General features: G+C 45.8%; 1 protein-coding gene across 2 annotated transcripts; it reads left to right on the top strand.

Annotated features, from left to right (window-relative positions):
• The first annotated feature begins 54,391 nt into the window (after positions 1-54,391).
• LOC144699709 (ras-related protein Rab-37-like) lies at positions 54,392-239,596 on the top strand. 2 transcript variants are annotated; one of them, XM_078570860.1, is made up of 9 exons: positions 54,392-54,762; positions 77,610-77,720; positions 163,107-163,148; positions 181,773-181,839; positions 218,600-218,652; positions 233,746-233,811; positions 234,988-235,044; positions 235,811-235,887; positions 236,871-239,596. In XM_078570860.1, the coding sequence occupies exons 1-9, from the start codon at positions 54,643-54,645 to the stop codon at positions 236,974-236,976; spliced, it is 699 nt and encodes a 232-aa protein (XP_078426986.1). In that variant the 5' UTR covers positions 54,392-54,642; the 3' UTR covers positions 236,977-239,596. The 2 variants fall into 2 exon arrangements, with proteins under 2 accessions (XP_078426986.1, XP_078426987.1); XM_078570861.1 differs by lacking the exon at positions 77,610-77,720.
• The last annotated feature ends 7,960 nt before the right edge of the window (positions 239,597-247,556 follow it).

Below are 247,556 nucleotides of genomic sequence, written 5' to 3'. Positions count from 1 at the left end.
TCTCTCTCTCGCACTCAGTTTCTCTCTCGCACTCAGTCTCTCGCACTCTTGCATTCTCTCTCTCACACTCTTGCACTCTCTCTCTCGCAATCTCGCACTCTGTCTCTCTCTCGCACTCGCACTCTGTCTCTCTCTCGCACTCTCGCACTCTGTCTCTCTCTCGCACTCTGTCTCTCTCTCACGCTCTCTCTCTCTCTCTCTCGCACTCTCACACTGTCTCTCTCGCACTCTGGCTCTCTCTCGCACTCTCGCACTGTCTCTCTCTCTCGCACTCTGTCTCTCTCTCTCTCGCACTCTGTCTCTCTCTCGCACTCTCGCACTCTTTCTCTCTCTCTCACTCTCGCACTCTGTCTCTCTCACACTCTGTCTCTCTCGCACTCTGTCTCTCTCGCACTCAGTCTCTCTCGCACTCTGTCTCTCTCGCGCTCTGTCTCTTTCGCGCTCTGTCTCTCTCGCGCTCTGTCTCTCTCGCGCTCGGTCTCTCTCGCGCTCTGTCTCTCTCGCGCTCTGTCTCTCTTGCGCTCTGTCTCTCTCGCGCTCTGTCTCTCTCGCGCTCTGTCTCTCTCGCGCTCTGTCTCTCTCTCGCACTCTGTCTCTCTCTCGCGCTCTGTCTCTCTCTCGCACTCTGTCTCTCTCACGCTCTCTCTCTGTCGCACTCTTGAGCTCTCTCTCTCACACTCTCGCTCTCTGTCTCGCACTCTCGCTCTCTCTCTCTCTTGCACTCTGTCTCTCTCTCGCACTCTGTCTCTTTCTCGCACTCTGTGTCTCTCTCTCGCACTCTGTCTCTCCTCGCACTCTGTCTCTCTCTCGCACTCAGTCTCTCTCTCTCTCGCACTCAGTCTCTCTCTCGCACTCAGTCTCTCTCTCTCTCGCACTCTGTTGCTCTCTCTTTCTCGCACTCTGGCTGTCTCTCTCTCGCACTAATTCTCTCTCTGTCTCGCACTCTGTCTCTCTCTCTCTCGCACTCTGTCTCTCTCTCTCTCGCACTCTGTCTCTCTCTCTCTCTCTCGCACTCTGTCTCTCACTTGCACTCGCACTCTGTCTCTCTCTCGCACTCTCGCACGCTGTGTGTCTCTCTCTCGCACTCTGTTTCTCTCTCTCTCGCACTCTGTCGCTCTCTCTCTCGCACTCTTGCACTCTCTCGCACTCTCGCACTCTCTCTCTCTCGCACTCTCGCACTCTCTCTCTCTCTCGCACTCGCACTCTGTCTCTCTCTCACGCTCTCTCTCTCTCTTGCACTCTTGCGCTCTCTCTCTCACGCTCTCACTCTTTCTCTCTCTCTCTCGCACTCTCGCACTGTCTCTCTCGCACTCTCGCACTGTCTCTCTCTCTCGCACTCTGTCTCTCTCTCTCTCGCACTCTGTCTCTCTTTCTCTCTTGCACTCTGTCTCTCTCTCGCACACTCTCGCTCTCTCTCACACTCTCACTCTGTCTCTCTCTCGCACTCTGTCTCTCTCTCGCACTCTTGCACTCTGTCTCTCTCTTGCACTCTCGCACTCTGTCTCTCTCTCGCACTCTGTCTCTGTCGCACTCTGTGTGTGTCTCTCTCGCACTCTGTCTCTCTCTCGCACTCTGTGTGTCTCACTCTGTGTGTCTCACTCTCGCACTCCGTCTCACTCTCACACTCTGTCCCTCTCTCGTGCTCTCTCTCTCGCGCACTCTCGCTCTCTCTCTCGCACTCTCGCTCTCTCTCGCACTCTCGCTCTCTCTCTCGCACTCTCGCTCTCTCTCTCGCACTCTCGCTCTCTGTCTCGCACTCTCGCTCTCTCTCTCGCACTCTCGCTCTCTCTCTCGCACTCTCGCTCTGTCTCTCGCACTCTCGCTCTGTCTCTCTCTCTCTCTCGCACTCTCGCTCTGTCTCTCTCTCTCTCGCACTCTCGCTCTCTCTTGCATTCTGTCTCTCTCTCTCACACTCGCACTCTGTCTCTCTCGCACTCGCACTTTTGCACTCTGTCTCTCTCTCACACTCTGTCTCTCTCTCGCACTCTGTCTCTCTCTCGTACTCTGTCTCTCTCTCGCACTCTCGCAATCTGTCTCTCTCGCACTCTCTCTCTCTCGCACTCTGTCTCTCTCTCGCACTCTGTCTCTCTCGCACTCTGTCTCTCTCTCGCACTCTGTCTCCCTCTCGCACTCTGTCTCTCTCTCGCACTCTTGCGCTCTCTCTCACACTCTTGCGCTCTCTCTTGCTCTCTCTATCTCTCGCACTCTCGCTCTCTCTCTCTCTCGCACTCTCACACTCTGTCTCTCTCGCACTCTCTCTCTCTCGCACTCTCACCCTGTCTCTCTCTCTCGCTCTCTCGCTCTGTCTCTCACTCTCACACTCTCGCTCTCTCTCGCATTCCGTCTCTCTCTCGCACTCTCGCTCTTTCTCTCTCTCTCTCGCACTCTGGCTCTCTCTCGCACTCTCGCACTGTCTCTCTCTCTCTCGCACTCTCGCACTCTGTCTCTCTCGTACTCTGTCTCTCTCGCACTCTGTCTCTCTCGCACTCTGTCTCTCTCGCACTCTGTCTCTCTCGCACTCTGTCTTTCTCGCACTCTGTCTCTCTCGCACTCTCGCACTCTGTGTGTCTCTCTCTTCCACTCTGTGTGTTCTCTCTCGCACTCAGTCTCTCTCTCGCACTCAGTCTCTCTCTCGCACTCTTGCACTCTCTCTCTCGCACTCTTGCACTCTCTCTCTCTCAATCTCGCACTCTGTCTCTCTCTCGCACTCGCACTCTGTCTCTCTCTCGCACTCTGTCTCTCTCTCGCACTCTCGCACTCTGTCTCTCTCTCACGCTCTCTCTCTCACACTCTTGCGCTCTCTCTCTCACGCTCTCACTCTCTCTCTCTCGCACTCTCACACTGTCTCTCTCGCACTCTGGCTCTCTCTCGCACTCTCGCACTGTCTCTCTCTCTCGCACTCTGTCTCTCTCTCTCTCGCACTCTGTCTCTCTCTCGCACTCTCGCACTCTTTCTCTCTCTCTCACTCTCGCACTCTGTCTCTCTCGCACTCTGTCTCTCTCGCACTCTGTCTCTCTCGCACTCTGTCTCTCTCACGCTCTGTCTCTTTCGCGCTCTGTCTCTCTCGCGCTCTGTCTCTCTCGCGCTCTGTCTCTCTCGCACTCTGTCTCTCTCGCGCTCTGTCTCTCTCGCGCTCTGTCTCTCTCGCGCTCTGTCTCTCTCGCGCTCTGTCTCTCTCTCGCACTCTGTCTCTCTCACGCTCTCTCTCTCTCGCACTCTCGCTCTCTCTCTCTCTCGCACTCTGTGTCTCTCTCTCGCACTCTGTGTCTCTCTCTCGCACTCTGTGTCTCTCTCTCGCACTCTGTCTCTCTCTCGCACTCTGTCTCTCTCTCGCACTCAGTCTCTCTCTCTCTCGCACTCAGTCTCTCTCTCTCTCGCACTTTGTCTCTCTCTTTCTCGCACTCTGGCTCTCTCTCTCTCGCACTAATTCTCTCTCTCTCTCGCACTCTGTCTCTCTCTCTCTCGCACTCTGTTTCTCTCTCTCTCGCACTCTGTCTCTCTCTCGCACTCTCGCACTCCCTCTCTCGCACTCTAGCACTCTGTCTCTCTTGCACTCTCTCTCTCGCACTCTCGCACTCTGTCTCTCTCGCACTCTGTCTTTCTCGCACTCTGTCTCTCTCGCACTCTCGCACTCTGTGTGTCTCTCTCTTCCACTCTGTGTGTTCTCTCTCGCACTCAGTCTCTCTCTCGCACTCAGTCTCTCTCTCGCACTCTTGCACTCTCTCTCTCGCACTCTTGCACTCTCTCTCTCTCAATCTCGCACTCTGTCTCTCTCTCGCACTCGCACTCTGTCTCTCTCTCGCACTCTGTCTCTCTCTCGCACTCTCGCACTCTGTCTCTCTCTCACGCTCTCTCTCTCGCACTCTTGCGCTCTCTCTCTCACGCTCTCACTCTCTCTCTCTCTCTCGCACTCTCACACTGTCTCTCTCGCACTCTGGCTCTCTCTCGCACTCTCGCACTGTCTCTCTCTCTCGCACTCTGTCTCTCTCTCTCTCGCACTCTGTCTCTCTCTCGCACTCTCGCACTCTTTCTCTCTCTCTCACTCTCGCACTCTGTCTCTCTCGCACTCTGTCTCTCTCGCACTCTGTCTCTCTCGCACTCTGTCTCTCTCACGCTCTGTCTCTTTCGCGCTCTGTCTCTCTCGCGCTCTGTCTCTCTCGCACTCTGTCTCTCTCGCGCTCTGTCTCTCTCGCGCTCTGTCTCTCTCACGCTCTCTCTCTCTCGCACTCTCGCTCTCTCTCTCTCTCGCACTCTGTCTCTCTCTCGCACTCAGTCTCTCTCTCTCTCGCACTCAGTCTCTCTCTCTCTCGCACTCTGTCTCTCTCTTTCTCGCACTCTGGCTCTCTCTCTCTCGCACTAATTCTCTCTCTCTCTCGCACTCTGTCTCTCTCTCTCTCGCACTCTGTCTCTCTCTCTCTCGCACTCTGTCTCTCTCTCGCACTCTCGCACTCCCTCTCTCGCACTCTAGCACTCTGTCTCTCTTGCACTCTCTCTCTCGCACTCTCGCACTCTGTCTCTCTCTCGCACTCTCGCACTCTGTCTCTCTCTCACGCTCTGTGTGTCTCACTCTGTGTGTCTCACTCTGTGTGTCTCACTCTGTGTGTCTCACTCTCGCACTCTGTCTCACTCTTGCACTCTGTCTCTCCCACGCTCTCTCTCTGTCGCACTCTTGCGCTCTCTCTCTCATACTCTCGCTCTCTCTCTCTCGCACTCTCGCTCTCTCTCTCTCTCGCACTCTCACACTCTGTCTCTCTCGCACTCTGGCTCTCTCTCGCACTCTCACACTGTCTCTCTCTCGCACTCTGTCTCTCTCTCTCTCGCACTCTGTCTCTCTCTCTCTCGCACTCGCACTCTGTCTCTCTCTCGCACTCGCACTCTGTCTCTCTCTCGCACTCTCGCACTCTGTCTCTCTCTCGCACTCTCGCACTCTGTCTCTCTCTCACTCGGTCTCTCTCGCACTCTGTCTCTCTCGCACTCTCTCTCTCTCGCACTCTCTCTCTCTCGCACTCTCTCTCTCTCGCACTCTCTCTCTCTCGCACTCTCTCTCTCTCGCACTCTGTCTCTCTCGCACTCTGTCTCTCTCGCACTCTGTCTCTCTCGCACTCTCGCACTCTGTCTCTCTCTCACTCGGTCTCTCTCGCACTCTGTCTCTCTCGCACTCTCTCTCTCTCGCACTCTCTCTCTCTCGCACTCTGTCTCTCTCGCACTCTGTCTCTCTCGCACTCTGTCTCTCTCGCACTCTGTCTTTCTCTCGCACTCTGTGTGTCTCTCTCTCGCACTCTGTGTCTCTCTCTCGCACTCTGTGTCTCTCTCTCGCACTCTGTGTCTCTCTCTCGCACTCAGTCTCTCTCTCGCACTCAGTCTCTCTCTCGCACTCTGTCTCTCTCTCGCACTCTGCCTCTCTCTCGCACACTGTCTCTCTCTCACTCTGTCTCTCTCGCACTCTGTCTCTCTCGCACTCTGTCTCTCTCGCACTCTGTCTCCCTCGCACTCTCTCTCTCTCGCACTCTCTCTCTCTCGCACTCTCTCTCTCTCACACTCTGTCTCTCTCGCACTCTGTCTCTCTCGCACTCTGTCTCTCTCGCACTCTGTGTGTCTCTCTCTCGCACTCTGTGTGTCTCTCTCTCGCACTCTGTGTGTCTCTCTCTCGCACTCTGTGTTTCTCTCTCGCACTCTGTGTCTCTCTCTCGCACTCTGTGTCTCTCTCTCGCACTCAGTCTCTCTCTCGCACTCAGTCTCTCTCTCGCACTCAGTCTCTCTCTCGCACTCTGTGTGTCTCTCTCTTGCACTCTGTGTGTCTCTCTCTCGCACTCTGTGTGTCTCTCTCTCGCACTCTGTGTGTCTCTCTCTCGCACTCTGTGTCTCTCTCTCACACTCTGTGTCTCTCTCGCACTCTGCCTCTCTCTCGCACTCTGCCTCTCTCTCGCACTCTGCCTCTCTCTTGCACTCTGTCTCTCTCGCACTCTGTCTCTCTCGCACTCTGTCTCTCTCGCACTCTGTGTGTCTCTCTCTCGCACTCTGTGTGTCTCTCTCTCGCACTCTGTGTGTCTCTCTCTCGCACTCTGTGTGTCTCTCTCTCGCACTCTGTGTATATCTCTCTGGTACTCTGTGTGTCTCTCTCTCGCACTCTGTGTGTCTCTCTCTAGCACTCTGTGTGTCTCTCTCTCACACTCGCGCACTCTGTGTGTGTGTCTCTCTCTCTCTCTCTCGTAGAAACATCGAAACATAGAAAATAGGAGCAGACGTAGGCCATTCGGCCCTTTGAGCCTGCTCCACCATTCATTATGATCATCCAACTCAATAGCCTGCTCCCACTTTCTCCCCATATCCTTTGTTCCCTTTTGCTCCAAGAGCTATATCTAACTCCTTCTTGAAAACATACAATATTTTGGCCTCAACTACTTTTTGTGGTAACCAATTCCACAGGCTCACCAGTCTCTGGGTGAAGAAATTTCTCATCTCAATCCTAAATGGTCTACCCCTACCCATGGTTCTAGACTCCCCCACCATCGGGAACATTCTTTTTGCATCCATACTGTCTAGTCCTTTTAGAATTTTATAGGTTTCTATGAGACCCCCCCTAAGTCTTCTGAACTCCAGCGAACATAATCCTAACCGACTCAATCTCTCCTCATATGTCAGTTCCGCCATCTTAGGAATCAGTCAGATAAACCTTCGCTTCACTCCCCCTACAGCAAGTACATCCTTCCTCAGATAAAGAGACCAAAACTGTGCACAATATTCCAGGTGTGGTCTCACCAAGGCCCTATACAATTGCAGCACGACATCCCTGTTCTTGTACTTGAATCCTCTGGCTATGAAGGCCAACACACCATTTGCCTTCTTTACCGCCTGCTGCACCTGCATGCTTACCTTCAGCGACTGGTGTACGAGGACATCCAGGTCTCGTTGCACATTCCCCTCCCTCAATGTATCGCTCAAACACTCACTCCCCCTCTGTCTCTCTCTCACACTCTCTCTCTCTCATACACACATGCACTTTCTCTCTCTCACACTCAGACGCACTCTCTCTCACACACACACACTCACTCTCTCTCTCTCACACACTCTTTTTCACACACATACATTCTCTCTCAGAGAGTCACTCTCTCTCTCTTACACATTCACTCTCTTTCTCAATGACACATACACTCACTCTCACACATTCACTGTCTCCCACGGACACATTCACTCACTAACTCTCTCTCACACTCACTCACACACTGTCTCTCACTCACATGCTCTGTCTCTCTCAATCACACACACACTCACTCATTCTCACACATACACTCTCTCTCTCTCTCTCTCTCTCACTCTCCCTCACTCATACGCAGACATTGTATCACTCAAAGGCACACTCCCCCTCTCTCTCTCTCTTACACACACACTCACTCTCACACACTCACTCCATCTCTCTCTCACTCACACACACTCACTTGCACTCTCTCTGACTCTCTCACACTCTGTCTCTCTTACTCAACCTCTGTCATTCTCTCACACTCACTCACTCGCAGACACATTCACTCACTAACTCTCCCTCACACTCACTCACACTCTCTATCTCTCACACACATTCTGTCTCTCACTGACACACTCTGTCTCTCGCTCACACACCCTCTCTCTCTCTCTCTCTCTCTCTCACACTCCATCTCTCTCTCACTCACACACTCACTTGCACTCTCTCTGTCTCTCTCACACTCTGTCTCTCTTACTCACCCTCTGTCATTCGCTCACACTCACTCACTCCCAGACACATTCACTCACTAACTCTCCCTCACACTCACTCACACTCTCTATCTCTCACACACATTCTGTCTCTCACTGACACACACTGTCTCTCACTCACACACCCTGTCTTTCTCTCTCTCTCTCTCACACACACACATTCACTCACTTTCACACATACTCAATCTCTCTCGCTCTCTCTCACACTCACTCTGTCTCTCTCACTCACACACACATACTCTCTCTCAAATCAAAGACTCTCTCTCTCTCTCTCTCACACACACACACACATACACACACAGTCACTCTGTCTCTCTCTCTCTCACTGTTATGACCGGTGCAGTTGATGAAGCAACGTTATTTAAAATTCCAGAGGGAACCTTGAAACAACTGTCATAACCTATAATTTCAAGTGTTATGTTGGAGATGCGACTCTAAATTCAGGAATCAGACCACCAGTTCTCATGGCTTTACACAGGTTAAAATATATACACATACATGGCTACAAATTATTACTATCATAACTATTAACAAATTCCCAAACTAATCTCCATTAAGGCAACAGCAACCAAGCTTAACCAAACTCCAGGCAAAGAATTTTCACCTTACAAATTCAAAATGAGGTTCTTTTCACTTTGGTTCCTGTGGAGTCAGCTGGAAGCTTACAGCTGCCTTTTGATCTCACATTGCCTCTGCTCCGCACACCCGAAAACTACTGAAGTTATACCTACCAGCCCCATTGAATGTAAATTCTCATTGTTTCGCCAGCATCTTCTAACAATGAAACCCCTTTCCTAGTGCTAATTTTTATTAGTAATATAAACATATTGCTTGGTAGCTGCTAGATAGCTGTCAGTTTTCACCCCACTTCTTGAATGCTCTATTCAAAAAAATGCAAATGCACTCTACCTCTCTGTTTACATCTCAGAACTAGTACATATCAAAGCACCCAGGCTAGCCGGCTTTAATTGAATTAAGACACACCCACAGACTAAACTTCTATTTTAAAAGAATAACATTTTCCAATAATATTATATACATTAGTAGCTTTATTACACTCACACATACACTTTCTCTCACATTCTGCCTCTCACACACACTCACTCTCTCTCTCTTCCACTCACTCACCCTCTCTCGCTCACACACACTCACTCACACACTCTCTCTCTCACACATACATACTCACTTTCTCATATACACACTCTTACACACAGACTCACTCACTCTCACATTCTCTGTCACAGACACATTCACTCACTCTCTCTCTCTCTCTCTCACACACACACTCATTCAGACTTTCTCTCTCTCTCACACTCACTCACTGTCTCTCACACATGCGCTCTCTCTCACTCATACATTCTCTGGCTCACTCACACTCTCTCTGTCTCTCTCATGCTCCATCTCTCACACACTCACTCTCACACACACTCATTCACACTTTCCCTCGCACAAACTCACTCTCACACTCTCTCTTTCTCTCACATTGACTCAATCTCTCTCTCTCACACACTCACTCACACTGTCTCTCTCACAGACTCTCTCTCTCTCACTCTCTTTCTTTCTCTCCTTTTTCTCCCTCTCTCTCTCTCTCTCTTTCTCTCTCTCTTTCTCTCTCTGATACATTCTCTGGCTCACTCACAACCTGTCTCTCTCACACACTCTCTCACACACACTTACTCTCTATCTCACTCACACACTGTTTCTATCTCACTCAGACACTGCTTCTCACTCACACACTCTGTCTCTCTCACTCACAGACACTGTCTGTCACTCACATTCTGTCTCTCTCACCCACAGGCACTGTCTCTCTCACTCACACACACACACACTCATTCACTATCACACATACACACTCGCGCGCTCTCTCTCTCTCACAAGCTCTAACTCTCTCTCACACACTCATGCACACACATACTGTCTCTCACTCAAAGGCTCACTCCTCTTTCTCTCTCTTACTCACTCTCTCTCACACACACACTTCCTCTCTCAAATTCTCACTCTCTCTCACACTCACTCTCTCACACTCACTCTCTCTCACAGACACATTCATTCATGCTCTCTCACAGACTCACTCACTGACTCTCTCTCTCCTACTCACTCACATTCTTTATCTCACTCACACACACTGTCTCTCAGTCACACTGCCTCTCTCAATCACACATTCTGTCTCTCTAACTCACATACACTGTCTCTGTCACACTCTCTCTCTCACACACTCACTCACTCACATTCTCTCTCTCTCTCTCACACACACTCACTCACACTCTCTCTCACACACTCACTCAATCTCTCTCACACACACATTCACACTCTCACATACACTCTCTCTCTCTCACTCACACACTCTGGGCTGAATTTTACGCTGATCGGGCAGGTGTGCGCCCAACCCAATTGGGCGTGAAATTGTGCAAGATGACGTCAGGCAAGCGTCCCGACGTCATCCCGCACTCTCACAATATTTCGGTCAGCATGTGCATGTGAATGTCAGAGTCATGCCCACCATTAATTAAAAGGCCACTTAAGGCCATTCACCAAGATTATGTGTTGCGCGTGCAATTTCGCGCTTGTTGCACAGACAAAAGAGGCAGGCAGCCAGGCGACATTTTCACAAGCCTCATCCAAGGGCAGGATAAAAAGGGTCAGCAGCATTGCCAGTGTGGGTAATGAGCAGTTTTGGAGATAGTTTGCTGCTGGTTGCTTATTGGTATTTGGCAGCTTCATCTCTGTTCGGGGCTTCATTCTTAGCATTTCCCGACTTCATTTTCAGGACTCATTGCTGTCTGTCAGGTCCCCGGAGGATTCAGGCTGTGTGGACCCTTCCAGGTATCAGACAGCCTTCCGTTACCCTGGTCACGGAGATTGTGGACTCCCTCTGAGGAGGAAGAGAGGGGCAGAAGGGAGAGGAGGCCACGTGTCCCTATGCAGCTTCCAGGGGAGGGACCTGTGGGAGGAGAGGCGCAGGCGCAAGGGGCGCAGGGCCAACAGATAGTCCAAGGCAGAAGGGGCCACAGAAGATACCACTATCCTGCTGCCAGGGTTTACTGGCAGCAATGCAGCTACCTCAATATGTCTGAGGTGCCACCTCCTCCAGGAACACGGCGAGGCACTCGTCCTAAAAGCGGGGGCCCAAATGCCCACCCAACCTGCCACCCCGCCTGGCATCTCCAGCCGCTACCGAGGCCAAAAGTGCCATCTCTGCAACACAGACTGTATGCTTTTTCACTGGCAGCCTTCAAGGGGCTGCCTGTGCCATTTCTGCACTGGCCATTGGGTCGCCCCAGCCCTTGCTCCTGCCTGGCCCAGCCATTCCTGACCATTGGGAAGACACTTTTCTCTCTTAATTGGCCAACCAGTTGGGGGCCGATCGCTGTCGGGGGCCTGTTTCCCGACCGGTCACGGGCCCACAGATTGCACCCAAGCGCTGAGCTGAAAATTCAGACCTCTGTCTCTCCCACACACTCAATCTCTCTCTCTCTCTCACTCACACATTCTCTGGCTCACTCATACGCTATCTGTCTCTCTCACTCACCCACACTCTCTCTCTCTCTCTGTCTCTCACACATTCACTCATTCTCTCTCTCACACTCACTCACACTCTCTGTCTCTCTCACACACTCATTCTCTCTCTCTTACACACTCACTCACTCTCATTCACATTTACTCACTCTCTCACACACTCACACTCTCTGTCACACACACTCTCTCTCTCCCTCATACTCACTCACTCACTGACTCCCTCTCTCTATCTCTTCCACACACTCTGACTCTTTCTATCTCACACACTCACACTCACAGGCTGTGATTTTCTGTGCCCGCTGGCATCGAGTGTGTTCAGTGGCGTGAGCAGGCAATATGGTACAGTGTGGAGCCAGTTTGCAATCGCCCGCTCCGCCCGCCCACGTCATTGTATAAATCTGCATATCATTATTAGGCCAGTCCGCCGGAATCCCTCTACGCTGGATCGTCCACCCACATTGGTGGGAAAACATGCCGACATGTTTCACAACAGCATATATAAGGTGTGCACCTGGCGGGCTGCACCTCGCTCAGGACCTCGAGGTTTGTTTGCCTACTTTGCTTCGAGCAGCACTCAGTCGTCAGCGCCAGGTTTCACAGGCAGCACCACATCACTTTTAGTGGGGGGCTCACGGGCAGGTCTCTACCTACCAGATCAGCCATATGTGGGTGGCTTTTCAATGGCTGCAGGGCTAGGGCTTGCTTGGGGAAGGGGGAGAAGTTGCCTCAGGCAAGGGAAGAGGCAGCAGGGCGAGGGCTGTATTGGGGAAGGGAGTATTCTGGGGTGTGTGGGGACACACTTTGATCTGTGCAAGTGACCTCAAGATGGTGAGGGCTGAGGAGGCAGTCTCCAGAGGAGATGAGGCCAAATGGACATGTGGGGGTATGTGTGTGAGAATGTGTAGCGATGTCCCTTGAGCTGGCAGTGAGTGAGATGCTAGTGAATGTATGATGGGCTTGAGTGTGAGAGTTTAGACTGATGAGATGGTTGCCATACCCTGGCTGCATGGATACGATCATTCATCCTCTATCTGCATTGGATGGCCAAACTCCTCTGTGCAGCATTGGCACTGACCTCCACTGCCATTGCCTACCAAGCTGGAGTGGTAATGTTGCTGTCCTTCCTGCGACCAGAGCGGGGGTAGAGGACATTCCAGCGGGTCTCTGCGGCATCCAAAAGGCACTCGAGGGCTGCAGCCTTCTTGCCTCTCAGGGCCATGCCTTCTTTGCTGCAGTCCTGGGCTGGAAGCACTGAGCGCAGTTGTACTTTAAATGTGGTGCCTGGTGTGATGAAGCAGCGAGGTGATGGTGCGGCAGGTGAATCGGAGCCTGTCTGCCACGGAAACGGCGTGTGTCCCGGGAATGTATAATTAATGTGGCGGGTTTGGGACGATACGGTGTGAAAAGCTGCCATTGTGGCTTACACGTAAAGCAGCGTTTTTCGCACCCAATACTGCACTTAGTGCAAATCTGGGACAGTTCTGCCCATTCTCTCTCTCACATACTCACTCCCTCTCTCACACTCTCTCACTCTCTCACATCCACTCACTCTCCCTCACACTCTCTCTCACACTCACCCACCTTCTCTCTCTCACACAGTCACTTACTCTCCCTCACACACACTCATTCTTTCTCTCCCTGTCCCTCTTACGCATTCACTCTCTCTCTTACACAATCACTCTCTCTCTTACACAATCACTCTCTCTCTTACACACTCAATAATTCTCCCACTCTCTCTTATACACACTCTCTCACATTCTCTCTCTCCCTCTCTCTCTCTCACTCTCACTCTCTCTCTCTCACGCAGTCACTCTCTCTCTCACACACACTCAGTCTGTCTCTCCTACGCATTCACTCTCTCTCTCTCTCTCTCTCAAACACTCACTCTCTCTCACACAAGAACTCTCTCACTCCCTCTTTCTCTTGTACATGCACTCACTCTCTCTCTCCCTTATACACTCATTCACTCTCTCTCTCTATTACACACTCATTCACTCTCTCTCTTACACACACTCACTGTCTGTTTTACACTCTCTCTCACATACTCATTCTCTCTCTCACACACTCGCTCTCTCTCTCTCTTACATACTCACTCTCTCTCACCCACATTCACTCTCCCTCTCACTCACTCTCTCTCACACACACTCACTCTTTCACTCCCTCTCTTTCTCTTGCACACACACTCTCTTACACACTCACACTCTCTCTATTACACATACACTCCCTCTCTTACACACTCACTCTCTCTCTCTGACACACTCTCCCTCTTTTATGCACTCGCCCTTTTGCTTACACACTCTCTCTCTGACACACTAACTCTCTCTCTTTCACATCTCTCTCTCTCTCTCGTACTCACTCACCCTCTGGGCGGAATCATCCCAGATTTGCACTAAGTTTTAACCGCCAGCTGCAATGGCAGGTTTTCACACCATATTGTCGGAAACCCATCGCGTTACTCATGCATTCTCGGCAAACGTGCAGTTCCCATGGCGGGCGTTCTCCGGTTCACCTGCCACACCGTCACATTGCCACCCCACCACGCCAGGCACCACATGATCTCATCTGTACAGCCAGCGCATGGCAACCATCTCATCACTCTAAACGCACACACTCAAGCTCATCACACATTCACTAGCATCTCACTCACTGCCAGCTCAAGGGACATCACCACCCATTCTCACACACAAAATTCACATCTCCATCTGGCATCATCTCCTCTGGAGACTAACTCTTCAGCCCTCACCATCTTGAGGCCACTTGCACAGATCAACATGTGTTCCCATACACACTCTGAGATACTCTCCTTCCCCAGTACAGCCCTCACCCTGCTGCCTCTTCCCCTGCCTGAGGCCACTTCTCTCCCTTTCCCCAAGCAAGCCCTAGCCCCGCAGCCATTGAAAAGCCACCTACATATGGCTGATCTGGTAGGTAGAGACCTGCCCGTGAGGCCCCCTAAAAGTGATGTGGTGCTGTCGGTGAAGCCTGGCGCTGATGTCAGTGAGTGCTGACTGAAGCAAGGTAGGCAAACAAACCTTGAGGTCCCGAGTGAAGTGCAGCCCGCCAGGTGCATGCCTTATATATGCTGTTGTTAAACACGTCAGCTGTTTTCCTGCCAATGTGGGCGGACGATCCAGTGAGGTCAGATAAGTCCGGTGGGCTGGCCTTATAATGATATGCTGCTGTATTACAATGAAGTTTCCAATGTCCGATGGTGGGAATCGCAGTTCACCATTGGGTGAGCGGACGATCACAAACTGGCTTCATGCCATCGTGGCACCGATCGCACCATATTGTCCGCTCACACCACTGAACGTGCCTGATGCCAGCGGGCACAGAAAATCCCAGCCTCTGTGTCACTCACTCACTCACTCACTCACTCGCTCTCTCTCTTACTCACTCACGCGCTCTCTCTCTTACTCACTCACTCAGTCTCTCACTCTGTTACTCATTCACTCACTCCCTCGCTCTCTTACACACACTCACTCTCTCGCTCTCTTACTCACTCATTCTCTCCCTCTCTCACACTCACTCACTCTCACACACTCAGTCACTCTCTCCCTCTTACACCCTCACTCTCACTCTCTCTTACACACACTCTCTCTCACTTTCACACAATCATTCAGTCTCTCTCTTGCACACCCACTCACTCTGTCGCTCACTCATTCACTCACACTCTCACTCACTCTCTTTCTAACACACTCTCACACTCTGTCTCTCTTACACACTCACTCATTCTTGCTCTCTCTCACACACTCACTCACTCTTGCTCTCTCTCTCACACACACTCTCTCCTACACACTCATTCACTCTTTCTCTCTCCCTCTCTCCTACACCCCTGGGCAGCGAGTCTCTTCACCCTCACTACCTGCCCACCCCATCGCCTCCAACCTCTTCCAGCCTGGCAGCCTCTCTCTTCCCCCTGCCACCACCACCCCCTTGCCGGTACTTCTTTTTTCTGGAGCACGCTTGCTGTCACCAGTGTTGCTGCTCCTCCATAATCATAGACTCACTCAAGAAGCAATTATCAGCAGAAAGCGTGTCAGAGGAATGGCCTGTGATTGGAGGAGCAGTTTGTTTCAGAATCTTCCTCTCCACTTCGGTAAGTTTCATTTTGAAAACCGCCTCTGGGGGCCACGATGGAGGGTTTTGTGCGCCAGGCATGGGACAAGCTGATGTAGTGCATCATCTGTCAACCCTGTAACTTGGTGACAGCGTGTTTCAGAAATCACACGGAAAACATGTAGAGAAAAGGGGCATCAGGGGATGTGTAACTTCCCTCATGCTTAGTGCAAAGAGAAGACATGATCACCAAGATATCAAAGAAACAAATGATTTTCATATTTTCAATAGGTTTTTGATAAGGTCCCAACAAGAGGTTAGTAAACAAAAGTAGAGCACATGGAATTGTGGGTAACATACTGGCAGGGATTGAGAATTGGTTAACGGACCCAAAACAGAAAGTAGGAATAAATGGGTCATTTTCAGGCTGGCGAGGGTCAGTGCTTGGGCCCCAGGTAGTCACAATCTATATCAATGATTTGGAGGTGGGGACTAAATGTAATATTTCCAAGTTTACACTGACATAAAATGAGGTGGAAGTGAGAGTTGTGAGGAGGATGCAAGGCCACTTCAAAGGGATTTGGAGAGGCTAGGTAAGTGGGCAGTAATTTGGCAGATGGAATAGTGTAGAGAAATGTAAAGTTATTCATTTTGGTAGGAAAAACAGAAATATAGGCCGGGATTTTCTGGCTCCATCGCGGGCGGGACCTACCGCTGGCAAGGCGCTGCCCCAACCAGAAGTCCATTGACTTGCGGGGGAACTGGAAGATCTCGACAGCTGGCGGGTGCAGAAAATCCCGCCCATAGTGTATTTCTTAAATGGCAAGAGTCTGGGAAGTGTTGAACTTCAAAGGGACTTTGGTGCCCTTGTTCATGAGTCACTGAAAGCTAACATGCAGGTACAGCAAGCAATTAAGAAGGCAGTTAGTATGTTGGCCTTTATTACAAGAGGATTTGAGTATAGGAATAAATATATCTTACTGCAATTGTATAGAGCCTTGGTGAGACCATACCTAGAGTCTTGAGTATAGTTTTGGTCTCCTGGCCTCAGTAAAGATATACTTGACATAGAGGGAGTGCAACAAAGGCTCACCAGACTAATTCCTGGATTGGAGGGATTATCTCATGAGGAAAGCTTAAATAGACTGGGCCTGTATTCTCTGGATAAAAGCAAAATACTGCGGATGCTGGAAATCTGAAACAAAAACAAAAATTGCTGGAAAAACTCAGCAGGTCTGACAGCATCTGTGGAGAGAAAGACAGAGTTAACGTTTCGAGTCCGTATGATTCTTCTTCAGAACAGCATATATTTCACCACATTTCTACTTCTCTTTAGATGTAGGGGGGAGACATAGAGTAAGGAGTTAATTCTAACTGTGTGATAAGCTAATGAGACATGGTGCACACGAGAAGATGATGCCTTCATCTGAGGCAAGATGAAGCTTCAGTAAGATGTTTCTTAATAAAGTTAATGTTTTCCTTACTGCAACAGATTCTGTAAGTATTCTGTGTTAGCATAACAAGACCAAGAATACTATAATACCCAATGAGCCACAGCGGCAAGGTTATCTGCTCCTGAAAAGGGCTTGTGCTTGGGTGATTGAACCATTTCATGCCCATGCACACAAGGTCTTTAAAAATGGCCAGCCTGCATTTGGATGGAGCAAAATCTGGCTTCATGCCATCACCATTAATATTTACACGGACACATTGCTATAGCAACCTACAGTCTTATCTCTCACTCAGTCTCCTGCAAATAGCGAGGGCAAACAGTGCAACTTGCATGGAGAGAGAGGGAACATAAGAACATAAGAAATAGGGACTAGGTCAGTCAGCCCTTTGAGTCCACTCCTCCATTCAATGAGATCACAGCTGATCTACCTCAACACCATTTTCCTGCACTATCCTTGTATCCCTTGATGTTTTTAATATGTAGAAATCTATCAATCTGAGTCTTGAACATACTCAGTGACTAAGCCTCCACAGTCCTCTAGGGCAGAAATTTCCAAAGATTCACCACCCTCTGAGTTAAGAAATTCCTTCTTATCTCAGTCTCAGAATAAGGACTGTGTCCCCTGGTACTAGACCCCTAGCCAAGGGAAACATCCTTCCTGCATCTACCCTGTTGAGCCCTGTAAAAATTTTGAATGTTTGAATGAAATCACCTCTCCTTCTACTAAACTCCAGAGAATACAGAAACTAAAACAAAAATTGCTGGAAAAACTCAGCAGGTCTGACAGCACCTGTGGAGAGAGAGACAGAGTTAATGTCTCTGATTCTCCCCATTATACTACATCTCCCCCAAGTCTCTGACTTCAATTTCTTTTTTGTAGGGACAACTGCAATGGCAGTTTCACTAATCTACCTGAAAGGGTCCTCAGCTCCTTTGGAGGAGATTGGAGATTTAAGTCCTACGGGTGATTTCTCAGGCCCTGCTGAGGTAGAGGAGAATTAATAGATGATTCAGGTTCACCAGTCTGGTAGTCACCTGGATCTCTTGATGAATGCAGCATCTCTGGTCTGCTCAATTGGGTAGATGACTGCTCCAACTGTGTAGGAGGTTGCTTCTATGTGGCAACTAGGGCATGTCTGTTCTGTCTCACCATGCCATTTTCAGTTTTGAATAAGGTAGGACTGTGGATATAGTGTGTGTTCAACCAACATAATCTGCAAACATTTCACGAGCCATGTAGCAGCTAATCCTTCCTTATAAGTGCATATCTCTTCAGTCTCTGTCAGCGAACGGTCTACACTTTCCATCCGTCTGTAGCTAAAAGAGTACAGCTCCCAATCCTGTAGAAGATGCATCTGCAGCAATGATAGCGGATAGTTCTGGGTCATAGTGAGCTAAAAATCTTTTTCAAAAGACCTGTGTTGTGCTTCCTCCCAGCAGCATGCATTGTCCTGTCACAACAGCTGGTATCTTGGTCCCAGATCCAAACTGCACCCACCTAGTTGGAGGTCTGGCGGGTTGCATCCTTTGTGATCTTTGTCATAGTTCCATATCTGGCTGGAATGATACTCATCCTCTTTTCCCTCACTTTTTTTCCAAGTCATCAACTAGTACTTGTGGCTTGAGTGTGTGCGGGAGGGTAGGAAGTTGAGTCTTCAGTTTAAATTGTTGTACTTGGGGAGGCATTTTTGCTTACTCCTTAGAATTTAAGAGGGTCACTAAGGGTTTGTGGTCTGTCTCTATCTTGAAATGGAGACAAAGAACTTTTCACAAACCCATGTATCAGTTAATGCTTCACTCTTTATCACAGCATATCTCTGTTCAGTCTCTATCAGTGAGAGAAAAGGATTCCATATGTCTTAACCACCTTAGCAACCTGTCATGCTACCTTCAGGGACCTGTGGACATTTACTCCAAGGCCCCTCACTTCCTCTACACCTCTCAGTATCTTCACACATATTGTGTACTCCTTTGCCTTTTTGAGCTCCCCAAATGCATCACCTCACACTTCTCTGGGTTGAATTTCATTTGCCACTTTTCTGCCCACCCGACCAGCCCATTGATATCTTCCTACAGCCTACAACAATCCTCCTCGCTATCTACCGCACAGCCAATTTCTGTGTTGTCTGCAAACTCCTCAATCATTCCTCCAATATTTACGTCCAAATCGTAAATATATACCACAAAAAGCAGGGGACCTATTACTGAGCCCTGTGGAACTCCACTGGAAATAGTCCTCCAGTTGCAAAACACCCATCAACAATTACCGTTTGCTTCCTGACACTGAGCCAATTTTGTATCCAGCTTGCTCCATTCCCCTAGATCCCATGGGCTTTTGTTTTTTTAACCAGTCTGCCATGTGGGACCTTGTCAAGAGCTTTGCTAAAATCCATGTAGACCACATTAGCTGCACCACCCTCATCAACCCTCCTTGTTACTTCCTCAAAAAATTAAATCAGGTTAGTCAGACATGATCTTCCCTTAACAAATCCATGATTACTCCTTGCCTTTCTAAGTGTCAGTTTATCCTGTTTCTCAGAATTGATCCCAATAATTTGCCCACTACCGAGTTAGACTGACTTGACTGAATTATTTGGTCTTTCCCACGCTCCCCTTTTAAACAAAGGTACAACAGCACCACACCTGTATCCAGAGAGGATTGGAAAATGATGATCAGATCCACTGTTCCCTCCCTGGCTTCTTTTAGCAGCCTGGGGTACATTTCATCTGAACCTTACTGGGGGCATTGGGACACCAGTGTCGGGAAAAAAGTGGGTGTCGAGCCCACACGGTGGGACTGGCTCAATAACTTTACCACAGGTGGCCCCCTAATAGGCCAGCTGCGGTTCGCCATCCAGTTCAGAATAACAAGCAGACTCCTGATACTGCCAGCCCCATCAGAGGACTGACAATTCTGGAGCCTCAGCAGTCCAATCAGGAGATGTGGGCATTGCTGAAGTGGCCAGGAGACCTTGTGCCACCTCAAAATGGAGGCACCCTTTTCAGGTAAGCAAAAATTAAAATTCAGCATAGCCAAGATGATCAGAGGTAAAACTCCTCTGTGGGATCATTGGAATCATGCAGGCTGCCTTCCCTGCCTGGGGAGGAGAGGGGGCGGGGGTGGTGGGGGTGTCAGAAGGGTAGTGTCACCTTGACACCAGTAAAATGCCAGGAGCCCTGCTCATTGACCCCTAACTGAGGCCTTTAATATGCCAATTGGCTGTCTACCTGTGTGGAGTGGGCAGTGGACACCGCAACGGCACAATGTTGGCTCCCCCGCTAGTTCCCCTCCCCTGCATCTGTTCCTGTCACCGGGGGGCCAGTAAAGTTCAGCCCCTGTGACAGCAGGGAAGGAGGTCACAATTCTTCATGAGATTCCCCCAAAAGGAAAATTGGTCAATCTGTGTGTCCAAATCCCCAAAAACAGCTCGTCCTTATGATGTTTTAAAAGTTCATTTTCAGGTTGTGAACATCTCTAGCAAGCCCAGTATTAATTGTCCATCCCTAATTGCCCTCAATTATTGACAATCCATATCAATGACTTGGATGAAGGAGCTGAATGTTTGGTAGCTAAATTTGCCAATAACATCAAGATAGGTAGAAAAGTGAGTTGTCAAGAGGAGGTAAAGAGTCTATAAAAGGATATAGAAAGGTTAAGTGAGTGAGTAAAAATTTGGCAGATGAGTATAATGTGGGATTATGTGAACTTGTCCACTTTGGCAGGAAGAATAGAAAAACAGTTTACTATTTAAGTGGAGAGAGATTGCAGAACTCAGTGGCACAGAAGGTTCTGGGTATCCTGGTATATGAGTCACAAAAAGTTAGTATGCAGGTACAGCAAGTGATTAGGAAGGCAATAGAATGTCTTCATTTATTACAAGGGAAATGGAATATAAAAGTAGGGAAGTTTTACTGCAGCTGTGCAGCTGAGACCACATCTGGAATACTGTGTATAGGTTTGGTCATCTTATTTGAAAAGGATATAATTGCGTTAGGAGCAATTCAGATATAGTTCGCATGACTCATTCTTGGGATGAAGGGCGTATTTTATGAAGAAAGATTGAACAGATTGGGCCTGTACACATTGGAGTTTAGAAGAATGACAGGTGATCTTATTGAAACATATAAGACCCTGAAGGGACTTGAGAGGGTCGATACCAGGAAGATGTTTCCTTTTGTCGGGGTGACTAGCAAAAGGGGACACAGCTTAAAAATAAGAGGTCTTCCTTTTAAGATGAAGATGAGGAGAATTTTTTTCTCCTCATCTGGAGGGCAGTTAGTCTGTGGAATTCTCTTCCCCAGAAAGCAGTGGAGGCTGGGCCATTGAATTTATCCAAGCCTGAGTTAGATTTTTGATAGACAAGGGAATCAAGACTAATGGGATGCAGACAGGAAAGTGGAGTTGAAACCACAGTCAGATCAGCCATGATCTTATTATGGTGGAGCAGGCTCAAAGGGCCAATTGGCCTTCTCCTGTTCCTAAGTCCTATGTTCCTTGAGATGCTGGTGATGAGCCACCACCTTGAACTGCTGCAGTCCATGTGGTGTAGGTACACCCACAGTGCTGTGAGGGAGGGAGTTCCAGGATTTTGACCCAGTGACAGTGAAGGAACGACAATATTTTTCCAATTCAGGATGGTGAGTCACTTGGAGGGGAGCTTTCGTATTTTAAATAAGAGTAAAGACAGCACACAGTGAGGTATGAAGTCATAAACCGAAGACTTCAGTCTTCAGTGATGCGGGGTGGGGGAGGGTGGGCAGTGGTGAAGGGGAGACCCTTCCCAACACACATGAGTCAGGAAAAGGAAAAGAAATGTGTGTGTGTGTGTGTCAATGAGGGGAATTTTAACTCCTAAAAACTGTTTAGTTTGGGTCAGGTAAGATGTTAAAAGTCTCAAACCCCACCCAAACCTGCTTGGAAGCTGCCATTTCTGGTTTTAGTGGAAGTGGGATTGGTGATGGGTATCCACCTCACTCCCAGGAAGCAGGTTGGTCAGTTCATTATAACGAGGGTGAGCGTTTCAGTTGTAATCTCCATCTTAAATCTCATTGGCCGGTCTGGCCTCCTGGATCTCAGGATACCCGGCAACTAAAGGAAGGTGACAGCTGCTGGATCCAGCCTTTCCACTTGCATGTTGAATCAAGCTTACCTGTTTCTGCCCCTGCCTTCCCCATTTCCACCCTCTGCGCTCCATAATTTGACACCCACTAACCACCCGGAGCCACAATATCTCACCTCCCTTCACCCTTGTTGCTCTTTCTGACCTTCCCCCCATCTCTCCGAGTCTTCCCTCCAGCCTTTGATCTCCCCACCAACCTATACACCCTTGACCCCACACCCCAACCTAGGCCTCCGATTTTTCCTCCCTCACCTCCGGGAAACGGAGACAAAAAATTCAGCAGGATCTGACAGAAACACATTCATCCAGGTTTTCCAAATGCAAAACAGCCTTCCTGCTTCCTCCTCACCTACGAATTGATATCAATTCCAATGTGTGTATATGAGAATGAATGATGGGTGTATATGCATGTATCTGTGTTATTGTGATGGATGTGTGTATGGATCCATGTCTTAGGCAGTCCCTCGAGATCGAGGATAACATGCTTCCATCCTGGTTCCATGGGTTCTGAGATGGCTACTAAATTGAATGCGTGTAGTTGTGTATGTGTGTGCACGTGCGTGTTTTAAGTGTCTGCTATGTATATGTTTGTGAGTGTGTGAGTATGTGTGTGTGTGTGAGAGCATGTTGCACTGAAGGTGCCTGTGTGTATGGAGGGGGTGGTGTTGAGAATGTGTGCGATGAAGATTGGACATGGCTGTGATGGCTTGCATGGATGAAAATCCGAGCAACACTCACTGTCTCTAGACCACAAGAAAAACAATCAGTTGAGTGAATTACCAGAGTGCAGCCTGTGGAACTGTTTGGAACCCTCAGTAAGAGTCAGCAACTTGTCAGGGAAACCTGGGCAACAACATTAAAAAGGGTGAATAGGAAATGAATGTGGGCAAAGGCAGCAACATGAGAGCGAGGAGCAGGACACACAGGGACAGGCACCTGTCATTGCTCAGCAGCAGCTTGTTAAAGCCGCTCACTTAGATGAATCATTAATACTTTGACATTTGCAAAGCTTTGTGTGTTGCCATGAAGAAGATATTTATGAAGGTGTTGTGTGTATAGCTTCAGGATCCGTTCCTGGAGGAAGAAGAAAACAGATCTGAAACTTCTCATCTGTCCAATGCCAGCGCAGGGATTGGGGTACTGATCCCATTCCCCCAAACCCATCCAAGTATTCCCACCTCTCCCAACTTCTTCTCCACCTACCCCCAAAAACCCACACACCTTCCGCTCCAACTTCCCCACACCTTCCCCCCAATCTCCTCCCGCACCTCACCCCAGCAGACGAGTGCAGCATAAACACTGGCACAAACAAAGCTGGAATGGCCAGTTCCATACAGTGATTTAGGAAAAGATTCAGTGAAATTCCATTCTGAACCCCAGATGCAATCAAACAAGTTATAAGAGACAGTGAGGGGATAACACAGTCCTCCGTTTTCTACAGGGAATCCTACAGCATATTAGGAGACCATTCAGTCCATCATGCATGTGTCGGCTCTTTGAAAGAGCTATACTTTTCTTTCCCATAGTTCTGTATTTATATTCCTTTTTAATTATTTATCAAATTTCCTTCTGAATGTTGCTATTAAATTTACATCCATCGCCCAGCTCTCAGCAGCACATTCCAGATCACAACAATTCGCTGCACCAAAAAAATTCTCCTTATCTCTCCTGGTTTGTTTGCCAATTACCTCAATTCTGTGTCCACTGGTAACCTATCCTCCTGCCACTGGAAACCATTTCTCCTTACTTACCCTGTTACATATAGAGATATTTGTCGCTCACAGGAGCTCTTCCAGCTCCACTTTATAAAGAGCTGTTCAGTTTTGCTCCTTATTCCCTGAAGACACCAATATGACTGGTTTCATTAGAGCCTGCCATCCTCTGCCACTCAACTAGGTGATCATTCTTTGCGTGTGAGCCTAGACCATGTCAGTCGACTATTGCATCCCTTTCATAGCTGTTTCATACCGTGTCTGGACTTCACTATTCCAATGGATTCCTGGTTCTACCCTCCCTAAACTTGAGGTCATACAAAACTCTGCTCCCCTTGTCCTTACTTGTAGCAAGTCCCATTCATATCACCCCTGTGCTCAGTGACCTACATTGGCTCCCAATTAGGCAAAGCTTCAATTTTAAAATTCTCATTCATGTTTATAAACTCATCCATGGCCTTACCTTTATAATCTCCTCCAGTCCCACAATCCTCCGAGGTCTCTGCACTCATCTAACTCTGGCCTCTTTAGCATGCCCGATTTTAATCGCCCTTTTACTGGTGGCCGTGCATTCAGCTGCCTAGGCTTGTAGGTCTTAATTCCCTCCCTAAACCTCTCTTTCCTCCTGTAAAACACTGCATGAAAACCCACTGGCCAGAATAATCCAGAGGCGGGGGGAGGGTAGAGTACAGAAAGCATGCCCCCTCCCCACAAGAAAAGACACGACATGGAGACGACATGCTCCACACCAACTCACCCCGCAGTGATAGAACACTGCCGGGCGGGTTAACGAGGGCTGAGTGGGACTTCCACACCCCATCGGTCCTGGCAGCACCACAAAGTCAGTGGCCCCTTCCAGGACTGTAGCAGAAGGAGGAGATGGAAAAGCGGAGCAGGTAATTCCAGGGTCTTCGGCCGGGAGGGTTTGGGTAGGTTAGGTCAAGGGGCCAGGGTAGTGGAGGGGGAGGGTTTAAGAGAGGGAGCGAATAGAAAGGAAGGAGGGGATCAACATTGGTGGGGGGGAACCACTCTGCGATCAGCAAAGGAGAGCCTGCGAAGGGCAATCGCGCCCCTTTCCCACCCTTTAACCACCTCTGAGGAAAATTTGGACTCATGCCCAATTGCCCACGCCAACCGTTTTATGGCCAGGGCAGCGTATTATTAAGGTCAATTGGCCAAATAAAAAGCCTAATTAACCTTTAAGTACTTATTTAAATACAGAGAACGGGCTGCTGATTTTGGCACCTGCCAGGCTTCATACTATGGAGGTGAACTCAGGGGCAGCAGGAAGATGTTGTGGTGGACACATGACCTATTTTACATGCTCACACATGGGAAGCTCGCCTGCTGGGGGTACGTAAAATTCAGCCCACTATTTGGCCACGTTTTTGACGATCAATCCTAATATTGCTTTATGTGATGTACTGAGGATATTCAGTGCAAACAGCAAATGATGCTCCAGCAATGATTTTTTTTCATTCATTCACAGGATGTGGGCTTTGCTGGCTGGGCCAGCATTTATTGCCCATCCCTAGTTGCCCTTGAGAAGGTGGTGGTGAGCTGCCTCTTGAACCACTGCAGCCCATGTGGTGTAGGTACACCCACAATGCTGTTAGGGAGGGAGTTCCAGGATTTTGACCCAATGACAGTGAAGGAACGGTGATATATTTCCAAATCAGAACCCTGGGAAAAAGCTTCTGACTATCTACTCTGTCCATGCCACTCATAATTTTGTAAACTTCTATCAAGTCGCCCCTCAATCTCCGTCACTCTAGTGAGAACATTCCGAATTTCTCCAACCTCTCCTCATAGCTAATAACCTCCAGACCTTTTTTCTGTTTGCTCCTTTTTTTTTTGCTCCTCAACTTCCCGCTGACTATCTGGGGGTCTATAATAAACACCCAACAATGTGGCTGCCCCTATTTTATTCCTAAGCTCTATCCACAAAGCATCATTCAATGCCCCCTCCAAGATATCATCTCTCCTCACTGATGTAACTGACTCCTTAACTAATAATGCAATGCTTCCTCCTCTTTTACCCCCTCCCCTGTCTTGCCTGAAGATTCTATATCCCGGAATGTTGAGCTGCCAATCCTGCCTCTCCCTCAACCACGTCTCTGTGATTGCTACAATATCACAATTCCACGTGTCAATCCTCACCCTTAACTCACCTGTTTTACCTGCAATAATCCTGGCATTAAAGTAGAGGCCATCCAGCCTTGCCTTACTCCCTTGAAACTTAATGCAGCTGTACTCCCTCTGACTTGTTTTACTGTATTATGATGTGTCCCTATTCTGCTAACATTCTGTGTCCCCTCCCCCTGCCAAATCAGTTTAAACTCCTCCCAACAGCACTAGCAAACCCACCCGCAAGGATGTTAGTCCCACTCTGGTTCAGCTGTAGACTGTCCCACTTGTACAGGTCCCACCTTCCCCAGAAACAGTCCCAGTGATCCAGGAATCTAAAACCCTCCCTCCTGCACCAGCTCTTAAGCTACGTATTCATCTGTGCTATTCTCCTATTTCTGAGCTCGCTAGCACGTGGCACTGGGAGTAATCCAGAGATTACAACCCAAGAGGTCTTGCTTTTTAGTCTACTGCCTAACTCCCTGAATTCTTGATGCAAGACCTCATCCCTCTTTCTACCCATGTCATGGGTACCAACATGTACCATGACCTCTGCCTTATCACCTTCCCGCTTCAGGATGTCCTGCAGCCATTCAATGACATCCTGGACCCTGGCACCAGGGAGGCAACACACCATCCTGGAGTCACATTGACGGCCACAGTAGCACCTATCTGTTCCCCTGACTAATCCCCTATTACTATTGCTTTTCCTCTCTTCCTCTCCTCCTGTACAGACAGGCTGCTTGTGGTGCCATAAGCTTGGCTCTGTTTGCACTCCCTGGAGGAACCAGCGCCCTCATCAGCCTCCAAAATGGAATACCAATTTGTGAGCGGGACCCCAGGGGACTCCTGAATTATCTGCCTGTTTCTCTTGGACTGCCTGGTGGTCACCCATTCCCTTCCTTCCTCAAGTCCCTTCGTCTGCATTGTGACCACCTCTCTAAACGTGCTATCCACGATGATCTCAGCAGATGCTCCACAGTTTCCCCAGCCGCCGTTCCAGCTCTGAAACCTGAGCTTCAAGGAGCTGCAGCTGGACACACTTCCTGCATACATTCTGGTCCTGGGCACTGGAAATGTCCCCGGCTTCCCACATGGAGCACGAAGAGCACACCATGGCTTTGAGCTCTCCTGCCATGACTTATCCCTTTAAATTAAACCTTTTAAATCAATTACTCTAGGGCCCTTCTTTCCTGATCCTCGTTACTACAGAATATACAAACTATAAACCACAAAAAGGCCTTAAACTATAAGCGATTAAAGCAGTAAATACTTACCCGACCTTACCCACTACTTACCAGTCATTCCTTTCCCTTGTAGCCTCTATTTCTGCAGCAGGGCAAGATCACTCTCTGAAGATTTAAGAAGTTGGATAGCAAGGAAAAAATGCAAAGACCACCTCTTCCCCTGTGCACCGAATTCCCACTGTGCACCAGATTGCCAATACCCACACTCACTCTGGCTGTATTGCACTCAGGATGTGCTTTCTCCCCTATTCGTGTGCAAGCACACTGTAGACTTGGAAATATATCACTGTTGCTGGGTCAAAATCCTGGAACCCCCTCCCTAACAGCACTGTGGGTGTACCTACATTACATGGATTGCATTGGCCCAAGAAGGCATCTCACTACCACCTTCTCAAGGGCAACTAGGGGCGGACAATAAATGCTGGCCCAGCCAGCAACGCCCACATCCCGCAAATGAATAAACTAAAAGCCATGATCTCATTGGATTTTGCAGAACAGGTTTGAGGGGCTAACAGGCCTACTCCTGCTCCGATGCTCCTATGATCCTATGATGTCAAATTTTGCTTTTTAACACCTTGGGATGTTTTAGTGTGCCAAAAGTGCTGTAGAAATGCAAGCTGTTGTTGCTACCCTCACCCAACCTTCACATACAGAAGCTGTCCAGCAGTGTGTTAACTGCTCCATGACTGAGACTGTTTCCTGTGCCATGAAATGAGTTAACTTGCCACAGGCATGAACTTGAGTGCTTCAGATGTTTAGAATTGTATTTTAGATCAGGCAGTGACATCACCCACAGGTCAACATTTCAAAATTGCACTTTGTTGATGAACCTATCAAATAGGACAAAATGGCTCTGGAAAAGCTTTTGTGTGCCGTGATTTTTCTCAGTAACTGAAATTTCTGTGTCCAAGATATAATTTTAAACCAAATACTTTTAATGACCATCGACATCCTTTATCAGTGAGTCTTCCGATGCCCCACGTCACTTCAACAGTTTCCGGTTTCCTGATCCTAACCACCTCCTTTTCACTATTTATGTCTAATCCCTCTACACCTCCATGGCCCACCAGGATGGTCATAGAGCTCCCCTCTTCTCTCTTGAGCGGAGGCCTGATGAGTCCCCATCCACCACCACCCTCCTCTGCCTGGCTTAACTTGTCCTCACTTTGAACACCTTATCCTTAAACTCCACTCACTTCCTGCGAATTAAAGGCATTGCTATGGCTACCTGCAAGGGTCTTGGTTATGCCTGATTTTTTGTGGGCTATGTGGAATATTTATTATTCCGGTCCTACTCGGGTCCCCCTCATCATCTCTTTTTCCGGTACATTGATGACTGCACTGTGCCACCTCCTGCTCTCAGCATGAACTGGAAAAATTCATTGACTTTGTTTCCAATTTCAATCCTTCCCTCTGGTTGATCTCTGATTTCACCCTTCTGTTCTTTGGTTTCTCTGTCTCCATTTCTGGAGATAGGCTACTAACTAATATTCACTACAAGCCCACAGACTCCCCGGCTACCTTGATGATGCTTCCTCACACACCACTTCCTGTAAGGACTCTATTTCATTCTTCCAGTTTCTCAGTCTCTGTCACGTCTATTCTGATAATGAACCTTCCACACCAGTGCTTCTGATAAGTTTTCCTGATTTCACCACCAAAGATTCCCACCCAGCATGGTTGGTAGGACCCTCCACCATATCTGATTCATTTCATGTACATCTGATCACACCCCTTCCCTTCCCTCCCAGAATCATGATAGGGTTCCCCTTGTCCTCACCTTACACCCCACCAGCCTCCAAATGCAATAAATCCTCCTCTGCCATATCCAGTGTAATGCCACCACCAAATACAGCTTCCCCGGCCCTCCTCCTCCAGCATTCTGAAGGGACCATTGTTTCCATTACACATCCTAGTCCACTCCTCAGTCACCCCTAACACCCCTCCCTTCCCTATGGCACCTTGCCTTGTAAGGGCAGGAGATGCAACACCTTTCCTTTCACCTCCTCCCCATCCAAGGCCCCAAACACTCCTTCCAAGTGAAACAGCAATTTACTTGTACTTCTTTCAATTTAGTATACTGTATTCACTGTTTACGATTTGATCTCTTTGACGTTGGGGAGACCAAATGCAGACTGGGTGACTGGTTTGGGGAACACCTCTGTTCAGTCCGCAGGCATGACCCCAAGCTTCCAGTTGCTTGTCATTTGAATTCTCCACCTTGCTCCGATGCTAACCTTTCTGTCCTTGGCCTATTCCTGTGCTCCAGTGAAGCTACTTGAGGAGCAGGAACTTACCTTTTGACTTGGCACTCTACAGCTTTCTGTTCTCAACATTGAGTTCAACTGCTTTAGATCATAACCTCTGCCTCCATCTTGTTCTCTCTAATTTTTCTTTTTTTTTGTTTTGCAGGGTTGGTCTTGTCTTGTTTCTTTCTTTTTCACTTCATTTTGTATTTAGATGATTGTTATGTAGCCATTCACATGTCATTTGGACACATTTGTTTCTATATTATACTCAATACCACTCTCTTTGGCTGTTGCATCATGAAATCTTTTGTTAGCCCTGACCTCCACTCTATCACAGAGCTACTTTTTTGTTCTTCATGCTCTCTCCCCCTTCCATTGGCATAAAACCTTTTACATTTCTTTCTTCAGTTCTGATGAGAGGTCATCTCGACCTGAAACATTAACTCTGTTTCTCTCCACAGACCTGCCTGACCTGCTGAGTACTTCCAACATATTTTGTTTTTGTTTCAGGCATCCCATTTGCCACCAACCAGAATTTTAACCGGATCAGCCACATAAATACTGTGGCTACAAAAGCAGGTCAGAGGCTGGGAAGTCTGTGAAGAGCAACTCACCTCCTGACTCCCCAAATCCTGTTCACCATCTATAAGTGTTACAACCGGGATGGGAGGAGTACGCAGTTAATTCTAGCCCCACTTCTCCACAGGTTGCAACAATAGTTTAAATGTTTAATTCACTCACCAAAATGGCCAATTGTTTACCCTAGCTACTGCTATACCCAGCATAAAAGAGACTTTAACCAGGCTTCTTTTAATGAACACAGAATAATTGATTTACTATAAAATAAACTTCAATTAAATTAAATTGCAAAACTTATTCATGTACAATTTGTAATCTGAAAGGGTAATGATGTACCACCTTTTTTAAAAAATCGTAAAACACATACGCCCAACACAACAAAACAGTAGACAAGACAAATAAGGTCTCTACAGAGATTGGTGTAAGGGACACATCAAAAAAGGATAAAGTTCAAAAAAGTCTTGGCGTTGTTGTTCTGGAAAAATTCTGGTTTCAGTAGATGCCTGGAAATCTTCTCAGATGGATCTTTGGTGAAACACTGCCTTTGATAATTCTCACTTGTCACAACTTCAGAGATTTTCAAAAGTACAAGTACTCACTTGTACTTTTGAAAATCTCTGAAGTTGTGACAAGCGAGAATTATCAAAGGCAGTAAGATGAGAATTTTTTGGTTGAAAGCTAACTCACTCTGGACTGCAGGTAATACAGAGAGAGAGAGAGGGAGTGGGGTGGGGGAAGACAGACTTCCTTCACAGTCTGCTCTCAAGGCACAACACACACACACACACACACACACACTGAGTTAAAAATAAAATGTCCAGGGAGAACCCGTCCAAGCCAGGTGTTTTCAACCAATCAGGATGAGACTACAGCCCGCCAACAGCAGTTTTTTTTATTTAATTCAAATAAACAAAGTAACTTTTCTCTCATCAGGTGTCCTGCTGGTCAGCTGGATGAAGCATGTGATTTCTTTAAAAAAAATACAGTCTTTACAGACTAAAAATGAACTTGTAGCCTTCAGAAAAGAACTCGTGGGGAGAGTGTCCAAAATTCAATGACCTTCCAATTTTCCAAAAGGCATATTCCTCACAAAAGGCACAAGTCAAGAGTGTGATGGAATACTCTCCACTTGCCTGGATGAGTGCAGCTCCCACAACACTCAAGAAGCTTGACACCATCCAGGACAAAGCAGCCCACTTGATTGGCACCACATTTACAAACATTCACTCCCTCCACCACCGATGCACAGTAGCAGCAATGTATACCATCTACAAGATGCACTGCAGGAATTCACCAAGGCTCCTTAGACAGCACCTTCCAAACCCATGACCACTACCATCTAGAAGGACTAGGTCAGCAGGTAGAAGGGAACACCACCACCTGGAAGTTCTCCCCCAAGTCACTCACTATCCTGACTTGAAAATATATCGCAGTTCCTTCACCGTCACTGGGTCAAAATCCTGGAACTCCCTTTCTGACTGCATTGTTCAAGAAGGCAGCTCACCACCACCTTCTCAAGGGCAACTAGGGATGGGCAATAAATGCTGGCCTAGCCAGCGAAGCCCACATCCTGTGAATGATGTCCTTTAAAAAGTCATCGGCAAATTTAGCTACCATACATTCGGTCCCTTCATCCAAATCATTGATGTAGAGTATAAATAGTTGGGTTCCCAGCACTGTGGCACTCAACTAGCTACAGCTTGCCAACCCCAAAGAAAACATTTATCCCAATTCTCTGCTTCCTCTTAGGTAACCAGTCTTTTATCCATGCTAATATGTTATGTTCTACACCATGTTCTTTATGTTGTGTAGTAACCTTTAATGTGGCACCTTATCAAATAACTTTTGGAAATCCATGTACACCAACCACATCTACAGATTCCCCTTTATCTATCTTGCTTGTTACTTCTTAAAAAACTCTAATGAATTAGTAAAACAGAATTTCCCTTTCACAAAGCCATGTTGATTCTGCCTGATCACATTATGATTTCTTAAGTATCCTGCTATAACCTCCTTAATAATGGAATCTAGCAATTTCCCTATGACAGATGTTAGGTTAACTGGCCTGTACTTTCCAGCTTTCTGTTTCCCTCTTTCTTGAATAAAGGTGTTCCATTGCTATTTTCCAATCCACTGGGCCCCTTCTAGAATCTAATGAATTTTGGAAGATGCATTTACTATCTCTGCAGCCATTTCTTTTAAGAACCTAGGATGCAGACCATCTAGCCCTGGGGACTTGTCAGCCTTAGATCTAATAGTTTTCCCAGCACCTTTTCCCTGGTTATGGTGATAGGTTTAAGTCCCTCCCTCCCATTTACCTTTTGATTTTCGAGTTATCTTTGGGAAGTTTTCTTAGTCTTCTACAATGAAGACAGACACAAAATACCTGTTCAAAGCCTCTGCTATTTCTTTGTTTTCCCTTGTTAATTCTCCAGACTCACTCTCCAGAGGACTACATTAGCTTTAGTTACCCTTTTCCTATTTAAATACTTGTAGAAACTCTTACTCTCTGTTTTCATATGACTAACTAGCTTTCTCTCAAACTCAACTTTCTCCCTCCTTGTTATTTTTTGGTCATTCTTCTCTGGTTCTTAACATCTGACCAATCTTCCGACCTACAACTAATCTTTGCAGATTTGTACAGTCTTTCTTTTAATTTGATACGATCCTTAACTTCTTGGCGGGAATTTCACATTGCAGGATCGGGCACATGGCCAACCTGATCTCGCGTGAAATTGTATGAGAAAACATCGGGCACATGTCCCAACATCATCACGCCGTCGTGCCATATTATGGTCGGCGGGCACGTGCGGGAGTTGGACGTGTGTCTGCCGACAGTTAAACGGGCTATTAAACCCAATAAAAAGGCAATTGATTGAAATTTTACGTGACCCATGCGATTTTGTGGTCGGCACACGGGCCACACGGTCAGGCGGCCATCCCATATTGAAGTGAAATTCAATCCAGGGCAGGATAAAAGTTGATAAAAGCTATGGCTGTGTGAGTAAGTAGGAGTTTAGGTGAGAGTTGGTTGTAGGTGCATCTTCCATGTTTTCTGGAGTACTCCTTGGTTTACAAGCTTTCTTAGAGGCTTTCTGCCGAGTGTACCCTTTCGGACACTATCCTGTGCCATCTGTATTCCAGCAAATGGGGATTGCCTACTCCTCTGGAGGGACCTCCTCCTCTGAGAAGGAGGTGCCTGAAGGGAGAGGAGGGCTGGTATCCGCAGGTAGCATCCCAGAGAGCGGCCTGTGGAAAGAGAAGCAGTGGCATAGTGGTATTGTCACTGGATCCCAGGGTAATGCTCTCAGGGAGCTGGGTTTGAATCCACCATAGCAGATGGTGGAATTTTAATTCAATAAATATCTGGAATTAAAAGTCTCAAACTGACCATGGAACCATTGTCGATTGCTGTAAAAACCCATCTGGTTCAGTAATATCCTGTAGGGAAGGAAATCTGCCTGGTCTGACCTACCTGTGACTTCAGACTCACAGCAATATGGTTAACTCTTAAATGCTCTCGTGAAATGGCCTAGCAAGCCATTCAGTTGTATCAATCCACTAAAAACAAGTCAATAAGGAATGAAACTGGGCAGACCACCCAGCATCGACCTAGGCACAGAAACGATAGTGGCAAACTCAACCACGTCGAACCTGCAAAGTCCTCCTTACGAACATCTGGGGGCTCATGCTAAAATTGGGAGAGCTGTCTCACAGACTAGTCAAGCAACAGCCTGACATAGTCATACTCACGGAATCATACCTTACAGGTAATGTCCCAGACACCACCATCACCATCCCTGGGTACGTCCTGTCCCACCGGCAGGACAGACCCAGCAGAGGTGGCGGCACAGTGGTATACAGTCGGGTGGGAGTTGCCCTGAGAGCTTTCAACATCGACTCCGGACCCCATATAGTCTCATGGCATCAGGTCAAACATGGGCAAGGAAACCTCCTGCTGATTGTCATGTAGAGCACTGCCACCACAACCCCCCCTCCCCCCATCCACCACCACCGTTCAGCTGATGAATCAGTACTCCTGCATGTTGAACACCACTTGGAGGAAGCACTGAGGGTGGCAAGGGCACACAATGTAGTCTGGGTGGAGGAATTCAATGTCAGTCACCAAGTATAGCTTGGTAGCACCAGTACAGACTGAGCTGGCCGAGTCCTAAAGGACATAGCTGCTAGACTGGGTCTGCGGCAGGCGGTGAGGGAACCAAGAGGGAAAAACATACTTAACCTCATCCTCACCAACCTGCCTGCCACAGATGCATCTGTCCATGGCAGCATTGGTAGGAGTGACTCCTTGTGGAGGCAAAGTCCCATCTTCACATTGAGGATACCCTCCATCGTGTCATGTGGCACTATCACTGGGCTGAGTGAGATAGAATTCAAACAGATCTAGTAACCGTGAGGCACTGAGGGTCATCAGCAGCAGCAGAATTGTACTCAACCACCATCTGTAACCTCATGGCCCAGCATATCCCCCACTCTACCATTACCATCAAGCGAGGAGATCAACTCTGGTTCAATAAAGACTGCAGGGGGGCATGCCAGGAACAGCACCAGGCCTACCTAAAAATGAGGTGTCAACCTGGTGAAGATATAACACAGGACCTCTTGCTTGCCAAACAGCATAAGCAGCAAGCAATAGACAGAGCTAGGTGATACCACAACCAACACATCAGGTCTAAGCTTTGCAGTCCTGCCACATCCAGTCGTGAATGGTGGTGGATAATTAAACAACTCACTGGAAGAGGAGGCTCCACAAATCCTCAATGATGGAGGAGTCCAGCACATCAATGCAAAAGAAAAGGCTGAAGCACTTGCAACCATCTTCAGCCAGAAGTGCCGAGCTGATAATCCGTCTCAGCCTCCTCCTGAGGTCTGCAGCATTACAGATACTAGTCTTTCACCAATTTGATTCACTTCATGCGATATCAAGAAATGGCTGAAAGCACTGGATACTGCAAAGACTATGTGCCCAGACTGAATTCCAGCAATAGTACTGAAGACTTGTGCTCCAGAACTTGCCATGCTCCTGGCCAAGTTGTTCTAGTACAGGTACTAACCCTAACCCTGCAATGTGGAAAATTGTCAAGCTATGTCCTGTACACAAAAAGCAGGACAAATCCAACCTGGCCAATACCATCCCATCAGTCTACTCTTAATCATCAGTAAAGTGATGGAAGGGGCCATAACCTGTGCTATCAAGCAGCACTTGCATAGCAACTACCTGCTCACTGACAGTCAGCTTGGGTTCCACCAGGGTCACTCGGCTCCTGACCTCATTCCAGCTTTGGTTCAAACATGGACAAAAGAGCTGAAATACAGGGGTGAGGTGAGAGTGGCTGATCTTGTCATCAAGGCTGCATTTGACTTGAGTGTGGCATCAAGGAGTCCTAGCAAACTAGAGCCAATGGGAATTGGAGGAAAACTCTCCAATGGCTGGAGTCATACCTAGCACAAAGGAAGATGGTTGTGGCTGTTGGAGGTCAGTCATCTCAGTTCCAGGACATCACTGCAGGAGCTCCTCAGGGTAGTGTCCTAGGCCCAACCATCTTCAGCTTCTTCATCAATGACATTCCTTCCATCATATGGTCAGAAGTGGGGATGTTTGCTGACGATTGCACATGTTCAGCACCATTCACGACTCCTCAGATACTGAAGCAATCCATGTCCAAATGCAGCAAGACCTGGACAATATCCAGGCTTGGGCTGACAAGTGGCAGGTATCATTCGCACTACACATGTGCCAGGCAATGACCATCTCCAACAAGAGAGAATCTAACCATCAACCCTTGATATTCAATGGCATTACCATCACTGAATCCCCCACTATCAACACCCTAGGGGCTACCATTGACCAGAAACTGAACTGGACTAACGATATAAATACTGTGGCTACAAGAGCAGGTCAGAGGCTAGGAATCCTGTGGTGAGTAACTCATCTCCTTGCTCCCCAAAGCCTGTCCACCATCTACAAGGCACAAGTCAGGAGTGTGATGGAATACTTCCCACTTGCCTGGATGAGTGCAGCTCCCACAACACTCAGGAAGCTTGACACCATCTAAGACAAAGCAGCCCACTTGACTGGCACCTCAGCCATAAACATTCACTCCCTCCACCACCATCGCACAGTAGCAGCAGTGTGTACCATCTACAAGATGCACAGCAGGAACTCACCAAGGCTCCTTAGGCAGCACCTTCCAAACCCAGGACCACTACCACCTAGCAGGAGAAGGGCAGCAGATAGATGGGAACACCACCGCCTGGAAGTTCCGTCCAAGTCACTCACCAACCTGACTTGGAAATATATCACTGTTCCTTCAGTGTCGCTGGGTCAAAATCCTGGAACTCCCTCCTTAACAGAACTGTGGGTGTACCTACACCACATGGACTGCAGCAGTTAAAGAAGGCAGCTCACCACCGCCTTCTCAAGGGCTACTAGAGATGGGCATTAAATGCTAGTCTAGCCAGCCACGCCCACATCCCAGGAATGAATAAAAAACAAAAGCCATATGGAGTGCAGGGCCAGCAGGAAAGGCGGAAGGGTCCACAGGAGACACCATTATCCTGCAGCGAGAGTCTACAGACAGCGCTCCAGCTACCTGGACATGTGGGAGGTCCAGTGCCAAAGGAGGTTCAGCCTCCCTAGGGTGACTGTGACCCCCATATGCCAGATGACTGGACCAGAGATTGCCTTAAACTACGTCAGTAGCCACCCATGGCAGTGGCTCTTAAGGTAATAGTGGACCTGAAATTTTTCACCTCCAGTTCCTTTCAAGGGTCAATGGGAGACCTATGTGGTGTATCCCAATCTGCTGCCCACACTTGCATCAAGTTGGTTACTGATGCTCTGTCCAGAGAGGTGATGAACTTCATTCATTGCTGGACCAATGATGCGAGGCAGGTAGAGCAAGCCAGAGGCTTCACTGCAGTTGCTGGGCTCCCCTGCATCCAGGGTGCCATAGATTGGACTCATGTGGCCATAAAGATGCCAGCGGGTCAGCTGGGTACCTTTGTCAACAGAAAGGGTTTCCATTCCATCAATGTCCAGATTTTTTGCATCCACAGGACACAGATTTTGCAGGCCTGCGCCAGGTACCCAGGCAGCTCCCAGAATGCGTACGTCCTACGGCACTCCCAAATGCCAACGATCTTCGTCACTCCAGCTCAGTTGGATGGTTGGCTCCTGGGTGACAAAGGCACTCCAACACCCAAGGACAGAAGTGGAGGAGAGGTACAATCGAAGTCATGCCTCTACAAGGGCAGTAATTGAGAGGATCACTGGCCTGCTCAAGAGGAGGTTCCACAGCTTGGACAGATCACAGGGAGCACTGCAATATCCACCAGAGTACGCCTTACTCATTGTCATTGTATGCTGCACTCTGCACAATCTGTCTCTGTCAATTTTTGGAGGATGAAGACAGCGAGGCAGCTCCGCAGGCCGCAGAGTATGACTCAAATAATGGGTCTGATGAGGAGCCAGAGGAGGCCCAGGGTGAGGACGTGGCTGCAGAAGTGAAGGATCTTGTGGGAGGCAGGGAGACCAGGGAGACCTTGATTCTCTGTTCTTTCAGCTAGGCATTCAAGGCGTGGTATGAAAGTGAGGACAAAGGTGACGCCCCCTTACTGACCATTCCTGATGAGGCCATCCTGTGACCCCTTTGTCAACTAGCTATCTCTGAAATAAAGTTTGCAGCCCTTCCTGTCTGTCACAAGCCTCACCCACACCCAACACCATATAAGAAACATGAAATACATTCAGACCATGAAACATAATAACATCTTTAACTGATGGTCATGTTTACACAATTTGAACATAGAACATGTTTTAACTGAAGTACTATCACCCGTTAAAAACCCCCTTTGTGTTTATAGTGTTGTATACTTCCGCTTGCGAGTGCTGCATCTTGGTGCTCCCCCATCCCGCCCCCCCTCCCCCACACCCCGCTGGCAGCAGCATCAGAGGCAGCCTGCTGACTGTGATGTCCTGTCGGCCCTGATGACCTTGGCGGATGTCCTCTGGCCGGCAGAGCCTGTGCAGGCCTCGCCTGGGAGGGCGTGTCCAGTGCCATGACTGGGCACTCCTCTGTCATTGTGGCCTCATCAGATGCCATGGGCACTGGCAGAGGGGCACAGGAGCTGCTGCCTTCATCTGGAGTGCTCTGAGAGGAGCCCGCAGATGCGACATTCAGCTGATCCACCAGCGAGAGGTTGGTTTGAACCTCCCTGCTCACCATTAATGGATGGCCACCTAGCAGAGTGACTAGGTGCCTCATCCATCTCTCACACAGGCAGTGGCCTCCTGAGGTCGCTGTGAGTACGTAGGCTTGCAGGTCCGAGCGCAGCCCCAGAAATCCCTGGTTAAGTTCCTAGACCTGGCTCTCCATGAGAATCGCCACTCTCAATGGAGGAGGCTGTGTGCTTGGTGCTCAGAGTCAACACAGTGTTCCTGCTCTGCATGGACTCCTCCATGACAGAGACCATGGCACGCACACCCTCAGGGATCTCCACCAGATCCTTCCATGCATCCGGCTGGACATCCAGCATCTGCCACCTGATGGATGAACCCAGAGGCTCGTCATCTGCCTCGGACTCAGAATGGTCCTGGTCTCCAGCCATTCTCTGACTGGCAGTGCCCTGAGCACTCTCTGCCTCTGCCAGCTCCTCATGTGAGTCTGATGCGCCCTCACCACTGTGTACTACCAACTGATCCAATGCGCTATTTCCCACCAACGTGCCTGTATCTGCGCTGGTGCTTGTTTCAGAGAGATGATGTGGCACGGGTGCATCTGTCCGCAGCTCCTCCTCAGGTGTCAAAGGAGGGTCCTCAGGGTCTATTGGGCATCTTGAGGATGGCACTTCTGAGGGAGGAACAGAATATGTCAGTTGATTACATTGTAACAAAGTGACTGTGCATGAACTACAGTTGCTTGTCAGAATGGACAACTGCCTCACTGAGGGAAACTTTAAACAACTGTCACAACCTATAATTTTAAGTCTTATGTTTGAGATGCGACTCTAAATTCAGGAATTAGACTACCAGTTCTTGAGGCTTTACATTTAACTAATTGAAACATTTTATTAATTTACACATATATATATATTTTTATAAAATATATACACATGGCTGCAAATTACTAATATCATAATTTTTAACAAATTCCCAAACTAATTTCCATTAAGGCAACAGCAATCCATAGACTCAACCAGACACCAGGCAAAGCATTTTCACCTTACAAATTCAAAATGAGATTCTTTCACTTGGTTCCTGTGGAGCCAGTTGGAGGCTTACAGCTGCCTTTTGATCTCACATTGCCTCTGCACTGCACACCCAAAAACTGCTGAAGTTATACCTACCACCACTTATTGACTTCCAATTCTCATTGTCTCACCAGCCTCTTTGAACTTCACCTTTTAATAATGAAACCCCATTCATTGTATCAATTTTATTAGTAATATAAACCTATTGCTTGGTCTATTCAAAAAATGCAAATGCACGTTATCTCTCTGTTTACATCTCAAACTAGTACATCAAAGCACCCAGACTAGCTGGCTTTAATCCAATTAAGACAAACTTGCAGACTAAACCTCTCTTTTATAAGAAAAATATTTTCCAAAATATTATATACATTAATAGCTTCATGACAACTGGACTCTTACCTTCATCTGAGGGCCCTGCCTCTCTGTGGCCCCTGGACCTTGCTCCACCCTCATATTCCATGTCCAGGGCATCCATCTCGAACTTGGAAAGTATCAGTATGTTGGGGACTCCACCACTCATTTGTGCGTGCTCCAGCACATTATGGCTTCTCTGCTCCTGTACGGACAAAAATGCATTTATTATTGCACCCTCTACCTCCCACACTATCCCAGCATCACCCCGCCCCCAACCCCAAGAGACACCAAATTGGCATACCTCACCCTTTTATACACAATGCAAGCAGGCACATCTCCCAGCCTTGGCATGCACAGGGATATGTGCCATTTGGATCTACATCTCACACCCCTGAGTGCCATGAAAAACTGCCACCTTCTAAGATAGCTATACACAGTTCCATGCCAAGCTGGCATTGACCCTTTCAGAGCACAGATCATTGAACTATTTCAAGCATTAGATTCATGTGCAGCGCACAACATCATACCCATTCACATAACTATCTGCATCCAGGCTTTCTTCATCTGGTGGGGTGGCCTCCCCTTGCCATCCTGCGGTATGAGGATGTCACGCTGGGCACTCACTGCCTCCACTAGAGCATGCAGGTACTCGTCAGGGAACTGGGGGGGTGGGGGGGGAGGGGTAGGCCGAGTGCCCACTGGCATTGCCCTCCTGCTGGTGTGCCCGGTGGGCACTGAGGCCATCACCCCTGCCAAGCATACAATCTTGCACTCTCTCATTGGCATCTCGCTGAGGCTCCTCCCCAACTCCTGACAGCCTTCAGGGAGCTGTGTGTGCTCTTTTAATTGCCCCCTCCAGGTCACCATTGGACCCAGCGCCCGCCACACTCCTGCCCCCGCCGGCAATGCTAAACCAACGTCCGGGTGCATTTCACTCTGAGCTGCCCTTAATTGGCCAGCATGAAATCATGTCTAGGTTGCGATTGCAGGTGGGAGCAGATAACACATCTGCTTCTGGGCCCGTGATCACACGTGCATGACGTGCGTAAAATTCAGGCTCTTTATTCAGCCAAGGATGATGCATCCTTCTCAAAGAGTCTTCCTTTCTCACTGGGATAAATCTTTGTGGAGAGTTCTTAAATATCTCCTTAAAAGCCTGCCACTGCATCTCTACTCTCCTATCTCTTAACCTAGTTTCCCAATTCATTTTGGGTAGCTCTGCTTTCATACGCTTATAATTACCTTTATTCAGGTTTAAAAAACTAGTCTTAGAATCACACTTCACCCCTTCAAACTGAACAAGAAATTCTATTATGTTATGATCACTGTCACCTAAAGGCTCATTTCCCATGAGGTTATTGATAAATCCTGTCTCATTGCTCATTCTCCCTTCTAAAATAACCTGCTCTCTGGTTGGCTCTGGAACATACTGCTCTAAGAAATTGTCCTGCATATACTCTATGAACTCATTTTCTAGGCTACCTGTGCCAATCTGATTCATCCAATCTACATATAGATTTACATCACCCATGATTATAGTGTTACCTTTTTTTATATGCCCCATTTATTTCTTCCTGCATATTCTGTCCTACAGTATAACTACTGTTAGGAGGCTGACAAACTTTTCCCACAAGTGACCTCTTACCTTCATCATTTCTTATCTCTACCCAAACTGAGTCTGCATCTTGTTCTTTTGAGTTAGGGTCATTTCTGTACTAATGACATTCTTAATTAACAGAGCTACCCCACCACCTTTACCTAGCTTCCTTTCCTTTCAAAATGTCAAATGCCTTTCAATGTTCAGGTCCAAGCCTTGGTCATCCTGTAACCATGTCTCTCTGTGATGGCTATCGAGTCATACATATTAATTTCTATCTGTGGTAACAATTCGTCCATTTTCATACAAATGCTGTGCGTATTCAGGTACAGAGCCTTTACATATATGTATATATAGGTATATATAAAACTTGGTATTTTATATTTTTTGCACTCTCTGGCCTTATTGCTGATGCACTCTCAAGTTCATACTCTCTGTCCCTTCCTGCTGCACTCTGATCATCTTTACCTAAATTGCTACCCTGCTCTAGTACTTCATTTTATTTACCACGTCTCCTCTCTCTCATGATCCCTTCCCCCCATTATTTAGTTTAAAGACCGCTCTACCGCTCTACTTTATGACTCGCCAGAACATTGGCCACAGCACGGTTCAGTGAAGCCCATCTCAAAGGTACAGTTCCCACTTTCCCTGGTACTGGTGCCAGTGTCCCATGAATTGAGGCCCATTTATCCCACACCAATCTTTCAGCCAAGCATTCATCGCTCTAATCTTATTTGATAATGAATTCAAGAAACCTCATTTCTTAATAAATGATTAAATGAATCCATTGAATTGTCTTTTAATATCTTTGTGGAAGTTTTTTTTATAAGGGATCAATTTCTCCTAAAAGCCTAGGGCAGGTTTTAATATTTTTTGCCCAGAATTATGAGCTTCTATCATCTAAGCCTCTGGCAGTTCATTAGTTGGATAAAAGTAAAGCAAGGGAAAGATAAGACTGAGGATAATATAAACTATTTTGCACTTTTCCTTCCTGTCCAATTAACTCTAAGTTTACTGGCACTAAAAGATATCATTAAAATTTTATTCCAAATTTCCCTCCAGACTTAAATACTGGTGCAGACTTGCTAGAATTTTTTTTCTGTTGTGTTAACTTTCTCTCAGAAACAAGTAAAATAAACGTGGTTCTTCTCATCCTTCAGAATATATAAAATATATAAAGTTAAGGAATGCCAAAATTGAAATAATACAAACCATTTACATGCAAACTAAATTCTAGATGTTATAACTGCTTGTAATAATGACTTCTTTGGGGTTTCAGTAGTCACCCCTCCCCTATTGTCAGCAGGAGTGAAAAGAGCTTATCAACATCAAGTCCTAGCATGATCTGTGAATGACTAATCATTTTCGTATCTGGGGAGAAAAATCTGACAGTCATGGGCAAAAATGTTGCAAGGAATGTTGCCTTTCTTCAATTGAGAGTGATGAACCCGGGCAGTGAGGCAGCTCCACAAACTTAAGGCCCAGGCTTGTTTGACAAAGCAGGCCTGTGCTGCAAGCATTTCAAGCACAAAAATCACATTGTGGGCATAAATTTTACTGTAAATGCTGTATTTGCAAAGTTTTTATCATGCTACAAACCTCATTTCTATTCATAAATCCTCAGTTTAATGAAAGAACCAAGATGTGGGTGAAAAAAACATTTTAAGTCTTCTCTTTTTTCATTTGGTAGCTTTTGCTGGTTCTTTGATTTGGATTGGTTGTTTTCATATCCTAATAGAGTTTCCATTGGGAGGTTAGTTATTCAATTTTATCATGTGGTTGCTATGTTGCTTCCCTCAGTGATTCAGATGAAGAACCAATCAAGTGTGAGCGTGTTGCTAAATTTACATACAGAAAAGTGTAACATCAGGCAAAACATTGGTTGGATATAAAGTTTCGATATATTGAGGAGGAGCCTACACCAAATGAACCTCAAACAGCTACTGGTCAAAGGCTACAAAGTGGTTTTCCTGGACCACCTTCATTCTAGAAGTCGGGAGTGGGGGATGGAAGGTTGAACTGCTTATATTCCCAGTCGAGAGAAAAATCATGGACTCTTCAAATGCATTTCCATGTCTGCTATATTCAAGACTCTTCTGTGAAATGAGTTTGAACAGCCTGAACCCAGCAGGATGTACTCTGCATCCCTCAATTGGAGAATGTTCAATTCAATTCTCCAAAAAAAAATTTTATTCTTTGATGGGATGTGAGCATCATTGGCAAGGCCATTGTTGCCCATCCCTAATTACCCATGAACTAAGTGTCTTCCCTAGCCATTTCAGAGGGCAATTAAGAGTCAACCACATTGCTGTGGATCTGGAGTCACATAGACCAGAGGGAGCAGACTTCCTTAGTGAACCAGATGGGTTTTTACAACAATTGATGATATTTTCATGGTCACCATTACTGAGACTATCTTTGAATTCCAGGTTGTTTTAACTGAACTTAAATTCCATCAGCTACTATGATGGGATTTGAACCCATGTCCCCAGAGCATTAGCCTGGGTCTCTGGATTACTAGTCCAGTGACATTACCACTATTCCATCATCTCCCCCCACCTTAAAACACACAATTCAATTCCCAAGAAAGAAGCCATCAAACATTTGGAAAACTCACCTAAGGGGTGGTTTGTTTTTCAGATTAACTGTTCCTGTGGCCATTGGCATTGTGCCTCACTCCCACAGAATACGTTGGAGGGAGTAGCTCAATCACTGGAACTACTCTAGACAAACTCCTGAGAATTCTGCAAATATGCCCTGTATCAATGCTTCCTCACCTTAGAACATAACATAAGAACTAGGAGCAGGAGTAGGCAATTCAGCCCCTCAAGCCTGCCCCAACATTCATTACGATCATGGCTGATCTCATTTTGGCCTCAACTCCAATTTCCCGCCCTCTCTCCATAACCTTTCAACCCATTAGTTTTCATTTTACTGTTGTTGTTGTAAGTGCCAGCAGTGACACATGCACACCATTGTGCCCACTGCAGTCCCCAAATGCCCATGCCCTGCCATGTATGTACTGAATCAAGTATGCAAAATAGTGGTAACTAGGAGTGAGTTACACTGCATGAAGGAGGATAGAAAACCCTCTGAAAAGTAGATCAAAAGACTTTCTGATCATTACAGAGGTGTATTCATGCTACTTTTGATCTTTCAGATTCAGAGGAGTACTGAGTTTCTGCACCCCTTTGGCTTGGAATTTCCATGGAATTACTTCCTCACAGGGGTCTTATTTTCACCAGAAGTGCAAAGTTACGGCAGTGGAGCAGGAGAAACCTCTGGAAAATTTCCAGCCTCTCTTCCTCAAGGAATCTCTTCAACCAACACCCCTCACCAACTCCCCGCCCCACCTTCCTGTGTGTGAGATACTATCTTATTCATTCACAGGATGTGGCATCGCTGGCAAGGGCAGCATGTATTGCCCATTCCTGATTGTTAATGTTACCATTCCCACACTATAGCCAACTGCAGTCACTGGGGGAGCAGGTCCGTGCTGGTAACCCCTCCCAATTTCCTATCCCTGTTGATATTCATATGATTGTCAACAATAGTAGTGTAGGGTATGGTAGTATAGTGGCTATACTGGACTGGGAATCCGGAGAATGTGGGTTAAAATCCCATCACAGTAATTTGAAATTCAGTTTGAAAAATCTAGAAATAAAAATCTTCCATCAGTAAAAGTGATCATGAAGCTGCATTGTTGTAAAAATCCAACTGATTCACTAATGTCCTTTAGGTAGGGAAACCTGGCCCCCTTACATAGTCTGGCTAATACATGACTTCAGTCCCTCATCAACAGTTATGGCTCTTAACTGCCTTCTGAAGTGACCTAGCCAGCTGTTCAATTGTATCAGACCAAGGCAACTATAGATGGGCAATAAATGCCCATCTTACCAGCGACACCCATATCCCAATAATGACTAATATTGAAGAACAAGCAGTCAGGCTGAATATCACAATGGTGGAGACTGATGTAGCTGTGGTGATGTTGTGACCTGCTGACTCACACCAAGATATTACACACATTGTTCCTCAGGTATTCATAGGCCATTCAGACCCTCCCCTCATGACTGATCCACCATTCAATTAGATTATGGGTTATCTGTATCTTAACTTCATCTACCTTGGTTCTGTGACCCTTAATATCCTTACCCAACAAAAAGATATCAGTCCCAGTTCAGGAAATTTTCAGTTGACCCCCGGCCTCAACAACAAAATGGGGGATTCAGCGTTCCAGCTTTCCACTACCCTTTGTGTGAAGAAGTGCTTGCTGATGTCACCTTTTGAACAGCCTGGCTCTAATTGTAAAGTTATGTGCAATGAAGTCTTTCCCCCTATTTTTCTCCCCTCATCCCCTGAACACACTGACTCTTTGTGCGAGCCATTCCCTCCAGCCTCTCTTCCAAGTGGCCATTTACTTTGATGAGCTTAAGAAGTGAGTGTTGTTGACTGAAGCGAGTACCACCACACTTACTGATCCTGCTGTCATCCAGCATCTGATGCTACATCTTGCATTTATATAACACCTTTAACATAGTAAAATGTCCTAAGATGCATCAGACAAAATTGATACCGAGCCAAAAGAAGGAGACAATAGGACAGTTGACAAAAACTTGTTCCGAGAGATAGGTTTTAAGCAGCATCTTAAAGGAAAAGAGAGAGAGGCAGAGAGGTTTAGGGAAGAAATTTGGAGTTTAGACAGCTGAAGGTACAGCTGAGAGTAGAGGGGCAAATGGAGTGGTGAATGCCATAGGTCAGGGTCGGAATAACATAGACATCTCAGAGCATTATAGAGCTGGATGCAAACACTTTTCCAGCAGGGATCACTGACCAGAAAGCCAAAGGCCCTGACTAACCTCTCCCCAGACCAGGACCACTGAAGTCAGCTGGAACTTGGATTTTTCCTGACATCAATTAATTCAGGTCAGGCCAGAAATTGAACCCAGGCCCTCGTCGTCTGAATATCTCAGTGCCACGCGAAGCTACACAATGCATATTCAACAAGTCCCAGACTGTTATAGATTCAAAATCTCCTCACACATTCTACAAGCATCTGATGGATATATGGAGATGAGAGAACGCTGTCAAATTTGTTTTAATTACCACCGTTAAACACAATATTTTCTCCTCCTTCTCTCCCAGAGGCTCAAATATTAAATAATCTCTTGCTTGCCAGAAGATTATAAATACCTTTTCCATTTTAACTTTTAGATGCTGAGCAAGAGTCTGTAGGTTGCTAAGCAACAGACTGTTTCAGACACTGAACATTGAGACCAGAGGAGTCCTGTTTAGGCTGAGAGATGAGATTTCGGATTTGGTCTTGGAGATTTCTGACAGCAGCCTTTGATTGGCGTGACCTGACCCAATTGGTCTGGTACAATCCTCTTTGTTTGTTCTATTTCATCCCTCCTTCTGTCTCCTTTCTCCCCTCTCCTAAAAGGCCTGACAGATCATACAATTCCACAAGATGATGGCTCCTTTTTGTCAACCACCACCTTCCCCCCCACCACCCCATCCCCACCACCCCACATCTCAGATGATGGTCCTCAACATGGAGGCTATGAAACCACAAAAGGCAGAGAGATCATAGCCACAACTGATCTCACCTGACATTGACATACATCCACCAGGGGGCACTGGATATTGATCAAGAGGAACCATAAATTAATTTTTATCCCCCTCTTCTCAGCCCCCCACACTACAACCTCGCTTAGGGCACTGAGGTCAGCTGTAATTCACTGCTACAAATAAGTATCAGCTGTGGCAAAGTTGGCAGCAATCTCACCTCTGAATTTGATAGGAACATAGAAATATAAGAGCAGGAGTAGGCCATTCAGCCATTCTTTGAGCCTGCTCTGCCATTCAATAAGATCATGGCCGATCATCTACTCCAATGCCTTTTTCCCAGACTATCCCCATATCCCTTCATGTCATTGGCATTTAGAAATCTGTTAATCTCTGCTTTAAACACATTCATTGACTGAGCTTCCATGGCCATCTGGGTAGAGAATTCCAAAGGTTCACAACCCCTTAGTAAAAGAAATTCTCCTCGCCTCGGTCCTAAGTGGCTTCCCCCTTATTTTGAAATTGTGTCCCCTGGTTCTAGACTCCCCAACCAGGGGAAAGACCTCATCTGCATCTACCCTGTCTGTTCCTTTAAATATTTTGTAGGTTTCAATGAGATCACCTCTCATTCTTCGAAACTGTAGAGAATATAGGCCCAATTTCCCCAACCTCCTTCCTGCCTTCCTGGTGAACCTTCGTTACACTCCCTCTATGGCAATAATATCCTTCCCAAGGTAAGGGGACCAAAACTGCACACAGTCCTCCAGGTGCAGTCTAACCCAGGTTCTATACAATTGAAGCAAGACTTCGCTACTCCTGTACGCAAATCCTCTTGCAATAAAGGCCAACATACCATTAGCCTTCCTAATTGCTTGCTACACCTGCAAGTTAGCCATCAGTGACTTATTCTCTTACCATTTAGGAAATACTTTGTGCATCTGTTCCTCCTACCAAAGTGGAAAACCTCACATTTTTCCACATTGTATTCCATCTTCTTGCCCACTCACTAAGCCTATCTAAATCCTCTTGAAACTGTTTTGCATCTTCCTCACAACACATATTCCCACCTAGCTTTGCGTCATCCACGAACTTGGAGATATTACATTTGGTCCCCAAATCCAAATCATTAATATATATTGTGAAGACTGGAGCCCGAGTACTGATCCTTACGGCACCCCACTCGTCACAGCCTGCCAACGCGAGAATGACCCATTTCATCCTACTCTCTGTTTTCCGCCTGTTCCCATTCATAAATCCCTACGGACTTTGCCCAATCAGATCATTATTATCCAAGTGTCCATTTATCACGTCCTTTAGAATAGATTCTAGCATTTTCCCTACTACTGAGATAAAGATAACAGGTCTGTAGTTCCCTGTTTTCTCTCTCCCTCCCTTCTTAAATAGTGGAGTGACATTTGCTACCTTCCAATCTGCAGAATCTGTAGAATTTTGGAAGATGATACCAATGTACCCACTATCTCCATAGCTACTTCTTTCAACACTCTGGGATGTAGAATATCAGATCCTGGGACTTATAATACAAATTTCCTTCAATTCCTCAATCTCCCTCGTCCCTTGGATCTCTAATTCTGGGAGATTTCTTGTATCTTCCTCAGTGAAAACAGACACAAAGTAATCATTTAGCTGCTCTTCCATTTCTCTATTTCCCCATTATAAATTCTCCTGACTCTGCCTGTAATGGACCCCACATTTGTCTTAACCCAATGTTTCTTTTTTATGCACCTATAGAAGCTTTTACAGTCCATTTTTATGTTTTTGCTAATTTACATTCATATTCTATTCTCACTTTCTTTATCAGTTTCATGGTCCTCCTTTGCTATATTCTTAAATGCTCCCAATCCTCAGATTTACTACTAATTCTGGCAACTTTATAGGCCTTTTCTTTTAATCCTACACAATCCTTAACTTCCTTTGTTAGCCACAGTTGACTGACCTTTCTTTTTTGGTTTTTGTGCCTTAAAGGGATGTATAGTTGCTGTAAACTATGTAGTAATTCTTTAAAGACTGTCCATTGCATATGTGTGGTCATACCTTACATTTTCCCAATCCAGCTCAGCCAATTTGCCCCTCATGCCTTTATAATTTCCTTCATTCAAATTTAACACCTTGGCTTCAGACTGAACTACCTCACTTTCAAATATAGTGTAAGATTCTATCATATTATGATCACTTATCCCTAAAGTTTCTTTTATAACAAGATTATTAATTAGCCCTTTTTTGTTACATAATGTTTGGTCTAAAATAGCCCATTCTCCGGTCAGTTTCTCAACAGGCTGCTCTAGAAACCTATCCCTAACACACTCCAGAAACTTGGCCTTCAACAGCATTAGTGCTCATTGGGTTTACCCAGTCTATATGCAGATTGAAGTCACCCATGATTACCCAAGCTAATCTCTGATTAATACTATGCCCCACACCACCACTACTGTTTGGTAGCCTGTAAACAACTCCTACTAATGCTTGCTCCATCCAAACAGAATCCACATTTTGTTCTTCTGATCTGAGATCCTCCCTTACTAATGTACTGATCCTATCCCTTATCAGCAGCTCACCACCTCCTTCCCCTTTTTGCCTGTCCTTCCTAAATGTCGAATATGCTTGAATATTCAGTTCCCAGTCTTGGTCACCCCGTAGCCATGTTTCTGCAATGGCAATTAGATCATCCCCATTTACCTCTATTTGTGCCTTTAACTCATCTGCCTTGTTGTGAATGCTGTGTGCATTCAGGTAGGGTGCCCTTAACTCAGTCTTTTTGACATTATTCCACATTGCTCACCTTCATTTCACCCACCTTTTAATTTCACTTGCCACTTTTCTACTTCCCATTACCAGCTTTACTTCCCTCCAATTTGAGCTACCACTCAGATTCCCACCCCCCTGACAAGCTAGTTTAAACAATTCCCAACAGTACTAGCAAATCTCCCTGCTAGGATATTAGTCCCAATCCTGTTAGGGTGTAACCTGTCCATCTTGTACAGGTCCCACCTACCCCAGAACTAGTCCCAATGCCTCAGATATCTGCGCCCTCCCTCCTACACCAATTCTCCAGCCACACGTTCAAACACTCAATCCTCCTATTCCTATGCTCACTAGCACATAGCACTGGGAGTAATCCTGAGATCACTGCTCTTCGAGGGCCTGTTTTTAATTTCCTTCCTAATTCCCTAGAATTTGCTTTCAAGGCCCCATCCCTCTTCCTACCTATGTCATTGGTACCAATGTGGACCACGACCTCTGGTTGTTCACTCTCCCCAGAAGGATGTCCTGCAACCGCTCTGTGACATCCTTGACCCTGGCACCAGGGAGGCGACACACAATCCTGGAGTCACGTTTACTGCCGCAGAAATGCTTATCTGATCCATGCTGGTTGTGGGTTCGAGTTCCCACTCCGGAAACCTGTCCAGGCTGACACTTCAGAGCAATCCCATCACTAAATCCCCCAGTCAACATCCTGGGGTTACCATTGACTGGGAATTGAATGAACCAGCCATATAATAGTACAAGAGTAGGTCAAGGCTGGGAATTCTGCAGTGACTCCTGACTCCTAAAGCCTGTTCACCATCTACAAGGCACAAGTCAGGAGTGTGATAGAATACTCTCCACTTGCCTGGATGAATGCAACTCCAATAGCACTCAAGAAGCTTGATACCATCTAGAACAAATCACCCCATCCACCACCTTAAACATTCACTGGCAGCAGTGCGTACTGTCTACAAGATGCACTCCAGCAACTGACCAAGACTCCTTCGGCAGCACCTTCCCAACCTACGACCTCTACCACTTAGAAGGACAAGGGTATCAGATGCATGGAAACACCATCACCTGCATGTTCCCCTCCAAGCCACTCACCATTCTGACTTGGAAATATATCGCCGTTCCTTCACGGTCGCTGGGTCAAAATCCTGGGACTCCCTTCCTAACAGCACTGTAGGTGTTCCTACAAAACATGGGCTGCAGCGGTTCAAGAAGGTAGCTCACCACCACCTTCTCAAGGGCCACTAGGGATGGGCAATAAATGCTGGCCCAGCCATCAACGCTCACATCCCAGGAATGAATAAATTTTTCAAAAACCAAGGCAGTCCTGCACTGTCAGAGGTGTCACCTTTCAGATGAAACATTAAATTGAAACTCTGTCTGCCCTCTCGGATGTAAATGATCCCACGGCACTATTTCAAAGTGACTTGGATGTTGGAATGCAGAGTAAAATTTCAAAATTGATCAGCTGATGATTCCAAACTTGGAGGTGTGAAAACAGGGTGATATCAATTGACTGCAAAAGGACGTAGATAGGTTCACAGAATAGGCAGTCAAATGGCAGATGGAATTTAATACAGAGAAGTCTGAGGTGATGCATGTTGGCAAAAGGGACAGGGAAAGGCAATGTAGACTTAATGACACAGTCCTAAAGAGTACCTGGGGTGCATGTACATGGATCTTTGGGGGTGGCAGGATATATTGAGGGAGCGGTTAGCAAAGCATGTGGGATCTTGGGCTTCATAAATAAAGTTATTTAGTATAAAAACAGGAAAGTTATTCTGAACCTTTCTAAAGCTCTGGTTAGGCCAGAACTAGAGAATTTCATCCAGTTCTGGTCACCACACTTTAGGAAGGATGTGAGGGTCTTGAAGTGGTGCAGAGGAGATTTATCAGAATGCTTCCAGGGATTGGGGTTTTTAGCTACAAGGTTAGATTAGGAGAAACTGGTGTTGTTCTCCTTGGAGTAAAGGAGATTGATGGGGAGATTTGATAGAGGTGTACAAGATTATGACAGGTTTTGAAAAGGTAGGCAAGGATTAGCTGATAGGACAAGGACTAGGGGAACACAGATTTAAGGTTTTGCCAAAAGGTGCAGGGGGAATGTCAGGAAGAACTTCTTTGTGCAGCAAGTGGTAATGACTTGGAAATGGCTGCCAATGAGGGTGGTGGAAGTAGAGGCAATCAATGATTTCAAAGGGAAATTAGATGGACACTTAAAAAAATAGACTTGCAGGGCTGCGGGAATTGAACAGGGGAATGGAACTGACCAGATTGCTCTACTGAGAGAAAGCAATGACCCAATGGGCTGAATGGTCTCCTTCTGTGCTGTAAATGACTCTGTGGCTCTAAGAACAAGAGAGTTATCCTTTGTGTCCCAGCTAAAAGTTAAAACTCAACCAACGTCACTAAAGAACAGAATATCTGGCCATGTTTATAGGATCTTGCTGTGTGTAAATTGGCTGCTATGTTTCCTGCACTTCAGCAGCAACCACACAAGTACTGTATGAGCTGTAAAGCACTTTGGGATGTCCTAGAGTTGAAAATTAGGCTAAGGAAATGCAAGTTGTTTCTTTCCCTCTGATCCACTTTCAGAGTCTGTAACAGGCACTTAATCTCTCTGAGTTACCTGGGACAGAAACTAGCCTCAGTGCTCGGATTGTGGGAGGAAACAAATCACCCCAAGTTTCCACTCTCAATCATGATCCAGAAACATTTCCATTTATACATAACTAACATCCCAGAATATTTGACAACTGCAAAAATTCTTCTTCTTATCGTGTCCATGGACAGTCTATTCATGGCCCAGCCAGAACTGGACACATTTTTGCGCCTTGTTGTTGAATTCAGCAAGATCCGCAACAGTGCAGGGTTCCTCTAGCGATAGACATTGCAGGAAATGTTGCATAGTCTGTGGCCCAGTTCCACATTCACAAGTTGTCGGGCAGGTTGTATATCCCCATTTGCTTAGTGACACCTTTGAACGACCTACACCAGTCCTAAGTCTGTTAAGGCACTTCCAGGTTGCCCAGTTGCAATTAGCTCCTGGGGGAAGGCTTACATCTGGTAGGATTTCCATCGTTGGGGGTTGTTCGAGACTGGCGAGCTGGCCTTTCCACAAGGCAATGTGGGCTTCAGATGGGGTTGATTGTAATGGAACAACACTGTTCATGAAGCTCTTCCTTGACTTTGGGCGGCTAGGTGTAGGTGTATGACCATGTAGAGGGTGCCTCTCATCTGATGTTTGACGGAGTCGCTCTTTCTTGCTGGCTACCATTCTTCTTATATCAGGGGGAGCGATACCCACCAGGATATATAGGCTGTTGGTGTTTGTTGGTTTTAAACAACCTGTGATAAGTCGGCAGCTTGCATTCAGAACGGCATCCATCTTCTTTGCATAAGTAGATCTTTCCCATGCAGGGCAGGCGTATTCAGCAGTGGAATAGCAAAGAGCAAGTGCACTGGTTCGCAATGTTTTTGAGCTTGCTCCCCATTTTGTGTTAGTGAGCTTATTCAAGATGTTGTTTCATGCGCTCACTTTTGCCTTTGTCTTTTCGATGTGGTTCTTGAAAGTGAGGCATCTGTCAAGGGTGACTCCTAAGTTGATAGGGTGCTCACAATGCGTCAGTGTTGCTCCACACCAAGTTACTTTAAGCTGGCGTTTGCCTTCACGGTTTCTGAGATGGAATGCACAAATTTGCATCTTTGATGGGTTTGCGTGAAGGTGGTTTTCTTCATAGTAGGATGTTAGTCTCTCCAAGGCCTCAGAAAGCGTTTTCTCCACGGTGTTAAAATCAATGCTTTGGGCAGTGACACATAAGTCATCAGCATATATAAAATGGCGTGTGACACCGTCTATAGGTTGGTCATTCGTGTAGATGTTGTACAGCAGCGGTGCAAGCACGCTTCCCTGAGGAAGACCATTCTGCAAAAATAAGAAGGCGTTAACAAGTAGTTCAGGGAGAATGATTCGATAAAGTTAGATGTTGCATTTAGACAGCACCTTCTTATCTCCTCAGGGTGTCTCAGAATACTTCATTAGTAATGAATGCACTAAGGAACAAAGGTGGCATAGCAAGATCCCACAAAAGCAATAAGATTCAACAACTAGGTCATCTACTTTTAGTGCTGTTAGGCTGACGGAGGACATCTCCCTGTTCTCAAACATAACCACATCTACCTAAACAGGAACTTTTATTTTAACTTCACATCCAATTTAACCAAAAGGCCCTCCCTCAGCACTGTGCTGGAGTGCAGATCTAGGTTACATGCTCAAATCCTTGGGTTGGGACTTGAACCCACAACTTACTGAATGGGTCGAGCTGATTAGGGCAGGGGGAGAGCAGGGTGATTGAAGGCAAGAACAGTGAGCTAGGTTTAGAGGAGGCTTTTGATGGAGGGGAAAGACCAGCCCCACTTGCTGAAAACTGCATGTGTCTCTGGACACAGGAGACCGGTAGTGGGATTAGGCTGGGGTATGATGCTGCCTGCTGTTGAATAACCGACTGGCATTCAATATCTAGGGTTACAGCGAGTTGGATGTGGCATAGGTTGTAGGGAGGGGGGAGGGTAATGGAAGGAGCAGAGAAGAGAAAGAGGAGGAGAGGATAGGGGAGGAATGGAGGGAGAGAGGAGAAGGCATTAGGGAGGAGGATAGGGACAGGAAGGGGAGGCAAGGGGAAGGAGAAGAAGCAGAGAGGGGGAGGTGAAAGTGGGAGAGGAGAGGTATGGGGAGGATGGCATGGTGAGTGGAGGGAGCAAGGTAATGGGGAGGGTGGAGGATGAGGAGGTGTAGCAGATGGAGAGGTTATAATGAAAGTAGGGTGGAAGGTATTGGGAGGGGAGGGGATTGAGAGAGACTGTAACCTGGAGAATCAATCCCTGCGAGAGGAGAAGCGCACTAAAACAAGAGCTAAATACTGCGGATGAAGAGCAACTTGGAGAGTTTGAGCTTCCTGCCCTTGTGAGAGTTAAACTGAAAGTAAAATGCTTGTCTGGTGATGACACATCTCCCCGCCCCTCCCTCTCAATGTTTGAGATGATCACCTGTAGATGAGAGACAGAGAGAGAGGGGGTCGCTTACTGACACCGACCCTGGCACTCTGCTCGTTACCTTTAGAGAGTGGGTTCTGGACAATGGACCTCTCTTTGCCCGGACCCCCCTCTCCCAGCTCACCTTAACCCGGGTTAGCGGCTGCTGAGCGCCCGGGGCCGGGTCTGCTCCTGCTTTCTGCCGCCGGGGCGGTTCTCTCCTCCAATTTTTCTTAGCCCTTCTTTCTGAAGCTGCCATGCCTCGCAAAAAGAGTTCCCATCTGAGACAGGGCAGTGCCGAGCTGCCAAACGGAGTTCCGAAATCCCCCCTTCACCGAACCAGGTCCTGCAGTGAGATCCACGACCTGACTTACAAGGTGTGTATACATCTCTATTCACTCTCAATCTCAGCTCATGGATAAAATTATTAATTTATAATGGCAAAAGATCCAGCAAATGGGGCGTTGAACCCTGCCAGTACCTGCAAATGTTCAGCAAACAATGATTCAGCTCTTAAACCATTGACGTGAATGTCACATTATCAGAGGACGGAAGGCAAGGCGAGGACAGCAGGAGGAGATGAGAATATAGTCAACAGCTCTGGACTCAGCAACCAGGTGGCTCCAGACCTGCTGTCAAATAAGGGACTTGGGATCTTTTTATCCAGCTGGGAGTAAAAATTCAACAATTTTTTTTATCTTTTAAGTTTTATTTAAAACTTAGAAGCTGAAAGGAGGCCGTTCAGCCCTGTGCTGGTTGTTTGAAAAAAACGGCCCAATTCGTCCCATTCCTCCTTTTACCCCATAGCCCGGCAACTGCTGGAGACTTTAGCATGTGTGTCCCAGATGTGGACTGTCTGTTACAGAAGATGGGTGTTAATTCAGCAATGATTCCACTCCCGTCCCCGACTGTTGTCCCCGTGAGGCCAGCGATTCTGGGGGTTGACTCCCAGTCGGTGTTGACTGGGATCATTTCACATGGCCTCAGTTGTGATTTGAGCCTGGCCCAGGGTGACAGAGGGGGAAGCGGGGAGGGGGGGGGGGGGGGAAGTGCCTATTGAGGGGTTGCGGGGGGGCTGGGGGATGCGTGGTGCCGGATAAGGCCAGGATCAGGCTCGGTCTGCTATTTGGATAAAGTGTGGGGAATGGAGGAATTGTTGCTGGGTGCTGCAGAGAAGTTAGCAGTCGTACAGTCATACCGCAGTCTCAGCCCTTTCAGGAGAATCCTACAATCTTACAGCAGAGCCATTCAGCATACAGCAGATGACCATTCGCCCCGTTACGCATGGGCTAGCTCTTTGAAAGCGATTCAATTCGTCCCCCATTTTCCTGCCCTTCCACCAAATGCTTCCATTCTTTTATCTAATCCCCCTTTGAAATTTATTGAGTGTGCTTTCACCACTCTCAGGGCATTCTAGAGCATATCAACTCACTGTGAACAAAACAATCCTCATTTCACGCTTGCTTTTATTTGCCAAATATCCCAAATCTGTGTCCTCTGGTTACCGACCCTCCTGTCAGTGGACAAGGCTAAAATAGAATCACAAAAAGGGGGTGCCTACTTATCAAGCAAACAGTGCAAGGCGATCTCCCTCAGGTTGTAACAGAGCTGGGGTACTGTGCCTTCTGCTGTTTGTGTTTAGTACAGTGGAGAAAGTCAGTGCTTTAGCACCCAGTCAGATTGAAGTCATCCAATGGCACAGGTTAGGTACAGAGTAAAGCTCCCCCTACACTGTCCGATTAAACACTTCCAGGGCAGGTACAATACAGGGTTAGATACAGAGTAATGCTCCCTCTACACTGTCCCCAGCAAACACTCCCAGGTCAGGTACAGCATGGGGTTAGATACAGAGTAAAGCTCCCTCAAAACTGTCCAATTAAACACTCCTAGGTCAGGTACAGTACGGGGTTAGATACAGAGTAAAGCTCCCTCTGCACTGTCCCCATCAAACACTCCCAGGGCAGGTACAGCAGGAATGCAGCCTGATTGAATTTGAACCAGTGTTCTTAATCCTAGGTCTAACATCTTTTGCCTGGATGAACAAGAAAGACACTAATGCTACAACCATCTTGATAGTTGTCTCACTTCAGTATGGCTGTTCCATACCAGTTAATGGCTATCACCAATTTAAGGTGAACCTTCCCTCAATTGCCAAAATACTCTATCCTTTCTATATGATCGGTTTATCCAGGAATGATTGATTAAAAATAATCTACTTGTCACAGGGATGCTCTTGTTCCAAGGACTGGTCTGTCTGTCTGCCTGTCTGGAGGATTTCAGGATTACCCCTTGAATCTAGCTGTCTGCCTTTTGTGAAAGTGCAATCGAGTTCTTTGTCAGTATGAGAGCAGAACAGTGTGAACAACCTAATCTAATCATACAAGGAGAATCATATCCCTTTGGGTGGGGAACTTGTATGTAAAGGGAAGCCAGTTGATATAATAAAGAGATTTGATCGGGAAGATGCAGAGAAACTATTTCCGCTGGTGCGGGAATCCAATAAGGTGACCTAATCTAAAATTAGAGCTAGGCTATTCAGGGCAAAATCAGGAAGTGCTTCTTCACACAAATATTACTTGGAATCTGGATCTCATTCCTCCAATGGCTGTAGATTCTGGGGGTCAATTGAAAATATCAAGATTGAGATGGATGGATTTTAGTTAGATAAGGGTATCAAGGGATTGAGCAAAGACAGGTAAACACAGTTAAGGTACACATCAAGCATCAGGGTGCAATTCTAAAAGGGGTGCAGGAGCAGAGGGACCTGGATGTAAATGTGCATTAGTTATTGAAGGTGGCAGGATAGTTTGAGAGAGTGGTTAATAAAGCATACAGTGTCCTAGGCTTTATTAATAGGAGCAGCAAATACAAGACCAAGGAGGTTATGTTAAACCTTTATAAAACACTGGTTTGACCTCAGCTAGAATGCTACATCCAGTCCTGGGCATCACACTAGAAGAAGGATGTGAAGACATTAGAGAGAGGGCAAAAAGGATTTGCAAGAATGGCTCCAGGGATGAGGAACTTCAGTTACGTAGATAGATTGGAGAAGTTAGGGCTGTTTTCCTTGGAGAATAGAAGGTTGAGGCGATTTGATAGAGGCGTTCAAAATCATGAAGAGCCTGGACAAAATAGAAAGGGAAAAACTGTTCTGATTGGTGGAAGGATTGCGAACAAGAGGACACAGATTTAAGGTAATTGCCAAAAGAAGCAATGGAGACAGGAGGAAAAACGTTTTCAGGCAACAAGTGGTTAAGATCTGGAATGCATTGCTTGAGAGTGTGATGGAGGCAGATTCAATCGAGGGAATTGGATTAGTATCTGAAAAGAGAGAATGTGCAGGATTACACAGAGAAGGTGGGGGGATGGCATTGGATGAAATGCTCCTTCAGAGAGCTGGCGTAGATATGATGGGCCGAATGGCCTCCTTCTGTGCTGCAATGATTCTGTGATCTAACTATATGGAAGAACAGGGTCAATGGACTGAATAGCCTGGTCCTGCTACTACATACTGCAACCACTGGATAAAATATGAATGTTTCATATCTTAGTGATGGAATGGTAATGTGCTTCGCTGGGATCAGAGGTTTCTCTGTCATGCACTGAGGGGTAGTGGGGTAGCTCCTGATAGGGCATAGAGTCTGCTGTATATTGGAAAATGAATGATGGCAGATGAAGTGTTTCAGACACACTCATAGGTATTACTGTGTCCTGGAGGAACTATTCTTTGCCTAGCGCTCAACACCACAGAAAACCTAATCTCACACAGCCTTTTAACACCCAAGCTTGATGTAACCCAGTTGCTGCTTCCTGATTTGCCTCACCTTCTCTCACAATGCTTGGCTTAACAAAACAACTCATAATCACACCTTTTAATGTAGGAAAATGTCCAAGGTGCTTCACAGGAGCATAATCAGATGAAATTTGACACTGCCCTAAAGGAGGAGGTATCAGAAAGGCGGATCGAAAACTTAGTCCAAAAGGTGGGTCTTAAGTAAAGTCTTAGAGAAGGAGGGGAATGTGGAGAGATTTAGGGAGGGAATTCCAGAGTTTACGGCCAAGACAGCCACCAGAGGTGGGACAAAGGGAGTTGGGGGTGAACATGAAAGTATTGGTAGGCGTGATTAATGCACATTCCTTGTGGAGACAATTTCCCCTCTTCACACTGAGGACACATATCATCATGTTGTGTGACACTACCACCATACTAAATGGGATAGATTCAGAAAAGATCTAGCTACTCAAAACCTGGCATCTATGAGTTGCTGTGGGCCATTCTGCTATTGCCATTGACCCAGATGACCAAACCTGGTTAAATGACGAATATAGGAGAGCATACCAAGAGCAGCACCAGTCATACCTAAAAATGAGATCCCAGCTACAACATAAGACTACATGCATGCTAAACAGTAGAGGCAGCATGCTGCAGACAGAGCTAAGTGATACCACAATCAACGGATCAGATCAAAACTCTGCAGTCCTGTCACATCCAGTCCTGAATGGTGGTGGACAACTAAATAAATAACCGGAGGAGGAGGCTCCATGAACATCCCTGTCCTCAATGATGGCAGAGCCCATCATGTGATCACAAAACACCAGGCTGAAGTAGTTGCAGCCATCTTCAGCCAGAAGTGCTGAGTGGATGATATATCTCAGCCTCTTCCTGTAGCCCTGAGCTTCAAAGGTGCCAGTCTTCAACCAATTCAATTCAGTCTACATTATGTCAGGAAGCAGCTGAGTGCACTGGATACGGCAAAGGCCCTGACAACACACTGACAGTAGTAGTAAAGACTTGTGCTCAAGAACTATACAACCCTTTAGTCAAGCTGTTCCAGTACATTGGCATCTACCCAACAATGTGTAAAATTTCCCAGGTCTGTCCTGTTCATGAAAAAAGGGAAAAAGAATGTCCTGTCCACAAAAAACAGGACAAATCCATTCCAACCAATTACCACCCTCTCGGTCTACTCTCAATCATCAGCAAAGTGATGGAAGGTGTTGTCGACATTGCTATCAAGTGGCACTCACACGGCAATAAACTACTCACTGATGCTCAGTTTGGGTTCCATCAGGTCTACCCAGCTCCAGATTACTAAGGCCTAAGTCCAAACATGGACAAAAGAGCTGAACCCGAGAGACGAGGTGAGACTGACTCTGTCTGACATCAAGGCAGCATTTAAACGACTATGGCATCAGAAGCCCAAATAAAATTGAAATCAGTCGGAATTGGGAGAAAATTCTCCGCTGATTGGAGTCATACCTAAGACAAAGGAAGATGATTGTGGCCAATCATATCCGGCCCAGGACATTACTGCAGGAGTTTCTCAGGGTAATATTCACGGCCCAACCACCTTCAGCTTCTCCATCAATGACCTTCCCTCCCCCATAAGATCAGAAGTATGGCTGTTCATTGAGTAATAGTTCCATTTCAGATAATGAAGCAGTCTGAGCCTGCTTGTAACAAGCCCTGACAATATTCAGGCTTAGGCTGATAATTCGCAAGTAACATTTGTACTACACAAGAGTCAGGCAGTGACAATCTCCAACAAGAGAGAGTTTAATCGTCTTCCCTTATCATTCAATGACATTACCACCCGTGAATACCTCACCATCGACATCCTGGAGTTCACCATTGACCAGAAACTTAACTGGCCCAGCACATAAATACTTAAATGACAAGAGTAGATCCTAGGCTGGATGTTCTATGGTGAATGACTCACCTCCTAACTCTTCAAAATTTGTCCACCATCTACAAGTGTGATGGAGTACTCTCCGCTTCCTGGGTGAGTGCAGTTCCAACACTCAAGAAGCTTGACACCATGCAGGACTAAGCAGCCCACTTGATTGGCACCCTATCCACCACCTTAAACACCGGCACACCAGGACAGCAGTGTATGCCATCCACAAGATGCACTGCAGCATCTAGCCAAGATTTCTTCGACAACACCTTCCAAACCCGTGGCCTTTCCCACCTAGAAGAACAAGGGCAGCTCGCAGATGAGAATACCACCATCTGCACATTTCCCTCCAAGTCACGTGACATCTTGAGCTAGAAATTTATCGCCATTTGTTCATTATCACTCGGTCAAAATCCTGGAACTCTCTCCCTATCAGCACTGTGTATGTACCACCAGTCTACAGTTGTTCAAGAAAATAGTCCAATGAGGAAGGAGGAGGCATTGCTGGGTAATGAGGTGGGCCAAGTGGGACGTGTCAGTGGGAGAACACTTGGGTAAGAGGGATCATCATATTACAAGGTTTAGAATGGTAATGGAGAAGAGCAAGAAACAATCTAGAGTAGAACTTCTAAATTGGAAGAGGGCTAACTTCAATGTTATTAGAGTTATGAGAGGGGATCTACCAAAGCAAAATGGAACCAAATGCTGATGGGAAAAACTGTAACAGAACAATGGATGATCCAGGTTGAGGCTAGATACATTCAACAAGAGGGAAAGGCAGGGGAACCAAAGCCTTTGGATTATGAGCAAGATAAAGAATATGATTAAACAAAAAAAAGAGGGTGTATGATGCTTTTTCTATTCACTTTTATGGGATGTGGGTGTCGCTGGCTCGGCCAGCATTTATTGCCCATCCCTAATTGCCCTTGCTCAGAGGGCATTTAAGAGTCAACCACATTGCTGTGGGTCTGGAGTCACATGTAAGCCAGACCAGGTAAGGATTGCAGATTTCCTTCCCTAAAAGGCCATAGTGAACCAGATGGGGCTTTATGACAATCTGGCAATGGTTTCATGGTCATTATCAGACTTTTAATTCCAGATTTTTATTGAATTTAGATTTCACCATCTGTTGTGGTGGGGTTCGAATCTGGGTTCCCGGGTCTCTGGACAATACCACAATGCCACCACCTATGTATGTCAGGTGAATTCTTCAAGCAACCACCAGGCTAAATACAATAAATTGAGAGGGGAAGTGAAGAGGAAAACAAGGATGGCAAAGTGAGAATATATGGCAGTTAACATAAAAGGAAACCCAAAAATCTTCTACTGGCATGTCACCAGGTAGGAAGAGCTGAGGTGGGGCCTATTAGGGACAAAAAGATGATATATGCTTACAGGTGCAGGATCTCTAAAGTGCTAAGAATACTTAATGAGTTATTTGTATCAGTGTTTACTAAGTAAGTGGATGCTGACAAAATATCAGTAGAAGCACAGATAGCAGAGGTTAAGATTGGTGTGAAAATTAGTTAAGGCTGGAGTGAAAACTGAGAGACAGGAGGTAAATGGAAGGTTGGCTATGCTTAGTGAATAAATCACCTGGCCTGGATGGCTTGGATCCTGGTTTGCAAAGGTAAGTAGATAGTGGGGAAGTGTCAGAGCAAAGGTAACAGCCTTGTTCAAGAACAAGTCTAAAGACATTCTGAGTCACTGCAGGCCGGTCAGTTTAGCATCAGTGATGGATATGTTTGTAGAAACAAAACTGAGGAGAAAATTAACAGGTACTTGGAGAGTTTTGAGTTAATTAAGGAGAACCAGCACAGATTGGTCAAACACAACTTTTTACAAATCTAATAGAATTTTTTGATGAAGTAACAGAGAAGGTTGATGAAAAGAATGTAGTGGGTGTTGTCTATATGGATTTTAAGAAAGTGGTTGACAAAGTATCACATTAAAATCTGGTTAACAAAATTGAGGCTCATGGAAAACAGTGAGAGACGGTAAATGGTTGTTTTTCAGACTGTAGGATGGTAGACAGTGGTGTTTTCCATGGGTAAGTGCTCAGAGCAATACTTTCTTTGTTATGTATAAATGACTTGGATATTGGAATACAAAGTTAAATTTCAAAATTTGCATATGATACAAAACCTGGATGTTTGACAAATAATGAGGATGATACCAGTCGAGTGCAACCTAGCAAAATGGGCAGACAAGCGGAAGATGGAATTTAATATAGAGAAATGTGAGGTGATGCATTTTGGCAGAAGAGTTAGGGGGAGGCAATATGACACAGTTCTAAACTCTGTACAGGAACAGAGAAACCCTGGGGGTTCATTTGCATAGATCTTTGAAGGGGACAGAAACTGGTTAGCAAAGCATACTGGACCTTGGGCTTCATAAATAGAGGCACTGATTGCAAAAATACCAAAGTTATACGGAACCTTTATAAAACGCTGGTTGGGCCACAACTAGAGTATTGCTTCCAGTTCTGGTCTTTTGAGAGAGTGCAGAGAAGATTTAGCAGAATGGATCCAGGGATGGGATATTTTAGCTACAAGGTTAGATTGGAGAAGCTGGTGTTGTTCTGTTTGGAGTAAAGGAGGTTGTGGGGGTGGAGAGAACTGATAGAGATATACAAGAATATGACAGGTTTTGATAAAATAAACAAAAGAAACTGTTCCCATCAGACAATGATGCAAGGATTAGGGGGACATAGATTTAAGGATTTGGGCAAGAGATGCAGGAGGAATGTGAACTTGCTGCCCATCTACCAGGGTGGTGAACTGGAGACAATAAATGATCTTAAAAGGAAATGGATGGGCAGCTGAGGGAAATAAACTTGCAGGGCCAGGGGGATAGAACAGGGGAATGGAACTGTCTGGATTGCTCTACAGAGAGCTGGTACATACTCAAAGGGACAAATGGTCTCCTGTGCTATTATGACTCTATGTTGCTATAATGTAGCACAGTGTCCCCTGCTCATTGATAGTTAGGATTCAGCATTGCCAGCAATGCCCATATCTCAGAATGAATAAATTTAAAAAGAGAGGGCCGAGCCAGAGGAACATGGCACTGCTTGCTGTTGTCCCATTTGGAGGAGTCTGCCAGCTCAGAAGGGAAGAAGCACAGCTCCCCTGATTGAGGCAGGACTAACTCCAGCATGCTGGCTTGTCTGATTTGACAAGACATTCCACTGATTCTGGTCTCTTGTGCATCGCCCACTCTATTTTCCCCACTATTGACAGTCAGGCCTTTAACAATCTAGGCCCCTCAGCCTGGAATTCCTCCTCTAAATATCTTTCTTATCTCACTCTCTCTCTTCCTTTAGGACCCATCTCTTTGCTCACCTTTTATAATTTCTCTACATAAATACCCTCCCATGGTCTGCACCACCTCAAATATCCCATTCCCACTTTCCAGGTCCCAAATGCCAGCCTCCTCCCACTCTTCAGCCTCATATTGTTCTCACTCCCCAGTCACAGACTAAATAACCGACAGACGCGCACTGTTCCCACACACCATCCAGGCTTCACACTGTTCTCTCTCGTCATGTCTTCCCAGACTCACACTCATCCCCCTCCACACTCCTCCCCAGACTCGCACTGTTCCCCCTCCCCAGACACGCCCTGTTCCTCCACCCCACCCACTCCCCAAACTCACCCTGTTCCTCTCCCCAGACACGCCCTGTTCCCCCATCCCACCCTTCCCCAGACTCACACTCTTGCCCCTACCCACTCCTCCCCAAACGCACAGTCTCCGACTATCACTGTTCCCCCTCCCTCCCCCGACTCGCACTCTTCCCCCTCCACACCCCTGCCCAAATGCGCACTCTTCCCCCTCCACACACCTGCCCAAACGCGCACTCTTCCCCCTCCACACCCCTGCCCAAACTCGCACTGTTCCCCCTCCCCAAACTCGCACTGTTCCCCCTCCCCCAACTCGCACTGTTCCCCCTCCCCCAACTCGCACTGTTCCCCCTCCCCCAACTCGCACTGTTCCCCCTCCCCCAACTCGCACTGTTCCCCCTCCCCAAACTCGCACTGTTCCCCCTCCCCAAACTCGCACTGTTCCCCCTCCCCAGACTCGCACTGTTCCCCCTCCCCCGACTCGCACTGTTCCCCCTCCCCCAACTCGCACTGTTCCCCCTCCCCAAACTCGCACTGTTCCCCCTCCCCCGACTCGCACTGTTCCCCCTCCCCCAACTCGCACTGTTCCCCCTCCCCAAACTCGCACTGTTCCCACTCCCCAAACTCGCACTGTTCCCCCTCCCCCGACTCGCACTGTTCCCCCTCCCCCGACTCGCACTGTTCCCCCTCCCCCGACTCGCACTGTTCCCCCTCTCCAGACTCGCACTGTTCCCCCTCCCTGACTCGCACTGTTCCCCCTCCCCCGACTCGCACTTTTCCCTCTCCCCAGACTCGCACTTTTCCCCCTCCCCAAACTCGCACTGTTCCCCCTCCCCAGACTCGCACTGTTCCCCCTCCCCAGACTCGCACTGTTCCCCCTCCCCCGACTCGCACTGTTCCCCCTCCCCAGGCTCGCATCATTCCCTCTCCCCACCCCCTCCCCAGGCTTGCACTATTCCCCCTTCCCACCCCTCCCCAAAATCGCACTGTTCCCCCTCCCCACTCCTTCCCAGACTCGTACTGTTCCCACACCCCGTTCCTGACTGTTCCGACTCCCTAGTGTTGGGCACTGCCTCAGACCCCAGGTCCCTCCCCCGTGTGTCCATGATAAATACAGTTCGCTAACTCTCTCGTTTCCTGTATCCTTTGCAATATAATTTCTGTGACAAGTTTTCTGCAATCTGCTGCCAGTAACTCTCCTCTTTAGGGATCATTGTGTGGGTCTATTTTAGTTATTTCAATCTGATTAATTTATACATGATAAATTAAACATGAAATATATTAACTCTCACCATGCACTGGTGGAGGCTAATTATTCAACAAGACCTGCAAGCTGCCGAATACAGACCTCCCAGAGTGAGGACTATTATTAACAGAAGGAGAATAAGCCTCCTTTTTTCATGCAGGGTTTCTTCTCACTAGTCGAGGGAAGAGACTGGAACACCTGGCTGTACAAGGTAAAAGCCTATAGGGTGCAGTGTGAGTGCTGTATTTTTTTTATTCATTAACAGGATGTGGGCGTTGCTGGCCAGACCAGCATTTATTGCCCATCCCTAATTGCCCTTTGGAGGGTGGTTTTGAGCCTCCTTCTTGAACCCTGCAGTCCATGTGGTGTAGATACACCCACAGTGCTGTTAGGGAGGGAGTTCCAGAATTTTGACCCAATGACAGTGAAGGAGCGGTGATATATTTCAAAATCAGGATGGTGAGTGACTTGGAGGGGAACTTCCAGGTGGTGGTGTTCCCATATATCTGCTGCCCTTATCCATCTAGATGTTAGTGGCCCTAGGTTTGGAAGGTGCTGCCTAAGGAACCTTGGTGAATTCTTGCAGTACATCTTGTAGATGATACACACTGCTGCTACTGTGCGTCGGTGGTGGAGGGAGTGAATGTTTGTAGATGTGGTGCCAATCAAGCGGGCTGCTTTGTCCTAGATGGTGTCAAGTTTCTTGAGTGTTGTGGGAGCTGCACTCATCCAGGCAAGTGGGGAGTATTCCATCACACTCCTGACTTGTGCCTTGTAGATGGTGGACAGGCTTTGAGGAGTCAGGAGGTGAGTTATTCGCTGCAGGATTCCGAGTCTCTGACCTATTCTTGTAGCCACAGTATTTACATGTCTAGTCCAGTTCAGTTCATGGTGAATGGTAACCCCCAGGATGTTGATTTGTGTGGGGTAGTGTGGAGCGGGGTATTTGGGTTGGTTTGGGGGTCAGTTAGTTCAGGAGGTTAGATGGCTAGAGTGTGATTGAGAATAACGCCAACTTTGTGAGTTCAATTCCCCTAATGGCTGTGATAGTTCACGAAGGCTTAGCTCCTTGTCTTACTAGCCGCTTGCAGACTGGTGTCTCTCAAGCTATATAACCAACTCCCTCTCTCTGTTAGAGAGACAGATACCCATGGTCCTTTGTGGGCTATGGCTAATAACTTAAAATTACTATCTAGGGTGGCAGTGTGGAGTGGGGTATTTAGGTGGTGCAGTGTGGGGTAGGGTATTTAGGTGGTGCAGTGTGGGGTGGGGTATTTAGGTGGTGCAGTGTGGGGTGGGGTATTTAGGTGGTGCAGTGTGGGGTGGGGTATTTAGGTAGTGCAGTGTGGGGTGGGGTATTTAGGTGGTGCAGTGTGGGGTGGGGTATTTATGTAGTGCAGTGTGGGGTGGGGTATTTAAGTGGTGCAGTGTGGGGTGGGGTATTTAGGTAGTGCATTGTGGGTGGAATATTTAGGTGGTGCAGTGTGGGGTGGGGTAATTAGGGGGTGCAGTGTGGGGTGGGGTATTTAGTTAGTGCAGTGTAGAGTGGAGTATTTAGGTGGTGCAGTGTGGGGTGGAGTATTTAGGTGGTGCAGTGTGGGGTGGGGTATTTAGGTGGTGCAGTGTGGGGTGGGGTATTTAGGTGGTGCAGTGTGGGGTGGGGTATTTAGGTGGTGCAGTGTGGGGTGGGGTATTTAGGTAGTGCATTGTGGGTGCGGCCTTTAGGTAGTGCAGTGTGGGGTGGGGTATTTACTTAGTGCATTGTGGGTGGGGTATTTAGGTGGTGCAGTGTGGAGTGGGGTGTTTAGGTGGTGCAGTGTGGGGTGGGGTATTTAGGTGGTGCAGTGTGGGGTGGGGTACTTAGGTGATGCAATATGCAGTGGGGTATTTTGGTGGTGCAGTATGGATATTTAGGATGCCAATGTGAGTTGGGGTATTCAGGGTGTGGGGTAGAATATTTGGGTTGTTCAGTGTGGGATATTTAGGATGCCGATATAGGGTGGGGTATTCAGGGTGTGGGTTGGGGTATTTGAATGGTGTGATGTGGGGTGGAGTGGGAATCGATAAAATAATTCCCTTTCTTTACGCTGTTAAATGTGGCTTTCTTATCCTGACAGCTGAGTTGCTGAGCCAAGTTTTCCTCGATAATAACCCTACGGCAGAGTGAGTCAAAGACTAGGGCCTCCAAGAACCTGTGCGGGCTCACTGTTAAAATAGAACAGTTGTTTGTTCAAACCTTGCAGAACAACAACAAAAATTTGTATTTATAAGTAGCCTTTAACATTGCTAAAAAGTCCAAAGCACTTCACAGAAGCAATATCACATAGGATTTGACACCAACCCACATATGGACATATAACCAAAAGCTTGGTCAAGGAGGTAGGTTTTAAGCCACATCTTAAAGAAGAGGTAGAGAGGCAGAGAGATTTAGGGAGGGAATCCCGGAGCTTAGGGCCTTGGAAGCTGAAATCACAGCCACCTAGAGGCTAGAATTGGAGCTGTTCAGAGATCTTGGATGGCTGTAGGGCTGGAGAGGATTACAGAGAAATGGGAAGGCTGAAGCCATGGAGGGACTTGAAAACAAGGATGAAAACTTTCAAGTTGATGTGTTGCTGGACAGGGAGAAGTGAGCACTGTGGTGATGGGTGAACAGAGCATGTTAGGGTATGGGTATATGAGTTTAGGATAACCTCAAGTTTATGGAGGATGGAAGGTGGCAGGCCGACCAGGGAGTGTCAGAATAGTCAAGTCTTGAGGCAATCTAAGTATGGGTGAGGATTTCAGCAACGGATGAGCTGAGGCAGGGTTGATGCTGGGCCATGTTACAGAATTAGAAATAGACAGTCTTCATGATGGAGTGGACATGTGGTTGGAAGCACATCTCCAGGTCAAAGTCGACACCAAGGATGTGAACAGTCTAAAACAAAAACAAAAATACCTGGAAAAACTCAGCAAATCTGGCAGCATCTGCGAAGAGGAATACAGTTAACGTTTCGAGTCCGAATGACCCTTCAACAGAACTAAGTCAAAATAGAAGAGAGGTGAAATATAAGCTGGTTTAAGGGGGGGTGGGACAAGTAGAACCAGTGATAGGTGGAGATAACCAAAAGATGTCACAGACAAAAGGGCAAAGAGGTGTTGAAGGTGGTGATATTATCTAAGGAATGTGCTCATTAAGGGTAGAAAGCAGGCCAGCATCCGCAGTTTTTTGCTTTTGTCTTAATGTGAACAGTCTAGTTCAGCTTCAGACAGTTGTCAGGGAGAGAGATGGAGTCAGTGTTAGGGATCAGAGTTATAATGAGGATTGAAGACTGTGGCTTTGGTTTTCCAAGTATTCAGTTGGAGAAAATTTTTGCTCCTCTGGTACTGGATGTCAGAGAAGCAGTCGTATAATTTAGAGACAATGGAAGCATTATCAAGTAAATTGTTTTGGCTTGAGATATAATAGGTTCTAAATCACTGAGAAATTCATCAACATAGTTTCTGTAGTGGGAAAGTTTGACACCAGTCTCCTTAAAACATAAATTTCACACTCTCAAAACTCAAACTCCCCAACAGCAATTCCCAAATGCACCATTGCTGTGAAATATGCCATGCCTTCATTTGTGTTAGCTGTAGCTCAGTTTGTAGCACTCTTGTCACTAAGTAACAAAGTTCTGGGTTTAAGTCCCGCTCCAGGGCTTGTGTACAAAATTCCAGGTTAATACTTCAGCGCAGTACTGATTGAATGCTGCACTCAGTTTTTTCGGATGCATGGATGTGAAAGATCCCATGGCACAACTTCAAGGAAGAACTGGGAAGCTCTCCCTAGTGTCCTGGCCAATATTTATCCCTTAATCAACATCACAAAAACAGATTATCTGATCATTATCACATTGACGTTGGTGGGAACTTGCTGTGTACAAATTGGCTTCTACATTACAACAGTGACTACATTTCAAAAGTACTGCATTGGCTGTAAAATGTTTGTGAAAGGCACTATGGCCAGAATATTACGCTCGCTGGACGGACATGCGCCCGATCCGAACGACTGTAAAATGACGCGTGATGATGTCAGGCACTCATGCGAAATTTCGGTCAGCGGGCGCACGCGCGTGTCAGCAGCACACCTGCTGACAATGAACAGGCCTATTAAGGCTATTAAAAGCTCCAATTGAATTCAATTTTTTGCTGCCTGTCCAACCTTACAGTTGGTGGACAGACAAAAAGGCCAAGCGGCCTTTGGATCTTTTAGGAAACCTCATCCACTGGCAGGATGAGGTTTCCAACAGTTATTAAAAATTAACTAAAAGTTTCAACATTTTGTTAATAACATGTCCCTGCTCATGCTTCAGAGTCACATGAGGAGACGTTTTTTAACATTTTATAATTCTTTATTTTTAATTTTTAAAATCTTCATCTCTCTGAGGCAGCCCAGTGCCTCAGGGAGCTTTTCCTGCGCGCACCTGCGTGCGTGCATGAAGTCTCTCCCCACTCACCCTCCAGCCCCCCTGCCGCTCCACCACACAGGCAGCGCTGAGCGCTGCAGCACACATTTCACGCTGGGTGGCCCTTAATTGGCCCGCCAGTGTGAAATCACGGTCGGGCCCCAATCGCAGGCAGCCGTCAGCTTCCCAACCACTCCCACTCACCCCCACCGAGCCCGCCCGACGAGGGCAAAATCCTGGCCTATGTGAAAGCAAATCTTTCTTTTTCTTTTTTAATGTGATCTAGTGACAGGAAACATCATCTGCTTTCAACACCTACAGAAAAAGTTCTGGCTTAGGTCTATCACAATGACCACCTCCTCCCACCACAGCCTTGCAGTAAGATTGATGGGATGGTCAGTACCTGCAAGCTCCCCTTACAGTCAGTTCATGCCTGACCACACTTTCACTCTAGCTTTTTGTATTTACATGCCTCAAGTCCTATGCTCATGCCTTGTGGAGATCTCCTCGGCAGGGCTAAGAAACTTCAGTTATGAAGATAGATTGGAAAAGTTAGGGCTGTTTTCCTTTGAGAAAAGGCTGAGTGGAGATTTGATAGAGGTATTCACAATCATGAGGGGCCTGGGCAGAGTAGAGAGGGAGAAACTGTTCCCATTCGTGAGAGGATCAAGAACAAGAGGACACAGATTTAAATTAATTGACAAAAGAAGCAAAACTTTTTTATGTAGTGAGAGGTTAAGATTTGGAATGCACTGCCTGAGAGTGTGGGGGAGATTCAATTGAAGCATTCAAAAGAGAATTAGACAGTTATCTGAACATGAAGAATGTGCAGGGTTACGGGGAGAAGGCGGGAGAATGGCAATAAGTGAATTGCTCATTCGGAGAGCTGGTGCAGACACGATGGGCTGAATGGCCTCCTTTTGTCCTGCAACAATTCTCTGATTCTGTATCCTGATCAATATTTATCCCACAGTCAAGATCTCTAAAACAGATTATCTTCTCATTATCACATTGTCGTTTGTGGAAGCTTGCTTTGCAGAAATTGTAGAAAATGCAGGAACCAGTGACTACACTACACTTCCAAAATACTTTCTAGGTTATAAAGCACTTTGGGAATGTCCTGAGGTTGTGAAAGGTGCCATATAAATACAACTCTGTCTATTCTTTCTTTCCTTTTCCCCCTTTTTTCTTGTCTTCTTTATTTCAAGCTGTTGGTCAACTTTTGCTTGTTTTCCAAATCGATGTTAAACATGATTAACAGGTTATCAATTAAAAGGTATTGAGTGTCCCCTCCCCTTCTGAAATGGGCCACACTAATAAACTGTGACAAAAAACAAAAGTTTAAAGGAAACTTAAATCAAAACAAAATTCAATTCCAGTTGTTGATGAAAACACTCCATTTCCACTGGGAGTGGAAGGCCTCAGGTATATTCGTGGACACAATGTGCTTCCTCTCCAGCAGCACACAGGCACGGGCAGTCAGGCTGAAAAGCCCACTTGACACCTGCTGCCTTGTCCTGTTGATGGGGCATCCTTGGCCAGGGCCCAGAGTAGTACCACCAGGAAGCCCTCTGGTCTGTCTGCTCCCCTCTGCAATGGATGGCCTAAGGTCAGGAGAGTGGGACTGAAACAAAGCAAAAGATCCCCTTCAAATACTGAAATAGAGGTTACAACCTCACAAACTCTTTTTATGTATGAAATACTAACCTGCTCATTTTCTAGCTTGGCAGATATTTGATTAGCATTCTATGGATACTCTTCTGAACCATTTCAATATCCAGGTGCACTCCTGCAGTTACAGGCATTTATTAAACATGTTTCACTGTCTATTTTTAACAGACCCATGCCAACTCTCACTTCCTTTTCTATATGAGTGTGGCTCCAGATCCATGTCTCAGTTTAAACTCCTCACATGCCTGTTTGGGTCACAAAGGGGGAAGATTTATTTTACCCATTGTTTTAATAGGTTAACCATTTCTACCCAGGTAGAATTCCCCCATTGCATGGAAGCGATCTGGAAGATGCTGATTGTTGGAGTCAGAGACCCAATTTCCAAGCTGGGCTCAGTCTCTGTGGATTTTGCTGACACTCTCCTCTCCCTACCTACTCTCCACTCTCTGCTCTCTCCACCTTCTCTCCATTTCCCACTCTTCTCCACTCCACCCTCTCACTGGTCCCCTCTTCTCCCAATCCTCTCAATCCATCCCATCGTCCCTCTGCGCTCCCTACCATCTCTCTACTAATATCTTCTTTCCACACTCATGTTCTGCCCACCCTCTCTCCACTCCCTATCCTCTCTCCCCTGCCCACCCTCTCTCCACTCCCTATCCTCTCTCCCCTGCCCACCCTCTCTCCACTCCCTATCCTCTCTCCCCTGCCCACCCTCTCTCCACTCCCTTTCCTCTCTCCCCTGCCCACCCTCTCTCCACTCTGTATCTTCTCTCCCCTGCCCACCCTCTCTCCATTCCCTATCCTCTCTCCCCTGCCCACCCTCTCTCCACTCCCTTTCCTCTCTCCTCTACCCACCTCTCTCCATTCCCTATCCTCTCTCCCCTGCCCACCCTCTCTCCATTCCCTATCCTCTCTCCCCTGCTCACCCTCTCTCCACTCCCTATCCTCTCTCCTCTGCCCACCCTCCCTCCATTCCCTATCCTCTCTCCTCTTCCCACCTCTCTCCATTCCCTATCCTCTCTCCTCTTCCCACCTCTCTCCATTCCCTATCCTCTCTCCCCTGCCCACCCTCTCTCCACTCCCTATCCTCTCTCCCCTGCCCACCCTCTCTCCATTCCCTATCCTCTCTCCCCTGCCCACCCTCTCTCCACTCCCTATCCTCTCTCCTCTGCCCACCCTCTCTCCATTCCCTATCCTCTCTCCTCTGCCCACCCTCTCTCCACTCCCTATCCTCTCTCCTCTGCCCACCCTCTCTCCACTCCCTATCCTCTCTCCCCTGCCCACCTTCTCTCCATTCCCTATCCTCTCTCCTCTACCCACCCTCTCTCCACTCCCTATCCTCTCTCCCCTGCCCACCCTCTCTCCACTCCCGATTCTCTCTCCTCTTCCCACCTCTCTCCATTCCCTATTCTCTCTCCTCTTCCCACCTCTCTCCATTCCCTATCCTCTCTCCCCTGCCCACCTCTCTCCACTCCCTATCCTCTCTCCCCTGCCCATCCTCTCTCCACTCCCTATCCTCTCTCCTCTGCCCACCTTCTCTCCAAGCCTTCTTCTTTTGTCTGCTCTCTCTGCCCACTTTCTCTCTCTCCCATGACCCCCACTCCCCAGCCCCTGGACTGCTCTCCACCCACTAATTTTGAGAGATTCTCAGACCTGTTCCTCTGCTCCTTCGCTGGGTGTGACTGGTTGTATTTTTTGTGTCAGTTCTTCTCCCGACCATGTCTCAGTCCTGGCAGGTTCCAGCTGTGTTTCTGTACATCACCCAAATTCCTCTTGACAACTATCTGCTCCTCGTGAGAAATCCGCCAAACAGGCAGTGCCTTTCAGAACTCCGGTCAGTCAGGTGACCAGGGGCAAAATGAGTCCAAGTTTCCAGTGGGTCACTCTCCGGAGCAACTGCAGGAGGTCAGAAAATTATTCCCCTTATGAGTGAGTTGAGCAAATGAGTGTGAGCAAGCTGTTCAACTGTGGAGGGCATCACTGCTGAGTACAATCCTGTCTTGATCTCCCCTCTCCAACTTGCTGGTATGTGATTAGGGAGCTAAATTCCTGCAACAGATAGGGGGCACTAAACGGGGGTCATTTTGTTTCTTGGGTAGGACCGTTTATGTGGTACTGGCAGGAGGCCCCAACCTCGTGTGGAACTATACCCCAGCAATGAGTTGACACCATCAAAGCAGAAAAAATAGATAGGAAATGGTGCAGGGCACTCTGACCTCCCAAATCCTCAACTATTTATTGCTATGGCATTCACAAGCTGTGTTTAGTACTCACCCCTGGTTGAGGTTATGGTGGGCCTGCTCCTAATAACTGGGTAGCTTGTTTAGTCACTTCACAAGGCATGAATGGGCAACCACGTGGTGTGGGACTGGAGTCACATAAAAGCCAGAGCAGGTCAGGGTGGGGCCAGGTCCTTCCCTGAAGGACATTGATGAACCAATCAGGTTTTTATGACAAACCAACAAAGGGTCAAATGGACAGATCACAAAAGGTCAGATTTACTTAATTCTGTTCTGGGCACCCCCACTCAAGGACGGGTAGCAGGACTACAGCAAAGAGATGAGGAGGAACCATCAGAATATGATCAGGAATCAGAGGCTGCAATTATAAGAAAAAGGGCTCGAAAATTGATTATTTTTTCATTGGAACTTAGAAGATCAATAGGGTGGGTTCGGATGCCACTACAGCAGATGGTGGAATTTGAATTCAATAAAAATCTGGAATTAAAAGTCTAATCATGACCATGAAACCATTGTTGATTGCTGTAAAACCCATCTGGTTCACTAAAGTCCTTTAGGGAGGGAAACCTGCTGTCCTGTTTGACCTACATGTGACTCCAGAACCACAGCAATATGGCCTCTGAACTAGGGTAACTAGGGATGGACAATAAATGCTGATCTAGCCAGCGAAGCCCTATAGAATATAATATAGAATCTATATTAAATATTGAAAAATTGTTGGCACTATTTGGTAGAATAGCAACAAGTTAACATTGAGGAAGAATAAAAAGAGGAACTGAGAAATCATCTTTGCACACAGTGGGTTATTATGAAATGAGATGTTTTATTAAAAATGGCTAATGAAATAGTGACCAGAACATCATTGAGAAAGGGAATTGAATAAGAATATAACATGGGAGAAATGAAAAGACACAGAGAAGGAACAGTGAAGTGGGACTGGAATAGACTGCTCCATTTGAACAGGCGTGATAAGGACTGCACGGGGAATTGCCCGGAAGTCTCAACTTCCACTGGGAAATTCCCCTGCGCCTGGAACCCTCCAAAACTCAGCCAAATTAGGAGAATTCTGATCGTTCCAACTCACGTAACAGAGTAGTTACCCAGGAAAAGTTAGGATTAAAGCCAGTTCTAAGCCCTGGGTAACTCTGGTACTGACCTCCCAGGCTCCCCACTGGACCCCCTAACTACCCCTCCTGACCCCCAACTAATCCCCATCACCTGACCCTCCCTCCATTTCACCCCCCTGATCTCCCAGCCCCCTGACCCCCTAATTACCCTTCCACCCCCACCCCAGACTACTCCCCACCCCCCATCCAACCCCCCCACCACAACTACCCCTCCACCCCCACTGACCACCTGACCCCCACTTCCAACCACCCCCTCAACAACCTGACCAGCTTCCAACCCTTGTCACCTGACCACCCTCCCACTCCCTGACCGCCGAACTAATTTCCCACTCCCTGATCACCAGACTATCTTCCATCCCCCAATCACCCGACTACCCCTCCCACTGCACAATTACCCCCCCCCCCCCATGCCCCCTGATCACCTAAACCCCACAACCCCTGAATAGCACCCCACCTCCCGCCTAGCTCACTAGATTCAGAAGCTGGGCTGCCATTATGAAGGGGATCCCCTCCACAGGGTGGTCTATGGCTGCAGCTGAAGCCAGGCAGTTTGGGAGCGTCTGAATGCTTGCTGCTGCCCTCTGAACTAGGGCAACTAGGGATGGACAATAAATGATGGTCTAGCCAGCGAAGCCCTATAGAATATAATATAGAATCTATATTAAATATTGAAAAATTGTTGGCACTGTTTGGTAGAATAGCAACAAGGTAACAGTGAGGAAGAATAAAAAGAGGAACTGAGAAATCATCTTAGCACACAGTGGCCTGTTCCCCAAAGTCTCTGTGGGCCTGGGCGTTCACTGGAAAATCACAATCAGCCTCTAACAATAGGACTTAAGTGGCCATAATTGGCTACCTGCCACTTGTGAGCGGGTTACACCCCCCTCACCTTTCACCCCCACCCACCCCCACCCCCACCAGTGGTGGAAATCTGGAATTTTTTGCCCTAAAAGGTGGGCCAATTGGAGCTTTCAAGTCTGTGATCAATAGATTTTTGTTGGGCAAGGATATCAAGGGTTTTCGAGCAAAGGCAAGTAATTGGAATTGAGGTACAGACCAGCCATGATCTAATTGAATGGTGAAGTGGGCTCGAGGAGATGAATGGCATCCTCCTGTTGCTGTATTCTTAAGCTGCTGCTTGAGATGTTGTTTCCCGGAACTTCACATGACCATCAAGTTGGCCCACTGGGAACTGGATCCAAATGCAGCCTGTCTGTAGAGATGATGCAGTCTATTCAAAGACTCTTTTCAATATCTTGAACAATAGGAATGCAGGTTTTACCCTTCCTGTCTTCCAATGATTGCTGTCCAGCAGTGCTGTGTCAGCTTTTCTGCATCATCATTATCAGGCTACATCTTGGCATATCTACCAAAAAACAAGGTCTGACTTTTCATGGATAACAACATTACACAGCTATTTCTCACCGCCTCCTGTCTCCCTCAATCTAAGGCTGTTCATGCAGTCTCCAACATTAGGACCTAAACCAGCCAAAATTTTCTCCAGTCCACCTTTTTGATTCTCGTCTATGTCCCTGAGGCAATGTCTGGTGATGCAGAGCCTCAGTGCACAACTTTACCCCAATTTCAGCTTCCTCCCCCCATCTCTCCATCACCATTTTCTCCCATCTCTGTAACGTGACACATCATCACCCTTATCTCATCCCTACCGATGCCTAGCACCTGAGTCCAATTCATTATTACCCTGCCTCCTTCTAATGTTCCTGAGCCATTCTCCAACAGCTCCATTCGTTCAGAATTTTGCCACTCATATCCTTGACTCCTCATCATTCTGTCACCAAATTCCCCATCTTATCACTCCGCCCTCTTTAGGCTTCACTCAACTTCCCTGTGCCTCAACAAATTGACTTTCAGCACCTTCGCTGTAGGCTCTTTGTGGCCTCCCACACCCTACATCAAAGATTGTGGAGGATTTTAAAGATGAAGGAAGTTAGACCATACGACCATAAGACGTAGGAGCAGAAGTAGGCCATTTGGCCCATCAAGTCTGCTCCGCTAATCAATGAGATCATGGCTGATCTGATAATCCTTAACTCCACTTTCCTGCCTCTTCCCCATAACCCTTGATTCCCTTATTGAAGTTACAGAGATAGGGAGGGTTTTAGGGGTTGGAGGAGGTTACAGAAATCTCAAAGAATTGTAGGGCTGCATTAGGGTTAGGGTTACAGAGATCTGTAAATGGAGATGGTTCCAATTTCCTCCAGCCCATTGTGCAGTTAAATTTGAAAATCATGTTGAGATATCTCTGTTTGAACAGCACCCTGGAGTGATCTGCAAAGGTCTGTTGTTTTTGTTTGCTAATTGAACCAGTCCTGTGGGCCACAGAATTCCCAATAATGATCAATATATTAGAATGTGAAACACCTCCAAGTAATCTTGTTCTCAAATGAACATATACACAGAAAGAAGAAACAAGTTTGCATTTATTAAGCACTTTTCACACCCTCAGGGTTACCCCAAAACACTTTACAGCTAACTAAATACATTTGAAGTTCAGTCACTTCTGTAGTGTAGGAAATGTGCACAGCAAGATTCCACAAACAGAAATATGATAACGGACGAGATCATCTGTTGCAGTAAATGTTGGCTTAGGGATAAATAGTGGCTAGGAGGAAAGGATAACTATCCTGCCCTTCATCCAATAGTACCGTGGGAGATTTAGCCCTCAGCTTAATGTCTTATCTGAAAGGCAGCACCTCCAACACTGCAGCACTCCCTTGGTACTGCCCAGAAGTGTCACCCTAGCTTATGTGCTCAGGTCTCTGATGTTGTTTTGAATCCACTGCTTTCTGACATAAGCGTGCTACCCACACAGTTAAAGCTAACACCTAAAGAGCCTTAGAAGAGTAAGGTTGGGAATTTTCTTTCAGCTGTTCCTGCTCTAGTGCCATAACTAAGCTACAAGTGTGAAATAAAGTCCCATTTATACACAGTTCTAAGGACATTCCAGCCTATGTCACCACATCTCCCTTTTGGGAATGGTGTGCTATGTGGAGTGATGCCTCAGTGGGATCTCCTTGGATACTACCACTGGCACTGGAAACTGTAAAGGAATGTTTAGACCTGAAGGATCATCTCCCAAGACTTTGCTGGATCTCTTGTTTTGAACTGACCTGTTGAATAACCATTTCATGTACTGCTGCCACTCTCTCTTGTTTAAGGAAGGTTCTAATAAGAATTTGCACACACTGTAGGTCATGTTAATTGGAGACTCTGGTGTGGGCAAGACCTGCTTCCTGGTCCAGTTCAAAGACCGTGCCTTTTTAGCAGGGAACTTCATCGCCACAGTCGGGATAGACTTCCGGGTGAGACGCTGCTCACAGCTTTCTATTTATTTATCTGATTTACACTTTAAAACATTTCCATAGAGTAGTTCCAGATACCTCCATAACTACTGAAGAGACACTGGATTAGAGTGGATTTGCAATATTGAAGAAATTGTGTGCAGTGCCCAAGAGGCCTTATATGGAAGTAAGTTCAGTGGGGAGGGGAGGGGTCCTAATAATATTTCCCTTCAAAAGAGGGATTCCTTCCTTTGTCATACCAATAAGAGGGGTCTGATTGGTGAATGCCCATCTTCAAAAAAGAACCCTTTTTACCTAATATGGGCAAGAGTTTGGCACATTGGCTTTTTAAAAGGAGCCTAATGGGGAACCCACTGTGTTGAAAATTCTGAGACCACATTGATTTCCTGAGGGTTTTTAATAGATTTGCAGCACACACACAGTTGGTGATCAAGGGTTGTATCCGAGCAGTGCCTATGCAGGATATACTGGGTAGGTGCACGGTCTCCTGGATACTGACTGCTGTATGCACAGAGTCAGTCTGATAAAGCCTAGAACCTTCATTATTTCAGCTTGTCCCAAGGCATAGGTTACCAGGCTGGGCTGAGTGCTTCCCAGACTGTGTCACATAACCGGGCCTGGGCCTGCGCCTGCGCCTGCGCTAACCGGGCCTGCGCCTGCGCTAACCGGGCCTATGTCTGCACCAACCTTTATCTAAAGATGATTAGAAACAGCAGCAGGGCTAGGCCATTTTGCCCATCGAACCTGCTCTGCCATTCAGTAAGATCATGGCTGATCTAATCATGGCCTATAGCTCCGTTTTCTTGCCTGCACAACTCCACCCAACCCCCATAACCCTTGCCTCCCTTGTCACTAACTAAGCCTGGCCTGATCCGCACTAATCAGCCTGTATTTACACTGACTAGGCTTCATGAAATTTACCACAAAACTAAAATGACCACAAATGTTTACATCACATGAGCCCCAGTAAAAGGAAAGCAAGAAATGTTGAGCAGTTATGATAATTCCACTGTGCTGATCTTATCTGGCAGAGCCATGTACGTTAAGACTATTTACAAGCTTATTGATTGCTGTCCCAAAACGACTGGGAGGAAGGTTGCTGTTCTCACATAGCTGGTTTGACAATGAGAATGGATCACTAAGAGCAGCTCACCTGTACAGTCTTATGTTGTTGGGGAGGGTGGCGATGGAAGAGGTGTTGAGCAGGAATCAGGGGACTTTGAACTACTTCAAGATCTGTGATTTGCACTGTTGTATCACATTCTAAATGTGTCCAGTAAAGTGTGGGCAGCAGGTCGCTGGTCATGTAAAACATTCAGATGTTACTCCTAAACCATGGTCCATCCCCGTCAATCTCTGTAAACCTCCTCCAGCCATACAACGCTGCCCCTGAACTCTGTTTCAGTGATCTTTAATGAATCTATTCTCTCTGCCCCACTAGTGGCTGCAATGCCTTCCACCTGCTTTGGAATTCCCTCCCAAAACCACTACCCCCACCCCCAACACCCTCTCCTTCTTTATGACCCTTTTTATCACTTCTTTATTACCCCTTTGATTTAGTGTGTGGTCACCCACTCCTAAAGTTCGATTTTGTTTGAGGTGCCTGCTCAGACATTTTTCTAGGGATTATTGTTCAACAATTGGGGAAATTGGCAGTGATGTCTCCATTTATGTCACCCTTTAAGCCTGAGCTGGGGTTTCTGGCTTGCAAGCCTGACTCTCTCGGCGCCTGGGTTGCAAGAGGAGGAGGAGGGCAACTTCTCTAAAGAGGCACTGTCTCCTCCCGTAACCACCAATGGATCAAGTGACAGGAAACCACAAGAGATACAGTCAGGTTGTAACTGTTGACTCACTCAACTTAGAGACCAACGCCTGCTGTTTGCAGGACTCCCAAACTGGCACAGGGGGAATGAACCCAAACTGTATGCAGTAATCCGCTAACCAGTTCTATGGTGCCCATCAAAAGATGTCCACTGTGACACTGGCCACCCGTATTAACAGCATCTCTACAGCTGGAAATGAACTTGGTGATGTTGTGCTATTTGAAATTATCACAACACCATGATTTGCAATTAAGTAGCATCTTCAACATGGAATAAAAAGTCTCAAAGTGCCTGAGAGAAGTGTAACTGGACAAAAATTAATGCTAAGGCAAAGAGGGATGTTCAGAGAGGTAGGTTTGAAGTAACATCTTAAAAGAGAAAAGAGAGGTGGAGATGTTTTCAAAGGGAATTTAAGAGCTTGGGGTCAAGACAACAACTAGCATCTATATAGTGCTTGTAATGGTGTAAAATGTCCGATGGCACTTTACAGGAGTGCTATCAAATAAAGTTTGACACCAAGCCACTTAAGCAGATGTTAGGACAGGTAAAAGAGGTAGATTTTAAGGAAGGCATTGAAGAGGGGAGAGAGGTAGAGAGGCTGAGAGGTGCACGGAGGGAATTCCAGAGCCTTGGTACCTGGAGGCACAGCCACCAGTGGTGGGGCAAATGAAGGGTGGGAAATTTGACTGGAAGGGACTTATGTCCCTTACCCCATGTGAGTGACCTCAAACATTGCCAGGGTTAGTGCTGGACAGCACTGTCAGTTACAATCCCAGAATAGTATAAAGGCAAAATACTGCGGATGCTGGAAATCAGAAACAAAAACAAAAAATGCAGGAAAAACTCAGCAGGTCTGACAGCATCTGTGGAGAGAAAGACAGAGTTAACGTTTCGAGTCCGTATGACTCTTCTTCAGAGCTTCACAATCCCAGAATAACTTGTAAGGATTGTGATCCAAGGAATGTTGGGCCCTTCATTGCTATATGTATGGAAAGGGTTAATGCAAAACAGTGTGAGCAGTTTAACCCTTCACACTTTGAATTTAAAAGGAAAACAAAGGGAATGAAAGTAAAGACATGATTGGGAGTTAAACTCTGCTGAGCTGTGACGGTTGTGTTCGTCCTTCCACAACTCCTGAATCAACACTCCAACATCATCAGTAAAAGCCCCTGGGGTTGACTTTAACTTTGCTCAGGGTATAAACAGGGAGATAATTGACATTATGCAACTCCCCCAATTCTCCTAAACACTGAAGTTAAAATCCCCCCTGATAACTATTGCCTGTCCCATGAACCCTCCACTCCAGAAGTCCTCAGCTACCCAGCAACCTCAATGCAATGATTGCTGCATTGTATCAAGTCAGTCCAGTTTGATCTTCTTGTTTGCTGCTTATCTCAATTTTAAAGAGATGTTTATTGTCTTGTGATTTATGCCCAAGACGCAAAACATCACTGATTACTCAATCCCCACATCCTATTTATTGCTGCATACGTGTACTTCTGCTGAAAGTGCTGAGTCCATTCAGCTCATTGAAATGTACATTTCCCTCTTCATAAGGTTGTACAAACTCCTGAATACTTCCGTCCCACCTGGAACCCATTCCCAATCTCTCTGCATTTTCCCAAGAGTAATCTTTTCTCTGCACTCTCCTCTCATTCCTCAGCTCCCGCTTTCCTTTCTCTCATTTCTTCACTGCACATGAAAAGGTGAAGGGACAGCGGGAAAAAGAACAAAATAAGCTGGCAAAAGCAAGACAGAATAGGAATATTCAAATACTTAAGCACTTGCACGGTGCAGTGACTGAGTCCATTCTAGAGTTAATAATCATCAGTCCTGAGCTTGCCTTTTCCCACTCTCTGCAAGCGTCCTGTAAATGAGCCTGCCCTGGGAAACGGGGTGAATAGTGTGCATCTATTTGAGTCTGTTGGAAAGCTGCTTTTAATCACATCGGAAAACCTAGGCTAATATATTCATAGGCGGAATGAGTTCCAACTAGATATCGTTCAGGCTCCAACTGTTCCTCACATGCTGGGTTCATTTGCTGAAGATGACATTTAAATCTGGCACTGTTTCCCTAAGATGCTTTGCCTCTGGACTGGAACAGACTGTTATGTGAAGCTATTCTATGTTAAGTGGAGATGGAATCCTTGGCTTCCAGTAAATCTGCAGTGTTAAGGATGTAAATTCACTTTACATTTCAGCACAATTATTTAAAAGCTCTGCAAATGTGGCCGTCTTGCTTTATTAGCCATGTGTTCAATCCTACCCCAGCACTTGTCAATGGATTCTGTTGCACAGTCATAGAAACATAGGACTTAGGAGTAGGAGTAGGCCATTCAGCCCTCCAAGCCTGCTCTATCATTGGATAAGATCATGGCTGATCTGGTTGTGGACTCAGTTCCACTTTCCAGTCTGCATCCCCCTTCCCTACTCTCCACCACCCCATAACCCTCAACTCCCTTGGTCTATCAAAAACCTATCTAACTCTGCCTTGAATAAATTCAATGACTCAACATCCATTGCTTTCTGGGGAAGAGAATTCCACAGACTAACAGCCCTCTGAAAGAAAAAAGTTCTCCTCATCTCCATTTTAATCATATTCTTAAACTGTGTCCCCCAGTTCTAGTTTCTCCCCTCCCCCACAAGAGGAAACTCTCTCCCGGCATCCACCCTGAGCCCTCAGGACCCAAGCAAACCTTCTCTGAACTGTTTCTAAAACAATTATATCTTTTTTTTCAAATAAGGATACCAAAACCGTACACAGTATTCCAGTATGGTCTCATCAAGGCCCTATAGAACTGCACTAAAACTTCCCTATTTTTATATTCCATTCTCCTTACAACAAATGACAACATTCCATTTGCCTTCAATCTCTTGTTGTACCTGCACACTAACTTTTTGTGATTCATATACCAGGATGCCAAGATCTCTCTGCAACACAGAGTGCTGCAATCTCTCTCTCCATTTAAATAATATACTGCTTTTCTATTCTTCCTGTCAAAGTGGACAAGTTCATATTTTCCAACATTATACCCCCATTTTCCTATCTGGTGTCACCGGTAAATTTAGCTACCATACATTCGGTCCCTTCATCCAAATCATTGATATGGAATATAAATAGTTAAGATCCCAGTACTGATCCCTAGTTCCTGCTTCACTAGTTACAACTTGCCAACTCAAAAATAACCCATTTATCCTTACTCTCTACTTCCTGTTAGCTAACCAATCCTTTATACATGTGAATATGTTACCCCAGCACTATGTCCTCTTGTCTTGTTCAGCTTATCAAATGCCTTTTAGAAATCCAATTACACCACATCTACAGGTCCCACTTTATTCATGTTGCTTGTTATTTCCTCAAAGAACTCTAAAAAAAATTAGTTAAACACGATTCCCCTTTCATAAAACCATATTGACTCTGCCTAATCGCATTATAATTTTCTAATTTTTTTGTTATAAAGTCCTTAATAATGGATTCTAGCAATTTCCCTATGATAGATGTTAGGCTAACTTTCCAGTTTTCTGTCCTCCTTTCTTGATTAAAGGTTCTACATTTAGTATTTTCCAATTCGCTGGAACCCTTCCAGAATATAAAGAATTTTGGAAGATTATAACCAATGTTTCTACTATCTCTGCAGCCACTTCTTTTACAATCCTATGATGAAGGCCATCTGGCCCTGGGGACTTGTCAGCCTTTAGGTCTAATGTTTTCCCAGCACTTTTTCCATGGTGATGGTGATTGTTTTAAGTTCCTCCATCCCTTTCACCACTTGATTTTCAAGTATCTTTGGGACGTTTTCTAAGCATTCTACAGTGAATACAGACACAAAATACCTGTTCAATGTCTCTGTCATTTCCTTTTTTCCATTATCAATTCCCCAGACTCATTCTCAAGAGGACCAACACCAGCTTCAGTTACTATTTTCTAACTTAATTAAATGCTTGCAGAAACTCTTACTCGCTATTTTTATATTATCAGCTAGCGTTCTCTCATACTCTACGTTCTCCCTCATATTATGTTTTACTTATTCTTTGCTGGCTCTTAAAATCTGACCAATATTCTGACATACCACTAATCTTTGCAGATTTGTACAGTGTTCCTTTCAATTTGATATTATGCTTAACTTCCTTATTTAGCCACAGATGATGCATCTTTCTCAGAGAGTCTTTCTTTTTCACTGGGATTAATCTCTGCTGAGAGCTATCGAATATCTCCTTAAAAGTCTGTCACTGCATCTCTACTGTCTTATCTTTTAACCTAGTTTCAGTTCACTTTAGCTAGCTCTGATTTCATACCCTTGTAATTAACTTTATTAAGGTTTAAAACACTAGTCTCAGACCCACACTTCAGCCCTTCAAACTGAACATGGAATTCTATGATCGGATCGCTGTTCCATAAATGCTCCTTTACCATGAGGTTATTGATTAATCCTTTCTCATTGCTTATTACCAGATCTAGAATAGCCTGCTCCCTGGTTGGCTCTAGAACATACTGCACTAAGAAATTGTCCCAAATACACTCTGAGCTCATTTTCCAGGCTACTTTTGCCAATCTGATTTGGCCCAATTTACATGTAGATAAAAGTCACCCATGATTATAGCAGTACCATTCTTACATGCTCCATTTATTTCTTCCCATATACCCTGTCCTACAGTGTAACTACTGTTAGGGGGCCTTTAAACTACTCCCACAAGTGACTTCTTACCTTTCCTATTTCTTATCTCTACCCAAACTGATTCTACATCTTGCCATTTAGAGCCAAGGCCATCTCTCACTATTGCACCAAGGACATCCTTGATTAACAGAGCTACCCACCACCCTTTCCTAGCTTCCTATCTTTTCAAAATGTCAAATACCTTTCAATATTCAGGTCCCAGCCTTGGTCACCCTGCAACCATATCTCTGTGATGGCTATTAGGTCATACATATTAATTTCTATTTGTGATAACAATTTATCCATTTTGTTATGAATACTGCACACATTCAGATACAAAACCATTGGTCTGAATTCTTTGGATGTCAGAGTCCCGCTTCCCACCATCCGAAGAGTCAGCGTGGGACACATCCCCGCCTACTCCGAGTGCCCCGCAGCCATTTCACTTAATGCTGAGTGTTAAGTAGCTGCAGGGAGGACATCTGCCCCTCATTTGGGAGGAAATCCCACCTTAGAGAGCTACCAGCCAATCTGCTCGGTTGGCATCTCTCCAGTCCCTGCAGTGACAAGAGCTGCAGTGGACTGAAGGAATTGCATGAGGATGCCTGAGACTAAGTCAGGGCACCGGAGGGCCAGGTAAGTTTGAATGGTCCCAGGACGGGGTGGGTAGGGAAGGCCTGGAGGGGCCGTGAAGGGGGAGATTGGAATCTTGAGTGCGGGAGGGAGGTCCGGAGGCCACCAGACCTTAAGTGGAGGGAGTGCCTGACTTCAAAAGTGGGCTTCTGATGGAGGTACCCCACCCTTCACCCCCACGGCCGAAATCTGTTGATTTTCTGGCTTCCCCCACATAAGGTCAATCCTCCTGCCAGCTTAAAAATTGGGGCTGAGTGGGAGAAGGCCAGCCACTTAAGGGCCTCAATTGGGGCAAGGGCAGACTTCCTGTCGAGGCCTTGCCCACCCCTACATAAACTTGCTGTGTGGTCAGAGTGGGCAGGAACCTGGAGGGAATCCCTTTCTTTCAACTTCACGCAACCACCACCCCCCGCCCCACCACCACCACCACCCTGCCCCCCACCCCACCCCCTCCCCACCCCCTCCCCCCCCCTCCACCCCCCACCCCCCACCCCCCACCCCACCCCCTCCCCCCACCTAAACACCCACCAACCAGGGAGAGTAACATTAAGGCCATTAACTATTTTAGCCATTTTTTACCCTCTTTTTACCATTTTTGCAATCTCTGACCTTATCTGCAATGCACTCTTAAGTGTGTACACTCCCGCCACACTCTGGTTATCCAAATCACTATGCTGCTCTTTTACCTTATTGTTTCCCTTTGATATACCACATCTTCTCTCACATTATCCCTTCCCCCCACTATTTGGTTTAAAGCCCTCTCTGCCAACCTTGTTATACAACTCGCCCGAGCACCGGTCCCAGCACAGTTCAGGCGAAGACTGTCCCAATGCTACGGTTCCCACTTTCCCCAGCACTGGTGCTAGTGCCCCATGAACCGAAACCCATTTCTCCCACATTAGTCTTTGAGCCACGCATTCATCTCTCTAACCTTATCTACCCTATGCCAATTTGCTTGAGGCTCAGATAATAATTCAGAGATTATTACCTTCGAAGTTCTGCTTTTTAAATTTAGCCCCTAGTTGCTCAAAATCCCGATGCAGAACCTCATTCCTATTCCTCCCTGTTATTGGTAGCCATGTGGACCTCAGCAACTGGATTCCCCTTCCCACTAAAAGTTCCTTTCCAGCCCGGAGCAGATGTCCCGAACCCTGGCACCAGGCAGGCAACACAGTCTTCTGGACTTTTGCTCTCAGCTGCAGAGAATTGTGTCTATCTCCCTGACTATACTGTCCCCTACTACCACTGCATTCCTATTTACTCCCCCTGCTTGAATGGCTTCCACAGTGCCATGGTCAGCTCACTCAACCACCTTGCAGCCCCCACTCTCACCCATACAAGTTGCAAGAGCCTAGTTGGACAATTGCAAAGGCTGAGGCTCCTCCACTTCTATATTCTCGATGCCGTTACCCACCTCACTTGCAGTCACACCCTCCTGTCCCTGACCAAATGAGACAATCCTATTCTAAGTGGTGTGACTACCTTCTGGAACAAAGCACCCAGGTAACTTCCCCCTCCCTGATGCATCACAACTCAATGACTCTGAGCCGATGCTCATCAATCCACAGACACTTACTGCAGATCGTTGCCATGGATCACACTAGCATCCATCATCTCCCACATACTGCAGCTGGAACACATCACCTGCCTTGCCATCCTTACCATGTGTTAATTAATTTATTTTATTTCATGTATTTTAATTAATAAACCCTACTACTCCTAATAAGCTTTACGACTGATATTGAACCATACTAATAAAACCTTACAATTACTAAAAAATTACCTGGATTTCGCAAGATAAGTGAGAAAAATACTCACCAACCAAGTACTTAAATCTTTCCCGTGACATCACATTTTGATTTTCTCAGGACACGGTCGGTCCACCCACTGACCTCACTCGGTCCTACCACGTCAGAGCCTCCAGACAGTAATCCTAAATATTTCCCCAAATCCCAGCCCCTTTCAATCTTTCTGTATGATTCCTGAATCTCAGCTTTCCAAGTTCAGCTGGGAAATGGCACCCTTCACTCCAGTTGCAATTATATTTTAAATGTGAGGCTCTTAAAGGGACCATACCTTCCTTTCTTTATTCATACTCAGGATGTGATATTGATGGCAAGGCCAGCATTTATCACTCATTCCTAATTGCCCTTGAAAGGGTGGTGGTGAGCTGCCGTCTTGAACTGCCACTTTGGCCCCAGCACCCTGGGCCATGGTGCAATAAGCTTGGGAGAGGGTATCGGTGTTCTCATGAGCCACTCCCACCCCATGTTCCATCTCAAAACAATAGGGTCAGAGTGACAGAAACCAAAGAGTAACACAGGCATTTGTTAGACCTCATTAAATGTTTGACAGGCAATTTGAAGGTGATTTGAGAACCAACTGTGAGGTATCAGTTTGCAATACAGATTTTTGGCTTAAGTTCGGGACAATGGACACAGGATTATTTACACAGCATTTAGTTCAGGCCCATGAAAGCAGCCACCACCTCTTAGCTCCACCCTAACAGTTTGGTGATTTAGCTCTAATCAGGTTGGCAAGAGGGGCTGCTTGAGCCGGCGGGGTGGGGGGCAAACTCCAGAATAACTTGTCAATAAATGCTCTGATTTGCTTCTTATTCTTGTGACAGGGCTTGGCTTTTCTAATTTCCACTTTGCTTCTGAGGTTTCACCAGCCTCCCTGCTATGGTGTACACTAGGTATTTGGTCTCTGAAAGCCGATTGTGGCAGTTCTCTGGCATTTGCCATGAGCCCAAATACCCTTAGACTGTCTAATATGCCTTGATTTTTAAATGCTCATTCTTGTTTTCAAATCCCTCCATGGCCTCACGCTCCCTTTCTCTGCAGTGTCCTCCAACACTCCCACCCTCCGAGATATCTGCACTTCTAATTCTGGCCTCTTGAGCATCCCTGATCACTCCAACATTAGTGTCCATGTCTTCCGCTGCCTAGGCCCCAAGCTCCAGATTTCCCTCCTTACATTGCTCTGCCTCTCAACCTCACTTTCCTCCTTTAAGGTGTTCCTGAAAACCTAACCCTTTAACCAGACTTTTGGCCATCTGCCATATCCCCTTATGTGACTGGTGTCTAATTTTGCTTTATAACACCCCTATGATTTGCCTTGGGTCATTTAATCATTGTTGTTTTTGCCTGTGGCTCCATGTAATGCAATGACCTGACAGTTCACTGGAAGAGACCTCAGAAACCACTAAAGCTGCTTTCTCTTTCACTGACTCTGTTTAAGGGAGCTGCTGACATCTTTTAGTCAGATCTAAGATGGTGAGATAATTGACTTTCCCCAATCTCTCAATCCATTCGGGCCTCGGATAGACATTGACTTTGGATACTTCATTAAGTTTCTGGAAGTCATTACAGAACTGTCAGTTCTTGTCAGATTTCAGACTTAAAACAATGGGGCTACTTCATTTGACTGCTTTTTCAATCACATGTGTAGCCTCAACAGCCTCCCTTAATCTCCTGGCTAACCTCCCTTCATTTAACTTCTGAGATTCAGTAAGATCCCCTCACCCCACCCCACTGCCCTGAGTGGCTTCACCAGGGTGTCTCAATCAACCTAGTCAGAGGTTGGATTTTGGGATTCTTAAAGGCAGAGAGATTGTGAGGCATATTCACCTAGCAAGAATATTCCAGAAAGTAAGACCTAGACATCTGAAGGTAGGGGTGCAGTGTGGGGGAGTGGAGGTTGCACAAGAGGCTGGAGTCAGAGGAACACAGAGCTTGCGGAAGGGAGGAGCAGTTTGTAACCTGGAGAAGGGCACAGATACAGGGAGAGTTTAAGGCATGGGAGGACTCAGCCATGAGTTTGAGGATGTTAATTTGAGACACTGGAAGCCAATGTAGGACATGGCTGATAGGTGAACAGGGGAGAATGCAAGCACCAGAGCGTTAGAGGAGATAAAGTTTACAGGAGAGTTTTGGATTAGATGAGCACAAAGTTGGATGAAGGTTTCGGTGCAGATAGGCTGAGATAGGGTGAAGACAGAGGCAAGGTTGAGCCTGAGAGAATATCTCGTGAATTTGAAACATTCACTTTGTTGTTCTTTTTATCCTAGTTAAATTGATAATGTATTTATTGTGAAGTGTGAAAGTGTTTAAAATGAACCATCACTTTTAAGGAAATACACTGCCAAAAATAAGTACTCAACATTTGTACCTCTCCTTCAGGTTTCCCAGTATATTGGGTAAATCTGGGCATGTCTACTACTCCTGTTGGAGAATGTAAGGTATAGCTGGAGACTAATTTGCAAACTTGTTTTCACCTTATATAATCAGGGCCAGTCAAAGAGTTGCCAGTTTTCCAGAACTTTTGTTAGATTTTCTGAAGCTGTGATTGCTTTTGCACATGGACACATCGCCTACTGACAGAGATCCATAGAGAGCACTCCTTGATGTCAAGGTTCATGAATGAACCACATGGGTCAGGCCCATTTTCTCACCATGAACCGTCTCAGTTTGGCTGCTTCAGATGGTACAGTAATTTTTCGACACATGCTCCTGGCGAGAAGCCCATGCCCACCCTCATTCATCAGGAGCAGGTGTCAGAAATCCACGGCGTGGGCTGCCCACAATCTGTCCAACCATTAACACTAAGCAGATAGTTTTAACATGTGCTAAACTGTATCTCAGCTGTGGCTCAGCGGGTAGCACTCGTGTCCCTAAGTTCAAGCCCCACTCCAGAGACTTGAGCCTAAAACCTAGGCTGACGCTACAGTTCAGTTCTCCCTGGAGTATATTTATATCTCACCCAACATCTCTAACCAATAGTTTACCTAGTCACCTCATTGCTCAATGTGGCAATGACTTCTCCGTTAGCTATATTACAACAGTGACCACACTTCAAAAATAATTTAAAAAATGCAAAATACTGCAGGTGCTGGAAATCTGAGTTAATGTTTCGAGTCCAATATGACACCTCCATCCTTCTTCAGAAGGAGAATCATTTTGGACTTAAAATGTTAACTCTGTTTCTCTCTCCACAGATGCTGCCAGAGCTGCTGAGTTTTTCCAGGACTGTCTGTATTTGGACATCCTGAGATTGTGAAAGGCTCTAGAACAATGCAAGTTCTTTAAATTCAACCTACTTAAACTGAAAGCATCCCTCATCTCAGTGCACTCCTGTTTTATTGAGATTACAATCTACTTATGGTAAGCGCACTTATATTGAAAACATTCTTCATCTCAGTGATCATGTTGCTGGGCAGACTGGCACTCCTAATCTAGGTTTTGCGCTAATTCTGTATTTCAGCTGTTGGTTTATTCAGGCAGGAAGTGATAGAAGAGTATATAATTTTAAATAAGCGAATTGCCATCATGACGAGGAAGCAATAACCTAAGTCCATTCCGTAAACCCAACAATAACGTGTATTTAGACCTTCAAAAGGCATTTGACAAAATTCCACATGAAAGGCTTCTGGTTAAGCACAAAATTATGGAGATCCATGGTAAACCTTGGGTAGAGTTGAGAAATTAGCTGGAAAAAGCATTAAGTAGTGGTTATAGGGATAGTATCACAGTCAGGGCAAAGACAGGGTGGGGAACAACAGTCTCAGTACATACAAACATATGAATTGGGAGCAGTAGGCCATTCAGCCCCTTGAACCTGCTCCGCCATTCAATAAGGTCATGGCTGATCTGATTGTAGCTTCAACTCAATGTTCTGCCCACCCCCGATAACCTTTGGCTCTCTTGTTAGTCAAGAACCTTCTGCCTCAAAAATATTTAATGACCCTGCCTCCACCAGTCTCTGGAGAAGAGAGTTCCAAAGATTCACAACCTTCTGAGTGAAAACATTTCTTCTCATCTCCATCTTAAATGGGGAACTCCTTATTTTTAAACTGTGTCCCCTAGTTCGAGTCTCTCCCACAAGGGGAAACATCCTTTCAGCATCCACCCTGTCAAGTCCCCTCAGGATCTTATATGTTTCAATAAGATCACCTCTCATTCATCTAATCTTCAATGGATACAGTCTCAGCCTGTCTAATGTTTCCTCATAAGATAACCACCACTGACCCCCCCCCACCCCGCTCCCGTCATCCCAGATATCAGCTGAGTTAACCTTCTCTGAACTGCTTATAACACACTTGTATGCTCTCTTAAATAAGGAGACCAAATCTGAACACACTACTCCAGATGTATCTCACCAACATACTGTACAATTGTAGCAAAACATCCCTACTTTTATATTCCATTGCCCTTGCAATAAACAACATTTAATTTGCCTTCCTAATTACTTGCTGACCTGCAAAATAACTTTTTGTGATTCATGTACCAGGACACCCAGATCCATCTGTACCTCTGAGTTCTGCAATCTCTCTCTCAATTTAAACAATATGATGCTTTTCTCTTCTTCCTGCCAAAGTGGACAAAATGACATGTTACCATAATATCCTCAATCTGCCAAATTTTTGCCTACTCACTTAACCTATGTCCCTTTGCAGACTCCATATGTCCTCTTCACAATTACTTTCCTACATCTCTTCATGTCATCAGCAAATTTAGCAACTATACATTCAGTCCCTTCATCCAGGTCATTGACATAAATTGTAAATAGTTGAGGCCCTAGCATTGATCCCTGTGGCACTCTACTTGTCACAACTTGCCAACCTGAAAATGATCCATTTATGCCTACTCTCTGTTTCATGTTAGCTAACCAATCCTCTATCCATGTTAATATGTTACCCCTACACCATGAGCTCTTATTTTGTGTAGTAACCTTTGACGTGGCACTTTGCCTTCTGGAAATCAAAAAACAGCACATCCATAGGTTCCCCTTTATCTATGTTGCTTGTTACTTTCTCAAAGAACTCCCATAAATTAGTCAAACATGATTTCCCTTTTACAGAACCATGTGCGTTCTGCCTAATTGCATTGAGCTTGTCTAAGTACACTGCTATAACCTCCTTAACAATAGATTCCAGAAATTTCAGGGGTTAAGCTAACTGGCCTGTAGTTTCCTGATTTCTGCCTGCCTCCTTTCATTTATAAAGGAATCACATTTGCTATTTTCCAATTTAATGGGATTTCTAGGACCTAGGGAATTTTGGAAAATTAAAGCAGGAGTGCTGCTTTGGGTGCATTAGAGTGCTTAAATTGGAGTTTGGTGAGTGAGGGAGTTCAGTGAAGAGAGAAGGAGGTGCTCCTTTCTTTTTCTACCTTTCCTCAGCCTCCAGTAGCTGGCTCTTGCTATGCTACAGGGGAAGAAGCTGATTGAATAGCATAGGAGCACATCAATCAGCGGAGAGAGAGAGCCAAGCGTACACAGATAAAATCTAAAAGTGAAGTCACGGGAAGTTGACTGGTTGGTAAGTATAGGGCTTTCCAGACTCAGCACAGAGGAGACGATCGATGAGTGGCAGCTGAGTTATTCTATTATACCATGCTGTAGTAAACACTTTATATAAAGTTTAAGGTTTTTCAGCGCTGCTCAGCCATGGAATGTACATCCTGTGGGATGTGGAAAGTCTTACAGGCACAAAGTGCCCTCGATGACTCGAGGAAGTGTCACCAGCTGCAGGAACTTGAGCTCCGTGTTGTGGAACTTGAGCAGCAGCTGCAGTCACTGTGGTGCATCAGCAAGGCCGAGGATTATGTGGATAGCACGTCTAGAGAAGTGGTCACACTACAGCTAAGAAGTACACAGGCAGAGAGGGAATGAGTGACTGCCAGAGTATCTAAGAGAAACGGGCAGGTAGTGCAGGAATCCCCTGAGGCTATCTCACTCTCTAACCGTTTTTCCATTTTGGATACTGGTGAGCTCAGAGGACTGTAGCAAGAGCCAAGTTTGAGGCACCACGGGGTGGACCTGCTGCACCAGAGGGGAGGAGGAAGAGTGGAAATCCTATAGTGGTAGGGGATTCCATAGTTAGGGGTGCAGACAGGCATTTCTGCAGCCATTGACATGACTCCAGGATGGTATATTGCCTTCCTGATGCCAGGGTTAAGGATGTCACAGAGTGGTTGCAGGACATTCTTTTGGCGGGGTAGAGAGTGAACAGCCAGAGGTTGTGGTCTACATTGGTACCAGTAACATAGGAAGGAAAAGGGATGAGGTCCTGAAAGCAGATTTTCAGGAGTTAGGAAGGGAATTAAAAGCAGGACCTCAAAAGCAGTAATCTCAGGATTATTCCCAGTGCCACACGCTCATGAGCTTCCCTAACTATTGAGCAGTTCAACATATGGCTGGAGAAATGGAGTAGAAGGTGGGGCTTTAGAATTCTGAGGCATTGGGACTGGTTCTGGGGCAGGTGTGACCTTTACAAGAAGGACGAATTACACCTTAACAGGGCTGGGACTAATGCCTTTGCAGGGAGGTTTCCTAGCGCTGTTGTGGAGGGATTAAACTAGATTGGCAGGAGGGGTGGGAACCTGAGGAGAAATTCAAAGTGGAGAGGAGAGAAACTGGCAGTGGGAAGCAGAGAAGTATTAACTGATGATGAGGATATATCAGAGAGTAGTATCAAGGTAAACAGAATACTTAGAGAGTTTGATAGAATTAGAGAAGGCAATAGTAAGTTATTAGATGGAGATTAGATGGAGTCAGAATAAAGGGGAAAGTTGAAAAGCCTAAATCAGGATTACTGTGCATCTATGTGAATTTTTTTCCATTTTGGATACTGGTGAGCTCAGAGGACTGTAGCAAGAGCCAAGTTTGAGGCACCACGGGGTGGACCTGCTGCACCAGAGGGGAGGAGGAAGAGTGGAAATGCTATAGTGGTAGGGGATTCCATAGTTAGGGGGGCAGACAGGCATTTCTGCCTGTGTTTAATAAGATTGGTGAACTGCAGGCACAGGTTGACAAATGGAATTATGATATTATTGCTATAACAGAGACCTGGCTTAAAGAAGGACAAGACTGGGTGTTAAATATTCCTGGGTACAAGGTGTTTCGGAGAGACAGGAAAGGAAGAAAAGGGGTGTGGGGGGTTGGGGGGAGTGCAGTGACGGTATTGATTAAGGATGGCATTACATACTGCAGAGAGAGGATGTTCCAGAGGGGTCAAGGATGGAATCTCTCTGGCTAGAGGTACGGAATGAAAAAGGTGTAATAACATTGACCAATGTAGTATATAGACCAACTGGTGGAAGGGATGTAGGGAAACAAATTTACAAAGAAATTACAGAACGGTGAAAGAATTATCAATTATAATGGGGGACTTCAATTATCCAAATATATACTGGGATAGGAATAGTGCAAAGGGGAAAGAGAGGCGAGAGTTCCTGGAATGTGTTCAAGATAATTTTCTGCAGCAGTATGTTTCTGGTCCAGTGAGTGGGTAGGCACTGCTGAACCTGGCTCTGGGGAATGAGTTAGCCCAAGTGGATCAAATATCAGTGGGAGAGCATTTAGGGGGCAGTGTCCATTGTATCATAAGGTTTAGGTTAATCATGGAAAAGGACAGAGAACAATCCAGAGCAGGGATAATTAATTGGGAGAAAGCCAACTTCAATAGGATGAGAATGCATCTGAGTCGAGTGAATTGGAATCAAATATTAGCAGAAAAGATGGTGGCTGAACAATGGGCCACCTTCAAAGAAAAAATATTGCAGGTAATGTCAAGGTATATTCCCTTGAAGGGGAAAGATAGAACAAATAAATCCAGAGCCCCCTGGATGACGAAAGCGATAGAGGTGAAGATGAAAAGGAAGAAGTGCGCGTATGACAAGTATCAGGTAGAAAACGCAATGGAGAATCAGACTGAATATAGAAAGACCAAAGGAGAAGTGAAAAAACTATAAGAAAAGCAAGGAGAGAGCATGAAAAGAGACTGGCAGCAAACATAAAAGGGAATCCCAAGGTTTTCTATGAGCATATAAATAATGAAAGGGTGGTAAAAGAAAGAGAAGAGCTGATTAAGGATAAAAAAAAAGGGACTTGCATATGAAGGCTGAAGAAATGGCAGAGGAATTGAACAAGTACTTTGCATCTCTCTTTACAAAGGAAGTGGATGCTACCCAGGTTGAGGAGAGAGAGGAGGTCACTGGAACACTAAAAGAATTTACGATTGAGAAAGAGGAGGTGTTAGAAAGGCTATTTTTACTTAAAATAGAATTGGTACCAGGACCAGATGAGATACATCCAAGGGTACTGAGGGAATTGAGAGTGGAAATTGTAGAGTCACGAGTGATAATCTCCCAGTCCTCCTTAGACACAGGGGTGGTGCTAGAGTACTGGAGAATTGTGAATGTTACATCCTTGTTCAAAAAGGGTGCAAGGATAAAGCTGACAACTACAGACCAGTCAGTTTGACTTCAGTGGTGAGGAAGCTTCTAGAAACTATAGTTTGGGACAAAATCAATAATCACTTAGACAAGTGCAGGATAATTAAGGAAAGCCAGCACAAATTCATTAAGGGAAATTCATGTTTAACTAACTTGCTGAAGTTTTTTTGAGGAGTTAGCAGAGAAGGTTGACAAGGGCAACGCTGTTGATGTGATATATATGGATTTTCAAAATCAAAATTTGATACAGTGCCATACAACAGACTTGTGAACAAAATTCTAGCTCCTGGAATAAAAGGGAAAGTAGGCATTTGGATAAGAATTGGCTGAGTGACAGGAAGCAGTGGGTAGTGATAAATGGTTGTTTTTCAGATTGGAGGAAGGTTTGTGGCGGAGTTCCCCAGGGGCTAGTGTTGGGACCCTTACTCTTCCTGATATAGATTAATGCCCTATATGATTTCAAAACTTGCTGATGATAGAAGCTTGGAAATTTTGTCAACTGTGATGAGGATAGTCTTGAACTTCAAAAGGACATAGATATATTGTTGGACTGGGCAGACAAGTGGCAGATGAAATTCAATGCAGAGAAGTGTGAGGTGCTTCATTTTGGCTGGAACAATATGGAGAGATAATATAAAATAAAGGGAAAAACTCTAAAGGAGGTGCAGGAACAGAGAGACCTCGGTGTATATGTACATAAGTCATTGAAGATGGCGGGGCATGTTGAGAGAGCAGTTAATAAAGCTTATAGTATCTTAGGCGTTATTAATAGAGGCTTTGAGCACAAGAGTAAGGAGGTCATGTTGAACTTGTATAAGACACTAGTTAGGCCTCATCTGGAGTACCGCGTCCAGTTCTGGATGCCATACTTGAGGAAGGATGTGAAGGCATTGGAGAGAGTACAGAGCAGATTCACAAGAATGATTCCAGGGATAAAGAACTGTAGCTATGAGGATGGATTGGAGAGGTTGGGACTGTTTTCCTTGGAGAAAAGAAGGCTGAGAGGAGACTTGATAGAGGTATTCAAGATCCTGAGGGGTATGGACAAGGTAAATAATGAGAAACTGTTCCCACTCAGGAGAACATCAAGAACTAGAGGGCACAGATTCAAAACAATTGACAAAAAGAGTAAAAGTGAGGTGAGGAAAGATTTTTTCATGGAGTCTGAAATAAACTTCTTGAGAGTGTGGTAGAGTCAGGCTTGATTGAGGTATTCAAAAGGGAATTGCTATCTGAAAAGAGAGAATGTGCAAGGTTATGGGGATAAGACAGGGGAGTGGGACTAGGCAGAATGCTCTTTCAGAGAGTTCGTGCAGACTTGATGGGCTGAATGGCCTCCTTCCACACTGTAAAGTTTCTGCCTCCCTTTCATCTCCTGATTCACAATTATTTCTGGGATGTTATTTATATCCTCTACAGTGAAGACAGACACAACATATCTGTTCAATTCATCTGCCATTTCATTATTTTCCTTCATTAATTCCTCATCCTCAATCTCTAGAGGACCAACACTCACTTGACTTGCTCTTTTCCTTTTTATATACCTGTATAAACTCTTAGTCTTTTTTTACATTTCTAGCTAGCTTTCTCTCGTGCACTAATTTCTCCCTCCTTATTGATCTTTTAGTCATTCTTTGCTGTTCTTTATATCCTGTCTAATCTTCTGACCTGCCATTCACATTTGTGGAATTATACGCTTTTTCCTTTGATTTGATACTATCTTCAATTCCCATAGTTAACCATTGGATGGTGAATCTTTCTCTCAGAGTCTTTCTTCCTCACTGGAATGTATCTTTTCTGAGTCTTCTGAAATATCTCCTTAAATGTCGGCCACTGCATCTCTATTGACCTATTCCTTAACCTAATTTCCCCAGTTCATTTTAGGTAGCTCTGTCTTCATACCCTCATAATTGCTCTTATTTAAATTTAAAACACTAGTCTTAGATCCACTCCTCTCTCCCTCAAACTGAATGTAAAATTCAATAATATTATGATCACTGCTACCTAGGGATGCCTTCACCATGAGGTCATTAATTCTTCCTGACTCATTGCACATTACCAGCTCTGTATAGCCTGCTCTCTGGTTGGTAATAGAAGCTCTAAGAAACAGTCCAAAAAACACTCTAGGAACTCATCACCCAGTTTCCCTTTGTCAATCTGACTTGTCCAATCTAGATGTAGATTAAAATCACCCATAATTATCCCCACACATTTCTCAAAAGACCCCATTATTTCTTTCTGTCTACGCCATCCTAGAGTGTGGATACCTTAGGGGGCGGGGCCTATTAACCACTCCCACAAGTGACTTCTTACCTTTGCTATTTCTCATCTCCAGCCAAACTGATTCTACATCTTAATCTAAAAACTAAGGCAATCTCTTTCTATTGTATCAATGTCATCCTTAATTAACAGAGCTACCTCAGCACCTTTACCTAGCTTCCTGTCCATCTTAAATGTCTCATAGCCTTGAATATTGTAAGAGTTTGATAATACAACTAATTTTTAGGGTTCTATGTTGGTCTGAAGTAACATTTAATGATTTTATCTTAGCTACCTTTTTAAACAGTTCAGTTTGAATTTCTGCTAGTGGGACAATTTACAGTTAAGGCAGCTGTTTGCAAGGAACTGGTGTTGATGGCTTAATTACTTTAAAGGTACCAAAAGTCTGGGTCAAAGGAATTATATTTGTTTTAATTACACTGTGCAATGGAGGCCTCCTTTTTCAGCTTTGAAGAAATGGCTAAAAGGGAGCTTGAATTTAGGATAACACCTTATCTTTAAGCAAAACGATGTATATTAGTGTTAAGTGGTTAACCATGGCCCGGAATTTTCAGATGGCGGGTTTCCCATCCCTCCATCCAAAGAGTTGGTAGGGAACACATCCCCACAGACACTGCCTTCTACGTAGCCAATTCACACTCCAATGAGCATTCATTGGCTGCAGGCAGAACTTCCGCCCCTCACCCGGGAGGAAGTCCTGCCTGAGAGAGCTGCCAGCCAATCAGATTGGCCGTGGCTCTCTAGTCCCTGCAGCGCCAAAAGCTGCAGTGGACAAAAATGGGATTTCATGCAGTCCACAGAGTGTAAGTCCTGGGAGTGCAGGCAAAGGTAAGTTTGCAAGGCCTCAGGGAGGGAAGGCCTGGGGCAGTTGGAGAGTGGGGGATTGGGGTGTCAGGGAGAGGCCTGGGGAGGAGGGAGGTCCAGTGACCAGTAGACCTTAAGTGGGGGGTGGTGACCGAAGTTAGAAGGAAGCTTCTGATGGAGGTGCCATCCCCCCAACCCTAAACCCAATTATTTTCAGTCTTCACTCTTACCTGGGAAACCCTCTCACTAAAAATTGAGGCTGGGTGGGAAATGACTCTTAAATGGTCAATAATTGGCCACTTAAGGGCCTCAATTGGGGCAAGGGTGGGCAGGCAGTCTGAGGCCTCTCCCCGCCAGTGTAACACTGCTGAGAGGTCAGGACAGGTGGTAATCCAGCGGGAAGCCCATTCGTGCTATTTCACACTCCTCCCCCCCCCGCCACCACCTAAAAACCCACCAATGTGGGTGCATGAAATTCAGGTCCATATCTTCGAGAAAAACCTTTCCATTTTTGACATAATGGTAGGAAGTGTTATTAATATTTGTTCTTAATGGCTTTAGTATCCATGGGACTTAGGTTAAAGTATGTTGATGTGAATGTTTATGATGGGTTATAATTATTGATAAGAGGATGTAACATTGTTTGAACAATTTTAGAAGGATGTATCATTTTTCACAATGGGGGCCCAGGGAATAAGGGGTGGGCATTTGTCTTCAGTCTTCATGACTCTAGTTCCAGAGGTGGGGTGACACCACATGACCCTCACCCTTAACCAATGAGAGAGATTAATTTGGACTATTTCCAAATAAGGGATGAGAAGTAGGGATATAAGTTGGAAAATCAAAGTCTTTATTGTCAAAGTTTTACCATGGCTTTTGTGGTATGATTCTTCTGAGACACAGTTCAACGTAACATCAATTCAGAGGCAGAAGAAGAAAGGCATCGACTGTGCTAGCAGCACTTATAGAATCCTAGGACCTTGAGGGATAAAAAACTTCCATGTTGTCTAAACTGTTTTTTGTTCAGTATACGTAAAATCTTGCTTAATAAATTCTACTTGATTCATCAATTTGTACCTTGTTAGGTCAGGCACAACTGAGGATCCCATTGTTAGAGATTAAGAATTTGGAACTTAGTTATTTTAAGTAAAAAGGCTTTATACCTCAAAACCCCCTAAACCTTACAATAGTTAGGCCCCAGCCTTTGTCATCTTACAGCCATGTCTCTGTAATGGCTATCAGATCATCATATTTATTTCTATTTGAGCTGTCAATTCAACTATTTTGTTATGAATGCTACATGCATTCAAATAGAGCCTTTAATTATGTCTTTTTATTATTTTTGTAACCTCTAGCCTTATCTGCTGGTGCACTGTTAGGTTTGTACACTCTGTCCATTCCTGCCATGCTCTGAACATTATTTCCCTTAATCCTACCTTGCTCTTTTGTCTTGTCTTCTCTATTTAATTTATCACATCTTCCCAAACTTGATGCCTCGCCCCCACTATTTAGTCTACTATTGTAGTTATACGACTCGCCAGAACACTTTTCCCAGCACGTTTCAGATGAAGTACAGCTCCCACTTTCCCCAGTACTGGTGCCAGTGCCCCCATGCTATTGTTCCCACACTAATCTTTGAGCCACGCATTTAACTCTCTAATCTGATTTACTTTACGCCAATTTGTTCAATGCTCAGGTAGTAATCCAGAGATTATTAGATTTGAAGTTCTGCTTTTTAATTTAGCCCCTAGCTGCTCATACATCCTTAGCAGAACCTTGTTTCTCGTTCTTCATATGTCATTGGTACCTTGTGGACCACGACCACTGAGTGCTCCCCATCCCACTCAAAAGTTCCTCTCCAGCCCAGAGCAAATGTCCTGCACCCTGGCACCGGGCAGATAACACAGCCATCTGGACTCCCACTCTCGGCTACAGAGAACTATGCATATCCCCTTGACTACACTGCCCCCTACTACAACTACATTCCTATTAACTACCCCAACTTGAATAGCTTCCTGTACCACAGTCAGTGTTGGTAACATTGCTCTTTCTAATTTACATGAATGACTTGGATTCTCTTACTCATTGTAGGTTGGTCAGATTTGCAGAGCATGCCAAACTAAGAGAGGCTGTGGAATGTAGGGAGGCAGCCCAGATATGAGCTAAACAAAGCATGTCAGTGAGCCAAACAATGGTAGATGAAATTTAACGCAGACGAGAGGTCTGCATGACAAGGAAAAACAGGTAGCATGCATACTCCATGAACGGTGTTGAATAGCTAAGAATGAAGTTGAACGAGATCAACAGTCTTAGTAAATTTGATATCCAACATGTCCAATCAGTGCAGCCACACTAATCCTAAATGGAATGTTGACCTAAATCACCGGAACAGGTGTCGGCTGTGGCTTAGTGGAACACACTTATCCCTGAATCAATAGGTTCTGGGTTCAAGACCGACTCCAGGCTTGAGTGCAAAAAAAATCAAGTCTGATGCTCCAGTGCAATGCTGAAAAAGTACTACTCTGTTGGAGGTGCCCTCTCTTGGATGATACATTAAACTGAGGCCCCATCTGTCTGCTGGGTGCATATAAAAGATCCTATGGCACTATATTGAAGAAGAGCAGGGGAGTTACCCCCAGTGTCCTGGTCAAACTTTATCCCTCAATCAGCATCACAAAAAAAATTATCACATCATCATCGTGTTGTTTGGGTGAGCTTGCTGAGTGCAAATTAGTGGCTGTGTTTCCTACCTTACAACAGTGACTACACTTCTAAAAGTAGCTATAAAGGTAGCCATGAAAAGTGCTATATAAATGCAAACCTTTCCTTCCATTTGGAGCAAGTTGTAATCAAACTGTAAAAGACTCTGATCAGGCCACACCTTGAATAATGAATCCAGTTCTGGTCAGCGAATAAGAAGGCATACATTCAAACTCTGTAAGCAGTGTAGAGGAAGGGCCTGTCATCTGAATAATGAGTAAATATTGGAGAGACTTGGGATTTCTGGCTTGAAATGGAGACATCTGATCTGAGGAAAAAATCTTCTAGAGAATAGTAAATTGTTAAGAGAGCATTAATCTGGAATATTAGTTTAAAATAAATACTGCAAGTTCAAGCTAGTAGACATTATTAACTTAAGGAGTGATATCAAGAGGTGGTTCTTCACAAAGAGAGTTACCAATACTTTGATTAAACCTCTAGGCAAAGTGGTGAAAGTTAACCCTGGGAATCAAGTAGATGGAGTAATAGGGGGTGTGCAGGGTTGTTCTGGGTTGATGAATTAAATTGGGTCAAATGGCCTTCTCATTCTTAAATATCTCTTGACTCATTAATCCTGTGAGCTTATTTATTCAAGCAGCAATGAATGAACAATAGTAGAGACATTGGGAACACTCTCAATAGAATCTGTAATGGGAAAGGGAGGTTACCACAGTGGTGAACTTAAGTGAGTTAATTCACCCTTGTCCTTTTGATTATTTAACAAGCTAAGGCACCAAGGGTAGTTATCAATAGTAATAGCTGGGCAGCTGGATCTATGGAATCATGTCTCTTTGGTGACATGAGTGTGGTGAGTCTTTCTGCCGTAGGTTGCATCATGAAGATGTGTCATTTCTAGGGTATGGATGCATTTGAGATGCAGTGATAGAGTAGGGCTGTGTGACGCCCTGATATGGGCAAGGAGTAAACGTGGAGCAGGCTGATTAGATTCATCATGGCATAGAATCTTGGGCTTTAAGCATAATATCCGGTATTGCCAGGTAGTCTTGATCTGTCAGATCCCTTAAGTTATGCCAGTGGTCTCCTGCATTTATAACAGATATCCCAGTCAGGATGTATAACACTGAGGTTTGTCACCATCTGCTGCCAGGGAAAGGTGCCCTTCTGTTTTCTGAGGAAAATACTCTGAAATGCCAAAAACCCAGCCCTCCTTGTACCTACCTTGAACAGCTTTATCAAGCTCTGAACCATCAACTGAATGCTGCATTACCTTGTTACTTGCCCATTGAATCCAACTCAAATTTAGGCTTTCTCTTATTTCATTCTTTCCTGGTACTTTGTCCACTTCCTTTTAACCATTCTCTTCCAGCTTGATATTTAGTATCATATGCAGCCACTTATCTTTAAGTCCTACATTGAATTTGACCTGCCAGTTAGATTTTATACATGGCCCATTAAGCTGGCTGCGTGCACAAGGCTAAAACTGTCCAATCAACAAGAAATGAGGTGAACTTGGAAACTTAGTGAGAAGCAGCAGGCCTGAAAAGCCTAAACTCAGCCTAATGTGAAAATTCAGCTCTATGTTATTAATGGTGTCACCCCCAAAGTAAGCTCCAGACAGTTTAAAATGAATGAACAATAAATGACATTGAGTTTTGAACTTCCTGACCACTATCAGCTATCAGCGTTATGTATTAGATCAAGATAGAATGGGGTCTTGATATGATCTTCCCAACCTCCCTCATTGCAGCACTCACTGCATTCACCCATGATGATTGTCCACTTTACAGGAACGATGTTATATCTGTAGCTCTTCACTGCACCAGGAACTGTCCTTATCCATTGATGTGCATTAAGTATTAATGGCCGGAGTCTTCCAGCAGCCCTACCTCGAACCCCCCCCCACCCCTCCCGTGGTGGGTTCCCCCGTGGCAGGGCTGGCAAGCCATTGAAATCTGCATTCACATCTGTGGGACTGGAAGATCCCGTCGGCGTGTAGGGCTGGAAAATTCCAGCCAATTATATCAATTATTTATACATACTAATCACTAACCAGCTGAACTGTCAAAATGGTCATAATGTATCTTCCAGCAAAGCAAGAGTGATGGACAGATCCAGATATGGTCTCACCACCGCCATCCTTCACCCCATACCACACATGCACACTTTGCACCAACACTCTCACCAGATCGAAATGAGGTAATATTTCAATAATGTACTGGAAAAACCTGTCCTTTTCCAAAAACAAACAGAATACAAGAGAACTATTGGTATTTGTATCCCAGGCAACTTGCAGTTTTATCATACATTTAACTTGACATATGTTATTAATTTAAGGTTCACTTTGCCACCAAACAAGTTGAGCAACTCCAAAGAGTGCTGAACTTTAGAAACCAGCCTGACAAGCAATGTGGTTATGAAAGTCTGATGTTGTTTTCTTTACATGGCGAGAGTTTTACTTACATGACTTCTTGTCATGATTCCTGCAACAATATATTCTCAATTTGATTTCTTGGTGACTATCTTATATTGATGGCCTTTTATTGACTTGCTGTGATCCCTGCCTGGTGTTTGGGATGGATGGACCCTGATCTTTTTACATCTAGAAATTCCTATATTCCTATGTTGTGAAGTTGGACCTTCCTTCATTGCTATACTGCTTGTCTCAGGTGACCAATACTGTGATGTTGATTTTGTGTGTGTCAGCTTTGTGTGGCTGCGTCACAATCTCTGCTTTCAGCATAATGCCTCTGTAGTAATTGTGGTTTGGTTAAATGTTGGACTGTACCTTTAAGATAGTCCTGTAATGTAAGATCACATGATCTGTGTAAACCAATGTGTTAGCAGTGTGGGCTACCTCCACAGGCAGTGTAGAGATAGAGATGGAGTTGAATACGCACATGTAGTTTCTGCTGGCTGTATTGTAAATAAACCTAATCTTTCCATTTGGAAAGTTGCCTACAGATCAACTCTATTACAAATAGGTGACAAGGCCACACTACAACAAACTGGCAACAAGGATAAATCAGGATAAATCAAGATAAATTGGAATCGGTACTGTACCTTGCCCAGCGATTGTGAGTATCAACATCCGTTTAAAATAACAGAAGATATTCTCACCCAAAATGCCAAAATTTGGCAGAATCAATCCCTTTGAGTCAACCACAGATGATTGGTCTCAGTATGTAGAACACCTCACATTCTTCTTTCAAGTGAAGGAAATCACAGGGGAAGAGAAGAGGCGAGCGATCCTCTTGAGTACTTGTGGGAGCAAAACCTACAGTTTGAAGTTTGATGGCACCCAGTGTCCCAGATTTGAAGAATTTTGGAGAATTGGTGGACCTCGTGAAGGAACATTTTCAAACCCCCGGTCACGTTGCAGAGGTTCCGGTTGAATTCGTGAAATAAAGCCCTAGGTGAGACAATTGCTAGCTACGTGGTGAATTTGAGGGAACTAATGGAACATTGTGACTTTGGTGAAACTCTGAACAACATGCTCAGAGATCATTTAGTGTGTGGTGCGAGAGAAGACACTATTCAGAGAAGATTGCTGGCTGAAGTGAATCGGGATTTTAAGAAGGCGTTAGAAATGGCGCTGTCCACGGAAAGCATTGTAAGAGATTCACAAGCAATACAAGGGGCACAAAATGGCGCTGTACTCCAAATCGGATGGGAACAGTCAGCCGAAAGTGGCGCAAAAAAGCAAGATTCCACCGCAAAATGGGAAACAGCCCCCGCTAACCAAAAAATAAGAAGAAATAATTTAGCAGCTAAATCAAAGAACAACTTTAATCAATGTGGAAACAGTCTTTTAGTGGTTGGCAGTTTAAAAAAGTAGAATGTTACTTTTGTCACAGAAGTGGAAATATAATGAGAGAGTGCAAAAAGAGATTTAAACAGGCTTGCAAACAACAAAAGAAGCCCAATGAAATCTACAGTGTAGAAGAGCCTGAAACAACAAATTCTGACATTTATTCATTCATTGTTTAACATGAAAGTTGGGAAGACAGAGCCAATATTTATTATAGTACAAGTGAATGGTAAAGCAGTAAAAATGGAAGTAGACATGGGAGCTTCCACTACTGTAATTGGCGAACACACTTTCAGATATTTAAATAATAGTGAACATTAATTAAACTTAGACTAAACATCTGCCAAGCTGAAAATGTACACAGGCGAAGAAATCAAGTAAAAGGTTTCAGCAGAGTAACTGTCCATTATAGACACCAATTGGCACAGCTACCAGTGATGGTATTCAGAGGCAGAGAACCAAGCCTTCTAAGGCGAAACTGGTTAAGGGAAATCAACCTTGATTGGCCAGTGATATTTCAAAAGGAAGCTTGGAAGAATTCATGTCTTGAAAAAGGAACAAAGCAAAATTTGGCAGAAAGAGCCTGGAGAGTTCAAGGACCACAACAGGATGAAAAAGGAGTGTGTAAGGACTCAACAACCTGAAGAAATGCAGTTTATCATAAACAAAAGCATGGAAGAACAGCAGAAAAATCTCAAGGAGACCCTGCTGAATGACAAAGTGAGTAATCTTCGCAAGGAAAAGGAAGACTTGCTGAAAAACCTTCATACACGACAAGATTCCCTCAGGTCAAAGTTTGTGCCTCTGAAACAGTACGAAGAGAAACAGAAAGAATTCAGCGCCTCTCTGAACAAACTGAAGAACCAGTTGGCAGAGAAGATACATCAGTGTTCAAGTTTCCAGGAGGCAGACAATAAATTTTTAAGAGACCGGAGAGCTGAAGAATCAGCTAAATGAAGTCAAAGAGGCTTTGAAAACAAAAATTGGGGAGCTTTCCAAGAGGCGAGCAGATAATGAAGTTTTGAGAAATTTCAGCTACTGAACTAAGATAAGTTGAGATTTCACCTGAGAGAAGTCTGGCTGACAATGAAATCAAAATGAAGGACGAGACTAAACTCTGTGGTAAAAAGAAGAAGACAAAAAGGAAGAAGTTTCCAAAAAGACAATAAAATGGTGGCTGGTAGCACCTAGAAACACTTGAGGGAGGTAATAAACAATGCAACTGGTTTTTCAAATTATCGAGCTGTGCCTACTTTAATATTCCAGTCCCTCAGACTGGTTTGCTGGATGATGATGCTACAGATAAAATCAAAGAGGTACAAGTTACCTCCAAGGCCTTATCTGGAAAGAATTCTAGATGCTGTAGACAAATATGAAGAAGCTAACAAGTGATTCTTTGGAGACCAAGCTTGCACGCTTTCTTTTTCTACGACAGAACGACACCCCCACACAACAACAGGAGCAACACCTGCACAATTGTTGATGAGACTGTCTTAGGACAAGTCCAGCCTAATATTTCCAAATTTGGAGGGGAAGGTGGAGAAAAATCAAGGAAACCAAAAAGCTACCAATGACTTACATAGTCGTGAGAGACAAATTACTGTTGGAGAAGCAGTAACTGTAAAGAATTTCAGTGGAGGACTGAAATGGTTACTCGGCAAAGTAAGTTCAATGACCGGACCATTACCATACCACGTGGAAGTGGAAGGTCAAATCACCCATAAGCATGTGGACCATTTAAGAAAAAGAGAAATACCACAACAGGATATGGTGAACCAGTGTTTCCTGTTGAAAATGCTCAACCAAAGACTAACATGTTTGATGTCTCTATCAAAGTGGAAGACATTGAACTGCAAGTGCCCACCAAGGTACCTGATGTTCCTGCAGTTCTAGAGCATGTAAGTCCTGAAAAAGAATCTGCAGTTGTGGAGCTGCGACGTTCCACATGAATTAGGAAACCACCTGAAAGACTGAACTTGTAAATTTCATGACCTGTGTAAATATTATAATGTCATGAGATAAATATACTTGTAAATACAAAATGTACAGCAAAGTTAAAGTAGGAGGAATGTAGTAATTATGGTTTTGTTAAATGTTGACTATATCTTTAAGAATAGTCCTGTGATGTAAGATCACATGATCTGTATAAATCAATATGTTAGCAGCACAGGCTACATCCTCAGTCAGTGTAGAGATAGAGTTGAACACAGACATGTAGTTGCTGCTGGCTGTATTGTAAATAAACCTAATCTTTCCACTTAGAAAGTTGTCTATAGATCAACTCTATTAAAAAATAGGTGACAAGGCCACACTACAACAGCCTCAATGGTCAAATAGCTCATTGACCTCCCCACCCTGCTGTTTATCTTATTTTAGGCCATTTGCAGCCAACTATATACTGGCATCTCTCTTGCACCCTCATCTCTCTCTCCTTCCATCTATTTCTATTTTCTGCCTTCACAGAACCAAATAGAGTGAGTCTTGGCTCAGTGACCTCATTCCAGGATTTTGTTCAAGCATGTAAGTTTGCCTGTTTTACTCCTGATGTGTCTGTGTGGTGTTTATGTATGGAACACTATTTCTTAGCGTCAATTCCTGTCTGCACTTTTTCCATTGACCTTTTTCAGTATCTCTCATTTTTGTCTTTCTTTATTTCTGCTGTATTGGAGTAATGTTTATAAGAACAAAAAACTGCGGATGCTGGAAATCCAAAACAAAAACAGAAACAGAAATACCTGGAAAAACTCAGCAGGTCTGGCAGCATCGGCGAAGAAGAGCACAGTTGACGTTTCGAGTCCTCATGATCCTTCAACAGAACTAAGTAAAATTTAGGAAAGGGGTGAAATATAAGCTGCTTTAAGGGCGTGGGGGGAGCGGTTTGTTGGGACAAGCAGCCAGTGATAGGTGGAGATAACCAAAAGCTGTCACAGATAAAAGAACAAAGAGGTGTTGAAGGTGGTGATATTATCTAAAGGAATGTGCTAATTAAGAGTAGAAGACAGGACAGATAAGGTACAGATAGCTCTAGTGGGGGTGGGGGAATACTAAAAGGTAGAAATAAACAATGGTGGAAATACATTTAAAATAATGGAAATAGGTGGGAAAAGAAAAAAAAAATCTATATAAATTATTGGAAAAAACAAGAGGGAGGGGGAAGTGACGGGAAGGGGGTGGGGATGGAGGAGAGAGTTCAAGATCTAAAATTGTTAAACTCACTATTCAGTCCGGAAGGCTGTAAAGTGCCTAGTCGGAAGATGAGGTGCTGTTCCTCCAGTTTGCGTTGAGTTTCACTGGAACAATGCAGCAAGCCAAAGACAGACATGTGGGCAAGAGAGCAGGGTGGAGTGTTAAAATGGCAAGCGACAGGGAGGTCTGGGTAATGCTTGCAGACAGACCACAGGTGTTCTGCAAAGCGGTCACCCAGCCTGCGTTTGGTCGCTCCAATGTAGAGGAAACCGCATTGGGAGCAACGAATGCAGTAGACTAAGTTGAAGGAAGTGCAAGTGAAATGCTGCTTCACTTGAAAGGAGTGTTTGGGTCCTTGGACGGTGAGGAGAGAGGAAGTGAAGGGGCAGGTGTTGCATCTTCTGCGTTTGCATGGAGAGGTGCCATGGGAGGGGGTTGAGGAGTAGGGGGTGATGGAGGAGTGGACCAGGGTGTCACGGAGGGAACGATCCCTACGGAATGCCGACAGGGGGGGTGAAGGGAAGATGTGTTTGGTGGTGGCATCATGCTGGAGTTGGCGGAAATGGCGGAGGATGATCCTTTGAATGCGGAGGCTGTTGGGGTTATAAGTGAGGACATGGGGGACCCTGTCATGTTTCTGGGAGGGAGGAGAAAGCATGAGGACGGATGCGCGGGAGATGGGCCGGACACGGTTGAGGGCCCTGTCAACTATCGTGGGTGGAAAACCTCGGTTAAGGAATAAGGAAGACATGTCAGAGGAACTGTTTTTGAAAGTAGCATCATCAGAACAGATGCGACGGAGGCGAAGGAACTGAGAGAATGGGATGGATCCTTACAGGAAGCCGGGTGTGAGGAACTGTAGTTGAGGTAGCTGTAGGAGTCGATAGGCTTGTAATGGATATTGGTGGGCAGTCTATCACCAGAAATTGAGACAGAGAGGTCAAGGAAGGGAAGGGAAGTGTCAGAGATAGACCATGTGAAAATGATGGAGGGGTGGAGATTGGAAGCAAAATTAATAAATTTTTCCAGGTCCCGACAAGAGCATGAAGTAGCACCGAAGTAATCATCGATGTACCGGAGAAAGAGTTGTGGGAGGGGGCCAGAGTAGGACTGGAACAAGGAATGTTCCACATACCCCATAAAGAGACAGGCATAGCTGGGGCCCATGCGGGTAACCATAGCCACACCCTTTATTTGGAAGAAGTGAGAGGAGTTAAAGGAGAAATTGTTCAGTGTGAGAACAAGTTCAGCCAGACGGAGGAGAGTAGTGGTGGATGGGGATTGTTTGGGCCTCTGTTCGAGGAAGAAGCAGAGACCCCTCAGACCATCCCGGTGGGGGATGGAGGTGTAGAGGGATTGGATGTCCATGGTGAAGAGGAGGAGGTTGGGGCCAGGGAACTGGAAATTGTTGATGTGACGTAAGGTGTCAGAGGAATCACGGATGTAGGTGGGAAGGGACTGGACAAGGGGAGAGAGAAGGGAGTCAAGATAGCGAGAAATGAGTTCGCTGGGGCAGGAACAGGCCGACACGATCGGTCTGCCAGGACAGTCCTGTTTGTGGATTTTGGGTAGGAGGTAGACAGACCTGCTGAGTTTTTCCAGGTATTTCTGTTTCTGTTTTTGTTTTTGTTTTGGAGTAATGTTTGTTTTGTTGCTGAGATTTCTTGTTCTTCAATCTCTATATACTTGTTTAGAACAATGCCCATTGTATGTGACCTGATTTGCCTGTCTCCATTGTCTCATATTTGCATATCTGAGTTTGACGGACTGTATTTCTGTCCTGTGCCATTTTTGTTTCTTGTTCCTTGTTTTTTGTTCCTTTATGGCAATCATGGCTCAGTGGGTAGCACTCTGACCTTTAAGAAAGAAGGTAATGGGTTCAAGGCCCACTCCATAGACTTGAGCTCATAATCCAGGCTGATGTTTCTGTGCAATACTGAGGGGGTGCTGCACTGTCCATACGAACAAGGAAGCAGGAGTAGGCCATTCGGCCCCTCGAGCCTGCTCTGCCATTTAATAAGATCATGGCTGATCTGATAGTAACCTGAAATCTGCATCCCACCTACCCCCGATAACCTATCACCCTTGCTTACCAAGAATCTATCCACCTCTGCCTTAAAAATATTCAAAGACTCTGCTCCCACCACCTTTTCAGGAATAGAGTTCCAAAGACTCAGGACCCTCTGAGAGAAAAAGTTTCGCCTCATCTCCATTTTAAATGGACGACCCCTTATTTCCAAACAGTGACCCCTAGTTCTAGATTCTTCCAAGAGGAAACATCCTCTCCACATCCACCCTGTTAAGTCCCCTCAGGATCTTATATGTTTCAATCAAAGTCACCTCTTAGTCTTCTAAACTTTAGCAGATACAAGCCTAGTCTCTCCAGTCTTTTCTCATAAGACAACAAGCCCATTCTAGATATTAGAAGGTATTAACCTTCTCTGAACTGCTTCCAACACATTTACATCCTTCCTTAAAAAAGGTGACCAAAACTGTACCCAGTACTCCAGATGTGGTCTCACTTGTGCCCTGTATAACTGAAGCATAACCTCCCTACTTTTGTATTCAATTCCCCTTGCAATAAATTATATATTCTATTAGCTTTCCTAATTACTTGCTGTACCTGCATACTAACCCTTTGCGATTCATGCACTAGGACACCCAGAGGCCTCTGAATCTTTGAGCTCTGCAATCTCTCACCACTTAGATAATAAGCTTCTCTTTTAATCTTCCTGGCAAAATGGACAATTTCACATTTTCCCGCATTATACTCCATCTGCCAGATCTTTGCCCACTCACTTAACTTATCTATATCTTTTTGTAGCCTCCTTATGTCCTCTTCACAATTTACTTTCCTACCTACCTTTGTGTCATCAGCAAATTTGGCAACCATCCCATCCATCCCTTTATACAGTTCATTTATATAAATTGTAAACAGTTGAGGTCCCAGCACTGATCTCTGTAACACACCACTCGTTACATCTTGACAACCTGAAAAAGACCCATTTATGCCTACGAACATACAAACATACGAATTAGGAATGGGAGTAGGCCACTGGACCCCTCAAGCCTGCTCCTCCATTCAATAAGATCATGGCTGATCTGATCGTAACCCCAACCCCACATTCCTGCCTACCCCCGATAACCTTTCTCCCCCTTTTAATCAAGAATCTGTCTAGCTCTGCCTTAAAAATAGCCAAGGGGCTGAATTTTTCCCTCGTTGGGTGGGCACGGAAAGTGGGCCCAGGAGCGGTTGCGAAGGCTGACCGCCGCCTGCAATCGGGCCCTGACCACGATCTCACGCCAGCAGGCCAATTAACAGCCAGCCAGTGTGAATTGCATGCTGCAACGCTGAGTGCTGCCGGGGTGGTGGGGGGATGCAGGAAGTTTGCGCATGCGCGTGGGTGCGCGTACTGAAAGCTCCCTGAAGGAACAGAGCTGCCTCAGGGAGCTGAAGATTTATAACAGTACAAATAAAGATTTAAAAAATAAGGGGAACATGTCCCCTCATGTGACTCTGTTACTGGAGCAGGGACATTTTATAAATGAGATTTAAACATTTTTATTTTTAATTCCTGTTGGAAACCTCATCCTGCCGATGGATGAGGTTTCAGAAAAAATCCAAAGGCCACTTGGCCTTTTCGCCCGCCTGCCAACCAAACGGTTGGATGGGCAGTGAAAAATCCGACTTAATTAATTGATTAAGGGCCTTAACAGGCCTCTTAATTGTCAGCGTTGCCACCTCTCGCATGCACCCACCGAGCAAAATATCTCAAGTGCACAATGAAGTCGGGATGCTCGCCCAAAGTTATTACATGTCATGTTACTCTCATTCGGGTCGGGCATCCACCACCCGACGAGAGAAAAATTCTGCTCAAAGACTCCACCTCCACCACCTTTTGAAGAAGAGTTCAAAAGACTCACAGCCCTCTGAGAGAAAAAAAAATTTCCTCATCTCTGTCTTAAATGAGCAACCCCTTATTTTTAAACAGTGGCCTCTAGTTCTAGAATCTCCCACAAGAGGAAACATCCTCTCCACATCCACCCTGTCAAGTCCCCTCAGGATCTTAAAGGTTTCAATTAAGTCACCCCTTACTCTTCTAAATTCCAGTGGATACAAGCCTAACTTGTCCAGCCTTCCCTGTACATAATACTCCAGATGTGGTCTCACCAATGCCCTTCACAACTGAAGCACAACCTCCCTACTTTTGTAATCAATTCACCTCACAATGTATAATAACATTCCATTAGCTTTCCTAATTACTTGCTGTACCTGCATACTAACCTTTTGTGATTCATGCACGAGGACACCCAGATCCCTCTGAACCTCTGAGCTCTGCAATCTCTCACCATTTAGATAATAAGCTTCTTTTATATTCTTCCTGCCAAAATGAACGATTTTCCATTTGCCCACACTATACTCCATTTGCCAGATCTTTGCCCACTCACTTAACCTATCTATGTCACTTTGTAGCCTCCTTGTGTCCTCTTCACTTTACTTTCCTACTTACCTACCCCAGATAGTCAGCGGGAAATTGAGGAGCAAATATGTGCACAATTTGCGGAGGTGTGTAAAAACAATAACAATAGCAACATTAATTGGGGATAGACATAGTGTTAAGGGCTTGGATGGAGTGGATTTCTTGAAATGTGTACAGGAGAACTTTTTAGGTCAATATGTAGAGGGTCCAACAAGGGACGGTGCAGTGCTGGACCTAATTCTGGGGAATGAAGCCGGACAGGTGGCTGAGGTGGTGGTGGGGGAGCATTTTAGTGATAGCGACCACAACATGGTACAATTTAAGCTTGTTATGGACAAAGAAATAGACAAGTTGCAAAAAAATGTTTTGGATTGGGGAAGAACGGATTTTAGTAAAATAAGGCAGGATCTGGCCAAGATAGACTGGGAACAGCTACTTGTGGGGAAATCTACAGAGGAGCAGTGGGGGGTGTTCAGAAAGAAAATGGGAAGGGTACAGGCTCAACATATTCCCTCTAGGGTGATAGGAATGTGTAAGAAGCCCAGAGGACCATGGATGACCAGAGATATTCAGGATACGATGAGAAGGAAAAGTGAGGCTTTTAGCAGGTACAAGGGGAGCAAATCAGCAGAGACATTAGTGGAGTACAGAAAGTGCAGGGTGGAGCTTAAGAAAGCAATTAGGAGAGCAAAGAGGGGATATGAGAAAGCTCTGGTTGGTATAAGTAGGGAAAATCCCAAGATATTTTATAAGTATATCAATGGGAAGAGGATAACCAGGGAAAGAGTAGGGCCCATTAGGGACCAAGGGGCCAATCTGTGGGTGGAGCCAGAGGACATTGGTAGAGTGTTGAACGAATACTTCACATCCGTCTTCACCCAAGAGAATGAGGATGAAGGTATGGAACTTGGGGAGAGAGACTGCGAGGTTCTTGAGCAAATTGATATAGGGAGTGGACAAGGTATCGGAGGTGTTGGCAGGCTTAAAAGCGGACAAACATCCAGGTCCCATTCGTGTCCCAGATTGCTGGGGGAGGCAAGGGAGGAGATCGCAGGGGCTCTGACCCAAATTTTTAATTCCTGTCTGGCCACGCGGGAGGTGCCAGAGGACTGGAGAACAGCTAATGTGGTTCCGCTATTAAAGAAGGGTTGTAGAGATAAGCCAGGGAACTACAGGCCAGTGAGTCTCACATCAGTGGTAGGGAAACTATTGGAGAAAATTCTGAAGGAGAGAATTGATCTCCATTTGGAGAGGCAAGGTTTGATCAGGGATAGTCAGCATGGCTTTGTCAGAGGGAGGTCATGCCTAACAAATTTGATTGAAATTTTTGTGGAGGTGGCCAGGTGTGTAGATGAGGGTAGTGCAGTTGATGTAATTTATATGGATTTCTGCAAAGCCTTTGACAAGGTCCCACATGGGAGACTTATAAAGAAGGCAAATGCACATGGGATACAGGGTAATTTGATAAGGTGGGTTCAAAACTGGCTTAGTTGTAGGAGACAGAGGGTGATGACAGAAGGATGCTTTAGTGACTGGAAGCCGGTGTCCAGTGGCGTACCACAGGGATCTGTGCTCGGTCCCCTATTATCCGTCATTTATATAAGCAATATAGATGACTATGTGGGGGGTAGGATTAGTAAGTTTGCGGATGACACAAAGATTGACCGTGTGGTTAACAGTGATGTTGAGTGTCTTGGGCTACAGGAAGATATAGATGGGATGGTCAAATGGGCAGACAAGTGTCAGATGGAAGTTAACCCTGAAAAGTGTGAGGTGATACACTTTGGAAGGAGTAATTTGACAAGGAAGTATTCAATGAACAGCATGACACTAGGAGGTTCTGAGGAAAAAAGGGGCCTTGACGTGTGTGTCCATAGATCTCTGAAGGCATGTTAGTGGGGTGGTGAAAAAGACAGATGGGATACTTGCCTTTATCAATCGAGGCATAGATTACAAAAGTAGGGAGGTCATGTTGGAGTTGTATAGAACCTTGATGAGGCCACAGCTGGAGTACTGTGTGCAGTTCTGGTCGTCACATGATAGGAAGGATGTGATTGCACTGGAGAGGGTGCAGAGGAGATTCACCAGGATGTTGCCTGGGATGAAACATTTAAGTTATGAAGAGAGGTTGGATAGACTTGGGTTGTTTTCATTGGAGCAGAGAAGACTGAGGGGTGACCTGATCAAGGTGTACAAGATTATGAGGGGCATGGACAGGGTGGATAGGGAGCAGCTTAGTTGAAGGGTCAGTCAAGAGGGGACACAAGTTCAAGGTAAGGGGCAGGAGGTTCAGGGGGGATGTGAGGAAAAACTTTTTTACCCAGAGGGTGGTGACGGTCTGGAATGCACTGCCTGGGAGTGGGTTGCCTCACACCCTTTTAAAAAGTACCTGGATGAGCACTTGGCACATCATAACATTCAAGGCTATGGGCCAAGTGATGGTAAATGGGATTAGGTAGGTAGGTCAGGTGTTTCTTACATGTCGGTGCAGACTTGATGGGCCGAAGGGCCTCTTCTGCACTGTGATTCTGTGATCTTTGTGTCGTCAGCAAATTTTAGCAACCATTCCTTTGGTCCCTTCACCCAAGTCATTTATATAAATTGTAAAAAGTTGAGGCCCCAGCACTGATCCCTGTGGCACACCACTCATCACATCCTGCCAACCAGAAAATTATCCATTTATGCCAACTCATTGCTTCCTGTTAGCTAGCCAACCTTCTATCCACGCCAAATGTTACCCCCTACACCATGAGCTTTTCTCCAATAACCTTTGAGGTGGCACTTTATGAAATGCCTTCTGGAAATCTAAGTACAGTACATCCACCAGTTCCCCTTTATCCACAGCACACGTGACTCCTTCAAATAACTTCAATAAATTGATTAAACATGATTTCTCTTTACAAAACCATGTTGACTCTGCCTGATTGCCTTGAATTTTTCTAAGTGCCCTGCTATAACATCTTTAATAATAGCTTCAAACCTTTTACCCATGACAGATGTTAGGCTAACTGGCCTATAATTTCTTGCTTTTTGTCTCCGTCCCTTTTCAAATAAAGGAGTTATATTTGCTATTTTCCAATCTAATGGAACCTTCCCCGAATCTAGGGAATTTTGGAAAATTAAAACCAATGCATCAACTATCTCATTAGCCACTTCTTTCAAGACCTTAGAGTGAAGTCCATTCGAGCCTGGGGATTTGTCAGTCCGCAGCCCCAACAATTTGCCCAATACCACTTCCCTGGTGATTGTATTTTCCCAAGTTCCTCCCTCCCCTCCATTTCTTGATTTACAGCTATTTCTGTTACTTTCCATTATCGATTCCCCAGAAGCACCCTCGATAGGACCAACATTCACTTTGTCAACTCTTTTTTTATTTAAATATCCATAAAAACTCTTAATATCCGTCTTTATATTACTACCTAGCTTTCTCTCATATTCTAATTTTTCCCTCCTTATTAATCTTTTTGTCATTTTTTGCTGTTCTTTATATATTTTCCAATCTTCTGACCTGCTACCCATCTTTGCGTAATTATATGTTTTTTCTTTATGCTTGATACTGTCTTTAACTTTCAGTTAACCAGTGATGGTGGGCCCTCCCCTTGGGATTTTTCTTTCTCATTGGAATGTATATATTTCCGTGTATTCTGAAACATCCTTTAAATGTCTGCCATTGAACATCTATTGACATATTCCTTAACCTCATTTGCTAGGCTCAATTTAGCTAGCTCTGCTTTCATGCCCTCAATATTGCCCTTGTTTAAATTTAAAATACTAGTCTTGGATGCACTCGTTTCTCCCTCAAAATGAATGTAAAATTCAGTCATATTATTGTTATGATCCAGCTGAGGTTACCACTGGACAAGCCTGACCCCAGGGTGGAACCCAGCTTGATAGATCCTAACGTTTATTTTTTTGTTTAGCTACGTGGAGAGGGGCTACTGAACAGAGTCACCAGAGCCAGCTACTGAATTTTTAGCAAAAACATAAAACATTTATTTAACAAGAAAAGATTAACTATATTACAATACGCCTTCACCCATAACTATACCTTTACAGATATATACAGATTTGTAAGGATAACACCAGTTATAAAAGCTATCTTATACTTTAATGTTCACAGTAGATACACAGTCCATGTAAACCTATGGCGACTGTGGTCAGACACACCACACTCTGAAACTAAGGGAGGGATTTTCCACACCCGTCCGCCACCGGGATCTTCCGGTCCCGCCGCAAATCAATGGACTTTTGGCTGGGGCAGCGCCTCGCCCGCAGCAGGGCTGGAAAATCCTGGCCCAAGTGACAGATGCCACCTCAACCAAATGCTATGGATCTCTCCTCAACTTCCCCCAGACGCTTGTCACACAGTGAGCCAACCGGTCCCACTGCACTCTGTCTTTCACATGAGGGTTTGCAAACTCCACTCTCCAAGACCTCGCCTTGGAATCTTCTCCCAAACCGATGCTTTCTCTCAGACACCTTCGCAAGGTTTCACCTCCAGGGTTTCGAACTTTCCTTCTGATGTTCCTCTCCCCTCGGTCACCACATGTATTCAAACTGTCTTCCACACACTCTCTCTCACTGACTCAGCCATCAACCGTACACAACTGCTTCACATGCCCATAGCAAAGAGTTACAGACCTTCAGTCATCTCTTTGGATCTTTTTGCCTCTTTCAAGCTGTTCCCACTTTAAATCTGCTTTCTGCAGCTTTTGTATCTTTAAATCGGAAGCATGGAGTCTTTCTTTCTGCCTCTCACTCTTAACTTCATTTAACAGGACCTATTCCAGGTTCCTGTCCTTCCTTTGACTAGAAAGTCTGCTTGGGACTTTCTCTGTTCCACTTCCCTGGATTTTGGGGTCTTTTCTTTAGCTTGGGATTAGCTATCTGTCCCCTTTGCTCCAATCTCTCCCTGGCAGCTACTTTCAAAACCAACCGAACTCAAACAGCTTCCAAATCAAACTGCTGTTTCTGGTTTCCTCTGTGTGTGTCTAAGGGACTCTCTGGACCCCTGTTGTTGGGCAACAGCCCAGTTTCTCTACTCTTGTTAGTTTAACTTAGCTGCAGAAGTCATAAAGCTCTCTTTCAAAATGCAGGCACCTTTTAAAGTGTAACTAAAATTCAATTTGACCTTTTCTTAACACACAGATACAGAAACACAAATCAAACTTAAACATTAAAGTTAAAACTCATTCCTGACACCCACAAATACAAATATAACTTACTTAAGCTATCTCTATTTCCTAACATCATGATCGCTGCTACATCGTGATGCCTTCACTAGGAGGTTATCAACTAATTCTATCTCATTCTCAATACCAGGCCTAGTATAGACTGCTCTCTGGTTGGCTCCAGAACCTGCAGTTCTAAGAAACCATCCCAAAAACATTCTATGAATTCTCATCCATGCTACCTTTGCCAATCTAATTTTTCCAGTCTATATGTAGATTAAAATCCCCCATGATTATTGCAGTACCTTTCCGGCAAGTTCCCACTATCACTTCTTTTATACTCTGTCCCACCGTGTAGTTACAATTAGGGGGCCTGTACACCACTCCCACAAGTGACTTCTTGCCTTTATCATTCTTCATCTCAACCCAAACCGCTTCTATATCCTGGTTTCCTGAACTTAGGTTATCCCTCTCTAATATGCTAATACTATAATTAATTAACAGAGCCACCCCTCCACCATTTCCTCACTTCCTGTCCTTTCTAAATGTCACATACCCCTTAATATTCAGGTCCTAATCAATGTCATCCTATAGCCATGTCTCTGTAATGGCTATCAGATCGTACTGTCTACCCTCTGCTTCCTGTTAGCTAATCTTCTAACTAATATGTTACCCCCATACCATGAGCTTTTATTTTCCATAATAACCTTTGATGTGGCACCTTATCAAATGCCTTCTGGAAAAGCAAAACCAAGGGCGGAATTTTACACCCCCGTTGTGGCGGGGTTGCCACAAGCGGGGCAGCAAAGCATTCAAAAGTCCATTGACTTCAGCAGGACCATAAAATCCCGCTAGCGTAAAATTCTGCCCCAAAACTCTGTCTGCCTTCTCAAGTGGCTGCAAAACATCCCATTCAATTCAAAGGAGAGCTAGAGAGTTCTCCCTGCCCTGGTCAAAATTTATCATTCGACCAACATCATTAAAAACAGATCATCTAGTCATGATGCCATTGCTGTTTCTGGGATCTCTCTGTGCATAAATTGGCTGCCAAATTTCCTACAGTACAACAGTGACCACATTTCTAAAAGGCATTTCATTGGCTGAAAAGTGTTTTGGGACATCCTGAGGTTGTGAAGGGGCTGTATAAATGCAATTTTTTCTTTATTTTTCTCCTGATAAGGCAACCCATTTCTCCACAACTTTACATCTGACAGATTGCACTCTAGGGCATTTCCATAATGGCAAACCCTTTTTATGTGGACAGATAGTTAGTCTGACTCACACTAGGTTAGGTGGCGGGGTAATCTGAGGGCAGGAAGTTGAAAAGGGATGTTGATAAAGCGAATGGGCAAAACTGTGGCAGATGGAGTTTGATGTATGAAATGGTGAAAAGCCAGGAGTTGTGGAAGAGCAGAGAGATTTAGGGGTTTAAGATCATAAATCATTTAAAAACTGGTGAATAGGTAAAACATTTTTTGAAAAGGTGAATGGAATGTTTACCTTCATCTCAAGTGAGCTGGAATACAAAGAGGTGTAAAGTATGTTACAGCTGTACCAAACTTTTCTCAGACCCGCCATAGCATCTGGGCATCAGAAATCAGGAAGGATATACTGGCCTTGGAGTGGATGCTGCACAGGTGCACCCAGATGAAACAGGAGCTAAAAGCGTTAAATTATGAGCTTGCTCGGACAAGGCTTATAGTCTCTTGAGTTTGGAAGATTAAGGGGTGATCTAATTGAAGCATTTGAGATTATTAAAGGATTTGATGGGTTATAGGGTTGCAAACCCTCCCACTATTGCTGGGAATCTACTAGAATCGGCACCATATCCCAGTGGCCAAAGAAAGCATTCCAAGAGATTGGAATGCCGTTTTCTCAATACAAATGTTGTGTATTTCCAGCATTCTCTGCTCTTGGCAAGTGTGTCACATGGACACATCCTCCAACTCAATTTGCAGAATGCTGCATATACTGTACTCGTGCATGGAAACATTCCCTTCTGAGTAGGTCCCAGCCAGAAATCCAGGCTGTCTTTGTTGAGTCTCATTTACAGGTGTGCATGTGCCTTTGTACTAGTGAGTTCTGTCTGTATTACAAAACAAACAGATTCTATTTGTGGCTATTTTAGATTTACTGTACGAAAAATAGAATCTTTGCTGCCCATGACTTACTTTCCACTTTTAACATTTTCATGGAGCTTTGACTTCAGCAAGGTTCATATGTGTGCAGACATGGAGCACTTCAGGGCCAGAGTAAAAGGAACGGGATCACGTGAAAAATAAGTTCAAAGTAGTCGAGATGATGAGTGATGTTAACATTAATAACACAAACAGAAATGAGATCAGAAAAGGACAAGGTGCATCTGCAAAGTTTTAGTAGTCAAAGTTTACATCTGTTTAGTGTGGTGAGTAGCGATTGTTTTCTCTACTTTTTGAATCTTGCAGTCTGAAAATTCATTCTGTTAAGTGGATAGTTTTCTGATACCAAACGTGTTCCAGAATCGTGGGTGAGTGACCTGCCAGCTTTGAAGAGTGCCCCCCCAAACCCAAAAATGCCTGTGCCATGCTGCCAGGTTTCCGTGACGTCACTTCCACTGACCTCACCTGCCAAATGTCCAACTCAGGACCTAATAGGGTAGGTAGAGGGAAACTATTTCTCTTGGTGTGGGAGTCTAGAACAACATAACTTTAAAATTAGAGCTAGGCCGATCAGGGATGATGTCATGAAGCACTTCTTCGCACAAAGGTTTATGGAACCTGGAACTCTCTCACCCCAAAAATTATTAAAGAAGAAATCAACTGAGAATTCAAAACTGAGATTAATAGATTTTTATTAGGTGAGGGTGATTTTTTTGTTAGGTATTAAGGGTTAAAGAACTAAGGAGGCTTATGATCTAATTGAATGGCAGAATAGGCTCAAGAGGCTGAATGGCCTTCTCCTGTTCCTATAGTTTCCTTCCTATGATTGCAACTCCCGCCCAGAAGATCCAGCTAGATGTGATTGATGGAGTGGAGTGGGTGGTGTGGGGGGAGATGGTCACTCTCCAATCATATTGGACACCAGTACCCTGGCGGCTGTCAACCCAGTATTCAGCCTCCCCTTGCCAGGGCTTTTAGGATTGTGAGTTGAACCCAGACCCAGAGGCAGGGATGCTACAACCATGCCAAGCCTCACTCCCTTTGTTCCTTTCATAGCTTAACAAATATAAATAGAGGGAAGGGACAAGAAATGATTGGAGAAAAAGCCCATATATCAGAGATAGAAGAGACGGCCGTCAAGCCACAGTGGCACTCCCTAATAGTAGGAGGACTCTCATTACTTTGGTGATTGCCGTCATAGGAAACTACCATTCTAAATGTCTACTTAAATGTGTTATTGAAAAATTAGAAAGTGACAGCAAACTAAAGTGGACACTAACTGTGCACCATGTGCAACCTTTTAACATACTATAATACAGACGGATAATATAGTAGTATTGTGGTTATGTTACTTCAATGATTCAATGAATGTGAGTTCAAATCCTACCATGGCAATTTGGGAATTTGATTTCAGACTTCAAACTCCATCATTTCCCATATATATTGGATCATGAACAAGTTCATGGGCAGACAGAGGTACAGCTGGAGCACCACAGTTAGCTTCTGTGCTCTTGCGTTAGGGAAGAGAAAATGAGGCAGGTTTCCTACTCTCAGTCACTTCCTGGTGGCACCTGCTAGTAAATGCAAGCATGTGAAAGACAGTATGTGTACACACACACACAAACACTTGAACACAAACGTGTACATGCATGCATGCAAACACACATGCACACAGAAAAAAACACACGCACACATATGCAAACACAGGTACACAAATCTACAAGCACATGCACATGCAAACACCCACTAACATACACATTCAGGTATAGAACACACTATGACTTCAGGGGAGACTAAATCCACATGAGCTATAAACGGAGCGTCTGACCCAAACCCACCCTTGTTCACTGGATGACTGTTTAAAATCAGGACCCCTGTGTCTGAGCAGGGTTAGCCATCCCACCCTCCATCGCCAAAGATCCAGCCAAGTGCCACTCTCAGATTTGGGTGATATTTCGGATTTTGAAAATGGGCCACATTCCAAGCCCTTCAGAAGAGCTGGGATGGGGGAGATGTTGGTGAATAAGTCTGCACAAAAATAGTCTATTAACAAGGGTTTTCCTGTAACCTGCTCACCTGTCTGTTCTTAGATCATGGGAAGGACTGATTAAGCAGTGCTGATGAACTCACCAGGTCACCATGACAACAGAGGGTCAGACCCAGACAGCAAGCTTAACATTTTTCACAGAACATCACTTGGAGATGGTGGTGTAATGGTAATGTCAATGGACTAGTAATCTAGGGACCCAGTTTAATTCTCTGGGGACCTGGGTTCAAATCCTACCATGGCAGCTTGTCAAATTTAAATTCAATTAATAAATCTGCAACTGAAAGCTAGTCTTGGTAATGGTGACCATGGAACAATCTTTTTTTTTAAAAAAACAATCTAATTCACTACTGAATCTGTCACTCTTACCTGGTGTGGCACTTTGGTAACCTGAGGTACAATACACCTTTAAGAGAATGTGAGCAGATTGACCACATGACTGTATTACCCAATTGCTGTGTAACATGGGTTACAATGTTAATCAGTAGTTTAGAATAGTGTCTGGTTTGAGAAGCACACATTGTGTTAATGCTGTTACTTGTGTAAACAAACAGCATGTGCTTCACCTTACATTGGTCTCTGCATCTGCAGTATCTTGTTTACCAACTCACTTACCAGTAGAATGGCGTGCAACCATGTTCACTGAACAAAGCGAAGGAAGGAACTTAACAACTGCCGACGAGGTAAAACACGGCCAGACGACAACACCAAAGAAAGCTGCGGAAATTAAACAGAAGGAAATCAGCCGTACCTTGCAAGGCGATTATAAGTATAGCCTTCATCATAGTCGTCAAAGTTATCCCCCTCCAGTATGCTACAGTTTGGCCAAATCAAATCGTTTGATCAGACCACCGATGACTGGTCACATTATATTGAAAGCCTTGCATTTTTCTTTCTGTCTAATGACATCTCAGAGGAGGAGAAGAGGCGAGCAATCCTCTTGTTGACATGTGGCAGCAAAACATACGGCCTAATTGATAGCCTAACAGCACCCAATGCCCCAGGTTCCAAGAGCTTTGATGAGTTGGTAAATCTTGTGAAAAGCCACTTTCAGCCGAAACCCTTGGTAACAACGCAGCGTTTTAAATTTAATTAGCGGTGTCACGCCCCTGGAGAGACAGTCGCTTGCTATGTAGCAACTTTAAAGCAACTGACAGAGCACTGAGAGCTCGGGACGTCGATTAACAACATCTTAAGAGATTGATTAGTGCGTGGGATTAATGAAGACGCCTTTCAAAAAAGGTTGTCAGAAACAAATTTAGACTTCAGCAAGGCGCTGGAGTTGGCACTCGCAATGGAGAGCACAGTCAGGGTTCAGAAGCAATCAAGGGAGCACAAAATGGTGCCGTCCTTCGTGTCAGGAGGGAAGCATCAGTTAGAAATGGTGTGGAAGTGCAGGGCTCCATGGAAAGGCGGGAAACAGCTGCCATTAACAGACCAACAAAAAGCAATGGTTTAACAGAGAAAACCCACAATAATAACGGCAGAAATTGAACCAGACAGCCTGCAAGTAAACGACAATTTAAAATAATCAAGTGTTTCTACTGCCATCGTAATGGGCACATTATGCGGTATTGTAAAGACAGATTGAGACAAAACTTTAAGCAAAAAGATAGAAATCGTGAAATCCACATAATGGAGCAACCAGAAGAAACAGAGTCAGATATTTACTCACTACACAACTTAAAAATGGGTAAAACAGAACCAATCTATGTGACAGTGGCAGTCAACGGGAAACTCATCTGAATGGAGGTGGATAAAGGGGCATCCACGACAGTTATACAGGAACATACGTTGAAATATCTAAATGAAGGAGACCACCCTTAAATCTGGAAAATTCAGATGCTAAATTAAAGGCGTATACTGGTGAAGAGATATATGCAAGGTTCCAGTACAGTATGGAAATCAGTCTGCCTGATATCACTATTAGGGGTAGATTAACAGAGGATTGAGTCTCCTTGGAAGGCACTGGTTGAGAGAGATTAATCTTGAGAGACTACTGAGATCTGTCAGAAGCAAGACATGTTACTGTTTGGAAAAAGGAGTATGTAAAGACTCAGCAAAAGGAACTCGTAGAGGTGATGCTTCAGGACAGAGTTTGAGTTGAAGTCATAAGACCATAGAACCATAGAAAAGTTACAGCACAGAAGGAGGCCATTCAGACCATCTTGTCCATGCCAGCCTCAGGACACCCAGGTGCCCTTTCTAATCCCACCTTCCTGCACCCGGCCCATAGTCCTGCAGCTTACTGCACTTAAGGTGCAGATCCAGGTACTTTTTAAAAGAGTTTAGCGTTTCTGCCTCTACCACCAACTTGGGCAGCGAATTCCAGACACCCACTACCCTCTGCATAAAAAACTTCTTCCTCATGTCCCCCCCTACACCTTCTGCCACTTATCTTGAATCTATGTCCCCTGGTTCCAGAATTCCCCACCAAGGGAAACAATTTTATCCTGGTCCACTCTATCTATTCCCCTCATAATTTTGTACACCTCAATCAAGTCACCTCTCAGCCTTCTTTGTTCTAAGGAAATAACCCCAACCTATCCAATCTATCCTCGTAGCTACACTTTTCAAACCCTGGCAACATTCTTGTAAACCTCCTCTGCACTCTCTCCAGAGCTATTACGTCCTTCCTGTAATGTTGTGACCAGAATTGCACACAATACTCCAGTTGTGGCCTCACCAGTGTTTTATACAATTCCAACATTATATCCTTACTTTTATATTCTATACCTTTGTCAATGAAGGAGAGCATTCCATATGCCTTCTTTACAACTTGTCAACTTGAACTGCTGCCTTCAGGGACCTGTGTACTTGTACGCCAAGATCTCTCACTTCATCTACCCCTCTTAGTATATTCCCATTTATTGTGTAAACCCTGTAACTGTTTGACCTCTCTAAATGTATGACCTCACACTTCTCTATGTTAAAATCCATCTGCCACTTTACCGCCCACTCCACGAATCCATCTATATCGTTTTGGAGATTATGGCTATACTCTACACTAACCACTACTCGGCCAATCTTTGTGTCATCTGCAAATTTCCCAATCATGCCCCCCACGTTCACGTCCATTAGTATATAACACAAACAGCAAGGGTCCCAACACTGAGCCCTGTGGAACACCACTTGAGACAACTTTCCATTCGCAAGGGCATCCATCGACCGTTACCCTTTGTTTCCTGTTACAAAGCCAACCTTTTATCCAATTTGCCACATTACCCTGAATCTCATGGGCTTTTACTTTCCTGACCAATCTGCCATGTGGAACCTTGTCAAATGCCTTGCTAAAATCCATGTACACAACATCCACTGCACTACCTACATCAACCCTTCTTCTCACTTCCTCAAAGAATTTAATCAAATTTGTGAGGCAAGACCTTCCTTTAACAAATCCATGCTGTCCATTCCTGACTAGTCCATGCCTTTCCACATGACAGTTAATCCTATCTCTCAGGATTGATTCTACTAATTTGCTCACCACCGATGTAAGACTAACTGGCCTATAATTGTTTGGCATTTCCTTTGATCCCTTTTTAAACAATGGAACCACATTTGCATTTCTCCAGTCCTCCGGTACCTCCCCTGTATCTAGTGAAGATTGGAAAATCGTCCTCAGAGCATCTGCTATCCTTCCCTGACTTCCTTCAGCAGCCTTGGAAACAATCCATCTGGCCCTGGTGACTTATCAACTTTCAAGGATTTCAACCCTTCGAGTACTTCCTCTCTCTTTATGACTATCTCTTCCAATATCTCGCAGTGTTCCTCCTGGACTACTATATCTACATCCTCCCTTTCCTTTGTAAACATGGAGACAAAATATTCATTCAAAACCCTTCCCACAGCCTCTGCATCTGCACACAAGTTTCCATCTTCATCTCTGATAGGTCCAACTTTTTCCTTAACTAACCTTTTAGCATTAATGTATTGGTAAAACATCTTTGGGTTATCTTTAACTTTACTTGCTAATCTTTTTTCATGCCCTCTCTTTGATTTCCTTATTTCCTTTTTTACTTCGTCCCTGCACTTCCTATATTTGTCTAGGCTATCTGCAGTGCTTAGCTCTTTGTGCCTATTGTACGCTTTCTTTTTCTGTTTGATCTTCCCCTGTATTCCTCCAGACAACCAGGGGGGTCTAGATTTGACAGTACCACTCTTATTTTTATCGGGGACATGTCTACTTCGTACAATTAGGATCTTGCTTTTTGGTGCTTCCCACTGGTTTTCCACTGTTTTATCCTCCAACAGTGATGTCCAGTCCACCTCAGCCAAGTCCCTTCTCATTTCTGCAAAATTTGTCTTCGCCCAGTTCAAGACTTTTTCTCCTGCCTTATCTCTGTCCTTTTCCACGGTAATCCTAAATCTAACTGAATTGTGATCACTGTCCCCGATATGGTCGCCAACTGTCACTTCACCCACTTGCCCTTCTTCGTTCCCCAAGACTAGGTCTAGAATTGCATCTCATCTCGTTGGGTTTGTCACTAATTGGTTGAAAAGATTTTCCTGGACACACTGCATGAGTTTTTCTCCCTCAGTGCCCCTTATATTGTTTGAATCCCAGTTGATATTAGGATAGTTGAAGTCTCCTACTATTATTGCCCTCTTGTTCTTACAAGCAGAAATTTACCTACATAATTATTCTTCTATCTCCCTTTCACTATTTGGGGGTCTGTAGTATACTCCCCTTTTTTGTGTGTGCTTTTGTGTTGTGTGACTGCCCCTTTTTTATTTCTAAGCTCAATCCATAAAGCCTCGTTTGTTGACCCATTTAGTATATCATCCCTTCTCACAACTGGAATTGATTCTTTAACCATTAGTGCTACCCCCCCCCCCACCCCCCTCCGTTTTTATCTCCTACTCTATCGTGTCTGGAGACTCTATAACCAGGGATATTAAGCCGCCAGTTTTGTCCCTCCTTTAGCCAGGTCTCCATTATAGCAATGACATCCTGCTGCCATGTGTCAACCTGTGCCCTTAACTCATCTACCTTGTTTGTAATACTCCTTGCATTGAAGTATAAACAGTTTAACCCCGTCAATTTCCCTTGCTGGACACTTTGTAAACTTTGCTTCTCCTGTAACTCCATGTCTATCACAACGTCCCTAACTAATGTTCTACCTCCATTTTTCTGATCTGAATCTGACCTATCTGATCCTACTCCTGGGATCCCTTTCCCCTGCTACACTAGTTTAAATACTCCCCAACAGAACTAGCAAAAGATCCCACAACGACACTGGTCCCAGCTCTGCCTGGGTGCAGCCCGTCCGGTTTGTACAGGTCCCACCTTCCCCAGAACCGGTCCCAGTGCCTCAAGAATCTGAATCCCTCCTGGCTACACCATCTCTCCAGCCACATGTTCATTTGGTCTATCCTCTTTTTCCTGCTCTCGCTAGCAAGGGAACTGGGAGTGATCCTGAGATTACTACATTTGAGGTCCTGCATTTTAATTTATCTCCCGACTTCCTGTACTGATCTTGCAGGTCCTCATCCTTTAGTTTACCTATGTCATTGGTACCAATGTGTACCACGGCCACTACCTTCCCTCCCCAAAACAGGATGCAGCCGCTCCGTGACATCCTGCACTAGGGAGGCAACATACCATCCTTGATTCACGTTTGCAGCCGCAGAAGTGTCTGTCTGTGCCCCTAACTATTGAATCCCCTTTCACTATAGCCCTGCCACTTGTTTTCCTCCCACCCCTCTGAGCAGCAGAGCCACCCACGGTGCCGTGAACTTGGCTGTTGCTGTTTTCTCCTGAGAGGCCATCACCCCCCCCAACAGTACCCAAAGCGGTATATCTGTTAGAGAGGGGGATGACCACAGGGGACTCCTGCACTACCTTCCTGAGTCTTTTACTGTTCCTGATGGTCACCCATTCCCTTTCTGCCTGTGTAATCTTCACCTGCGGTGTGACCACCTCGCTAAACGTGCTATCCACGACTTGCTCAGCATCGTAGATGCTCCACAATGAGTCCACCCGCAGCTCCAGCTCCGAAATCTGGTTAGCTAGAAACTGCATTTGGGCACACCTTCCGCACGCATGGTCACCAGGGACGCTGGAAGCGTCCTTCATTTCCCACATCCTGCAGGAGGAGCATATCACGGGTCTGAGTTCTCCTGCCATGACGTCCCTCTCAATTAAGCTAGTAACTCCCTTAAAAAATACGCTAGCTCGGGGCTTTATTTATGTTAGCTAGGAACCTTGTTTCTTGACTAATTATACTTGTACAGTACTACTCTATACTTTTTTTTTAGCTCCTACCTCAGTATTAAGCAATGAATTACTTTAATAGATCCTCCCAAAAAAAAACCTGCTGAAGGATTTTGCATATTACAAGATTCCCTCAGATCCCAATTTGTACCAATGTGTGAGGACGAACAGAAAGATTTCAGCATATCTCTAGTCGTGATGAAGAATAAATGAGAAAACATGACAATGCTTAATTCTCCAGGAAACAACTAACAAACATAAAGAAGAAATGGAAGAGCTGAAGAATCAGCTATGTGGAAGCCAAGAAGCTTTAAAAATAGAGACCCCTGAGTTTTCAAAGGAGCTGACAGATGAGGAAATGCTGGAAGACTCAACCACTGAGTTCACTCAAGCTGCTGTTATACCTGAGCCTAGTTTGGTCAATAGGGAAATTGAAAAAAGGAGATTAAAGTCAGCGCTGCCAAGAAGAAAACCCATCAAAAGAAGACACGTAGGAACAAAAAGCGGAATTACTGACAAGCCCCTGAAATTTTTTTTTAACACAACAGGAAGCTGATCATATTGTGTTGAATTTAGCCTCGCCCAACATCCTGATTTTGAGAACCTTCCTAACAGTTGACCCTCATCTTGTTAAACGTGGAGGGGAGGGGCAGCAGGAGTGCATGTGATTGGGCTCGAAAGAGGATGAAAGCATTCCCGTTGGAGTCTACACCACATGTAGAAGGAACTCCATTTGGTTTGGAAGTGCCTGTAGGATCCATTGAGCCCAAGAGAGTCGAAGAAACAAACTTATAGGTTCCCACTGGAGAGCCTAGTGAGGGGGAGGCCTCGGGTAAACCATCTGAAGCGATGTTTGACATATTTGAAGAAGTCACCAGAGAGACTGAATTTGTAAATAGTTTATTTATGTAAATAGTTGATATATTGTAAAGGTTGTAAATTGTACTTTTGAGTAAAGGGGAGGGATGTGGTAATTTGAGGTGCAATACACAGAATCACGGAATTGTTACAGTGTAGAAGGAGGCCATTCAGTCCACCGTGTCTGCACCGGCTCCCTGAGCATTTTAACTTAGTGCCAATCTCCTGCCTTTTCCCCGTAACCCTGCACATTGTTCCTATTTAAATAATCATCTAATGCCCTCTTGAATGCCTCAATTGAACCTGCCTCCACCACACTTCCAGGCAGCGCATTCCAGACCCTAACTACTCGCTGTGTGCAAAAGATTTTTCTCACCTCGCATTTGCTTCTTTTGCAAAACACTTTAAAACTGTGCCCTCTGGTTCTCGATCCGTTTACGAGCAGGAACAATTTCTCCCTATCCACTCAGTCCAGATCCCTCATGATTTTGAAAACTTCTATCAAGTCTCCTCTTAGCCTCCTCCTCTCCAAGGGAAACAGTCCCAGCTTCTCCAGTCTTTCCTCATAACTTAAGTGTCTCATCCCTGGAACCATTCTCATAAACCTCTTCTGTACTCTCTCCAATGCATTCACATCCTTCCTATAGTGTGGCACCCAGAAGTGTACACAATACTCCAGCTGAGGTCTAACCAGTGTCTTATATAAGTTTTATATATATATATATATATATATATATATAAAAATGATGATATCCTCCCTCCTCTTGTACTCTATGCCCCTATTAATGAAGCCTAGAATACTGTATGCTTTAGAAACAGCTCTCTCTACCTGTCCTACCACCTTTAATGACTTATGTGCATATACACCCAGGTCTCTCTGCTCCTGCACACCCTTTAGAATAGTATCCTTTATTTTATACTGTCTTTCCATATACACCTTTGAGAGAATGTGAGCAGATTGACCACATGACTGTATTACCCAATTGCTGTGTAGCGTGGGCTCCAATGTTAATCAGTAGTTTAGAATAGAGTCTGGTTTGAGAAGCACACATTGTGTTAATGCTCTGTGACTTGTGTTAGTAAACAGCGTGTGCTTCATCTTGCATTGGTCTCTGCAACTGCAGTATCTTGTTTACCAACTCACTCACCAGTAGATAGGTGTGCAACCGTGTTCGCTGAGCAAAGCGACCCGACAGAGAAGGAACACAACAGGTGCAGACCCCACAGCAATTTTAACTGCCCTGCCATTCAGCTCAAGGGCAATAAGGGATCAGCAACAAATGCTGACCTTGACAGTGATGCCCACATCCTGTCAAAGGATAAACAAGAACAATGTTGCCAATCAGCCCAAGCAGATATTCATATATCTCAGTTAAAGGACCCCACCTTCTTCCCACCCACCATCATCGTGCACTGGAGCAGCATCCTCAGAATCACAACCCCATACCTCGGTGTAAAACTGGTAAAAACACCAAACAATAAAAGAAAAACATTGTAACATTGCTGAAAAACAGAAAAGCAATATTTCCAGAGAGAAGTTCAAGATATCAGCTGTAGTACCACCCTTAACTCTTCAGTCAGAATTTATGGATTCAAGTCCCACTGTAGTGGGATTAGGTAGTTAGGTCAGGTGTTTCTCACTTGTCGGTGCAGACTCGATGGGCCAAAGGGCCTCTTCTGCACTGTGATTCTGAGTAGTGATTTGAGCACAAAGTCTAGTGTAACACTCCAATACAGTACTAGGGGAGTGCTGCACTGTCGGAGGTGCCGTCATTTGAATGAGTCATGAAACTGAGGCCTCATCTGCCTGCCCAGGTGGATGTAAAAGATCCCAGGTAATTAAAGAAGAACAGAGAAATTATCCCTGCTGTCCTGGTCAATATTTATCCCTCAAGCAATATTACTAAAACAGATTAGCTGGTCATTATCACATTGCTGTTAGTGGGAGATTGCTGTGTGTAAATTGGCTGCTGCATTTCCACAATACAAATTGGCTGTAAAACACTTTGGGACATACTGAGTTGTGACACGTGCTATATAATTAGTAGGGGTTCAATAAGTGGCCGAATGGGGGAGTGTGGACTGAAATGTCCAAACTCCTCAAGCGCCACCTCCCAAGGATGACAATGTGTTAGAAGATGACGTCAGGCCCAGGGATACAGTTCTGTTATGAGGCCTGAGCTGGAGTATGAGGAATGACCTTGCTCATGTGAGTTTAGGAACAGCATCACTGCTTGTGGTGAGCAAGAGAGGGCGGAAAAAAAGGAGAGTGGGCAGTGTGGATCCACCATCTGCCAGGGTGGATAACCCTGGTCACTGCCTTAGGCTGAACCAAATTGTTCACAAACTTGGCATCCTGTTTGACCCTGAGCTGACCTCCTGACCCCATATCTACTCTATCACTGAGAATTCATATTTCCACCTCCATAACATTGCCCAATTCCAACAAACCTCACCCCATCTGCTGCTGAAACCCTCATCCATGCTTTTTGTTGTCGTTAGACTTGACTACTCTAATTCTTTCCTGGCCAGCCACAAACTTCAACCAAAACTGTGCTCGCTGTGTCCTAACTCTCATCCGTCACCTCTGTGCTCACTGACTGACATTTGCTCCCAGGCAAGCAACACCTCAAATTGAAATTTTTCCATCTTGTTTTCAAATCCCTTACAAATCCCTATCTCTGTAATATCCCCCAACCCAATAATTCTTCGATATTTCTGCATTGATCCAATTCTGACCTTCTGCACATTTCCCATTGGAATCAACTTCAGCTGCCCAGGCCCTAAGCTCTAGAATTCCCTCCCCAAATCTCTCCACCTCACTATTTCTCCTCCTCTAAGATGCTACTTAAAACCTACCATTTTAAGCAAGCTATTGGAGGCCTGTTCTAAAGTCTCCTTTGGCACAGTGTTTATCTTGATTTTGCACCTGGAAAGTGCCTTAGGATGTGTTATCATTTTAAAGGCGCTATATAAATGCAAGTTGTTTTTGTTGTCATCTGGTCTGCGATTCACAGTGTGAGTAAAATATTGATTCTTTAGCTGTGACAGCCTCCCCTGAGGATGAGCCTTGGCACTGATTGTGGAGCAGTTTCCTGGAATCACAGCCCCATCCCCAGGTGTAGGACTGTTAAATATGTCTAACAGCGAAAGAAAAACAAATGTAAAATAGCTGAAAAACAGAGATCAACAGTATATTTCCAGAGAGGGATTTAAGGTATTAGCTGTTGCTCAGTGGTAACACAGCGGTTGATTCTTCAGTTAGATCATCAGGGTTCAACTCCCACTTTAGACCCTTGAGCACAACATCAAGGTTGACAGCCCAGTACTGAGGGAGTGCTGCACTGTCACAGGAGATGATGTGTTCAAATGTAGGGTTGTCTGCTCCCTCAAGTGGATATTAAAGATCCCATGACAATATTCTGAAGAACAAAAGAGTTTTTCCCCAGTATCCTGGTAAATAATCAATATTATTTATCTCTCAACTAACATCACTAAAACAGTTTTCTGGTAATTATTTAATTGCTGTTAATGGTGCATAAATTGGCTGCTGCATTTCCTAAATTACAGCAGTGATTATACTTCAAATGTATTTAATCATTGTAACGTGCTTCAGGCCATCCTAAGGTTGTAAAAGACATTAAGAGAATTACTGGCGTTGGTTAATTCAGAATCAAGAGGGAAAACATTCATTGACTTGATTAAGAGTCAAAGAAAAATGGACTTGAAGGTGACCGGTGAAGGGTTTGGCTGCACTCCTGGTGCCGTGACTTATGACTGATTAGCGTCTCTGTATTAATTCAGAATAGCAAGAGGCTGCAAATGAACTTGGAGAAACAGGTGTCTGAATGGTAGCTCTCATTCACTGTTGCTTAATATTGACTCTTAACCTTCTATCTGTTTTCATATGCTGATTTGTGATTGTTTTGTTGCATTGGGAACTGGTAAAGTGACTCTCATTAATCTCCAGCACCCTTTTCAAACTGTGCCATTTCAGAGCACCTTGACAAATTTAACTGATTCACTAAATTGCAATGCAGGAATCACAAGAAGCTAAATCTTTAACAGTTCATCTTGCAAAAATGATTAACAGCCTAGACTTCATCTGCCCTGTTTCTATCAGGCCCATAGAAATGTCCGGGTCAGAGAAGCCAGAGCTCCCGGGTCAGATGGGACCGAATCTCAAATCAAAGGAACAAGATGGATGATCTCTCTGGGGGTGAGTTCCCCTGGGAATCTCCCACTCATCCACCATAACTTTGGTGAAAGATTGACAGAAACCTGGCAGAAACCTCCTAAGCGCCAGTTTCTGTACGAGTTTAGTTGATGGTCTATTAAATAACCACAGCAAACAGTGAAAACATCATGGAATTTCCCTGTCTAATTGCAAGGAGCTGTGGCTTCAAGGGAGCAGGAGTTCTGGCGAGTCTAATAAAGAAAGGGCTGAGCCATGGATCTTATCATATAAAGCAACTAGTTTAACACTGGGTTAGCTCAATTGGTTAGGCAGCTAGTATGTGGTTCAGAAAAACACCAACAGTATGGAATTCAATTCTCATTCCAGCTGATGTAGACTTGGGGCCTCCCTCCTTCCCCTGTCCTTAGTAAAATCATGGTGTGGTTCAGCAACCCTTGGATAATCGAGGATACTACCTGGAGAAGAAGCTTAATGCTGGAGTGTCAGAACATCCGACCCATTTCACATTCTCCAGGACAGTAGAACCAGACAACACAGCCAGCACTTGAAGGGGAGTAAATTCAAAACTAACCTACAGAAATAGTGGTCTGGGTTTTAGTCTGGAGGCAAGTCAGTGTGGGGAAATCAGGAAACGGAACTCCTGAACACCGAGAGTTTTTAACTGTCAGGCTGGTCTGAAATATTTTCTGTCAAGCTCCTTCTCATAGGTAGCATGAGTGATTGGTGGAAAGCCTGCCTCACAAGGCAGGTAGGTGGACTGAGGGGGTGAGATTGCAGGGGGACGAGGGTACCATGGTGTTTGGGATAGAGCCTGATGGTGATTGGGGGTATCCGATGGTGGGAGGAGGAAGAGCAGACAGACCCTTGTGGGGGATGGTTTCACTGTAGTTTATGGGGCCTGGAAGAAACTCTCCTGCTCCTGCTGACCGAGCAGTGCTGTAAAGGCACTCACCTCAGAGTTCCTCACCTCCTGTCAGCTCGCAGGATTCCTGAGGCCTGGGAAATCCAACCAACATCAGTTAAAACTAGAGTGTTAAAATGGAGGCATGCAGCCTCATTATAATAATTAAATGACCAGTCCATCTCCTGTGACTGGATTAGTTGACCACAATGACCCCTCCAGACTAAAACCCAGACCACTATTTCTGTAGGTTAGTTTTGAATTTACTCCCCTTCAAGTGCTGGCTGTGTTGTCTGGTTCTACTGTCCTGGAGAATGTGAAATGGGTCGGATGTTCTGACACTCCAGCATTAAGCTTCTTCTCCAGGTAGCATCCTCAATTATCCAGGGGTTGCAGCCTGTTTATTTCAATACACAGTTATTTTGCTTTCTCCTGCAGCTGCTGAGTGGCTTATGAGTGGCTTGCATGTTATCTTCATGACTGCTGTGTGGTTGTGCATGCAGGCAATTCAAAGGGAATACTATTAAAGCATAACAGTGTGGTTGCTGGAAACCTGAAATAAAAACAGAAAATGCTCAGAGTTAACATTTCAGATCAATGGCCTTTGATCAGAAAGGAGAGAAAGGTCACAGACCTAAAACATCAACTCTGTTTCTCTCTCCACAGATGCTGCCAGACCACCTGAGTATTTTCAGTATTTTATTTTTTTTTATTTCAGAAGGAGCATAGGTCGCCTCCACCACCAACCAACCCCCAACCCCCTCCATCCCCTCCCACCACCCCCCTCATCCTGCCTCTGTTAAAACCAGAAATGGGACAGTTCACAGTGGGTTGCCTTCCTGTTTCAGATATTTTCAATTTAACCTCTGACCTGACCCCAATTGATCTGTTTTTAGAAGTTAAGATCCAGGCCAATATATCACTGAGCAAGAGGTCAAATTATGATATATGTTCCCCAGGGAGGCTGTGAACATAATTGGTCCTGATTCATTAGAATACAAGTTAAATTTCTTTCAAAAAAATGCTATTTTGAGATACAGGATATGAGTGATTTAAGACATGATGTTTGATAAGTGTTTTGGTTTGGGAGAAACAGGTGACTTTGGACCAATGGTTTCCAAAGGTCTTCACCACTGAGTGTTTTCCTCACCTCCATGTCTGGGTCTGTTGTAGACTCATTGATAGAGATCAATTGCTCTGATTAGTCAACATCTGCATTATCACTGTATCATACGACTACCAGGATGGGTGAAGGTGAACTAGATAGACCTCTATCTATTCTTGTCCAGCTGTTCCTGTGACCTTATTCCTTCCCTCATCTTATGCTGGATTTTGTCGGCATCTTTCTGTCCTTGTGTTTGCTACAATGATGTTTTTGAATGTGTCACTGTTGTGTGACTTTGGCACAATCCCCGCTTCCATCACAATGCCCCCATAGTCAAATAGCTCACTCAACAGTTTTATGTTCCTGCATTCCTATGTTCCAGACAGGTGTCCATCCAAAGACCAGAGTGGTCATTCACAGCACTCAGCATGGGCCTAGATCAACATCTAACCTGTTGGGATTCTGTAACTAAACTAGTAAATTAGGGCTGTCCAGTGGATACGTTCACTGAATCCGCACTCTTTACAGAAAGCTGCACCCACAGGGACTGTAAACTAATGGGAGGGGGGCTGCAGATCTCTAGCCCACCTCCCTCTGAGCATGGCTGTATGTTGGAGTTGCAGGACTGGTGAACTTACTTGGAGGACATTTGACCAAGTTCCTTATGTAAGAATTTAAACAAAAATGAAAACTTGCAGACTGACAAACTAGCTGCAGGATTGAAAACTGGTTATGCAATGGGCAATAGTGATGAGTGGGGAGGGGTCTGTGTGGGGTGCGTGACTAACTCTACTGGTACCCTGTGTTACAATCTCTGTAGAGACTGATAACTTTTTAAAAAAGGAATTCAAACTTCCTGTTACTGGACAAAAGGAAAACATAACAAGATTTCTCATTTTAAGATGTTTCCCATAACACCAGACTAAAAGCACTGTTGACTAGACACCATTTTTGGAGGTAATTTATACTTTAAACCCAACAACAGACTATACCCCCACCCCCACCCCCCTCCCCCAGCCCCCTGTTTTCTTTTAGAACAACTGCTATAATACACACCTCACAAGTATATATTATTGTCCTTTAAGTACACACTCAATTCCCCTGAAATCAGCCCAAAACAATTCTCAGCTCCTGAGGATTTACTTCTGATCCTTTCCTTTCCCAGCCTGGAAACTTTTAACTCCAGAAGTGTCTTCCACAGTGCACGTTTTCCTGGAAACTTCTCCCTCTAGCTAAAGCTGCACCAGCTGTTGCCAAAATGGGGCAGAGAGCTGACCACCCGGCACTGATCACCGAGGGACTGCAATGTGTCCGTTGCATTTGGAAATCGGGTGGTTTTTTTTTCTTAATCCAGGACTCTTGGGATGAAAAGTGGAGAGGACGAGAGATGGGGAAAGCGTTGAAGATTCTGTTTCAGGTCTTGGAATGAGAGGGGAGAGCAAAGGGGACTGTGAAAAGAGGAGGAGGGCCTCCTAACAGACACTTCAACTTACCGTGAAAGCACAATGAACATGGGAAAATTCCTCAAAGCAGAACATTGCACAAAACCCTATGTTTACTTGGCTCTTCACAGTCCCTCCATCTCTCTTCCTTTAGTGCAATGTCTTTCCAAAGCACATGGAATGTTCTAATCCACAGTTATAATTGTTTCTGAGTTTAGAAATAATGGGCTTGTGCCATATATGGATGCTCTGAAGACAGCAGCTGTTCATTTCTGCAGTAACCTAAAAAAGATGTGTTCTAATGAGGATGAAATTAGACTCTCAAGATGGTGCAAAATAGACCTCAGTGGGAATGAGACCTCAGTGGGAATGAAAATCCAGTGTTTCTAGATTACTCTACTCTAAAAGACTGCCTTCATATAAAATTGCTTGGCAGTTTTGTAGGTCTCAAACATTCTAGTGATAAATGTAATATTGTGACCACATCTTCCAGTGGAATCCGGGTAACAACAGTCCTAGGTTGCAAATCAGATCTTTCAGCCTTGTTATACCTCCCCACGAATTTAGCTTTTCAAATCCGAGCACAAGCTCCCACCTCACTCCTGTGCGGTGAACCATAGAGACTTTTGGCCTCTAGCTGCGCTCTCAGATCCTGGCAGTCTAACTGTGTCAGTGAGTTTTCGGAGATATCTTAGAAATCCTTCCTCTCTCAAAGCCCATTTCAATGGCAGTATGGGCTTGTATCCAGATAGAAATACTGATTGGCTATCATTGAGAGCCCAATTCTCTTTCATCTTGGAACTAAATAGATAGTGTAAAGCACAATTGTTTACAACCTAACATTCAATGCTTTTCTAGGACTTTGGAGACTTATGGTCTACCTACTGTTAGCAACAGGCTGCTACCATTGTCTCCAAGCATAAACATCTTGCACCTTCTTCCCAGTAAAACAATCTGAGCCCCCTTTAATATCTAACAATCTAGCCACCCAGCATTGCTGTCAGACAGACTTCAGAACAGGTCACATGACCCCCTTCATTCTTACCTTAAATTAAAGACACAGCGCAGAGTTGTCCCAGATTTGCACTAAGTGCAGTAGCAGGCGTGAAAAAAGACATTTTACCCGCCGGACACAATGGTGGCTTTTCACCTCATAAATTATGCAGTCACGGGAAACATGCCAGATCACTGGTGGACGACCTCCGATTGCTCGCCACACCATTACCTTGACACTTCCTTACGCTGGACGCCATATTTAAACTGCAGCCGTGCACACACTTCCCAATGCTCGCAGTCCACGACTGCTCCAGTGAAGACATGGCCCCAAAAGCCAAGAAAAGTGCAGCGTCACTTCAGTGATGCATCCCTGCGACACACCAAGGTCAACACTGGTAAGATAGCAGCCGCCATGGAAACCTTGGTCCAGGACCTTTTTCTCATCTCACCCCTTCAGGCATAAACTTTGCTGGGATGCCCGGTTTTCTTGGGCAGCAGCACAGCCTGGATGTTGGGCAGGACCTTGCCCTGGTCTATGGTGACCCAACCCAGCAGTTTGCTGAGACTGCAGCGCAGGCTGTACTCCGTCGCTGATGCCATAGTTGACCTCCAACAGTCTCAACGTGAGAGGGGTGCAGATAGCTTGATCCCACTCCAGCTTCCCCTTCTCATCAAGGAGTCAGGCATTGGCCGTCGGGCACCCATAGCAAGGAGGACCAGCAGCTCAACATCCCAGGGCCATCCACCCAGGTGACTCCAGGAATGTCCGGCCGATCCAAATCCCCTCTTCCTGTGGCCCTCGCAGCTCCAGCTCCACAGGCCGAAGAGGGTGTAGCTGGCCCACAGCAAGACAGCCAAAGCCGTCCGGGGCCCTCCAGAGTACACCCGCTAAAGTCGTCACAGACAGGGTGTCGCAGTCTGTAGGCGGCCTCCACCTCCGCTGTGGATGTCCGGGGAGCAACAAGACATAGTGGCAGGGTTAGGAAGGTGAGGAAGATGTAACTCTTTTGAGTCAAAACAATCAAACTAAATTAACATAATCAGGGACAAAGTAAAAGCAGCCCCTTAAAGGGAAACTGCAAAAACAAAGACAAAATTTAAAGGAAACTTACAAACATTAAACCAAAATGTGATTAACAGGGTCAATAAAACACCCCAGTTCTCGCGGTGCCCACCAAGCACAGAAGGTCCCAACAGTGCCGACAGACACCATGTGCTCCTTCTCCAGGGACACCTGGCCACAAACATAGCTGCTGAAGAGGGGCAGACCGTCGGGCCGGCCGACCCCCTCGATCGCCCGCTGCCTGGACCTGTTAATGGCCAGGCCCAGGAGCAGGTTCACGAGAAGATCCTCCTCCGGGCTCCCCTCCACACCGGGTGCCCATAGTTCAGGAGCGTGGGACTGAGGTTCAAATAAAACAACAGGAAAAGGTTTTTTAAACAACTGAAAAGGGAGTGCAGCATACAACACATATATAGATAGGCCCACGGACTCCACAAGGCCACAAAAGACGCAGGTGAACCGACACAACCTATGGTTGTATGGGACTGCTGCGTGCACCACCCTCCACCCCAGGCCCCCATTGGAAAGTGGGAGGACACCTCCGTAGAGGGCCCCCCACTGGGGACCTCCGCCACCGGACGGCAACAAGGCACAAGGCACGCCAGGACGTGTCCGGGTGGTAGGCGAGGGCAAGGAAGTGAAGGGTATGCTGCAGCAACCCATACAGGAAAACCCTCTGCACCGTGCCAAAGGGCATGGAGGGCATTTCCACGAGGCGACTCAGGTTGTGGGGCTCTGGCTCCCAAGGGAGGGTTCAGGGCTTGGGGCCAATGTGGAATTCTGTCCGAACAGGGGTACAGTCTGACGGAAGACCACTGCACTCCTGCGCTACCTCGAGACCCAGAATGACATCAGGGCTGAGCACAACCGTCCTAAGGTCTTGAATGGCACTGGCTGCGAGCTGGACGTCCATGGACACGCAATGCGCTAACTCCTGTGGTAGCATCGAGCCCACTCCTCCGCCACCCAGCACGTCCCCAATCCTGGTCACCCCAGCAGCCACAGCCCTCCTCTCCACCAGCCACTGAAAAGGACAAAGGGGCGGACTCCTGAGCAGCGGGGTATCTGATGATAGCCACTACTCCTGATGGCGGAGAGCTGCGTCATGAGGCGACCATGTTCCAGACTTTGATCAGGTCCCAGTAAAAGACGGGCATCGCCTGCAAGGAGCCATGAAGGCCCCTCTTGTCTACAGACAGGAGCTGCATGTCATAATTCAGGCTATGCACCTGGCGGAAGAATTATGTCACCAGGGCACACCATCTCAGAGAGGGCTCGATGTAAAGGTATCGCTGCAGGGCCTGAAGGCGGAAAGTCACCATCTGGGTGCGTAGACACACGAGTGCCTGACCACCCTCCCTAAGCGGGACACTCAGAACCTCAGCAGCGACCCAGTGCAGCCTTTTGTCCCAGAAATCAACGAGCATTCTCTGGATTTTTGTGACAAACTCCAGGGGAGGGGTCAAAGTGACCAGCCAGTACCACAACATGGCGGCAAACTGCTGGTTTATAACCAGAACTCGACCCCAGTAAGACAGCACTCGGAGCAGTCCTGTCCAGCACCGCAGGCGAGTGGTGACTTTGGCCTTCAGCTCCTGCCAGTACGCTCAGCAGGGCAGAGATGGACCTCCAGGTAGAGGAGGCTGGTCCTGCTCCAAGTGAAAGCCCTGATCTCCTCGGGTAGGGGATCCATCTGCCACGGACTGACCAGGAGTCCAGAACACTTGCCCCAGTTGATCTGGCAGAGGATGCGGCAGAGTAAACCTCCTGGCACTCACTCATTCTCCAAAGGTCAGCCGGGTCGGTGAACATAAGGAGCATGTCACCGGCATAAGCAGAGAGGACCACCCCGATGCCCGGCCCATGTAGAAACAATCCCCACAACCTCTTCCACAAGAGGTGCAGGAAAGGCTCTACGCAGATAGAATATAATTGGCCAGACAAGGGGCAGCCCTGACACACTCCTCTCCCAAAGTGATGGGGCGCCATCAGGGACCCGTTAACCTTAACTAGACACTCTGCGGCAGTGTAGAGAAGTCGGATCCGAGTGACGAAATGCGTCCCGAACCCAAATGCTCGCAGCGTTCCGAATAAATATTCCTGATCTACCCTGTCAAACTCCAGGTCAAGAGACAGGAAGGTGCTCAACAGACCAGTCCCCTGGGAAAAGTGGTTGACGTCCTGGACCAGATGGATATTATTGAAGATAGTACAGCTCAGGACCCTGTAGGACTGGTCAGGGTGGATCATATGTTCCAGCACAGTGCCAAGGCAAGAAGACATTGCCCTGGCAAGGATCGTGTAATCCGTGCTGAGGGGGGAGACCGGGTGCCAGTTTTTAAGATGGCGGAGATGCCCCTTCTTAGGCAGCAGGGCAAGGACTGCCCTGTGCCACGAGAGGGGTATCTCCCCAGTAGCGATACTCTCCCCCAGGACCCCTGCATTGTCGTTCTCCAGGACGTCCCAGAACGCCCTGAAGAACTCCCATCCAGCCCCGGGGATTTGCCCCTGGAGAGGCTATCGAGGGCTCCAGTCAGCTCCCCCAGACTTATAGGGGAGTCAAGCTTTCCGGTGCCCTCCGGGCCGACCTGCAGCAGGTCCTCCCACAAAACTCTGCGAGTATCTTCGCTGGACGGATCTGGAGAGAACAGGGCAGTGTAATAGTCTTGGGCAATGGCCCTGATGCCCTCCGGAACCAAGACAAGGGATCCGTCGTCGGCCAGCAGTGCAAGGAGCTGCTGACGGACCCTGTGCCTTTTTTCCAGTGAGTAGAAGAAGGGGGAGCCGTGGTCCAGGTCCCAGAGGAACTGGATCCACGACCTTACGTACGCGCCGGACCCGATGAGTTGCAGGTCCCACAGTGCACCCTTCTTCTCATTGTACACCAGCCACAGGGCCGGGTCCGCGTCGGGCTGACGGAGACATGCCTCCAGGTCGAGCACCTCCTTCTCCAACTCCTCGATCCTGGATTTCTGCCTCTTTATCGATCCCCTCGTGAATTCCTTGCATAAGACGCAGATGTGAGCCTTGCCCAAATCCCACCGTAATCTCAAGAAGGGGAAGCCTCCCCGCTTCCTTCTCCAGCCGGCCCAGAAACGATGGAACGAGTCCAGGAACCGCTTGTCCTCCAGCAGCAGGTTGTTAAAGTGCCTGTACGCGGACCCCGTCCGAGCGCAGAATGGAATGAGCTCCGCCCACACCAGACGGTGGTCCGTGCACAGCAGCTGCCGCACAGAAGCCGACGGAATGCAGGACACGAGCGCCTTGGAAACATAAAGACGGTCGAGTCTGGACACTCCGACTCTAGGTGACACAAAGTGAAGACGCTGGAGTCAGGAAGGAGATGTCGCCAGACGTCAACCAAGTCGAAGGACCCGACCAGGTCCCTCAACTTACTCACACCTAGCAAGCGGTGCTGGGCAGCTTGACAGTCCCTAGCCCCAAGGGTACAGTTGAAATCTCCCCCCGCTCCGAGGATGATGCACTCGCCCGCGTCGATGGAGCTCAGATTAGTGGACACTTCCTCAAAGAAGCTCGCTTGCTGCTGCACACCCAGGGCACAAAGTGAAGCGCCGCACCCCCCAGGCACACAGTCAGCTGCAGCAAGCGGCCTTGTACCGGCTCCTTGATCCCCAAGATCTCCGGCTGAAAATGTGGCGCCAACAAAGTAGCCACCCCGCCAGAATTGGAGGCTAGGTGACTCATGTAGACCCCCCCCCCTCACCATTCCAGGAGCCATGTAGCTGTGTCTCCCGGAATGCTATGGGTTTCTTGCAGGAAGCACATACTTCCCATCCCAGAGGGACCATGAAGCTCTGGAACCTGCACTGTGTGTTCCTGCTGCCATTGATGTTGAGGTTTCCAATGGCAGTCTTCATTGTCAGAAGTATGTGCTACCATCACCATGCCTAGCGTAAGAAGGAGAGAACTATTTTAATCCTTCCTCTCCTTCAGGAGCTCAGTGAGAAACATGTGGATCCTCCGCTTGGCGTTCCAGTCCAGCCCAGGGGCCTTGAGTGCCTCGCGGTCAGACCAGAATACAAGAGGAAAAGAATACCACCGGTCCAGGGCTGACTGGACCCTATCTCAGTGACCGCGATTACTCACTAAAAAATCCTGGAGCTCCCGTGAAGGGATGAGGAGAATCAGGTGGGGAGCACCAGGGGATCCACCACCTCACCCGACAATGACTCTAAGTCGTTTCCGGCGCTCATCACTGACACCCCGTCCTCCTCCAGGTCGTCGCCTCCAGCTTCCAAACCCTCCCCTGTATTGTGTACCGGGGCTAGTTCGGAGCTGCCAGTCTCCACCTCCACCTCCACCTCGATCCCACCCCCAGGATCAAGGGCAGAGGGGTCCTCTCTGGTCTCCTCCGGGGAATTTGGGCCAAAGGGTGACGGCGGCTCAAAGCCCCCGCATCCCCCCAGGCACCGGGTCGCCTGGCGAGTCGGGAGAAAGCTCCGGACCTACCGCAGATGTGTCCGGCGCTGAAGATTGGGAGGGAGCCAGGAGGTTTCCTCCCCACTGCCGCCCGATGACCCAGCGGTCGGGGCCATGAAGGGACTGCCACAGTCCCCTGGCGGGCCAGATGGCATCTTGGGGGTAAAAGGTGGGTCAGGGTGGGGCACCAATGCAAGGGTGGTACCCTCACCGACCCCTGAGGGGCCCTGCTCAGGGGACTGCATAAAGGGAATGGGGATTCGGGCTTTCCCCAAAGGGCAGAGCGAGGACATACGGGGTGGGGGACACCACCATCTTGTTATTGGGGGAGGAAACGCAGTTCACCTTGCGAGCCGCGAGGTCCTTCCCCTCCAAGGGGTGGCACCTCTTCCGGGATAGGCTGAAGGCTGGGGAGGCCTCCATCTGCGAGGCCCCCGCTGCCTTGTCCAGCCCCCTCCAGACACTCCGCCCTCTGGGGTTTTGGTCCACCCTTGTAAGGATGACCACCAGCTGGGGGTCGCACACCCCATCGCCACCAGAAAGCACGAGGGGACGACGCCAGGCCCAGCACATGGCGCTGAGGCGCACATGGGCCTAGCTGCATGCGCGTCCATTACGCTGGGGCTGAATGATGCTTGTTATCCCCGAGCCAATGTCTTCAGGGGTTTGGGGTTCTGGGTGGGTTTGGGTGTCTTGGGGTTCTGTGGGGGGGGCTTTTCTACATGGCGGGTCTTCCTCTGCACCTTCTTCCAGTGCGGGGTCTCCCTCCCCGCCTCGCCGGCAGCTGAGATGGTGGTGGTTGCCAGTGATACCTCCCCTTGTGGGGAGGAAGATGGAGCGGTGGCAGGGGGAGGAACGATGGTGCCAGCCACGGCTGCCTGGATGGTGCTGGCGGCCTTGGAGAAGGGGCAGTTCTTTGTCACGTGCCCCAACCCCTTGCAGGCATGGCACCACATGCCATCCACTGACCAGAAGATACGGTAGGCAGCCACTTCATACGTGACATCAAAGCCCCCTCGGTGCAGTCTTCCCGGGCCAGGCGAACAAAAACCTGGCGCCGGAAGGAATACACGTGACAAAGGCTGGCATCCTTTAGGTCGAGCGGGATCAGCACCATGCCTGACCTCATCTCCCCCAGGTGACAAAGGTCGGGGAGGAGGAGTCCATCCGGGGCGAAGGGTGTACTTTAGATAATATCGACCTCTAGGCAGTGGCCTCCAGAGGTTCCACCCCCAGGAACTTCCCACCCACCATGAGCCCCTTTTTGAGGCTGAGGTGCATCACCTGCTCGGCCTTTAGGAAGAACACAGAATTGCTGTACATTTTCAAGACCACGACTATGGCTGAGGTGTCAACAACACCATAGTCTTTACGCAGGCCTCGATGGTCATGGTGGGCTGGGTGTAGCACTTCACCTGCCGCTCCTGCATAGGTGGCCCAAGCAGGCCCCGCCACCAGCGAAGGTGTTGTCAACGCCATCGGGAGTGCTACACCCACCCCGATACAGGTAAAATATACACAACAAACAGAGCGAATGGGGAGTGGGAGCACGGGGAACGAGAGGGAGAGGAGGAGGGGGAGACAGAGGGGACAAAGGCAGGCAGGTGTCCCGATGTTTCTTGAGATGGGGGGGGGTCCGATGTTCTGCTGCAGGGGGAGGAGTCTTCCCCGGGCAGCCGGCACTGCCAGACACAGCTCAGGAACGATGATAGGTGTCCTTGGATGCAGCTGGCCCAGGGCAGCACTAGCTAACCAGGGAATTCAGCAGCAGGAGCAACCAACAGCCACAGCCAGCTCCAGCTCCAGCACACAGCTGCAGCTCCAACTCCAGCACCAACACCAACTCCAACTCCAGCTGCAGCTCCAACTCCAACTCCAGCTCCAGCTCCAACAGCAGCTCCAGCTCCAGCTCCAGCTCCAACACACAGCTCCAGCTCCAGCACACAGCTGCAGCTCCAACTCCAGCACCAACACCAACTCCAACTCCAGCTGCAGCTCCAACTCCAACTCCAGCTCCAGCTCCAACAGCAGCTCCAACTCCAGCACCAACACCAACTCCAACTCCAGCACCAACACCAACTCCAACTCCAGCTGCAGCTCCAACTCCAGCTCCAGCTCCAGCTCCAGCACACCAGCTCCAGCTCCAGCACCAACACCAGCACACAGCTCCAGCTCCAACACCAGCTCCAGCTCCAGCACACAGCTCCAGCTCCAACACCAGCTCCAGCTCCAGCACACAGCTCCAGCTCCAGCACACAGCTGCAGCTCCAACTCCAGCTCCAGCACACAGCTCCAACTCCAGCTGCAGCTCCAACTCCAACTCCAGCTCCAGCTCCAACAGCAGCTCCAGCTCCAGCACCAACACCAGCTCCAGCTCCAGCACACAGCTCCAGCTCCAGCTCCAACACACAGCTCCAGCACACAGCTCCAGCTCCAACTCCAGAACACAGCTTCAGCTCCAGCACACAGCTCCAGCTCCAGCTCCAACACCAGCTTCAGCTCCAGCACACAGCTCCAGCTCCAACTCCAGAACACAGCTTCAGCTCCAGCACACAGCTCCAGCTCCAGCTCCAACACACAGCTCCAGCTCCAGCACACAGCTCCAGCTCCAGCTCCAGCTCCAACACACAGCTCCAGCTCCAGCTCCAGCTCCAACACACAGCTCCAGCTCCAGCACACAGCTCCAGCTCCAGCTCCTGCTCCAGCTCCAGCTCCAGCTCCAGCTCCAGCTCCAGCTCCTGCTCCAGCTCCAGCTCCAGCTCCTGCTCCTGCTCCAGCTCCAGCTCTAGCTCCAGCTCCAGCTCCAACACCAGCTCCAGCTCCAGCTCCAGGACACAGCTCCAGCTCCAGCACACAGCTCCAGCTCCAGCACACAGCTCCAGCTCCAGCTCCAGCTCCAGCATACAGCTCCAGCTCCAGCTCCAACACACAGCTCCAGCTCCAGCACACAGCTCCAGCACCAGCACCAACACCAGCACACAGCTCCAGCTCCAGCTCCAACACCAGCTCCAGCTCCAGCACACAGCTCCAGCTCCAGCACACAGCTCCAGCTCCAGCTCCAGAACACAGCTTCAGCTCCAGCACACAGCTCCAGCTCCAGCACACAGCTCCAGCTCCAGCTCCAACACACAGCTCCAGCTCCTGCTCCAGCACACAGCTCCAGCTCCAGCTCCAGCACACAGCTCCAGCTCCAGCACACAGCTCCAGCTCCAGCTCCAGCACACAGCCCCAGCTCCAGCTCCAGCTCCAGCACACAGCTCCAGCTCCAGCTCCAGCACACAGCTCCAGCTCCAGCACACAGCTCCAGCTCCAGCACACAGCTCCAGCTCCAGCACACAGCTCCAGCTCCAGCTCCAACACACAGCTCCAGCTCCAGCTCCAGCACACAGCTCCAGCTGCAGCTCCTGCTCCAGCTCCAGCTCCAGCTCCAGCTCCTGCTCCTGCTCCTGCTCCAGCTCCAGCTCCTGCTCCAGCTCCAGCTCCTGCTCCTGCTCCAGCTCCAGCTCCAGCTCCTGCTCCAGCTCCAGCTCCAGCTCCAGCTCCAGCTCCTGCTCCAGCTCCTGCTCCTGCTCCAGCTCCAGCTCCTGCTCCAGCTCCAGCTCCAGCTCCAGCTCCTGCTCCTGCTCCAGCTCCTGCTCCAGCTCCTGCTCCAGCTCCAGCTCCAGCTCCAGCTCCAGCTCCAGCACACAGCTCCAGCTCCAGCACACAGCTCCAGCTCCAGCTCCAGCTCCAGCACACAGCTCCAGCTCCTGCTCCTGCTCCTGCTCCTGCTCCAGCTCCAGGTCCAGCTCCTGCTCCAGCTCCAGCACACAGCTCCAGCTCCAGCACACTCCTCCAACTCCAGCTCCAGCTCCAGCACACTCCTCCAGCTCCAGCACACAGCTCCAGCTCCAGCACACAGCTCCAGCTCTAGCACACTCCTCCAGCTCCAGCACACAGCTCCAGCTCCAGCACACAGCTCCAGCTCCAGCACACAGCTCCAGCTCCAGCACACAGCTCCAGCTCCAGCACACTCCTCCAGCTCCAGCACACAGCTCCAGCTCTAGCACACAGCTCCAGCTCCAGCACACAGCTCCAGCTCCAGCACACAGCTCCAGCTCCAGCACACAGCTCCAGCTCCAGCACACTCCTCCAGCTCCAGCACACAGCTCCAGCTCCAGCACACAGCTCCAGCTCCAGCACACTCCTCCAGCTCCAGCACACAGCTCCAGCTCCTGCTCCTGCTCCTGCTCCTGCTCCAGCTCCAGGTCCAGCTCCTGCTCCAGCTCCAGCACACAGCTCCAGCTCCAGCACACTCCTCCAGCTCCAGCTCCAGCTCCAGCACACTCCTCCAGCTCCAGCACACAGCTCCAGCTCCAGCACACAGCTCCAGCTCTAGCACACTCCTCCAGCTCCAGCACACAGCTCCAGCTCCAGCACACAGCTCCAGCTCCAGCACACAGCTCCAGCTCCAGCACACAGCTCCAGCTCCAGCACACTCCTCCAGCTCCAGCACACAGCTCCAGCTCTAGCACACAGCTCCAGCTCCAGCACACAGCTCCAGCTCCAGCACACAGCTCCAGCTCCAGCACACAGCTCCAGCTCCAGCACACTCCTCCAGCTCCAGCACACAGCTCCAGCTCCAGCACACAGCTCCAGCTCCAGCACACTCCTCCAGCTCCAGCACACAGCTCCAGCTCCAGCTCTAGCACACAGCTCCAGCGCACAGCTCCAGCTCCAGCCCACAGCTCCAGCTCTAGCACACAGCTCCAGCTCTAGCACACAGCTCCAGCTCCAGCACACTCCTCCTGCTCCAGCCCACAGCTCTAGCTCCAGCTCCAGCACACTCCTCCAGCTCCAGCACACTCCTCCAGCTCTAGCACACAGCTCCAGCACACAGCTCCAGCACACAGCTCCAGCTCTAGCACACAGCTCCAGCTCTAGCACACAGCTCCAGCTCTAGCACACAGCTCCAGCTCTAGCACACAGCTCCAGCTCTAGCACACAGCTCCAGCTCTAGCACACAGCTCCAGCTCTAGCACACAGCTCCAGCTTCAGCACACAGCTCCAGCTCCAGCACACAGCTCCAGCACACAGCTCCAGCTCTAGCACACAGCTCCAGCTCCAGCACACAGCTCCAGCCCACAGCTCCAGCTCTAGCACACAGCTCCAGCTCTAGCACACAGCTCCAGCTCTAGCACACAGCTCCAGCTCTAGCACACAGCTCCAGCTCTAGCACACAGCTCCAGCTCTAGCACACAGCTCCAGCTTCAGCACACAGCTCCAGCTCCAGCACACAGCTCCAGCCCACATCTCCAGCTCTAGCACACAGCACTAGCACACAGCTCCAGTACCAGCACCAACACCAGCACACAGCTCCAGCGCCACTCATTTCTGTCACTCAAATGTGAAACTTGGTTCCTGCACAAAATAAAAGCAGGTGTCTCAGTCCAGGGCAGTGTGTAACCTTCAGACCAAAGTGATGGTCCAGCTTCACACTCACTGGACACATTAGTGATGCCTGTACCTCAATGGTGCTTGTCATTGCTGCCAGAATGTCGTGGGCAGGCATCACTGAGATGTCTCATCCTCACTGTGTGCTCTCAGCACCTTTGAGGTGATGCTGTGCTCCTGAAGAGGAGACGTGCTGAAGTCTGACAAAGGATCAGGTGCATTTAAAGTTACATGGCTGTGACCCCATGGTATGACCCTGATCACAGAGCACTGGTGAGCTGCCCTCGGCCAGACAGGAGTCAGACATTCACAGAAGCAATGTGAAGATCTATGGAGTATCCTCACTGCATGTCGTCATCATCCTTCTGGAATCTAGTGACTATTTGGGCCTCCGCTGTATCTCCATGACAGGAGCACTGAGGGTATGTGCACTGCCATCAGCCACACAGGAGCTAAGTGTTCACAGATGCAAGATGAGGATGTCAGGACTGTCCTCACTGCATCTCGTCATCACCTTCCATGAATCTTGTGGCTATGAGCGCCTCCCGAGAGTGCCTGCCTTGTCTGGCCAGTGCAATGTCTTCATCGCTAGCTTAATCCCCTTCGAGGACCTCATCACCATCATTCCCTTCGATGTCCTACTCATTGAATGAGATGTGCAGTGCTTCCATCTCCTCCTCAGCCAGGTCCTCCCCCACCCCTGTTGCAGAGCCAGGTTGTGTAGTGCACAGCAAGCTACAGTGATGCGCAACACCCTCATTGGACTGTATTGCAGTGCTCCACCAGACCTGTCGAGACACCGGAACCTCATTTTCAAGATGCCTATCGTTTGCTCCACCAAAGTCCAGGTCACAGCATGAGCCTCATTGTACCCTCACTCTGCTGCAGCTTGCAGCCACCGCACAGGTGTCATCAGCCACGTGTTCTCTGGGTAGCCCTTGTCCCTGAGCAGCCAACCCTTCAGCCTCTGTGGACCCTGGAAATGTCAGGGATCTGAGGCCTGCTAAGGACATAGGAGTTGTGGACTCTCCCTGAGAATCATGTGCAGACCTGCTGGATGCGTTTGTGGTGGTCGCAGGCCAGTTGAATATTCAGTGAGTGGATGCCCTTGCGGTTGGTGTAGTTGACTGCTTGTTGCCTAAGCGCCACATGAGTGTAGTCGATGGCACCCTGCACCTGTGGGAAACCAGAGATCTGCGCAAATCCCAGCGCTCTTGCTTCCTGGCTTTCCTGATCCCGGGCGAAATACACAAAGTTATGTGCCTTTGTGAAGATGACGTCCGTGATCTTCTGGGTTGTGCGTGGAGGCTTGCGAAATCCCGCACAGGTCACATGTGGAGCCCTGGAAGGAGCCACTGGCATAAAAGTTGAGCGCTGCAGTCACTTTCACGACTACTGGCAGTGGATGCTCCCCATGTGCCCGTGGCACCAAATCCTACAGCAGGTGGCATATGTGACTGACCAGTTCCCTAGACATGCACAACACTAGTTCTCAGTCATCTGCAGGAATGATTGGCGCCGTCTATTGACCCTGGATCTAGCAAGGCGCCTATGAGTGACGGCTCGTTGTAGATCTTCAGCTGCGTGCACAGCAGGCCCTGCTGCCTCTTCATCTTGAGGGAGGTGCTCCTCCCTTTGCTGAGCCAGGCGGTTCAGCTGCTCTCTCCATCTTCTTCTCTGTTCCCTGAAAACCATGAAGTGTACCGTTAAATCACCAGGCTGCATGATCCTGATGTTCCACACCTGCAGGATCAAAGAGAGAGGTGTGTAGGTTAGCATGTCCTAAGCACATCTCTTAATTAAGCCTGAAGGCCTCTCCATGGAGAGTGCAGGCCACCACTTGGATGGCCAGTGTGTAGAGCAGTTGTTGACTGTCTGAAACCCACCCACCTCTGCCCCACTCCACATGACCAATTGGAGGTACTTTCAGCCACTGGACTGCATGCTGTGCTCTCAGCTCAGGCTCAACCGTTCTCCTAACCTGCATTGCAAGGCTGCACTGTTAGGTTGAACCATGATGAATACTGGTCTAAACCTTAATAAAGACATTGCAAGGGGCTGTGAGCGCCTCCACCAGTGACTACGCCATGGCCACCTTTCGCAAGGGGATTCTATAACTTGCCCAGTCGGCCAATTGTTCTGCTACTCCCTAAATCAGCACATTAATTTTCCTTCTGTGCCCGAGGGGTGAAAGATTCTGGACCATTTGTGGCATTTTCATGCCATTGCGTTCCTTGAGTGGGCAGAAAAGCTTCAGAGGCCCAACCTCAAGCCTGTCTTTGGAGCTGCTGCTGAACGGTCTCAGCTGCAGAAGAATGCTTGCTCCCCCCATCCCCCCCATCTCACATCCACCCCCCCACCGCAAGCCCCAGGCACGTGCTTGTGTACTTCCTTCAGCCTGTGCCCTCGCCCGCCCTCGCCCCCACCCCTGCCCCCAGCCTGACCCACACCGGAGCCCTTGCACCAGCACCACACTGAAAGCCAGTCGGGAAAAAGTGACTTGTCTGTGCCCCCCCAAATGTGCAGCGCCTCTTCCCTGATGTCCTGTGGGCGATGCTCGCAAGTGCTGTGCAAGGTTGTGTGCTCTCACCTCCAAGTTCCCCTCAAACTTCATTTCACCAGATGCAGTGACTTTTAAAGGCAGTCGTGAAGCATGCCGTTCTGAACTCACGCTGACGTGGGCGGTAAATTTGGCGTCAGGTGGATGATGGTGGGAACATGTGAGGGCACAATAATGAGATTCAAATATATTAAAATTAAGTTCCCGGTGTTGGATGGTGGGAAACGCGGCTCTCCATTGACCGGCGGAGCGCACAATCGCAAACTGGTTTCATGGCGGCATTAAACTGATTTTTGGCCTTCTCACCATATTGTCCGCTCATGCCCGCCATGACGCCCCCCCGCCAACAGGACCAGACGGTTCTGCCCACAGTCCCAAAACATAATAATCTAATAAAATCTAATAATTCTCACAATTGTAGCACCTCCCCCACAAAAGTCATCATCATAGCGATGAGTTTTCATGGACACTAGCCAAGATATGTTATGGACGGGAGAGAGTTGGTGGGATAACTTTTCCCCTTTCTCCTCACACCTCAGTTATCTGCAACAAGATGTGTATTTTAGAGGAAATTTTTTTAAAACCCTTTTCGTTCTGTGACTTTTAATAATTGGCAGAGGTAGGCTTCCTGGTAAGTTAAATTGAAAGAAAAAAAACATTTATTCACACAAAACCTAGAATATAATTGCAGCAAACCACTCACTCCCTCAAACATCCAGACACATATACACACAAGAAAAGATGGGTTTTATAGATAACGTACACATAGATTATTAACAGGATAACAAGAAAGCAAAACATGTGCTTAGATTAGTCCTTTAAGCTGCAGCTGTTGCAGGCTGTTGGGGTCCTTTCTCATGCTTGTTTGAAGATAAATGAAAGTTGGACTTCTCTGGGTTTTCAGACAAGGTTGTGGCTGAGCTTCTATAGAAGAAGAGATATACTTTAGTTGCAGATGGGAACAAATTAGCCTCTCTCTCACTGCTTCAGTTGTTAGGCATTGTTATGTCTTCTAGCTGAAGGAATGGTCCCACTGGTGTCCTGTTGGTCTCCAGACTGACTTGCTTCTGGCTGGTTCTTGGAGTAATAAGATTTATTATCTGAAGTCAGTTTCAATCATGTGACCACATGCTTAAATGCATTTATTGCCCACACAAATGATTTGAAGTTAGAAGCCATTCCTACATGATGAGTCTGTTCACACCTGCTTGTGATAAACTGGTTTCTCCATACCTCTTTGTTAAGTTTCAAGCTCACGGGCACTGAGTCTGGGTGCTATTGATTTTAATTTTGGTAAATGCACAGATAATAGGAGGTGTAAATTCATGAGTGGCTTCGTATACAGCATGCATATTCAAGAGAGGGCATTCTACCCGCAGTCATTACATCTTCGGAAATTTCCAGAAACCTGAGTTAATTCTTTGTCGGTCCTAACACACAAAAAGTCACCTGACCCTCAGTGGTCATTTTTGCAGCACATTATCCACTTTTTAAAGTGAATTTAAGGACGTCCACATTAACTAAAGTCCGCATCTCGAAAGTTACAGATATGATATCTTTACTAGGTATGACAAATATAACAACGTATAACATTCTATACACCTTGACAGCTAACATATTACAGACAGCACAAATAATATCCTTTCTCCCCTCCATCGCCACCCTTCCCCCTCCCCCTCCCAATCCCCAACCCCCGAAGGGGTTATCTTATGAGGAAAGTTCTTCCTCTCATATGATTGAGTATTGGCTTCATTGCTAGTAGCTTGACCTTCTGAGATGTGTTGTAGCAAATGTCCTTTCTCATGATGATTAAAGCTCACATTGCTTCCATGTCCTTGGTAGATAATTGTATCCTTGGTCTGGTTTGGTTAATCTTGTCAGGAACAACATTACTGACCTTTGATAGTCCTTCTGGTTTTTGCATACAACAGGTGCAACTTGTTGATTCAAAAGAAATTTGCTATTGTAATGCTTTCTACTCTCTGGATTCAGCATTTCCTTTTATTTTCCTTTAGAATCGGTGAACCACTTGGTCCAAGTTCAAACATTTGATCTCCATCTTCTTTCATAGCTGCAGGTTTATTCATGTCTAAATCTGCGGAAAAAACATCTATTTAAACATGGGACCAAGATGCACTGCTTTAAGAATTTTTTGAGGTTATGTCGATGTTCCAATAAAAATTCCTTATATTCTATTTTAATCAGCTCCTGCATTCTTTTACATTCATTCTGTTTATCATCATGCCATTCAGCACAAGCTTTGTTCAATGCCTTCCAAGCAAGTTCCACAGCCTTTTCATTTCGAAGCTTTATTTTCCACTCTAGGCTCGTGATCTGCCCTCATGATTCCACAGTAACAGTATCAGTCAGAACCAAGTCACTTTGGTTTAAACATTATCTCTCTTTGTTTGCCCACTAGGCTGAAATGCTGATGTATTTTGTTTTGACACCTGATGCTTAGGGTCAGACAGAGTCAATTAGTTTCCCGTGATTGTTAACTCTGTTGTCAGTCTGAAGCTTCAAAATGCTTTCAGTTTCAGAAGTTTGAGCTTTTGACTTTGGGAACCCCTTGAGTTAAACCATTATCTATTGCAACAGATTCAGAGATAGGCATGTGTTTTTCAAAAACATAAAAGCAAAAACTGCGGATGCTGGAAATCCAAAATAAAAATAAAAATACCTGGAAAAACTCAGCAGGTCTGGCAGCATCTGCAGAGAGGAATACAGTTAACGTCTCGAGTCCAAGTGACTCCTCATCAGAACTAAGGAAAAATAAAAAAGAGGTGAAATATAAGCTGGTTTAAGTGGGGAGAGGTATTTTTATTTTTGTTATGTGTTTTTCAAAGTTCACTGACCTGGCTGATATATCCTTATCTAAACCCACTTCAGTGTATTTTTCAGAAATATCTGGGTGCAGGAGACGGTCTCCAGGTACACCAATCCCCAAAGTAAAATCAACATCAGTAATAGGCAATGTGGACACATAACAGACCCACTGACTAAAGCACAATTTAACTTCACCCTACACAATGGAACAGGTAAACAATTTCCATCAATACCCTGTATCAATATACTGTTATTTAGCAAACTCTCTACAAAGAAATCCACCTCTTTTGCTAAGATCGAGTTTTGAACCAACCCCATATCTGGAAGTATAACATTCTTTTTGGCTCCTTTATCAGACAAAACTAGAGTTACAGTAAATCCCCATTTAACATTGTTCCATTTTAACATCAGCAAGTTAATGGGCCCTGTAACCTCATTGAGTAAGATTCGTTTTAACGTTATATCCCACGTGACCCATTTAGCACCATTTTGGAGTGGCCTCTCGCTCTCTCTAACTCCCCAACTTGCAGCCTCTCCCCCTCTCCCACCCCCGACTTGCAGCCTCTCCCCCTCCCCCACTCCTGACTTGCTGCCTCTCCCCCTCCCCTACCCCCGACTTGCTGCCTCTCCCCCTCGCCTACCCCCAACTTGCAGCCTCTCCCCCTCCCCTACCCCCAACTTGCAGCCTCTCCCCCTCCCCCACCCCCGACTTGCTGCCTCTCCCCCTCCCCTACCCCTGACTTGCTGCCTCTCCCTCCCCCACCCCCGACTTGCAGCCTCTCCCCCTCCCCCACCCCCGACTTGCTGCCTCTCCCCCTCCCCTACCCCTGACTTGCTGCCTCTCCCTCCCCCACCCCCGACTTGCAGCCTCTCCCCCTCTCCGACCCCCAACTTGCAGCCTCTCCCCCTCCCCCACTCCTGACTTGCCACTTCTCCCCGTGGGCGACTCATTTTCTTGCTGAGTTCCTGCTCCCTGACTCACCCTTTCACCGCTTCGCTCTCCTGAGTCTGTGTTCCTGTTCAAGGTCCAGATCCAATCCAATGCCAGAGCTTCGTGATTGTAAAAGTAGGAGACCCAGTGGTGAGCCTGGGCTGCTGTAATCCAAGTTATTTTAAAAGGCTCCCACTCGCTGCTTTCCTCTCCTGAACCCTCACTGTGAGTAAGGGCTCAGGAGATGAGTGGCGAGGCAGGAGGAGCAGCTCTAGGTATTTAATAAAAACCTGGATTCTAACAGCCCCAGCTTGGTACTTGTGTACCATCAGGACTCACACTTTCACAACCCCGGAGTTCCGACTTCAGATCGGATCTGGACATTGAATAGGAACTTGGGTTCAGGGGAGAGAAGTGGCGAGAGGGTGAGTCAGGGAGCAGGAGATTTGGCAAGAGGGTGGGTCAGGAAGTAGGAGATTTGGCAAGAGGGTGGGTCAGGGAGCAGGAGATTTGGCGAGAGGGTGGGTCAGGGAGCAGGAGATTTGGCAAGAGGGTGGGTCAGGGAGCAGGAGATTTGGCAAGAGGGTGGGTCAGGGAGCAGGAGATTTGGCGAGAGGGTGGGTCAGGGAGCAGGAGATTTGGCGAGAGGGTGGGTCAGGAAGTAGGAGATTTGGCGAGAGGATGGTTCAGGGAGCAGGAGATTTGGCGAGAGTGTGGGTCGGGAAATAGGAGATTTGGTGAGAGGGTGGGTCAGGGAGCAGGAGATTTGGCGAGAGGGTGGGTCAGGGAGCAGGAGATTTGGCGATAGGGTGGGTCAGGGAGCAGGAGATTTGGCGAGAGGGTGGGTCAGGGAGCAGGAGATTTGGCGAGAGGGTGGGTCAGGGAGCAGGAGATTTGGCGAGAGGGTGGGTCAGGGAGCAGGAGGTTTGGCGAGAGGGTGGGTCAGGGAGCAGGAGATTTGGCGAGAGGGTGGGTCAGGGAGCAGGAGATTTGGCGAGAGGGTGGGTCAGGGAGCAGGAGATTTGGAGAGAGGGTGGATCAGGAAGTAGGAGTTGGCGAGAGTTTGGGTCAGGGAGCAGGAGATTTGGTGAGAGGGTGGGTCAGCGAGCAGGAGATTTGGCGAGAGGGTGGGTCAGGGAGCAGGAGATTTGGCGAGAGTGTGGGTCAGGGAGCAGGAGATTTGGCGAGAGGGTGAGTCAGGGAGCAGGAGATTTGGCGAGAGGGTGAGTCAGGGAGCAGGAGATTTGGCAAGAGGGTGGGTCAGGAAGTAGGAGATTTGGCAAGAGGGTGGGTCAGGGAGCAGGAGATTTGGCGAGAGGGTGGGTCAGGGAGCAGGAGATTTGGCAAGAGGGTGGGTCAGGGAGCAGGAGATTTGGCAAGAGGGTGGGTCAGGGAGCAGGAGATTTGGCGAGAGGGTGGGTCAGGGAGCAGGAGATTTGGCGAGAGGGTGGGTCAGGAAGTAGGAGATTTGGCGAGAGGATGGTTCAGGGAGCAGGAGATTTGGCGAGAGTGTGGGTCGGGAAATAGGAGATTTGGTGAGAGGGTGGGTCAGGGAGCAGGAGATTTGGCGAGAGGGTGGGTCAGGGAGCAGGAGATTTGGCGATAGGGTGGGTCAGGGAGCAGGAGATTTGGCGAGAGGGTGGGTCAGGGAGCAGGAGATTTGGCGAGAGGGTGGGTCAGGGAGCAGGAGATTTGGCGAGAGGGTGGGTCAGGGAGCAGGAGGTTTGGCGAGAGGGTGGGTCAGGGAGCAGGAGATTTGGCGAGAGGGTGGGTCAGGGAGCAGGAGATTTGGCGAGAGGGTGGGTCAGGGAGCAGGAGATTTGGAGAGAGGGTGGATCAGGAAGTAGGAGTTGGCGAGAGTGTGGGTCAGGGAGCAGGAGATTTGGTGAGAGGGTGGGTCAGCGAGCAGGAGATTTGGCGAGAGGGTGGGTCAGGGAGCAGGAGATTTGGCGAGAGTGTGGGTCAGGGAGCAGGAGATTTGGCGAGAGGGTGAGTCAGGGAGCAGGAGATTTGGCGAGAGGGTGAGTCAGGGAGCAGGAGATTTGGCGAGAGGGTGGGTCAGGGAGCAGGAGATTTGGCGAGAGGGTGAGTCAGGGAGCAGGAGATTTGGCGAGAGGGTGGGTCAGGGAGCAGGAGATTTGGCGAGAGGGTGGGTCAGGGAGCAGGAGATTTGGCGAGAGGGTGGGTCAGGGAGCAAGAGATTTGGCGAGAGTGTGGGTCAGGGAGCAGGAGATTTGGCGAGAGTGTGGGTCAGGGAGCAGGAGATTTGGCGAGAGGGTGGGTCAGGGAGCAGGAGATTTGGCGAGAGGGTGGGTCAGGGAGCAGGAGATTTTTGCGAGGGTGGGTCAGGAAGTAGGAGTTGGTGAGAGGCTGGGCCAGGCATGGGGAGAGGCCACAAGATGGATGGTCAGGGAAGGGAAGGATCTGCAGCAACCAGGAGGATCAGGGAATGGAAGGTTCTGGAAGCTGGATCGCAGCTAGCAGGAGGTACTTTGAGTAGAAAGTTATGTTTTTCTTTAATATTTTTAAATTTATATTATTTTACAAGATATTTCATTTTACCAATGTAGAAATTTAGCTATGTGAAGTATTTCAACTTACAGGGTATAAATTTTGTATGTTTTTTTTCTGATAATGAAACCAACAGAATCAAACTCCAGTTTTAACACAGATTCCTATGAGAACCTTTTTTTCACTTAAAGTCATTTCAATTAAAGTCACGATTTTCAGGAGCATAATCACAACTTTAAGTGAGGGCTACTTCACCCTCAAATGTAAAACTCCCATCATCGTTTATGTTCCGATTTACACTGACTGTAAATACATTAGATGACATCGGTTTGTCGCAAGCTTCACTCAGTAAAACTGCATTTTCTGGACACGTCCACGAAAGCTACCGGCTTCGCTTTCAACTTTCGGCAGTCAGCTTTCACATGCCCCATCTTATGGCAAAATTGGTCTCATTGAATCATATTTATTTCCCACACTGCCTCTTTTACTATTCTGAGAAGCATCTGCCTTTTGAGTTTGGCCATGCCCCTCACAGTAATTTGTGTTCTATTCATTATCAACTCATTTATCTCTCTGGCTCCTCTGTGACTTTGCAAACAAAGGTTTGCTGCCACCTATGTATTCATGGAACAATTTGTAATCATCAGCCAAATTACCGCTCCCCTTATTTTAGAAACTTTACGGTCTTCTAGGTAGACCTGATTCCTAAAGGAATACAGATTTAAATTACTCCATTAACAATAGCTCGCTAAGGTTTTCAAAATCTTGATCAAGTTTCATCACCTTGTACCATCAGTCAAACAACAATTCTTTTTCTCTAGCGACTTCCACAGAAGTCTCTTCTGCAGATTTCTACATTTTTGCCGATAAGCCTCTGGGACTGCTTCATATAAATTAAGCACAGCAGTCTTAATGGTATTATAATTTGCAAACTAAAAATAATAAGGAAGGAGAAACTAGAGTACACAGAAGCATATGAAATAGGAGCAGGAGTAGGCCATTCAGCCCTTGAGCCTGTTCCTCCATTCAACCAGATCATGGCTGAATCAATGCCATTTCCTGCACTGTAGCCATATCCCTTGATACCTTCAATATCTAGAAATCTATCAACCTCTGTCTTAAATATACTCAATGATTGAGTCTCCACAGTCCTCTGGGGTAGAGAATTCCAAAGATTCACCACCCTCTGAATGAAGAAACTCCACCTCATCTCAGCCTTAAATGGCCTACTTCTTATTCCGAGACTGTGTTCCCTGGTTCTAGACCTCCACCAGCCAGGGAAACATTCTTCCTGCATCTATGCTGACGAGCCCTGTAAAAATTTTGTATGCTTCATTGAGATCTCTTCTCATTCTTCTATACTCTAGAGAATATGGGCCCAGTCTGCTCAGTCTCTCATAGGAAAGTCCTGCCATCCCAGAGAAAGCTGGCTAGAAATATAAAATCAGGTATTCAGTGTATGTACAAATATTTAAAAAGGAAAAGAGTATCTAAAGGAAGTGTTGACCCTCTAGAGAGTGAGCCTGGGGAATTAATAATGGGAAATAAGGAAATGGCAGAGGCATTGAAAAGATATTTTCTGGCTGACTTCACCATAGGAAATACAAATAACATCCCAGAAATATTTGTAAATCAAGAGTAGGAAGGGAGGGAGGAACTTAAAGCAATTACAATCACCAGGGAAAGAATACGGAGAAAACTATTCGAGCTAAAGGCTGAAAAGCTCCCACCACCCAATGTCCTGCATCCTAGAGTCTTAAAAGAAGTGGCTGCTGAGGGAGTAGATGCATTATTTGTAATTTTCCAAAATTCCCTAGATTCCGGAAAGATCCCATCAGATTGGAAAATAGCAAATGTAACACCTCTATTCAAGAAAGGAGGGAGACAGAAAGCAGGAAACTACAGGCCAGTTAGCTTAACATCTGTCATAGTGAAAATACTGAAAGCTTTTATTAAGCAGGTTGTAGCAGGGCACTTATAAAATCTTAATGCAAGCAGAGTCAACATGGTTTTGTGAAAGGGAAATCATGTTTGACCAATTTATTAGAGTTTATTAGAGTTCTTTGAGGAAGTAACAAGCAACATGGATAACAGGGAAACCTCTAGATGTGGTCTACTTGTATTTCCAAAAGGGATTTGATAAGGTGTCACATTTAAGGTTACTACACAAACTAAGAGCTCATGGTGTAAGGGGTGTGGAGTCCATGTGGAGCCAGAAGCGCTGGGTACAAGTCCCACTCTGGAACTTGATGGTCAAGGAAGGTGCATTCCTAATATGGCCAAACCGGTTAAGTATCAACTTGTAAGTCCTTCCAATACGCCTATGGCTGGCGGTAAGAATGAGAGAGACTGCTGGTCAGCCAGAACCTGCAGAAGGCAATGGCAAACCATTGCAGTACCTTGTCAAGCAAAACATGGATGTCCATGATCACCAATGCCAAGGGCATGGCACCTGAAGAGAGAGAGAAAGGGGTGTAGAGGGCAACATATTAATGTGGATGGAGGATTGGTTGGCTAACAGGAAGCAGAGAGTAAGGGTAAATGGCTCAGGTTGGCAAGCTGTAACTAGTGGAGTGCCACAGGGATTAGTGCTGGGTCCTCAACTATTTAGAATCTATATCAATGACTTTGATGAAGGGACCAAGTGCATGATTGCTAAATTTGCTGATGGTAAAAATAGCAGGACACAGTTTAAAAATAAAGGGTCTCCCGCTTCAGACGGAGATGAGGAGAGATTTCTTTTATCTGAGGGTCATTAGTCTGTGGAATTCTGAATGCAGATTCATTGCCTATTTTTAAGACTGAGTTAGGTAGATTATTGATTGACAAGGCTGTTAAGCGGTATAGGAGGTAGAAAGGAAAGTAATTTGAGGCCATAATCAGATCAACCATGATCTTATCAAATGGTGGAGCTGGCTCAAGGGGCTAAATGGCCTACTCCTGCTCCTAATTCTGAAAAGAGTCGAATAAACCACCAATGCTTTCTTTACCAAAATACTTTGTAATAGGATTGTGCAAATTTCTCTTGGCCATTGTAACTTTGTAGCAATTTTCTCAAATGAGACAAAATACACTTAACTCCTTCCTCACTGAATTTAGGGACTAGGTGAATATTCTTTACTAAATCAAAACCAGGAGTTAAACCTGATCCATCATCAAGCCTGCCTGCTACTCCCTGTTCACATAATCAAAGTCTTTCCATATCCAGTTCAAATGTCCTGGTTTCCCTTTCTCTTTGTAATTCAAGGCTTTCCTTTTCTCTTACTCTTTGAAATTTAAGTTCAAGTTTTTGCATTTCTCCTTTTTTCTCCTTATTTCTCTTTCAAGTTCAAGTTTTTGTTTTTCTCTGTCTCTTTGGATTTCAAGTTTTTTAATTTCTCTTTTTCTTTTTCCTCTCTTTCGAGTTCCAGTTGCTTCATTTGTAATTGAATCCTAGTCTGCTCAATCTGCGCTTTATCTGAATTATCTTTTTCTTCCTGAAGATTCAAATATTAATTCAATATCTCAACTATTTCCAACTTCTTAGCATATACTTTTTTCTAACTAGTTCTAACTTTCTTGCCACCACTCTTAAATTAACCTTTGTTAACTGTTGCAGGCCACTCAAAAACAAATCTTCCCTTTTGAGGAAAGCTTCAGCAATAGACATAAGTAATTTTGGCTTTTCAATTAATACAGCAAAAGTTACTGTGAAATCTTATTCATTTAAACTCTGGCTAAACCCAGTGTACTCATCACAGCCTGTGGATTTGAAGTTCTGCAAAGAGTCCCCAGTTCGTTATGGCCTCGTAGAGATCAAAGGAAATTCGAACTTCCAATTAATAGCTGGAAGGATAACACTACAAAATTTCATGTTTTAAGCTTTTTACTGTAACAATAGATAAGAGCACTATTAACTAAGCACTACTTTTGTAGGCAAACTACGCTTTAAACCATAGAACAGAATATTCCCCTTTTCTTTTAGCATGACTGAAAAAACACACTTCACAGGTATACGTTACACGGCCCTTTAAGTACACATTCAATTCCCTTGGGATGTTAGCTCCCAAGGGTTTACTTCTGATTGTTTCCTTTCGCAGCCCGTAAACGTTTCGCACCAGACTGTCTTTCGCAGTGAGAGTATGACTGGAGACTTTTCCCACTCTAGCTAAATCTCCCAGCCTCATTTTAACTCCCCACAAATTTGGTTTTTGCAATCTGAGCATGAGCTCTCACCTGTATTCCTGCATGGTGAACCATAGGGACCTTTGGCCTCTTACTGTTCTCTCTCTCCTGGATCCTGGCAGACTAACAGTGTCCCTGAGTTTTCAGGGATATGTTAGAAAGTCTTCCTCTCTGAAAGCCCACTTCCATAGCAAAGTGAATCACATGAGCCTTGTACCTAGGTAGAAATGCTGATTGGCTATCCTTGAGAGACCAACTTTCTTTCACCTTGGAACTAAATGCACAGTTTAAAGCACAACTGTTTACAACCCAACATTCTCAACACTTTTCTGGGACTTTGGACACTCTCAGTCTACTCACTGTTCACACACAGGTGGCTGCCATTCTCACCAAGCGTAAACACCTTGCACTTCTTCTGAATAAAACAACCTGAGCCCTCTTCAATCTCTAACAATGAAATCACCCATGCTTTCTGTCAGGCAGGCTTCAGAACAGGTCACTGACTCCCTACATTTTACTTTACATTACAGACACAGTCCCAAAACATAACAATCAAATAAACTCCATAATTTTAATACCTGCTATTCACACAATTCATTGCTGAGTGCGAGAAGAATAGACCCTGTCACCAGGTTACGGGCAGCCAATGAACTTGTAAAATTCAACAAGATCTTGGTCAAATAAAGAGCCAGCCTGAGACTGGAAGATGAATATTAATGTGATGAATATAAGGTCTGTGCAGCAGATTTTGAACAGGACCTGAGGAGAATTTGCAGAAAGAGTTCCAAACTTCTACAACACTAAACGTTTAGAAATGTTTCATTATTTTCACTCCTGCAAGGCCTGGCTTGGATAGATTGCCACCTTTAAATGGGATGACAGCACTGAAATTACAGGTTGAGATGGCAAGGTGCAAGCATTTACAGTTAGCTGCTGAACCAGTGTTGTTAAAAAACTTGCTCAAAAGGAATAAGAGGAATAAGAGCAAGTACATCCCCTTTAAGGGAGTGACATCATAGAAACTTTTAGAGGGGGTAATGATGGTGTCAGTGTGTTATTTTGAAGAGACTGATAGGTCTTATATCGAGTAGTTTGCAAATGATAGAACTGGAGCCAATCTTTACATACTTCTATAAGCATTTATTTAGCGAGTTATACATTACAAGCATATACCTCCTAACTCAACAACTGCAGTTTCAGTCTGTGTCTATTTATAGCTGTGCAAGTGGATCCCCAGTTAATGTCCACTATCCCCTCCAATTAAACATAATTAATATACAATTATCGCTGGTAGGACTTTTGGGGACAAGGGGATATAACCTTCCTAGAAAATAAAGAAGTGCGTCCACTTTAAAGAAACAGCACCAGTGAAAATTCTAGTGGGGAAAAGTGAAGAAGAACAGACATCTGTTAACAACAATGTTAACAACCAGTCATAGAATGCAGCCATGCAGCGACATTGCTGCTTTGTGACATTGGAAACATTTATTTGACAGTCAATCGTATGGGGTTTGTGAATCATTGATGATGTGTCAATTGGTTTGGGTGGTGAATCAAACAGGATGACCAATGGTACCGGGTGGCTGGATGTTCAGAGTAAGCAGTGGTTCAGGATCAGTGTTTGCAGGGGATCCCCAGTAGTGTTAATTTGTTTGATACTAGTCGTTAGCAGCATGCTGACAGAGACCTGCCCATTGTGATCACTATATGTGCCGCATGCATTTCCCACTGCTAACCAGTTTTTCTCCTTGTTTTACAGAATAAGGTGGTGGTTGTGGATGGGGTCAAAGTCAAGTTACAGGTCAGTGCTTTGTGACAACACCTGGAATGACACCAGCAGAAATCACTGGACACCAGCTTCAACTAGAAAAAACTCATTCCGCTCGATTTTCAGAGCTGTTCACTGTAGCATTTCTGAGCTAACCTGAGCCTAGTCAGTAAAATTAAAGTTGGAGAAAATTATAATGAACTAAAATTGCTCTCCCTCTCAGGAAAAACACAACTAATGGAACAATAAGAAAATCTCCCATAAGTGTTGATACGCTCTCGTAGATCCCTGTAAATACTGACACACTCCTGTGGATCCCTGTAAACACTGACACACTCCTGTGGATCCCTGTAAACACTGACATGCTCCTGTGGATCCCTGTAATCACTGACACACTCCTGTGGATCCATGTAATCACTGACACACTCCTGCCAACCCCAGTAAACACTGACACACTCCTGTGGATCCATGTAAACACTGACACACTCCTGTGGATCCCTGTAAACACTGACACACTCCTGTGGATCCCTGTAAACACTGACACACTCCTGTGGATCCCTGTAATCACTGACACACTCCTGTGGATCCCTGTAATCACTGACACACTCCTGTGGATCCCTGTAATCACTGACACACTCCTGTGGCTCCCTGTAAACACTGACACACTCCTGTGGATCCCTGTAATCACTGACACACTCCTGTGGATCCCTGTAATCACTGACACACTCCTGTGGCTCCCTGTAAACACTGACACACTCCTGTGGCTCCCTGTAATCACTGACACACTCCTGTGGATCCCTGTAATCACTGACACACTCCTGTGGCTCCCTGTAAACACTGACACACTCCTGTGGATCCCTGTAATCACTGACACACTCCTGAGGATCCCTGCAAATCACTGGCACGCTTCCGTGGATCCCTGTAATCACTGACACACTCCTGAGGATCCCTGCAAATCACTGGCACGCTTCCGTGGATCCCTGTAATCACTGACCCACTCCCGTGGATCCCTGTAATCACTTACACACTCCTGTGGCTCCCTGTAAACACTGACACACTCCTGAGGATCCCTGCAAATCACTGGCACGCTTCCGTGGATCCCTGTAATCACTGACACACTCCTGAGGATCCCTGCAAATCACTGGCACGCTTCCGTGGATCCCTGTAATCACTGACCCACTCCCGTGGATCCCTGTAATCACTTACACACTCCTGTGGCTCCCTGTAAACACTGACACACTCCTGTGGATCCATGTAAACACTGACACACTCCTGTGGATCCCTGTAAACACTGACACACTCCTGTGGATCCCTGTAAACACTGACACACTCCTGTGGATCCCTGTAATCACTGACACACTCCTGTGGCTCCCTGTAAACACTGACACACTCCTGTGGCTCCCTGTAATCACTGACACACTCCTGTGGATCCCTGTAATCACTGACACACTCCTGTGGCTCCCTGTAAACACTGACACACTCCTGTGGATCCCTGTAAACACTGACACACTCCTGTGGATCCTTGTAAACACTGACACACTCCTGTGGATCCCTGTAAACACTGACACACTCCTGTGGATCCCTGTAATCACTGACACACTCCTGTGGATCCCTGTAATCACTGACACACTCCTGTGGCTCCCTGTAAACACTGACACACTCCTGTGGCTCCCTGTAATCACTGACACACTCCTGTGGATCCCTGTAATCACTGACACACTCCTGTGGCTCCCTGTAAACACTGACACACTCCTGTGGATCCCTGTAATCACTGACACACTCCTGAGGATCCCTGCAAATCACTGGCACGCTTCCGTGGATCCCTGTAATCACTGACCCACTCCCGTGGATCCCTGTAATCACTGACACACTCCTGTGGCTCCCTGTAAACACTGACACACTCCTGTGGATCCCTGTAATCACTGACACACTCCTGAGGATCCCTGCAAATCACTGGCACGCTTCCGTGGATCCCTGTAATCACTGACCCACTCCCGTGGATCCCTGTAATCTTTGGCATACTTCTGTGGATCCCTGAAATCACTGATACACTGCTGCTGATCATTGTAATCACTGGCACAATCTTGTGGATCCCTGTAATCACTGGCACTCCCCTGTGGATACCTGTAATCACTGGCACACTCCTGTGGATCCCTGTAATCACTGACACACTCCCATGGATTCCTGTAATCACTGACACACTCCCATGGATTCCTGTAATCACTGACACACTCCCATGGATTCCTGTAATCACTGACACACTCCCGTGGATCTCTGTAATCACTGACACACTCCTGTGGCTCCCTGTAATCACTGACACACTCCCGTGGATCTCTGTAATCACTGACACACTCCCGTGGATCTCTGTAAACACTGACACACCCCTGTGGATTTCTGTAAACACTGACACACTCCCGTGGATCTCTGTAATCACTGACACATTCCCGTGGATCTCTGTAATCACTGACACACTCCTGTGGATCGCTGTAAACACTGACACACCCCTGTGGATCTCTGTAAACACTGACACACCCCTGTGGATTTCTGTAAACACTGACACACCCCTGTGGATTTCTGTAAACACTGACACACTCCCGTAGATTCCTGTAATCACTGACACACTCCCATGGTTCCCTATAAACACAGACATACTCCCGTGGATCCGTGTAAATCATATAGTTGCCATTCGCCAGAGCTGATGCTTCCAAGCAGCCCAGACCTGTTGCTAGGATGAAAGTCATGGGCTCTGGGATCTTATTGTGCATGTGGGTGGGCTCAACCACCGGGGTTTCACAAGCAGGGACCACCCTCTCCTCTATTCATTCATGGGATGTGAGCATCAATGACCAGCCCATTGTTTATTGTCCTTGTGAAGGTACTTGTGAGTAATCTTCTTGAATACTAACCGAGTACTTTACTAGGCCATTTATGAGGACAATTAACAGTCATCTATGTTGGTGTGGGTCTGGAGTCACATATAGGCCAGACCCAGTAAGGACAGTGGATTTACTTCTCTGGAGGTCATTAATGAACCAGATGGATTTGTTGCAACAATCTGGTAGTTCCATGCTCAGCATAACTGACACTAACAGGATTTATTTAATGAACTCAATTTAAATTCCCCAGCTGCTGTGGTGGGATTTGAACTCATGTCTCTGGGCAGGAAGGGATAGAGATTACAAACCTAAGGGTTTACTGGCAGATCAGGTCAGAGAGTGCAAAAATGGTTAAAAAAAAGACAGGGTTAAAGGCTATGTATGTCTATGCATTCATAACAGAAAGGATGTATCGTTAGCATGGATAGAAATAAATATGTATGACCTGATAGCCATCCCAGAGGTATGGCTGCAGGGAGACCAAGACTAGGACCTAAATATTGAAGGGCATTTGGCATTTTAAAAAGATAGGAAGCTAGGATATGGTGATGGCGTAGCTCTGTTAATTAAGGATCCATTTAGTACAGTAGAGCGAGCTGACCTCAGCTCAAACAACAAGATGTAGAATCAGTTCAGATAAGAAATAGGAAAAGGTCAATCATGGGAGTAGCTGATAGGACTCCTAATGTTACATGGTAGGACAGATTATACAGGAAGAAATAAATGGGGCATGTAAGAAAGGTACTATAATAATCATAAGTGACTTTAATTAAACGTAGATTAGGCAAATCAGGTTAGCAAAAGTAGACTGGAAAATGAGTTCATAGAGTATATTCAGGACAATTTCTTAGAGCAGTACTTTCTAGAGCCAACCAGGGTACAGGTTATTCTATACCTGGTAATGAACAATGAAACAGGATTAATCAATAACCACATAGTAAATGAGCTTCCAGGTGACAGTGATCATAACATGATCGAATTTCATGTTCCATTTGAAAGGGAGAAGTGTGAGTCTAAGACTAGTGTTTTAAACCTGGATAAGGGTAATTATAAGGATATGAAGGCAGAGTTGGCTAAAGTGAACTGGGAAACTAGGTTAAAAGTCAGGATAGTAGAGATAGAGTGGCAGGCTTTTAAGGAGATATTTAATAACTCTCAGCAAAAGATTTATCTCAGTGAGATAGAAAGACTCTTTGAGAAGGTGCATCATCCATGGCTGAATAAGGAAGTTAAGGATAATATCAAATTGAAAGAAACACTATACAAATTTGCAAAGGTCAGAAGATCGGTTAAATTTTAAGAACCAGCAAAGAATGACAAAAACAACAATGAAAAGAAAGAACATTGAGTATGAGAGAAAGCTAGCTAGTAAGAGTTTCTACAGGTATTTAAATAGGAAAAGAGTAAGAAAAGCTAGTGGAGGATTTTTCTCTCATTGGGCAGGCGTGGCAGGCTGGCCTGGGAGTGGCCACGCAACGGTCCACTGCCCGCGATCAGGCCCTGACCACGATTTCACACTGGCTGGCCAATTAACGGTGCGCTGAAACGCTCAGCACTGCCAAGGTTGGGGCAGGAGGAGCACGAGCGCTGAAGTGTACGCATGAGTGGGGGTGCGCTCAGGGAAAGCTCCCTTAAGCTACAGAGCTGCCTCACGGAACCGGAGATTTTTAACATCAAAAATAAAGATTTTAAAAATAAGGAAAACATGTCCCCTCTTGTGACTCTGTCACATAATCATGGACGTGTGAAAAATGAGTTTTAAAAACTTTTATTGGTTTTTAAATCACTGTTTGAAACCTCAGCCCACCCATGGATGAGGTTTCGCAAAAAATGCAAAGGCCGCTTGGCCTATTCACCCACCCGCCAACCATAAGGTTGGATGGACGAGCAGAGAAAAATTCACTTCAATTACTTGCTTAAGGGTCTTAATAGGCCTCTTATTTGTCGGTGGGTGCGCTGCCAACTCTCGCACATGCCCGCTGACCGAAATATCATGCAAGTGCGCAATGTCGTCGGGACGCTCGCCCGACATCATTGCGCATTATTTTACACTCATACATGTCAGGCGCAGACCTGCACGCCAAGCTGAAAATCATGACCCTAGTGTAGAGAGTGAGTCTGGGGAATTAAAAAGGGAAAACAAGGAAATAGCAGAGGCGTTGAACAGGTATTTTGTGTCTGTCTTTACTGTAGAAGACTAAGAAAACTTCCCAAAGATAGTTGAAAACCAAGAGGTGAATGGGAGGGAAGAACTTAAAACAATTACCATCACCAGGGAAAAGATGCTGGGAAAACTATTGGGCCTAAAGGCTGACAAGTCCCCAGACCAGATGGCCTGCATCCTAGGGTGTTAAAGGAAGTGGCTGCAGAGATAGTAGATGCATTGGTTATAATCTTCGAAAATTCCTCAGGGCGAAATCGTTGGGTCCCATTGGCATTGAGCACCATATCGGACGTGACCGGACAATATGGCGAGAAAGCCAAAAATTGGTTTAAGCCGTTGTGAAACCAGTTTGCGCTTGTCCACTCCATCCCTTAATGGCGGGCTGCGTTTCCTGCTGTCAGACGTCAGGTACCTAATTTCAATACTTTAGCATCTTCTTATAAGCCCTGCTCACCAAAATCATCCCCCCACATCAGATTTACAGCCCATGTCGGCGTGACTTCAGAACAGCATGCTTCACGACTGCCTTTCAAAGCGTGCACCTGGTGACCTGAACTTTGAGGAGAACTGGGAGGTGAGTGCACACAACCTAGCGCAGTGCTCACAAGTATTGCCCATAGGCCATCAAGGAAGGGGTGTGCACATTTGATGGGGGGCACAGGCAAGTCGCTTTTTCCCAGCTTGCTCCAGTGCACATGCGGTGGGGGTTGGGGGGGGGGGGTACAGGGGGATGGGTGGTGATGGAAGTGGCCACACACTTGGAAAAGCTTGTCAAAGGTGAGCATTCTTCCGTAGCTGAGACCGTTCAGCAGCAACTCCATTGACAGGCTTGGAGTCAGAGCCTCTGAAGCTTTTCCGGCGACTCAAGCAACACAAAAGCATGAAAGTGCCACCAAATGCTCCAGAACTTCTCACCCCTTGGGCATAGACGAAAAATTAATGTGCATTTTAGGGGGCAGCAGAACAATTAGTCAACTGGGCAAGTTGTAGAATCCCCTTACGAAAGGTGGCCATGGTGCAGTCACTGGTGGAGGCTGTTATGTCTTTATTAAGGTTTGGACTGGTATCCCTCATGGTTCAAGCCTCGCAGTGTGGGTTAGGAGAATGGCTGAGCCTGAGCTGAGAGGACAGCTGCTGCCAATCAGTCAAGCGGAGTGGGGCAGAGGCGGGTGGGGTTTTGGACAGCCATGAAGCACAATACACACTGGCCACCCAAGTGGTAGCCTGCACTCTCCTGCTTGCATTAAGGGGCTTTCAGACATAATCGGGAGAGGTTCTTAGGACACATATGCTAACCCACGCATCTCTCATTTTGACCCTGCTGGTGTGGAACATTAGGATCACGGAGCTTGGTGATTTAGCAGTGTGCCTCATGGCTTACAGGGAGCAGAGAAGAAGAGAGCGGCAGAGGCGTGTGGATTGGCAAAGGAAGGGGCATCCACACAGGGCCTGCTGCACACACAGCTGAAGATCCACAGCTAGCTGCCACTCATAGGTGCCTCGCTAGACCCAGGGTCAATAGACATTCCTGCAGATGACTGAGAACCAGTGTCGCCGAAGACTGCGCATGCCGAGAGAACTGGTTGGTCACACCTGCCACTTGCTGCAGGACTTGGTGCCATGGAGACATGGAGGGCATCCACTGCCAGTGGCCATGAAAGTGACTGCGGCGCTCAATTTTTACCCCAGTGGCTCCTTCCAAGGCTCCACAGGTGAAATGTACGAGGTCTCACAAGCTTCTATGCACAAGCGTATCTAGGAGGTCACGGACGCCATCTTCATGAAGGCATAGAACTTTGTGCATTTCACCTGGGATCAAGAAGGCCAGGAAGCAAGAGCGCTGGGATTTGCCCAGATCTCAGGTTTTCCACAGGTGCAGGGTGCCATCGACGTGGCGCTCAGATCTCTGTGGCAACAAGCAGTCAATTACATCAACTGCAAGGGCTTCCACTCGCTAAATGTTCAGCTGGTGTGCAACCACCACAAATGCATCATACAGGTCTGCACATGATTCCCAGGGACCATCCGCAACTCCTACTTCCTTTGCAGGTCTCAGATCCCTGACATCTTCCAGGGTCCAGAGAGGCTGCAGGGTTGGCTCCTTGGGGATAAGGGCTACCCAGAGAGGATACCTGTGCGGCAGCCTCAGACTGCAGCAGAGCAAGGGTATAACGTGACTCATGCCGTGACCCGGAATTGGTGGAACAAATGATAGGCATTTTGAAAATGAGGTTCCGGTGCCTAGACAAGTCCGGTGGAGCACTGTAATACAGTCCACCAAGAGTGTTGCTCATCATCATAGATTGCTGCGCGCTACACAACCTGGTGCTGCAAAGGGGGAGGATCTGGCTGAGGAGGAGATGGAGGAACTGCATGTATCCTCCAATGAGGAGAACGTCGAAGATGATGGCAGTGATGAGGTCCTCAAAGGCAAGGATGCCAGAGATGAGGCCATCACAATGGCCAGTCGAGGCAGGCGCACTCAGGAGGCCCTCATAACTACACGATTCGTAGAGGATGCTGACAAGATGCAGTGAGGACAGTCCTGACTTCCTCATCTTGCATCCCATAGAGTCACAGAGTTATACAGCACGGAAACAGGCTCTTCGGCCTATCCTGTCTGTGTCGGCCATCAAGCACCGATCTATTCTAATCCCATTTTCCAGCACTTGGCCCATAGCCCTGTATACTATGGCATTTCAAGTGCTCATCTAAATACTTCTTAAATGTTGTGAGTATTCCTGCCTCTACCACCCCCTCAGGCAGTGTGTTCCAGATTCTAACCACCCCTTGGGTGAAAAACTTTTTCCTCAAATCCCCCCTAAGCCACCTGCCCCTTACATTAAATCTATGCCCTCTGGTTAATGACACCTCCACTAAGGGGAAAACTTTCTTCCTATCTACCCTATCCATGCCCCTCATAATTTTGTGTCCCTCTATCAGGTCCCCCCTCAGCCTTCTCTGCTCTAAGGAAAACAACTATCCAGTCTCTCTTCATAGCTGAAACGCTCCAGCCCAGGCAACATCCTGTTGAATCTCCTCTAGTCATCTCCTCGAAAAATTCAATCAAATTTGTTAGACATGTTCTCCCCCTGACAAAGCCATGCTGACTATCCCTGATTCACCTCTGTCTCTCCAAGTGGATATTAATCCTGCCCCTCAGAGGTTTTTGCAATAGTTTCCCTACCATTGATGTTGGACTCACTGGCCTGTAATTACCTAGTTTATCCCTGCTACCTTTCTTGAATAATGGTACCACATTCGCTGTCCTCCAGACCTCTGGCACCTCTCCTGTGGCCAGAGAGGATTTGAAAATTAGTGTCAGAGCCCCTGCAATCTCCTCCCTTGTCTCCCACAGCAGCCTGGGATACATCTCATTTGAGCCTGGGGATTTATCCACTTTTAAGCCCTCTAAAACCACTAATACCTCCTCCCTTTCAATGTTAATTTGTTCAAGTATATCACAGTCCCCTTCCCTGATTTCTACACCCACATCGTCTTTCTCCATGGTGAACACAGATGAAAAATAATCATTTAAAACCTCACCTGCATCCTCCGGCTCCACGCACAGACTGCCATTTTGGTCCCTAATGGGCCCTACTCTTTTCCTGGTTACCCTCTTAATATATTTGTAAAATGCCTAGGGATTTTCCTTTATCTTGCCCGCCAGTGTTTTTTTAATGCCCCCGCTTTGCTCTCCTAATTATTTTTTTAAGTAACCCCCTGCACTTTCTATACTCCTCTAGGGCTTCTGCTGTTTACAGCTCTCTCTATCTGCCATAAGCCTCCTTTTTTTCCTTATCTAATCCTCTATATCCCTTGACATCCAGGGTTCCCTAGACTTGTTGGTCCTACCCTTCACCTTGACGGGAACATGTTGACCCTGAACTCTCTCTATTTCCATTTTGAATGACTCCCACTGGTCTGATGTAGATTTCCCTACAAGTAGCTGCTCCCAGTCCACTTTGGCCAGATCCTGTCTTATCATATTGAAATCGGCCTTCCCTCAATTCAGGACCTTTATTTCCAATCCATCTTTGTCCTTTTCCATAACTACCTTAAATCTTACAAAGTTATGGTCGCTATCGCCGAAATTCTCCCTCACTGACACTTCCACCACTTGCCCAACTTCATTTCCTAAGATTAGGTCCAGTACCGCCCCTTCTGTTATAGGACTTTATATGTGCTGGCTCAAAAAGCTCTCCTGGATGCACTTTAAGAATTCCACCCCCTCTAAGCCTTTCACACTAAGACTATCCAAGTTAATATTGGGGAAGTTGAAATCCCCTACTATTATTACCTTATTATTTTTACACTTCTCTGAGATTTGCCTACATATCTGCTCCTCTATCTCCCCCTGACTGTTTGGGGGCCTATAGTACACTCCCAGCAAAGCCCCCTTTTTGCTTTTAAGTTCTATCCATATGGCCTCATTTGAGGAACCTTCTAAGGTACCATCCCCCCTTCCTGCAGTAATTGACTCCTTGATCAATAATGCAATGCCATCTCCTCTTTTACATCCCCCCGTCATGCCTGAAGATTCTATACCCTGGAATATTGAGCTGCCAGTCCTGCCCTTCCCTCAACCATGTCTCTGTGATAGCAACAATATCATATTCCCATGTGTTAATCAACACCCTCAGTTCATCTGCCTTACTTGTAAGGCTACTTGCATTAAAATAGATGCAATCCAGCCTTGCATTATTCCCTTGTGCCTTAACAGGTCTATATTTGCTCTGCCTTCCAGATTGACGACTTAGTTTCTCCTATATTTGGCTATGCATCACCCCCTACTGTACCTCCACTCTGTATCCCAACCCCCTGCCAAATTAGTTTAAACCCCTCCCCAACAGCACTAGCAAACCTCCCCAGAAGGATGTTGGTCCCGTTCCGGTTCAGGTGCAACCCGCCCAACTTATCCAGGCCCCACCTTCACCAGAAACAGACCCAGTGATCCAGGAAACTAAAGCCCTCCCTCCTGCACCAACTCTTCAGCTCTCTATCCTCCTATTCCTACACTCACTAGCACGTGGCACAAGGAGTAATTCAGAGATTACAACCTTTGAGTTCCTGCTTTTTAATCTGCTATCTAGCTCCCAAATTCTTGTTGCAGGACTTCATCCCTCTTTCTACCTATGTCGTTGGTACCAACGTGAGCCAAGGACTCTGACTGTTTGGCCTCCCCCTTCAGAATGCCCTGCAGCCTTTCTGTGACATCCTTGACCCTGGCACCAGGGAGGCAACATACCATCCTGGAGCCACATCTACAGCCGCAGAAGCACCTGTCCGCACCCCTCACTGTTGAGTCTCCTACCACTATTGCTCTTGCACTCTTACTCCTCTCCCCTGCCCTCCTCACAGTTTACAATTCTCCCAAGTTTTGTGTCGTCCACAAACTTTGAAATTATCCCCTGCACACCAAGATCTAGATCATTTATATATATCAGGAAAAGTAGAGGTCCCAATACCGACCCCTGGGGAACTCCACTACAAACCTTCTTCCAGCCCAAAAGATACCCATTTACTCTCTGTTTCCTATCCCTCAGCCAATTTTGTATCCACGTTGCTACTGTCCTTTTTATTCCATGACCTATAACTTTCCTCACAAGTCTGTTGTGTGGCACTGTATCAAACGCCTTTTGGATATCCATATACACCACATCAACGACCTCGCCCTCATCAACCATCTGTTACCGCTTCCAAAACTCCAGCAAATTAGTTAGACACAATTTCCCTTTAACAAATCCATGCTGACTCTTCCAAATCAAACCACACTTTTCCAGGTGACTATTACTTCTAATATCCTAGAAGTTTCCCCGCCACCGAAGTTAATGTTTACAATTCTCCAGTCCTCCAGCACCTCCCCCAAATCCAGGGAACATTGAAAGATTATTGCCAGTGCCTCTGCAATTTCCACTCTCACTTCCTTCAATATTCTTGGATATATCTCATCCAGTCCCGGTGCCTTATCAACTTTAAGTACCAACAGCTCATCCAATACCACCTCCTTATCAATTTTAAACCCTTCTAGTGACTGAGTTTCCTCCTCTGTCACCATGACCTGGGAGCATCTGCCTTGTAGGTAAAGACAGATGCAGAGTATTCATTTAACACCTCAGCCTTGCCTCTTGTCTCTATGTAGTAAATCCCCTTTTTGGTCCCCAACAGGCCCTACTCTTCCTTTTGCCACCCTTTTACTATTGACGTGTTTATAGAATACATTGGGATTTCCTTTTATGTTAGCTGCCAGTCTTTTTTCATAATCCCACTTTGCTTCTCGTATTTGCTTTTTCACATCCTTTCTGAACCTTCTGTATCCAGCTTGGTTCTCAATTGTATTTGCTACCTGACACCTGTCGTAAGCACACTTTTTCTTCTTTAACTTAATTTCTATCTTCATTGTCATCCAGGGAGCTCTGGATTTGTTTGTCCTACCCTTACCTTTTGAGGGAACATACCTTGACTGTGCCCAAACCATCTCCTCTTTGAAGGTAGCCCATTGTTCAGCTACTGTTTTTCCCGTCAACCTTTGGTTCCAGTCTATCCTGCCCAGCTCCATTCTTGACCCATTGAAGTCCGCTCTCTGCCAGTTGATTTTTTTTTACTCTGGATTGAAAGGTAATTTTCCACCATCATCCCAAACCTTATGATACAATGATCACTGTCCCCTAAATGTTCCCCTACTGTCACTTGTTCCACTTGGCCCACCTCATTCCCACGAACCAGGTCTAGCAGTGCCTCCTTTCTTGTTGGACTGGACACATGCTGCTGCAGGAAATTCTCCTAAACACAATCTAGGAACACTTGTCCCTCACTGCCCCTTACACTACCACTATCCCAGTCTATATACAGGTAATTAAAGTCCCCCATTATAACAACTCTATGATGATTAGACCTCTCTGTAATTTCCTTACAGATTTGTTCCTCTATACCCTTCCCACTAGCTGGTGGTCTATATATTACACCGAGCAATGTAATTGCACCCTTTTTATTCCTTGGCTGTAGCCAAATTGATTCTGTCCTTGAATCCTCTGACACATCCTCTTTTTCCAGTACTGCAATACTCTCCTTAACCAAAAATGCCACCCCTCCTCCTTTTTTCCCTTTCCTATCTTTTCTGAACACCTTGTAACCAGGAATATTTAACACCCAGATCTGCTGTTCCTTAAGCCAGGTCTCCATTATCACCACAACATCATAATCCCACAAGGCAATCTGTGCCTGTAACTCTACTCCGTGCATTCACATACATGCAGTGTAATCCTGAATTAGACTTCATTAATTGTTCTCTTATCCTTACTCCATGCATTAACTTACTATTCTCTATTTTAGTGCTATCTGCCTCTTCCAGCATTCTGTGCACTCTGGTATTACTTTATAATATTCTCTCCTGGTCCCCACGCCCCTGCTGAGTTAGTTTAAACCCTCCCCAACAGCACTAGCAAAACGAGCGGCAAGGAACTCGGTCCCGGCTCTGTTCAGATGCAACCTGTCTGCTTGTACAGGTGACAATCTCCCCCAGAGCCAGTCCCAGTGTCCCAGGAATCTAAAGCCCCCCCTCCTGCGCCATCTTTCCAGCCACACATTCATCTGTCTTATCTTCCTATTTCTGTACTCACTTGCACGTGGCACTGGGAGTAATCCAGAGATTACTATTTTAGCTGTCCTGTTTGCTAATTTCCAACCTAGCTCCCTAAATTCCGATTGCAGGATCACATCCCCCTTCCTGCCTATGTTGTTAGTACCAATGTGGACCACGACCTCTGGCTGTTCGCCCTCCCCCACAAGAATGTCCTGCAGTCGTTCTGTGACATCCTTGATCCAATCACCAGGGAGGCAACAAACCATCCTGGAGTTACGTTGACAGCCGCAGAGATGCCTGTCTGCTCCCCTAACTAAGGAATCCCCTATCAGTACTGCCCTTCCACTCTTCTTCCTCCCCTCCTGTACAGCTGGGCCACTGTGGTGCCTCTTACTGCACTCCTCCAAGGATCCATCGCCCTCACCAATATCCAGAATGGAAAACCAGTTAGTGAGCGGGACCTCTGGGGATTCCTGCACTACCTGCCTGTTTCTCTTGGACTGCCTGGCAGTCACCCACTTCCTATCTGCCTGCTTGCCTCTAACTTGCTGTGTGACCACCTCTCTGAATGTGCTATACACGTAGTTCTCTGCCTCACGGATGCACCTCAGTGATTCGAGCTGCTGCTCAAGCTCTGAACCGTGGAACTCAAGCTTGTGCAGCCTTACTGCACATGGACTCGTCTGAGTCATGAGAAGTGTCCACGTTTCCCCACATGCCACAGGATGGGCATTCCGCTTGGCTGAGCTGTTCTACCATGCCTTAATCTTAAACTTTTAAATCACTTTTTTACTTAAACCTTAGTTACTTTTACTTACTTTAACCTTACTCTTGTACTATTAATTATATTCTGGCGATGATTAGAAAGTAGAAATTCTTCATCCTTACTCACAACTCAGCTCCCTCTCCTGTGCCTATAAATTCTTACTTTCCCTGAGCTTGTTTAGAAATTTAAGATTCTGTGCTCACACTATTTTCAATCTCCTGACTGTCCCTCCACTCACGCTGTTTTATCTCCTGAACTCTCGCTGTTTTATCTCCAGAACTCTCGCTGTTTTATCTCCCGAACTCTCACTGTTTTATCTCCTAAACTCTCGCTGTTTTATCTCCTGAACTCTTGCTGTTTTATCTCCTGAACTCTCGCTGTTTTATCTCCTGAACTCTCACTGTTTTATCTCCTGAACTCTCGCTGTTTTACCTCCTGAATTCTCGTGGTTTTATCCCCTGAACTCTCATTGTTTTATCTCCTGAACTCTCGCAGTTTTATCTCCTGAACTCTCACTTTTATTAACTCCTGAACTCTCACTGTTACATCTCCCAAACTCTCGCTGTTTTATCCCCTGAACTCTCGCTGTCTTATCCCCTGAACTCACTTTATCTCTGGAACTCTCGCTGTTTTATCTCCTGAACTCTCGCTGTTTTATCCCCTGAACTCTTGCTGTTTTATCTCCTGAACTCTCATTGTTTTATCTCCTGAGCTCTCCTCTCTCTCCCTAAATCTCTCTGTTTTAACCTCTCTCTTCCGAAGTCTCGCTGTTTTAACCTCTCTCTCCCAAAGTTACGCTTTTTAGCCAAGATGGGGAGATATTTTTCAGACTGCAGGTTGATGTGATCTGGAATATGCTGCCAGAAAGAGCAGTGGAAACAGATTAATTAGTAACTTTCAAAAGGGAATTGGACTTGAAAGATGACATTTTTAGGGCAATAGGAAAGTGTTATAGACTCCAGGCAACTTTTCTTTGTGGAAACATTGAACTTTTTTACAAGACAGCAGCAGCAACTAGATGTGTGCATCTAACCTTATAACTAAAGAAGAACTCTCTCCTAGAGGTTCCCCATGCCGCTAACTCATTTGTTTACACAGGTCATGTGATCTTACAGCACAGGATCATTCTTAAAGCTACAGTCCTACGTTTATCAAAACTATAATTATGACTTCCCCTTTAACTTTTCTGTACATTTTGTATTTACAAGCATATTTATCTCATGACATCACAATATTTACACAGGTCATGAAATTACAGCTTCAGTCTTTCAGATGTTTTCCTGATCCGTGTGGAACGTTGTAGCTCCACGGCTTCAAATTCTTTTGCAGGAACCACATTCTCTGGAACCGCATTAACATCAGGTACCTCATTAGGCACATGCAGTTCAGTGTCTTCCACTCCGACAGAGACATCGGGCATGTCTGTCCTTGGTTGAGCAACTTGAACAGAAACCACAGGTTCAGCAATGGTTGCAGGTGGAACATCATTTGTTGGGGTATCTCCCTTTTTCTTAAATGATCCACATTCTTACAGGTGATCAGCCCTCTACTTTCACGTGGTATGACAAGGGTCCGGTCACAGAGCTTACTTTACCAGGTAACCACTTTGGTCCTCCACCGAAATTCCTTACATATACTGTTTCTCCAAAAGTAAATTGTCACTCACGATTTGCAAATCATGAGTCACTTTTTGGTTCCCTTGACCTTTCTCCACCTTCCCCTCCAGGTTGGGAAGTATCAGGCTTAGTCTTGTTCGAAGACGGTGCCTCATCAATAATTCTGCAGGCTTTGTGCCTGTAGTAGTGTGGGGGTTTATTATGTAGTGAAATAGGAAACGAGCAAATTTAGTTTCCAACGATTGTTAACTTTTTCATTCCCACCTTGTATTGTCATTTTGGAACCTTCTCCCTTTTTGTCTTGTTCGTTCTACCACAGAGTTTAGTCTCGTCCTTCTTTTTGACTTCACTGTTGGCCAGACTTCTCTCAGGTGAAATCTCAACTTGTCTTTGTTCACTAGCTGAGCTACCCATCATTTCATTATCTACTCGCATCTCGGAAAGTTCTTTAACTTCTGCTTCCAAAGCCTCTTTAGCTTCATTCAGCTGATTCTTCAGCTCTTCAGTCTCCTTCTTGTATCTGTTGGCTTCTTCCTGGAACCTTGAACATTGCTGCATCTTCTCTGCTAACTGGTTCTTCAGTTTGTTCAGAGTGATGTTAAATTCTTCCTGTTTCTCTTCGTAATTTTCAAGAGGTACAAACTTTGACCTGAGGGGTCCTTGTCGTGTGTGAAGGTCTTTCAACAGGTTTTCCTTTTCTTTGCAAAACTCACTCACTTCATCTTGAATTCTGTAATTCAGCAGCTTTTTCTGCTGTTTTTCCATGTTGTTGTTTAAGCCAGTCTTCATTTCTTCAGGTTGCTGAATGGCTACACACTCCTTTTTCATCTTGTTGTGGTCCTTGGGCTCACCAGGCTCTTTCTGAAGTACCTTGCTTTGTTCCTTTTCCAACTCAGGAACTCTTCCTGCTTCCTATTGAAATCTCACTGCCCAATCAAGGCAAATTTCCCTCAACCAATTTCGATCTAGAAGGCTTGGTCCTCTGCTTTCTAATACCATCACCGTTGTGCTGTTTGGTGTCTATAATGAACAGTTACTCTAGTGATACCTTTTACCTGGATATCTTCGCCTGTGTACATTTTCAACTTGGCAGATGTTTGTTCCAAATTTTTAATTGTTGAGCACCTTTATTTAAATATCTGAAAGTGTGTTCTCCTACCACTGTGGTAGAGGCACCCATGTCTACTTCCATTTTTAATGGTTTACTATTCACTTGCAATGTGACAGTAATTGGTTCTGCCTTCCCAGTTTTCATCTTGAATAAGGCATAAATGTCAGAATTGATTATTTCTGGCTCTTCCACACTATACACTTCATTGAATTTCATTTGTTACCTGGAAACCTGTTTAAATCTCGCTTTGCAATGTTTCAATATGTGTCCTCTTTTGTGACAAAAATAACACTCTACATTTTTAAATTGCCAATCATTAGGAATATGATTGTTTCCACATCAATAAAAATTTGTTTTTGAATGTGCTGCTAAACTGTTTCCTCTAAATTTTCGGTTAGCAGGGACTGTTTCCCACTTGGCGGCAGAATCCGGGCTTTTCACGCCACTTTTGGCCGCACGTTGCTGCCCATCTAGGAGAACATTTTGCACACCTTGAATCACTTGTAAATCCCTTACAGCACTTTCCATCACAAGCACTATTTCTGACGCTTTCTTAAAATCAAGATCCACTTTAGCCAGCAATCTTCCCTGAATAGCATCCTCTTTCACACACAAACCAAACGATCCCGTATCATTCAGGGTTTCACCAAAATCACAATATTCCATTCGTTGCTTTAATTTCATCACATAGGTAGCAATGGTCTCCCTCAGAGCTCTATTCCGTGAATTGAACCTGAACCTCTGCATTGTGACTGAGGGTTTGGGTTGAAAATGTCACTTAATAAGGTCAACTAATTCACTGATGGTCTTCTCATCTGTGGCACTGGGGGCCATCAAGCTTCAAATTAAACTGTAGGTTTTGCTCCCACAAATACTCAGGAGAATCACTCTCCTCTTTTCCTACCCCATGATTTTGTTGGCTTGAAAGTAGAATGCTAGACATTCTATATATTGAGACCAGTCATCTGTGGCTGGTTGAAAGGGATCGATTCTGTCAAACTGTGGTACCTCGGATGAGTATATCTCCTTGCTTTTTAATTATCTTAGATACTCACAATCGCTGGGCGGGGGACAGTACTGGATCTGATTTATCCTTGTCGCCAGTTTGTTATAGAGTTGATTTGCTAGGCAACTTTTCTTGGTGGAAACATTGAACTTTAATTTCAGGACAGCAGCAGCAGCTACATGTGTGCATCTAACTGTATAACTAAAGAAGAACTCTCCCCTCAAGGTTCCCCATGCTGCTAACTCATTGGTTTACACAGATCAAGTGATCTTACAACACAGGATTATTCTTAAAGCTACAGTCCTACGTAATTACTACGGAAAGAGAAAGGGGTGGGTGGGGCTAATTCGATAGCTCTTTCAAAGAGCTAATCGAGGCATAATGAGTAAATGGCCCCCTATTGTGCTGTATCGTTCAATGAAATTACTGCATTTCTCTCGCACCTCGAGCACTCTTCACCAACAACTTGTATTTGTACAGCTCCTTTACCATGTTTAAAGGTGCTTCAGAGGAACATAATCAAATAAAATGTGACACCGAGCCACAAAAGAAGATATACAGACAGGTAAGAAGCAGATTTTAAGGAACGTCTTGAAGGAGGTGGGAAGATTTGGTAACGAAATGCCATTGGCTAGGGCCTCAGCAGCTGAAAACACAATGACCAATGGTGGAATGAAGGAAATCAGGGATGCGCAAGAGGCTAAAATTAGAGGAGTGCAGAGATCTTGAGGGGGTTACAGAGATAGGAGGGATGAGGTCATGGAGGGATTTGAAAACAGGATTTTATATACAAACCACCCAAATCATTTAATTATGGTTTAGTCTATAACTGATTCCCAGATATCTGTTATTCTATATTTCAGCCACATAAAAACCAGTATTAGTATCCAATCTGTAACTTACTGCTGGGTATCTGTTCTATATTTAAACCATCTGAATCCTTGAATTAGATTTCAGCCTGTAACTCATTCCTGGGGAACTGCTATTCTATATATAAACCACAAGAACCCTCGATTAGGTTTCAGACCTACTGGTTCACTGATGTTCATCAGGAAGGGAAGTCTTCCAGCTTAACCAGTCTGGGCATATGTGCAACTCCAGTCCCACACTAATTGGTTGACTTTTAATGTCCTCAGGGCAATAAGAGATGGGAAGCAAATACTGCCTTACAGTGTCACTCATACTCCAAGCGCAACTTCAATATTTAAAAAAATGAGACCTGGATTATATTCAGGCATGTGTAAGTGAGTGTGTTTTTTGTGAAGGAATCCCAACAACATTTAGACTGTGAATAAGTAGTAGTATTGTCCAGGTGAGTGGAAGGGCACATGGGGTCACACAGAATGACACATTCTCCAGTTCCCCAGCTCCATTACACTGACTCATGCCTCACTGCCTCCCCGTTTAGTTCCCAGTATCTCCTGAGTGTGCGTTCACCTCGTATTATGTAGTTGCTCATTATTGTTCTAATCAAGGATTGAGTTTCAAGTAAATTAAATAACGAGGTACATGACTCTGCTTTGTTTCTATTTCCAGATCTGGGACACAGCTGGGCAGGAGAGGTTCCGTAGTGTCACCCATGCCTACTACAGAGACGCACAAGGTAGGGCTGCCGCAGGTGGGAATGAAGCATTGGTCAGTCAGCCAGGGCCAGGCCCCAGGCTCTCATTGCCACTGCTGGCACTGAGCCAGGCCCAGTCCCGAGGGCTCCTATTAATTTTACATGTTAAGCAATTTACATTCTGGGAATGTGAGCTGAGGAGAGGGAGAAAGCAGCCGTGCAGTGCAGTAACAAACAAGGGCACAGTCCATCAACTAGTGAACAACAGCTCATTAGCTTTTCCTTGTATTAATTTGGCAGTAAAAATTTAAATGCAACACACTGTCCTCAGCCCAACCATCTTCAGCTGCTTCATCAATGACCTTCCTTCCATCATAAGGTCAGATGTTCGCTGATGATTGAACATTTCAGCACCATTCATGACTCCTCAGATACTGAAGTAGTCCATGTCCAAATGCAGCAAGACCTGGACAATATCCAGGCTTAGGCTGACAAGTGGCAAGTAACATTCATACCACACCAGTGTCAGGCAATGACCATCGCCAACAAGAGAGAATCCAACCATCACCCCTTGATGTTCAATGGCATCACCATCACTGAATCCCCTACTATAAATATCCTGGGGGCTATCATTAACCAGAAACTGAACTGGACTAGCCATGTAAATACTGTGGTCAGAAGAGCAGGTCAGAGGCTAGGAATCCTGTGATGAGTAACTCACCTCCTGACTTCCCAAAGCCTGTCCATCAGGTGCAAATCAGGAGTGTGATGCAATACTCTCCACTTGCCTGGATGAGTTGCAGCTCCAATAACACTCAAGAAGCTTGGCACCATCCAAGACAAAGCAGCCCGCTTGATTGGCACCACATCCACAAACATTCACTCTGTCAACATCAACGCACAGTAGCAGCAGTGTGTACCATCTACAAGATGCACTGCAGGAATTCACCTAGGGTCCTTCGACAGCACCTTCCAAACCCATGACTACTACCATCTAGCAGGACAAGGGCAGCAGATAGATGGGAACACCACCACCTGCAAGTTCCCCTCCAAGTCACTCACCACCCTGACTTGGAAATATATCACCGTCCCTTCACTGTCGCTGGTCAAAACCATGGAACTCCCTTCCTAACAGCACTGTGGGTGTACCTACACTACATGGACTGCAGCGGTTCAAGAAGGCAGCTCACCATCACCTTCTCAAGGGCAACTAGGGATGGGCAATAAATGCTGGCCCAGCCAGCGAAGCCCACATCCCGTGAATGAATTTAAAAAAATGACGATTTGTTCCAATATAACACTCCAGGTCTCCACACTGGCTCTCAGCAACTATTTCAGGTCAAAACATGGGCCCATAGCCACCATTCCCGCCCTTGGCAAACCAGACCTCTACATCAGCCCTGGCCAACCGTTTCAGACCACCCCACTAGGTTCAATGGAGCAGGCTTAAGGAGTCAAATGGCCTACTGCTGCTCCTACTTCTTACATAGCATTTCAGCTATGAAGAGAAACTAGGCTAGGGTTGTTTTCCTTAGAGCAGGGAAGGCTGAGGGGGGTCCTGATAGAGGGACACAAAATTATGAGGGGCATAGATAATGTAAATAGGAAGAAACTTTTCCCCTTAGCGGAGGTGTCAATAACCAGGGGGCATAGATTTAAGGTAAGGGGCAGGAGGCTTACAGGGAATTTGAGGAAACAGTTTTTCACCCAGAGGATGGTTGGAATCTGGAACACACTGCCTGAGGGGGTGGTAGAGGCAGGAAACCTTGCAACATTTAAGAAGCATTTTAATGAGCACTTGAAATGCCATAGCATACAGGGCTATGGGCCAAGTGCTGTAAAATGGGATTAGAATAGATAGGTGCTTGATGCATGGCACGGTAATAATGGGCTGAAGGGCCCTCTTCTGTGCTGTATAACTCTCTGACTCTATGACTCTGTTTCATATGCTATCTGAGCAACCATTCCAGACCTAAACTTGGGTCTATAGCAACCATTCAAAGCTTCAACCAGCAATAGCTCCAAGATTTCCTCCCTACTTCCCACTCAAATCTTCAACAACAGCTCCAGGGCATCAGTGTAGTATATTACAAGATCTAAGCATTTTGCTATATTGTCCTCTCTGTTGCAGAGGTGCTAATAAAGTTAGTTCAGGAATGGCTTCCTGCAGTTGAGAATATGTTAATCTTAATCAGTACAACACACAACAGCAATGAGGATGCGATAGAATAATTTTTTTACATTTCAGTTGAGAAATTGAGGACTGAAGAACTTCATGACACACTTTTTTAAAGTTCTAAAGTTGATTTTGAGGAAGTTCAGTGATTCAAAAGATTGCTACATGTGCGTGTCATGTTCAGGTACAACTCAGTGAGTCAGAAAATGGCACAGAAGGCATATTTGGGGACAATGAGGGAATTTAATTCTAACAAAGAGGTGTGGTGTAATTACAAACAAAGATTACACATTTGGCTGAAAGCAAATAATATAGGAGATGAGGATAAATGTTTTCCTCACCACAATGGGGCCAAATGCAATATTGTATGAGAGACCCCAGTATGGTCAATTATGAAATTCATGAAATTCTGGACTCATTATGGCACAAATAAGAATAAAATTGCACTCAGTGCAATGTTCCATCAAAGGAAGCAGTGGCCAGGTGAAACTATTGCTGATTACATTCTCGAGTTAAAGAAAACCTCATTATTATAGGTATGGTGTGAACTTAGAAATCAACCTTGGAGACATGTTTGTAGGAGGCCTGAAGAACAATGAAATCCAGGCCAAGCTTTTGAGCGAGTACAGTAAACTGATGTGGAAGGAGGCCCACAATGAGGCCACAGCCATGGAAATGGCAGAAAGAGAGAGTTGCAAATTGCAAGGGAGTTCTGTTCATGGTGGGCAGGGGAGGTCCTCCGGATTTCAGCAGGATCCAGGCCACGGAAGCCAAATTCACAGTCTCAGAGTCAGAAATTTAGATGTTAAAATTGCTATAGTAGCCACCAACCATTTAAATGCCTCCATTTACAGTCAAAGTGCTATACCTGTGGAAAAATCGGTCACATCCAAATGGCATGCAGGAGTAGAAGAAACAGTAACCTCCAGGTCATGGTAAAGCTCCAGGTTGCAACCATGCACCAGGTTGTGGGTGTGGTAGATATGAAGCTAGTTCATGAGTCTAGAAATCCTCGAGTGCGCATATGATAGATGTGGAAACAGAAGCTGATGTTATCGAACAGGAAGATCAAGAATTGTACTCAAAGTAAGAAAACAGCAGATGGAAGACTAGAGTAAAAGGGCTGAAGATATAATTCCAGCGCCAACATTAAAAATGAGTCAGAGATCCATAAGTTTGTTGTGAAACCATGCCATCTCATCAAAAATAATTTTTGGGTTTACTAGCCAGAAACCCCTAATTGATTCTTTTTTAAAGACAAAAGCCACATTGCAATGACTTGGGATCACAGTCAAAGATGGCTGCACATCTGCATCACTGTACCTTTGGCATTCCAAAGCCTTTCTGCAAAGCCGCATCAGGAACAATGGCCTTGAAAGAGAATGAATGACGGCCTCTCCTATCCCATTAGCAAAGCATTCAGACAATCATTTGGGTGCTCAACTGGGTGAAGACAAACCTTTATACATAATCACTTGGTCAATGGGGTCCTGACTGAGGGAGGAATTCCCAGCCATCATCTCATCAAAGTATCTGGAATACGCTAGCCATGACCATAGTTGGGTCACTGGCAGTTGGAGAGAGCAGGTCATGTGGCAAGCCAACCCTTTGTGTGTTTAACTATCTGCTTTCTCTGCAGAATGGGACAAGCAACTGAGATGCTGAAGGAACAAGGCCTTGAGTCTCTCTCTCATTCCATCCAACTTGAAAATTTTGAACCCTGTTTGCTGACACAGAGGCCACAAACAGAGATTTTAAAAGGAACTCAACCCAGTGTTGTTGTGTCCAGAAAAACAGATGAATCATCCATCAACATCTTTAAACTCCCTCAGCACCAAGTGAAAGCAGCAGGGCAACTAATTTCAGCCTGAAGCCAGCCATGCCACCAACCTTCAAGAGTTGCATACCTCTTTAATTTTACTGGAATCTAGATTACTTAATCTATCCTCCTGACTCTTGAATCTATTTGTGTGTGTGAACTTCGAGTGTTTGTGAAAGTCATCTTTCTTAAACCAGGTGAAAGGCAATAAGAACTATCCATTTTTCTTTTTAAGAAAACAGAAGAAAATCTGTCTGATCATGTCCTTTATTGTCATAGTATGTAAACAGTTAAACAGTCACGGAAATGGCAACTATATCCATTTATTTAAAAAACAAGCTGTTGCGGTCTAACGAGTAGGAGGAAAAGAGGGGAGACATTCGACTCCCCCTGACCTGATCGTAACAGAAATTTGGGGTCTGCGTCTGTGATCAAACCCAAAGACAACTGAGAAATTGGAAGCAGGAAACTAAATTGATCCCAAGAAGTATATTTAAAAACTTCCTTATAGTGCTTATAGGGGCCAAATGACTCCCCTGTTTACCGACTCCTAGTTGGACTGCAACAGGGCTTTTGTGAAAAAGATATATTTGCCAATTCAGTGAGTGTTTAACTGTTCACATGCTGTGAACATAAAAGAACCAACCAGATGAGTTTTCTTAAGTTTAACAAAGAAAGAGGTTAGCTTTATTGTACTTAACCTAGTATAAGTAAAATAATAAAATATGTTCTGACTTTTGCACATACGCACTTGAAGTTCACACACACACACACACACACACATTAGAGTGGGGAAAGAGAGATCAATCGGATTAGAGTCCAGTGAAATAGAAGAGGTTATCTGGTCCATAGTTTGGTGACTTGGCTAGATTCAGGATGTACTCGGTGCTCCTGTTGTTTCCCTCATAGCTGCGAGTTAAAGATATCGGCTGATTTGGCTGTTCTCCTGGAGACAGTAGGGCACGGTTGATTCCCTTTAAGAAGTCTCTGCCTGCAGCAGGGTGTCCCTGGGTGGTCACAGTCAGCAATCAGGGTTTAAAATCAGGCTTGCAAGGTAGGTTGGAGAGATGGAGGAAGGAATGACATCACTTTGGTCTTCTCTCATCAACATCTCAGTTGCTTGTCCTTACTGCAGAGAAAGCACACAAAGGGTGGGCCTGTCACATGACCACCATTCCGTGATTCAAACATAGTTGTTACTAGCCTATTTCCCCCTTGTCTGGGAATCCCCCCTCTCAGTCAGGGTCCAGTGTTCAAATGATTGTGTTCAGAGCGTACTTCCATGGTAACTTGATAATTTCATGTCTGGGAACCCACTCTCAGCAAGGCTTCCATTCTCCAAGTGATCAGGTTTAGCAGTTCGTCTCCACTAGTTAACACCTCAGGTGATTGCCTTGATGCCTTTTTAATGGGGACATGATATGTGGTTCGCTCATATTCCCCTGGTCACTGTCCTTGATGGGTCTCAGCAGACATGGTGTCTCCATCTCAATAGATTGGAAGGTAGAAGGTACAAAATTGCAAAGCCTTCTTTGTCTGTGAGCTCAGGTCACCTTTGGTCTCTGTTTTAAAAGGTTTAACTCAGGTTTCCAGCCATTGAACAAAGAACATAGAAAAATACAGCACAGGAACAGGCCCTTCGGCCCTCCAAGCCTGCGCTGATCATATTGCCTAAACTAAAACATTTTGCACTTCCGGGGTCCGTATCCCTCTATTCCCATGTATTTGTCAAGCTGCCTCTTAAACACCACTATCGTACCTGCTTCCACCACCTCCTCTGGCAGCAAATTCCAGACACTCACTACCCTCTGCGTAAAAATCTTGCCCCGCACATTTCCTCTAAAGTTTTCTCCTCTCACCTTAAATCTATGTCCCCTAGTAATTGACTCTTCCACCCTGGGAAAAAGCTTCTGACTATCTACTCTGTCCATGCCACTCATAATTTTGTAAACTTCTATCAAGTCGCCCCTCAATCTCCGTCACTCTAGTGAGAACAATCCGAGTTTCTCCAACCTCTCCTCATAGCTAATAACCTCCAGACCAGGCAGCATCCTGGTAAACCTCCTCTGCACCCTCTCAAATGCCTCCATATCCTTCTGGTAATGTGGCGACCAGAATTGCACACAATATTCCAAGTGTGGCCTAACCAAGGTTCTATACAGCTGCAGCATGACTTCCCAGCTTTTATACTCAATACCCCTGCCGATGAAGGCAAGCCATATGCCTTCCTGACTACCATATCCACCTGCGTTGCCACTTTCAGTGACCTGTGGATCTGAACACCCAGATCCCTCTGCCCATCGATGCACTTAAGGGTTCTGCCATTTACTGTATAATTCCTACCTGTATTAGACCTTCCAAAATGCATTACCTCGCATTTGTCCAGATTAAACTCCGTCTGCCATTTCTCTGCCCAAGTCTCCAACCGATCTATATCCCGTTGTATCCTTTGACAATCCTCTTCACTATCTGCAACTCCTCCAACCTTAGTGTCATCTACAAACTTACTAATTAGCCCAGTTACATTTTCTTCCAAATCATTTATGTATACTACAAACAGCAAAGGTCCCAGCACTGATCCCTGCGGAACACCACTAGCCACAGCTCTCCATTCAGAAAAGCACCCTTCCACTGCTACCCTCTGTCTTCTATGACCAAGCCAATTCTGTATCCATCTTGCCAGCTCACCTCTGATCCCGTGTGACTTTACCTTCTGTACCAGTCTGCCATGAGGGACCTTGTCAAAGGCCTTACTGAAATCCATGTAGATAACACCCACTGCCCTTCCATCGTCGATCATCTTTGTCACTTCCTTGAAAAACTCGATCAAGTTAGTGAGACACGACCTCCCCTTCACAAAACCATGCTGCCTCTCACTAATACGCCCATTTGCTTCCAAATGGTAGTAAATCCTATCACGAAGAATCTTCTCCAATAATTTCCCTACCACTGACGTAAGGCTCACCGGCCTGTAATTTCCTGGATTATCCCTGCTACCCTTCTTAAACAATGGAACAACATTGGCCATTCCCCTGTCCTCTAGGACCTCACCCATAGCCAGTGAGGATACAAAAATTTCTGTCAAGGCCCCAGCAATCTCCTCCCTTGCCTCCCTCAGTACTCTGGGGTAGATCCCATCTGGCCCTGGGGACTTATCCACCTTAATATTCTTCAAGACGCCTAACACCTCCTCCTTTTTGATCTCAACGTGATCCAGGCTATCTACACACACTTCCCTAGACAAATCAACTACCAAGTCCTTCTCTTTGATGTACTCATTTAGTATCTTTCCCATTTTTTCTGGCTCCACACACAGATTCCCACCTCTGTCCCTGAGTGGGCCTACCCTTTCCCTGGCTACCCTCTTGCTTTTTACATAAAAGGCCTTGGGATTTTCCTTAAATCTGGTTGCCAATGACTTTTCATGACCCCTTTTAGCCCTCCTGACTCCTTGCTTAAGTTTCTTCCTACTTTCTTTATATTCTCCATGGGCTTCATCTGTTCCCAACCTTCTAGCCCTTACGAATGCTTCCCTTTTCTTTTTGACTAATCTCACAATATCCTTCATTATCCAAGGTTCCTGAAACTTGCCATACTTATCATTCATCCTAGCAGGAACATGCCGGTCCTGAATTCTTATCAACTGACGTTTGAAAGCCCCCCACATGTCAGTTATTGATTTGCCCTCAAACATTCACCTCCAGTTTAGATTCCTCAGTTCCTGCCTAATATTGTTATAATTAGCCTTCCCCCAATTAAGCACCTTAACCCAAGGACTCCTGTTATCCTTACCCACCAGTACCTTGAAACTTACTGAATTATGGTCACTTTTCCCAAAATGCTCCTCTATTGAAACTTTGATCACCTGGCTGGGTTCATTCCCTAATACCAGGTCCAGTATTGCCCCTTCCCTAGTTGGACTATCTACATATTGTCTCAGGAAGCCCTCCTGGATGCACCTTACAAATACTGCACCATCCAAGCTCCTAGCGCTAAGTGATTCCCAGTCAATATAGGGAAAGTTAAAATCACCCACCACACCAACCCTATTGCTTTTACATCTTTCCAAAATCTGCCTACATAACTGTTCCTCAATCTCCCACCGGCAATTGGGAGGCCTATAGAAAACCCCCAACATTGTGACTGCACCCTTCCTATTCCGGAGCTCTACCCATATTGCCTCGCTCCGAGGTGTCCTCCTGTCGTACAGCTGTGATATTCTCCTTAACCAGCAGTGCAACACCCCCACCTCTTCTACATCCCTCTCTATCCTGCCTGAAACATCTAAATCCTGGAACATTTATCTGCCAATCCTGTCCATCCTTCAACCAAGTCTCTGTAATAGCAATAACATCATAGTCCCAAGTACTAATCCAAGCTCTAAGCTCATCTGCCTTGCCTGTTATACTTCTCGCATTGAAACAAATGCATTTGTTTATTGGATTAAAAATTGGATTAAAAGTCATTATTTGACATAAAGCACATTTTTATGACACCTCCATGCCACACAGATGGAAATGTGATGACAGGATAAAGAATAAAGTTGTAATTTTAAAAAAATATACACACACAATCATTCTCAAGCACTCCCACCTCAACCTTACACTGTTATAACCATGCTCAAACATCCCAGTTTGTCCCTTTAGATCTTTTTTAAATGCTGTGAGCAGCTTCCTCAGGTCTCCTCTCTGCATTTAAATAAGCGAGTATGGTGTCTAATCTGCCTAACACTTCAGTGTTAGCTAACCAGACAACAGGGCTTTCGATTTGGGAATTGTCCAGGCCTCCTCCTAACTCGTCCTCACTGTCTATTTCACCCTCTAACTCGTCCTCACCGTCTGTCTCACCCTCTAACTCGTCCTCAATGTCTATTTCACCCTTTAACTCGTCCTAAAAGACTACTTCACCTTCTAACTCGTCCTCACAGTCTATTTCACACTCTAAATCGTCCTGTCTATTTCACCCTCTAACTCGCCCTCACTGTCTATTTCACCCTCCTCTGTCCTGTCTGCCTGACAGCTCTGTGCTTGTTTGTACCCTTCTCAGCTATGATACTGCTTTAACATATTGACATGTCACAGCCTTTGCTTTCTCCTACAGTCTGGGGTATCAATCAAATAATTCACCTTGCCAATCGGTCTTTACTACTCTGTAGGGGCCTCTGAACCAGGCTTTCAGCAGTTCACCCTAGTTTGGTAGTAACACTAACACATAGGGCTAGATTTTGCCCTTGTCGGGCAGGTGTGGTGGGCGAGCCTGGGAGCGGCCGCAAAACCAACCGCCGCCTGCGATCGGGCCCTGACCGCAATTTCATGCTGGTGGGTGAATTAAGGCTGCCCAGCTTGAAACGCGGCTCGTCACTGGCCATTAAGGGCCAAGCTTGGGCAGGGGCCTGTTATCTGCCGGGTCCAATGGCGACCCTACGGCCGGTGTAAAGAAGGCCCAGGCAGGCCCAGAAAGGCTGCCAGGGAAGGACGTCTGGCTGCCATTCAGACGATGTATTCAAGTGCGGCAGCAAACACCAGGCAGGAGGGCAGGTCGGGTGGGCACTCAGCCCCCCCCACTTTTCCAAGAGTACCTCGCTGTCCTGTTGGAGGAGATGACGGCCAGGTGGGACACCCTTGTCCCCAGGGATGGGAGGAGGAAGCCACCGCACCTCACCAAGAAGACATGGGAGGAAATGGCAGCGCTGGTCAGCAGCCATGATGTGGTGCGGTGCACATGGGTACAGTAGAGGGAGCACTTCAATGTCCTGCTGTGCTCAGGAAGGGTGAGTACCATGTTGGCATCAGTCAGTGTGCAGAAGTGTTAAGGTGTGGCGGCCCCCCCGTGGATCTCAGGGGCACTAGAGTCTGAGTGCCAATTGTCAATGATGCTGAAGCTGGCCAAGGGGGTGCCCCCTGGCTGCTTGGACTGAGTCCCTTGCAGCTTGAGGGCCATGACTCGGATGTGCCCTGCGATGTGTTCCTCAGCTGGGGTTGGCCAGGCTGCAATGGTGCTGCCGGTAGAGAGTGGACTAATCAATGCTCCTCTGTTCTTTCAGGAGAAGACAAGCCATAACCAATTGGACAGGTCACGGACAGGCAGAGGCCCACCCAACCTGCTGCTGCTCACCAGGTTCGAGCAGGATGCCCTGGAGCTGGAGAGCTGGCACGCTCCCCGTGCAACTGGGCATGGAGAGGCGGGGGTGCTAGACGAAGGTAAGAGTGCAGTGCACAGTGGTGAGAGTTTCGGATTGTGCAACCTTTCTAGTGTAGTCTCTTCATTGATGTGACGGGCCATTGATCATTGAAAGATGATGGCACCATGATGCAGATCTCCATTGTCTCACCAGGGTGCCTGGCATGCACAGTGACAGTGTGATGACTTTAACTAATGACATGTCCTTCTTCTCCCTTTTAGGTTCACCAGCAGGCGTCTCACCCGCAGACCCCGAAGGGCCACCCCTGACACCAGAGGACCGCCATGCTCCCCAAGCACCTGCGTCACACCCGCTCTCTGAAGCAGGCACCAGCACAAATACCAGCACCTCGGTGGGCATTAGTTTAGTGGCTAGTATCTCGGTGCACATTGGTGAGGGCACTTCACACTCGCTTGAGGAGCAGGCGGAGGCAGAGAGTGGCCAGGGCACCGGCAGTCGGAGAAGTGCTGGGGACCAGGGTGATGCTCAGTCGAAGGCTGATGATGAGCCTCTGGAGTCGTCCATTATGCGGCAGATGTCCAGCGGAATGTGCAGGAGGACCTGGCGGAGATCCGTGAGAGTCTGCATGCCATGGTCTCCATGATGGAGGAGTCCATACGGAGCATGAGCACTGTGTTGACCGTCATGGGCAAGCGCACTGCCTTCTGCTCCTCCATAGAGAGAATGGCGACTCTCATGGAGAGGCAGCTCCATGGACAGAATGAGGAGACCCTGGGGTTGTGCTCGGACCTGCAAGACCTCACACAGGCACTGACCTCAGGTGGTCAATGGCTGCGTGGGAGATGGATATGTACCCCAGTACCCCAGCTAGGTGCCTGTACATCAGTGTTGAGCAGGGAGGTCCACAGTGACATTACATTGGTGCACGAGCTCCCTGTCATCTCTGCGGGCTCCTCTCAGGGCACTCCAGATGATGGCAGCAGCTCCTCCGCCCCTCTGCCAGTGACCGTGGCATCTGATGAGGCTGTGGCGACTGGGGAGATGTTAGCCGTGCCCTGGCCGCTCCCTCCCAGGCGGGGCCAGCACAAGCTCCACTGGCCAGAGGATGCCTGCCGAGGTCATCAAGGCCAACAGGACAGCAGGGTCAGCAGGCTGTCTCCAATGCCGGTGCCAGCGAGGGGGGAGAACCTAGACGTAGCACTCGCAAACGTAAGTTAAAAGCACCATGAGTGCAAGAGGGACAGGTCACGGGTGATTTTATGTTCATCTTTGTTTACTTTATGTATACTGGTCCGATGTTGAATACCAGAAACATTTCTGTTAAGATTATTGAATTGTCAGAATGGCATAAATTGTGTTTTTATCATCATGGCCTGAGTATGCTTCACCTTTTTATTTCATTGGTGTGGGGAATGCCAGTGTATAATGCTGGACGTAGGTGACTCTGAACTTTATTGCATAGGCAGTGAATGTTTTTTGTGTTCAAATGAAAGGGTCATTTCAGACATCCGGAATGGAGGCAGTAGCCCTGGCATGTGTTTGAAGCTGATCTTTGGTAGCCTAGCTGAAGGAGTGTTAGATCAAGACGTCCCTGGTGTCCCTGCCTCCCTGCAGGTTACCGAGGTCTGGCTCCACGCCCTCAGCATTCTCCTCACCGTGCTCCTCTTCCGACTCACCACTGGACTCATCCTCTGTGGCCTGTGCAGTTGGGTCAAGATCCTCTTCCTCCAGTGGATCCCCCCTTGCCAGTGCCAGATTGTGAAGAGCGCAGCATGTAACCAGGATCAGTGACACCTGTTCTGGAAAGTATTGTAGTGCCCCCCCTGAACGGTCCAGGCATTGGAAGCGCATCCGGAGAAGACCTATAGTCCATTTTACCACCACCCTGATGGAGCCATGACTCATATTATAACGCTTCTCTGCCTCTGTTCTTGAGTGTCGGAGAGGCGTCATGAACCACCTCTTCAATGGATAGCCCCTGTCACCCAGCAGCCATCCATCCAGCCGGGCTGGAGCACTGAAGAGCCTCGACACCTGGGAGTGCCTCAGGATGTAAGCGTCATGGGAGTTGCCTGGGTACCTTGCACAGACTTGCAGAATCTGCATCCTGTGGTCACACACTATCTGCACGTTCATGGAGTGAAATCCCTTCCTGTTGACGAAGGCAGCCGGTTGACCTACTGGCGCCTTGGTGGCCAGATGTGTACAGTAGACAACACCCTGGACGTTCAGCCTGGCTGGCCTTGTCTGTACGGTAAAGAATAAAGGTCAGTAACCGCCTGAACAGAGCTTCTGTCACCAGCTTGACACAACTGTGGACAGCTGATTGGGAGAATCCACAGAGAACCCCCACTGAGCCCTCGAAAGAGCCGGAGGCATAGAAGTTGAGGGTCACTGTGAGCTTCAGAGCCACTGGCATGTGGTGTCCACCCACACAGTCAGAGCTGATCTCAGGCCCAATCATCTGGCAAATGGTGCTCACTGTCTCCCTTGAGAGGTGGAGCCTCCTTTGGCATTGCACCTCAGACATATTGAGGTAGCTGCATCACTGCCTGTAAATCCTGGCAGCAGGATAGTGGCATCTTCTGCAGCCCCTTCCGCCTTGGACTACCTGTTGGCCCTGTGTCCCTTGTGCCTGCGCCTCTCCTCCCAGAGGTCCCTCCCCTGGAAGCTGCATAGGGACACGTGGCCTCCTCGCCCTTCTGCCGCTCTCTTCCTCCTCAGAGGAGTTGCCTCCAGCGGAGACCACAATCCCCATTACCAGGGTAACAGGAGGCTGTGTGATACCTGGAGGGGTCCACATGGTCTGAATTCTCCGGGGGCCTGACAGACAGCAATGAATCCTGAAAATGAAGCCTTGAAATGCTAAGAATGAAGCCCCGAACAGAGATGAAGTTGCCAAGTATCAATAAACAACCAGCTGCAAACTATCTCCAAAATTCCTCACTATTCACACTGGCAATGCTGCTGACCCTTTTTATCCTGCCCTTGGATGAGGTTTGAGCAAATGTCAGCTAGCCACCTGCCAATTTTGCCCCTGCGACGAGCAGAAAATCGTACAGGCAATGAAAGATCTCAGACAATTGCATTGTTAAGGGCCTTAATTGGCCTGTTAATTAATGGTGGGTGCCTCTCCAGCACCCAAGCATGCCCAAGCAAAAGTTCGCGAGACTGTACGATGACTCGGGACACTCGCTCAATGTCATCGCGCACTAATTTACTCTTGTTTAGGTCAGGCGCGCACCCGCCCAACGAGGGAAGAATTCTGCCCATAGTCTTCTGGCTGTAATGTTCTGCCCTTGACATGTTTATCTGCCTGCCTCTCCATAATTTTTCTGTGAGGTTTCAAGGTTCTCCTGAGCCAAGCACAGGCTCTCATGAGCTGCTCACAGAACACGGATATGTAGTCTAACATGGACGATTCTCCCCATGTCCTAAAAACCTCTCCTTGATTAGTTTAAGAGGAGCCTTCACCTCATGTCCATAAACCAATTCAAAGGGACCAAAACCAGCGGACTCATTGGGTGAGTCCCTGATAACAAGCAGGAGGAATCCCAGCCCTTTGTCCCAGTCATGGGGTACTCATAGCAGTATGCCCTGATCATGGTCTTTAGGGTCTGGTGGTACCTTTCCAAAGGCCCTTGTGACAGTGGGTGGACATGGGTTATCTATGTTATGCCCAGATTACACATGACCTTTTGAAAAATATTGATATAAAATCCGTGCACTGATCCGACTGGATCTCAGCAGCAGCCCTCATGATAAAGGATTGGGTTAGCCTTCCACCAATACCTTGGCAGAGAGAGTTCATAGGGGGATTGCCTCTGTAAATCAGGTAGCCACATCCACAATAGTGAGAAAATAATGGTAACCCCCTTTTGTTTTTGGCAGGAGTCCCACACAATCCACCAACACTCTGTTGAATGGCTCCCCAAAAGCTGGTATGAGAATCAGGGGGGCAGGTTTTTTGCAGGTTGGGGTTTCCCCACAACCTGGCACATGTGGCACATTTTACAGAACTCCACCACATCCCTGTGGAGGTGCGGCCAGGAATAATGCTGGCTTTTGCATGCTTGGCTTTTTCAAACACCGACATGTCCAGCCATTGGAATTTCCTGGGCTATCCTCAGTATCTCTCCACTGTACCTCAGCGGCACCACTACCTGGTGGAAGACTGTCTATTTTCATCTGCAGACCTGTGAGGAGGTCTCCACTTCCTCATCAGCACCTCATTTTTTACATCATAATACTCCAGAACTCCCTCTGCTTCAGCTTCAGTTTAGATAGTCTGTTCCAACTTTTTAAACACTTGCTGAACTTCAACCAAGGAAGACCTGCTTAATACTTCCTTTGGCTCATCTAAATCTCTGAAGAAGGTTTAGGATAACCGACAGCGTGTTCAGGTGCTGGTTCCAATCCTCTGACAGAGCTTTTGTGGCCATGGACTGGGTCACCACACAGACCAGGAAAATGCCAGGGACCTTCTCCTGTAACTGCTTTGTCTCCCTGATCTCATTTGGCCTATTGGGCCAAAGACCAGTAGGGGTCTAAGACCACTGGGGAAGTTACCATCTTCGCCCCGCTGATTCACTACTGAGGGCCAGGTCTAAGGTTGCACTCCAGGTGCACCTGATACAAAGATATGGATATATATCTTCCCCCGATGCCATTCACTACTATTTTGGTATTCAGTATGCCCTCTGGTGGAAAGGTAATGCCTTTTACAGTGTGGCCCCTGTATCCCTAAGTGTGCCTAAGGGTTTACTCGCCTCACTCAAGGGGTATGGGGTCAGTTCTCCTTTAAAAACAAAACTCTGGTAACTCTCAGGGATTTTGTTAAATTCTTCCGCACTCACAGTGGTACATTTATGTGGCTTTTTCCCCATAATTTCCAGCAGTCAACCCAGAGGTGACCTGCCTTGTTGCAATGGAAACACACAGGCTTTCAAGCTTCACTCCTGATCTCAGCATCTCTCACCCATGTGTCATGAAAACATAATAATTCTCATAGGATTCTTTATTGTGATTTATTGTAAAGGTGAGTTAATATTGGGGTTTGGATAGTTTCACTATGTGTATGTGTGTGTGTAGGATTTAATTGAATTGAAGACAGCTGATCTGGAGGCTTTGAGTCACCAACAAGAAGCTAGGTTTGAAATGCTAGATACATAAACACGGCTGAAGTTTTAGAATGTGAGGTGTGAGGAAAGTTTGCATTTTTAGATAAATTAGGGTAGTTTGAATTTCAAAGAGATGGTAAGGTGTTACACCTAGCCAGAAGAAGCTAAGCCAAACGGTGTGTTTATTTTTCCCAAAGGTTACTGATAATATGAACACAATGAAAAGATTTATATTATGAGAATGGTAAAGTTCCAAACACATATCAGAACAATGGAATTTGCATCAAAAAGGGGGAAACATGTATAAAGGAGATGAAGCTATGTGTCAGGGGAGAAAGCATTCTAAGATCTAACAAGTGTGAAAAGCCTCCAGCCTCTGTGCATCAAGTTGCTGTCTACAGAAACCGAAGCTGAGAAAACTCACTTTGAATTTTCCTATCCAGGGCATTGTGTTGCTTTGCCTGGGTCTGTTTAAATTTATTTGTATTTACTGTTACCTTAATAGAGACGTAACTGGGAGCCAGATTAATTTGGGGTTTTAGGAGCTATCATAGTATAATTTGTAGACCTATGTATGTACTTGAAATCTTTTCTTTGGTTCATAAATGTTTAATTTAATTTTCTAAAAACCTCTAAAGTTGTAGTAGTCTTATTACTTCTGAATTCAGGGCACGCACCTTGAAATAAAATACAAATTGCAAAACAGTTGTGACCGCAAGATCAAGTTTCCCTCGTGAATTTGACCCACCTGGCACACATCATCTGCCACCTCACAACACATAGCTATTCATTCTCCTATCACCCTCCCACCTTCTATCCTTTTCAGATTTTGGGGTTAACCAGGGAAGGGTTTGTCTTGGGGAAAGGGATTGTGGACAAGTTCATAATCATCAGCCAGAGTTGCTGCCTGCATGGCTCTTGAAACATTTTGATCCTCCACATGAGCTTTTCTGGAAAGAGGAAGCAAGTTTTTGAACTCCTCGAGGAGATTATTTCTATGAAGCTTTCATAGGTGGACTGTATCTTAAACGCTGATACCCACAGGTCAAAAGCAAGTTGCTTAACCCTTTCAAACTCAATGTAAGTTTGTTCAGCCCATTTTTGGAGAGTTCAGAATTTTTGGCAGTACGCTTCCAGTACAGGCTTGTGTGCATTCAGGATAACAACTTTGGCCATCTCATAGTCTCACGAACTCTCGCTGGACAATAGGGAATAAACCTCATGGGCTTTTCCTGTTAGTTTTGCAGTAGCAGAGTCCAGTCCTCTGCTGGCCACTTCAAATGCTTAGCAAGCTTTACAAATGAGACAAAAATCTACTTCCACATCCCTCTCGTCGAACTTTGGTATCAATTTGAAGAACTTTAAGAGCTCATCACTCAGTCCTGAGCTAGGTGCAGTTCCCTTACTAGAGGTGCCTTCACTGGGTATAATAGATCACTTCCTATTTGGTTTAAGCTGCTTTAATTCTCTTCCCTGCCTCTCCTATAGGAAAGCCCTGTCTGTCTCACCTTTCTAGATTTCTCTGTCCTCCTTCCATTCCTGGTCCCTCTCTTTCCTCTTTCCATTCCTGGAATTCTAACTCTGGTCTGCACTACTCCAGCTGTATTTTTGCGAATGTTAGCCTGTACATTTCAGCTTCTATGCCTGTCTCCTGTTCAATTTCAAAATGGTTGGCCACAAGTTTTAGAATTTCAGATTTCCTAGCTTTCGGTTGGATCTTTATCTCTCAATGCTTAGCTATACTCCTTAACTCTTCAGTGGACCAGGCTTTTAAACTGTCCCAAGTTACCTCATTCTGTTCTAGGAAGGCACTGGCCTTGAGTGTGGACATTTTTAGTACTCTATCACTGAAAACCACCAGAAAATCTGAACTGACGTTTTTTTTTAAATTACTTCTAGAGCTCAATTTGATTTCCCATTTCCACTTTCTCGTTTTTCTGTGGTTCGATCCTGAGCAAACCCCCAAACACCTGTAACAATCAAGTGAGGAGTGGTCAAATGGCTCTCCTCATTTCCCTCTCCTAGTCTAACATTATCAGGGTTTTTGTGAAAAGAATATACTTGCCAATTCAGTGAGCATTTAACTTGTTCACATGCTGTAATCATAGAAAAAGCAATCGGACAGGTGTTCTTGATTTTAACAAAGAAAGAGGTTAGCTTTATTGCACTTGAAGTTCACACACAACATGAATAGATTAGAGTGCAGAAAGATAGATTAATTGAATTAGAGTCTAGTAAAATAGAAGAGGTGTATGGTCCATAGTTTAGTGACTAGACTGGCTTCAGCACTCCTGCTGTTTCCCTTGAGGATATGATTTAAAGATGTAGCTGTCCTTCTGGAGACAGTAGTGTGGTGTTGATTTCCTTCAAGAAGTGTCTGTCTCCAGCAGGGGTGTTCCTGGGTGGCCACAGTCAGCAAACAGGGAGGATCGAAGCCTGCAAGGTAGATTGGAGAGAGAGGGAGAATGAAGGACCCCACTTGGGTCTTCTCTCATCAGTGTCTCAGCTGCTTGTCCCCTTGCTGCAGAGAAAGCAGATGTTTAAACACACAAAAGGTGGGCCTGTCACATAAGCTACCTAGTGATTCAAACATAGTCATTACTTGTGTATTCTCCATTGTAATGTAATCAGTTCATGTATGTAAATTCTCCTCTCATTCAGAGTCCCGTTGTTCATTTGATTGGGTTTAAAGAATCCCCATTGAGGATTGATGAGTTAATGTCTGGGAACCCCCCTCTCAGCTAGGCTCCCATTGTCAAAGCAATTAGGTTTAATGGTTCATCTCCACCAGTTGAATACCTCAGGTGATTACCTTGATGTCTTGCTAATAGGTAAGGGTATGTGGTTCACTTATATTCCCTGGTCATTGACCTTGATGGGTCTAGGCAGACATGGTGTCTCTATCTCAATAGATTGGAATATGGAAGTTACAGTGATGCAAATTTGGAAGCCAACTTTGGCTGCAAGTTCAAGTCACCTTTAGTCTCTGTTTTAAAAAGTTCAATTCGGGTTTCCAGCTGGTGGATTAAAAGCACATTTTCATGACAACAGGTTTTTTTGTGGTCTTCAATGCTAGAGTACTTAAAATGTCTACGTTCGAGTTCAGTCCCTTTCTAGAACAGAGTGAAGTAGCTTTTACAACCCTATCCATTGAAGAGTTAAGGAGTATAGCAGGAATTTTACATATGAATATGCAAATTATGAGCAGGAGTAGGCCACTTGGCCCCTCAAGCCTGCTCCGCCATTCAATAAGATCATGGCTGATCTGAATGTAACCTCAGCCCCACATTCCTGCCTACCCCTGATAAGCTTTCACCCCCTTGTTAATCAATAATCTAAGCTCTGCCTTAAAAGTATTCAAAAACTCTGCTTCCACTGCCTCTTTTAAACATAGAAACTAGGAGCAGGAGTAGGCCATTCGGCCCTTCGAGCCTGCTCCGCCATTCATTATGATCATGGCTGATCATCCAACTCAATAGCCTGCTCCCACTTCCCCCCCACATATACTTTGATCCCTTTCACCCCAAGAGCTATATCTAACTCCTTCTTGAAAACATACAATGTTTTGGTCTCAACTACTTTCTGTGGTAACGAATTCCACAGGCTTACCACTCTCTGGGTGAAGAAATTTCTCCTCATCTCAGTCCTAAATGGTCTACCCCATATCCTTAGACTGTGACCCCTGGTCTGGACTCCCCCATCATCAGGAACATCCTTCCTGCATCTACCTTGTCTAGTCTTGTTAGAATTTTATGGGTTTCTATGAGATCCCCCCTCATTCTTCTGAGCTCCAGCGGATATAATGCTAATTGACTTAATCTCTCCTCATACGTCAGTCCCGCCATCCCAGGAATCGGTCGGATAAACCTTCGCTGCACTCCCTCTATAGCAAGAACATCCTTCCTCAGATAAGGAGACCAAAACTGCGCACAATATTCCCGGTGTGGTCTCACCAAGGCCCTGTATAATAGCAGCAAGACATCCCTGTTCCTGTACTCAAATCCTCTGGCTATGAAGGCGAACATACCATTTGCCTTCTTTACCACCTGCTGCACCTGCATGCTTACCTTCAGCGACTGGTGCACAAGGACACCCAGGTCTCGTTACACATTCCCCTCTCTCAATTTATAGCCATTCAGATAATAATCTGCCTTCCTGTTTTTGCTACCAAAATGGATAACCTCACATTTATCCACATTATATTGCATCTGCCATGCATTTGTCCACTCACTCAGCTTGTCCAAATCACACTGTAGCATCTCTGCATCCTCCTCACAGCTCACCCTCCCACCCAACTTTGTGTCATCTGCAAATTTGGAGATATTACATTTAATTCCCTCATCTAAATCATTAATATATATTGTGAATAGCTGGGGTCCCGGCACCGATCCTTACGGTACCCCACTAGTCACTGCCTGCCATTCCAGAAAATACCCGTTTATTCCTACTCTTTGTTTCCTGTCTGCCAACCAGTTTTCTATCCATCTCAATACCTACCCCCAATCCCATGTGCTTTAATTTTACACGCCAATCTCTTATGTAGGACTTTGTTGAAAGCCTTCTGAAAGTCCAAATATACCACATCCACTGGCTCCCCTTCATCAACTGTAGAGTTACATTCGTAGTTACATTCTTGAAAAATTCCAGTAGATTTGTCAAGCATGATTTCCCTTTCATAAATCCATGCTGACACTGTCCGATTCTGTCACTGTTTTCCACGTGCCCAGCTAATAAATCTTTTATAATGGACTCTAGAATTTTCCCCACTACCGACGTCAGGCTGACTGGTCTATAATTCCCTGTTTTCTCTCTGCCTCCCTTTTTAAATAATGGGGTTACATTAGCTACCCTCCAATCTGTAGGAACTGTTCCAGAGTCTATAGACTCTCGGAAGATGACCACCAATGCATCCACTATTTCTAGGGCCACTTCCTTAAGTACTCTGGGATATAGATTATCAGGCCCTGGGGATTTATCGGCCTTCAATCCCATCAATTTCCCCAACACCATTTCCCTACTAATACTGATTTCTTTCAGTTCCTCCCTCTCACTAAACCCTGTGTTCCCCAACATTTCTGGTATGTCAATAGTGTCCTCCTTTGTGAAGACAGAACCAACTTTGAGGAAGAGAGTTCCAAAGACTCACTACCCTCTGAGAGAAGAAATTTCTCCTCATCCCTGTCTTGAATGAGCAACCCCTTATTTTTAAACAGTTACCCCTAGTTCTAGATTTTCCCACAAGAGGAAACATCATCTCCACATCCACCCTGTCGAGACCCCTAGGATCTTTAAGGTTTCAATTAAGTCGCCTCTTACTCTTCTAAATTCCAGTGGATACAAGCCTAACCTGTCCAGTTTTCCTCGTAAGACAACCTGTCCATTCCTGGTATTAGTCTAGTAAACCTTCTCTGAACTACTTCTAATGCATTTACATCTTTCTTTAAATAAGGAGACTAATACTATACCCAGTACTCCAGATGTGGTCTCACCAATGCCCTGTATAATCAAGAATCTATCTAGCTCTGCCTTAAAAATATTCAAAGACTCTCCTCCCAACACCTTTTGAGGAAGAGAGTTCCAAAGACTCACAACCCTCTGAGAGAAGAAAAATTTCTCCTTATCTCTGTCTTAAATGAATGAAAAGAGTGAAGGTGTATAGCTAGGAATTTACATTTAGAGAGAAATATTTGCCCAAAAGCTAGGAAACCCAAAGTCTGTGTGGTCCACCATTTTACAATTGAACTTGAAGAACTGGAGACAGGCATAGAATCTGAAATGGACAGGTTAGCAGTAGCAAAGATATACCTGAAGCAAACTCTGATACTTACCTCAATTAGCAGTTGAAGATCAGGGGTTCGGAGGCCAGGGACTACATTTCTCGGCGGGCCTTGGGGCTTCTGCACATGTGCTGGCCCGGAAAGGGCCACACATGTACAGATAGTTTTTCTTGGCATTCTTTAGGCCGGGAACCAGCCCTCCGCACTTGCGCAGAAGGAAAAAAGAGGAAAAGAAGTGAAACAGCACAAAAAGCAGTTCAGGTGACATGAAGAGGAGCCCATTGCAGAAAAGGTGTCCCAGGGAACAGGACAGGAGGTGGCCAGGAGCTCCCACACAAAGAAGAAGATCCCAAACAAGGGAGTGGGACAGAAACAGGTCCCAGAAGAAGGTCTAAGGTAAAGAGCAAGGACAGAGATCAGAAAGTTGAGAGAAGGCAGCAAGGAAAAAGAAAGAGCTAGGAGGAGCAGACTTGAAGCAAAGTGGGTTCAAGAGAAGCCCAGAAGATCCAAGAGAGCAGCCGAAGGTTGGTGAATCTGTGCTGTGGGCCCTAAGAGCAAAGATACCCTTTTGGAGCAGTGCTTTTCTGCTTGGCACGGCCGAAGATCTGGAAGTGTGCTTGGAAGGCAAAGCTTGAGTGTACTCGGAGACCCAAGGGAAGGAATCTCAGAAAGTGAGATTAAAACTCCTTGTTGAAGCCGTCCAAGTGGGAGTGACTTTTGGAGAAAAGTCCGAGGCAAATTCTTCAAATGTGGAGATTGGAAACCCTCATGAGAGAGACCGAGTTTCAGGGAGATGGTTTGGTTTACAGTATGACAAGTGGCTGGGTGGGTTGTTGAGAAATCCATAGAATCTGCTTTGGCCTCATCTGTCATTTACTTTGGAGTGTGGTGTGTCCGGCCACAGTTCGCCTGAATATTAGAGTATAAGATAGATATGGTAAATTGTTTTATTTTTTCCTAATTCGTAAAGATATAGCTGGGGTGAAGGAATAGTGAACATTTGAAACATAGTTTTGTGTTTGTATTGAGATCTTTCCAACCTTTTTGTCTGCTGTAATATAGTTCATTTGTTTAATAAATATTTTATTCTTTCTGTTAAAAGTTAATCAGCAGACTCCTGTGAATTTGGTCAGTAACTTATTTCCATGGATTCTAAAAATAATAGTTAGAATCTATCAAGCCAGGTTTCACTCTGAGATTTGACTTGTCCTGTGGTAACATCAATTGGGATCATAACACAGCTGGAACAATGGAGACTCGAGCTGGAGTTCCAAGCAAAAGAAAAAGAAAGATAGAGGCAAGAAAAAGAAAAGGAAAGAGAATTCCAAGAAAATGAAAGAGAGAGACAGGAATGGAAGGAGGAGAGAAGACATTTTTTGTCTCATTTGAAAAGTTTGCAAAATGGCTCAATTGGCCGGCAGAGGTTTGGATGTTTCTACTGCAAAGCAAGTTGTCATGAAAGTATAATAATTTTCATAATATTATTCTGGTTTGTTATAAAATAGGTTTATGGGTGTGGGTGTAGATAGTTCTGCCTGTATGATTTAATTACATTTGGAGTCAGGTGGACTGCAAGTTTGAAATTGTCAAAAGAAGCTAGGTGTAGAAATATACTTGAAATCCTAATAAGTAAACATGGATGCTGCCTTAGCATGTAAGATATTAAGGGAATTTGCATTGTTAGGTAAGTGAAGTAGTTGGATTTCAAAGGGATGTTAATACGTTTACAACTAGCCAGATAAGCAAGGCTAAGCAGTGTATTTATTTTTCCCAAAGGTTTCTGACAATATTGGCAACATGAAAGTTTTTATATTATGGGAAAGGTACAGTTCCAAAGTATATGGAACAATGGAATATACATATTAAAGAGAGAGAAGCATATATAAATGAGATCGAAAGGTTATGTACCATGTAAGATCTAACAGGAGTGTGTGAAACAGCCTTGAAGAAGCCTCCAGCTATTTGTGCATAAGTCTGTTGTACCCAGTAACTAAAGCTGGAGAAAGCCATTTGGAATTTCACTGTCAAATGGGCACTGTGTTAACTTGCTTGTTTTTTAAATCTAAAATCTATTTTGGACTGTTGCCTTAAAGGGGGTGTGTAACTGGGAGTCAGGTTAATTTGAAATTTTAGGAGTTGGTATAGTATTAAGTGATTGTAATCTTATGAATGCGCTTGAAATCTTTTATTTTGTTAATTAATATTTTAATTTAATTTTTAATCTCTAATGGTCTTGGTGGTCTCATTACTTCTGAATTCAGTGCACACACCTTCTCATAATCAATACAAATGGCAAAACCACCGTGATAGTGTTGCCAAGTTTCCCTTGTGGATTTGGCCCATCTGGCATATGTCATCTGCCATGTCATAACAAAACTGGGGGCTCTTTATGGGATATTTGAAGTTCCTTGTTGGTTTGGAGTTGGTGAATCTTAAGCTATGAGTACAAGAACCACAATCAACTCAGGAGTTGGTGTGGGGGATTTTAAAGTGGTGAAACTGCAAAAATAGCTTTATTCATGGCTAAATCTTGTCTGAAAGTAGAAGATGTAACTCTGATTGGGTTACAAAAGGTATCTAAGGATAAGTCAACAAAAATGATGGATAAGTTGCAGTTGAGGCTAACTGTAGGGGCAAAGAATGCAAAGGAGTGATAGTACAGCATTTGAAGTTGAAAGGGATACCTGAAACGGGTGAGTCACAGCTGGAAGTAGTGAGACTTAAGTTACAAATGAAGAAGCTTGAACATGAACAAGCAATGGAAATGAAAAATCTTAAACCAGAGGCAAAAGAAAAGGAGAGAGAAAGAGCATTCAAATGGGAGCAAGCAGAAAGGAAGAAAAGAGAAAGAAAACAGGAAAGGAAATTGGAAGTGGAGAAATTAGCAAGGGAGGAAAGAGAAAAGGAGAGAGAGAGAATATCAGCTTAGAAAGCTGGAAGTTAAAATAGAGATCTCAGATGCTGAGGAAGGTTCTGATGTGGAAGCAACCACTTCCAGTCTAAAGCCCAGTGGAGAGATGTTTAAATTTGTGCAAACTCTTCCAAAGCTTGAAGAAAGGGACGTAGAGGCATTCTTTATCTTGTTTGAGAAGATAGCTAAGCAGATGAAATGGCCACAAGAAATCTGAACATTGCTTTTACAGCTTGGGTTAGTGGGTAGAGTTGATGAGGTTTATGCTGCGCTGTCAGAAGAAGTTTTCTGCCAGTGGATTATGATGCAGTAAATAAGGCTATTTTGAGTTTGTCCCTGAGGCATATAGGCAAAAATTTAAGAATATAAGGAAACAGCCTGGCCAAACTTATATTGAGTTTGAGCGAGTAAAACAAAATAATTTTGACTGGGCATTAAAGGTAGAGAAAACATACGTAGCTCTTAGAAAAGTAATTCTTTTGGAAAAATTTAAAGATTCACCTCCTTTGATAGTGCGAGCTTATGTGGAGGAACAGAGGGTTAAAATGGCAAGAGAAGCAGCAGAGATAGCTGGTGGTTATGAGTTAGTTCATAGATCTAAATCTATTAAACCAGAGAAGGATGGAAAGTGGGGAGATGAAAGGAAGGTAGGCAGTCAGGGAAAAGGAGTAGTTGGAAATTCTCAGGAAGTTGTTTCAAATGAAAAAGGAAAGTGCTGAGGGTAGAAGTGACACTTGAAAATTGAGGTGATTTCATTGTAATAAGGTTGGCCTCACAAAGTCAATGTGTTAGAGGTTACAGGGAAAATCTATTGCAGTGATTGGAATGCAGAAAAGTTCTGGAAATAAGAATACCGTGGGTTCTGAGGCCCAGGCACAGGAAAAAACAGTGGTTTGTGCACAGGTAAAGCAGGAAGAATCAGTGATAGGTAAAGAAGTGGGAATGCGTTCACAGTTTACCTAAGGGTGTTCTGAAGAGCAGGCTGCAGAAATGTTTAAAGACTTTGTATGTGAAGGGAAATCTTTCTATGTGTACAGGGTGGAATAGGCAAAGATATTAAAATTTCAAGAGACACAGGGCTAGTCAATCCTTAATGTTATGGAATAGTGATATCTATTGTTCAGAGGGAGTATTGCAAGAAAAGATTATAAATGGGATTCATGGAAATGCTAAAACTATTCCATCATGGAACATAAATTTAAAGAGTAAGAGGAAAACATATGAGGTGATTGTTGGAGTAGTGGAAAAATTGCCCATTGCAGGAGTTCAATTTATTTTAGGTAATGGTATAGCTGGGTCACAGATGTGGGTGATGCCTACAGTAGTCAAGCAGACTGCGGAGGTGCATTCAACAGAGTTTGTAGGAAGAGCATCCTGGATTGTTTCTAGATTGTGTAGTAATAAGATCACAAGCTCACAGGTTGAAACAGGAAGAGGAGGAAGTTAAAAGGCAGGGGAAAGGTGTCGAAGTTCAATTAGCTGATCCTATCTTTGATAAGATCATTCAGGGAAAGAGAATGGAGCAGAATGAAGCTGAAGTGTTTAGCTCACGGAAGTTGGTAGGGTTACAACAAAAGGATCTACGAATAAAGCAGGCCTTAAAGGTAATGTGTTAATGTGGAAGTGGAGGCCATACCAGATTTCAGCTGATGATAAATGGATGGAAGTGCATCAGATAGTTATAACATCTGGGATAGAAATGAAGTACTGAGAGTAGCTCATTATATTCTGATAGGGGTTCATTTAGGAATTAGAAAGACTCTGGAAAAAAATACAAAAACATTTCTATTGGCCTGGGTTACATAAAGATGTAGTCAAATTCTGTAGAACATGTCACACATGTCAGGTGACAGGGAAACCACAAACAGTGATTAAGCCGGTACCTTTAATTCCAATTCAAGCATTTGTGGAACCTTTTACTCGGGTCCTGATTGATTGCGTAGCACCCCTAAGACTATAAGTGGAAATTAGTACTTGCTGACAATAATGGATGTGTCTACAAGATTCCAGAAGCGATACCTTTGCAAAATATCACAGCAAAGTGAATTGTGGAAGAGTTGACTAAATACAATCAGATCAGGGTTCAAATTTCATGTCATAGCTGTTTAAGGAAGTACTGAATAGTTTGGGGATAAAACAGTTTAAGTCCAACAGCTTACCATCCTGAATCACAAGGTGCTTTAGAAAGATGGCATCAAACTTTAAAAACAATTATGAGGGCTTATTGTCAAAACTATCTACAGGATTGGGATGGGGGAATTCCATTCTTATTATTTGCTATCAGGGATGTTCCTAATGCATCAACAGGATTTAGTCCTTTTGAATTAGTCTATGGTCATGAGGTAAGGGGGCCACTGAAGTTGACTCATGAGAAATTGGTGGGTCAAAATTCGGAAACTACTCTCCTGGACTATGTGACAAACTTCAGAGAAAGATTGAACAGAGCATGTGAGTTAGCTAAGGAACATTTAAAGATATCACAGTAGGTGATGAAAGTGAAGACAGAAGGAGAACCACAGCTCGTAATTTTGTTGCTGGGAAAAAGTGGTGGTAGATAAAGAGAAAGAGGGAGAAATGAACGATTCTGAAATTGTTTTTCCTCTAATAAAATTGGCAAATGAGGGGGTAATTAAAAATTTTAATGTAATATTGAGTTACCTTCCAAATAAGTGTCAAAGTGATTTGGAGAGGCTATTGCAGTCACACAAAGCTATTTGTGAGAATAAGCTGGGGATGACAAATGAGCTACACATGATGTAAATGTAGAGGATTCAGTTTTGACAAGGCAACATGCTTATAGATTAAGTCCAGCAAAATTATCACAAGTATATAAAGAAATTGAATTCATGCTTCAAAATAACATCATTGAGTCTAGTTGCAGTAACTAGAGTTTGCCTATTGTAATGGTACCAAAACCGGATGGAACACAAAGGCCGGATTTTCCACACTGCCCACTGCCGGGATCTTCCGGTCCAGCCACAATCAATGGACTTCTGGCTGGGGCGCCGCCTCACCTGCGGCAGTGCCGGGAAATCCTGGCCAAAGACTGTGTGTGGATTATTGGAAGGTGAATGCAGTGACAAAAGCGGATTCATATCCCATACCACAGTTGGAAGATTGCATTGAGAGAGTGGGGCAATCAAAGTTTATCACAAAGATTTACTTGCTGAGAGGATATTGGCAAGTACCGTTCTAGGAGAGAGCAAAGGAGATATCAGTTTTTGTGATGCCAGATGGACTATATCAGTTTAAAGCTAAGCCATTTGGTATGAAAAATGCACCAGCAACATTTCAAAGACTGACAAAATAATTGCAGGGTTGAACAATTGTGCTGTTTATATTGACAACTTGACAGTTTTCAGTCAAATGTGGGAGGTGCATTTACAACATCTGGAAGAACTGTTTAATTGACTGCAAGAAGCTAATTTGATGGTGGACTTGGCTGAGAGTGAGTTTGCAAAAGTGAAGTTACATATCTAGGCCATACCATTGGACATGGTAAGGTGACTCCGACAGATGTGAAAGTAAAAGCCATCTTGAATTTCCCTGTACCTACAACAAAGTTTTGAGATTTCTGGGCATGATGGGTTTTATCAGAAGTTCGTACTGAACTTTAGCAGTGTGCTTTCTCCATTGACTGAACTATTTAAAAATAACAAGAAGTTTCACAGGAGTGTCAGAAGGCATTTGACAGTTTAAAAGCTGTATTGACTACGGCACCAGTTTTGTCAGTACTCAATTATGCTAAGCAATTTAAGTTGGCAGTTGACACAAGCGATGTAAGCATTGGTGCTGTACTATTTCAAGAAGATGAAACTGGAAATGAGACACCAATAGGGTAATTTTCATGAAAGCTGAATGTACAACAGGGAAGACATTCAATGATAGAAAAGGAGACCCTGGGTCTGGTATTGGTGTTGCAGCATTTTGAGGATAAGATTGCAAGTAATTCATCAGAAACAATTATTTATACAGGCCACAATCCTTTAAAATTTCTGGACAAATTTAGAGACTGAAGTGCAAGACTGTTCAGATGGAGCTTATTACTGAAATCAATTAATTTACAGATTATACATGTGGCTGGATGAGAAAATCTAATTACAGATGCATTGTCGAGAGTTTAAAGTTCAAAGGAAATTGAACATTTAAAGCCTGGACACTGGACTGAAATTACCTCTGTTGATACAAAGGATGAGTATAGTAACTGGTGTAAGATGGGTTGAGAAAATGAAGCCATCTTTTAAAATTTGGTGGTTCATTTTTCCATGAGGATGGACGTGTTACGAAAGTATAATAATTTTCATAATATTATTCTGGTTTGTTGTAAAGTAGGTTTATGGGTGTGAGTGTAGATGGTTCTGTCTGTATGATTTAATTACATTTGGGGTCAGGTAGAATGCAAGCTTGAAATTATCAAAAGAAGCTAGGTGTAGAAATGTACTTGAAATCCTAATAAGTAAACATGGATGCGGTCTTGGCATGTAAGATATGAAGGGAATTTATATTTTTAGGTAAGTGAAGGAATTGTTTGGATTTCAAAGGGCTGTTAGTATGTTTACAACTAGCCAGATAAGTAAGGCTAAGCAATGTGTTTATTTTTCCCAAAGGTTACTGACAATATTGGCAACATGAAAGTTTTTATATTATAGGAAAGGTACAGTTCCAAAGACATATTGAGCAATGGAATTTACACACAAAAGAGAGAGAAGTCTGTTATGTCCAGTAACTAAAGTTGGAAAATGCCATTTGGAATTCCACTGTCAAGTGGATGCTATGTTAACTTGCTGGGTCCTTTTTTTTTAATCTAAAACCTATTTTGGACTATTGCCTTAAAGGGGGTATATAAGTGGGAGTTAGATTAATTAGGAATTTTAGGAGTTGTTACAGTATTAAACAATGTAGCCTTATGTACTTGAAATCTTTTATTTTGTCAATGAATATTTTAATTTAATTTTTAAAATCTCTAAAGGTCTTGGTGGACTCATTACTTCTGAATTCATTGCACACATCTCATAATAAATACAAATGGCAAAACTGTTGCGATAGCATGGCCAAGCTTCCCTTGTGGATTTGGTCCACATGGCACACATCATCTGCTACATCATTAGAAGATTAACAGAGAACGCCCATGAGGTTTATTCCCTATTGTCCAATGAGACTTCATCAACTATGAAATAACCAAAAATGCAATCCTGAGTGCACAGAAGCTGGTGCCGGAAGCATACAGCCAAAAATTCCAAACTCATCGTAAATGGCACGAGCAAACTTATATCGAGTTCAAAAGGGTTAAACAACTGGCTTTCAACAGATGGGTACAGACGGTTAAGATAGTGCCCACCTATGAGAACCTCAGGGAGGTGATTGTCCTCGAGTAGTTCTAAGGCTCATTTCCCCTCCCCATTAAAGACCCATGTGGAAGAACGTAAAGTTTCAAAAGCCAGACAGGCAGCAACTCTGGCTGACGATTACAAGCTTGTCCAAAAGCCCTTGTCCCAAGGAGAATCTTTCCTGAGTCACCTGCAAAAACCCAAAAAGGATGGAAGGAGGGAGGTGATAGGAGATTGAACAACTATGGGCAGGAAGGGAAATCTGGAAGCACAGGGAGTTTTCCTCAAGCCAAAAAGGAAGATACTGAGATCAGAAGTAATGCCCAAAAGCCTGTGTGTGTTCCATTGCATCAAGGTAGGTCACCTCTGGGCTGACTGCTGAAAATTACGGGGAAAATCCGTAGGATTTGTCAGGATACACTAGAGAGATGCAGGCAAAGGAGTCCTGATAGAAAGCACAGGAGACAAGGCTATGGCTCTAACTGCGGCAGTAAGCCTCTGTAAACATACCGCTATGAGTGCGGTAGAATTTAACAAAATCCCTGAGGGGTACCAGGATTTGTGTCTAAAGGAAAAATGTCCCTATACCTCCTCGAGTGAGGCGAGTAAGTCTGTAGTCATACTTAGGGTTACAGGGGCTACTCAATCTCTTCTGCTGGGAAAAGACGTGATCTTTACACTCGAGAGTGCATTGAGAGCGAAAGTATTCGTGAACAGTGTAGGTGGGAGGTATATGCCCATATCTTTATATCGGATGTACCTGGATGTGACCTTATTTTGGGACCAGTAACTTGTGGGTGTTTTCTCTAGTTTACCTGTGGACAGGTCAGCCTGCTCCTTGGTATTAACCCGGAGGGGCAAAGGTGTTAACTTCCCCACTAGTCTTAGAGCGGCCAAACAAGGTCAGAGAGACAGAGCAGTTACAGGAGAATTTCCCTGGCATTTCCCTGACTGTGCGGTGACCCAGTCCACGGCTAAACAAGTTCCATCAGAGAAGGCTGAAACGGCGCTACAGACCGATGACCCTGTTGTCTGGTTATCCGAGACTTTCTTCAGAAATTTAAATGAGCCAAAGGGAATGTTGAGCAGCTATTCCTTGATTGAGGCTCAGCAAGCCAACCTGTTTTGCAAAGGTTGGCACAGAATGCCAACTCTGAAGCTGAAGCAGAGGGAGTTCCAGAGTATTACCATTTTAAAAATGAAATGGAGATTTCCTCACAGGCCTGTGGATGAAGAGTGGACAGTGGTCCATCAGCTAATGGTGCCACCGAGGTACTGAGGGGAAATATTGCGGGTAGCTCACGAGATTTCAATGGCTGAACATGTCAGTATCCAAAAAACCCAAAGCCCACATAATACAGCATTTTTATTAGCCATACCTCCACAGGGATTGGGGAAACCCCAACCTGCAATTCAACCTTCTCCACTAATTCCCAAAACAGCTCTTGGGGAGCTATTCAGCAGAGTGTTGGTGGATTGTGTTGGGCCTGTCCCAAAAACAAAAGGGCGTTGCCAATATCTTCTCACCATTATGTATGTGGCTATCTGTTTTCCAGAGGCCATTCCCCTAAGAACCCTCTCAGCCAAATTAGTTGTTGAGGGGCTGACTCAATTTTTTTATCTGGGTTGGCTGCCTACCAAGATCCAGTAGGATCAGGGCCCGAATTTTATATCCAGTATTTTTCAATAGGTCATGAGTAATCTGGACATAACACAGCTAAAGTCCTCAGCCTACCAGCCACAGTCACAAGGGCCTTTGGAATGGTACCACCAGACGCTAAAGACCATGGTCAGTGCATACTGATATGAGCACCCCATGACTGGGACAAAGGGCTGGGATTCCTCTTGCTTGTTACCAGGGACTTGCCCAATGAGCCCACTGGTTTTAGTCCCTTTGAATTAGTTTATGGACGTGAGGTGAAGGCTCCTCTTAAACTAATCCAGGAAAGATTTTTAGAGCAAAGGAAAGGGTCTTCTTTGTTAGATGATATATCCAGGCTCACAAGAGCCTGTGTTGTTGCTCAAGAGAACCTAAACCTCCCAGAAGCTATAAGACGGCATGCAGATAAACATGCCAAGACCAGAATATTCAAGCCAGGACACCAATACAGGGTGAACCACTGAAAGCCAAGTTCAGTGTAGTACAGAGGATTGGTGAAGTAAATTATTTGACTGACATCCCAGATCGTAGGAAAAAGCAAAGGCTGTGTCATATCAATATGTTAAAGCAGTATCACAGCTGGGAATGGAACAAACGAGCACAAGAGTGCCAGGCAGTAAGAAAACAGGAGAGCGAAGGGGATAACACAGAAATGTTAGGAAGACTAGACACCATACCCTCTTATTTAAACACAGAATGGAGACGTGACAAAGCTGCAGACAGCTTTTAAAGAGATCTGTAGGGACGAACCAGAATACACATCCCTAGCCCTACATGATTTGGATGTAGGAGAGACCCCTAGCACAAAGCAAAATCTCTGTCGCCTAGATCCCGAGAAATTGACCCAGGTTTAGGAGGAAATTCAGTAAATGCTGGAGAACAACTTGATTGAGCTCAGCCAGAGCAGCTGGAGTTCCCCCAGTTGTGCTTGTGTCCAAGCCCGACGGCTCAACAAGGCTCTGCACTGACGACAGAAAGATTAATTCAGTGACCAGAGCTGACTCCCACCTGATTCCTTGCCTTGAAGACTGTATCGCTAGAGTAGGAAACACCATTGTTAAAAGGATACTGGCAGGTCCCCTTACCCATCCAAGCCAAAGAGATCTCAGCTTCCGTCACAGCACCTGGCTTATTCCAATGCCAAATTTTTCCATTTGGATTAAGAAATGCCCCAGCTACATTCCAAAAGCTGATGAACCAGGTAGTGGCTCGTCTACCCAACTGTATAGTATACCTGGACGATCAGCTAGTATACAGAGAGACCACCTAGGCCAGTTAGAAGCCCTAATCCGAAGGTTACAGTCTGCTGATCTCGTGGTAAATCTCACAAAGAAGTTTGCTAAAGCTAACCTAACCTACCTAGGGCGTGGATCAAGGGTGGGTCTCGCTCAGGGCAGCAAAGGTACAGGCATTGATGGATTAGCCAGTCCCCATGACTAAACAGGACATGCTGCGTTTTTTGGGGGGGTGTGGGTCTACCACAAGTAAATCTTTAACTTCAGCACTGTAGCCACCCGACTGACATAATTGTTACAGAAAAAAAGCAAAGGTGGCATTTGTCAGGGAGGTGCCAAATAGCAAAGGTGGCGTTTGGTCAGGGAGGTGCCAAATAGCAAAGGTGGCGTTGGTCAGGGAGGTGCCAAATAGCTTTTAAAAGGCTAAAAACCATAGTAACCAATGAATCAGCTCCAAACTTAAACCAACCCTTTAAAGTGGTGACATGGGGATAGGTGCTGTCCTGCCCCAAGATGTTGGGAAAGAAAATTGAACAGACACCAAAAAAGATACTCCACTGTGGAGAAAGAAACTCTGGGGCAGTTACTGTCTCTCAAGCACTTTGAAATAAATGCCTGAGTTGAATAGAGAGAGAAATTTATACAGGTCACAACCCCTTAACATTTGTGGAGAAATTCAAAACCCATAAATTAAGGCTATTTCGATGGAATCTGTTTTTGCAACCTAATCACCTGAAGATTACCGACGTTGCAGAGAAAACCAATGTGATAGCTCATACTTTATCCAGAGTTTAACTCAGCACAGAATCATCCCGAAAACTGTGGATAATGGGAAGCTGGTTTAAAGCTGTACAGTATGTAGCCATGGGTGTCTGATGTTTGTGTGAGTGAGTGTTTAAGTATGAAAGTGTATTTTTTAACAATTTTGTAATGAAATGCTAACATCGTAGCACTTCATCCCGTGTTGTGTGGAGGTGTTGCAAAATCATGCTTTATATCAAAAAATGATTTTTGAATTTACTAGCTGGAAACCCCCAAATTTTTTTAAAGACTAAAGCCACAATCCCGTGACTTAAAAGCCAAAGATGGCTGCACATTTGAATCCTTGCAACTTCAGCAATCTAAAGCTATTGAAGCGGAGACAACCTGTCTGCAAAGTCACACCAGGAACAATGGCCTTGAAAGAGAATGAATGGGGGCCATCTTATATTCCACAAAGCATCCACACAATCATCTGGGTACTCAACTGGGTGGGGACACACCATCAGACATAATCGCTTGGACAATGGGTCCCTGACTAAAATAGAAATTCCCAGCCATGATCTTATCAAGGTAACTGGAATGCTCTAGCGCTGACCATATTTGGGTCACTGAGTAGTTGGTGAGAGCAAGTCATGTGACAAGCCAACGCTTTGTGTGTTTAAGCGCCTATTTTCTCTACAGACCAGGACTAGAAAATGAGATGCTGAAGGAACAAGACCTCTCTATCTCTTTCCATCCAACTTGCAAATTTTGAACCCTGTCTGCTGATTTTGATTATCCAGGTACCGCAGACAGAGAGTTTAAAAAGAACTCACCCCAGCGCTGCTGTTTCCAGAAAAACAGATACATCGTCCGTCTACATCTTTAAACTGCCTCGGCACCAAAAATAGCAGGACCACTGAGTGAAAGCAGTGGGACCACCAAATTCAGCCTGAAGCCAGCCAAGCCGCCAACCTTCAAGAGTTATATGCACCTTTAATTTTAATGGACTCTAGATTATTTAAACTATCCTCCCCACTCCCTATTATATTTGTATGTGTGAGTGTGATCTTCAAGTGTGTGTTTGTGTGTGTATGTGAGAGAGAGAGAAAGTGAGAGTGTTTTTATTATTTTTCTTAGACTGGGTTATGTACAATGAAAACTATCCTCTTTCAAGAAAAACCTCAAGAAATCTGTCTGATCATGTATTTTGAACATAAGCAGATCAACTCTCCCAGAATTGGCAGGTTTTTTAAAAACTCCTGTTGCGCTCAAGTGAAGAGAGGGAAAAGAGGAATCCATTCGATCCCTCCTCACCTAATCATAACAATTTACTTTCTTCACTGATACAGCTGCAGCACTGTCTGTTATCTCAGAAGGAGAGTACAAAAAATCCCTGAGCCACATTCACTTTTGCAAAACTACTGTGAAACTGACTAGTCATTCCAATTAAAGTATCCCTGTGATAGGTGAAGTTAGTGTTTGGATGGAATATAATGATGCATCCTATTACTTGCCATTGGTAGTAATGGTAACAAAGGCTCCTTAATGGGAAGAAATTAGCTTAAGAAAATACGGTTAAACTGGACTGTCTTATTTACAGTTGGGATAAGTAAGAATATGTCTGACATTGAGAAAGTGCTAAGAGAGCACAAAGCGGTCTTTGAACAAGAGGGACCAAATGATGAAATTAGACATCACAAGGCTGAAGTCAAGATAATGTACATCTGACATTTTGCAAGGCTAGGCCATTGCCTTATGCACAATTAAAAGCAGTAAATAGAGAGCTGGCTAGATGAGAAAGAACATAGTCAAGCATAAGAAAATAGTGGGAACGAGTATATATTGATTTCTTTGAGGTGGAAGGGAAAGGGTATCTTGTTTTGCTCGACAGCTTTAACAAGTAGCTAAATGTTGAGTCTATGCCAAATAGCACAAGTGCCAAACCTATTGACATTTTGAAAAATTACTTTGCAATTTATGGGTTGCCACCAGTCAGAAAATGATCCACAGTTTATGTCAGAAGTTTAAAATATTTCTGAATAAGAACGAAGTTAAACACTCTAATAACATTATATCAACCAACATCAAATGATGCTGCAGAAAGAAGTGTACAGATTGTGAAGAGGTTTTTGCAGAAGTATTTGCTAGATGACAAGCTAGGCAGTAATTTGTGTTTGTTTGACACAGGCTAGATAATTTTTTGTTCTCTTACAGAATAACCCCACAGTCTACAATAGGTTGCTCACCCTATGTATTAGTGTTTAAACACACTCCCAGGATAAGGTTTAGTTTGCTTAAGCCTGACTTCAAAGCAATGCAAGAGCAAGACAAAGTAAAGATGAGTCATGATAACCAGGCATAAAACTTTGAGTTTGGTATTGGTCAGGTCATGATGAAATACCACTGAGGTAATAGGGAGAAGTATGTGATTCGAGTTGTAAAGAGACTAGGCGCATTTGCATATTTAGTGAAGACTGGAGAGAAACTTCACCAGTGTCAGGTAGATCATCTGCTTGAAAGAGAAGATGTGAGAAAGGGAGAGCATGAGAAACCTCCTACAGTCCAAGTTCCTCTTACAGTCCCAAGTGAAAGTCAGAAAGAAAGTGAAAGTTACAAAGAAACTGGAAGTTTTCCAATATCACAAAATCTACCACTAAAGCAAAGTGATAAGTTGGTAAGTTTTTGCACACAAGCACTGAAGAATCTTTGGATACTATATGCAAATCTAGGCCAGAAATGCCAGCTAATTCAATTTAACCTGGTTAAGGATAGATCTGATTCAAGTGGCTTTCCCCCTCCTCTTTCATCATTTCTGTCCATTTTACTTCTTTCCTAAGACACTGGCTGATTGTGGGTTATGTTGTATGGGCACTGCAGACCCTCTGGTACCTCACCCGTGTGCCCATTTTTTGTGTATGCTCATAGATGTCCATGCTAATCAGCTGTTTGACATCAGAGGCATCACTTCTTGATTCTGTCCTCACCTGACCTGCATTCCCTGGAAGGAGGTCACTGGCAGGTGATCAGAAGTTGGAACCCTTGCAAACTTTTTTGGCTTCCTACCCTGTTGAACCAATTGCCAGCCCTACATTGAAATCTTCTAATGCTGACCTTAAAGTAGCTGGCTCCCAAGAGCTCAGCTATTCCCTAGCCAGGACAGCTAAGCTCTTTGATTTAATTTTGGTGTAAAAAGACAGAAAATTAAACGGCCTCTTCCAAATAGTCACTACAACAACAACCTGCATCTATCTAGCACCTCTAACAATAAAAAAGCCCAAGGCACTTCCCAGGAGCATTATCAAACAAAATTTGACACCGAGCCACATATGGGGATATCAGGACAAGTGACCAAAAGCTTGGTCAATTAGGTAGATTTTAAGGATTGTCTTTAAGGTGGGAAGCAAGATAGAGAGGTCAAGAGATGCATGGAGGGCATTTTATTGCTTAAGGCCTGGCCACCAATGGTGGAGCAATTAAAACTGGGGATGTGCAAAAAGCCAGAATTGGAGGAACATTTAATCTCTGAAGGTTGTAGGGCAGGAGGAGTGGGGCTTCTGAGTACGTCTGTCAGGGGAGGTGGGTCAGGCAAGGGTGCTTGTGTTTGTGTGTTAACAAAGTTAGCAGACCCAGTGTGCAGTGTCAGCAGTACCCCCATCCCATTCGACTCCTCAGCACCCTCCCCCCACCCCTCTCCCTTCAACAGTCTCATCAGCCATGCTCCCCACCCCCCACTCACACCCCCCTTTGAAGTGTCTCCTGTTTTACTTCATCACAGTTGGTCGCCCTGGGGGAGGGGGGAGAGTGTTTGACTGTTACATGGTGCAAAGGTTGGTGCTTGGCCTCCGAACATGAACACTGCTTGGAATTTAAACTCTCTCTGTCTCCTCACAGCATTGCTGCTGCTGTATGACATCACGAGCAAGTCATCGTTTGACAACATTAGGGTAAGATGCTTCAAATTTCATGATTCTCAGACAAATAAATTTGGGGAATTCAGATGGTGGACTGATTCCATGTTAATCCATTTTACCATCCTTCTTTCATTGCCATCACATTCTCACTGTGCTTGAGCCTCATCGTATCACCACCTGCTCTAACTAGATGTCAGCTCAGTGGGAGCACACTCACCTCTGAGCCAGAAGGTTTTGGGTTCATAGACCCACTCCAGAAATTTAAGCATGCAATCCAGGCTGAAACTCCAGTGCAGTGCTGAGGGAGTGATGCACAGTCGGAGGTGCCATCCTTCAGATGAGATGCTAAACTGACGCCAACTCCAGAGACCAGCACACAACCCTAGATTTGCACCTTGCTGCAGTACTGAGAGATAGACATTATATTGAAACCCCATTTGCCCTCTCAAGTGCTCATAAAAATCCCATGGCACTTGTTATGGCACGGCTGATGGTAAATGCCGAGCTGCCCGACTCCCAGAGGGAAACTTAAAACAGCTTCCAAAATGGTTTTTACAAATTGTATAGTATGAGGAGAAGTTCTGAAATCAGGAAATGATGTCCCTAACTACTTGTGATGATTTTATAGTAGAGTAAACATTTATTAAAAGAAAATTGAAAGAAAAAAAAAACCCAATTACACTTAAACACAAGAATGGCTTCACACAGAAACATTACTTTAAAACAGTTCCACAAGATCTTAACTTAACTACCCTCAGAGCTAACCTTCCCCTTTTCTGTTCAGCAACTATCATTACAGGTTTTCATAATCTATAGAATTCAAGTATTTTTTACCACACAGCGCCTTTTCTCCTTAGGGTGTCCTCTGAGGCTGACAGCAACTGGGTCTTCAGGTCTAGCCTTATTCACACTGTCATCTTTGAGTTCTAAGCAGCTACCCTGCTGTCTTCTTGAAGATCTGACCAGCTACCCTACTGTCTTCTTGGAGATCTGACCAGCTACCCCCACCTAGGCATCAGTATTCCCTTAAATGCTTTCCTTCCCTTTGATCGCTCCATTGTCTCATCCAGTCTCTTTGGAAATGCTTTCTTCCCAGAACTGATTAAATTTGTTTCATTGCCCTAGCTCGTAAACTTGTAAGAACAAACTTACCCTATCTTTACCTTACTTACACCTTTTGCAACCTACGTATATCCCCCTTTGAACTAAAACAACTCAATTCAAAAATACTCCTGTTATTGCTTTATGTAAAACTCTGATTGAATTTCCTCTTGGTTCATTGGCATATGAAAACCACTTCTTACTGTTGGTTTTAGACTTGTGCAGGCACTCTGGCTCTTACTCCAATTACTCCGATCGCCTGTCTTCTAGTACATAATAAAAATGACAGTGATATTAACAGTATTAACAGATGAAAAATATTACAACTACTTGTTTCCTTGACGCACTATTTCAAAGAAGAGCAGGAGAGTTTTTCCCAGTGATCAGGCCAGCATTATCCCTCAACCAACATCTAAAACAGATTGTCTGGTCATTATCACATTGGGAGTTTGTTGTGCACAAATTGGCTGCCACATTTCTTGCAACAGTGACTACACTTCAAAATTATACTTCATTAAAGAGCTGTAAGGTGCTTTTTAAATTCATTTATAGGATGTGGGCATCACTGGCCAGGCCAGCATTTATTGCCCATCCCTAATTGCCCTTAAGATGGTGGTAGTGAGCTGCCTCCTTGAACCACGGCATGGTGTAGGTACACCCACAGTGCTGTTAGGGAGAGAGTTCCAGGATTTTGACCCAGCGGCGATGAAGAAACAACGATATAGTTCCAAATCAGGATGGTGAGTGATTTGGAGGGGAACTTCCAGGTGGTGGTGTTCCCATATATCTGCTGCCCTTGCCCTTCTAGATGGTTGTGGTCATACATTTGGAAGGTGCTGTCTAAGGGGCTTTGGTGAGTTTATACAGTGCATCTTGTAGATGGTACACACTGCTCCCACTGTTCGTCAGTGGTAGAGGGAGTGAATGTTTGTAGAAGGGGTGCCAAACAAGCAGGATGCTTTGTCCTGGATGGTGTCCAGCTTCTTGAGTGTTGTGCGAGCTGCACTCATCCAGGCATGGAGAATATTCCATCACACTCCTGACTTGTGCCTTGTAGATGGTGGACAGGCTTTGGGGAGTCAAGAGGTGAGTTACTTGCTGCAGGATTCCTAGCCTCTGGCCTGCTCTTGGGGCCACAGTATTTATATGGCTAGTCCAGTTCAGTTTCTGGTCATTGATAACCCCCAGAATGTTGATTCAGCGATGGTAATGCCATTGAATGTCAAGGGGCGATAGTTAGATTCTCTCTTGTTGGAGATGGTCATTGTCTGGCACTTGTGTGGCACGAATTTTACTTGCCACTTGTCAGCCCAACCCAGGATATTGTCCAGGTCTTGCTGCATTTGGACATGGATTGCTTCAGTATCTGAGGAGTCACGAATGGTCCTGAACATTGTGCAATCATCAGTGGACATCCCTACTTCTGACCTTATGATGGAAGGAAGGTCAGTGATGAAGCAGCTGGAGATGGTTGGGTGGAAGACGCTACCCTGAGGAACTCCTGCAGTGATGCCCTGGAACTGAGATGATTGACCTCCAACAACCACAACCATCTTCTTTTGTGGTTGGTATGACCCCATCAGTGGAGAGTTTTCCCCGATTCCCATTGACTCCAGTTTTGCAAGGGCTCCTTGATGCCACACTCGGTCAAATGATGTCAAGGGAGTCACTCTCACCTCGGGAGTTCAGCTCTTTTGCCCATGTTTGAACCAAGGTTGTAATGGGGTCAGAAGCTGAGTGACCTTGGTGGGACCCAAACTGAACATCAGTGAGCAGGTTATTGCTAAGCAAGTGCCACTTGATAGCACTGTTGATGACCCCTTCCATCACTTTACTGATGATCAAGAGTAGACTGATGGGTCAGTAATTGGCCAGGTTGGATTTGTCCTGCTTTTTTTTTGTGTACAGGATAAACCTGGGCAATTTTCCACATTTCAGGGTAGCTGCCTGTGTTGTAACTGTACTGGAGCATAAGTCTTCAGTACTATTGCCGGAATATTGTCAGGGCCCATACTTTTGCAGTATCCAGTGCCTTCAGCCATTTCTTGATATCACGTAGAGTGAATCGAATTGGCTGAAAACTGGCATCTGTGGTGCTGGGGACCTCAGAAGAGGCCAAGATGGATCATCCACTTGGCACTTCTGGCTGAAGATTGTTGCGAATGCCTCAGCCTTATCTTTTGCACTGCTGTGCTGGGCTCCTCCATCATTAGGAATGGAACTATTTGTGGAGCCTCCTTCTCCAGTGAGTTGTTTAATCGTCCACTACCATTCACAACTGGATGTGGCAGGACTGTAGAGCGTAGATCTGATCCACTGGTTGTGGAATCACTTGGCCCTGTCTATCACTTGCTATTTATGCTGTTTGGCATGCACGCAGTTTCATGTTGTAACTTCAACAGGTTGACACCTCGTTTTTAGGTATGCCTGGTGCTGCTCCTGGCATGTCCTCCTGCACTCTTCATTGAACCAGTGTTGATCCCCTGACTTGGTGGTAATGGTAGATTAGGGGATATGCTGGGCCATGAGGTTACAGGTTGTGGTTGAGTTCAATTCTGTTGCTGCTGATGGCCCACAGTGCCTCATGGATGCCCACTATTTAGTTACTAGATCTCTTCGAAAGCTATCCCATTTAGCACGGTGGCCGTGTCACACAATGTGAAGACAGGACTTTGACTCTGCAATGGTCACTCCTACTACTACTGTCAACACAGATGCATCTGCAGCAGGCGAGGATAAGGCCAAGTATGATTTTCCCTCACCACTGACCCAGTCTAGCAGCTATGTCATTTAGGACTCAGACAGCTTGGTCTACAGCAGTGCTACAGAGCCACTCTTGATGATGGACTTTGAAGTCCCCACCCAGAGTATATTCTGCATCCTTGCCACCCTCAGTGCTTCCTCCAAGTGGTGTTCAACATGGAGGAGCACTGATTCATCAGCTGGAGTGGAGGTGGGGTGGGTGGTGGTGAGGGCAGTACATGGTAATCAGCAGGAGGTTTCTTTGCCCATGAGAATTCACAGGGTGCTGTGTTGATGTTGAGGGTTCCCAGGACAACTTCCTCTTGACTGTATACCACCACTGATGGTGGTGTCTGGGACATGATCTGTGAGTATGATTCTGTGAGTATGACTATGTTAGGCTGTTGCTTGACTAGTCTGTGAAACAGCTCTCCTAAGCCCCCAGATATTAGTAAGGAGGACTTTGCAGGGTGGAGTTTGCCATGTTTCTAGTGCCTCAGTCAATGCCATTCATTTTTATTGATACAACTGTCCACAGGGCATTTAAGAGTCAAGCACATTACTGCAGATTTGGAGTCACATGTAGGCCAGATAAGGATGGCAGATTTCCTTCCCTAAAGGGGGCATTAGTGAACCAGATGGGTTGCTACAGCAATCAGACTTTTAATTCCTAATTTTTATTGAATTCAAATTCCACCATCTGCAGTGGTGGGATTTGAACCCAGGTCCCCAGACCATTACTCTGGGTCTCTGGCCCTGATTTCCCCTCTCACCACCCATCTGTAAACAGAAAGGTGTTTTGATTTTTTTGATTTCCCCCTTTGTAAGTGTATTTTTCCCAACCCTTCAGTTTTGGAGTGATCCAATCCTCTATTAATAACCCCAGAGAAAACTTGACATAAGGTAAAATAAGAGGGTTAGTTTATTTTACACACACACAAAACACGGGAAGGGCGTTTGCAATGTCCTTGCCTTTTTACGGCATTCATACAATAGAAGAAGCTTAAGGGAAAGAAAGGGGTTCAGGGCAAAGACCACAGACAAAAATAAGAGTTGTGGTTTCACATGAGTCTAGATTCCAGAATCAGAAGTCCCATGGTGTGTTGCTTCAGGGAGGTTAGCTGGCTGAAGCTGATACTGAGGCATGCACATTTTCCAATAGCGCTGACTTCTGTGATGGGACAAGCATGTAGAGATGAATTTGTCTGGTAGGCACAGGTACAAGAAGTTCAAATGTTCCAGTAGAACACAGTATAGATGCAAGCCAGGTCATTTAAACCTGGGCAGAGCTCTGTCTGTTGCTACCTGTTATGTGGTAAATGGTAGACAGAGGCAGGTTGCTAGCCTGGAGTCCTGCTTCTCTTCTGAGGTCAAATAGTGACTGAAGATGGAATCCAAAAGCTGCATAATTAAAGCAAGTCAAGCAGCTCAAGTCTCGGTAAATGACAGGGTGGTTTTGGGTCGAGCTAGTCAACTAACGAAGCCCTCTTGTTAAAACCCATTGTGTTTTGAGAAGGTAACTATAGAACCATTAGCACAATGTTGGAGATGAGGAGTCCCAATAGCTCAGCCTTTGTTCAGCACTGGCTGGTGCAGACTGGTCTACTAGCCCTTTGTGTTGGCTTGGCTGAAATGTTTATACAATGCAAGGAGTGTTACATTCTAGGGGTTTGATGTGTTAGCCTTTGTCCATTTTCAAACTGCTCAGAAACTTCCAGAAATACCATCATGTGGCCAGCTGTGACCAGATTCAGTCCAGCCGTTTGTCCATTTTAAAAACAGCTTTAGCAAGTAGCCAGGGTGATATAGGCATATATATTTTCCTTCATGTTTTCTAATCATGACATGTATAAATTCAAATCTTTCTTTTACTTTCAGATCCATTCTCCCACAGGAACTAAACACTTTGGAACCCCTCACCCCCATCAGTCTTCCCTTCTCCAATCTGCAGGCTTATACAACCCAAGCTTGGTGCCATTCACTGCTCCCCAATTTACCTCATGCTCTCTCCTCTGACCTTCAATATCTTGTTGCTGTCCCACACTATCAGGTCCTTGGCACTTCAATGGCAGCTTCTCAATTTAACAAAGCCCATTAGCTAATTGAATTTAGCTATCTGGCGGTACTGTTGTTCAGAAAGAAAGAATATGGTGACTGTCAGAATTTCAGGGCATGCCAAAGCCTTTATAACCAATCATGTATATATTTATTGAAGCGTAGTCATTGGTAGCTAATTTTGCCACAGCCTGCCGGGCCAGATGATAAATGTGCCTGGCCTGTGTGGGTGGTGAGTGGTCCCATAGACGGGATGAGGACAATGATGGTGAGTGCGAGAGAGTGAATGGTGATGTCCCTTGAACTGGCAGTGAGTGAGATCCCTGTGGGTGTGTGATGGGTTTGCGAGAGTGTGATTTGAGAGTGATGAAAAGAGTGATTTACCCTGGCGGAACGGAGGAGATCATTCATCCTCTTGCGGCACTGGATGGCTGTCCTCTTCTGAAGGGTGTTGGTGCTGACCACCACTGCCAAAGCCACCCGAGCCAAATTGGTCATGTTGCTGCCCATCCTGAGGCCAGAGCAGGGGTACAGGACATCCCAATGGGCCTCCACAGCATCCAGCAGTCACTCGAGGGGCCCATTGTTGAACCGGGGGGCTGCAGTCTTCTTGCCTTTGAGGGCCATGTCTCCCGGGCAGCAGTGTTGAGCTGAAAGCAATGAGCGCTATGCTTGCAGCTGACCTTTAAACATGGCACCCGGCCTGATGCGGCGGCGGGGCGATGGTGGGTGGGCGAATGAGGAGCCCGCCCGCCATGGAAATGGCATGTTTCCTGGGAGTGCATAAATAATGAGATGGGCTCGGGACGATACAGCATGAAAACCCACCATCGCCGTCAGCAGGCAGCACCACCCACTACAACACTTAGTGCAAATTTGGGAAAATTCTGCCACATAATGGATAGGCAAGGGGTCGGTATTGGAACCCTTGCTTTTCCTGATATATATAAATGACCTAGGTCTTGGTGTGCAGGGAACAATTTCAAAGTTTACTGATGACACAATGCTTGGGAGAATTGTAAACTGTGAGGAGGACAGTGCAGAACTTCAAAAGGACATCGACACATTGGTGGGGTGGGCAGATAGGTGGCAGATGAAGTTCAATGCGGAGAAGAGTGAAGTGATACACTTTGATACATAGAACATGAAGAGATGGTATAAAGTAAAGGATACTATTCTAAAGGGTGTGCAGGAGCAGAGAGACATGGGTGTGTATGCACATAAGTCATTAAAGGTGGTAGGACAGATAGAGATAGCTGTTACTAAAGCATACAGTATTCTAGGCTTCGTTAATAGGGGCATAGAGTACAAGGGCAGGGAGGTTATGATGAACTTATATAAGACACTGGTTAGACCTCATCTGGAGTATTGTGCACAGTTCTGGGCGCCACACTTTAGGAAGGATGTGAACGTATTGGGGAGAGTGCCGAAGAGGCTTCGATAATGGTTGCAGGGATGAGACATTTCAGTTATGAGGAAAGTTTGGAGAAGTTGGGACTGTTTTCCTTGGAGAGGAGAAGGCTTGATAGAGGCTTGATAGAAATTTTCAAAATAATGAGGGGTCTGGACAGAGTAGATAGGGAGAAACTGTTCCTGCTCGTAAATGGATCGAGAACCAGAGGGCACAGTTTTAAAGTGTTTTGCAAAAGAAGCAAATGTGAGGTGAGAAAAACATTTTCACACAGCGAGTAGTTAGGGTTTGGAATGCGCTGCCTGGAAGTGTGGTGGAGGCAGGTTCAATTGAGGCATTCAAGAGGGAATTGGATGATTATTTGAACTGAAACAATGTGCAGGGGCACGGGGAAAAGGCAGGAGATTGGCACTAAGTCAAAATGCTCAGAGAGCTGGTTCAGACACGATGGGCTGAATGGCCTCCTTCTGCACTTTAACAATTCTGTGATTCTATGAAACAGCTATTGAGACTGGGGGTCAGTGGAAAATTTCAAAACTAAGATTGATATATACTCATTTGGTAAGGAGATTAAGGCTTATGAAACCAAAAGGGTATATTGAGCTGATATGCAGATTATCGATGATCTAATTGAATGTTGGAACAGGTTTCACAGCTTAATGATTTAATACCTAACACCTAAAAATGGTCCCACCTTCAGCTAGAACACACCCAGGAAGTGTTTTACATCCAGGAAGTGTCTTTCCCTTAGTTAGAAAGAAAGACTTGCATTTCTACAGCACCTTTCATGACCACAGGATGTCCCAAAGCACTTTACAGCCGAAGGAGTACTTTTTGAGGCATTCAGTGAAGTCACTGTTGTAGGAAAAACGACAACAATTTCCCACAAACAGCAGTACGATAGTGACCAAATAATCTGTTTATTTGTGATGTTGATTGAGGGATCAATATTGGCCAGGACACGGAGAACTCTTCAGCTCTTCTTTGAAGTAGTGCCACAGGATTTATGTTGGCCTCAGAAGGGAGGCAGGGCCTCAGTATAACATCCCATCCAAAAGGTGGCAACCCTGCCAGGACCACATCCCTCAAGGTTCATTTGTGCCAAAGTGATGGATTGGGTCTAGAACCCAGAACCTCCTGACTCAGAGGCAAGTCCACTGAGCCACATCTGACACTTGGCATACCCAACAAAGGGTGCTACCCCTAGTTAGAATCTACTTTGGAAAAACCCTGCCCTCAGTCAGAGTGTGCTCAGGAGAATTCTGCCCTCCTTCAGAAAGTGACCAGGAAGGACTCTACCTAACTGTCATTTCTCTTTCAGATAATGTGCAGTTTGATTTCCAATTAACTAGTTGGTTGCTGAGAGCAACAGTAGGGATTGCTTGTTAAGGACAGAAAATACCACTGTCAGCCTTGTGAGGCTGGAGCAGTCACAGGGAAGTGTAAAGAAGCTGCAACAGCATTTACTTGCAAGAGTAAGCTTGCAGGGAACATAAAAACTGACTGTAAATGTTCCTATAGGTATGTGAAGAGAAAAGATTGGTGAAGACAAATGTGGGTCCCTTACAGTCAGAAACAGGGGAATTTATAATGGGGAACAAGAAATGGCTGACCAACTAAATACATACTTTGGTTCTGTCTTCACAAAGGAAGACACAAATAACATACCAGAAATGTTGGAGAACACAGGGTTTAGTGAGAGGGAGGAACTGAAAGAAATCAGTATTAGTAGGGAAATGGTGTTGGAGAAATTGATGGGATTGAAGGCCGATAAATCCCCAGGGCCTGATAATCTACATCCCAGAGTACTTAAGGAAGTGGCCCTAGAAATAACGGATGCATTGGTGGTCATCTTCCGAGATTCTATTGACTCTGGAACAGTTCCTACAGATTGAAGGGTAGCTAATGTAACCCCACTATTTATAAAGGGAGGCAGAGAGAAAACAGGGAATTATAGACCAGTTAACCTGACGTCGGTAGTGGGAAAAATTCTAGAGTCCATTGTAAAAGATTTAATAGCTGAGCATTTGGAAAACAGTGGCAGAATCGGACAAAGTCAGCATGGATTTGTGAAAGGGAAATCATGCTTGACAAATCTACTGGAATTTTTCGAGAATGTAACTGGTAGAGTTGATGAGGGGGAGCCAGTGGATGTGGTTTATTTGGACTTTCAGAAGGTTGTCGACAAAGTCCCACATAAGAGATTAACGTGTAAAATTAAAGCACATGGGATTGGGGATTATTGAGATGGATAGAAAACTGGTTGGCAGACAGGAAACAAAGAGTAGGAATAAACGGGTCTTTTTCCGAATGGCAGGCAGAGACTAGTGGGGTACCACAGGGATCGGTGTTGGGACCCCAGCTATTCACAATATATATTAATGATTTAGATGAGAGAATTAAATTACTATCTCCAAATTTGCAGATGACACAAAGCTGGGTGGGAGGGTGAGCTGTGAGGAGAATGCAGAGATGCTTCAGTGTGATTTGGACAAGTTGAGTGAGTGGGCAAATGCATGGCAGATGCAATATAATGTGGATAAATGTGAGGTTATCCACTTTGGTAGCAAAAACAGGAAGGCAGATTATTATCTGAATGGCTATAAATTGAGAGAGGGGAATGTGCAACGAGACCTGGGTGTCCTTGTACACCAGTTGCTGAAGGTAAGCATGCAGGTGCAGTGGGGGTAAAGAAGGCAAAAGGTATGTTGGCCTTCATAGCGAGAGGATTTGAGTACAGGACCAGGGATGTCTTGCTGCAAGGGCCCTGGTGAGACCACACCAGGAATATTGTGTGCAGTTTTGGTCTCCTTATCTGAGGAAGGATGTTCTTGCTATAGAGGGAGTGCAGCGAAGGTTTACCAGACTGATTCCTGGAATAGCGGGACTGACATATGAGGAGAGATTGAGTCAGTTAGGATTATATTCGCTGGCGTTCAGAAGAATGAGGAGGGATCTCATAGAAACCTATAAAATTCTAACAGGACTAGACAGGGTAGATGCAGGAAGGATGTTCCTGATGGTGGGGGAGTCCAGAACCAGGGGTCACAGTCTGAGGATATGGGGTAGACCATTTAGGACTGAGATGAGGAGAAATTTCTTCACCCATAGAGTGGTGAGCCTGTGGAATTCACTACCACAGAAAGTAGTTGAGGCCAAAACAGTGTATATTTTCAAGAAGGAGTTAGATATAGCTCTTGGGACGAAAGGGATCAAAAGATAGGGGGGGAAAGCGGGAGCAGGCTATTGAGTTGGATGATCAGCCATGATCATAATGAATGGCGGAGCAGGCTCGAAGGGCCAAATGGCCTACTCCTGCTCCTATTTTCTATGTTTCTATGTTAGAGATGGATGGTATTTCAGCATTGCACAGTGCCATTCAGTGCCTGATATGTACACACAGTGGCAGAGATGCAGAACACAAGCTCCTGCCCCACTCTGCTCAGTTCCTGATTTGTGCTGGATAGGGAGGCTGTCTGGGCAGTACTGACACAGTGAGAAGAGATTTAAGAGATGGCTGCCCTTCTGGCCCCCTGTTTATACAATTGGAATTTGTGAAAACTGATTCCACTGCTCTCGCTAGAGCCTCAGTTGGCCACAGTGCTCAGGAATTGGGTAACAATCCAATTCCTATTGTCATTCAGTGGTTCCTGCTGGCAAGTATGTCTGTGTGGATATCAGGGGGAGGTCAGCATCAGGCTTAATTCTGAAGGCCCACAGACCTTTAAAAATGGCAGGCGGCAACCTGATGTGAAAGTCCCACCCACATTTCCAACAGACCCAGTGTTTGTTGGCAGGAGGCAGTATGTGACTTATAGTGGAGGGAAACCTGAACTTAACAGAGCCATTTGAACTTAGTGCTGAGTTCAAGCAGACCCTATTTTGGCTAGTCCAAGAACCTTAACCCAGTGTGGGAGTCACAAATCTCTTGAATGGCAGATAAGGTATGCTTAAGTGTCATGGTCCCAAGTTTTTTTTTTAAATCCCCTGCTCTTTAAACATGAAAATAACAGGTTGAACCCATCAACCTAGTTACAATTATTTCAGCAGGGTGTTTGGAGTTCATAGTTTGCTTGACAGTTTAAAGAGGCTTTTAAAGGATTAGTTGCCTTTGATGTGAGGTCTGAATAGAAATTTGTATGTTTTTATAAGAAATTAATCATGTGAGCAGATTTAAAAGTTTTCAATGGGTTTCATGAATGGGAGGTTTTTCACTATCAAGTGTGTAGGAGTAAAAGCTCTATTAGACTGACCAAAGTTTTTTTTGTCATTGCCACATGACTCCTGTCCGATCCCATCAGAGCTCCGGATCCCAACACAGCTTCCAATCATAGCACAGTATGATCCCAACACAGCTCCCGATCCCAGAAAAACTCCCAATCCCATCACAACTCCAATCACTGCACAACTCCCAATCCTAGCACAGCTCCCAATCCCAGAAAAGCTCCCAACCCCATCACAGCTCCCGATCCCTTCACAGCTCCTGATCTCAGCACAGCTTCCAATCCCAGGACTGCTCCAATCACATCACAACATGATCCCAGCACAGGCCCTGATCCCATCACAGCTCCAGTCAGAGCACAGCACAATCCTATCACAACTCTGAATCCCAGCACAACTCCTAATCCCAACACAGATCCCAACCCCAGCACAGCTGCCAATCCAGCACAACTCCCAATCCCAGCATAGCTGATGACTCCAGCACAGCCCAATCCCAGTACAGTTCATGATGCCAGCACAGTTCTGAACCCAGCATAGCGTCAATCCCAGTCCAATACCAAACCCAGGAGCAGTATAAATGCTGATAAAAGAGACATTTTGTCAAAGCTTTACGTTTTGCACTCAACCGGGCAGTTGCAATGTCAGGAGAAGCAACAACTTTATACTATATGAGAAGAGAGTGCTGGTTGGTTGGCAAGTGGACTCTGATTGGTAAAGGCATTGCCATGGAGAATGCACCAGTGATGGTGACTGACATTTAACTGCCAAGCGTTGTTTGAAATTTAAACCAGGCAGCTTGACTCTGATTGGTCAAGGCATTGCATTGAGGAATGAACCAGCAAAAGGCTGTCACTTATTTTGTTTAGCTGAAACAGGCGCAATGTTTCATGCTCTTCCTGTCTGTAAAGAACAGGGCCCAGTGTATTAATAATATGTAGCTGCCAGTACACACACACGTGCCCGACTGACAATCTTAAATTGGTTGTCAGCGTAATTCTTAGCACACTGAGGGTTATTTGGCAAATGTTGTCCAATCGTGGAATCACATCTATTGTTGGACACTGTGTTTTGAGTTTTGCAAGCACGGGCTGGTTGGGTATGGTCTATACCTTGTCCGTTGCGAACAGCGGAAGGGACATGCTGTTTGATACAATCCACCAGTCTTTGGGACATAACTCCTACAAACCTAGCACCACTCTGGCACTGAAGTTCATATACCATATTACTCATTTGTGTGTAGCACCACTGATAATGGCAGTGATCAGCCTCACTTCTCTTTCTCTTCTCAACCCTGTTCACAAAATGAGATTGTTAAAAAGATTTTATTCTTGAAAGATGCTGCTTTGGCAGATGCCTTGAAAACTTCTCACATGCCCTGAGTGGGTCACAGACCCCAAGATTGGAGCAAGTGGGAGCAGGTGGTGGAAATCCCAGCGTATATGTGAATACCAAGCTCGGATTCTCTGATTTCTTGTGAATTGTAGGCATAAGGGAGGACTCAGAGAGTGTGGGAGGTTACTTTACAATATCAGCGACCCAATGTGGAGCCAAACTCATCAGTTGCATGTATAGTGAATTGGTATCCATGCTTCTGCCAGTTTTCCTGGCAGGTGGCCTACCCACCCTTAAATTGCCAAGAGGCATGCTCAGTGGGAAGAGCTCTCCACCAGGAGCACAGCTGTGTAGAACAATCCTTTTGAGACCAAGGTAAAGAATGATGTAGAGTCGGGGAGAGTGTGACCAGCCTTGATTTCAACACAGTCAGGGAAAGCGCAGGATGGAGAATTGGAAGCTTAAGAGGAATATTTGTTTACCACAAGAGGCAGGGCTTATAATTCTGCTGCCATCTATTATGTGTAACAAGAGCCTTGTTGAGGCTGATAGTGTAAATGTCAAGGCTCATTTGGAGTGCTTCATTATAAAAGATGACGTGCGTTGGCATACATGTGACGTCAAACAGACAGATAGAGGTTTTCTGAATGGAGACAAACTGAGGAAAATCAATCGAGAGCAGCGGGTCAAGGTTACAGAGCTACAAAACTCCCATTGCTGTACCCCCAACTCATTACTAAATGAGCTGTAATACTGCTTGAAGCAATGAACTCTCAAAACATCATATTAGATTCTCTTTATCTGTTTCTAACTGGAGTATGCTGGTGAGTCAGACTGGCTAGAAGCAAAGCTAAATTTAACCACTGCTTCTCCTATTTGTGACTGACAGCAACTTTCAGATGTTGTGTTTCCCACTCTCTCCAAAGGCTCTGCGCCCCACATGAACAGGAGGAGCCCATTCAGCCCCTGGGGTCTGTTTCTTCACTTAATTAGATCATGGCTGATCTGTACCTTAACTCTTTTTAACTGCCTTGGTTCTAAAATCGTCAATACACTTGCCTAACAAAAATCTATTAATCTCAGTTTTGATATTTTCCATTTACTCCCAGCCTCAAAGGTTTTTTGTGGGACAGAGTTCCACATTTCCACAGTTCTCTGTGTAAAGAAGTGCTTCTTGACATCATCCCTGAACAGCTCTAATTTTAAGGTTATGCCCACTTATGCTGGACTCCCCCAACTTGAGGAAAAAGTTTCTCCCCATCTGCCCTATGAATCCTTTAATCACCTTAAATATCTCAATTAGATCATCCTGTAATCTTCTATTCTCCAGGAAATACAAAATGATTTATTCAATGCTCACAGCAAATTCTGCAAGGCCAATATATTCTTCCTGATGTATGGTGCCTGGATAATAAGCTCCCAACACTCATTCACTCAACCTACACTCAGGATGGAAGCCAACCTGGCAAGACAGTATTTAACACCTCTCTCTAATTGCCCCAGATTTGCCCTTCAGTACCTCAGTCTTCAAGTGTTACCACTTGGGTTGATACATGAAAAATGGCACGGGATGTTGGGGGGCTGATGGGGTGTAAGGCATCAGAGGGCGACTGGGGTCCGTGGATACTCTTATAATGAGGTATAGACCATCAAGAGGAGGGAAGGAGATCCATCCAGTTGCTGCTGTATTCTCAGTGATCCAGCACTAACCCTACAGCAATAGAAAGGGTTCATCTGTGGCTGTTTCTAGAAACATCATTAGATCAAAGTCACATGTATTCCAGACACATGCCATACCTACCCTGAGAGTTTTTGATGGGACAGTGTAAAGGGAGCTTTACTCTGTATCTAATCCATGCTGTACCTGCCCTGGGAGTGTTTGATGGGGACAGTGTAAAGGGAGCTTTGCTCTGTATCTAATCCATGTTATACCTGTCCTGGGAGTGTTTGATGGGGACAGTGTAGAGGGAGCTTTACTCTGTATCTAACCCCGTACTGTACCTGCCCTGGGAGTGTTTAATAGGGCTATGTATCTAACCGCTGCACTCACTGTCCTGTTTGTTGCTGGCATTACACCAGTTTGGAGTTGTGAAGATGATTATAATTGGTGGTTGGTAGATTGGAGTGCCAGGTGACCATTCTATATGAGCCTCCGGATTGGTCAATGAGATATGTGTCACGCTTCAACTTCTATTTCCAAAAGATAAAGGATGTTTTTAATAAAAAGGTGTCATTAACATTTTATCTGCTACGTTCTCTCTCAGGCCTGGTTAACAGAGGTACATGAATATGCACAGCAGAATGTAGTCATCATGTTGCTAGGTAACAAGGTGGGTACTAATTCCTAATTTCATTTTATGTTCTATTGCACAATTTTAACAAAATGTCACATCACCAGAATCCCAACTTGGTTTCATCATTTATAAAAGAAAAATACTCAAAGGTTTAATTAAACGCAAAGCTGACATCATTGGGCCATTGGAAGCAGTGAGTAATATGGGCGCAACAATTGGCCTCAGGGCCATTCGCCTGAAGGAGGGAAATTAATGAGGGTTCCTGATTGACATTTCAGGATTCACAATGGAAATTGATGAGGTGTTTAGAGCCAGCTGTGATACCATCCATGGCCAAATAGTTTGAGATACTGACTGTTGCTCCAACACAAATGGTGACTTGGATGAGGAACTATGGTGAGCACATAGGGAACTGAACATCTTCAACCAGGAAGAGTGAGAGAAAATCAACCTGGATTGTAAATATACATTTGAAATAACTGGTTGACAGGAGAATGACGGGGAGCGTTATACAGTGTAATATCAGTAGAAGGGGCAAGTTGCCGATTCACTGTCGATGTAATCATATCCTTACATCATCTGGGATTTGATACCCAAAGCTGAGGGCTGTCTTGTGAAGTCTTCATCACACTACCATTGTATTCTAACAATGCTTTCACATGTCAATGTATGCTCATCTCTGGCTTTCCAAACTTCAAGTGTTTGCACACAACTTCCAACCCTTCTGTCCATTTGCATTCCCTTGGTTTGTGTTAATCCCGCCATCTATCATTCACAGTGTCTGTACCTCAATCCCTCATTCATAGTATCTCTCCCTCCATCTACATTCATAGCGTCTGTACCTCCACTTCCAGTCCTCCAAGACACACATTTGTCATTGAATAATCCAATATATTCACAGTGGCCATCATTCTCCTGGGAATAATGTGATTCCATGGAAATGCAGTGGGCAGATTTGCCTTATCTATTCAAAATCAGAAATCTCTCCTTTGCCTCATGTGTATCTTTTCATCTCCATTTCCCAAAGTGTTTTTGACCCTCCATCTTCTTCAATATCTTCATGCTTGCTTTGACCTGGTATGGCCTGTCATTCACACTTGATCATCACACAGCTCTTCAGCTTGCCCAACCTGAGTCACCAATTGTGTTCCAGATATATATCCTGTTGTAATACCCAATGTCGAGCCAGATTCATCTGTTTCATTGTTGCAGGCTGACATAACCAGTGAGAGAGCCATCAAGAGAGAAGAAGGCGAGAAACTGGCCAGGGTAAGTTGACGTGTAATTCTGACCACACAACTCATTTTCAACAATATTATGTTGGCAAGTGTTGGCAAGCACTCTTACATCTGAGTTAGAAGGTTGTGAGCTAAAGTTCCACTCTTGAGCAACAAAATCAAGGCTGATGCTACAGTGCAGTATGAGGGAGTGCTACAATGTCAGAAGTGCAGTCTCTCAGATATGATGTTAAACTCTCAGGATGTAAAAGATCCCATGACCCTATGCAAGGAAGAACAAGGGAGTTCTCCCCAGTGTCCTAGCCAATACCTCATGCCTCAAGCGGCAATAATAATAAGATATTATCCAGTCATTATCACATTGCTGTTTGTGGGATCTTGCTGTGTAGAAATTGGCTGCTATATATTTCACATCACAACAGTGGCTACACTTCAAAAGTATTTCATTAGCTGTGAAGAGCTTGGGGATGTTATGAAAGGTCCTATAAAAATGCAAGTTCTTCTTTAATTATCAGCTACAAAAACCCATGGATTCACAGTTCAAACCCACAAATGTGCCCAGCACCCAGAGCTTCACACTCAGCTCATAGGTTCCTGACGTGTGCCATTGTGTACTCAGCTTGGTTGGCCAGCTTGGTGCAGTTGTAAAATGAGCCCCCATATTGTTATATATTCTGTCCTTTCAGAAACAGGAAATATCTGCACTAATGCGTGATACACTGTGACATCTGCACAAGATTTGGTAACATGTCTGTGTCTGACCCTACATTAATAATGTGCCTGTATCTTACCCACAGGAATATGGAGTTCCTTTCATAGAGACCAGTGCCAAAACTGGCATCAATGTTGAGCTGGCATTCCTGGCCGTGGCTAAGTACGTTTTGATTTGATCTGATTTTGGGTTGTGGGTCACACTGCCAAGACAACATTCACTGTCAAACCCTGAGGGCATTCAGAGCATGCAGATGAAGGGTTCTGTCCTTTAAAGGATGACCAATTGAGTTAAGATAACCTAGCAGATTTTTGTGGTCATTTTTTGGGTGCCAGCCCACAAATTACCAGTTTGACTGAATTTGCTGGGATTTGAATTTATGACTTCAAGGCTTCTTAGCTCAGTCCCATAATCACTGTTGTGGGTTTGAATAAGGAGCTGATCTGATTGGAGGACTCAAGGCACGGAGCAGCAATCAGCTTCCCTGATTGGCTTTGAAGGGGTGGTGAAACATGCACTGTTTGTAAACTGGTATTCACAATCAGCTTGGTGTGCAGCTTACCCAGCCAGCCCGTACCTATTCCATACCCATACCCATACCCATCCCCATCTCATACCCATACCCATCCCGTATCTATCCCATTCCCAGTCATCTTTAACATTTTACTGTCTTTACAAGTTGTAAGAAAAAGGTTATATTCAAATTATATGCAAGTCCCCACCCATACCTGCCCCATACCCAATGTGCATCCCATCCCATTCTCTTAACCCATTCCTTATCCAATCCAGTATCTGTGCCTGTTTCATATCCTTTTGTACCTGCCCTTCTTACTATCCAGTGGGAATTGCTGGAAGGTTTGCAGGTGCGGACAGGATTTGGCTCTGTTACAATGCATGGCTCCATCAGGTGATTTGCTCTGTTCACACCATCTGGAATGCCAATAGACAAATGGGTTGGTGGGTTGGGAAGGGTTAGGCCTATGGAAACTGTACCCCAGAAACAGGCCCGAAACTTCACCGGCGGGGCGGCAGCGGGGGAAAGGGGCGATTTGTCGGTGGGGTGGGGTGGATGGGGGAAGTGGGGGGGCAGGGAGGTGAAGTATGAAATTAAACACACTCCAGTAACGAACTTCCTCTCATTCCAGGGAGCTGAAACACAGATCTGTCAATCAACCCAATGAACCGAAATTCCAAATCCACGAGTACATCGAATCTCAGAGGGAAAAATCCAGCTGTTGTGGGTTTGAATAAGGAGCTGATCTGATTGGAGGACTCAGGGCACGGAGCAGCAATCAGCTTCCATGATTGGCTTTGAAGGGGTGGTGAAACATGCACTGTTTGTAAATTGGCATTCACACTCAGCTTGGTGTGCAGCTTACCCAGTCCATATCCAATCCATACCCGTACTCATACCCATCCCCATCTCATACCCGTACCCATACCCATACCGTATCTATCCCATTTCCAGTAATGTTTCCCATACCTATCCCTGTCCGTATCTATCCCGTACCATATCTATCCCCATCCAGTATCCATCCCATACCTATACCAATACTTGTACAAATCACAAATACATTCCTGTCCCATGGCATACCTGCCCCATGCCCAAAGTGCGTCCCATCCCATTCTCTTAACCCATTCCTTATCCAATCCAGTATCCGTGCCTGTTTCATATCCTTTTGTACCTGTCCCACGCCGTACCCGTACCATGTGATGTGACATCTGCAACACAAAATAAGATTTCCCTCTTCTGCCATTTTGAAATGTACTTCTCTTCTGATCAGTGATGTTAGTGGGATGTCTGCTCGTTTCCTGTGATTTTGAGAGGTCCCATGTAATGGGATCGATGAGACACAAGCCCCTGTGCTTGCTGACCTACATACACTCCTGGTCTATTAACTTATCCTTGCCTTTCCCTATCTCTGTAGCCACTTTCAGCCCCGAAGCCCTCTGAGATTCCGATTCTGACCCCTTGTACATCCCTGATACCTTCACTCCACCATTGACAATGGTGCCTTCAACAATCTAGGCCCTAAACTCTGGAATTTTCTCAATAAATTTCTTCCCTTCTCTCTCCTTTTTGGCCATTCCTTAAAACATTACACAGGGAGTCGAATGAACACTGCAGGGGGTCTGCGGAAATCAGAAGGTCACAGGTAGCTCCCTCCGCATTCCCAAGAAGCCCGCTACATAAAGTGGACAGGTGCTTGGGATGCAACCAGAGTCCCATGGGAACCCACTGGTCCAATGAGCATTAGGCACCCTCCCATTGATCCTGCAGGCTTTCAGCGAGGGTACAGGTGGGAAATGCCTGGACTGGGGCTGGGGATTTTTATTATCATGCTGCTGTCAGATGAAAGCCTCATCCACTCTCGCTTGCTCAGCTTCTCACTCAACCCAACCATCCCAGCTCCTCCAATCCATTATTCAGTCAGTGGACTTCCTCCAGAGCTGTCCACAATTGACTTTCTCAACATATGCAGCAACCCTTGCCATAGGAACTAGAAAGTCCATTGGAGGGTTCTATGACCTTGGTATTCAGCTCTGGAAGGAGTGCAGCGTAGATTCACCAGGATGATACTGAGTCTACAATGGTTAAGTTATGGACACAGGTTGCACGTACTAGGCTCATACACTGAGTGCAGAAGAATTAGTGTGACCTAATTGAGGTGTTTAAGGTGGTTTAAGGATTTAATGTGCTAGATAGAGTGAAACTGTTGGGGGTCATTCCAGAACAAGGGGGCATAAATTTAAAATTAGAGCTGGGCCATTCAGGGGTGATATCAGGAAGCACTTTGTTACACAAAGAGTGAAAACCTGGAACTCTGTCTCCTAAAAAGCTGTGGACGCTGCAGTATCAATTGAAATTTCAAAACTAAGATAGATTTTTGCTAGGCAAGGGGACTAAGGGTTACAGAACCAAGACAGTTTTTTTTATTCATGGGATAGGGTGTCACTGGCTGGCTAGGCCAGCATTTATTGCTCACCCCTAATTGCCCTTGAGAACTGAGTGGCTTGCTAAGCCATTTCTGAGGGCATTTAAGAGTCAACCACCTTGCTGCAGGTCTGGAGGCCACACCAGGTAAGAATGACAGATTTCCTTCCCTAAAAGACATTAATGAGCCAGATGGGTTTTTACAGCAATTGTTTCATCATCATTAATAGACTTTTTAATTTCAGATTTTTTCATTGGATTCAAATTTCACCATCTGCCATGGTGGGATTTGAATTCATGTCCCCAGAACATTACCCTAGAGACGTGGGTAGCAACAACTAGTTCAGTGGCAATACCACTATGCCACCACCTCCATAGCAGTCTCAAGGGGCTGAATGGCCTCCTTCTGTTCCTATGTAACCCGAAGTGAAAGCCAGTATTGATCTGTTGACCATTGCAGGTTTGTACACAGCACATATGGGTACCTTTCTCATATACATGCAGTTAGAATTGGCCAGTGGGTTTCTAACCCAAAGTAGATGTAAAGCAGTTCCACTTCCTCTCCTCCCTGCCCCATTTAAATGGGGTATTCGTTGAAGTATGCAGACTACAGTAGAATTTAACCCTTCCCCTCAATCCCCAGAACCACACCCCTCCCCCCACTGCATCACCCACATGTGTTCAATGTTTATGAAGGCTGTGCAGAGATCAATGAGTTTGATGTACTGCAAATCATGGCAACGGACAGTTCAGCCGCCATCTTGCTCTGCTCTCCTGCCATGCTGTGCTGTATGTTTCTGCTTTTAAGCATGATTTTAAGTAAAGTTGCATCAGTTTAGTTATGGGGATGGTCAGTTCAGTTGATAGACATTTTACACACACAGCTTTTTAATCCCAAAGTAAAATTGTATATAAAAACATGTTTGCTTTCGGTAATGAGATTGTTCTGATATATTTGTTTTACCTGAAAGTTTCTTCCAGTCATGTAGCTTTTGAAAAAAAAACTGTACAACAGGAAGCAATGTAACAGAATTTTCAGGAAAGTGACTGCTGACTTATTCATGCCAAAAGTGGAGGTGCCCCTCACCATAGCAACATTAGCCCATTCTTGGCACCTCCACCACAGTGTCCCAGAAGAGCACATCTACATGAAGTGGCGTGTTTTAATCTGCCTTGCACTGCACCCCATCCCCCCACCATTTATCCTTTTGTTGAAGGAAGTCTCTTGTTCTACTCAGCTTGCACCTAACCCATGACATCAGGAAGTCTATAAAGGTGTTTCATGACATCTTGTGATACAGTATTATTGTAGAAGCATTTCCACAGCAAATTTTCCAAATGATGAAAGGTTTTGATAGAGTAGATGAGGAGAAACTGCTTCCAGTGATCGAAGGGGCGGTAACCGGAGGGCACAGATTGAAGACAATTGACAAAAGACTAGAGGAGAGTTGAGATTTTTTCTTTTATGCAGTGAATTATAATACACTGTTTGAAAAGGTAGTGGAAGCAAACTCAGTAGTTGTATTCAAAAGTGAATTGAATAAATACTTGATAAGCAAAAATGTGCAGGGCTACAGCGAAAGAGCGAAGTAGTGGATTAATTGGATAGATTCAAAGAGTTGGCACAGACACGATGGGCTGAATGACCTACATCTGTGTTGTACGATTCAACTCAAGAACATAAATCAGAAAGCAGTAGCTAGCTGGCACCAAGCTTGGGATGTGGAAGCAGACAATTCGTAAGGGGATTTTGGGGGTGTGGGGGCTGGTTAGATCAAGAACTTCCATAGGTGTGAGATTCTGAGAAAGACTGGGTTAAGGGAAGAGACAGTGCAATGAATCTCTGTCCCAAGCTCATTGGCCTGCTGTTGAAATCTTCTCCATAAAGAATATATTACCTCCAGATTGGGCAATTCCCACAGCCCTCTATCAGCCTCCCAGCTTACACCCTGTTTGACAAATTTATTAGAGTTTTTTGAGGATGTAACTAGGAAAGTAGATAAAGGCTGTGACTAGTGGAGAAAGATCAGTGCTGGGCCTCAGCTATTTACAAATCTATATTAATTAGTTAATTAATTAGAGACAGAGAGTAATGTGTCTAAGTTTGCTGATGATACAAAGCTAGGCAAGCTGTGAGGAGGACACAAAGAGGCTGCAAAGAAATATAGACAGGTTGAGTGAGTGGGCAACAAGGTAGCAGATGGAGTTTAATCGGTGAAGTTATTCATTGAGAATGGAAAAGCAGGATTTTTTAAACTTGCAAATGTTGATGTTCAGAGAGACTTGGACATGCTCGTACAAGGAACACAAAGGCCCAGACCTTCCATTGGATACTGGAAGATGCACTATGGGTCCCCTCGGAAGCCCCAACACAAGGACTCTGTGGGGATTGTCCAGGAATCGGAGGCTTTGAACGATTCCAACTTATTTACTTGGGATAGACAGGAAAATAAATTGGTCTATAAAACTGACCTTCCAATCACTCACATTGACCCTCCTGACTAGCCCCCTGACCTCACAACTACTCCCGACCCCGCCAACTCTGACACCCAGGCTCCGCCCTGACCTGACTGAACTAGCCCCACCACCTGACTCCCCAGCTGACCTCCTGATTCTCCCTCGATTTGACCTGACCTGATTGGCCCCATTACCCAACTCCCCACTGACTCAACCTGACAAGTCACCATTACCCAACTCCCCACTAACCCAACCTGACTAACCCCCATTACCCAACTCTGCACTGTCCCAACCTGACTGGCCCCCATTACCCAACTCCCCACTGATCTGACCTGACTAGCCCCTATTACCCAACTCCCCACTAACCTAACCTGACTAACCCCTAATACCCAACTCTGCATTGCCCTGGCCTGACTGCCCCCCCATTACCCAACTCCCCACTGACCCAACCTGACTAACCCCCATTACCCAACTCCCCACTGACCTGACCTGACTAGCCCCTATTACCCAACTCCCCACTAACCCAACCTGACTAACCCCTAATACCCAACTCTGCATTGCCCTGGCCTGACTGGCCCCCAATACCCAACTCCCCACTGACCCAACCTGACTAGACCCATTACCCAACTCCCCACTAACCCAACCTGACTAACCCCCATTACCCAACTCTGCACTGTCCCAACCTGACTGGCCCCCATTACCCAACTCCCCACTGACCTGACCTGACTAGCCCCCATTACCCTACTCCCCACTGACCTGACTTGACTAGCCCCCATTACCCCACTCCCCACTGACCCGATCTGAGTGGGCCCCATTACCCAACATCGCACTGGTCCGATCTAAATGGGCCCCATTACCCAATGCCCCACTGACCTGACCTGGCTAGTCCCCATTATCCAACTCCCCTTTGACCCGATCTGAGTGGGCCCCATTACCCAACATCGCACTGGCCAGACCTGACTGGGCCCCATTACCCAACTGTCCACTGACCTGACCTGACTGGCCCCAGCCCACCTAAACCATACCCACTTCACCCACCTGCCACCTTACCCACCTGTTACTCTACCCACCTAACACCCTAGCCCCTTACTTTACCCACTTATCTTATACACTTACCTTCCCTCCGTAGCTTTCAAAACAGCTTTGCGGCAGTTAAACTATTTACTTATCAGGATACAGCTGCTTGTGCCATATAAAAGGGGGCATGGATTCTGCACGGATCCTTTGTGCTGTACCCTCTGAGGTTTGCTACACTGGGTCGGACGTAAAGGATCCTCCATCGGAAGAAATATTGGTGCAATCTTTTCTCTGATCAGGGTCGGAAAAAGGTTTGCCGATCCTGATCAGGAGATCTGGGTTATGCAGATGCAGCAAGCAATTCGGAAAGCAAATGACATGTTGGCCTTTATTGCAAGGGGATTGGAGTACAAGAATAAAGAAGTCTTACTATAATTGTGTAGGGCTTTGGTGAGACCACAACTGGAAAAATGTGTGCAATTTTGGTCTCCATAATTAAGGAAGGATAGACTTGCATTGGAGGCGGTACAGCAAAGGTTCACTTGATTGGTCCCTGGGATGAGAGGGTTGTCCTATCATGAGAGGTTGAGCAAATTGGCTCTATATACTTTGGAATTTAGAAGAATGAGAGATTATCTCATTGAAACTTTCAGGATTATGAAGGGTCTTGACAGGATAGACACTGAGAGGTTGATTCCCCTGACTGGGGATTCAAGAACAAGTGGGTACAGTTTCAGGATAAGGGGCTGACCAATTTTTCTTTAATTCGTTCATGATATGGGATGTGGGCGTCACTGGCCAGGCCAGCATTTATTACCCATCCCTAGTTGTCCTAGTTTAGAGGGCACTTAGGTGTCAACCACATTGCTGTGGGTCTGGAGTCACATGTAGGCCAGACCAGACCAGGTAAGGACAACAGATTTCTTTCCCTAAAGGGTATTAGTGAACCAGATGGGTTTTTACAACAATAGACTTTTAATTCCAGATTTTTATTGGATTCAAGTTCCATCATCTGCTGTGGTGGGATTCAAACCCAGGTCCCCAGAGCGTTACCCTGGGTCTCTGAATTACTTGTCCAGCGACAATACCACTACGCCATCACCTGCCCATGAGATGAGAAATTTCTTCACTCAAAATGTTGTGAATGTTTGTTATATTTAATTGAAATAGACAGATTTTTGGCCTCCCAGGGAATCGAGGGATATGGGGAGCAGCGGGAAAGGAATTGAAGCCCAAGATCAGCCATGATCGTATTGAATGGTGGAGCAGGCTTGAGGAGCCGTATGGTTTTCTCCTCCTCATATTTCTTACGTTCACCCTCTGTAGACTTGAATCAGCTAAAGCTCTGCTGCCTGCATTCTGATCAGCACAAAATCCCATTCACCCAACTATACTCACTGACCCCACTAGTTTAGTGCCTTCAGTGTCCAAATCCCTCCCTATCTCTGTAATCTTCTCCAGCCCTACAATCCTCCAAAGTATCTGCGCTCCTCCGATCCTGACCTCTTGAGCATCCCCGATTTTAATCGCTGCATCATTGGTGGCCCCGTTTTCAGCTGCCTGGGCTCTAATCTCTGGAATTCCCACCCTAAACCCCTCTGCTCCTCTATTCCTTTAAGTCACTCCTTATAAACTTATTTTGGACAACTTTGAACAAATTTTGGTCACCCATCCTAATATCCCTTTATGTTGATTTATGTCCCTTTATTTCGAATTTTGTCTGATTACGCTCCTGTGAAACATTGTGGACCATGTTACTATGTTAAAGGTGCTATTTAAACTCAGGTTGTTGTTATCATCACAGTAAATGACACGGAGGAGGGACAGTGTGTGGGATGATACAGGGATGAGGGACACAGGGAAGAGGGACTGTGGGGGTGATACAGGGAGGAGGGACAGTGTGTGGGATGATACAGGGAGGAGGGACACAGGGAAGAGGGACTTTGGGGGTGATACAGGGAGGAGGGACAGTGTGTGGGATGACACGGATGAGGGACACAGGGAAGAGGGACTGTGTGTGGGATGATACAGGGAGGAAGGACACAGGGGGGAAGGGCAGGGTGTGGGATGGTCCATTTAACATTGGGAAGAGCAGAAGGAATGGTCAGAGAATCACTAACCAGGTACTGAAACAATAGGTGAAAGGTCACGCCAAAGTAAAATCTGGGAGGTGCGAGATGAGCACATATCAGTCATAAAACTTTGTCTCGGACTGTATGCAGGGTCTGATAAATCCAACAAGAACCAGAAGGAAGCTTGACATGTTAAATCTTTAGTAAATATCATGAACATTGATGATGAATCAAGTGAAATACCATAGCTGTGTTTAATGGGACCATGTAGAGGAAGCTTTACCCTGTATCTGCTGGGGAGAGTGTGTGAATCTAAAACCCACTAAAATCGCTCATTGGAACAGGCACAGGGAAGCATTGTCAGACAGAGCCGGTGGTACAGCTGTTGGCTGTGACTGCACCTGGTTTAAGTCAGAGTTTGAACCTGTTGTGAGGTCTCCGGGATAATTGTGGATTGAGACTAGTTAGTAGGAGAGGGTTGTGTTGGGGGATGCTCAGCAAGGTGCCTGTTGTGTTGGACACACTGTCCGTATTCAAACAGCTGCTCCTTGTAGACGTGCACTCCAGCGGGGGTCAGTGCCAATAGGGGAGGAGGGAGGGCTTTTTACAGAAGCTACTTACCAATCTCTGCACAAGACCCTCCCATCAATGACTTCTCCGTCTGTTGCTTCATTCCCTGCCTCTCAACACCCCACACCCACCCCTTGTTGCTCCATCCTCCCTTCGTCTCCCGATCTGCACACTTCACAAACACCGTGGGGCGGGCTATCCCAAACTGCATTCCCACTGTGAATCCTCAGTCTCTGGGAATAGAGGTTGGAGGATCCCAGGTGGAATTAGCACCCATTTTCCGGTTGAGTGAGCTGACCAGAATGCCTGATTCTCTGACTCTCCCTTCACCTCCACCACCCCAACTCCAACCCCCAACCCTTCCTACAAGCACGTTCGAAAGCACCATTGAAATACCAACAGGACAATGTGGTTTGTGCTATTGGGATCTTCCAGTGCTGCAGAATGGGAGAAGATTTCAGCCATCTCAGTTCCTCTCAGCCCTCGGTCTGAGCACCATGTATTCACCAGATCGTAAATCTTCACAAACATTGAGAATTGGTGAATTGCGAGGCAGCAATTTAGGGGTTCTGGGAGACTGAAGATGTCATCAGTAACCAGCAACCTTTCCTTCTAAGAGGTGGCTCAGGGGCTCTTGCCTCTGATTGGAATACTGTCAGAGGCTCAGTACTGAGGTAGTGCTGCACTGTCAGAGGCTCAGTACTGAGGGAGTGCTGCACTGTCAGAGGCTCAGTACTGAAGGAGTGTTGCACTGTCAGAGGCTCAGTACTGAGGGAGTGCTGCACTGTCAGAGGCTCAGTACTGAGGGAGTGCTGCACTGTCAGAGGCTCAGTACTGAGGGAGTGCTGCACTGTCAGAGGCTCAGTACTGAGGGAGTGCTGCACTGTCAGAGGCTCAGTACTAAGGGAGCGCTGCACTGTCAGAGGTTCAGTACTGAGGGAGTGCTGCACTGTGGGATGGTCAGTACTGAGGGAGTGCTGCACTGTTGGATGTTCAGTACTGAGGGAGCACTGCACTGTCGGTGGGTCAGTACTGAGGGGGCTCTGCGCTGTCGGAGGGTCAGTACTGAGGGAGAGCTGCAATGTCGGAGGATCAGTACTGAGGGAGTGCTGCACTATACGAGGATCAGTACTGAGGGAGTGCTGCACTGTCAGAGAGGCTCAGTACTGAAGGAGTGCTGCACTGTCAGAGCTCAGTACTGAGGGAGTGTTGCATTGTCAGAGCTCAGTACTGAGGGAGTGCTGCACTGCCGGAGCTCAGTACTGAGGGAGTGCTGCACTGTCAGAGGATCAGTACTGAGGGAGTGCTGCACTGTCAAAGGATCAGTACTGAGGGAATGCTGCACGGTCAGAGGTTCAGTACTGAGGGAGAGCTGCAATGTCGGATGTTCAGTACTGAGGTAGTGCTGCACTGTCAGAGGAGCATTACTGAGGGAGTGCTGCACTGTTGGATGTTCAGTACTGAGGGAGCGCTGCACTGTCAGAGGTTCAGTACTGAGGCAGTGCTACACTGTCAGAGGATCAGCACTGAGGGAGCGCTGCAATGTCGGAGGTTCAGTACTGAGGGAGCACTGCACTGTCGGTGGGTCAGTACTGAGGGCTGTCGGTGGGTCAGTACTGAGGGGGCTCTGCACTGTCGGAGGATCAATACTGAGGGAGCGCTGCGCTGTCAGAGGTCCAGTACTGAGGGAGCACAGCACTGTTGGTGGGTCAGTACTGAGGGAGTGCTGCACTGTCGGAGGGTCAGTACTGAGGGGGTTCTGCACTGTCCGAGGGTCAGTACTGAAAGAGTGCTGCACTGTCATAGGATCAGTATTGAGGGGCTCTGTAATGTTGGAGGGCCAGTACTGTGGGAGTGCTGCATTATTAGAGGGTCAGTACCGAGGGGGCGCTGCACTGTCGGAGGTTCAGTACTGAGGCTTTACTGTTGGCGGGTCAGTACTGAGGAGTGCTGCATTGTCATGGGAGCCATCTTCCAGACAAGATATACCCCCCCACCCCCCCTCAGGTGAACAAACAAGATCCCACAGCATTATTTTGAAAAAGAGCAGGGAATTGCACCTGGTGCTATCTCCAAAATGTATAGCTCAGCTAACATCACTAAACCAGATTCTCGTCACCTTGGAGTTTCAGAGTGACTTCAAAGTGACTGATTTTCAACAGAAATTTTTTAGTTGTTGAGGTCCTTGCATTGTGCAGAGAAAGCTGAAACCATAGGACATCCAAAGCTAATCCAAAGCCATCCAGAAAGTTCTTTATGGTGGAAACAGTAACAACTCTCTCTTTCTAGCCTCTTCCTTGGAAACTAACCAGTGCTAACTTTAACTCAAAAACAATCGTTTCACCAGCTCTGAATCACTTGTTAGTCCTTGGCTTGTATGTCAGAAATTGTTAGGGAGCCTTCTTGACAGAGTAGATATGGAGGAGGGATTGAGAGAATCAGATTATCCATGTTGTGCGTGTATACTGTATCGTATTATGGACCTCTCCACGGCACTAGAACCTTCCATACACAGCCTGACTTACCTTCCAGGCTTCTTCCCCAAGCTAGGTGTGGCTCTGCCACCATGTGAGGCACACAAGATTAGCTCAGGCCCAATTATGAACCATGTGTGGGTAGCACTGTGCTGGGTGCTGAATGCCACCCCGTGTCAGGGCCAGTGTCCCCTGAGTGTTGTGAATGTATGAAGTCCGCCTGCCAGTGCCCGCTCCTTGTAGCGACTGTATTTGTATTTCTGTTCTGGCACTTTCTCTTTCTTCTGCTCGGCTGTGTCTCGCTCA

Source organism: Cetorhinus maximus, chromosome 24, assembly GCF_964194155.1.
Source record: "Cetorhinus maximus chromosome 24, sCetMax3.hap1.1, whole genome shotgun sequence".
Lineage (NCBI taxonomy): Eukaryota > Metazoa > Chordata > Chondrichthyes > Lamniformes > Cetorhinidae > Cetorhinus > Cetorhinus maximus.
The sequence above is the reverse complement of the archived record's forward strand: the minus strand, read 5'-3'. Positions and strand labels throughout refer to the sequence as shown.

Bases quoted from the DNA above. Each gene is read 5' to 3' on its own strand.
- LOC144699709 (XM_078570860.1), top strand. From the start codon at position 54,643: ATGCCTCGCAAAAAGAGTTCCCATCTGAGACAGGGCAGTGCCGAGCTG. The intron at 77,721-163,106 runs GTGAGACGCTGC...CTTGTTTTACAG, and splicing joins CAGTCGGGATAGACTTCCGG to AATAAGGTGGTGGTTGTGGA. The intron at 181,840-218,599 runs GTAGGGCTGCCG...GTCTCCTCACAG, and splicing joins CTACTACAGAGACGCACAAG to CATTGCTGCTGCTGTATGAC.